This window comes from Dendrobates tinctorius, unplaced genomic scaffold, assembly GCF_039654945.1.
Source record: "Dendrobates tinctorius isolate UK_male_01 unplaced genomic scaffold, ASM3965494v1 ptg000019l, whole genome shotgun sequence".
Taxonomy (NCBI): Eukaryota; Metazoa; Chordata; class Amphibia; order Anura; family Dendrobatidae; genus Dendrobates; species Dendrobates tinctorius.
The window spans coordinates 33058445-33346802 of record NW_027361687.1 but is presented as its reverse complement, the minus strand read 5'-3'; the positions used below and the strand labels follow the sequence as shown (position 1 = coordinate 33346802).

Genomic DNA, 288358 nt, shown 5'->3' with positions numbered 1-288358 from the left:
TATACACTGCACAGTACCACTCTCCTGTCCTGTATACTGGGTGCAATTCTCAGTATCTGTATTATTCTGTATATATACACTGCACAGTACCACATCTCCTGTCCTGTATACTGGGTGTACTTCTCAATATCTGTATTATGCTGTGTATATGCACTGCACAGTACCACTTCTCCTGTCCTGTATACTGGGTGTAATTCTCAGTATCTGTATTATTCTGTATATATACACTGCACAGTACCACATCTCCTGTCCTGTATACTGGGTGTAATCCTCAGTATCTGTATTATTCTGTATATATACACTGCACAGCACCACTTCTCCTGTCCTGTATACTGGGTGTACTTCTCAGTATCTGTATTATGCTGTGTATACACTGCACAGTACCACTTCTCCTGTCCTGTATACTGGGTGTAATTCTCAGTATCTGTATTATTCTGTATATATACACTGCACAGCACCACTTCTCCTGTCCTGTATACTTGGTGTAATCCTCAGTATCTGTATTATTCTGTATATATACACTGCACAGTACCACTTCTCCTTTCCTGTATACTGGGTGTAATCCTCAGTATCTGTATTATTCTGTATATATACACTGCACAGAACCACTTCTCCTGTCCTGTATACTGGGTGTAATTCTCAGTATCTGTATTATTCTGTATATATACACTGCACAGTACCACTTCTCCTGTCCTGTATACTGGGTGTAATTCTCAGTATCTGTATTATTCTGTATATATACACTGTACAGTGCCACTTCTCCTGTCCTGTATACTGGGTGTAATTCTCAGTATCTGTATTATTCTGTATATATACACTGCACAGTGCCACTTCTCCTGTCCTGTATACTGGGTGTAATTCTCAGTATCTGTATTATTCTGTATATATACACTGCACAGAACCACTTCTCCTGTCCTGTATACTGGGTGTAATTCTCAGTATCTGTATTATTCTGTATATATACACTGCACAGTACCACTTCTCCTGTCCTGTACACTGGGTATAATTCTCAGTATCTGTATTATTCTGTATATATACACTGCACAGTACCACTTCTCCTGTCCTGTATACTGGGTGTAATTCTCAGTATCTGTATTATTCTGTATATATACACTGCACAGTATCACTTCTCCTGTCCTGTATACTGGGTGTAATTCTCAGTATCTGTATTCTGTATATATACACTGCACAGTACCACTCTCCTGTCCTGTATACTGGGTGCAATTCTCAGTATCTGTATTATTCTGTATATATACACTGCACAGTACCACATCTCCTGTCCTGTATACTGGGTGTACTTCTCAATATCTGTATTATGCTGTGTATATGCACTGCACAGTACCACTTCTCCTGTCCTGTATACTGGGTGTAATTCTCAGTATCTGTATTATTCTGTATATATACACTGCACAGTACCACATCTCCTGTCCTGTATACTGGGTGTAATCCTCAGTATCTGTATTATTCTGTATATATACACTGCACAGCACCACTTCTCCTGTCCTGTATACTGGGTGTACTTCTCAGTATCTGTATTATGCTGTGTATACACTGTACAGTACCACTTCTCCTGTCCTGTATACTGGGTGTAATTCTCAGTATCTGTATTATTCTGTATATATACACTGCACAGCACCACTTCTCCTGTCCTGTATACTGGGTGTAATTCTCAGTATCTGTATTATTCTGTATATATACACTGCACAGCACCACTTCTCCTGTCCTGTATACTTGGTGTAATCCTCAGTATCTGTATTATTCTGTATATATACACTGCACAGTACCACTTCTCCTTTCCTGTATACTGGGTGTAATCCTCAGTATCTGTATTATTCTGTATATATACACTGCACAGAACCACTTCTCCTGTCCTGTATACTGGGTGTAATTCTCAGTATCTGTATTATTCTGTATATATACACTGCACAGTACTACTTCTCCTTTCCTGTATACTGGGTGTAATCCTCAGTATCTGTATTATTCTGTATATATACACTGCACAGAACCACTTCTCCTGTCCTGTATACTGGGTGTAATTCTCAGTATCTGTATTATTCTGTATATATACACTGCACAGTACCACTTCTCCTGTCCTGTATACTGGGTGTAATTCTCAGTATCTGTATTATTCTGTATATATACACTGCACAGCACCACTTCTCCTGTCCTGTATACTTGGTGTAATCCTCAGTATCTGTATTATTCTGTATATATACACTGCACAGTACCACTTCTCCTTTCCTGTATACTGGGTGTAATCCTCAGTATCTGTATTATTCTGTATATATACACTGCACAGAACCACTTCTCCTGTCCTGTATACTGGGTGTAATTCTCAGTATCTGTATTATTCTGTATATATACACTGCACAGTACCACTTCTCCTGTCCTGTATACTGGGTGTAATTCTCAGTATCTGTATTATTCTGTATATATACACTGCACAGTGCCACTTCTCCTGTCCTGTATACTGGGTGTAATTCTCAGTATCTGTATTATTCTGTATATATATACACTGCACAGAACCACTTCTCCTGTCCTGTATACTGGGTGTAATTCTCAGTATCTGTATTATTCTGTAAATATACACTGCACAGTACCACTTCTCCTGTCCTGTACACTGGGTATAATTCTCAGTATCTGTATTATTCTGTATATATACACTGCACAGTACCACTTCTCCTGTCCTGTATACTGGGTGTAATTCGCAGTATCTGTATTATTCTGTATATACACTGCACAGTACCACTTCTCCTGTCCTGTATACTGGGTGTAATTCTCAGTATCTGTATTATTCTGTATATATACACTGCACAGTACCACTTCTCCTGTCCTGTATACTGGGTGTAATTCTCAGTATCTGTATTATTCTGTATATATACACTGCACAGTACCACTTCTCCTGTCCTGTATACTGGGTGTAATTCTCAGTATCTGTATTATTCTGTATATACACTGCACAGTACCACTTCTCCTGTCCTGTATACTGGGTGTAATTCTCAGTATCTGTATTATTCTGTATATACACTGCATAGTACCACTTCTCCTGTCCAGTATACTGGGTGTAATTCTCAGTATCTGTATTATTCTGTATATATACACTGCACAGTACCACTTCTCCTGTCCTGTATACTGGGTGTAATTCTCAGTATCTGTATTATTCTGTATATATACACTGCACAGTACCACTTCTCCTGTCCTGTATACTGGGTGTAATTCTCAGTATCTGTATTATTCTGTATATATACACTGCACAGTGCCACTTCTGCTGTCCTGTATACTGGGTATAATTCTCAGTATCTGTATTATTATGTATATATACACTGCACAGTACCACTTCTCCTGTCCTGTATACTGGGTGTAATTCTCAGTATCTGTATTATTCTGTATATATACACTGCACAGTGCCACTTCTCCTGTCCTGTATACTGGGTGTAATTCTCAGTATCTGTATTATTCTGTGTATGTACTGCACAGTACCACTTCTCCTGTCCTGTATACTGGGTGTAATTCTCAGTATCTGTATTATTCTGTATATATACACTGCACAGTACCACTTCTCCTGTCCTGTATACTGGGTGTAATTCTCAGTATCTGTATTATTCTGTATATATACACTGCACAGTACCACTTCTCCTGTCCTGTATACTGGGTGTAATTCTCAGTATCTGTATTATTCTGTATATATACACTGCACAGTACCACTTCTCCTGTCCTGTATACTGGGTGCAACTCTCAGTATCTGTATTATTCTGTATATATACACTGCAGAGTACCACTTCTCCTGTCCTGTATACTGGGTGTAATTCTCAGTATCTGTATTATTCTGTATATATACACTGCACAGTACCACTTCTCCTGTCCTGTATACTGGGTGTAATTCTCAGTATCTGTATTATTCTGTATATATACACTGCACAGTACCACTTCTCCTGTCCTGTATACTGGGTGTAATTCTCAGTATCTGTATTATTCTGTATATATACACTGCACAGTACCACTTCTCCTGTCCTGTATACTGGGTGTAATTCTCAGTATCTGTATTATTCTGTATATATACACTGCACAGTACCACTTCTCCTGTCCTGTATACTGGGTGTAACTCTCAGTATCTGTATTATTCTGTATATATACACTGCACAGTACCACTTCTCCTGTCCTGTATACTGGGTGTAATTCTCAGTATCTGTATTATTCTGTATATATACACTGCACAGTACCACTTCTCCTGTCCTGTATACTGGATGTAATTCTCAGTATCTGTATTATTCTGTATATATACACTGCACAGTACCACTTCTCCTGTCCTGTATACTGGGTGTAATTCTCAGTATCTGTATTATTCTGTATATATACACTGCACATTACCACTTCTCCTGTCCTGTATACTGGGTGTAATTCTCAGTATCTGTATTATTCTATATATACACACTGCACAGTACCACTTCTCCTGTTCTGTATTACTGGGTGTAATTCTCAGTATCTGTATTATTCTGTATATATACACTGCACATTACCACTTCTCCTGTCCTGTATACTGGGTGTAATTCTCAGTATCTGTATTATTCTATATATATACACTGCACAGTACCACTTCTCCTGTTCTGTATTACTGGGTGTAATTCTCAGTATCTATTATTCTGTATATATACACTGCACAGTACCACTTCTCCTGTCCTGTATACTGGGTGTAATTCTCAGTATCTGTATTATTCTGTATATATACACTGCACATTACCACTTCTCCTGTCCTGTATACTGGGTGTAATTCTCAGTATCTGTATTATTCTATATATACACTGCACAGTATCACTTCTCCTGTCCTGTATACTGGGTGTAATTCTCAGTATCTGTATTATTCTGTATATATACACTGCACAGTACCACTTCTCCTGTCCTGTATACTGGGTGCAATTCTCAGTATCTGTATTATTCTGTATATATACACTGCACAGTACCACTTCTCCTGTTCTGTATTACTGGGTGTAATTCTCAGTATCTGTATTATTCTGTATATATACACTGCACATTACCACTTCTCCTGTCCTGTATACTGGGTGTAATTCTCAGTATCTGTATTATTCTATATATATACACTGCACAGTACCACTTCTCCTGTCCTGTATACTGGGTGTAATTCTCAGTATCTGTATTATTCTGTATATACACTGCACAGTACCACTACTCCTGTCCTGTATACTGGATGTAATTCTCAGTATCTGTATTATTCTGTATATATACACACTGCACAGTACCACTTCTCCTGTTCTGTATTACTGGGTGTAATTCTCAGTATCTGTATTATTCTATATATATACACTGCACAGTACCACTTCTCCTGTTCTGTATTACTGGGTGTAATTCTCAGTATCTATTATTCTGTATATATACACTGCACAGTACCACTTCTCCTGTCCTGTATACTGGGTGTAATTCTCAGTATCTGTATTATTCTGTATATATACACTGCACAGTACCACTTCTCCTGTCCTGTATACTGGATGTAATTCTCAGTATCTGTATTATTCTGTATATATACACTGCACAGTACCACTTCTCCTGTCCTGTATACTGGGTGTAATTCTCAGTATCTGTATTATTCTGTATATATACACTGCACATTACCACTTCTCCTGTCCTGTATACTGGGTGTAATTCTCAGTATCTGTATTATTCTATATATACACACTGCACAGTACCACTTCTCCTGTTCTGTATTACTGGGTGTAATTCTCAGTATCTGTATTATTCTGTATATATACACTGCACATTACCACTTCTCCTGTCCTGTAAACTGGGTGTAATTCTCAGTATCTGTATTATTCTATATATATACACTGCACAGTACCACTTCTCCTGTTCTGTATTACTGGGTGTAATTCTCAGTATCTATTATTCTGTATATATACACTGCACAGTACCACTTCTCCTGTCCTGTATACTGGGTGTAATTCTCAGTATCTGTATTATTCTGTATATATACACTGCACATTACCACTTCTCCTGTCCTGTATACTGGGTGTAATTCTCAGTATCTGTATTATTCTATATATACACTGCACAGTATCACTTCTCCTGTCCTGTATACTGGGTGTAATTCTCAGTATCTGTATTATTCTGTATATATACACTGCACAGTACCACTTCTCCTGTCCTGTATACTGGGTGCAATTCTCAGTATCTGTATTATTCTGTATATATACACTGCACAGTACCACTTCTCCTGTTCTGTATTACTGGGTGTAATTCTCAGTATCTGTATTATTCTGTATATATACACTGCACATTACCACTTCTCCTGTCCTGTATACTGGGTGTAATTCTCAGTATCTGTATTATTCTATATATATATACACTGCACAGTACCACTTCTCCTGTCCTGTATACTGGGTGTAATTCTCAGTATCTGTATTATTCTGTATATACACTGCACAGTACCACTACTCCTGTCCTGTATACTGGATGTAATTCTCAGTATCTGTATTATTCTGTATATATACACACTGCACAGTACCACTTCTCCTGTTCTGTATTACTGGGTGTAATTCTCAGTATCTGTATTATTCTATATATATACACTGCACAGTACCACTTCTCCTGTTCTGTATTACTGGGTGTAATTCTCAGTATCTATTATTCTGTATATATACACTGCACAGTACCACTTCTCCTGTCCTGTATACTGGGTGTAATTCTCAGTATCTGTATTATTCTGTATATATACACTGCACATTACCACTTCTCCTGTCCTGTATACTGGGTGTAATTCTCAGTATCTGTATTATTCTATATATACACACTGCACAGTACCACTTCTCCTGTTCTGTATTACTGGGTGTAATTCTCAGTATCTGTATTATTCTGTATATATACACTGCACATTACCACTTCTCCTGTCCTGTATACTGGGTGTAATTCTCAGTATCTGTATTATTCTATATATATACACTGCACAGTACCACTTCTCCTGTCCTGTATACTGGGTGTAATTCTCAGTATCTGTATTATTCTGTATATACACTGCACAGTACCACTTCTCCTGTCCTGTATACTGGGTGTAATTCTCAGTATCTGTATTATTCTGTATATATACACTGCACATTACCACTTCTCCTGTCCTGTATACTGGGTGTAATTCTCAGTATCTGTATTATTCTATATATACACACTGCACAGTACCACTTCTCCTGTTCTGTATTACTGGGTGTAATTCTCAGTATCTGTATTATTCTGTATATATACACTGCACATTACCACTTCTCCTGTCCTGTATACTGGGTGTAATTCTCAGTATCTGTATTATTCTATATATATACACTGCACAGTACCACTTCTCCTGTCCTGTATACTGGGTGTAATTCTCAGTATCTGTATTATTCTGTATATACACTGCACAGTACCACTACTCCTGTCCTGTATACTGGGTGTAACTCTCAGTATCTGTATTATTCTGTATATATACACACTGCACAGTACCACTTCTCCTGTTCTGTATTACTGGGTGTAATTCTCAGTATCTGTATTATTCTGTATATATACACTGCACAGCACCACTTCTCCTGTTCTGTATTACTGGGTGTAATTCTCAGTATCTGTATTATTCTATATATATACACTGCACAGTACCACTTCTCCTGTCCTGTATACTGGGTGTAATTCTCAGTATCTGTATTATTCTGTATATACACTGCACAGTACCACTACTCCTGTCCTGTATACTGGGTGTAACTCTCAGTATCTGTATTATTCTGTATATATACACACTGCACAGTACCACTTCTCCTGTCCTGTATACTGGGTGTAATTCTCAGTATCTGTATTATTCTGTATATATACACTGCACAGTACCACTTCTCCTGTCCTGTATACTGGGTGTAATTCTCAGTATCTGTATTATTCTGTATATATACACTGCACAGTACCACATCTCCTGTCCTGTATACTGGGTGTAATTCTCAGTATCTGTATTATTCTGTATATATACACTGCACAGTACCACTTCTCCTGTCCTGTATACTGGGTGTAATTCTCAGTATCTGTATTATTCTGTATATATACACTGCACAGTACCACTTCTGTCCTGTATACTGGGTGTAATTCTCAGTATCTGTATTATTCTTTATATATACACTGCACAGCACCACTTCTCCTGTCCTGTATACTGGGTGTAATTCTCAGTATCTGTATTATTCTGTGTATGTACTGCACAGTACCACTTCTCCTGTCCAGTATACTGGGTGTAATTCTCAGTATCTGTATTATTCTGTATATATACACTGCACAGTACCACTTCTCCTGTCCTGTATACTGGGTGTAATCCTCAGTATCTGTATTATTCTGTATATATACACTGCACAGTACCACTTCTCCTGTCCTGTATACTGGGTGTAATCCTCAGTATCTGTATTATTTGTATATATACACTGCACAGTACCGCTTCTCCTGTCCTGTATACTGGGTGTAATTCTCAGTATCTGTATTATTCTGTATATACACTGCACAGTACCACTTCTCCTGTCCTGTATACTGGGTGTAATTCTCAGTATCTGTATTATTCTGTATATATACACTGCACAGCACCACTTCTCCTGTCCTGTATACTGGGTGTAATTCTCAGTATCTGTATTATTCTGTATATACACTGCACAGTACCACTTCTCCTGTCCTGTATACTGGGTGTAATTCTCAGTATCTGTACTATTCTGTATATATACACTGCACAGTGCCACTTCTGCTGTCCTGTATACTGGGTATAATTCTCAGTATCTGTATTATTCTGTATATATACACTGCACAGTACCACTTCTCCTGTCCTGTATACTGGGTGTAATTCTCAGTATCTGTACTATTCTGTATATATACACTACACAGTACCACTTCTCCTGTCCTGTATACTGGGTGTAATTCTCAGTATCTGTATTATTCTGTATATATACACTGTACAGTACCACTTCTCCTGTCCTGTATACTGGGTGTAATTCTCAGTATCTGTATTATTCTGTATATACACTGCAGAGTACCACTTCTCCTGTCCTGTATACTGGGTGTAATTCTCAGTATCTGTATTATTCTGTATATATATACTGCACAGTACCACTTCTCCTGTCCTGTATACTGGGTGTAATTCTCAGTATCTGTATTATTCTGTGTATATACACTACACAGTACCACTTCTCCTGTCCTGTATACTGGGTGTAATTCTCAGTACCTGTATTATTCTGTATATATACACTGCACAGTACCACTTCTCCTGTCCTGTATACTGGGTGTAATTCTCAGTATCTCTATTATTCTGTATATATATACACTGCACAGTACCACTTCTCCTGTCCTGTATACTGGGTGTAATTCTCAGTATCTGTACTATTCTGTATATATACACTACACAGTACCACTTCTCCTGTCCTGTATACTGGGTGTAATTCTCAGTACCTGTATTATTCTGTATATATACACTGCACAGTACCACTTCTCCTGTCCTGTATACTGGGTGTAATTCTCAGTATCTCTATTATTCTGTATATATATACACTGCACAGTACCACTTCTCCTGTCCTGTATACTGGGTGTAATTCTCAGTATCTCTATTATTCTGTATATATATACACTACACAGTACCACTTCTCCTGTCCTGTATACTGGGTGTAATTCTCAGTATCTGTATTATTCTGTATATATACACTGTACAGTACCACTTCTCCTGTCCTGTATACTGGGTGTAATTCTCAGTATCTGTATTATTCTGTATATACACTGCAGAGTATCAATTCTCCTGTCCTGTACTCTGGGTGTAATTCTCAGTATCTGTATTATTCTGTATATATATACTGCACAGTACCACTTCTCCTGTCCTGTATACTGGGTGTAATTCTCAGTATCTGTATTATTCTGTGTATATACACTACACAGTACCACTTCTCCTGTCCTGTATACTGGGTGTAATTCTCAGTACCTGTATTATTCTGTATATATACACTGCACAGTACCACTTCTCCTGTCCTGTATACTGGGTGTAATTCTCAGTATCTGTATTATTCTGTATATATACACTGCACAGTACCACTTCTCCTGTCCTGTATACTGGGTGTAATTCTCAGTATCTCTATTATTCTGTATATATATACACTGCACAGTACCACTTCTCCTGTCCTGTATACTGGGTGTAATTCTCAGTATCTGTATTATTCTGTATATATACACTGCACAGTACCACTTCTCCTGTCCTGTATACTGGGTGTAACTCTCAGTATCTGTATTATTCTGTATATACACTGCACAGTACCACTTCTCCTGTCCTGTATACTGGGTGTAATTCTCAGTATCTGTATTATTCTGTATATATACACTTCACCGTACCACTTCTCCTGTCCTGTATACTGGATGTAATTCTCAGTATCTGTATTATTCTGTATATATACACTGCACAGTACCATTTTCAGAATATAAAAAAAAAAAAAAAATTCTCAGTGTCTTATTTTCCCGTAGTCCATCACGTGTTCTCCAGTGGTTTTGTTAATGAAAGCTGCTGAGGGTTAGTTTAGGTCAGAAGTGTTTCAAAAGATATTTTCTGGGCACCACCTAGGAATCTATCGCCCTCTTGTGGTGACATGCAGTTTTTCATCTGGTATTACAGACAGGTCACCTGCTGAGCCTCGTCTCCATCACTGTCCTCGCTGAGGGGCACATCTGTTCCAGAGGCACGACCTTGGAAAACGATCATCAGTGAATCCTCCAGGCATTGTCGGCGGCCTGCTGTTCCATATCATTAATAGTGATGGTTGGTGTGGGTGGTGGGAAAGCAGCTTATAGAGTGCATTCTGGGGGAGGTCTGACATCGATCACTAAAGGGTTACACAGGGGCACTACTAAAACTTGTGCATCAGTGCTGAGCCTACTGGCTGACCTGATGATTTTATTTTCTGTTTGACCTCGGGCCGGGTACATAATTAGATTGGAAGCTCTTGCGATCAGGGATTTGTATGTACCTCCTTATCTCGCCTCCATTCAATATTTGGTTTGCAGCCTTGGTAAATCCCTGCAGAATCGTCAGGAAATTAAAGTACCCAAGTAGAATGATCGATGAGACGTGGGGTCGATTGAGGTGGCTCCTGGGGTCTGCAGGTCCGGGATAAATGCACTACTGTAGGATTAGATTGTCAGCTCTTGGCCCTAATCTACACCTGTGTCTATATAATCCCATGTCATCAGGAAATTCTAGCCACAGGATGGATGGCGGCTAGTCCCTGCTGTGTGGGTGAGATTAGGATGAGACTCCTCTAGTAATCTGACACCAGAAGATGTCGAGCGAAGCGTCCGCCCCTCATTTATCCATCTACAGAAATATCCATTTGTTGGTAGTTTTTTCTTTTACAGAGGATGGGGCTGTGACAAATTGTGACAACCTCTCCCGTATTATATACCAGCTGGTTGTCAGCAGTAATAGATGAGGAGCCGTTGCTGTATTATAAGGTCTGATCACGTCATTATATCAGTGATGTCATCACCAGGGGGCGGGGCTGACAACCTCTCACACATGACATCAGATCCAAGTGGTGATGTCACTATGCAGTTGGCGTGATAGTATTTCTTCTCATTAGTTTACGTACCACTAATAAAGGCGTTCTGATAGCAGCTTGTTGTGGAGAAAGCTCCTATAACCGATGATGATGATGATGATGAAGTGAGGCCGTACTGGGGCCACAGGCCCTTTTAAAAGGGAGGCCAGCATGACAAGGTTAATGGGACCAGATAGTGAGAGAGCAAGGGTAAAAGCCTGGGCTGGCTAGGGTTAATTGTTTTGGGTGCGTGCGTGCAAAGGGATAGGGCTAGGGGATTGTAGGAGGGATTAGGGAAGGGAGATGGGAGGGGGAGCATTATAAAAAGGATGGTCACATGGGTAGGGCAACCATTTTAGGTGCCCCATAGCAGAGTGATCAAGCTACGTACCTACAATATGGAGGTCAACCTCATACTACAGCAATTGAGGGACGCTGCCAGCTCCAGGGGCCTGGGGTGGCTGCAGGCTTCAATCCAGGGCCTACTGCAAGGGGGAGCCAGTGATTTCTCAGGCTCAGGATATCGGGCGACGGCCTCGGAGGACTAGACCTCCGGAGCGCCTCAGCCCTGAGGTAACCCACTGGATCCGTGTCAGGAGCCCCTCCGGGGACCCTACAGCTCCCAACACGCGCTGCAGGCCGGGTGCGCGGAAGCCAAGAGCTGGGAGGAATCCATTACCGAGGCGGGATCTGCAGCGGGGGGAGGTGTCGGCCCCCCCTTCAACACAGTCGGCGTGGCAAGAGAGGGAGCCAGGACCGGAAGCGGCTGAGGCATGGGTGCTTGCATCTGGCCCTGCTCAGCGCAGGGGCAGTTGGGCATGGGGGCCTGCTTCACAGGCGCCTTTACCGGGCGTGAGGTCGGGTGGACCCGCCCGCTCATCGGCCGTGCAGGATGACGTCACGGCAGGCGCCAGGTCGGGAGCCCGCGCCACACCAATGAGGGGAGGAGCAGCACGGCGGCGGGGACGGTCATCAGGAACAGGAGACCGCCGATTGGCCGGTGAGTGCGGGCGCAGGGATCCCGCCCACTCACGGGTTAATGCACATGAGGGCACAGATGACGGCCAGCAGTACGCTGGGTCTAGCGGGACAGGGGGTGGGGGGAGGGAAATGTGGGATTTTGGACATGGTGGCGTGGGAGGGAGAGGGGACGGGGGTCCCTATGTGGAACGTCAGCAGCCTCATCAGGGGGGATACGCAGCGGCTAGTCCAGGCCGGCTGTCAGGGTCCGCAGATCTATGGCAGCAGCCTTCACGCCTTGGGCTTCATGCAGGCCTTATGGCAACGAGCCAGCAGCACCGTCTCAGGGAATATGCAGCGGCCAGTCCAGGCCGGCTGTGGGGGACCGCAGATCTACTTCAGCAGCATGATCATCCGGGGTTACCAGCAGGCCTCGTGGCAGTGGGTCGGCAGCCCCATCCGATGGATTACGCAGCGGTTAGCCCTGGCCGGCTGCAGGGGAGCACTGCATCACCACGACAAGCAAGCAGAGGAAGACAAATCACGGAGCGCATACGTCTGGAGCCAGAGCTGGCGGCTGCTGGGAACACAGCACCCAGGCAGCCAGGTGAGGCAGAACAATTGTCAATTTTGCAAACGTCATTAGCTCCTCATGTGCAGGGGGAAGTAGCTGGGGGGGAGGTAGTGCTGGTATAGGGGTAGTCTTGAAAGGTTTAAAGGAGTTAGTTAGAATATGGGAATCGGGAAGTGGGCAAAGTGAAACATCTCCGGTTTCAGCTTGGTTAGGCAGCGTTGATAGAGCCTTAAGTTCGACCAGCATGGTACAGGGAGCCGGGGCTGAGGTTTCAGTATCGACGAGGGATTTAGGATCACAGGGAGAGTCGGGTGATCAGACACGGTCAGGAGATAATGTCGATAAGGATAAAGAAGAGTCAGTACAGCTGGATGATTTAGCCAAGGGGGAAGTGTACGTCTGCTTCAAGGGACCACTTGGGGCACATTTGAAGCAGGAAGTTAGGGAACGGATATGGAAAGGGGAGTACGTAGAGATTTTTTCGTTACTCCCGCTGGAGCGTTTTAATTTAGATAGGGCTAGAAGAGATGACTCGAAAAAGGAGGACGAAGAAAAAAGGAGATTTAGACTTATCCCCTGCACATTCAGCAACTGGCTACAAGCTTTCGCAATATTAGCCAGCGTGATAGGGGAAAAATCGCCAGAGAATTGTTCCCCTCTGTTCTGTTATATGGACATAATTGGCGAGGCGCATAGAGTCTATGGGGGACAGGGATGGTTAAGATATGACGAACAGTTTCGTCAACGAAAAGCAGTGAAGCCTAGTATTCGCTGGGACCATAAGGATATTTATGGATGAGAGTGACGGCGCCAGCCAGGCCAGTGCAGAGTTACCAGCCTTTTCTTGGGGGCACCGGGGGTTCAGGACAGTCAGGACACTCGGTGGCAGTACAAAAAGGACTGTGCTTCTCTTTCAACGAGGGAGCATGTAGGTTCGGGACAAAGTGTAAATTCAAGCACGAATGTTTGTCATGTGGAGGCAGTCATGGTGGGTCCAAATGTTTCAGGGCAGGAAAACAAAAGGGTCAGAGGGAACTGAAAAACGGGGAGACCCCAGTCCGGCTAACAGAGATGGAACGTTTTCTAAATAGTTATCCGGATGCGGAGGCGGCGACGCTCATACGCGAAGATTTCAGGGATGGTTTTAAAATCCCCTTTGTGGATGTTGAGGTGAAGCTGTCAACCAAAAATTTGAAATCTGCTTATCTGTTCCCAAAGGTGGTCACGGAAAAATTACGCAAAGAAGTGGCCTTAGGTAGATTGGCAGGCCCTTTTGACTCTGCTCCAATTGACAATTTGAGGGTGTCTCCTTTGGGGGTAGTGCCAAAAAAGGAGCCGAATAAGTTCAGGTTGATATGTGGCGCCCCTGAGACTTTAACCTGCATTTCCATAAGAGAGAAAGACAAGTACGGAACGAAGAGGATTGAGAACAGAGAGGAGAAGTAGGGTTGGATAGGAACCCTGCCTATAAGTTTTCAGCGCAAGGCCGGGGCCCGGTCCCCGAGGTTGTACGGACACTTATGGTTCTGCAGCAGACACCGGTGGAGTAGTGAGCCGCTAATGCCTTACTCCCATTATAGACTTGGGACACAACAGCACTTGGATAGTGAGCCGGGCTCTGGAGATAGAGATCCCTGATCAGGCTACAGCTGTCTGTCATACAAGTAGAGACTAGGAACACCTAGAGAGAGGCATTCCAGGGTAACTAAGTACTGGAGTGCTTCGCCCTAAAAGGCGCATTGGAGGAGTCGTTCAGAAAGGTACATGTTGGCGGAGTGTTGGAGAGTTGAAGCCTGACTTGCCCAGGAAGTTGACTGAGTCTCTGCCCCGGAGGACACAGCATGGACGCTGGCACCAGTGGTTACTAAGAACTGTGAGTAAAGCTTTGAAACTGCAAGCTCTGGTGTCCTCCATTCATTCCCGCATCAGCACCGCTACATCTGGGTATCAACATCCAGCCCATTCTGTGCCTCTACGCATCCATTGCACCTACACTGCCCTGGGACTACAGCTCCACCTGTGGGGAGCTACACCATCTTTGCTGCACCGCACCATCAGTCCCAGCGCATCTGCAAGCAGTGTTGGCTTACCATCTCACTTTCCAAACACCATGGGTGGCGTCACAAACTACTTCTATAAACTACATTACAAACATCACCGCCATTGATATTGGGCGCCCAGGGCCACGGACCGGGTCACTGCTGCTGTGACACGCACATTCCCCCCTGACACCGGCCCGGCACCGAGTACCCCGTAGCCCTGGGTGAGCGAGGGCGACCCAGATACATCACCTCTCATTTCCAAAGGGGTTATCGGTTAATGACGGCATAGATCCGCAGCTGTGTTCGGTTTTGTACACGTCCTTTGATGCGGCAGTGAAGTTGGTTAGAGAGTGCGGCCAAGGGGCTCATTTGGCTAAGACGGACACTGAGGCGGCTTTTCGTTTGTTGCCAGTGCATCCTGATAGCATGCACTTGTTAGGTTGTTTTTGGGAGGGTTTTTTTTTTCGTCGATCGTTGTTTACCGATGGGGTGTTCATTGTCATGTGCTTATTTTGAAGCATTCAGCACTTTTTTGGAGTGGACGGTAAAAGAGGTGTCGGGCTCAGGTCATGTATTCATTACCTGGATGACTTTTTGTTCGTTGGTACGGCACAGTCTCCTGATTGCTCTGTGTTATTTCACACGATGGAGGATGTGGCTAAAAAATTCGGGGTCCCTTTGGAGTTGAAAAAAACGGTAGGCCCAGTGACATCATTGAGTTTCCTAGGTATCGAAATTGATAATGGAGTGTAGGATCCCGGATGACAAAATATTGGACATGAAATCTGAGGTGAAGCGGGTTGGGGGCTTGAAGAAGGTTACGTTACGGGAGATCCAGTCATTACTAGGAAAGTTGAACTTCGCGTGTCGGATCATGCCGATGGGCAGGGCATTTTGTCGGAGATTGTCTTTGGCGATGACAGGGATTAAGGCACCATCACACTTCATTAGGTTGAAGAAAGAATTGAAGGATGATTTAAACGTGTGGGCGCTTTTTCTGGATTCCTACAATGAGAGATCCATCTGGATGGCACGTAAGGTGTCGGCGGAGTCTCTGGGGTTTTTGATAAGATCAGCAGAGGAGCAAGGTTTCAGTTTGTTTTTTCAGGGAGAGGGGGTGGTGGAAAGGTGGCCGTGTGTCTGGATCGAGAAGGATTTTTCGGCCAATCAGGTACTACGCGAAGTGGTTCCCATAGTTGTAGCATTATCATTGTGGGGAAAGGAGGTGCAGAACAGGAAAATTGGATTCAGCTGCAAGTCAGTGGGGGCACTGACAGCAATCAATTCGCTATCTTCACCGGATCAAGCCGTGATGAAGGTTCTTCAGCATTTGGTTTGGGCAGGGTTGAGTTTTAACCTATGGGTTGTGGCAGAGGAGAGACTTGAGGAAGATTACCTTGGTTTTGAAGTTTTTTGTTGTTCACAGTGGGAACATGCTCGAAAGGCGGGATTTCAAGCGGATTGCAAGAGGATGGAATGTCTGGAAGAACTGTGGAATCTTCCCTTGGGGCAGTGAGGGTTTTATTGTCTAGGTCCCTGTCGGCTGGAACCTGGTCTCATTATAAAAGGGCATGGGAAAGTTGGCTAGAGTGGAAAGAAAGAATAGGCGAGGAACTAGAGGATGAGTTCAAGTTAGTTTTGTTCATAGGCCACAATTGGGAGTCAGGTTGGTCAGTCCCAAAAATTAATAATTTTTTAGCAGGTTTGGCATTTGGTTTTAGGTTCAGGGGCTTGCGGGATGTAACAAAGTCGTTTATGGTGCGTCAAGTGGTAAGGGGGCGTAGGAAAGGCTGGAAGGTGTCGGACAGTCGGAGTCCGGTGTCTTATGAGGTGTTACTACGTTTGGGCAAGAGTTTAAGTGAGGTTTGTACGTCATGGAGGGAAGTAGCGCTTTTTAAAGTGGCTTTCTCGTTGGCGTTTTTCGGGGCTTTTCATTTGGGGAGCTGGTCAGTCCATCTAAATCGCGCAAGGGTGGGTTACTTAGAGGGGACGTGGAGATGCAGGGTTACAGAGTGTCAATATGAGGTGAGAGTTCCCCGCTATGCCCGGTGAGGTGCTTAAGGAATTTTTTAAGCGGGGTAGGAAATGAAAGTGACCCGTTGTTAGTTCACGATGATGGCTCTTTTTTATCACATTTCCAGTTAGTGACGGTATTCAGACGTTGTCTAGAAAGAGGGGGCATTTCATCAAGACATTATAGCGGACATTCCTTTCGAACTGGAGCAGCTACGGAGGCAGCGAGGATAGGGCTGGGTGAAGAGACAGTAAAGAGGATTGGGCGCTGGGAGTCAGTGAGATTCCGTTCTTATGTTCGGCTTATGTTTGTGTTGTTATAGTTTATGTTTGTATCACTTGATTTTTCTGTTTTGTAGGTACGGGTCCGCTACTTACCTGGATTATGGGCCATTCTTTTGTATTTTGGGCAGCCCTGAGAGCGGATGTTCGCCCGAATGGGAGGCAGCTGGGTGTGCCAAGAACACTGGCAGTATTAAGGTGGATCGGAAAAAGAGGGATAGTATGGAAGCAATTGGTACCTGAGTTTCACAGGTTCGTTCGGCTGGACCGGGCAACAGATGTGCTGGTGATACTTTTAAGGGGGAAATGATTTGGCTAAGTGCACTTGTAGGGAGCTACTTAGGGATATTAAAATTGATATGTTGAGGCTTTGGTCCATGTGTCCTAGTTTACTGGTAATGTGGTCGGATATCATTCCAAGGAAGGTGTGGTACGGGGCTAGATCAGTGCAAGGTGTTAATAGAGCCAGGGTTAAACTGAATAGAGCAGTGTCCCGATTCATGGTTCAAAATGGAGCAATCGTGGTACGTCATACAGATTTGGAGTCGGGAGAGGGTGAATTCTGGAGGAAGGACGGTATTCATCTGAATGCGGTGGGCCTTGATTTATGGTGTCTGGCAATTCCGGAAGCCATTGAAAAAAGCATAAGAGTTTGGCGGGACATAAATGTCTGAGGGGGTCAGAGCATTTGTGTCTGTGGCGTGGGGGGGGGTCCTCGAGGTTGGTGGTGCCAGAAATGGCAAATTGGAGGGGGGATCGCAAAGGTCCTGGACTCCCCCTTCAGTGGATCACATGGAAGGAAACGGTATTGGTGATACCGACAAGTTAATATGGGAGCCGTGGCCAGTTACGGCAGAGTTTGGCCGGGCGAGTCTCTTAAGGTCTCTGAGCTGGTGCTTAACGGCTGGAGACAAGATTCGGCCGGGGGTGGCAAGTTGGTGTAGGATATGGATCAGAGACTGATACAATTTGGGGCCTCGAGGATTGTCCCTCCCCCTGGTTTGGTATTTGTTGTTAAAATTCTTATACTTTATATCAATAAAGGCTGCTGTGGCCATTTTATCCAATACAATGTCTGGTGTCTAACTTACGTGGTACGGTGTTGGGTTGGGGAAGCCAATCTGAGGTTGGGCAATGGAGGTACAAGATGGGTGAGGAGCGAAAACGATGGGATCATGAATACCCACTTGTCAAGTGAGGCTGTACTGGGGCCACAGGCCCTTTAAAAAGGGAGGCCAGCATGACAAGGTTGAGGGGACCAGATAGTGAGAGAGCAAGGGTATAAGCCTGGGCTGGCTAGGGTTAATTGTTTTGGGTGCGTGCGTGCAAAGGGATAGGGCTAGGGGATTGTAGGAGGGATTAGGGAAGGGAGATGGGAGGGGAAGCTGTAACGGGGTCTACCCAGGCTGGGGTACCTCTTTCAGTACCACCCCATGTTTTCGGAGGTTCGCTCTGCGTTGGCTGGAGTCTGAATGAATGACGCTGGCTGGAATTCCTTGGTTACATGGGCACATATAAAAGATCACTGCTTCTCCACGTATTTCCAGTCTGACAACACTTTACTTACAGGACACAGAATATATCACACAAATACAGAGGGCAGGCCAATAGAAAAGCGGCAGGCCAGACATGCATTACAAAAGCCGCAGGTGGCTGGAGCCTGCCGATGTTTACTGTGGGAATTACAAAGGTGGGGGGAGGGCGGACAAAAGGAGAATATCGTGTCCCCTCTGCCCAGGGGCGCAGCCTGTGGGCTGATGCATTAGAGACATGCATCTCACATAGAACCTATTATACATACATATAACTGCACAACATATTCTGGGTGCTAAGTGGTTCTGTAACACGTAACATGGCTCCCCTTTTCAGCAACGCGATCGGCATACACAGTCTGATCCTCAACGGATCGGTTTGGGGATGACTGAAGTTTATGGGGTTGGTACAAGTTCCATTTGTTGACTTAGTCCATCGGCGTTACCATTTTGTTTGCCGGGTCTTTGGTGGATGGTGAAGTCCAGAGGTTGTAGGGCTAAACTCCACCGCAGCAATCTGGCGTTGTCTCCGGAGACCCGATTAAGCCAGACTAGGGGATTATGGTCCGTTAGGAGGGAAAACTGTCGTCCATACAAATATGGTTGCAACTTCTTGAGTGCCCATACTACCGCCAGGCACTCCTTCTCGATGGCCGCATAGCTTACTTCAAGGGCAGTAGTTTCCGACTCAGGTAAGCTACCGGGTGTTCTTGGCTGTCCGGCCCGACTTGGCTCAGTACTGCCCCCAATCCAAACATAGAAGCGTCTGTGTGAACAAGGAAACGTTTAGTTGGATCGGGTGCAGCCAATACAGGGGTATTGGTGAGGGCGTCCTTTAGTTGGCGGAAGGCTTCCTCACACTCTGAGGTCCAGGTTACCTGGCGGGGTTGGTTCTTACTGGTCAAATCAGTGAGGGGCTTGGCTACGCTGCTGTAATTGGGAACAAATTTCCTGTAATACCCTGCTGTCCCTAGAAACGCCATGACCTGGGTTTTAGTCCCTAGAAACGCCATGACCTGGGTTTTAATGCGTGGGATGAGCCATTTGGCTATGGCCTCAATCTTGGCTGGTTCTGGTCGCTGTTTCCCACTTCCCACCCAATGACCTAAATACTGAACCTCTGCTTTGCGCATGTGACACTTGTTTGGGTTCAGGGTGATTCCGGCCTGGTGGATCCTGTCCAATACTGTCTCTAGGTCAGGGGTCCCCAACCGCCGGTCCGCGGCCCAGCACCGGGCCGCTGCAGTGCCCTTGCCAGTCCGCGGACACAAGGGGAGCCAGGGGCGGTCAGTGGCGTAGCGAGGGCTGGGGCGGCGCGCAGCAGTTCTTAGCGGCAGCCAGGGAGCGATCCAAGCAGCTCCGCTGCCTGCAAGAGGGAATAGCAGGAGCGGAGCTGCAAGGACCCGTCCAGCTTCCTGCCCGCCGCCCGCGCTTCCTGTCTCTGACTGACACAGAGAGGAGCGCGGCCGCTGCTGTGTCAGAGCGAGGAAGCGCGGGCGATGCTGCGACAGGTGAGAGGAGAGAGGTGGTGTGTGTGTATGTCTGTCTGTGTGTGTACATGTATGTCTGTGTGTGTGTGTGTTGGTCTGTGTTTGTGTAGCCTGGCCCTGGAGGAGATGGGGACATGAGGAGAAGGCCATGAGGGGAGTGATGGAGAGACAGCAGTGATGGGGTGAAGGCAATGATGGGGAGAAGGGAGTGATGGGGAGAAGGGAGTGATGGGGAGAAGGGAATGATGGGGAGAAGGGAGTGATGGGGTGAAGGCAATGATGGGGAGAAGGGAGTGATGGGGTGAAGGCAATGATGGAAAGATGGCAGTGATGGGGTGAAGGCAATGATGGAGAGAAGGGAGTGATGGGGTGAAGGCAATGATGGGGAGAAGGCAATGATGGAGAGAAGGGAGTGATGGGGTGAAGGCAATGATGGGGAGAAGGCAATGATGGGGAGAAGGGAGTGATGGGGAGAAGGGAGTGATGGGGTGAAGGCAATGATGGGGAGAAGGGAGTGATGGGGTGAAGGCAATGATGGAAAGATGGCAGTGATGGGGTGAAGGCAATGATGGAAAGATGGCAGTGATGGGGTGAAGGCAATGATGGAGAGAAGGGAGTGATGGGGTGAAGGCAATGATGGGGAGAGGGGAGTGATGGGGTGAAGGCAATGATGGGGAGAAGGGAGTGATGGGGTGAAGGCAATGATGGGGAGAAGGGAGTGATGGGGTGAAGGCAATGATGGAAAGATGGCAGTGATGGGGTGAAGGCAATGATGGAGAGAAGGGAGTGATGGGGTGAAGGCAATGATGGGGAGAGGGGAGTGATGGGGTGAAGGCAATGATGGGGAGAAGGGAGTGATGGGGTGAAGGCAATGATGGGGAGAAGGGAGTGATGGGGTGAAGGCAATGATGGGGAGAAGGGAGTGATGGGGTGAAGGCAATGATGGGGTGAAGGCAATGATGGGGAGAGAGGAGTGATGGGGTGAAGGCAATGATGGGGAGAGGGGAGTGATGGGGTGAAGGCAATGATGGGGAGAAGGGGGTGATGGAGCACTCATTCAAAACCTATGGTGAGTTGAGTCACATTATAAATGTTATTTAATTATAAGTATGCACTGCTACACTACAACCGTGTCCATAGCCCTGCCCCCTTATGACCAAAGCCCCGCCCCTGCCACACCTCCATCCCCGCCCCGCCGGGCCATGGAAGAATGGTCTTGCTTGAAACCGGTCCCTGGTGCAAAAAAGGTTGGGGACCACTGCTCTAGGTGATTTAGATGCTCTTCCCATGTCGGAGTGTAGATGGCGATGTTGTCCAGGTAGGCACAAGCATAGTCCTGGAGACCATCCAGAAGCCGGACAGCCAGCTTTTGGAAGGTCGCCGGGGCATTCTTCATCCTGAATGGCATAACTCGAAACTGGAATAAGCCGAACGGGGTGACAAATGCTGACTTGGGAATAGCGTCAGGACTAAGGGGAATCTGCCAGTAGCCTTTGCATAGATCGATGGTGGTCAAAAACTTTGCCCCCGCCAGCCGATCTAACAACTCATCCACACGCGGCATCGGGTATGCATCCGTCACTGTTTTCTCATTGAGCTTACGATAGTCTAACAAAACCGTGTAGTCCCATCCTTCTTGGGCACTAACACTACGGGGGATGCCCAGGGACTATCTGACTCTTCAATGACCCCTAAACGCAGCATGTCTTGTATCTCTTGTCGCATCCCCTCTCGTACAGACTCAGGGACGCGGAAGGGGTTTTGTCGCAGGGGGGTCTGATCCTGGGTCTCAACCTTGTGTTGTGCCAGGCAAGTGTACCCTGGTCTCTCTGAAAACATCCTCTGTCGTAGCCTCAACAACGCCTCCGCCTGCTGTCCCTCCCGGGGGCCTAGGTCTTCACCCAAGTGTACCTGGTCCCATGTTTTAGACTGAGTCCTTTCCCCTAAGACATCCGGCAAGGGAAGTCCGGCTAAATCCTCTGCTTCAGGTGCACAGATGGCCACTACCTCTTCAGGGCGCTCCCGGTAGGGCTTCAGCATATTCACGTGGAACATGCGGATAACCCTGGGGTCGTCACAATCGGCGACATTATAGGTTGTGTCGGCTATTTTTGCCCACTACCTGGTAGGGCCCCTGCCATGCAGCTTAAAGCTTATTCTGCTTAGTGGGCTCTAACACCAGGACCTTCTGTCCTATTTCCAAAGAGCGCTCTCTGGCCCTCCGATCGTACCATGCGCTGGCGCCGCTAGGTCGCCTGCAGGATCTCACGTACAACCTGGGTCAGCTCCTGTAGACGGTCCCGGAATTCCAGCACATAGGGTACAATAGGTACCCCTTCTATGAGGCCCTCCCCTTCCCAGTGTTCCAGCACTAAGTCTAGGGGTCCCCTTACCCATCTCTTGTATACCAGCTCGAACGGGGAGAACCCCGTGGATTCTTGGGGCACCTCCCGATAGGCAAACAGGAGGTGTTGCAAGAATTTCCTCCAGTCCCTGTATGTCCTGGTAAAAGTCCCAATGAGCTGTTTAATGTCCCGTTAAAGCGTTCACACAACCCATTGGTTTGCGGGTGGTACGGGGCGCTTCTAATGAACTTTACGCCGCACAGCTTCCACAGTTGGTTGGTCACCTCTGCTGTAAACTGGGTACCCTGGTCCGAGATAATCTCCCGGGGAAATCCAACCCGGAGAAAACCTGGAGCAGGGCGGCCGCCACCATCTCTGCCAGTATGTTAGGTAACGCAACTGCCTCTGGATACTGTGTGGCATAATCTACCACTGTCAATATATACTTTTTCCCTGATGGACTGGGTTTGCCTAACGGCCCTATCAGATCGACCGCTACTTGGCTAAATGGTACCTCCACAATGGGGAGGGGGCGTAATTTGGCCTTGCATCGATCCCCCCTCTTGCCAATGCGCTGACAACTGTCACAGGTCTGGCAGTACTGACGAACATCATAGGTTACCCCCGGCCAAAAGAAGTTTTGTGTCAGACGATGCCTGGTGAGACTGACGCCGAAGTGCCCGGCCAAGGGTATAGCATGAGAGATTCGCAGTAATTCCTACCTATACTTCTTGGGAACTACCAGCTGTTGTTTTATAGTGGGGCTCGTCCCTGTGTGGTGCTGCTCTGTGATCCGGTAGAGGAGTCCCTGCTTCCATACAAACTGTTCCCCTTCCAGTACTCCTCTCCCCTCCTGTGCCTTCCTACGATATCCCTCTAATGAAGGATCCTCAAGTAACTCCCTCTTAAACTCATCTGGGGTGGCCCAAGAAATGTGTCTGGCTATGGGAATACGTGCAGGGCTGGGATGTCTTACCTGGGCCTCCTCTGAGTGTGATTCCGCCTCCGCAGCTCGAGCTTGTCTCCGGGTGGTCACAGGATAGGTCTCAGCCAGAGGGGCCACCGAGAATGCAGACAACATGGGCCCCAAGTCATATCCCAGCAACACGTCTGCAGGCAAATCCTCCATCAAGCCGACCTCAACCAGGCCATCCTCGACTCCCCAGTTCAGGTGAATCCTGGCAGTGGGTAGTCGATGTATAGCTCCCCCTGCTACACGAACTGCCACTGTCCGGTCCGTCTTCTCTTGGTCCCGGACGAGATGAGGCTTCACAAGGGTCAAAGTTGCCCCGGAATCTCTTAGTCCCTGCATATGTTTCCCATTAACCCACATGACCTGTCGATGCTGTTGTCGATTATCTGCCCGGGCTGCCTGCACGGGGTCTACTTCATGCAGCACTTCCTCCATCTCTTCCACCCCTTGGTTAGTCGTAGCCCCCAATGCCGGGTCAGCTTCGCCTTGATAGCAGTGTACAGCAGCCCGGCTGAAGGTAGCTGTTCCTGCCTTTGGCCACTGGGTATGCTGAGTCCGGTTGGGACATTTGCAGGTGGCCCAGCTGACGACAGGTGTGGCATCGCGCCCCAGGGGGACTGTGGTAGGCCAGGTTTCTAGCTGGTCCCCCTACAATCTTCGGTGGTTTGGGGCCCTCCAGGTCCATGGGTGGGCCCCTAGTGACCACCTTTGATCCGGACAACTGCGGCCTCCTGGCATCATGATGTTCATCGGCCAGACGAGCGGCTTACTCAAGAGTCGTTGGCCGCCTGTCCCGAAGCCATTCCTGTGTCTTGGGGTTTAGTCCATTAAAGAATTGTTCCAACAGGAAGAGCTGGAGGACGTCCTCCTTAGTGGTTGCTTGGCTCCCTTGTACCCACAGTAGCAGTGACCGCCGTAATTTACAGGCCCATTCAGCGTGGGTATCGGTTACGCGTTTTATAAGTCCGCGGAACTTTTGGCGGTAGGCCTCTGGTGTCAGCGCATCCCGGGCCATGATCACTTCTTTGATCCGCTCATAGTCCATACAGTCCTCATCAGGTACCGTGCGATAGGCGTCCGCTGTCCGACTGTCAGCTTGCTGGCCAGAATCTGAGCCCGTTCCTCCAGCTTCACTTGATGAGGGGCACACTGCCGCTCAAAGTCCTGCAGAAAGCCATCAATGTCTTCCTCTGCCTCCCCCAACTGTCGGAAGGCATTATACTGGATCTTTTTGTGGCTTACTGTTGAAGGTACCTGGTCGAAGGCCAGAGCTCCCCCTGCTCGCTGGCTCTCCTCTCTCCGCTCTGCCATCTCCATCTTGGCCAGCTCTATCTTGGTCCGCTCGGCCATCTTTTCCTTCAGATCAGTACGCACATCAGCCATCACCTCTCGTATGATCTCTACTGCAGGGTTTAGGCCATAGAACGCCAGTCTGTTCTTTACCTCCTTCTGGAATTCGGTCTCCTCCACATTCACATTGGGGGGCGCTGCACTGTCTTGTTCCATGATGGCTGCTATCAAATACGCTTTTGTTTTGTTGCTGGTGATCAACCCTCGGGCTTCCACCAGATCTTTTAATGTAGTCCTCTTTACCTTCTGGTTGTTATTTTCCATTCATTGCTTTCCTCCTGTAGAAGGGGTATCAAATCCCGCTGTCTGCCACCAATGTAACGGGGTCTACCCAGGCTGGGGTACCTCTTTCAGTACCACCCCGTGTTTTCGGAGGTCCGCTCTGCGTTGGCTGGAGTCTGAATGAATCACGCTGGCTGGAATTCCTTGGTTACATGGGCGCATATAAAAGATCACTGCTTCTCCACGTATTTCCAGTCTGACAACACTTTACTTACAGGACACAGAATATATCACACAGATACAGAGGGCAGGCCAATAGAAAAGCGGCAGGCCAGACATGCATTACAAAAGCCGCAGGTGGCCGGAGCCTGCCGATGTTTACTGTGGGAATTACAAAGGTGGGGGGAGGGCGGACAAAAGGAGAATTTCGTGTCCCCTCTGCCTAGGGGCGCAGCCTGTGGGCTGATGCATTAGGGACATGCATCTCACATGGAACCTATTATACATACATATAACTGCACAACATATTCTGGGTGCTAAGTGGTTCTGTAACACGTAACAGAAGCATTATAAAAAGGATGGCCACATGGGTAGGGCAACCATTTTAGGTGCCCCATAGCAGAGTGATCAAGCTCCCACCCACCCGCCCCTTTTGTGTTAATTGTTATACTGGTCAATTAAGTAAAAAAAGAGGTCTTTGTTTAACTAAGTTACATACACTTTCGTCATGGCAGCGTGGCGTGGGGGGGAGGTCCTCGAGGTTGGTGGTGCCAGAAATGGCGGATTGGAGGGAGGGGGGGATCGCAAAGGTCCTGGACTCCCCCTTCGGTGGATCACATGGAAGGAAACGGTATTGGTGATACCGACAAGTTAATATGGGAGCCATGGCCAGTTACGGCAGAGTTTGGCCAGGCGAGTCTCTTAAGGTCTCTGAGCTGGTGCTTAACGGCTGGAGACAAGATTCGGCCGGGGGTGGCAAGTTGCTGTAGGATATGGATCAGAGGCTGATACAGTTTGGGGCCTCGAGGATCGTCCCTCCCCCTGGTTTGGTATTTGTTGTTAAAATTCTTATACTTTATATCAATAAAGGCTGCTGAGGCCATTTTATCCAATACAATGTCTGGTGTCTAACTTACGTGGTACGGTGTTGGTTTGGGGAAGCCGATCTGAGGTCGGGCAATGGAGGTACAAGATGGGAGAGGAGCGAAAACGATGGGATCACGAATACCCATTTGTCATGTTTTATCCCTCTATGGTTATTTCGCTTTGGGCACTTACTTGGTTCCATCTTCACAGTAATCAGGACGGGGGAGATGTACAATGAAAGCCAAAACTATTCTAAAGCTAAGATAACACCCTCTCACAGTCACTAGTGTTATTACACCTCTGTGATTTTCACACATCTTATGTGCCTATAATTACGGAGGCGTTCGGCACAAAACTGCAGCGAGCAATGGGGGTGGGGGGTGGGACACAGGGATAACACAGGACTATGGGGAGGGGGACACCAGATTACAGGAAACCCCTGGTAGAGGTGATACCTCATGTGACTGTGAAAAGCAGACACAAAGAAATGTCAAATACACACATCAGAGACTCCATCACTACAAAACTATATGTTGGCACTTAGGAGCAGTATTATTGTCGTTATAGTCTTGCACATAGGAGCAGTATTATTGCAGTTATATTCTTGTACATAGGAGCAGTGTTATTGTAGTTATATTCTTCTACATAGAAGCAATATTATTGTAGTTATAATCTTGTACATAGGAGCAGTATTATAGTAGTTATATTCTTGTACATAGGGGCAGTATTATAGTAGTTATATTCTTGTACATAGGAGCAGTATTATAGTAGTTATATTCTTGTACATAGAGGCAGTATTATAGTAGTTATATTCTTGTCCATAGGAGCGGTATTATAGTAGTTACATTCTCATACATAGGAGTGGTATTATAGTAGTTATATTCTTGTACATAGGAGCAGTATTATAGTAGTTATATTCTTGTACATAGGAGCAGTATTATAGTAGTTATATTCTTGTACATAGGGGCAGTATTATAGTAGTTACATTCTTGTACATAGGGGCAGTATTATAGTAGTTACATTCTTATACATAGGAGCGGTATTATAGTAGTTATATTCTTGTACATAGGAGCAGTATTATAGTAGTTATATTCTAGTACATAGGGGCAGTATTATAGTCGTTACATTCTTATACATAAGAGCGGCATTATAGTAGTTATATTCTTGTACATAGGAGCAGTATTATAGTAGTTATATTCTTATACATAGGGGGCAGTATTATAGTAGTTATATTCTTGTACATAGGGGGCAGTATTATAGTAGTTATATTCTTGTACATAGGGGCAGTATTATAGTAGTTATATTCTTGTACATAGGGCAGTATTATAGTAGTTACATTCTTATACATAGGAGTGGTAGTATAGTAGTTATATTCTTGTACATAGGAGCAGTATTATAGTAGTTATATTCTTGTACATAGGGGCATTATTATAGTAGTTATATTCTTATACATAGAGGCAGTATTATAGTAGTTATATTCTAGTACATAGGGTCAGTATTATTGTAGTTATAATCTTGTACATAGGAGCAGTATTATAGTAGTTATATTCTTGTACATAGGAGCGGTATTATAGTAGTTACATTCTTGTACATAGGGGGCAGTATTATAGTAGTTATATTCTTGTACATAGGAGGCAGTATTATAGTAGTTATATTCTTGCACATAGGGGGCAGTATTATAATAGTTATATTCTTGTACATAGAAGGCAGCATTATTGTAGTTATAATCTTGTACATAGGAGCAGTATTATAGTAGTTATATTCTTGTACATAGGGACAGTATTATAGTAGCTATATTCTTGCACTTAGGGGGAGTATTATAGTAGTTATATTCTTGTACATAGGGGCAGTATTATAGCAGTTATATTCTTGCACATAGGGGGAGTATTATAGTATATTCTTGTACATAGGGGAAGTATTATAGTAGCTATATTCTTGCACATAGGGGCAGTATTATAGTAGTTATATTCTTGTACATAGGGGCAGTATTACAGTAGTCATTCTTGAACATATGGGCAGTATTATAGTAGTTATATTCTTGTACATAGGGCCAGTAATATTGTTGTTATATGCTTGTACATAGGAGCAGTATTCTAGTAGTTATATTCTTGTAAATAGAGACAGTATTATAGTAGTTATATTCTTGTACATAGGGGGAGTATTATAGTAGTTATATTCTTGTACATAGGGGCAGTATTATAGTAGTTATTTTCTTTCACATAGGGGGAGTATTGTAGTATATTCTTGTACATAGGGGAAGTATTATAGTAGCTGTATTCTTGCACATAGGGGCAGTATTATAGTAGTTATATTCTTGTACATAGGGGCAATTTTTATTGTATAAAACCAACAAATACAATTAAAATAAACAGAATTCTTCCTTAATACAAAACATAAATTCTCATGAATGCATCAGACAATAATTATATAACTAAGTTAATACATTAGGAATAAAGGTACAGTAACAGTTCACTCCTGTGGAAGGAAGAATATGAAATAAACACTTTTAGTAACACAATCATGTTATTATCCCACAGACACATTCCTCCATAGTTTCCATTACTCTGACTCTTCTTTATCTCTAACGCTCTTATCCATCTGAGCTCGGACAGTATCTTTGTGGCTACGGTGACGGGATGGAAGGGCTCGCTGTGGAGGGACACTCGGGTTCTCATGTGCCAGTGGTAATACTTAATGTTGGTAATGATCAGGTACATTGTCCCCCTGTCGATGTTACCGTCAGTGGATGGTACACCATAGATAATGTCAGGGTAATTCAGGGACAGCAGTCTGGGGACTTTCAGCTTGGTTGATACTTTCGTCCACATTTCCCTAACTCCCCAGCAATCACAAATAAAATGCTCCATGGTTTCCTCCTGCTGACAACCAAGGGGACAGTTCCGATCCGAAACACTTGTATATATTAAGTTCCCCCTCACAAAGAGCTTCCCATGTAGTGACAGCCAAGCAATGTCAAAAAACTTTGCTGGGAGTCGCCTCTCGTTGAGGAATCGGAGACTGTCCCGAAGGGTCCTGGTGGCACAATCCCTTAGGGCCAGTGGAGAGTAAAAGAAAGTCCTACATATATGAGCACACAGATCTTTCCTCGTATTACTCTCAATGTAGGACTTCTCCAGTCCCCACTTCCTGACACACTTCAGACCGTAGTCCAGATACTGGGTGTAACGGGGTCTACCAAGCTGGGGTACCTCTTTCAGTACCACCCCATGTTTTCGGAGGTTCGCTCTGCGTTGGCTGGAGTCTGAATGAATGACGCTGGCTGGAATTCCTTGGTTACATGGGCGCATATAAAAGATCACTGCTTCTCCATGTATTTCCAGTCTGACAACACTTTACTCACAGGACACAGAATATATCACACAGATACAGAAGGCCGGCCAATAGAAAAGTGGCAGGCCAGACATACATTACAAAAGCCGCAGGTGGCTGGAGCCTGCCGATGTTTACTGTGGGAATTACAAAGGTGGGGGGAGGGCGGACAAAAGGAGAATATCGTGTCCCCTCTGCCCAGGGGCGCAGCCTGTGAACTGATGCATTAGGGACATGCATCTCACATGGAACCTATTATACATACATATAACTGCACAACATATTCTGGGTGCTGAGTGATTCTGTAACACGTAACACGGCTCCCCTTTTCAGCGACACGATCGGCATACATGTGACACTTGTTTGGGTTCAGGGCGATTCTGGCCTGGTGGATCCTGTCCAATACTGTCTCTAGGTGATTTAGATGCTCTTCCCATGTCGCAGTGTAGATGGCGATGTCGTCCAGGTAGGCACAAGCATAGTCCTGGAGACCATCCAGAAGCCGGTCAGCCAGCCTTTGGAAGGTCGCCGGGGCATTCTTCATCCCGAATGGCATAACTCGAAACTGGAATAAGCTGAACGGGGTGACAAATGCCTACTTGGGAATAGCGTCAGGGCTAAGGGGAATCTGCCAGTAGCCTTTGCATAGATCGATGGTGGTCAAATACTTTGCCCCCGCCAGCCGGTCTAACAACTTATCCACACGCGGCATGGGGTATGCATCCGTCACTGTTTTCTCATTGAGCCTACGATAGTCTACACAAAACCGTGTAATCCCATCCTTCTTGGGCACTAACACTACGGGGGGATGCCCAGGGACTATCTGACTCTTCAATGACCCCTAAACGCAGCATCTCTTGTATCTCTTGTCGCATCCCCTCTTGTACAGACTCAGGGACGCGGAAGGGGATTTGTCGCAGGGGGATCTGATCCTGGGTCTCAACTGTTATGAATGAGTCACCGTAGGAGGCAAAAACAGAAATACTAGCTAAGTCCAGAAAGCCAGAGAAGTTGGCAGCTATCGGACTGCAGACCCCTGAACCTAACAACAACAACTAGCAGTAGCCGTGGGGGGTTCCTACGGTGCCCTAGACCCCTCGATCACAGCCGGAGAACTACATAGCCTAAAGACAGAAAGGGAAATCTAAACTGCCCCAGAGCAGACCCCAAAGCAATAGGCAGCCCCCAACAAATAATGACGGTGAAGCAAGAAGAAAGAACAAAACACAGACAGAAAGATAGACTGAGCAAAGATGGGGCCCACGCTAGCTTAGATAGGAAAGGACAGGAAGGCTGCTGTCTGCAATCTGTGAAAAACCCTATGAAAATAAGAGCCAACCAACTGACAGTAAAAAAGGCCCTGAAGACGCTAGGCTTCAAAAAAGCTATGTCAGTACTCAGGAATATTCTGAAGACAGAGCAACAGGCAAAAGGAGATTCAGCTCACCCCAGCAGGGAAAGGCAGAATCCAGAAAAGCAAGGAAATCAAAACACTAATGCAAAAAGGCAAAGCAGAAATCTTAGCTTTAGATGAGCAGGAATCAGACTGGTTTCCTAGAAGTCCACAGAGAAATCACCCGCAGGCCAGAAGGGCGTCGGCAGCCTTATATCCAGTCATTAACTCCACTCAGCCAGTCATCATCATCAGCCCCAGGTGTTTGACAATCAGGCTCACTACCTTTCTTCACCAGAAGAGGGAGTTCCTCGGGCCTCAGTAGTGAAGGAGAAAATGAACTCACAACAATACAGGGTCCGGAGGTGCCACCCCAGGAACAACTGGTTCAACAAACCTCTTCAACAAGGACTTATGAAACACATTATGAATTTTAAATGTGACAGGAAGAGCCAAACGAAAAGAGACCGGATTAATAATCTCCAAAATCTTGTAAGGTCCAATAAATCTAGGCTTAAACTTAGGAGAAGCCACCTTCATAGCGATATTTTTTGATGATAACCAAACCATATCACCAACCTTAAACTGGGGACCAATGGTCCTATGTCGGTTGGAAAACCGCTGGGCCTTTTCCTGGGAGAGTGATAACTTATCCACCACTTGGTCCCAGATCTGGTGCATTCTCTCCACCACAGTGTCAACACCTGGGCAGGCAGAAGGCTCCACCTGCCCAGTAGAAAATCGAGGATGAAACCCAAAGTTACAAAAAAAAGGTGACATCAAAGTGGCAGAACTAGCTCTATTATTTAAAGCAAATTCCGCCAAGGGCAAAAATGAAACCCAATCATCCTGAATACGACTCCAAGGTCTGGTTTGTTCTCTCCGTCTGCCCATTGGTCTGAGGGTGAAAAGCAGAGGAGAAGGACAACTGAATTCCCTGCTTGGAACAGAAAGTCCTCCAAAATCTAGACACAAATTGAACTCCTCTGTCAGATACAGTGTTCTCAGGCATCCCATGCAAGCGTAAAACCACCTGTTGCAAAAACAGGGGCACCAACTCAGAGGAAGATGGCAACTTAGGGAGTGGTACAAGATGAACCATCTTAGAGAACCTATCACAAATCACCCAAATAACAGTCATTCTCTGAGAGACAGGCATATCAGAGATGAAATCCATTGAAATATGGGTCCATGGCCTCCTGGGGACCGGCAAAGGCATCAACAACCCACTAGAGCGAGAACAAGGATTAGACCGGGAGCAAAGTCCCACAGGACTGCACAAAATTCCTGACATCACGAGACAAGGCGGGCCACCAAAAAGACCGACTCACCAGATCTCTAGTACCAAAAATACCTGGATGACCAGCTAATGCAGAGCAATGAACTTCAGACATCACTCTCTTCTTCCACTGGTCAGGAACATACAACTTTCCACTGGGACAATGCTCAGGTTTGTCCTCCTGGAACTCTTCCAGAGCACGTCTCAAATCGGGCGAGATGGCAGAAAGAACTACCCCTTCGCCTAAGATGGTAGCACGCTTGGTCACCACAGGAGAATCAGCAAAGAAGCTCCTAGAGAGGGCGTCTGCCTTGACATTCTTAGTGCCAGGAAGAAAAGAGACCACAAAATCAAAACGTGTAAAAAACAAGGCCCACCTAGCCTGTCTAGGGTTCAAGCGTTTAGCCGACTCCAGGTAAATCAAATTCTTGTGGTCAGTGAGGACCACGACTTGGTGTTTAGCTCCCTCCAACCAATGTCTCCACTCCTCAAATGCCCATTTCATGGCTAACAGTTCCCGATTCCCCACATCATAGTTACGTTCAGATGGAGAGAACTTTCGGGAAAAGAAAGCACAGGGATTCATTTTAGATGTTACAGGATCCTTTTGGGACAAAACAGCTCCTGCATCAATCTCAGAAGCGTCCACCTCTACCTGGAACGGGAGTGAGACATCAGGTTGCCGCAAAACCGGGGCAGAAGTGAATCTTCGCTTCAGCTCCTGAAAGGAAGAAACAGCCTCTGGAGACCAATTCAACACATCAGCACCCTTTTTAGTCAGATCAGTCAATGGCTTGGCAATACTAGAAAATTTTGCTATAAATTTCCGATAAAAATTAGCAAAACCCAAAAACTTCTGGAGGGCCTTCAAAGAAGTGGGCTGAACCCAATCATAAATGGCCTGTACCTTGGCCGGGTCCATTTCAATAGTTGACAAAATAAATCCCAAAAATGAAATCCTCTGTACCCCAAAAAGGCATTTCGATCCTTTGACATACAGGGAATTCTCCCTCAAGATCCGGAACACAGTCCGAACATGTTCCACATGAGAATCCCAATCCTTGGAGAAGATCAAAATATCATCCAGATAGATAATCAAAAATTTATCCACAAAGTCTCGGAAAATGTCGTTCATGAAGCACTGGAAGACAGAAGGGGCATTAGTGAGCCCAAAAGGCATCACCAGGTACTCAAAATGTCCCTCCGGAGTATTAAACGCCATCTTCCATTCATCCCCATGCTTAATGTGGATAAGATTATACGCCCCCTGAGGTCAAGCTTGGTAAACCAGCAAGCACCTTTAAATCTGGAGAAAAGATCCGAAATCAGGGGTAACGGATACTGATATTTAATAGTAATTTTGTTGAGGGCACGATAATCAATACAAGGCCTTAATGAACCATCCTTTTTGGCCACGAAAAAAAAAACGGCACCTAAGGGTGAAGAGGATGGTCTAATATGACCCTTCTCCAATGCCTCCTTAATATAGGATCGCATAGCCTCGTGCTCGGGTACAGATAAATTGAAGAGCCGACCCTTGGGAAATTTACACCCCAGGCTCAGTTCAATTGCACAGTCATAACTCCTATGAGGAGGCAAAGACGCAGACTCATTCTCACTAAATACATCATAAAAGTCCGCCAAATAGTCAGGAACATCATGCGACTGAGGAGAGGTGGAAAAAACCGGAGCCTCACTAAGGGCACACCGACAACCCCAACTCACCACAGACACAGATTTCCAATCCAAAACTGGATTATGAATTTGCAACCAGGGAAACCCCAGAACAATGGTATCATGCAAATTATGCAACACCAAAAATCTGCAATTTTCTTGATGGTCTGGGGCGACCCGCATTACCACCTGGGTCCAAAACTGAGGTTTATTCCTCGCCAAAGGAGTAGCATCAATCCCCCTCAAAGGGATAGGCGTCCGCAGAGGTGTCATTGGAAATCCACAACATTTAGCAAAATCCAAGTCCCTTAGATTCAGGGCTGCTCCCGAATCCACAAAAGCCTTGGCGGAAAATGTGGACAGGGAGCAGATCAGAGTAACTGCCAGAAGAAACTTAGGTTGAACACCACCCACAGAAAACGTGTGTGCAAAACGTTTCTCTCGTTTAGGACAGACAGAAATAATATGCGAGGCATCTCCACAAAAAAAAGACAGCTTATTACGCCTTCTGAACTCCTGACGTTGCTCCCTGGACAAAACTCTATCACATTGCATAGGATCAGACACTTGTTCAACAGGTGGCAACACCTCTCGTGCAGTCCTGCGTTCACGTAAACGCCGATCAACCTGAATGGCTAATGACATAGAATCGTCAAGACCAGAGGGAACAGGAAATCCCACCATAGTATCTTTTACGGCTTCTGACAAACCCTTCCGAAAGAGAGCTGCCAAGGCATTATCATTCCAGGTAGTAAGGACTGCCCACTTTCTGAATTTTTGACAGTACAATTCTGCAGAATCTCGACCATGGCTCAATGCCAACAGGGTCTTTTCAGCCTGATCAATAGCATTAGGTTTGTCATACAACAACCCCAAGGCTTGAAAAAATGTGTTCACATTAGTCAGAATAGGATCATCTGGTTTCAAAGAAAATGCCCAATCCTGGGGATCGCCACGCAGCAAAGAGATGACAATTTTAACCTGCTAAGCGGGGCTCCCTGACGAGTTAGGCTTCAAGGCAAAAAATAATTTACAATTATTTTTGAAATTCAAAAATTTAGACCGATCCCCAAAAAACACATCAGGAGTAGGGATCTTTGGTTCAGCAGCATGTGAATGAGCAAGGTAGGCGGAAATTCCCCGCACTTCCGCAGCGAGCTGCTCCACACGATCAGACAATTGCTTTATCTACATTGAGAGAAAAAAAAAATTCCCCCTACGGCCTCAGAGATATAGAGGAAAAAATATACACACTTTTTTTTTTTTTTTTTACAATTCTTTCCTGCTATTGAGTACCCTAGAATCTGCGGTATGGCGGATGATTCTGTTATGAATGAGTCACCGTAGGAGGCAAAAACAGAAATACTAGCTAAGTCCAGAAAACCAGAGAAGTTGGCAGCTATCGGATTGCAGACCCCTGAACCTAACAGCAACAACTAGCAGTAGCCGTGGGGGTTCCTGCGGTGCCCTAGACCCCTCGATCACAGCCGGAGAACTACATAGCCTAAAGACAGAAAGGGAAATCTAAACTGCCCCAGAGCAGACCCCAAAGCAATAGGCAGCCCCCAACATATAATGACGGTGAAGCAAGATGAAAAAACACTCACACAGATAGAAAGATAGGCTGAGCAAATGATGGGGCCCAAGCTAACTGAATAGGACAGAATAGAAAAGCTGCTGTCTGCAATCCGCCAAAACCCTCTCAAAAACAAGAGCCAACAGACTGATAGGGAAAAAAGCCCTGAAGACGCTAGGCTTCAAAAAGACTATATCAGTACTCAGGTATTATCTGAAGACAGAGCAAAAAGGAATTCAGCTCACCCAGCAGGGAAAGGCAGAAATCCAGAAAAACAAGGCAAAACAAAACCAAAACACAAATGCAAAAAGTAGAGCAGAAAACTTAGCTTTTGAGGAGCAGGAATCAGACTGGTCTCCAAGAATCCCTCAGAGTAATCACCCGCAAGGCAGAAGGGCGTCGGCTGCCTTATATCCAGTCAGCAATCCCAGTCACCCAGTCATCATCATTCTGCTCAGGTGCTTTGTAATCAGCCTCACTACCTTCCTTCACCAGAAGAGGGAGTTCATCAGACCTCAATGGTTAAGGGGAAAATGAACTCACAACACTCAACCTTGTGTTATGCCAGGCGAGTGTACCCTGGTCTCCCCGAAAACATCCTCTGTCGCTGCCTCAACAACTCTTCCACCTGCTGTCTCTCCCGGGGGCCTAGGTCTTCACCCAAGTGTACCTGGTCCCATGTTTTAGACTGAGTCCTTTCCCCTAAGACATCCGGCAAGGGAAGTCCGGCTAAATCCTCTGCTTCAGGTGCACAGATGGCCACTACCTCTTCAGAGCGCTCCCGGTAGGGCTTCAGCATATTCACGTGGAACATGCGGATAACCCTGGGGTCGTCACAATCGGCGACATTATAGGTTGTGTCGGCTATTTTCCCCACTACCTGGTAGGGCCCCTGCCATGCAGCTTGAAACTTATTCTGCTTAGTGGGCTCTAACACCAGGACCTTCTGTCCTATTTCCAAAGTGCGCTCTCTGGCCCTCCGATCGTACCATATGCGCTGGCGCCGCTGGGTCGCCTGCATGTTCTCACGTACAGCCTGAGTCAGCTCCTGTAGGCGGTCCCATAATTCCAGCACATAGGGTACAATAGGTACCCCTTCTATGAGGCCCTCCCCTTCCCAGTGTTCCAGCACTAAGTCTAGGGGTCCCCTTACCCATCTCCCGTATACCAGCTCGAACGGGGAGAACCCCGTGGATTCTTGGGGCACCTCCCGATAGGCAAACAGGAGGTGTGGCGAGAATTTCTCCGAGTCCCTGTATGTCCTGGAAAAAGTCCCAATGAGCTGTTTTAATGTCCCGTTAAAGCGTTCACACAACCCATTGTTTTGCGGGTGGTACGGGGCGCTTCTAATGGACTTTACGCCGCACAGCTTCCACAGTTGGTTGGTCACCTCTGCTGTAAACTGGGTACCCTGGTCCGAGATAATCTCCCGGGGAAATCCAACCCGTGAGAACACCTGGAGCAGGGAGGCCGCCACCGTCTCTGCCAGTATGTTAGGTAACGCAACCGCCTCTGGATACCGTGTGGCATAATCTACCACTGTCAATATATACTTTTTCCTGACAGACTGGGTTTGGCTAACGGCCCTATCAGATCGACCGCTACTCGGCTAAATGGTTCCTTGCATCGATCCCCCCTCTTGCCAATGCGCTGGCAACTGTCACAGGTCTGGCAGTACTGACGAACATCATAGGTTACCCCCGGCCAAAAGAAGTTTTGTGTCAGACGATGCCTGGTGCGACTGATGCCGAAGTGCCCGGCTATGGGTATGTCATGAGAGATTCGCAGTAGCTCCTGCCTATACTTCTTGGGAACTACCAGCTGTCATTTTATACTGGGGCTTGTCCCTGTGTGGCGCTGCTCTGTGATCCGGTAGAGGAGTCCCTGCTTCCATACAAACTGTTCCCCTTCCAGTACCCCTCTCCCCTCCTGTGCCTTCCCACGATATCCCTCTAATGAAGGATCCTCAAGTAACTCCCTCTTAAATTCATCTGGGGAGGCCCAAGAAATGTGTCTGGCTATGGGAATACGTGTAGGGCTGGGATGTCTTACCTGGGCCTCCTCTGAGTGTGATTCCGCCTCCGCAGCTCGAGCTTGTCTCCGGGTGGTCACAGGATATGTCTCAGCCAGAGGGGCCACCGAGAATGCAGACAACATGGGCCCCAAGTCATTTCCCAGCAAGACGTCTGCAGGCAAATCCTCCATCAAGCCGACCTCAACCAGGCCATCCCCGACTCCCCAGTTCAGGTGAATCCTGGCAGTGGGCAGTCGATGTATGGCTCCCCCTGCCACTGTCCGGTCCGTCCTCTCTTGGTCCCGGACGAGATGAGGCTTCACAAAGGTTGCTCCGGAATCTCTTAGTCCCTGCATACGTTTCCCATTAACCCACACGACCTGTCGATGCTGTTGTCGATTATCTGCCCAGGCTGCCTGCACGGGGTCTACTTCATGCAGCACTTCCTCCATCTCTTCCACCCCTTGGTTAGTTGTAGCCCCCAATGCCGGGTCAGCTTCGCCTTGATAGCAGTGTACAGCAGCCCGGCTGAAGGTAGCTGTTCCCGCCTTTGGCCACTGGGTATGCTGAGTCCGGTTGGGACATTGTCTTTGCAGGTGGCCCAGCTGATGGCAGGTGTGGCATCGCGCCCCAGGGGGACTGTGGTAGGCCGGGTTTCTAGCTGGTCCCCCTACAATCTTCGGTGGTTTGGGGCCCTCCAGGTCCATGGGCGGGCCCCTAGTGACCATCTTTGATCCGGACAACTGCGGCCTCCTGGCATCATGATGTTCATCGGCCAGACGAGCGGCTTCCTCAAGAGTCGTTGGCCGCCTGTCCCGAAGCCATTCCTGTGTCTCGGGGGTTAGTCCATTATAAAATCGTTCTAACAAGAAGAGCTGGAGGACGTCCTCCTTAGTGGTTGCTTGGCTCCCTTGTACCCGAGGTAGCAGTGACCGCCGTAATTTACAGGCCCATTCAGCGTGGGTATCGGTTACGCGTTTTATAAGTCCGCGGAACTTTTGGCGGTATGCCCCTGGTGTCAGCGCATATCGGGCCAAGATCACTTCTTTGATCCGCTCATAGTCCATACAGTCCTCATCAGGTACCGTGCGATAGGCGTCCGCTGCCCGGCCTGTCAGCTTGCTGGCCAGAATCTGAACCCATTCCTCCGGCTTCACTTGATGAAGGGCACACTGCCGCTCAAAGTCCTGCAGAAAGCCATCAATGTCTTCCTCTGCCTCCCCCAACTGTTGGAAGGCATTATACTGGATCTTTTTGTGGCTTACTGTTGAAGGTACCTGGTCGAAGGCCAGAGCTCCCCCTGCTCGCTGACTCTCCTCTCTCCGCTCCGCCATCTCCATCTTGGCCAGCTCCACTTTGGTCCGCTCTGCCATCTCCATCTTGGCTAGCTCTATCCTGGTCCGCTCGGCCATCTTTTCCTTCAGATCAGTACGCACATCAGCCATCACCTCTCGTATGATCTCTACCACAGGGTGTGGGCCATAGAACGCCAATCTGTTCTTTACCTGCCTCTGGAATTCGGTCTCTTCCACGTTCACATTGGGGGGCGCTGCACTGTTGTGTTCCATGATGGCTGCTATCAAATACGCTTTTGTTTTGTTGCTGGCGATCAACCCTCGGGCTTCCACCAGATCTTTTAATGTAGTCCTCTTTAAATTCTGGTAGTTGTTTTCCATTCATTCCTTTCCTCCTGTAGAAGGGGTATCATATCCTGCTGCTGCCACCAGTATAACGGGGTCTACCAAGCTGGGGTACCTCTTTCAGTACCACCCCGTGTTTTCGGAGGTCCGCTCTGCGTTGGCTGGAGTCTGAATGAATGACGCTGGCTGGAATTCCTTGGTTACATGGGCGCATATAAAAGATCACTGCTTCTCCATGTATTTCCAGTCTGACAACACTTTACCCACAGGACACAGAATATATCACACAGATACAGAGGGCCGGCCAATAGAAAAACGGCAGGCCAGACATACATTACAAAAGCCGCAGGTGGCCAGAGCCTGCCGATGTTTACTGTGGGAATTACAAAGGTGGGGGGAGGGTGGACAAAAGGAGAATATCATGTCCCCTCTGCCCAGGGGCGCAGCCTGTGAACTGATGCATTAGGGACATGCATCTCACATGGAACCTATTATACATACATATAACTGCACAACATATTCTGGGTGCTGAGTGGTTCTGTAACACGTAACACTGGGGGAGGTGGTCACCTGTCCATCTCCTCCTCTTGATACTGCCGCCTCGCACCCAAGATTCTGCAAAAGGCAATATCCAATACCTGATACTATTCGCCCACAGGGAGCTACTGTTTGAATCCATGCTTCCAAAATTTACTTTCAGAAACAAGGAGTCAAAGAAAACCCTTGGATTTAACATATCCAGCCCGCCCTCACTCCGCTGTAGGTACGTTATTCCCCTCATTATCAGGTTTATCCTGTTCCCCCACAAGAGCTGGAATAACAGGCTGAGGAGCCTCGCCGAGAAGGATTCTGGCAAAGGAAAAACGACAGAGACATACAAGAAGACAGGGACCAGGTAAGTCTTCAACATAGCAACCCTTTCTCTGTAAGTCAGCCTCCAGTTCTTCCTTCGCTGAACCTTTGCATTTCCGGTCTCCAATTTTTACTCCCAATTTAGGCTGGCATTATCTTCCCTCCCAAATTTAACCCCTAAGATCTTAATATGGGTGGAGGCCTTAACAAACTGTGGCAGATCAAAGTCTGGGTCAGATTGCAATGTCCACAGAGCTTGACTCTTCTCAAGGTTGACCAGAGACCCGGAGGCCTCTGAGTAACTTCTGATGGCCGCAGACAACATCTGCTCCTCATGAGGATTAGATATCACCAGCGTCACATCATCCGCGTAGGCTACCACTTTCAGAGCCAAGCCGTGGGGGACCGGCACCCCCCAAAAGTTACACTCTTGCAGTGACCTCAAAAACGGGTCTATGGCAAAAACATACAGGAGTGGACTCAGCGGGCAGCCCTGTCTCACCCCCGCCTCAACTCCAAAAGTACCACCCATTAATCAGAGGAAAGCTCACCGCCTCTCTGTACAAAGTCTTCAGCCAATCCACAAGTTGCCCTGGAATACCGTACTTTGACAAAGTGGCCCACAGATAATCATGATCAACTTTGTCAAAGGCTTTAGCCTGGTCCAGACTGATAACATATCTCCCACACCGCAGAGCTTTACATCTCTCGAACATCTCCCATATCGAGATGACTGCTCCAGAGATGTTCCACCCTTTTACTGTGCCAAACTGAGAGCCTACCAACAGTGTCGGGGACAAACAGACTAACCTAGAAAACAGGATCTTTGCCAGAATCTTCCTCATCCAAGAGGGCAATTGGCCTCCAGTTCTTGATGTCGCTCGGCTCCTTACCTTTATACAGCAGAATTAATGAGGACACTCTCATGGATGGAGGCATCAGGTGATTTTCTAGACAATTTTTGTAAACATCCACAAGAATTGGAGCCAGGAGGTCTCTGAATTTCTTATAAAATTCTGCTGTAATACCATCCAGACCTGGTGCCTTCTTCAGATGTAACTTATCAATGGCCTCCTTAAACCTCCTCCACCGTTAATTCTGCTGTCAAAGGAGAAAAGTCCAGATCATTAATATCAGGCGTTGGAGTTGCTTCCAAGAATTGAGTCATTTTATGTTTATCCAAAGCCTTCCTCTGAAACAAGTCAGTATAATAAGATTTCACAACCCCCAGGATACCCTCCCGAGATTCCTGCAATACACCCTGGGAGTCAATGAGACATGTGACCAATTTATTGGCCACCCGCTCACAGCAATTCTCAAAGGGATCAGGTGCCCCTAAGACCCCATAATCCCGTTCAAGAACCAAGGAGGTATATCTGCTGTACTGATACTGCCTTATCTCAGATTTCAGCCGGTCGATCTTCTCTTTGTTACCTCCGCCCTCCGAATAGAGTGACTCCAATTCTTTGCACAGCCTTAGGTACTGGCTATACTTACTCCTGCCTTTCTTAACTGACAGTCTCTTCAAGAGGTATCTGATATCATCCTTGACGTCCTCCCACCAGTCGGCCATGTTGTCATAGAAGTCCACTCTCTGTAGATGACCCTGCAAAAGGGAGTGGACACAACTCTGGACAGAGACATCATGGAGGAAGATGGAATTGAGTCTCCATAACCCCCTACCAACATCAGCTCCTTTAGCGGCCCCCAGGCAGAAATATAGGGCAAGATGGTCTGAGTATGGGACGACTCTCTCACTCATGGCACCAATGACTTCCATGCGACTTACAAAAGCCAGATCTATTCTACTGCCTCTATTGGAGCAGGAATAGGTTAATTTTGGCTTTCGACCTCCCCGTTTAAAGGCGTCACCTAATCCGGCCTGCAGGACTATGTTTTTTAAGATCCTACCATCCCTCGTCACGGTTCTACCTGAGGAGCTGTCACCTGATGTCAGTATGGCATTAAAGTCCCCCGCCATTATCACTGGAAGAGAGGTGAACAGATAAGGCTTGACATCATTAAATAACTGTATCCTGTCAGTCACCGTCTGTGGCCCATAGATGTTAATAAGCCGGAGTCGCCTTCCATGGACAGTGACTTCCAGGACCAGACACCTTCCCATAACCACCTCCGTCATCCTATGTACTGTCACATCCCTGGTGTTAAACAGAATGGCGACCCCGGCGTACGGCTCCACAGCCAGTGACCAAAAAGAGGGACAAGACCGCCATTCCATCTCAGCCTCCCTCATAAGCCCCTGAGTTGTCAGCCGCGTCTCCTGCAGAAAGATGACATCCGCGTCCAGGTATCAGAGATGGTCATAGACAGCGTGCCTCGTCCTCCTCACCTTAATGCTGTTCACATTACTGGATGTTATTTTTAATGAGAAATCCGCCATCACCATACCACAACAGAGGAGCAGAGATGCAAAAGCCGCCATCATAAGTCTGGATCACAGATGTTCTGTTCTCCATGTCAGTCTGTATCTGAGTGTCAGCAGGTACGGGCTTCCGTTTTGTAGGGGGATGGTCCGCTACGTCCCTGTCATACTCAGTCTCTATTCTTTTTATCTCTTCCTCCAAGTCCCCATCAGACTCAGACAAAACATCAAACTTATTGGACACGACCATCACACCTGCCGAACTCTGGACTTTTTTCCTGCCACCCTGGCTAGTGACATACTCCTCCTCAGGTTTCCGGGAGGCCTTGTCCTTTTTGTTCCTTTTAACCTGATACAGCCACTTTCTTCAGCTAGAGATGGTGATACTGAAGTGGTGGCTACATGTGGCTGCTGGACCTGAGGGACGACCTCCATGCTCCCCTCTGTACCCTCTGTGCCAAGCTGCTCTGATGTTACCTGAGCGGACCCCTGGTGGACCTCTGACCTGGTCAGTACTGTCCCTGACATTAAAGCCTCCTCCTCCTGAGCCTCTGTCCCTGTCACTAACTCCTCATCAGGAAGGAGCTTGCATATATTGTGCCAGGCATCAGGACAGTCCCTGTGAGGGTGGCCGACCTCCCCACAGAGGTTGCACTTGATGTTCTGGCAATCTGCCGCTAAGTGGCCGACTTCCCCGCACAGGCTGCACTTTACCACGGCACAGGTGTTTGCCAGGTGACCCACTTTTGTTAGCGAGGGTGGTCAGGAGCAGGAGCTCCGAGAGTGGACCCTCTGGACCGTGGCACCGAGGGGCCCCGGGCGAGCTGCCAGGTGGAACCGACCCCTATACAGGGACCGTTAGGAGCAGGCCCATGGGTTCGAGTACCACGGTAGCCGGTACCGAGAGGGGCGGCTCAGGATGGACCGGAGTAAGACTGAGACTGGAGTAGGACGGCAGGAGCACTGAAGACAGGACTGGAGTAGGACGTCAGGAACACTGAAGGCAGGACTGGAGTAGGACGGCAGGAACACAAGGCAGGACTGGAGTAGGACGGCAGGAACACTGAAGGCAGGACTGGAGTAGGATGGCAGGAACACAAGGCAGGACTGGAGTAGGACGACAGGAACACGGGTAGCAGGACTGAGAAGCTGCTGTGAGGAGCAGCCGAGACAGGAACTGCAGGAGCAGAGTGTGCACGATGGAGCGAGGCCAGAGTGTCAGGAAACACAACGATCAGGCGCCTCCCTCAGGGGGAAGCGGCCTGATATGGCCCCGTCTGGTCAGCCATTGGTGCACAGGTGCTTCCGGGTTAGGGCACAGCCGGAGCATAAGAAGCAGGAAGGAGGCGCGGCCGCGGCCTATGGCGCATGCGCATAGCATGCAGGGAAGGCATCGGCCGCGGACCTGTCTCAGGTGACCGCCGCGGCCGTCGGGTGGAGAGAGGCTGCGGAGTGGGAGCGGAGGGCGACTGCGGCGTGGGAGCGGAGGCCGGGTGAGTATGGCGGAGCGGTGTAACAGTACCCCCTCCCCTAAGCCGCCCCCCCCGGAGGTTAACAAGAAACCTCTTGAGGATACGGGGAGCATTAATATTCTCCCGAGGCTCCCAGGATCTCTCCTCAGGACCAAAGCCCTTCCAATCAACGAGAAAGAAAGTCCTACCTCTAACCCTTTTCACAGCGAGGATGTCCTGCACTTCGAAAACGTTGTCGGCGCCCACCGGCTGAGGACCAAGATCAAGCGAGGAATGGAAACGATTCAGCACCACAGGCTTCAGGAGAGAGACGTGAAAGGTGTTCGGGATCCGGAGCGAAGCAGGCAACCTCAATTTGTAGGCAACTTCGTTAATACGTCCCAGAATTTCAAACGGACCGATGTAGCGTGGACCCAACTTGTAGGAGGGCAGTTTTAGTCGGATGAATTTGGAGGAGAGCCAGACCTTGTCGCCAACACGATACGGAGGAGAATCCAACCTCTTTTTGTCTGCATAGTTCTTCATCAGATTAGCGGATCTCTTGAGTGATGTGTTGGTCTCAGCCCAAATCTTAGAAAATTCCGAGGACAAGGCATTGGCCGCGGGTACCTCAGAGGCAGGGGTTATCGGAAGAGGGACACCAGGATGTCTGCCAAAAACAATGAAAAACGGAGACTTGGCCGAAGACTCACCAGCATGGTTGTTATAAGCGAACTCTGCCCAGGGGAGTAAGTTGACCCAATCGTTCTGGTGGGCGTTAGAGAAGTGGCGTAAGTATCCCGTAAGCGTCTGGTTGGTACGCTCTACTTGTCCGTTGGACTGTGGATGGTAGGCCGAAGAGAAGTCGAGGGAAACGTTCATAAGCTTACAAAGCGAACGCCAGAACTTGGAGGTAAACTGAACCCCTCGGTCAGACACAATGCGTCGAGGTAGTCCATGGAGCCTGAAGACTTGATGAATGAAGATCTCGGCCAGCTCTGGCGCTGAGGGAAGACCGGGCAGAGGGATGAAGTGAGCCATCTTGGAAAAACGATCCACCACCACCAGAATGACTGAGCAGCCCGCAGAGCAGGGTAGGTCGTGATGAAATCCATGGCGATGTTCTCCCAAGGAACCGTAGGGACAGGCAACGGAAGCAACAAGCCAGACGGAGATCTCCGTGGCACCTTGTTCTTTGCACAGGATGGACAAGAAGCCACAAAGTCGAGTACATCTTGGCGAAGTGAGGGCCACCAGTAGTGACGTTTGATAAGGTCAAGGGTCTTCTTAGTTCCGGCATGGCCGGCCAGTTTGGAGGAGTGCCCCCATAGAAGAACCTTTTGCTTGAGATTCTCTGGCACAAGCGTCTTGCCAGGCGGAGGAGTAAGCCAGTTCACTGGAGCCACGGTGATGATCCTAGTGGGGTCAATGATATGTGACGGTTCCTCCGTGGATTCGTGTGGTTGGAAGACCATGGACAGGGCGTCGGCTTTGGAATTCTTGTTGCCGGGACGGAATCGGAGCTCGAAATCAAATCGGGCAAAAAATAAAGACCATCTGGCCTGGCGAGGGTTTAGTCTCTGGGCAGACTGGAGATAGGCCAGATTCTTGTGGTCCGAGAAGATGACAAAAGGATGGACAGCTCCTTCCAGGAGGTGGCGCCATTCCTCCAAGGCCAACTTGATGGCCAAAAGTTCCCGGTCACCGATCGAGTAGTTACACTCGGATGGAGAAAAGGCCTTCGAGAAGAAGCCACAAGGGTGCAGGCGACCGGAGGCGGTTCTCTGGGACAGCACCGCCCCGGCACCAGTCGAGGAAGCGTCCACCTCGAGTACAAAAGGTCGATCGCTCTCAGGGCGATGCAGGACCGGAGCCGTGGAGAAGGCCCGTTTTAGGGACAGAAAGGCCTCCTCTGCCTCAGGAGACCAATCCTTGGAAGTAGACCCTTTACGGGTGAGCACAGAAATGGGTCTTGTGATCGCGGAGAAGTGGGAGACAAATTGCCGGTAATAGTTGGCGAACCCGAGGAATCGTTGTATCGCCTTTAATCCGACGGGGCGAGGCCATTTGAGGATGGCAGACAACTTCTCGGGATCCATCCTTAGACCAGCGTCGGAGATAATGTATCCCAGAAATGGCAGAGAGGTCTGTTCGAAGAGACATTTCTCGATCTTTGCATACAGACGGTTCTCCCGAAGACGCTGAAGCACCAGGCGGACACTCTTTCTGTGGGACGAGAGGTCCGGCGAGAAGACGAGGATGTCGTCTAAGTACACGACCACACAGGAGTACAAGAGATCCCGGAAGATCTCGTTGACGAACTCTTGAAAGACTGCAGGAGCATTGCAAAGACCGAAGGGCATGACCAGGTACTCGTAATGGCCATCTCGAGTGTTGAAAGCGGTCTTCCACTCGTCACCTGCACGGATACGGACCAGATTGTAGGCTCCTCTGAGGTCCAGCTTGGTAAAGACCCGAGCCCCTCTGAGACGGTCAAACAGTTCCGGAATGAGTGGAAGAGGGTACCTGTTCTTGATGGTAATCTCATTCAAGCCCCTATAGTCAATGCATGGTCGTAGAGTCCCGTCCTTCTTTTTGACGAAGAAGAACCCGGCTCCCGCGGGCGAAGAGGATTTCCGTATAAAGCCTTTGGCGAGGTTCTCTCGGACGTACTCGGACATGGCGGTGGTCTCCGCGGGAGACAGAGGGTAGATTCTGCCCCTTGGGGGGGTTGAACCAGAAACAAGTTCAATTGGGCAGTCAAACGGCCGGTGTGGAGGGAGGACCTCCGCTTCCTTCTTATCAAAAACATCGGCGTAGGAGCTGTAAGCTGGAGGAAGACCCGGGAGGTCTGGAGGTGACCGTGGAGCGGCCACCAGGCGGACAGGAATCAGACAGCGAGCTTGGCACGGGTGCCCCCAGCGGAGTATCTCCCCAGAAGACCAGTCGAGAACAGGCTGATGAGTCCTTAACCATGGAAGACCGAGTAGAATGGCGTGAGAGAGCTTAGGTAAAACGTAAAAGGCTATCTTCTCTCGATGTAAGGCTCCGATTTGCAATTCCACCTCTTCAGTGACCAAGGTGACGGTCACCTGTAGCGGATTGCCATCCACGGTGGCAATCTGAATTGGGTTAGATAGAGTGACTACAGGAATTTGGTATTTGTCTACCTCTTCCGGCCGAATGAAGTTACCCGCTGAGCCCGAATCCACGTAGGCCACCTCGGAACCACGCCTCCCTCCTGAAACCAAAAGCACAGAAATCGTAAGGGGTTGAGAGGAATCATCATCATCACCTAGGAAGGCCTCTCTTACCTGACCTAGGTGGAGTCGTTTCCCTGTCTCTTAGGACAGGTGCGGATATAGTGTGACGAATGACCGCAATAGAGGCACAGACCTTGTGCCCGTCTCTCTCTCTGACGTAACTCGGCCAACCTGAGATGATCTATCTGCATGGGCTCACCCGAAGAAAGGGAAGAAGATCCGACTGAACGTGAGCTGGCCGACTGAGTGAAAGGAGAAACTGACCTGGAGGAGCGCCTGTCTCTCACTGACTCCCGAGCGCGCTCCAGGAAGCGCAGGTCAATGCGGGTAGCCAGCGAGATAAGGTCCTCTAAGGTGGACGGGGTATCTCGACCAGCGAGTTCATCCTTTATTTTACTAGAAAGACCGCGCCAGAATGCCCCCACCAAAGCTGCGTTATTCCAGCCGAGCTCAGAGGAAATAGTGCGAAAGCGAATAGCGTACTGTCCGACCGTGAGAGAGCCCTGGTGTAAGTTAAAGAGTGACTCAGTGAGAGAGGCTAACCGGCCCGGCTCATCGAAAACCTTCCGAAAAGTATCCAGGAAAACCGGGAGACTCTAAACGACCGGGTCGTCACGTTCCCAGAGCGGGTTTACCCAAGAAAGGGCCTCTCCCTCCAGATGGGACATGATGAAGGCCACTTTGGCCCGGTCCGAGGGATATTGCTGCGGCAGCCATTCAAAGTGGAGACTACACTGATTTAAGAACCCCCTACAGAGCTTGGGATCCCCGGTGAAACGAGGCGGCTTGGCGAGGCGGGGCGTCGGAGGAGCAGCAGACGCAGGGGGAGGAGTCGGCACTGCAGCGGCAGCCTGGAGGGCCGACAAGCGACTATCAAAGGAGGCCATGTAGGACAAAATGTGGGTTTGAGTATCTTGCTGCTGACCCAGCTCCTGTTGGAGACTGGCCAGCTGAGTGGCATTTCCAGGATCGGCCACCTGTAAGGCCGACAAACGGGTGTCCATCGACTTCATGATTGACATAATGCGCCCCTGATTCTCCCGTAGGAATAGCAACTCTTTCTGGGTAGCAGCCGTAGTACCGGCGGAGTCCATGGCCTGATCGTACTGTTAGCGAGGGTGGTCAGGAGCGGGAGCTCCGAGAGTGGACCCTCTGGACCGTGGCACCGAGGGGCCCCGGGCGAGCTGCCAGGTGGAACCGACCCCTATACAGGGACCGTTAGGAGCAGGCCCAGGGGTTCGAGTACCACGGTAGCCGGTACCGAGAGGGGCGGCTCAGGATGGACCGGAGTAAGACTGAGACTGGAGTAGGACGGCAGGAGCACTGAAGACAGGACTGGAGTAGGACGGCAGGAACACTGAAGGCAGGACTGGAGTAGGACGGCAGGAACATAAGGCAGGACTGGAGTAGGACGGCAGGAACACTGAAGGCAGGACTGGAGTAGGACGGCAGGAACACAAGGCAGGACTGGAGTAGGACGACAGGAACACGGGTAGCAGGACTGAGAAGCTGCTGTGAGGAGCAGCTGAGACAGGAACTGCAGGAGCAGAGTGTGCACGATGGAGCGAGGCCAGAGTGTCAGGAAACACAACGATCAGGCGCCTCCCTCAGGGGGAAGCGGCCTGATATGGCCCCGTCTGGTCAGCCATTGGTGCACAGGTGCTTCCGGGTTAGGGCACAGCCGGAGCATAAGAAGCAGGAAGGAGGCGCGGACCTGTCTCAGGTGACCGCCGCGGCCATCGGGTGGAGAGAGGCTGCGGCGTGGGAGCGGAGGGCGACTGCGGCGTGGGAGCGGAGGCCGGGTGAGTATGGCGGAGCGGTGTAACAACTTTACCACACTTAAAACACTTTTGTGGCTGCCCAGGGTAGAAGCAAACCCCCTTCTCCTTCCCGATAAAGAAGGAGTTGGGTAAGTGAGCCGTGATATTGTTGTGCTGGCGCAATTTCACCAGCACCTTCCATCCACCAGTCCATATACCGTCCTCATCCCTGTTTTTGGCGAGGTCGGAGATAAGGTCACAATGTCTCCGGAGCCACACCACAATGTCCTGTGGGGGAACAGCCTCATTCCAAAAGATGATGTTAACCGTTGTGGTATCTGGCTTAGATATTGGAATGAAGCTGAACTTATTCCAGCCATCAGTGTCCCTGAACTTGGGGAAATTGGCCCAGAATCTGTCCAGATCAGACATGAGCTTAAAGCTGATATCATAGCCCTGTCTGTCTGGCAGATTGATGACCGCCAAGATATTAACCGGCGCAAACCCCATCTGACGGCACATGAGCTCCCTGACCACCAGCCTCCTGTCTGGCAGGTTCTCCTTGGCACCTCTGTGTCTGAACCACACCACATTCCTCCTTTTGAATGCCTGCCCGGTGTAATTGGCGCCGGAGGTAAAGGACGGAGCGCCACGGCTCCAAACATTACTGGGAGGGACCTGTGGGGCCACACTGGGCTGACTGACAGGGAGAGGGTCTGCAGCGGGGGGGCCTGTTGCACCTTGCGTGCTGGAGACCAAAAGGGGAAAAATCACAGACATTTTGCACATTATTATCATCATCATCAATCTCAATAGCATTATCAGGATGCGCAATGTCCACCACAGACTCTGTACCCCCTTCAGCCCCCAACCCCACATGAACAGTATCAATATTCCCAGAATTAGTGCTTTCTCGGACACCAACAGTAGATGCAGTCTCATGTCCACTGTCTTGCAGTTGTGCTGGGTATGCTGGGACTTGTGGTACTGCTGGGATCTGAGCCTCTTGCTCCTGCTTGGGGTCTGCCGCAGGTAGTTGCGGCTGCTGGTGCAGTATCTGACCCTCCTTGAAACAGAAGCTAGCGGGCTGCAGCACCGGCCGTACCTGCTGCTGGGTCCCACCTAGGACAATATCTGTGCGGGAACCAGCAGAGTCCTGCGTGTGTAGGACCTAAACCGCTCCTGGTTCCTATATGTCTCTGCTAGGGGCCCCATCCTCGCCAGCACACATTCCATGTCCCGCACCACAGTCACCAGCTCTACCCCCAGTGCATTCAGTCTCTGGTCATATACAGAGTGATCCCCAGGATTAGCAGCCTTCACCTTGTAAATGCAGTCAATTTCCAATTGCAGAAGATTCCTCTGCTGCTGTACCTCACCAATCATCCTGACCAGTTCTGGTATCTCCTCTGCCAGCTGTAGCTCCGGGGCACGCGGCGGCTCCTTCTGGGGTCTTGCTTTAGGGGATGACACCTTGGTTTTTAATATCGCTGGTTTTGTGGCTCCAGACTCCGCAACACTTTTACCGCTGCCACCAGCCTGCAATCTCAAGCGTTCAGAGCTCGCCATGCTGGTCACCACATGTCTCAGCTGAAGGTTCTCCTGGAGTGTTTGCTTCTCCAGAGATGTCACTGTCTGCCTGGAGTGAGCTGCACACCTGAGGCTGATAATGGACTCTGCCTCACCTTCTGTGCAGCCACCTGCCCTCCAGCACTCAGGTTCTCAGCGGAAGATGCCTTCTGGGATTTCCTTCCAGGCTCTGGACAATGTTTGCCTTGACCGGCCGACTGTTTAACTGCAACATCCTTGCACACAAACAAAGCTTTCTCCTGTTTCTTTCCTGTACTGAGCTTCAACACATGATTTTTCTCCATGCTGCTGGGACTTCCATTCTGAGGTGTATTTTCCCCAGAGGCAACTCTAGGATTTCCATCCACATGAGAAGGTTGGGAGTTTCCTCCGAGTGTAGGCCTGGAAGCCAGGGCCTTGCATGGGGAGCTTCCCCGCCTAGGGTGGCCCCTCCCTCGGCTTGCTCCAGACATGAAGAGAACCACAGACACACAACCTCACCGCTAGGAGGCAGTATTATAGTAGTTATATTCTTGTACATAGGGTGCAGTATTGTAGTAGTTATATTCTTGTACATAGGGGCAGTATTATAGTAGTTATATTCTTGTACATAGGGGACAGTATTTTAGTAGTTATATACTTGTACATAGAGGGCAATATTATAGTAGATATATTCTTGTACATAGGGTGCAGTATTGTAGTAGTTATATTCTTGTACATAGAGGGCAGTATTGTAGTATTTATATTCTTGTACATAGAGGGCAGTATTGCAGTAGTATTTTTCTTGTGCATAGGGGGCAGTATTATAGTAGTTATATTCTTGTACATAGGGGGCAGTATTGTAGTAGTTATATTCTTGTACATAAGGGCAGTTTTGCAGTAGTATATACTGTATGTTGTACACAGGGGGCAGTATTATAGTAGTTATATTCTTGTACATAGAGGAGCAGTATTATAGTAGTTATATTCTACTACATAGGGGCAGTATTATAGTAGTTATATGCTAGTACACATGGGCAGTATTATAGTAGTTATATTCTTGTACATAGAGGCAGTATTATAGTAGTTATATTCTTGTACATAGGGGGCAATATTGTAGTAGTTCTAGGCTTGCACATAGGGAGAAAAATCCAGCTCCATGAAAATCAAAAAACTCTTCTTTATTGGTGTGAATAGAAAACATTCCAGTCGGTGAATTAAAATGCCTTGGTAGTAGATATAACATCTAGCTTCAGGTAGTGAAAACCTTAGTCATGTTACCATACAAGTGGAAGGATTGGAACATACGGTATATAGGGCAGAATCCTGTTTTCACATTTGAAGTCTAATTTACATTGAATCAGATTAACCCCTTTACTTGCACAGAAAACAAAACACATGATGATACTGACAAGAACAGGTGACATACTGTACTATGTACAAAATATACAAAATGTATGATGCACCTACAATAATATAGATAAATATACAAAGCAAGATACAAAAGATACATCATATATATACAACACTGCGCAATAATTGTACAAAAATAAAACATCTGGAAATGCATTATGTATACAATATGCATTATATATGCAAAAATTCAAGGTATATAGCATATTATATTTTACATTTTATGTTACTATTGCTGTTGCCGAAGAATATGTGCTTGCACAAATTATTAATAATATTTTTCTAAATGCATTCTTATGTCTCTTTCTCCTTCTCTTCCTTCCCTAGGGAGCTTGTTCCACTAAGACCAGTCCTCATCCTCTCCTGACTGACTGCCTTCCTCCGCCTTGAGCTCCTCTCAGGCTGACCTGCTGTCAGCCTGCTCTGTCTCTCTGGGACTCACCCCAGACTGACCTGAAATCCTACACTTTCCCTCTCTTTTATATCTAACTCCACCCGCCTCCCCAGCACCTCTTGTGTTACGAAGCCAGGGACCACAAAAGGCACCCTATGACCTTTCCAGCATAAAGCATGGATGGGTCCCTGCTGAACTGTCCTGTGTGTGGGGTGCAGGTGTTGGAATACGGAAAGGAGTTCCCAGCCTACCTGGATGGTGGGGCACTACACCTTAGGAGAAGGTGCAGTACCTCTGTGGCGACTGAAGCTTCAGGGGCACCAACTTGTGCACACACCCTTAGAATGCAGTGAAATCATCTTGCAAATTTGTTTTCTTCTAACGTCGCTCTGCAACCCTGGACACTTGCTGGAGCTTTTTAGTGATGTTATTGTGCCAGGGTTGTCTATTGATACGTCGCACTCTGCCATGAACAAGAGGGGCGAACGTGTCAATAACTGATGCAAGAGTGGCAGTGTAGAAAGCAGTGTCACTGTGTGTGTCATGGAGTGAGGATATGGATGCCAGTGGTAGAATAGAGTCAGAGAGCGTGTGGGTGTCTAGGTGTGCAAGGTTTCTGCGTGGGGGGGTGCATATTGCTGGACATGGGTGACAGATGAGGAGGACAGGGATGAGAAAGTGAGTAGATGGTGTTCAGATAGAGGGAGAGAGAGGAGGATGTGAAGTTAGATAGAGAGCAGAGATGGGTGAAGATCAGGTCTAATTATAGTAGTTAAATTCTTGTGCATAGGGAGCAGTATTATAGTAGTTACTGTATATTTTTGTGCATAGGGAGCAGTATAGTAGTTATATTCTTGTACACAGGGGCAGTATTATAGTAGTTATATTCTTGTGCATAGGGGGCAGTATTATAGTAGTTATATTCTTGTACAATGGAGGCAGTATTATAGTAGTTATATTCTTGTACATAGGGGGCAGTATTATAGTAGTTATATTCTTGTACAATGGAGGCAGTATTATAGTAGTTATATTCTTGTACATAGGGGCAGTATTATAGTAGTTATATTCTTGTACACAGGGGCAGTATTATAGTAGTTATATTCTTGTGCATAGGGGGCAGTATTATAGTAGTTATATTCTTGTACAATGGAGGCAGTATTATAGTAGTTATATTCTTGTACATAGGGGGCAGTATTATAGTAGTTATATTCTTGTACAATGGAGGCAGTATTATAGTAGTTATATTCTTGTACATGGGGGCAGTATTATAGTAGTTATATTCTTGTACATAGGGGGCAGTATTATAGTAGTTATATTCTTGTACATAGGAGCAGTATTATAGTAGTTATATTCTTGTACTGTACATAGGGGGCAGTATTATAGTAGTTATATTCCTGTACATAGGGGCAGTATTATAGTAGTTATATTCTTGTACTGTACATAGGGGGCAGTATTATAGTAGTTATATTCTTGTACATAGGGGCAGTATTATAGTAGTTATATTCTTGTACATAGGGGGCAGTATTATAGTAGTTATATTCTTGTACATAGGGACAGTATTATAGTAGTTATATTCTTGTACATAGGGGCAGTATTATAGTAGTTATATTCTTGTACATAGGAGCAGTATTATAGTAGTTATATTCTTGTACTGTACATAGGGGGCAGTATTATAGTAGTTATATTCCTGTACATAGGGGCAGTATTATAGTAGTTATATTCTTGTACTGTACATAGGGGGCAGTATTATAGTAGTTATATTCTTGTACATAGGGGCAGTATTATAGTAGTTATATTCTTGTACATAGGGGGCAGTATTATAGTAGTTATATTCTTGTACTTAGGGGGCAGTATTATAGTAGTTATATTCTTGTACATAGGGGCAGTATTATAGTAGTTATATTCTTGTACATAGGGGGCAGTATTATAGTAGTTATATTCTTGTACATAGGGGGCAGTATTATAGTAGTTATATTCTTGTACACAGGGGCAGTATTATAGTAGTTATATTCTTGTACTGTACATAGGGGAAGTATTATAGCAGTTGTATTCATGTATACAGGCTGCAGTTTTATAGTAGTTGTATTCATGTACCTAGGGAGCAGTATTAAAGTGTTTACATTTTCTATGCTACATCTATAAGTTGGATTCACTTTTTCTGCATTCTCTTCACCTCGCTGTGTCCTGAGTACATTATTGGATTTGTAGTTCCCGCAGTGACATTAGTCCAGTGTCAGATTTCCTCCCACCAGGATTAATTACCGAAAAGTGACAGGGCACACTGGGGAAATGCCACCTATCTGACAAATATAGATGTGACTTTCCCTCCCCCTTAATAACATGGAAAAGAAAAATTCCCAGCAGTGTCCATAGCAACAGTCCCTGTAAAAAAAAAAAAAAGTCGGAGAACGCAAACTTTACCACCTTCGAGAAACTGAGGAACTAGGGGCTTTGGGTTCATGGCTGAGCCGCTGACATAACACAAGACTCGATGATCAGTGGCCATATATGATGTTGAAAGGAAATGAAAGGACAGCCTGTGAGGTGTCAGAGGCACGAGGCATGCAGAATATTTAAATACAATACCTAGAGGGTCTGCAGCTCATAGTTTAGGTATGCCTCATACCTGATTATGTCTCTTGCCCATATTTTGGAGTTTTATGGCACTATATCTAGATAAAGGAGTGATAATCTGATTTATAGAATGGTGACAATACATGTTGCTGTGACTGATGACGTGCCCACAGGCAGGGCATAGCCAACCCATTGCCTGGGACAGAAGAGCATGCAATCGAATAGGGAATCGCATGCTATATGTTGTGTGCTAGGGTTAACCCTTTGAGTGCCAACATTAATGAGGAGCAGTGGACACAGAGGGAGGTGCAGGGGCATGGGTTGAAGATGCACGAACGGATGCCAGGACCATGGTCGTGGTGCTACACCTGGGCACCTCTGTAGCTCTGAGGAGGTTAAAGCAACGGTGTAGGGCTGGATCAATGTGTCACCGCTCCCTGAAAGCCAATAGGAGCTGCCTGCCAAGAGATGGGCTTGGCTTGGTAAGAGAGACAGAGCTAGCTATAGAGAGAGAAGACAGGCAGGATCTCAGCTCCGAGTCCCCAGCATCTACCATACAATGACATGTAAGAGCTGCCTAAGTAACACCTGAGGATTTCATGGCATTGGCATCTTTGGGAGGCTCGGGAGGGAGGGGAGGTCATTGCACATTTGGCTTTTGCATTTAATCTATCTCCCTATCCCCCCTCTTTTTCCCTGTAGGATATTGCACACAGAGTGTCAGGATTGGGGGGCTGAAGGCATCTCATCATCACATCCACACCACCACCATCATGGACACCTCTGGACACCTTCATGATTCAGGGGTTGGCGACATGGATGAAGAACCCAAGTGTCACTGCCCATTATCGGGGGACTCTGTGAACCAGCTGCAGAGCCAGAGCTACCATCACAGCCTGTTGCACTCATCCTCTCCGTCAGCTTTCAGGGCACCTCCTTCCAACAACTCAACCGTCCTCCACCACCCTTCTTCCTCCAGGCAGGGCAGCCAGCTCAATTTAAGTGACCACTTGGTTGGACACTCTCCAACTTCAGCATCTACAAGTGGGGCTGGCGGAGGATGCAAGCACAGACAAGCCAGTCCTCTCGTCCACAGAAGGGACAGCAACCCATTCACCGAAATAGCCATGAGCTCTTGTAAATACACAGGGGGGGTTATGAAACCCCTCAGCCGACTAAGTGCCTCCAGAAGGAACCTGATAGACTCGGAGCCTGAGAACCAACCTCTTCAGATCTTCAACTCCAGCAACGCACCCGAGATAGTCATCTCTTCCAAGGATGAGCACCACTCCAACCAGAATCTGCACCACCATCCCAATGCCACGCAGAACCACCAACACTCAGGCAATAACACCTCCACCACCAACTACCCCAAACCCAACAAGAGGAAGCACCAAAATATTGGATACAAATTGGGACACAGGAGGGCACTTTTCGAGAAACGGAAGAGGCTTAGTGACTACGCGCTGATATTCGGGATGTTTGGAATAGTTGTCATGGTCATTGAGACAGAACTGTCATGGGGTTTGTACGAAAAGGTAGGATCAACACCTCTGCGGAGAAGAAGCTTGGGTTTGGGTGTTTGAGCGGGTTACATGGTGCAGGGTCTTCTCACATTGATACAATATGGCACCTTACTTAGCCTGGTACATAAGACCATCACATTGGCTCATCCCCGTTCAGGCGATTACTGCTCCAGGACCACAGTGTCCCTGGCTCTGAAGGTGTTAACGGGTCTCACACTTGCTAGGTTGACTGCTCGCTTCCTATCCTCTGCTTCTGGGGAGAGTAATCACCCACAGATTCCAATACGGTCGCAGACGTGAATATGCTCACATACATAGTCAGACACAGCCGATATGCAGAAATGTAGAGGATGCTGGGAGAAAAATGGCTACAGGTGTCATGTAGGCAGCTACAGGAGGTGAATGTCTGGGATTTGCACTGGGAATAAGATGCCGCTATGATGAAGCATCAGGGATGGAGCAGGAGAGATCAGAGCGGAGGTGGGGGGCGGAATATGGGACTTCTCATAGGAGCATTCCCCACTTGCTCCCAGGAAGCAGGCAGAATGTACAATGAGCTCTCCCTCCCGATCTGCAGTCAGGAGGAGAAGCTTCTTCTAAGTCGCAGCCTCAGCACCATCTGCTGAGGAAATCTTAAGGTTTCATTGAAGAGAGGAAATGCCAGGGAGTAAAATTAAGGAAATGAGGTTAAAGGGAAGGTGGGGGAACATCAGATCATCCTATACTCATACGCTAGGGAGATGGGTGGGAGCGGAGGAGATGACTGATAAGCAATACTGAGAATGGTGGTCACCCAGCTTTCCCAGTATCCTCATGGCAAGACATTATCAATGTGTCTAACTAGCTCCATTCTTTATGAAGGCACTAGCTGAGTGATCCACCGTGAAGAGTCATGTATGAGCCTACTAATAATGATAATCCCCGCCTGACAGTATGCACATAGGGTAGATCATTCAGCTTTCCCAGTGTCATTAATAGTTAATAATGATGAATGTGTCTCACATTAATTATCATAGCCAAATGCATTCTTAAATGGGCACACTATTCAAGGGACTGAGCACAGTGTAAACCACAATCGTCACATCGGTCTGACAGTATAGACTTAGGAGGTATTACTCAGCTTTCCCAATATCCTCAAAGGTAAACCATCATCAATGTGTCTCACACTAACCAGCTATGTTCTTCTTTGACTCGCGAGTCAAGTGATCCACTGCTAAACTAACCACGTAACATGTAAATCTACCAATAATGATAATGTGAATCTGACAGTGTACACATAAGGGGCATCACCCAGCTTTCCCAGTTTCTTCAATGGTACATGATAAACGTATTGTGCTCTAGTTCTCGCAGCTGTCTGCTTCCTTTATGAATGTGAGAGGCAAGAGATTCACTGGAAAGAGCCATATTTGAACCTGTCAAAAATGAAAATCCCAGTCTGACGGTAATCACACAGGGACAGTCACCCAGCTTTTCCAGTGTCCTCAATTTTAAATTAATGTGTCCAGAATTAACTAGTTGCTTTCTTCATCGACGCAGAAGTCAATTGATCATCTGTAAAGAGTAATAAAAAATACCAATAATGATCAATATATATATAGTGGTCATCACCCAGCTTTCCCATTGTCATGAAGTGTAAACCATAGTGAATGTTTCCTGCACTGATTCTTGCAGCCCTCTCTGTTCTTTATTGATGTGCAACCCCGCTGAGTCATGTAATCTGACTGATAATAACAATCAGCCAAACCCAGGCAGCATGACCCAGCTTTCTCTATGTCATTAATGGTCATACTACCTAGACTGTGATGGTTTTTACTGCCTGCAGGGTTGTGAATTTCCCAATTTTTATAGATATAGAGTGTGGGGTGTAAATAGTTAACTGACAGCCAGGTCTGCAGGACACAGTGGGGGCTAATTGTGGCGGGATGATGGACAGGGCACAGAGGGAATGGAGCGATGGCAGGGGAGAGGTACTGGTGCCATTTCAGCTGTTGAAGCATGTAACTGCATCTGTCTAATGTGAGACATCTGCTGCTGTCAGACACCAGTGTGTAATGCGGAAGGGGGCAAAGATCTGGAGCCTGGGGGGGCTTCCCATGCTGGGTGATGGGTTTACACGGCTGAGGCTAAAGCAGTGGCCATATACACTAAGTAAGGCACAGGCTATCTACACAGAGTACAGACAGCAGTGGCCATATAAACACTATGTAAGGCACAGGCTATCAACACAGAGTACAGCAGTGGCCATATATACACTATGTAAAGGCACAGGCTATCTATACAGAGTACAGCAGTGGCCATATACACTATGTAAAGGCACAGGCTATCTATACAGAGTACAGCAGTGGCCATATACACTATGTAAGGCACAGGCTATCAACACAGAGTACAGCAGTGGCCATATATACACTATGTAAAGGCACAGGCTATCAACACAGAGTACAGCAGTGGCCATATACACTATGTAAAGGCACAGGCTATCAACACAGAGTACAGCAGTGGCCATATATACACTATGTAAGGCACAGGCTATCAACACAGAGTACAGCAGTGGCCCTATATACACTATGTAAAGGCACAGTCCAAACAGTAGATGGGTGTAATTGGGTCCACTGGTTGCTGCCTGTTCTGTGCTGGTGGCACTGCTGGACATCTTCCAGTAATGAAGTGTAGTAATGTGACATGCTTTCATTTTCTGCACTAAGTTTCCTTGACCAACCAGGGCATCTACAGTCCACAATGTTTTCCATTTTCTGGTGCTTCTCCAAAAGCATTTGAAAATCACATCTGGAAACCCCAATATGCTATGAAAATCTCTACCTGGGAGACACCTTACTGATGCAGTATAACTACCTATTTGCGCCGTCAGTTTTGCTATGGTGTGTAAGGGAGGGCCAGGGCCGTAGTCGTGGCCCACAATGATGGCTGCTTAGGCACACCATGACCTCCTGCCACATGCATACAATGTCCTCTTTGCAGCATTCCTTCTTTAAAGCCTTCTGTGCCATCAGGGTCCTCCCTGATCTGCTGGGAGGACACCCCTTTTGGTTTCACACTAAAGGAGACAGAGTCCAGTTTCAACTTGTAACAGACAACTTTACTTGAATCTTTTCGCAGTACATCCAGTTCAGTTACAGCAACTTCACAGGGAACATCACAGTATACATCTTGGTCTATTCCTGTGCTCTTCCCTAATTTTTCTAGAATGCCCCCAGGGCATACCGTTTCATCTGGTATTGCAACGTTCCTTCGACTGTCCAGCTTCTCTACTTTCAGGAGTTCCCATGTAAATTTCACCCCAGACATAAGGGCATCTGCCCATGTAATAAGCTGCCACATCTTGGTGCTGCCCTGCATTCCACTGTTGCTGAATTCTCCAGTACCCAAGCTTTGGACGACTGGGCTTTATCTTACATGTTGCAGGGTCACTGTTCTGTCACGGGCTCTAGAGCCCTAGAAGACTGTCTGGGCTCCCTGGCCCTACTACTCATAATCAGGAAATGCTCCTGGCTTACCCACAGTTGGCTCTTCCTAAGTTAACTATGTACACTAATGTACCCCCATCTAGTGCCCACATTGAGGTACTGCACTTACCCTAAGCTACAGCATAATATCACAGACAAAACACTATATACATATGACAGCAATTCAGTAGAAAACATTATTTACACAGTAAAAAATGAATCAACAATTTACCGGGATGAGTGTGGGGAATAATAACGTCCTTGTAACCCCTTACCGGTGTGTGACCGGTAACACAAAACTCTCTTCTACAACCTCTCCATTGTAGTACAGTTTGTCTGTTCCTCACCCTGTTTTAAGCTTAAAACACAGCTGTTTCAACTGATTATCATTATCATCTATTTGGCATAATTGGTCACTAATACACCTAAGCATAATTCTACAACCCCCCACACTGTACAAGTATTCCTAAAAGTACTGATAAAAGTGGAGATTGATCTGGTTTAGCTTTCTCTTTTGTTCATTCACTTTGCTTTATAGCAATTGATGAAAATAAACTATAGAACTATTATTTTTAAATGCACTCTTAATTTACAGCATTTTTTCCACACTTTCCTAAAATGTTTGCACAGTCTAATTGTGTATATATACTGTTTACTTATGAATATTGCACAGCGCTGAGTATTACACCATCAGACCAGGGAGTACTGAGTATACAAGTGTGGGGAATAATTCCATCCTTGTAACCCCTTACACTCCTCCTTTCTTTAAGGATGGTGGTCTCCGACCATGTCATACGTAAAACTTTATTACTTACATTTAACTACTCCATGCAGGGAGATAAACGTTTAAACAAAGTCTTCAGGCTCAGCAGAGGGTGCCAGACATCACGCACTGCAGCTGCAGACAGTCTTCTTTTTTTTTTCCTTTTGGCTCAGTAGAAGACATTGGAGCCATCCGCCACCATCGGGGAAAGTCTGTATGCTCCACAGAAGAGTCCATTCTTAAAATCACAGGTGCCTGGCACACAGTCCTCCAGGTGACACCTGTAGTCCAACATGCCCCAGTCCCATCCGTCCACGGGACCCGAGCAAATATAAAAGCAACTGTATCTATCTCTGAGGTCCTCAGTCCTTGGGGAGGCTGTTCCTTCCCTTCCTTTGTGCAAAGCACTGCCCTTCTACCGTATGTGCACTGCCTGTTCCTGAAGCACAGTTTGTTGCCACAGTCACACACGGTCCGTTCCTCAGTCCAAGGACCTAGTTGTCCTGCCATCCAGCAGGAAAAGCGCAACAGGCGGGGGTGATTCAGGGATCCTGTGCCCACCAGGACGCGGAAGTGTATTGTTTCATATTGTGCAACGAGCACTACATATGCAAAGGAGTTAACTGGCGTCCACTCAGCGACATCCATCCCGTGCCGCCTTGTCCCCTTTTGGACTCCATGCCCGCGTTCGAGCCAACAATGACTCTGCAGCCGCAGACGTCATAAGCTGCCAAGACATGGCAGGTGCAGTGGTTGGCCGAGCAATGGCCTGGGAACTGGGAGCCGCATGGACTGTTTCCGGGCCCGCATAAAGCTCCAGTTCGCCTTCCTCCTGCAGGGTAATGGCTATGGCATAGTACCCCCAAGGGCCATCCTCCCTGTAGAAATTGACCCAATTTCCTTCCCTCAGGGGCCTTTCGAATTTCACCGAGGCGGCATTTATATAAACTTTGGCGTTGGTGTTCAATTCCCAGATGAACCCGTAGCCGCGTTCCACGTCAATGTACACCAGCTGCCCGCTGGTGCGCCTTCCAGCCATAGCGCCCCCTCCTGGTTGATGCAGTTCGGCCCACATCTCCTTCTCCCGCTGTCTTTTCTGTACAATAACCCTCAATCCAAGCGGCCTGCCCGGGGGATGGGAACGGGCCCTCCGTCTGTGTATGGAGATGTGACGAGTCGAGAGGCGGCCAAGTGCGGGCCTGCTCTCTGAGGTCTGGGGCCAAGGTGCAGAAGGGCCTAGGGATGAGATGTTGCCGCGCGTGGGCCTGCTCTCTGTGGTCTGGGGCTGAGGCACAGTTCAGCCTTCTGGGGTCAGGGGCCGAGGATCACTCACCACTTGCTCCAATATCCTGGCTGCAACCATCCCGTCACCATCAGATCCCTCCACCGATGCAGCTGCACACTCCGGCTCCTTCACTTCCGGCGTGAGCTCTTCCGGGGCAGGTACGGCTTTCAGTTCACCAGTCTACTCCAGCTCCTGATGATGTTCTGGCTCCCAATGATGGTGTTCTAGCTCTGGCAGCCGCCGGCACCGTTCCTCCACCGGTAGAGGGAAACGGTGAGTCCAGAACTCGTCGGCGACTCCCCTCTCTCTTCTGGGTCTACTCTTCTCCTCTTCTTGTCTCCACCTCTACTCGATGCGGCCTATGCCGCCTCAGCACCGCGTGCACGAGTGGTCCATCGCTGCCTGTCCCATAGCTTGTAATGATGCCACGCGGCTGCACATGGGGTTTTCTTCTGGGCCTCACCTGTTCCAAGGTGGGGTTACTTCCAGCCACTCCACCCATTTCTCTGCAGTCGGTTGTAAGGGATGAGGTCTCCTTCTTTTCAGACGCACCCACCAGGAGCGGACACCATGCTTAGGCCGCCATCTCTGCCAGTTTTTTGCGCCATCTCCAAGTCAGGACACCTACAAGGAGTGGGATCAAAGCTGTCGTCCTCCATCTGCACACCATCTTCCGCCATCTTTAGAGTTGCCATCTTTGTCACCAAAGTGTCGGTCACATCCAGGATTTCAGTCACATCCAGTATATCAGTCACATCCAATGTATCTTCAATCTTTCCCAGCTGTGGGATCCTCTTGACTACGCCAAGTGTAGGGGAGGGCCAGGGCCGTAGTTGTGGCCCGCAATGATGACTGCTTAGGTGCACCCTGGCCTCCCGCCACATGCATACAATGTCCCCTTTGCAGCCTACCTTCTTTAATGCCTTCTGTGCCATCAGGGTCCTCTCTGATCTGCTGACAGAACACCCCTTTTGGTTTCACACTAAAGGAGACAGTCCAGTTTCAACTTGTAGCAGACAACTTTACTTGAATCTTTTCACAGTACAACCAGTTCAGTTACAGCAACTTCACAGGGAACATCACAGTATACATCTTGGTCTATTCCTGTGCTCTTCCCTATTTCTTCTAGAATGCCCCCGGATCATACCATTTCGTCCGGTACTGCAGCGTTCTTTCGACTGTCCAGCTTCACTACTTTCAGGAGTTCCCCTGTCTGTTTCGCCCCAAACATAAGGGCATCTGCCCATGTAATAAGCTGCCACATCTTGGTACTGCCCTGCATTCCACTGTTGCTGAATTCTCCAGTATTCAAGCTCTGGACGACTGGGCCCTATTTTAAATGTTGCGGAGTCACTGTGCTGTACGGGGCTCTAAAGCCCTAGAGGACTGTCTGGGCTCCCTGGCCCTACTACTCATAATCAGGAAATGCTCCTGGCTTACCCACAGTTGGCTCCTCCTAAGATAACTGTACACTAATGTACCCCATCTAGTGTCCACATTGATGTACTGCACTTACACTAAGCTACAGCATAATATCACTGACAAAGCACTATATACACTCACTGGCCACTTTATTAGGTACACCATGCTAGTAACGGGTTGGACCCCCTTTTGCCTTCAGAACTGCCTCAATTCTTCGTGGCAGAGATTCAACAAGGTGCTGGAAGCATTCCTCAGAGATTTTTGACCATATTGACATGATGGCATCACACAGTTGGCGCAGATTTGTCGGCTGCACATCCCTGATGCGAATCTCCCGTTCCACCACATCCCAAAGATGCTCTATTGGATTGAGATCTGGTGACTGAGGAGGCCATTTGAGTACAGTGAACTCATTGTCATGTTCAAGAAACCAATCTGAGATGATTCGAGCTTTATGACATGGCGCATTATCCTGCTGAAAGTAGCCATCAGATGTTGGGTACATTGTGGTCATAAAGGGATGGACATGGTCAGCAACAATACTCAGGTAGGCTGTGGCGTTGCAACGATGCTCAATTGGTACCAAGGGGCCCAAAGAGTGCCAAGAAAAAATTCCCCACACCATGACACCACCACCACCAGCCTGAACCGTTGATACAAGGCAGGATGGATCCATGCTTTCATGTTGTTTACGCCAAATTCTGACCCTACCATCCGAATGTCGCAGCAGAAATCGAGACTCATCAGACCAGGCAACGTTTTTCCAATCTTCTACTGTCCAATTTCGATGAGCTTGTGCAAATTGTAGCCTCAGTTTCCTGTTCTTAGCTGAGAGGAGTGGTACCCGGTGTGGTCTTCTGCTGCTGTAGCCCATCTGCCTCAAAGTTCGACGCACTGTGCGTTCAGAGATGCTCTTCTGCCTACCTTGGTTGTAACGGGTGGCAATTTGAGTCACTGTTGCCTTTCTATCAGCTCGAACCAGTCTGCCCATTCTCCTCTGACCTCTGGCATCAACAAGGCATTTCCGGCCACAGAACTGCCGCTCCCTGGATTTTTTTTCTTTTTCGGACCATTCTCTGTAAACCCTAGAGATGGTTGTGCGTGAAAATCCCAGTAGATCAGCAGTTTCTGAAATACTCAGACCAGCCCTTCTGGCACCAACAATCATGCCACGTTCAAAGGCACTCAAATCACCTATCTTCCCCATACTGATGCTCGGTTTGAACTGCAGGAGATTGTCTTGACCATGTCTACATGCCTAAATGCACTGAGTTGCCGCCATGTGATTGGCAGATTAGAAATTAAGTCTTAACACACAGTTGGACAGGTGTACCTAATAAAGTGGCCAGTGAGTGTACATATGACAGCAATTCAGTAGAAAACATTATTTACACAGTAAAACATGAATCAACAATTTATCGGGATGAGTGTGGGGAATAATACTGTCCTTGTAACCCCTTACAGGTGTGTGACTGGTAACACAAAACTCTCTTCGACAACCTCTCCATTGCAGTACAGTTTGTCTGTTCCTTGCGCTGTTTTAAGCTTAATACACAGCCGTTTCAGCTAATGAAACTGATTATCTGTCAGGACTCTAATGTTAGGACCCTGTCGGCATCGGCAAACTGCCACACCGAGCAGGGTGACTTACCCACACTATGGGAGAGCACGGGGTCCAGTAGTGACGGTTCAAGCAGACAGGACCTGCGACACTGAAAATAGTAAGGAGTCCCAGGACCTAGATCATGTGACTGCAGGGGGCGGGGCTTAGTGTCCTACTGCTGCAGATGATATAATGTACCTACTGCAGGGAAACTGTAGAGGAGTAGAGGAAAATGCAGGTCAGACAAGCGAGGGTTCGTACACGGAGAGGGCTGTGCGGTACCAGAGGGACGAGCAAAGAATAGTCAAGTCACAGGCAGAGGGTCATACACAGAGAGGTAGCGCAGTACAAAAGGGACAGGCAGAACTCGTAACAGGGACAGAACCAGGTCAAAACCAAACAAGCAAGCAAGATATCAGGCACAAGGCACACGTACGCACGAGGTCAATTAACTCAGCCGAGGGCAGGAGTATAACTGACACCGTACCTAGGTCAAGTGATCATTAAATAGCCGCTCTCTGCCAGAGAGAGGCAGAAACAATTAACCCCTGTCTGACCAGGACGGTCCAGTAGTTTGCCAAAGACAAAGCCCATCTTGGATCATGACATTATCATTATCATCTATTTGGTATAATTGGTCACTAATACATAAGCATAATTCTACAAACCCCTACACTGTACAAGTATTCCTAAAAGTACTGATAAAAGTGGAGATTGACCTGGTTTAGCTTTCTCTTTTGTTCATTCACTTTGCTTTATAGCTATTGATGAAAATAAATTCTAGCACTATTATTTTTAAATGCATTCTTAATTTACAGCATTTTTTCCACACTTTCCTAAAATGTTTGCACAGTCCAATTCTATATATATATACTGTATACTTATGAATATTGCACAGCGCTGAGTATTACACCATCAGACCAGGGAGTACTGAGTATATAATATTATATATCAGTATTTCACAATAAATTTATATCAGATTGTGTGTACAAAGTGAACCAGCAGGGGGAGACAGTGAGATGTCACCTGAGAACTACAGAAGTTTTAGCTCTCATTATATTCACCTGTGTTGTGTGCAGGACGGCATGAGTGTGAGGGACAGTAGGCGCTGGATAGAACAGGCATGAGGGACAGTAGTGGTGGGATGGTGCAAGTGTGAAGGACACTAGTCGCGGGATGGTGCAGGCATGAGGGATGGTAGTGGTGGGATGGTGCGAGTGTGAAGGTACTAGTTGCGGGATGGTGCAGGCATGACATATGGTAGTGGTGGGATGGTGCAAGTGTGAAGGACAATAGACGCGGGATGGTGCAGGCATGAGGGATGGTAGTGGTGGGATGGTGCAAGTGTGAAGGACAATAGACGCGGGATGGTGCAGGCATGAGGGATGGTAGTGGTGGGATGGTGCAAGTGTGAAGGACACTAGACGCGGGATGGTGCAGGCATGAGGGATGGTAGTGGTGGGATGGTGCAAGTGTGAAGGACAATAGACGCGGGATGGTGCAGGCATGAGGGATGGTAGTGGTGGGATGGTGCAAGTGTGAAGGACACTAGACGCGGGATGGTGCAGGCATGAGGGATGGTAGTGGTGGGATGGTGCAAGTGTGAAGGACAATAGACGCGGGATGGTGCAGGCATGAGGGATGGTAGTGGTGGGATGGTGCAAGTGTGAAGGACACTAGTCGCGGGATGGTGCAGGCATGAGGGATGGTAGTGGTGGGATGGTGCGAGTGTGAAGGTACTAGTTGCGGGATGGTGCAGGCATGAGGGATGGTAGTGGTGGGATGGTGCAAGTGTGAAGGACACTAGACGCGGGATGGTGCAGGCATGAGGGATGGTAGTGGTGGGATGGTGCAAGTGTGAAGGACACTAGACGCGGGATGGTGCAGGTAAAGAAATTGTATGCCATACGGACCATCAGAGTGGCATCCGATTTTTACATATACATTACAATTCTGTAGCATGGGAAATTGCAAATGGTGATGTACATGACTGGTTAATCACAGATGATTAAAAAGCAGATTGTATACAGACAGCACACAGATGACAAGTGAGGAATAGATCGTACCACTTTTCTGGATGAGAATGGGACCAATTTTTTGTGTATGCAAGTGTGAGCGAACCCTAAGGGCTTGTTCACACTGGCAAGTAGCATCCGATGATTCTCTCATGTGAGAGAATGAGATAGTATATGCAAATGACCCTCACCTCAACCTCTGCTGCGAGCGTGAGCCGAGTGTCATTTTATTGTGATCCGGGTCTCTCCCATGCGAAAATCGGATCACAGATGCGGAGAAGATGGAGAACTTAATTGCTGTGGGTGTATATCGGACTGCACTCAGATGATATCCGGGTGCAGTCCCATGGTTTGCAAGCAGCCATAGACTTATATAGGTGCGCGCCATCCGATATACACTGCCAGTCACAAAATACAGAGAGTTTTTTCTCATGTCACTTGTCGAGTTAGCACTCTCCAGTCTGTGCAGGAGGAGGAGTTCCCGCTGTGTGTCCGGGCCAGAACCAAGGGGGCCGTCACCAAGGTTCCTAGGGGGACTGTTTCCGGGGGACATAATTAGAGGACGGACCGCAGAGACTTCTAGAAAGGTTGGGGGAGGAGCTAATATAAAAGGGGCTGAGGACGCCAGCCGAGGGCAGTCGATGGAGCAGGAGAGAAGGAGCAAGGAAGCTAGAGGGCGCCATAGAGCCAGAGCGAGAGCCAGAGCAAAGCAGCCGACGGGAGAGACTGAAGGGAGACTCACCGCCAATGGCCATCCAACGGAGAGGCACCGACCGCCTGCCCGCGCTCCCAGTGGCCGCCACCGCCCGACTCCACCCCGCGGGTGTGGCCGCCACCGCCCGACTCACCCCCAAGGGTGCGGCCACGACTGCCCGACTCCGGCCCACGGGTGTGGCCTTCCGCTGCCGCCCGCGGCCGCCGCCCGACTCCAGCCCGCTGGTGCGGCCTGTCCGCTGCCGCCCGCGGTCCCTGCAGCTCAGCTCCGGCCTGCGGCTGCGGTCTGTTTACCGCCACCTGCGGCTGCCGCTGCCCGTCCCCAGCTGGTGGCTGCGGCCTACACTGTCCCGTCCCCGGGCTACGCTGTCCCACCTGGGAGGTGCGACGCAGAAGAACTCTTCAGGGGCCTGCTGTGCCCCCACTTTGCCGGGCATAGGAACACCCAAAGTCTCCGCCATATCCTCATCAGCTGGGCCCAGCGGCTGATACACCAAAGCATCATCGACCATCGCTCTGCCGGACGTCAGAGAGGATAAGTGACACTTTGTAGTTAACATTCTGGACCCGTAGTCGGCCATACCGCGGCCCTATAGTGACTGGTCTTTGCCGGGTTAGTCGTGTTTGTTTCACCAGTGTATTCTTGTGTTGATCCCTGCAAGGATAACTGCTGTTAGCTTGTTTGGTTGCTCGAGATAGCCCCTATAGGCATCTATATTTATATAAAAGTTACATCTTAAAGTTCATCCCGTCTCTCATCTCAACACTGCATCCCGCGTACCTGCAATTACTACATCTGAGGGAGCCATAAGACTGATTTTCCCCTATAAAACAATGGTAGCCATAACACCACCTACAAACAGTGCCAGGGCCCCCTTATAAACAATTTGAGATGGATTTCCTCCGATAACATTTTTTCTTATAAATGTGAATTTTCAGAGACTTTACCAGCCTAAACTAGACAGCTTTCCCTTGCTTGTCCAGTTATGGCGTCCCCTATGGTTACCACCGGCAAAGAGACAGAGCTAAGGGAGCCTGAGTAGAATTTCTAACCTCCGGACAGAGACACACCTGAAGACTTTATCTGGGTGGACACGCCCTTTAAGATTTACCTTCCCTGCCCGTCCTCTGCAGCAGACTGGTAATGTTTGGGCAGATGGGCCCCCTTTGTACTCAGCAGCGTATCGCTCGTCTATCAGCGCTGGGAAGTGCTTATATATAATTAATGGAAGAAGCCCCCGGGGTCTCTCCACCAGAAGACGATTAAACAAAAGTCTGCGACAGAGCAGGACAAAGATAACGAATCAGGAGAATCAATGGGAAATAATCAGCTCCGCTGCCGAGAGAGACCGGGGGGGGATTTATCAGAGGTGCGAGACCGGTAATGAGCAGTGATCGGTGATTCACTTATCTACTATAAATCCACATTTATTATACTCTAGTCACATCCAAAGCTGCATTCAAAACTGTCAACAGAGCTACCACTAACCGATTATTTAAATCCCATAATGCGCTGACATTTTGAGATTTGGGATCGCATTTGGGTTCGCTCACATTGGCGAGTAGCCAGCGTATAACTCGGAAGAAAGCTGTCTGATGTTTCATCGGATGGCACTCGCTCCAGTGTTTTTTTTTCTTATTATGCCGAGTCAGTATGAGAAAAAAAAAATTGCTGCATGCTGTGATTGGCAGCATATATTGGACACCGCACGCCCATACAAGTCTATGGGTGCTTGCAAAACATCGGACTGCACTCGGATGTAGTCCGAGTGCATTCTGATATATGCCGACTCACACAATGGAGAAGATGGAGAAATTGAGTTCTAATAATAATAATAATAATAATACATTTTATTTCTATAGCGCCGACATATTCCGCAGCACTTTACATTTCAGAGGGGAATTGTACAGACAATAGACATTACAGCATAACAATAATCACATAGATCATAACAGATACCAAGAGGAATGAGGGCCCTGCTCGCAAGCTTACAGTCTATGAGGAAAGAGGTAGACACGAAAGGTGGGTGGTAACAGTTGCCCTGATTGTATGGACCAGCCATAATGTTAAGTGTGTAACAGTACGGATGCAGAGGGCTAATGGATGCATAAAGCATGTGGGAACATGATGCGGGGAACCTGGTTATGGTAAAACTTTTGGCTGTGCCACACAGGGATAGATTAGGTTAATTTGTTGAGGGGATAGGCCAGTCTGAATAAATGCGTTTTCAGGGCACGCTTAAAATTGTGAGGATTGGGGATTAATCGTATTGACCTGGGAAGTGCATTCCAAAGAATTAGCGCAGCACGTGTAAAGTCTTGGAGACGGGAGTGGGAGGTTCTGATTATTGAGGATGCTAACCTAGGTCATCAGCAGAACGGAGGGGGAGGGAGCGGGTAGGGTGGTATACTGAAACAAGGCAGGAGATGTAGGGTGGTGCAGAGCCATGGAGAGCTTTGTGGGTGAGGGTAATAAGTTTATACTGAATTCTGGAGTGGATGGATAGCCAGTGTAATGACTGGCACAAGGTAGAGGCATCGGTGTAACGATTGGTGAGGAATATGATCCTGGCTGCAGCATTCAGGACAGATTGGAGAGGGGAGAGTTTGGTAAGAGGGAGACCTATTAGAAGAGTTACAATAGTCTAGACCAGAATGAATAAGAGAAACAGTAAGAGTTTTTGCGGAGTCAAAAATAAGAAAAGGCCAAATTCTAGAAATGTTTTTGAGGTGCAGATGACAAGAGCGAGCCAGTGATCGAATGTGGGGGGCAAAGCAAAGCTCGGAGTCAAGTATGATCCCAAGACAGCGGGCATGTTGCTGGGGAGTAATAGTGGAACCACCCACAGAAATGGCAATGTTGGGTATAGGTACATTAGTAGAGGGAGGAAACACAAGAGTTCAGTCTTTTACAGCTTCAGTTTCAGATATAGTGAGGACATGATGTTAGACACAGCGTTTAGACAATCGCCGGTGTTTTCTAGAAAGGCTGGCGTGATGTCAGGAGAAGAAGCGTATAATTGTGTGTCATCAGCATAGAGATGGTACTGGAAACCAAATCTACTGATTGTTTGACCAATAGGGGCAGTGTACAAGGAGAAGAGGAGGGGGCCTAGGACCGATCCTTGAGGAACCCCAACAGTAAGGGGAAGGTGAGAGGAGGAGGAACCGGCAAAAGATACAGTAAAGGAGCGGTCAGAGAGATAGGAGGAGAACCAGGAGAGAACGGTGTCCTTGAGGCCAATGGAACGGAGCATAGTGAGGAGGAACTGGTGATCCACAGTGTCGAATGATGCAGAGAGATCCAAGAGAATTAGCATGGAGTAGTGACCATTTAATTTAGCTGTTAGTAGATCATTAGAGACTTTAGTGAGGGCAGTTTCAGTAGAGTGTAAAGAGCGGAAACCGGATTGGAAAGGGTCGAGAAGAGAGTTATCAAAGAGATAGCGGATAAGACGGGAGTGGACCAGGCGTTCCAGGAGTTTAGAGATGAAGGGAAGATTAGAGACAGGTCTATAGTTAGCGGCACAGTTTTGGTCGAGGGATGGTTTTTTAAGTAGTGGATGTATGATGGCATGCTTAAATGAGGAGGGAAAGAAGAGAAAGAGAGGATAAATATTTTAGTTAGGTGAGGGGTGACAGCAGAGGAAAGAGACTGGAGGAGATGTGACGGAAATGGGTCACTGGTGCAAGTGGTTGGGCGAGTAGATGCAAGGAGCCTGCTTACTTCTTCCTCTGTGACTGTTTCAAAATCAGAGAGTGAGCTAGATGCAGTGGGGAAGGGAGGACAGTGCATGGTATGAGGTGATTGGGTGATAATTTCCTGTCGGATCTGGTCAATTTTTTCTTTGAAGCAATTGGCCAGATCGTCAGCACGGAGCTCCGTGTTTGGAGCCTGTACTCTTGGGTTGAGTAGAGAATGAAAAGTGTCAAAGAGACGGTTTGGGTTATTGGACAGTGAGGTGATGAGGGTGTTGAAATAGGTTTGTTTGGAGAGGTGAAGGGCAGTGTTGTATGTTCTAAGCATAAACTTATAATGGATGAAATCTTCGTGTAGATTGGATTTTCTGCACAGACGTTCGGCGCACCTCCAGCACCGCTGCAGGAAACGTGTTTGCAGGGTGTGCCAGGGTTGTCGCCGTCTGTGTTGTGGTGTTCTATTTATAGGGGGTGCAAATTCATCCAGGGCACTTTGAAGTATTTCATTGTAATGCTTCAATGCAGAATCAGGACTTGAGAGGGAGGAGATAGGGGCCAATGAAGACTGCAAGTTCTTCATAAGTTTCTGGGTGTTAATGGCCTGTATGTTTCTATAAGTCTGGACAGTGGGGGTGACCTGAGCGGCCTGGCAGTTCTTGATAGAGAATGAAAGAAGGTTGTGGTCAGAGAGCGGGAGAGGGGAGTTTGCGAAATCATCCACTGCACAAAGCCGAGAGAAGACCAAGTCGAGGGAGTTACCGTCTTCATGCGTTGGAGAATTAGTAAGCTGCAAAAGGCCAAACGAGGAGGTTAGAGAGAGATAAAAGGTGAGTAGCAGATGGGGAGAGGGGAAGAGCAATGGGGATGTTGAAATCTCCCATGAGGAGGGTAGGGATGTCACAGGAGAGAAAATGTGGAAGCCAAGTGGCAAAATGATCCAGGAACTGATGGGAGGGGCCGGGAGGACGATACACCACCGCCAGTCGCATGGAGAAGGGGGTGTAGAGTCTGACGGTATGGACCTCAAAAGAAGGGAAGACTAGTGAGGGTAGTTGAGGGATAACCTGAAAGGTGCATTTTGGTGATAGAAGCAGACCAACGCCTCCACCAGCTCTATTGTCTGATCTTGGGGTATGAGAGAAGTGTAGTCCACCATATGAAAGAGCAGCAGCAGCGGTAGTGTCTGACTGCTGGATCCTGGTTTCAGTAAGAGCCAGGAGGTTAAGAGAATTAGAAAGAAAAAAGTCATGAATGAAGGAGAGTTTGTTACACACTGAGCGAGAATTCCAAAGTGCACAATTAAGAGCGACAGATGGCATGCAGGGAATATTAATAAGATTAGAGGGGTTTCTAAGTGTAGCAGTTGGGGGTTTGACTTTCTATAACATGGGGGACCAGGGTTGGGAGCAATGTCTTCTGCGACTAGGAGAAGGAGGATAGAAAGAGTGAGCAGATGGTTAAGTGATTTGTGAGAGCGTCTCTTATGTTGAATGGTGGGACTGACTGGATCTGTGCAATTTAACAATGTGAAAAGAGTGTGAGTGCTATAGATAGGAGAGGAAAGGAGCGAGGGGCTGATATGGATGGAGTGTAGAGAGTTAATGCCAGGGCGGTGGATGTGTGTGAATGAGGCATGTTGTGAGTTCATTTTCCCCTTCACCATTGAGGTCTGATGAACTCCCTCTTCTGGTGAAGGAAGGTAGTGAGGCTGATTACAAAGCACCTGAGCAGAATGATGATGACTGGGTGACTGGAATTGCTGACTGGATATAAGGCAGCCGACGCCCTTCTGCCTTGCGGGTGATTTCTCTGAGGGATTCTAGGAGACCAGTCTGATTCCTGCTCCTCAAAAGCTAAGTTTTCTGCTCTGCTTTTTGCATTTGTGTTTTGGTTTTGTTTTGCCTTGTTTTTCTGGATTACTGCCTTCCCCTGCTGGGTGAGCTGAATTCCTTTTTGCTCTGTCTTCAGAAAATACCTGAGTACTGATATAGTCTTTTTGAAGCCTAGCGTCTTCAGGGCTTTTATCCCTATCAGTCTGTTGGCTCTTGTTTTGAGAGGGTTTTGGCAGATTGCAGACAGCAGCTTTTCTATCCTGTCCTATTTAGTTAGCTTGGGCCCCATCATTTGCTCTGCCTATCTTTCTATCTGTGTGAGTGTTTTTTCATCTTGCTTCACCGTCATTATATGTTGGGGGCTGCCTATTGCTTTGGGGTCTGCTCTGGGGCAGTTTAGATTTCCATTTCTGTCTTTAGGCTATGTAGTTCTCCGGCTGTGATCGAGGGGTCTAGGGCTCCGTAGGAACCCCCCACGGCTACTGCTAGTTGTTGTTGTTAGGTTCAGGGGTCTGCAATCCGATAGCTGCCAACTTCTCTGGTTTTCTGTACTTAGCTAGTATTTCTGTTTTTGCCTCCTACGGTGACTCATTCATAACAGCGGCGGCCAGGATATAAATTGCACAAATGCATATGGTATATATTTGTAGCACTCCAAATGTACAGGGAGTAGATATATATTAATGTCTTACCTGTCTCCTGCCCTGTCTAACTGCCATGTTAGAACTGCCAGTACTTTGATACATGTACTTGGATTACATGTTCTCCATCTTCTCCTCACCTGTGACCCGATTCTTGAACAGGATCACGGTAAAATGACACTCGGGTCACGCTCGCAGCAGAGGATGAGCTCGCGTCTGATTGTCTGATTGTCTTGCATGAGGGAATCATAGTATGCTATACTCTATTGTGAGCGAGCCTTAAGAGTTTCTGCTCCAAAAACTTCTCGAAAAACTCCATGTTCACAGATCTACACAGAGTTTATAGAGCAGAAACTACCTAGCTGGAAACTCTAAGGGTATGTGCACACGTTGCGGATTTGGTTGTGGCTCCGCAGCAGTTTTCAATGCAGTGTACAGTACCATGTAAACCTATGGAAAACCAAATCTGCTGTGCACATGCTGCGGAAAAATCCGCAGTCACATCCGCAACGTGTGCACATACCCTAAATCCTACTCAAAAGCTCACAGTTTCTGCTCCAGAAACTCTTCAAAAAGATTCAGTGTGCACGTATATTGAGATTAAGCGCACACACAGTATTCTTAGGAATTCTTGGCGTGAGTCCGCACTAAAAAGTGCCTTGAAAAAAATTGCTCAAAAAACTATTGAAAAACTTTTTATTAAACTCTATAGTAAAACCTCTTCACTGGTAATTTGAGCGTTTTTGTGTATTTTGCTTTTTTCAAGTGTTTAAAAATGCCTGGAGTGAGTAAAGAAATTGTTTTCACTTCTTTGTTGCACAGGATCATAAAGGAAACCTTTCCAAACTAGGCTGTGTGTCCAATCAAAACAGAAATCTAGTACTTTTTGACCATCGATAAAAAAAAACAACCTGTATGCACATGACAAAAGTAGTGATATGCATCTTTTTTCCCCACTATTTTTTTTTTTTCAAAACCTCTTTAAAGAAAAAAGTTAAAAACTTTCCATAAGAACAGCAAGATGAATTTCTTATAGAAATGGATAGAGAGAGTATGGAAAAAAGAAACATTTCCCAGTATTTTTTATTTTTATTTTTTGCTTTATCACTAAAAACAAAAATAAATTTACAAAAGTTCTCAAAATTGACATCGTCATATCTGGAATGACCCATGCTATAGAACTGCAACACTATTTAACCTATATGGTAAATGCCATAAAAACGCCAAAAAAGCTGTGTTGTCATCATACTGCCAGACAAAAAATAATATAAAAAGCGTTCAAAAAATGATATGTAAAAAAATGATAATAGAGCAAACACAAAACTGTTTTTTAGTTTGCAAAGCTAGCAAAGCTTAAAAAAGGTCTACAAAATCCTGCCATCACTGAATGATAGTGACCTGAAGAACATAGTTGTCATTATTATTATTATTATTATTATTATTATTATTATGCATTTCTATAGCGCCATTTATTCCATGGCGCTTTACATGTGAAAAGGGGAAACATAGACAAGTATAGTAAACATGTGTAAGACAAGGGACACACAAGAACGTAAGGAGAGGGGACCCTGCCCGCGAGGGCTCACAGTCTTTGTCATCAATTTTGTCATAAAAAAAAATAATTTCACAATTTCTACATATTTGATCACTCTTAGTCATAGGCGATCAGAAAAAATGTGCTGCACCCCAAAGGGTATCAATTAAAAGCTTACAACCCATCCCTCAAAAAACAAGCCTCACTAAAAATCCAACATGTGTAAAAGTTATTTGGAAGTTTCCAAGTTTCCGGTAGTTCAAAGAAATATGGCTCCATAAAACCAATCCGGTAAAATCCATGGTCCGTTCTCAGCCCTGCAGTGAGATTCCATGTATGATCTGCTGTAACAGGAAGAACCTACAGGTGCTTCTCATTAAATTAGAATATCATCAAAAAGTTAATTTATTTCAGTTCTTCAATACAAAATGTGAAACTCATATAATATTATATAAAGTCATTACACACATAGTGATCTATTTCTAGTGTTTATTTCTGTTAATGTTGATGATTATGGCTTACAGCCAATGAAAACCGAAAAGTCATTATCTCAGTAAATTAGAACACTTTATAACACCAGCTTGAAAAAATGATTTTAAAATCCGAAATGTTGGCCCACTGAAATGTATGTTCAGTAAATGCACTCAATACTTGGTCGGGGCTCCTTTTGTATCACTTACTGCATCAATGCGGCGTGGCATGGAGGCGATCAGCCTGTGGCACTGCTGAGGTGTTATGGAAGCCCAGGTTGCTTTGATAGCAGCCTTCAGCTCGTCTGCATTGTTGGGTCTGGTGTCTCTCATCTTCCTCTTGACAATAACCCATAGATTCCCTATGGGGTTAAAGTCAGGCGAGTTTGCTGGCCAATCAAGCACAGTGATACTGTTGTTTGTAAACCAGGTATTGGTACTTTTGTCAGTGTGGACAGGTGCCGAGTCCTGCTGGAGAATGACATTTCCATCTCCAAAAAGCTTGTCGGCAGAGGGAAGCATGAAGTGCTCTAAACTTTCCTGGTAGATGGCTGTGCTGACTCTGGTCTTGATAAAACACAGTGGACCTACACCAGCAGATGACATGGCTTCCCAAACCATCACTGATTGTGGAAACTTCACACTAGACCTCCAGCAGCTTGGATTGTGTGTCTCATCATTCTCCCTCCAGACTCTGGGACCTTGATTTCCAAATGAAATGCAAAATTTACTTTCATCTGAAAACAACACCTTGGACCACTGAGCCACAGTCCAGTTCTTTTTCTCCTTGGCCCCCAGGTAAGACGCTTCTGGCGTTGTCTATTGGTCATGAGGGGCTTGACACAAGGAATGTGACACTTGTAGCCCATGTCCTGGATAAGTCTGTGTGTGGTGGCTCTTGAAGCAATGACTCCAGCAGCAGTCCACTCCTTGTGAATCTCCCCCAAATTTTTGAATGGCCTTTTCTGAACAATCCTTTCAAGGCTGCGGTTATCCCGGTTGCTTGTGCACCTTTTTCTATCATACTTTTTCCTTCCACACAACTTTCCATTAATATGCTTGGATACAGCATTCTGTGAACAGTCAGCTTCTTTAGTAATGACCATTTGTGGCTTACCCTCCTTGTGGAGTGTCAATGACTGCCTTCTGGACATCTATCAAGTCAGCAGTCTTCCCTATGATTGTGAAGCTACTGAAAGAGACTAAGGGACCTTTTTACCCCTTTACTACCAAGGGTGGTTTTCACGTTAACTCCCGGGCCAATTTTTACAATTCTGACCACTGTCCCTGTATGAGGTCATAACTCAGGAACGCTTCAACGGATCTAGGTGATTCTGACATTGTTTTCTCGTGACATATTGTACTTCATTTTAGTGGTAACATTTAAGTAATATAACTTGTGTTTATTTGTAAAAAAAACCGTAAATTTGGCAAAAATTTTGAAAATTTCGCAACTTTCCAACTTTGAATTTGTATGCTCTTAAATCAGAGATATGGCACTCAAAAAACTTGATAAGTAACATTTCCCACATGTTTACTTTACATCAGCACAATTTGGGAACCAAAATTTTTTTTTTGTTAGGAAGTTATAAGGGTTAAAACTTGACCAGCGATTTCTCATTTTTACAACACCATTTTATTTTTAGGGACCACATCACATTTGAAGTCACTTTTAGGGGTCTATACAGTATGATAGAAAATACCCAAAAGTGACACTATTCTAAAAACTGCAGCCCTTAAGGTGCTCAAAACCACATTCAAGAAGTTTATTAACCCTTCAGGTGCTTCACAGGAATTTTTTGAATGTTTAAAAAAAAATGAACATTTAACTTTTAGTCACAAAAAAAATTACTTCAGGTTCAATTTTTTTATTTTACCAAGGGTAACAGGAGAAATTGGACTGCAAAAGTTATTGTGCAATTTGTCCTGAGTACGCTGATACCTGATATGTGGGGGGAACCACTGTTTGGGCGCATGGCAGAGCTTGGAAGGGAAGGAGCGCCGTTTGACTTTTTCACTGCAAAATTGGCTGGAATTCAGATCGGACGCCATGTCACGTTTGGAGAGCCCCTGATGTGCCTAAACAGTAGAAACCCCCCACAAGTGACCCCATTTTGGAAACTAGACCCCCCAAGGAACTTATCTAGAGTGGTGAGCTCTTTGAACCCCCAAGGGCTTCACAGAAGTTTATAACGTACAGCTGTACAATTAAAAAATCATATTTTTTCCACAAAAATGATCTTTTCACCCCCAATTGTTACTTTCCCAAGAGTAACAGGACCCCAAAAGTTATTGTGCAATTTGTCCTGAGTACGCTGATACCCCATATGTGGGGGAAAACCACTATTTGGGCGCATGGCAGAGCTCGGAAGGGAAGCAGCGCCATTTGACTTTTTTGGCTGGCATTGAGATCGGACACCATGTCGTGTTTGGAAAGCCCCTGATGTGCCAAAACAGTGGAAACCCCCCAATTCTAACTCCAACCCTAACCCCAACACCGCCCTAACCCTAGCCCTAACCCTAACCCTAGCCCTAACCCTAGCCCTATTGGTAAAATGGAAATAAATACATTTTTTTTAATTTTATTCTTTTTCCCTAACTAAGGGGGTGATAACGGGGGGTTTGATTTACTATTTATGGCGGGTTTTTATGTTTGGCGGCTGTCGCACGCTAAAAGACGCTTTTTATTGTATAAATAGTTTATGCATCACCACATTTAGAGAGCTATAATTTTTCCATATTTTGACCCACCGAGTCATGTAAGATCTTATTTTTTGCGGGACGAGTTGACGTTTTTATTAGTATCATTTTTGGGCATGTGACATTTTTTGATCGCTTTTTATTCTGATTTTTGGGATGCAGAATGAACAAAAACCAGCATTTCATGAATTTCTTTTGAGGGGTGCGCTTACTTTGTTCCGCGTGCGGTAAAATCGATAAAGCGGTTTTATTCTTCGGGTCAGTACAGTTACAGCGATACCTCATTTATGCAATTTTTTTATGTTTTGGCGCTTTTATGCAATGAAAACAATTTTATATAAAAAATAATTATTTTTACATCGCTTTATTCTGCGAGCTATAACTTTTTTATTTTTTCGCTGATGATGCTGTGTGGTGACTTGTTTTTTTGCGGGACAAGATGACGTTTTCAGCGGTACCATGGATATTTATATCCGGCTTTTCGATCGCGCGTTATTGCACTTTTTGTTCGGCAGTATGATGATAAAGCTTTATTTTTTGCTTCGTTTTTTATTTTTATTTTTTAAGAGGTTCAATAAAGGGGTTAACTAGTGGGACAGTTTTATAGGGCGGGTCGTTACGGACGTGGCGATCCCAAATATGTGTACTTTTATTGTTTTTTTTTATTTATTTATTATGGATTTTTTTAAATTTATTTAGCGATTTTTTTTATAAATTATGTTTACACATTTTTTTTTTTTTTTTAACTCTATTACAATGTCCCAGGGGAGACATAACTGTCATGTGACAGATCGCTGATCTGTCACATCACAGATCGCTGTGACAGATCAGCGATCTGTCACAGGCAGTGCTGCAGGCTTCCTCATGCCGATGCTTTGCAGGCATGAGGAAGCCACCTCCCTGCAGCTCCCCGAAGGTCCCTGCCACCATTTTGGATTCGGGGACCTGCAGGGAAGGAGACCCCCGCAGCAGCGCTGCACATCGCGCTGCTGTGGGGGTCTCAGGGAAGCACGGAGGGAGCCCCCTCCCTCCCGATGCTTCCCTAAACCCCCAGTACACTGCAATCGTGCCGGGTGTCAGCTGTGATAATCAGCTGACACCCGGCCGCGATCAGCTGCGCCCCCCCGTGAGCGCAGCTGATCACGCTAGACGTACTATTCCATCCTTGGGACTTAGGTCCCAGGTCACATGGACGTAATAGTACGTCTAATGTAGGAAAGGGGTTAAACGCTTAGGAAGCCTGTGCAGGTGTTTTTTTTTTTTTAAATTATTCTAATTTACTGAGATACTGACTCTCGGGTTTTCATTGGCTGTAAGCCATAGTGAGCAACATTAACAGAAATAAACACTTGTAATAGATCACTCTCTTTGTAATGACTCAATATAACACACGAGTTTCATTTTCTGCATTACAGAACTAAAATAAATGAACTTTTTGATGATATTCTAATTTTGTGAGAATCACCAATACTTAAAGGGATTCTCCAGGACTGATTGATGACCCATCCATAGGTGGTGCACTCTCTCTTCTCTTTTATATTCTAAGTAGCGGCTACTCAGCAATGTACGGTGCTGCCGAGTGCCGCCTGCATATCTCTTAGTTTTAGTCACTATTGCTAGATACTTAGTGTCACACATGATAGGATTGGATACACTGCTCAGCAGACAGTATCACCATTTTCAGGTTTAGGGGTGTCGGGGATCCCCTGGAGAGTCTTAAGGGGGTTTTACACTAAGCGATATCGCTAGCAATATCGCTAAAACGTCACTGGTTTTGTGACGTTATAGCGATATTGCTAGCGATATCGCTATGTGTGATACTTACCAGCGACCGGCTCCCCCGCTGTCCATCGCTGATCGCGCGAGAATGTCCGGCTCCATTTCTCGTCGGGCGCTTCCTGCTGAGACTTCCTGCTGTGACGACGAGCGATGCTGGACGCGGGCGGGAGGATGCAGGATCGCTGTGTGTGAATGGTAAGTATCGTGCGCTGCGTCGCTGCTGCATCGCTGTGAGATCTTTCTGTATGAAAGCTCACTAGCGATCATTTAGCGATGCACCAGCGATCCTGGCCGGGTCGGATCGCTGGTTGGATCGCTGGTGCATCGCTAAATGTAAAAGGGCCTTTAGTCCTTCATGATATAATCCAGCCCTTATCTCATAGTTTGCAGTGAAATCACTGAATAAACATGACTGCCCATTGCGGTATCTCAGCCTCTTCAGTCTCTGAGGATCACACAGAGCCTCAGATCTGAATGCCAGTAATGCTTATCCTAATTACATCATCTCTATTGGGCATATATTAATGACTGATAACACAGAACAATAACATACACTGACAAAATACGCTCAATGCAATGTGACACATGACAAAAGTTGGTAAGGGGTTAGAGGTTTTATATGTACATATGTGAGCTGACAGAAGGTCTGACAGCTGGGGGCCCCTGAGACCAAGATTAGCTGCTCCAGGTCTTGATCCCTTGGTGGAAAGGTGGCCTTTTATGATCAGTTGCTCTCAAAAGAAACCCACAAACTACAGTATTAGCTAATGATCCGTTACTGCTGACAACCAGCCTATGTGAGAAGTTGTCAGCCCCACAAACTGGTGATGACATCACTGATGACAAGTGAACAGACATGAGACCACACACCTTATACCCCAGCTCCAGCTCATCATCAATTACTGCTATTACTCAATCATGTGTCAGAGGTTGTTAGGTCCACCAAGGTCCTCTCCACCGTTTTGTTGATAGTATCAAGCCATCGAGTTGCTGGTCTTCCTCTCCACCTTGTTCCTTCTATTCTTCCGACCATAATGTCCTTCTCCAGTGATCGCTCTCTTCGTATGATGTGTCCTAAGTAGGCAAGCTTGGTGATCTTTGCTTCGAGAGACATATCTGGCTTGATTTGGTCCAAAATTGATTTATCTGTTCTTCTTTCCATCCATGGTTTGATAACATCCTTCTCTAGCACATTTCAAAGCCGTTGATTCTTCTTCTTTTTTGTTTTTTTATTGTCCAGATTTCACATCCATATATTACCACAGAAAAGACCAAACTATGTATGTGCCATATCTTAGTTGCCAGTGAAATGTTCCTCGATTCGGAAACCTTGTCCAGTGACCTCATTGTTGATTCTCCCTTTACTATTCTCCTATTGACTCCCGGTGTCGTCACAACATCTTGAGTGATTATCAGTCCTAGTAGGGTGAAGTCCTTTACACAGCCAGTTCATCGACATCTATCTTTTTCAAATGTGTTCCAGTTGTCCCTGGGAGTAGTCAATAAGTTTGCCTTTATTGTGTTGAGTAGCAGTCTTCAATCACTACTCATATCAGTCTAACATTGTGGTATCCTTTTCATAGGCTCCAAAATTTACCTGTTGAGCTTTGGTCATATCCTTGTCAAACTATTAAAGGCAAATGACTCCTCAATTGGCAGTCCTTATGTTAGTCCTTTGATTTCTGATCGCTAAGTCCTCAACAAGCACCATTTATGTCAGTTCATCTATTGATGATTAATTTCTTAACTGGTACCACTTAGAAAATCGAGGTGGCCGTTTCATTGTCTCATAAATTTACCTTTTCACCTTTTAGGCCCATGCTTATTTTTCAATCTATCATCTATCAAAAGTAAGTTAGGCCTAAATTGGTAGCACTTGCGTGAGTTCAATTAAAGTATATTCTTGGTTTCTCAATTGGAACAGTTACATCAGTCTAGATACTATGAATCATTGATTCGTCATCTGGCAGTAGTTTTATCAGTCTATTACCGATTATTGATTCCTCAGTTGACACCAGTTACATCTATTGACATACATGCGCCAAGAAGACCTGAGAATGTATATCTGTTCGATTATTGCCAGCCTTAAGACGGCTGTAGACAAAATATATCCACAAAAATTATCTTTCCAAATGTTAGGTGGATCGTCCAATTGTTTCTTTGCCTGTTTGTTGGAGACTGAAAGTTGTTCTTCTGTTTGCCCTTGAATTGTGAAAACGATCAGATGAACTTTCGCTTGGAATTGACTTTTTCAGCCATATACTGCATCGTTGGCAGGGAGTCATGGACAATCCAGCCTGACATTTGCTTGGCTTCTCGCCTACAGTAAATTGGTAGACATCCCTCTGATGTGGCTAGTTGAGTGGAATCCTTGAGCCCATACAGTCTTTATGGCCACACAATCTCTTCTTACTTTTAGTACATGCATTAGCTCCTTACAGGAGGACATTTTTGCTTTGAGTTCACTTTTTTGGGGAGTTGACTCAGTAATGTAAAATATAGTAGGCTGGGGACCATGGCCAGTCCAATCCCATCTGTGTTTGGATACATAATTGGTCTTTGGTAACTTGGTAGACAACCTCTTCTCTATCTTAAATGTTCCTCCAAATTTTTCTTTATGCTAGTTTTTTCCATTAAGGTCCCCGTAAGCCGGTGTTTTCATATATTCTTCTTGTCATTCTGTTTTACGAATCCTGAATGTAAAATGAAATCAAATCAGACAAGAAGCTGTGTACTTCATGTAAGACCAGTGTATGTACGTCTATATGTTTTATTTTCCTGCAGCTTCACTCAAGGCTGAACTTGTTACTAATCACTTATGTATTGTGTAATGCTCTACGGGTGACACACATCGGGTCACAATGAAGACGCGGACGCGTTCTACTATGTCGACTAAACTGCTTTCACGTGGTCACATCTGTGCAGCATGTCCTTGTAACATAAGTGATTCTGTAGAACATGCAGATACCGGAGCTCTGTGCAATGAGCTGTATTCACAAGACTGACGTGGCGGCTCTTTCCGGATTGTCTTCATAGTTTGTATTCTCTGTTCTCACCAAACCACTGATGTATCTAACAAAGATCTGCCATCATCATTCTTTTTTCATTTTTTAAATTAATTGAAGCCTGAAATCTCCAAATTCCCACACCCGAAAATTTGTAATTAAAGGAAAAGTCCACCTATTTCAACGTTTTAGTGTTATACAAGGGCTGTGACAACCTTTAAGATTTAATATACAGGATGGTTGTCCGTAGTAATAGATGAATCGCTTTCACTGTAGTATAAGGTTTATTGACCTAATGTCTGATCGCCATGCCATTGTACTGTATCATGTCAGTGACGTCAGCAACATGGGGCGGTGCTGACAACCTCTCACACACGATAAACAGGATGGTTGTCAGCAGTAATAGAGGAATAGCTGGTAACACCTTAGTGTAAGACGAGATATATTTTATGACTTTCTTTTTGGGGTAGTAATGGTGGTGGTGGGAGGATGAAATAAAAATAATAGTTTCCCACACGTGTGGAGATTAAGTGATGGCCACAACAGAGCTCTTTCTTTCCCCACAGAGATCTGTTCTCTGGGCCTCCGCATTTTTCTCCAGGCCCCTTTCCTCTAATTTGTAATTAATAATTTCTTTTTAATTGCGTCTGTAAGGAGATTGCGGTACATTGTTGTGTGATTTAATAGAACAGCTTGGCTTCCCGAACACATATCGGAACAAAACATTTTTTGATTCTTCATATAGAATTTTGGAACAATGTGAGAAGTAGAAGACCTTGAATCAACCGTTGTATCCCGCTTCGAGAAGGACAGAACATTTGCTCTGATAAATAAACTTTACCTTGCTTTTTGGCTGTGATGAACTTGGAAAAAAGACTGAGTATCTTCATCGTCTCAAAAAGGTGCAGTGACCCTAATATCAAGGACGAAAGTCCATGTCTGGAGTTGTCAAAATCACATTCACCTATGCACCTACCTTTTAAATAAAGAAACAAGAAGTCTATGAATAAGAGGGTAACATTACAGGAAGAGTTCATATCTGCTCATTCCACTGATGACTCTTAAGAAAGGTCTATTTGAGTGATATGTTCTAAGAATGGCCTGTCCTGGTAAGGCATCCAAACATGGATCCATCTTGTTGATGTCTCCTAAAAAGCATTTGTGTTGGTGATATCTTTTATGAATAGCCAGTCCTTGTGATGTCTTCAAAGAAGGGCTGGTCTTGCTGATGTCTTCTAGGAAATGCCAGTGCTGGTGATGTCTTCAAAGAAAGGTCCATAGTGGTATTGTCTCCTAAGAAAGTCTGCCCTTTTGATGTCTCCTAGGAATTCCTTGTCATGTGATATTTCCTAGGAAGGGTCCGAACTGGTTAAGTCTTCTAAGAAGCATCTTGGTAATGCTTTCTAAGTCTGTTTCACCCTGGTGATGTTTAAAAAGAAAGCCTGTCCTAGTGATGTCCCTATCCTGGCAATTTATACTAAAATGACCCGTTTTGATGCTATCTACTAAGAATAGCTGACCATCTTGGTGATGACTTCTAAGACTGTTCAGCCTTGGTTATGTCTTTTAAGAAATGCCAGTCCTGGTGATGTAGTCACAATGCAGATGAGTTGATATGATAAGATTTATATCAGTGATATATATTTGCAGTGTGTCCTGGGGTAATTGTTTGACAGAGGGCAGCAGTTTTCACATTCATTAGTCTGACAGGTCGGCTGATATCTGAATAATAAAACATGCTTGTGTGACAGGGCACATACGAATGGGAGGAAAAAGATAATGAGTTATGTGAGAATAACCAATATGGCTGCCATTATAGCGTCTATTGAGATTATTGCCCTACTTTTCCTTGTTCCTAATATGCAATATTAACCCCCTCCTCCTGTATATGCTGAACACTTCCCTCATGTTTTTGTTTTCTCTTACAGGACTCAATGTTTTCTCTGGCCCTGAAATGCCTTATAAGTTTATCATCCATCATTCTGCTGGGACTGATCATTGCTTATCACGCTCGCGAGGTGCAGGTAGGTGACCCTATAATATTTGTACGGCTCCTGTCCTGTTATTACCGCCACAGCCCTCTCATTGTAGCGGTCCTATAACCAGAGACGCCTTACACTGTGCCTTCTATTGGTGTCAGCTTCCATATGATGCATTGCCATACAAAGTACAAATGGCCGTACCATATGGTACCTATGTAAAAGCGAACTGCATAATACAGCCTACATTACAGTGCCATGATTCCTGTATCTACATTATAGTCCCTGCCCTTCACTGCCTGTACGCCTCTAACTGTTCTCTAAGCTACGCCCATAACACTTTGTGACTGTCCTCTAATCCCTACCCCTAACTGCCTGTAACTGTCCTCTAATCCCCACCCCTGATAGATTCTATCTGTCCTCTAATTCCCATCCTTCTTGGCTTTAAACTATACTCTAATTCCCACCCTCACTGCCTGTATCTCTCCTTTAATCCCCACCCTCTCACTGCATGTAACTCCCCTCTAATCTCCACCCCTCATGGCTTATAACTGTCCTCTAATCCCCATCCCTCACTGCCTGGAACTCTCCTCTAATCCACACCCCTCATATCTTGTAACTGTCCTCTAACCTCTGCTCATCAATGCCTTTATCTGACCGCTGACCTGCCCTTTACCGCCTGTAAATGTCCTCTAATCCCAGCCACTAAACACCTGTACCTGTCCTCTTATCTCTCCTCTCACCACCTGTAACTGCACTGCATTCCTTGCAGCTAGAGATGAGTGACTTTGCCTTTTTTCGGGTCAAGTCGGGTTTCTCGAAACCCGACTTTCGCAAAAGTCGGGTCGAACGAAATCGGCCGCTTATCGTGAAAAGTCGAAGGCCGACTGAAACACGAAACCCAATGCAAGTCAATGGGGAAGAAAAGTCGGCAGGGAGTGGAGGGCAGGAAACACACCTACAGTGCCCATTTTAATGCCAAAAACATCAATTCTTATTCCTTAAGCTTGTCAACCTTAATTTACTTTATAATAATAGTTAGGCATTGAAAACTGGGGGTTATTTGGCTAAAGTTGTGGGGGGTAGGGCTGGCTCCAGATTTTCGTGGGCCCAGGGCCAAAGAGTGTCACTGGGCTCCTTTAACACATGACACAATTCATGATCCTTTGATATGGCAGAGAAATAGCGGTACAGTACAATGAAAAATACTTCAATTCTCATATCACATGACTGATATCCATTTTAAATTCTCCAATAGCTCCAAAAACAGACAGTATTTTCCTCCATACAGTATTATAGCCACCGCATAGTGCGCCATACAGAGTACTGAGGCCCATATATTTCTCCATACAGAATCATTGGTCCCATATAATGTTCGATACAGTGTATGATGAGCTCCACATAATGCTACAGTAAATGTTGTTCACCATGGATGAAGCTCCAGTGTCTTATGGGCCCAAATAATGCTCCATATATAATGGGCCCCATTTCTAATGCTCCAGTGTATAATGGGCCCTGTAAATGCTGCTCCAGTGACTGATGTCCACCTTTGGAATGCTCCAGTGTATGGTGGGCCCCAGGTATCATTCTCCAGAGTATCGTGCTCCCCAAAAATTGCTCCCAACCTTTAAAACAATTAAATAAGTCTCCTTGCTAGGGAATCCCTGTACTCTGGACTCCTCATCGTCCCCATCTTCCATCTCTCTGCACTTGGACTGTTTAGGCAGAGGGTGTACAGACGTGATGTCATTGCGCTCTTTGACCAGAATATCACTGTCAGGAAAAGTGTTTGGTTTCCGGGGACAGTATGGTTGCAAAGCTGAACCTTAAAGGAATGTCCAGAAGGGCAACACCAGGAGTGGAGCCTGCAGCTTAATTGGACTCAACACGGGCAACCTCAACCATGCCATCCACAAAAAAGCTGCACAGATTGCAAGCTTAATTCCGTTAACAAACGAGACTCAGGCATGCCCCCGCGGTCCGCGTTCAGCTTACTAGAGGGACACGCGAGGCTCTGGCACGCAAGATCGGCCAATAACAGGTCTGTCATGCCCTTACATGTCCGGGGCTGCACGCGTGCTACAATGAAAGGACCAGCGTGTATCGCTTACAGGTGTGGATAACACGCTGAACCCTGTTAGTGATGGGGATCTGGGATTACAATTCTTCCCCGCAAACAAGCATTTCCCAGTAAGTGCAGGTCAACCGTAATTCCGGAATTAAGCCTAAACGGCATTCCAGAAAGAATGTGAAAAAATTAAGTGTCCAAACCACAGGTGCTGTAGCTTGCTTAACAGTTGGGCTCCTCTGCTGAGTAGCACACAGTTCTTACATAAACAGGCGGCATAGCTTGGTTCACGGGTGGCCAACTCTGCTGAGTAGCATACATAGTTACTAGGCCCAAAGTATTAAGTGGTGTAAATGCAGTCAAAAACTGGTTCTTTCATAAACAGGCGGCATAGCTCGGTTCACGGGTGGGCTCCTCTGCTGAATTAAAAAAACACATGTGACATGCACAAATGTGAACAAGTCTGTTGGACAATGTTCACACCACCCACTGACCGAAACACAAACAAAAAACACAGAATGACAAATGTGCAGAAATACCTTGCAGTAAGACATATGACAGTAGTCAGCAAGTGCTGATGAAACAGCAAATACAGGGTATTTAGTCGATACTTTTTTTGCAAAAAAATGTATGCCAAGCTGCTCCACCTCGACAAGGTAACCCGTATTGAAGCAGTCCCTATCTAATGTATTTAAAACCTGAACATATGAACAGTGTCTAAATGAGCAGGATTAAGACAGGCGCTTTCTAGTATGGGCACGTGGTGTAAGACAGCTCCTTATGTGCATGTCACACAAGAGAGGGGTGGGGTCTCTCAAATCATGCATAAGCACGAAAAAAACTGGATTAAAAACACATGTGACATGCACAAATGTGAACAAGTCTGTTGTACAATGTTCACACCATCCACTGACCGAAACACAAACAAAAAGCATACACAGTTACTAGGCCCAAAGTATTAAGTGGTGTAAATGCAGTCAAAAACTGGTTCTTTCATAAACAGGCGGCATAGCTCGGTTCACGGGTGGGCTCCTCTTCTGAGTAGCAGACACAGTTACTAGGCCCAAAAGGATTTTCAGGTCAATATGCGGTAAAAAATTATTAGAAACACACACGGTGTAGCTCCTTCACAGGTGTACTACACCGCTGGCTACCAGACACCGCTACTATGCCCTAAAACTGTCTATTATCATTGAAAACCATTATTAATGTGAAAAAAAAGATACGCTTTTGTTTAACGAAACGTTCTCGAACAGCCGAATTTTAATCAAAGTGTTGTAGTTCGACGAACGGATCTAACACCACCTAAAACAGCTAGAATTTGAACTTGGCCAACAGTTCCACTCAAACACCACTGATCTGTAATCAGGAGGCAGACTCAGACGGTCTCAGGCACAGTATGGATTCGACAAGATTGCAGAAAGTTAAGAAAGGGTACAGTTTCACCGGATAACAGGTATATATAGCATAGTTTAAACATTTAAAATCTCCGTGTTTATTTCTGGAGTCCGACAAAGACACTCACAGCCTCAGTATGGATTAGACAACAATCTAAAAAGTAGAAAAAAGGAAATGTTTTTGAAGCGTACACCAGTATACGTTGTTGGGGTATTGTATATGTTGGGGTATTTTTAAATCTTCATATATATTTCTGTCTCAGTAAGGCAGTCCAGACTCTCCGCAAGAGGAAACAAGATGGATAAAAGTACAGACATAAAGTCGAGTGATTGCAGAAATTTAGGAATTACTAATCAGAGGAAAAAATTCCCAGGAGAATTCTCAGAGGCGATGCTGACCCTCAATTACTTTGTGTGTGGAGACAGCGAAATCAGTTCTTTGTGAATAAAGCGTTGCTGTATCGCAGTACCGTTGATCCCATTACTGTTACTCATCTCCTTCAAATTTTGATCACAGGGAGCGATGTAGACATGGTCCTCACTGCCTATCATGATCTGTCACGTAACTTTGGAGTGCAAAAGACAGAAGCCACAGGCTGTAGGCGATACTATTGGATTGGCATGAGAGGGCACATTTAAAAATGTGGGCAGGAATGTCACACGTCTGTGAGTAGGAAAACTGTGAAAGCTGATGATAAACCACCACTGCATCTCATTGTGAGTCGACATCCATAAGAAATGGAAGCCATTGATCATCTGAAGCTAGAGCCCGGCCAGCAGGACAGGGCATAGCTACGTCTTAACCATCATCTATCAGTTCACCAAATTTGTAGTGGCAGTCCCAGGGAAGGATTTGACAGCCCAGACTACACAGCGGAGGAGCAGGGAGAGGTAAATATTGCAAATGCTGGGGCCCTGCCCAAGTAAGGAGGGCCCACTCGTGGGCGTCGGTACTGGCACTGGGCCCCTCATAGTACGCCGGTGTGTCTGACGGCGGGTGACAACACATATGCAGGGTGGAGTTCCACCTTGTTGCAACGTCGATAATTAGGCGGTGCTTGGGAAGTTGGAGCAATCGCTGCAGCTTCTGCATACGAATGGAGTGTACGGGCGACCGGCGGATGTGCGAGCACAGACTTCGGACCTTCTAGAGCAGGCCTGTTAACTCCGGATAATTTTTTAGGAAGCACTGCACCACCAGGTTCAAGGAGTGAGCCAGTCAAGGTATGTGTCGGAGTTTTGAAATGGCTATGGCTGCCACAAAATTCCGGCCGTTATCACTAACTACCTGGCCTGCCTCAAGATGTAGACTGCCCAGCCATGACTCAGTTTGTCGCTTCAAGTAGTCGGCCAATACCTCCGCGGTGTGTCTGTCACCCAAACACATCATCTTCAACACAGCCTGCTGACGCTTACCACTAGCTGTTCGATAGTGGGACACTGAGTGTGCAACACTGACAGCTGCGGATGGAGTGTTCGTGCGACTGCGCTCTGTGGACGAGCTTTCGCTTTTGGAGGAGGAGGAAGAGGGTCGAAAGCCTACACCCAACTGTTTCCTATACCGTGGGCTAGGCAGCACTGTCCCACCGCCGCTGTCCCCTGTGGACCCTGCATCCACCACATTAACCCAGTGCGCAGTGATGGACACGTAACGGCCCTGGCCATGCCTACTGGACCATGCATCTGTTGTGAGGTGCACCTTTCCACCCACTGATTGCTTGAGTGAATGGACAATGCGGTCTTTCACATGAAGGTGGAGGGCTGGGATGGCTTTGCGAGAAAAGAAGTGCCGACTGGGTAGGTCATAGCGTGATACTGCGTAGGCCATGAGTTCTCGGAAAGCTTCGCTTTCAACCAACCAGTAGGGCATCATCTCTAACAAGATTAGTTTGGCAATGTGGGCATTCAAACCCAGTGTATGCGGATGAGAGGATGAGTACTTTCTTGTCCTACTCATAGTCTCTGGTAGGGTGAGCTGGACTTGAGAGCTGCATATGGTGTAACTAGCGGTGGACATGGCGGACTGAGAGAGGGTTGATGATGGTGATGGAGTTGGTGTTCTTTCTGATGGCCTAGATTCAGTCTTTCGTAGCAATAACATTGTGATTTCCGGACTGCTTTGGCCTTGCGACAACACCTCAACATTTGCTGCAGGTAGTGTGCTAACCGGTGGGCTTACAGTGGGGGAAACGATGTAGCGTTGCTGGCTACCCTCATTGGGAGCAGTTGCACATGTGGTACGTGAGGTTTGGTAGTCCGTCCACTCTTGCAAGTGCATGGTGGTTAAATGTCTAAGCATGCAACTGGTATTCAAATTTCTCAGATTTTTCCCTCGGCTAAAGGTCTTTGCGCACTGCTTTCAGATAACCTTTGCCTGATCATTAGGATTTTGTTCAAAAAAGTGCCACACTGCACTCTTCCTACTATGGAAGATATTTTGAGGCCTTGCACGCTGTGCTAATTTGACCGTCTGGCCTAGCTGTCCTGCAACTCTTTTGGTTTTTGTAACCCGTTTTTTGGACTGCTCTGGGCCTACCAGATAACAGCTGTTGCGATGTCGATGCCTGCTGTGGATGCTCCTCCTCCTCTTCTGAGCTATTGGCAGCGGCACCCTCTTCCCCCAATGGATGCCAATCTGGGTCAACAACTGGGTCATCCATCACCTCCTCTTCAATGTCATGTGCACCTTCCTCTGTCTCACCATGTAAGGTGGTATAGTATGCGGGAAGGGGCACCTAAGTTTCATCAGGGTCAGATTCTGGCTCAGTACACTGCGAGGACAATGTAGTGCTCTGAGTGAATGTACCAGCAGATAAATCTAGCAGTGGCTGTGCATCAGTGCACTCCATGTCAGATTCTTATTTGACTGGGTAATTCACGATTTGACTTGGTATGTGAAAAGAGCTCCATGGAGTAATCTGTAGTGTGGCCTGCCACATCCTTTACTTTTGGTAGGTGTGAAGGACACAAGGAATGGTGTGGTTCCTGACCATGAGCCTCCAATGACGACTCAGTGCTTTTATTTTTTGAAAGTTCAGAAGAGGAGGCGATAGAGCTGGAGGCTGTGTCAGCAATGTAAGCCAAAACTTGTTCCTGAAGCTCCGGCTTAAAAAGCGGTTTACCTACTCCCAGAAAAGGGAGGCTTCGAGGCCTTGTGGAGCCAGACGATGACGCAGGCTCAACACCTCCTGCATTAGGTGCTATTGTGCTTTTGCCGCTATCAGCAGATCCACCACCACCACCAACAACATCATTACCAGCTGGCAACCCCCGCCCACTTCCACGGCCTCTTCCAACACACTTCCTCATTTTTGGGAAAATGTACCCAAAATACCACCAGCAATATGATACTGTAAAACAAGGTACAAGGTGTATACAGTTTAGTATTGGGGAGAATTTGAATCTCCCTACAGACTTGAGGACACTGAACTAATATCTCAGGCCCAGTGTAGATTACAGCCTCAATATAATAGGCTGAAATTGGATGGTGTATAAAATGTCTATATAGGACTGGGGAGAATTTGAATCTCCCTAGAGATTTGAGGACGCTGACAATGATGCTCTCAGTCCAAGTATGGCAGCAGGCAGCCTAATAAGCAGGACTGCTGCACACAAAAGTGTGGAAAAATGAACGCTTGGTAACTGGGCAGAAAAGAGGAAGAAAAGTATTTTTACTTTTAAAAAAGCAGTTTGCACAGCAGTGTGCAAACAGCAATGCAGCTATCAGGGAGCCTTATAAGGCAGTCTAATAACCAACAGAGCTGATGCACAAAAATATAGCCTCCCCTTGCACTGCACACTAACTGGTGTGTTGTAAGTGGAAATCGCTAGCAGCAGAAGCAGTTTTTTGTTCTTCTTCCCAGCCTAACGCTCTCCCTACAGAATCAGCAGCAGCTCTCCCTATTCTGAGCTTGGCAGAAGTAAGATGGCGGTCGGCATGCACGCCCTTTTATAGCCCCTGTGACGCCACACAAAGCAAGCCAGTCACTTGCATGTCCTTCTCAAAGACGGTGGTGACCGCTGCCTATGTCATCGCGTTGCCCACAGTGTGCGTCCTCCATCATTGGCTGAAAAAGGGTGCTGAAGCATCATTTCAAACGCGACTTTGGCGCCATGGTTGTCGACCTCACGCTATGGTCGGGTTTCGTTTTGTTTCGTTTCATGAAACCCAACTTTTGCGAAAGTCGGCGACTTTTGAAATTGACCGACCCGTTTCGCTCAACTCTACTTGCAGCCCATTGCCCATAACAGTCTATTAATCCCTGCCCGTCATTGTTTCTTACTATACTGTAATCCTTGCTGCTAATTGCCTGTAACTGTTCCCTAATCCCTGCTCCTCACCATTGGTAACTATACCCTTCCCATATTCACCTGTAACTGTCCTCTGATCCCTGCCTCTCACGATCTGTGACTGTCCTCCAATCCATAACCTTCATTGAATGTAATTGTCCTATAATCACCACCTCTTAAGTTCCTGGACCACCACCTGTAAGTGTTCTGTATTCCCCGGCCCTCACTGCCTGTAAATGTATTATAATCCCTTCCCCTTACCGTCTGTACAAATCCCATAATCTTTGTCACTCACCCTCTGTACTTTACCTATCATCCCTATCCTTCACTACTGGCATCTCGAATTGTCTCATATTCAAGCAGATCAATTCTATAGCTCTTGCTCATCACAATCTCTTCTTGTCCAACTGTACCAACTGTACTTGCCCTATAATCCTTGTCCCTCAATGCCAATGTTAATCCTTTAATCCGTGTTCTTCACCATCTGAACTAGTCCTATAACCCTAGTCCCTCACGGCCTGTACTTGTTCTGTAATCTCTGTCTCTCACCAACTATCCTTGTCCTATAAACTGATCAGGTATCAGTCATACACTTCTCGTCTTTCACCGCTTGTACTTGTCATATAATCCTTGTCACTCATAGTTCTTTATTCCTTGTGCCTTACCACCTGCACTAGTCCTATAATCCTTGTTCCTGCCCTTCTTTATAATCCCATGTATCAAACCTGTAAATCATGCCCCTTACACTTGTACCTATCCTACAATAAATTTATAGAATAATTCCTAACCCTATCCAACTCCATTGTAAGATTTGTGTCCCTGGTCTCTTGTGCTTGTCTCGTAAGACCTGTGACTGGCCCCGAATATGTGCCCCGGGACCATAGCAGGCCCTGGATTCCAGGCTTTGAAGTATTTCTGGATGAATATTTTGACTTTTTTCCTCAATAATGTGACCCGCTGAGATGCCGCCTCCGGCGCGGCACCACGACCTCGGCATTTTGTGTCCTCTATGCATGGGCAGGTGTGGGTCACGTGGCATCCGAACACATAGAGGGAGAGTATGAATAATCACACACAGCTGTGCACTGGGTTATATATAGAAAAACATTGTTTGTCATGTCTGTCTGCTGCCAACCTGCTATTTCACTCCTACCAGGCCCATCCTCTCCTTTATGTGCAGAGGGGAAGCCAGCTGGTAAACCCTATTCTTGTGTATAGTGATATGAAGCATGATGTATCATCTGAGCATCCTCTGTATACAATGAGATGAACCATGCTGACATAACATAGGTATCCCCTGTATATGATTATAAACATACAGCTGGTATTATCTGGGTATCTCCTGTAAATAATTTTATATGTACAGATGGTATAACCTGGGCATCTCCTGTATATAATTATATATGCACAGCTGGTATAACCTGGGTATCTCCTGTATATAATTATATATGTACAGCTGGTATAACCTGGGCATCTCCTGTATATAATTATATATGTACAGTTGGTATAACCTGGGCATCTCCTGTATATAATTATATATGTACAGCTGGTGTAGCCCGGGCATCTTCTGTATATAATTATATATGTACAGCTGGTATAAACTGGGCTTCTCCTGTATATAATTATATATGTACAGCTGGTATAACCCAGGCATCTCCTGTATATAATTATATATGTACAGCTGGTGTAGCCCGGGCATCTTCTGTATATAATTATATATGCACAGCTGGTATAGCCCAGGCATCTTCTGTATATAATTATATATGTACAGCTGGTATAACCTGGGCATCTCCTGTATATAATTATATATGTACAACTGGTATAACCTGGGCATCTCCTGTATATAATTATATATGTACAGATGGTATAACCTGGGAATCTCCTGTATATAATTATATATGTACAGCTGCTATAACCTGGGTATCTCCTGTATATAATTATATATGTACAGCTGGTACATCCTGAGCATCTCCTGTATATAATTATATATTGTAGGAATTCTACTTGCTTAGGTGCGACAGGAGACAATCAGGAGGCACGTTCCTTTAAAAGTTCATAGGGTTTATTGCTTCATAACCCATAAAGCAGCACATAACACAAGGAATAGCCTTTAGGTCAGGCGAAAGCAAGAATAAATGTCCATTATTTCAGGCTCAGTCCTGGAGCCTCAGCAAAACACAGGAGGCTTATCCGTCCTCACATACAGCCAATATACATAGGCCTCCCCGGATCAGCAGCCTCAGCACGTGCTCTTCAGGAAGGTAGCACACCTTCTTCCACCTAGGCCTGCCGGGACCTTCCACATGGCTCAATCAGATCCATGCGCTCTCTCTCATGTGACCTACTCTGGTTACCTTATATGGTCCGTAGCCACGCCCAGCGGGTCACATGGCTATGACCTCATCACAGGTCCTTCAAGCATTCATACACATATACTTTATTATGACACTCTTAAACACACCCCTGGGTGGATTTGTAGATGATTTATCCGCCCGTCTCATCAATCATCTGAAGTCTTCTCCCTGACACATTGGAATGACAGATCAGCTCTGCTGATCAGCACATAAGCAAGCCTTCATCTCAAGGCCACCCACCTTGAGATACATAACAATCCTTCAGCATCCTATACCCATTACCACAATGGATATGACTGTAGGCCCGACCTGGGACACCCACACAGCGCCCCCTAGTGGACAAAGTGGTCACTGCACCACATACCTCCCCCCTCTGTTCAAACTTGTGGGGTTGAACACATGACATCACCCAGGGATCTCGAGACCGGGCACCCATGTCACCTTGCCCTACAAGTCGAGCGGACCGTCTCCATCTGTTTCGGCAGTCATACTGCATCATATTTACCTTAGGCCTCCCCCGCCCCCAGCGGTCAGTATCTCGGCCTTGGGCTTTGGCCTTCCTGTCAAAGTCCGTCAGCGTGACCAGACACTTTTTAGTCTCCACCTGTCTGCAGTGCGCTCCGTCACCTGACCTTTCTCTCACTGGCCGGCTCTCCCGGTTTGTACGGTCACGAGTCCCACGTCCAGTTGGGCTAACTGGCTGGTCTGAGTCTGACCCTCTGTCGCTACGTCCACCACCGGGTCTCGTGCCTATGCTACTAAGATTAGCACTGCCACTTGCGGACTCTCGACGTTCTTGTCTTCGACTACCTGTCCTTTCATTATTTGGAGGATCCCTTCGGGTCCTTACACTTTGGGTTGGAGGTGGATGCCACCTGACATTCTGTATCTGCTTATTCATTTGCAGTCGGTCCTGTCTTAGCTGCTAGATCTCATTCAGGTACGCTACCCGATATTCCAGGAGCATGCGAAGCTTCCCAATGCTTTCCATCGAGCCATCCACAACGACTGGAACCATGTCATCTTCAACAGCAACTTGGATTTCCCCAGCAGGTGGGATCCTCACTCTCTTCACACTTGATCGATTTACCATCTCCTGCATCACCTTTCCAAGTCTGCCAAGGACTTTCCCCACCAGATTTCTGGGTAATGGAATTATGTCTTCAACAAAGCCCAGCCGCCTTTGAGCTTCCCTCGCAAGCTCCAGACGTTGAGCGGCTTTCCTATTACGCACCACGAGCATCTGTTTCGTGCTAGACATTGTAGGTGCATCTCCTTCAGGACAGCCACCCTTCTCTCTGTGTCTTCCGTTTCTGCCAGTATCACCAACTGGTCTGTCTCTGGTGCCCAGTTCACACTATAGGCCTTTACTGCCTTTTTAAAGGTCTCATGCACACCCTCGCTGGCACATGCTTCTCGCACATCTTCGGGTACCTCCATCACGCAATTGAAGGTCGTGAACTTGCTCTCATCCTGGACAGACGGCTTTGGGTTTACCACGGACACTTTCCTCAAGATATCTGCCACGACTGAGTGACTGTCTTGTGCAGCTCTTGGCTCACCATCTTCCTGAGATTTACAGTCTTCAGGACCCTTTTCCAAGATGGGCTTTGGCAGTTCTTCCTTGTTATCACTTGGGCCCGGCCGCTGTACATCTTCGTCCCAGCTCTTCTCCCGCAGAAGACCTTTTACTACTCCTCTGAGTTCTTGAAGAACTTTATCCTGCTCCTCTGCCAGGTAGCGATGCTCATCCTCTCTCCAGAGAATCTCCTGTTGATGCTTCTCTTGGGCCTCTCTGAGCACCTCCATATCCTTCACTATAGCTTTGTTCATAGTTTGACACGCTAACAGGTGACCTCTCAGCTCAGAGACTTCCTTCTCCAGCTCATCCACTCTGTGCTCAGCTGCTTGCCTTAGGACCCTTTCCCGTTCGAGATGTCCTTCCACTGTCTCCTTTATCAGCTGTATCTCACGATCCTGTTCTCTTTTGGCCAGCACGTGTCGCACCACTACCTCTTTAATTATATTGTCAAAGGGTACCACTGGGTCAGTCCCGTCAGTTTCATCTCCCAGCCCACCATCCGTCATGTCACGAGATGTCAGGTCCGTAAGTTGGGTAGATGTACCTTTTCTTCTGGTCAGTTCTACCTCTGACCTGTCCACTTTAGGAGGCGTCACCGTCTCAGTGTCCGCTGGCCCCACAGTCGAAACATCTTCATCGCCCGACCATACGTCATCAAACACGACAAAGTCTCGGCCCCTCTCAAAGGTATGCACTAAGTTTGATGGCATAGGACCACCATGACACTTCCCCTTTGTCATCTCAATCATAACTCTGACCACCGTATAATTCACAATGACCCCATGGTCGCAGCGAACCCTGACGTTTTTCTCGGTTAGAGATAAAACGAGAGGAGTTCCTGTCAGAGTCACCTGACTCTTTGAGTCCAGCCTACCAGGGACTCCTTCCCGATGCAGCATCACGGTACACACCTGTGGCCCATCGTTATCAGTAAAATACATGCCGCACTCCTCAAATTCATACACACACTGCGGTTCCCCAGACATACCCACTGAGGCAACCATTTTCTCCAATTTGGGTCACTGCCCCCTTTTGGGACTCCACCCTCTTTTGGGCTACCACCCCAATTTGGGTCACTGCCCCTTCTGAAACTCCACCCCCTTTTGGGCTACCACTCCGATTTGGGCCACCGCCCCCTTTCGGGATTTCCCCATGTCCGTTATACCGGTCTTCTCAGACCACAGTTCACACAACACAGTTTGTCTCTTTTACGATACCACACAAGTCTTTGTTGGCACCACCACAGCTCCTGCTGTCACCGATCACCGACACCACCGGCTGCTGTTCACACACACAGCATCTGGTGTCCTCTTTTATAATCCCGCCGAGTTACAGGAAGACGCTTGTCCCCTTCATAACCCCGCCAAGTTACAGCAAGCCGCTTGTCACCTTCCTGACTCCCACTGAGCCACCGCAGGCTGAGTTGAGAAAAGAAAAAAAAACACCACACAAAAAACTCACGTGTCCTGTCTGTGTGCTATTCAGGACGTACCGTCTCCGCCTGAGACCGTCCAACACACAGGGTGCACCGGGTGCTATTCAGGGAGCCGACCCTCCTCCCAGGGTTTCCCAACACACCGGCCTCACCAGGTTCAGGGGCTTAGCAGGTGCTCTTCAGGACATCCGTCTCTGCTTAAGACTGCCCAACACTCACGCCTCACCAGGTCCAAGGTCATACCACGTGCTCCAGGGATCCGATTCTTCTCCTAGAATCTCCCAACACTGACCCTCCAGGACCTTGCTCACTGAACCCTCCAGGTACACAGTCTCTCACTGACCCTGGTCTGTGCAACACGGATTCCTGTCCGTTACCTGCTGGTGTCAGCCACGCAGGTTCTTGGACGCCTCTTCTCCTCAGAGGAATCCCACAAATCTCAACACAGTCACTTTCTCTGACCTCGGTCAGTATTACTCACGATTTTCCAGACCATCTGCTCTCCTGGCTCAGAGCCGCCAGTACGGCAACATGTGCTTCTTGGAACCGCTGCCCGCAGTCTGTCACCAATTGTAGGGATTCTACACGCTTAGGTGCGATGGGAGTCAATCAGGAGGCACGTTCCTTTAAAAGTTCATAGGGTTTATTGCTTCATAACCCATAAAGCAGCACATAACACAAGGAATAGCCTTTAGGTCAGGCGAAAGCAAGCATAAATATACATTAGTTCAGGCTCAGTCCTGGAGCCTCAGCAAAACACAGGAGGCTTATCCGTCCTCACATACAGCCAATATACATAGGCCTCCCCTGATCAGCAGCCTCAGCATGTGGTCTTCAGGAAGGTAGCACACCTTCTTCCACCTAGGCCTGCCGGGACCTTCCACATGGCTCAGTCAGATCCATTCGCTCTCTCTCATGTGACCTACTCTGGTTTCCATATATGGTCCGTAGCCACGCCCAGCGGGTCACATGGCTATGACCTCATCACTGGTCCTTCAAGCATTCATACACATATACTTTATTATGACACTCTTAAACACACCCCTGGGTGGATTTGTAGATGATTTATCCTGACCGTCTCATCAATCATCTGAAGGCTTCTCCCTGACACATTGGAACGACAGATCAGCTCTGCTGATCAGCACATAAGCAAGCTTTCATCTCAAGGCCACCCACCTTGAGATACATAACAATCCTTCAGCATCCTATACCCATTACCACAATGGATATGACTGTAGACCCGTCCTGGGACACCCACACAGCGCCCCCTAGTGGACATAGTGGTCACTGCACCACAATATGTACAGCTGGTATAACCTGGGCATCTTCTGTATATAATTATATATGTAAAGCAGGTATATCCTGAGCATTTCCTGTATATAATTATATATGTACAGCAGGTATAACCTGGGCATCTTCTGTATATAATTATATATGTACAGCTGGTATAACCTGGGCATCTCCTGTATATAATTATATATGTACAGCCAGTATAACCTGAGCATCTCCTGTATATAATTATATATGCACAGCAGGTATAACCTGGGCATCTCCTGTATATAATTATATATGTACAGCTGGTGTAACCTGGACATCTCCTGTATATAATTATATATGTACAGCAGGTATAACCTGGGCATCTTCTGTATATAATTATATGTACAGCAGGTATATCCTGGGCATCTCCTGTATATGATTATATATGTACAGCTGGTATAACCTGGGCATCTCCTGTATATAATTATATATGTACAGCTGGTATAACCTGGGTATCTCCTGTATATAATTATATGTGTACAGCTGGAATAACCTGGGCATGGTCTGTATATAATTCTATATGTACAGCTGGTATAACCTGGGTATCTCTTGTATATAATTATATATGTACAGCAGGTATAACCTGGGCATCTTCTGTATGTAATTATATGTACAGCAGGTATATCCTGAGCATCTCCTGTACATCATTATATATGTACAGCAGGTATAACCTGGGCATCTTCTGCATATAATTATGTTTGAAAAAGAATAGCAAGGGAACACAAACAATATAGAAATGGGGATGGATAGATAGATAGATAGATAGATAGATAGATAGATAGATGGATAGATAGATCTCACGTATAATCAATGTAACAAATAATAAGACCCAAATATACCAGACTTATGTGGAAAGAGGACAGTGGAAGAGAATCACCATAAACTGCGCTAGCAGGAGTTCTGCCATTCATGTAAGTTTTTTTTGTCCCTACCACTGATTATGTTGTGATTTATATCTATTTTTATTGGATGATCTATCACACACTGATCCCTTATGATGTGAGCACTGTTTCACTTATACAGTATTTCTCAATAGGGACTTCTTCTATAGTGTTCCAACACTTTGAATATTGCACTGGCACTTATCTGTATGATTTATTTCTTGTTGGCTGTATTATTTATATGATTATATCTATACTATGGAAATTATTTTGGCACTCCTTTTACTTTTGATTCTATATTCACATCCACAACATCTTTATTCAAAGTTCTGTAAACATTCACTATGTCTTTTTCTCAAGATACTTCCATAAAATCTGTCATTAATACTTTTCATCATACACTATTACTTTTTAATTTCTGTGCAAGGAATAACATTAAGCATTATCAATAGAGTTGAGCGAAACGGGTCGAAAAAAATTACAAAAGTCGCCGACTTTTGGCAAAGTCGGGTTTCATGAAACGAAACCCGACCCTAGGATGAGGTCGGCCACGAGGTCGGCGACTTACGCGCCAAAGTCGCGTTTCAAAAGTTTGGGGCAACGTGATGACATAGGCAGGGGTCACCACCATCTTTCAGAAGGGCATGCAAGTGATTGGCTTGCTTTGGTGGGCGTCACAGGGGTTATAAAAGGGCGTGCACGCCGACCGCCATCTTACTTCTGCCGATCTTAGCATAGGGAGAGGTTGCTGCTGCTGATTCTGTAGGGAGAGCGTTAGGCAGGGAAGAAGAAAAAAAAACTGCTTCTGCTGCTAGCGATTTTGCCTGTACAACACACCAGTCACTGTGTGTGCAGTGCAAGGGGAGGCTATATTGTGGTGGATCAGCGGTGTTGGTTGTTAGGCTGCCTTGTAAGGCTTCCTGACAGCTGCATTGCTGTTTACCCACTGCTCTGCAAACTGCTTTTTTAAAAGCAATCACAATTTTTTTTTTTGTCCTGCTGAGGTACTGAGCGTGCATTTTTTCACACCATACAGCCGGTGTACGCTCCTCACACAGTACCGTGTAACGGCTGTTATCACAGCCACAGTGAAGCTATCTGTGTGTCACTCTGTGAGAATAAGTCGAGGACATGTTCCGTTCTTACAGACCTGCACCTACTAGTTTTGTCTAGCTTTCAAACAGTTAAATATATTTGCTGTTTGATCACATTCAAAACTATAGAGAGACAGCGTGTGTCAGTCCGTACTTAAAAAACACGGAGCTTGACAATTTTACGTACACCGGACAGCCGTGTACGTGCACGCTCCTCTCAGTACCGTGTAACGGCTGTTATCACGGCCACAGTGAAGCTATCTGTGTGTCACTGTGGAAGGATAAGTGGAGGACTTGTTCCGTTCTTACAGACCTACACTCTAGGGAGATTCCTATTCTGCCCAATTCTACATACACCTTGTAGTTTGTGATACACTAGCCAATTTCTGCCTGTGACATAGCGCTCTGATATTCAGTGGGCCTCACACAATCCAAAAGTGTCCAGTGTCCACTAGTGTGTGCAGAAATTCAAAATCTCCCTTATCCTGTAGTCACTTTTTTCACACCTGTGCCATCGAGCCTGTGACATAGCGCTGTGATATTCAGTGGGCCTCACCCAATCCAAAAGTGTCCAGTGTCCACTAGTGTGTGCAGAAATTCAAAATCTCCCTTATCCTGTAGTCACTTTTTTCACACCTGTGCCATCGAGCCTGTGACATAGCGCTCTGATATTCAGTGGGCCTCACACAATCCAAAAGTGTCCAGTGTCCACTAGTGTGTGCAGAAATTCAAAATCTCCCTTATCCTGTAGTCACTTTTTTCACACCTGTGCCATCGAGCCTGTGACATAGCGCTCTGATATTCAGTGGGCCTCACACAATCCAAAAGTGTCCAGTGTCCACTAGTGTGTGCAGAAATTCAAAATCTCCCTTATCCTGTAGTCACTTTTTTCACACCTGTGCCATCGAGCCTGTGACATAGCGCTCTGATATTCAGTGGGCCTCACACAATCCAAAAGTGTCCAGTGTCCACTAGTGTGTGCAGAAATTCAAAATCTCCCTTATCCTGTAGTCACTTTTTTCACACCTGTGCCATCGAGCCTGTGACATAGCGCTGTGATATTCAGTGGGCCTCACCCAATCCAAAAGTGTCCAGTGTCCACTAGTGTGTGCAGAAATTCAAAATCTCCCTTATCCTGTAGTCACTTTTTTCACACCTGTGCCATCGAGCCTGTGACATAGCGCTCTGATATTCAGTGGGCCTCACACAATCCAAAAGTGTCCTGTGTCCACTAGTGTGTGCAGAAATTTAAAATCTCCCTTATCCTGTAGTAACTTTTTCACACCTGTGCCATCGAGCCTGTGACATAGCGCTCTGATATTCAGTGGGCCTCACACAATCCAAAAGTGTCCAGTGTCCACTAGTGTGTGCAGAAATTAAAAAACTCCCTTATCCTGTAGTCACTTTTTTCACACCTGTGCCATCGAGCCTGTGACATAGCGCTCTGATATTCAGTGGGCCTCACACAATCCAAAAGTGTCCAGTGTCCACTAGTGTGTGCAGAAATTCAAAATCTCCCTTATCCTGTAGTCACTTTTTTCACACCTGTGCCATCGAGCCTGTGACATAGCGCTCTGATATTCAGTGGGCCTCACACAATCCAAAAGTGTCCAGTGTCCACTAGTGTGTGCAGAAATTCAAAATCTCCCTTATCCTGTAGTCACTTTTTTCACACCTGTGCCATCGAGCCTGTGACATAGCGCTCTGATATTCAGTGGGCCTCACACAATCCAAAAGTGTCCAGTGTCCACTAGTCTGTGTAGAAATTCAAAATCTCCCTTATCCTGTAGTCACTTTTTTCACACCTGTGCCATCGAGCCTGTGACATAGCGCTCTGATATTCAGTGGGCCTCACACAATCCAAAAGTGTCCAGTGTCCACTAGTGTGTGCAGAAATTCAAAATCTCCCTTATCCTGTAGTCACTTTTTTCACACTTGTGCCATCGAGCCTGTGACATAGCGCTCTGATATTCAGTGGGCCTCACCCAATCCAAAAGTGTCCAGTGTCCACTAGTGTGTGCAGAAATTCAAAATCTCCCTTACCCTGTAGTCACTTTTTTCACACCTGTGCCATCGAGCCTGTGACATAGCGCTCTGATATTCAGTGGGCCTCACCCAATCCAAAAGTGTCCAGTGTCCACTAGTGTGTGCAGAAATTCAAAATCTCCCTTACCCTGTAGTCACTTTTTTCACACCTGTGCCATCGAGCCTGTGACATAGCGCTGTGATATTCAGTGGGCCTCACACAATCCATAAGTGTCCAGTGTCCACATGTGTGTGCAGAAATTCAAAATCTCCCCTGTCCTATAGACACCTTGTACCTTGTTTTACATTACTATATAGTTTGTTGGATTTTGTCTACATTTCTACAAAAAATGAGGAAGGCTGATGGAAGAGGCCGTGGAATTGGGCGGGGGTTGGCAGCTGGTAATGATGGTGTTGGTGGTGGATCTGATGGTAGTGGCAAGAGCAAAATAGGACCGAATGCAGGAGGTGTTGAGCCTGCGTCATCGTCTGGCTCCATAAGGCTTCGAAGGCTTAGTTTTCTAGGAGTTGGCAAACCGCTTTTAAAGCCAGAGCATAAGGAAAAAGTTTTGTCTTACATTGCTGACTCAGCCTCCAGCTCTATCACCTCCTCTTCTGAAGTTGTAAAAAGTAAAAGCACTGAGTCATCATTGGAGGCTCATGTTCATGAACCACACCTTTCCTTATGTCCTTCACCCCAACCAAGATTGAAGGATGACGCAGGCCATACTACTGATTACTCCATGGAGCTGTTTTCACATACCATGCCTGGATTATCAAGTGAAATGGTGAATTACCCAGGCCAAGATGAATCTGACATGGAGTGCACTGATGCACAGCCGCTGATAGATGATTCTGCTGGTACATTCACTCAGAGCACTACATTGTCCTCGCAGTGTACAGAGCCAGATTCTGACCCTGATGAGACTCAGGTGCCCCTTCCCGCACACTATACCACCATACACGGTGACACAGAGGAAGGTGCACATGACATTGAAGAGGAGGTGATGGATGACCCAGTTGTTGACCCAGATTGGCATCCATTGGGGGAAGAGGGTGCTGCTTCCAATAGCTCAGATGAGGAGCATCCACAGCAGACATCGAAACAGCTGTTATCTGGCAGGCCCGGAGCACTCCAAAGACAGGTTCCAAAAATCAAAAGAGTTACTGGACAGCTTGTCCAGAGGGTCAAAAGATCACAGCGTGATAGGCCACAAAATGTCTGCCAAAGTAGGAAGAGTGCAGTGTGGCACTTTTTTGAACAAAATCCTCATGATCAGGCCAAGGTTATCTGTAAGAAGTGCGCAAAGACCTTTAGCCGAGGGAAAAATCTGAAAAATTTGAATACCAGTTGCATGCTTAGACATTTAACCACCATGCACTTGCAAGCGTGGACACAACACCAAACCTCAAGTGCCACATGTGCAACTGATCACAAAGAAGGTAGTCAGCAACGCTACATTGTTTCCCCCACTGTAAGCCCACCGGTTAGCACAGCAGCAAATGTTGAGGTGTCGTTGCAAGGCCACAGCAGTCAGGGAATCCCACTGTTATATCAACGAAATACTGAATCTAGGCCATCAGAAAGAACACCAACTCCATCACCATCATCAACCTTCTCTCAGTCCGCCCTGTCCACCGCTACTTCCACCATATGCAGCTCTCAAGTCCAGCTCACACTCCCAGACACTATGAGTAGGTCAAGAAAGTACTCAGTCTCTCATCCGTGTACACTGGGTTTGAACGCCCACATTGCCAAACTAATCTCGTTTGAGATGATGCCCTATCGGTTGGTGGAAAGCGCAGCTTTCCGCGAACTCATGGCCACGCTATGACCTACCCAGTCGCCACTTCTTCTCTCGCAAAGCCATACCAGCCCTCCACCATCATGTAAAAGACTGCATTGTCCATGCACTCAAGCAGTCAGTGAGTGGAAAGGTGCACCTCACAACTGATGCATGGTCCAGTCGGCATGGCCAGGGCCGTTACGTGTCAATCACTGCGCACTCGGTTAATGTGGTGGATGCAGGGTCCACAGGGGACAGCGGTGGTGGGACAGTGCTGCCTAGCCCACGGTATAGGAAACAGTTGGCTGTAGGCGTTCGACCCTCCTCCTCCTCCTCCTCCAGAAGCGAAAGCTCGTCCACAGAGCGCAGTCGTACGAGCACTCCATCTGCAGCTGCCACTGTTGCACACGAGGTGTCCCCCTATCGAGCAGCTAGTGGAAAGCGTCAGCAGGCTGTGTTGCAGATGATGTGTTTGGGCGACAGACACACCGCCGAGGTGCTGGCCGAGTACTTGAAGCGACAAACTGAGTCATGGCTGGGCAGTGTACATCTTGAGGCAGCCATAGCCCTTTCAAAACTCAGCCACATACCTTGCTTGGCTCACACCTTGAACCTGGTGGTGCAGTGCTTCCTCAAAAATTATCCGGAGTTAACAGCCCTGCTCCAGAAGGTGCGAAGACTGTGCGCGCACATCCGCCGGTCGCCTGTACACTCCGTTCGTATGCAGAAGCTGCAGCGATTGCTCCACCTTCCCAACCACCGCCTCATTATCGACATTGCAACAAGGTGGAACTCCACCCTGCATATGGTGGAGCGGCTGTGCGAGCAGAGGCAGGCCATAATGCATTTGTGGGAGGATACACGGCCAGGCACTTTGAGAGCAGACATGGAGTTGACAGGTGTGCAGTGGTCGAAGCTGAAAGACCTCTGTAAAGTCCTTCAGTGTTTTGAGGAATGCACACGGCCGGTAAGCGCAGACGACGCCATCCTAAGCATGAGCATCCCACTTATGCGTCTGCTCATGCAAACTTTGACACACCTTAAGGAGCAGGCGTCTGCAGCCAATGTTGATGAGGAGGAAGAGGAGGAGGGAATCCTTGATGACATTCAGCCATTGTCTGCTCAGGGACCTCTCCTGGTCGAAGTGGAGGAAGAAGAGGAGGAGGAGGATGATGATGGGGATGATTACTTAGGGGAGGAGGATGCATCTCGTGGGGCAAGTGAAAATGTTGGCGTGGCAAGGTCTGGTACAGGGTTTGTGCGTGACTGGAGGGATGTGGATTTGCCAGAAAGTGCTCCTCCAACCAGCACTCGCAGTGCATCATTGACACCGGGAACATTGGCCCACATGTCAGATTATGCCTTGGGAATCCTAAAAAGGGACCCCCGCATTGCCAAAATGATGAACAATGACGACTACTGGTTGGCCAGCATCCTGGATCCACGCTATAAAGGCAAATTACAAAACATCATGCCACAGGAGAACCTTGACCTAATATTGGCTAATAAACAAGCAACTCTGGTAAATCGGTTGCTTGAGCCATTCCCAGCACACAGCAGCGGTGATGGTTCTCACACGAGCCGTACGGGCCGGGGGCAGCTTGGCAGAGATGTTCATGGTGCACACAGCAGAAGTGGCGTTGGAGACAGGGGTTTCATGACAATGTTGTGGACTGATTTTTCAAGTACCGCTCACACAACTGGTAATACTGCATCGATGGAAAGTGACAGGAGACAGCAGTTGTCAACTATGGTTACAAACTACTTTTCCTCCCATATCGATGTTCTCCCACACAGGTCATTCCCCTTTGACTATTGGGCCGCTAAACTGGACACCTGGCCTGAATTGGCACAATATGCCTTACAGGAGCTTGCTTGCCCAGCTGCAAGTGTGCTATCGGAAAGAGTCTTCAGTGCAGCTGGATCAATCCTGACAGAAAAAAGGACCCGTCTGTCAACCCAAAATGTGGATGATCTAACCTTCATTAAAATGAACCATGCATGGGTTTCCAAGGATTTTGTCCCACCTTCCCCTGATGACACATAGGGTGACAGAAAAATGGCTTGCTTTGGTCCACCTCTTCCTGGGACTTGACCTATTTCGCCTTTTGCATCAGCTGAATGTCCAACATCAACATATGCCACTTTCTAAAACTCCCTAACTGTGCTGCCTCCCCCCCCCATGGCCGGGGTCACCACCTAGCGCACGACACCGTGCGAGTGCCGTTGCCCTGGACAGGTGGGTAGGCCGACTCTTGGGCGCGGGCACTGGCACAGGGTCACTCATAGTGCAATCAAGTGTCTCTGACGGTGGTGGTGCACACCCGCCGTCAGACATACCGCCGTACTATGAGGGGCCCAGTGCCAGTACCGACGCCCACGAGTGGACCCCCCTTGCTTGGGCAGGGCCCCAGCATTTGCAATCTTTACCTCTCCCTGCTCCTCCGCTGTGTAGTCTGGGCCGTCAAATCTATACTGTGCCTGACACCGTCTGAGCCTGCCTCCTGATATATATTTTGAATGTGTACGCTATCCATACATGTTATCCGGGGATACGGTACCCTTTCTCACCTTTGTGCAATCACGTGCAAGCCATACTGGGCCTAACACCGTCTGAGCCTGCCTCCTGATGTATAGACATATATTTTGAATGTGTACGCTATCCATACATGTTATCCGGGGATACGGTACCCTTTCTCACCTTTGTGCAATCACGTGCAAGCCATACTGGGCCTAACACCGTCTGAGCCTGCCTCCTGATGTATTGACATATATTTTGAATGTGTACGCTATCCATACATGTTATCCGGGGATACGGTACCCTTTCTCACCTTTGTGCAATCACGTGTAATCCATACTGGGCGTGAGAACGGCTGGCGAGCTGTTAAGCAAGCTACAGCACCTGTGGTTTGCACACGTAAGTTTTTCATTTTTTCAGGAATGACGGTTAGGCCTAATTCCGGAACTGTGGTTGACTTGCACTTACTGGGAAATCATCGTTCGCGGTTAATAATTGTAATCAGTGATCCCCATCACTAACGTTGTTCAGCGGGTTATCTGCACCTGTAAGCGACAAAAGCTGGCCTTTTCAGTGTAGCGCACATGCAGCCACGGACATGTAAGGGCATGACACACCAGTTATTGGCCAATCTCATGTGCCAGAGCCTCACGTGTCCCTCTAGTAAGCCGGACTCGGACCGCGGGGCATGACGGAGTCTCGTTCGTTAATGGAATTAAGCTTGCAATGTGTGCATCTTTTCTGTAGCTGGCATGGTTGAGGTTTCCCAGGTGGAGTCGAATTTAACCGTAGGCTCCACTCCTGGTGGTGCCCTTCTGGACATTCCTTTAAGGTTCAGCTTTGCAACCATACTGCCCACGTAAAACAAACACTTTGCCTTCATGAACGCTGTTTGGAGGGTCATGACTCGTGGGAATAACGCCGCCCAATCAGTTAACCTGCTAGAGAGATCCTTCGTTGCTCCCAAGCATGACATCACAATCCCTAGGAGGAAGGTAATGCCACTGTGGCGACCGTACTCCTGGGGGCGACACAAGTGCACTGATGCCCAGCCACTGCTCGATGAATCTGCTGGTACATTGACCCAGACCACTACATTCCCCTCGCACGCTACACGGCCTGAATCTGACCCTGATGAAACTCAGGTTACCCTTCCCATATACAGTTCCATCTTACACGGTGACAAAGAGGAAGCTGCAGATGAAAGTGCAGGTTCAGCCCACCCGCCATCAGACACACCACTGTACTATCAGGGGCCCTGTGCCAGTGCCGTCGCCAACGAGTGGGCCCTCCCTGCTTGCTCAGGATCACAGCACTTGCAAGGTTGAAATACTGTGCAGTGAGATGGAAGATGGGGACGACGAGGAGTCCAGACTAGTACAGGGATTCCCTAGCGAGAAGACTTATTTGATTGTTTTCAATGTTGGGACAGCAATTTTTGGGGAGCACTATACTCTGGAGAATGATAGATGGGGCCCACCATACACTGGAACATTCCAAAGGTGGACATCAGACACTGGAGCAGCATTTACAGGGCCCATTATACACTAGAGCATTAGAAATGGGGCCCATTATGTTTGGAGCATTATTTGGGCCCATAAGACAGTGGAGCTTCATCCATGGGGACCAACATATACTGTAGCATTATGTGGAGCTCATCATATACTGTTTCAAACATTATATGGGACCAATGATTCTGTATGGAGAAATAGATGGGCCTCGTCATGAGATGTAAAAAGTGAAGTATTTTTCATTGTACTATACCGCTATTTCTCTGCCGTATCGGAGCATGATGAGTTGTGGTATGTGTTAAAGGGGCGCTCTTTCGCCCAGGGCACATGAAAACCTGGAGCCAGCCCTACCCCCCCACAACTTTAGCCAAATAACCCCCATTTTTCAGTGCGTAACTTGTATTATGAAGTTAATTAAGGTTGACAAGCTTAAGTAAGAAGAATTGATGCTTTTGGCATTCAAATGGGCACTGTAGGTGTGTTTCCTGTCCTCCTCTCACTGCCGACTTTTATTCCCCATTGACTTACATTGGGTTTCGTGTTTCGGGACGACCCCGACTTTTCCCTATAATCGGCCGATCTTGCTCGACCCAACTTTTGGAAAAGTCGGGTTTCACGAAACGAAACTCGACCCTAAAAAACCAAAAGTCGCTCAACTCTAATTATCAATAAGTGCAAAAGTAGACACTGGTCCGGCCATCGTGTCTGGAAATGTTCCTATAACGAGGTAGGTCTTCTTTTACGAAGAGAGTCTATGTAAAACCAAGAGAGAGCACCTAAGGAAGTGCAAACTATGAAAAATAACAGTTCTGGACCATTCAGCGTTCATGATCTCCACAGTTCAAGTGTGAAGGCTGCCAATACAACTGGGCAACAACTGGAAAAACAAAACTAAAGCATGATAGCCAAAAAAAATAGAAAACTGGTACAAAAAAAAATAGGAAACAAAGCACAACTGTGCAAATACCCTCCTGGGTAACGAGAGTTAAAGTGAAGAGCATTGAAACTAGTGATTCTCCCCTCCTGGGGTTTCTGGACTGGAACTGCTTCCAGGGGTGAAGCTTTGGGTGTCTTCATCTTGTTGCTGGTTGCTTGCCATAGGGCATGGTTGTGGCATCTGGTGTGATCGCCGCCTAGGGTCTTGTAGCTGTGGTAAAGGGAACCCATGATGCATATCGATACCCATCAGCTGCTCCTCATCGATGAGTGGTTCCGCTGCTCTGGTGCGTGACCTAGCACCGAGGGATGCCGCAGCTTGTTGGCGCCGATAGGCGACCACATGGGGACTCGGCAGCCAAGGGATCCCGAGGTCACTATCCCAAAGCGACCTAGACTCCTCCAATCCCCGAAGATGCCGAATCGTGCGCGCCTGTTCCAGCCGTACCCTTCTCAGTAAGGACCTCTTCCACCTCCCCATTTCCGACAGTCCAGTGCCCCCAGCTGACTCTTCCAACTGCCCCATTTCGAGTTCCCGCAAGCCAGCCTCTGACAACGTGAATTCGGGGGGCAACCCATTAGGAGGGCCGGGGTATATACCTGGTGCCTCCCGACGGTGCGGTCTCTGCTCCGGTGCAGGCATAGTGGCAGTGGACGCGGCTCGGTGGGACACCGGGGACGGCGGTAGAGCTAACGGCGGCTCTGGGTCCGCAGGGGTCTCTGGAGGGACCTGCGGACCCGCAGGGGTCTCAGGAGGGACCTGCGCGGCCGCGTCAGGTCCGGACGGGAGCTTCTCTTCCTCCGCTTTGGCTCCCGGGGCCTCATACAATTCCTCCTGTGGCAGCAGCGAAGGGGTTCCGGATGCTGCCGGTGGTGTGATGGTGGCTGCAGGCTCCGTGGAGTCTGCCTGGGGAAGCTCCGGTGCAGCAGCGGCGGATACCGCAGGTGTAGGCCCCTCCCGGGCATGCTGCCAGTTCAGCCTCCACAAGGCCTCCTGCCTCAGCCGCAAACATTGGGTCACCAGGGCAATCTCCTCCTCCAGCTGACGTCGATTCAGCCTAGAAGCAGGATGCGAGCCTTCAGACATGGCGCCGGGGAGATCCAGCTCAACCTCCCCGCGCTCCGCAGGCCTCCTTCCCTCTTCTTCCATCATGGCGTTCTAGCGTTCTTCTCCTTCCTGTCTCGGCTTCCTTCCCGCCACTGGCTTCCGCTCCTCCTTCTGGGGGCGGCGTCTTCTTTCAACTCCTCCATACCAAGCCAGTATATGAACCCCTCGGGGGGTGGGTCATGTTGCTGTCACATAGAAGTTTAGACAGGGGAGGCCCAGGACAGTTCGCGCTCTTTTCTTAGGACCACCCATATGATCACGCCCTTCTTCTCCAGGCTGTCGGCCATTTTTAGTATTCATTTCACAGTCTATCAAATTGGGTCTTCTGCACATTCTCAAAAGTTTTAAGTCCAACAAATCTTAGGCACACAGAACCCGATGACATCGGGTCTCGTCATCCTGTTCGTGACACCAAAATGGAGCGCTCGACCAGGGCTATCGGGGTACTCAGCACCGGGCCCGTTGATCTCAATGGGAGTTGTCATGGAAGCTGTGACCCGGTCCGTGGCCCTGGGGCTCCATGGCAAAAGGGGGTGAAAGAACAATGAAATAGAATTGATGAATAGTTCGTGACGCCACCTGTGGTGTTCGGCAAGGGAGAGGTTAAGCCGGCGCTGCATGCAGATCCTCTGGGACTGGTGGTGTGTTGCAGCCAAGATGATGAAGCTCCCCACAGGTAGAGCTGTAGTCCCAGGGCAGTGTAGATGTAGGGGTAGCTGAGAGGCACAGGCAGTGTAGAAGCTGGTACCCAGATGTAGCGGTACCAGGTGTTTTGGCGCAGGAATGAATGGAGGACACCAGGGTTTGTAGTTCCAAAGCTTTACTCACAGTCTGTAGTACACACAGGTGCCTGCCTCCGTGCTGTGTCCTCCGGGTCAGGGACTCAGTCGACCTCCAGGCAAGATAGGACGCTCCCTTCCAACTCTCCGCCAACATGTGCCTTTCTGAACGTCTCCTCTATAGCGCCTTTAAGTGCGAAGATCTCCTAGTACTGAGTTACACTGGAGTTCCTCCTGACAGATGTTCCCAAGAACTCTACTTGTACGACAGACAGTTGTAGCCTGCTTACTCCTGAGTCCCGGCTCACTATCAATGTTGCTGTTGTGCCCCCAAGTCTTAGATGGGAGTAGTGCATTTACAACCCACTACTCCACCGGTGTCTGCTGCAGAACCATTAGTGTCCAAACAACCTCGGGCACTGGACCCCGGCCTTGCGCTTAGAACTTCTAGGCAGGGTTCTTCCTCTATCCCACGTCCTCTGTTCCCTTTTACTCCTACGTTCCGTACTATTCTTTCCTTCTTATGGAAGATCAGGTTTCTGTTTAATGTCCTCCTCTTTCTTTCCTTTCCCGTGCCAGCAGACCCAGGTCACTGAGATCTGCTGCAGCACCTTCTTCCTCCATCCCTCTCCCAGGGATCTTCTTTCCTCACTCCTCTCTGAGTGACTCCAAACTAACTCACTGACTGACTGACTGAAATTCTAAACCTTCCCAGTCTCTTGTTTGTCTCTTTCTCTGTGTTTAGATTAACTGCAGTGGAGAATCTAGCATCCTTGCTGGCCAGTGCACTAGCCAGGGTTATCAGAGATGACAGCCAGATACTAGGCATGTGACGGTGGCAGGGGGAAGGACCTGCATAGGGCAGAAGGGGAGCTTAGGGACAGACAGAGGTTGGTGTCAGGAGGTGTCTCATCCCTTACTCTCTATCATTAGGACCTTCTTCTTTATCATCTCGCTGTACCTATATGTTGTGCCAATCTCTGGAAGTACCGGTGTATGGACGTGCCACCTATCCTTTGAGGGTTTTAGTAGATTGCCATGATACAGTCATATGTAAAAGTTTGGGCACCCCTATTAATGTTAACCTTTTTTCTTTATAACAATTTTGGTTTTTGCAACAGGTATTTCAGTTTCATATATCTAATAACTGATGGACTCAGTTATATTTCTGGATTCAAATGAGGTTTATTGTACTAACAGAAAATGTGCAATCTGCATTTAAACAAAATTTGACCGGTGCAAAAGTATGGGCACCCTTATCATTTTCTTGATTTGAACACTCCTAACTATTTTTTACTGACTTCCTGAAGCACTAAATTGGTTTTATAACCTCATTGAGCTTTGAACTTCATAGCCAGGTGTATCAAATCATGAGAAAAGGTATTTAAGGTGGCCACTTGCAAGTAGTTCTCCTATTTGATTCTCCTATGAAGAGTGGCATCATGGGCTCCTCAAAACAACTCTCAAATGATCTGAAAACAAAGATTATTCAACATAGCTTTTCAGGGGAAGGATACAAAAAGTTGTCTCAGAGATTTAACCAGTCAGTTTCCACTGTGAGGAACATAGTAAGGAAATGGAAGAACACAGGTACAGTTCTTGTTAAGCCCAGAAGTGGCAGGCCAAGAAAAATATCAGAAAGGCAGAGAAGAAGAATGGTGAGAACAGTCAAGGACAATCCACAGACCACCTCCAAAGACCTGCAGCATCATCTTGCTGCAGATGGTGTCACTGTGCATCGGTCAACAATACAGCGCACTTTGCACAAGGAGAAGCTGTATGGGAGAGTGATGGGAAAGAAGCCGTTTCTGCAAGCACGCCACAAACAGAGTCGCCTGAGGTATGCAAAAGCACATTTGGACAAGTCAGTTACATTTTGGAAGAAGGTCCTGTGGACTGATGAAACAAAGATTGAGTTGTATGGTCATACAAAAAGGCGTTATGCATGCGCTGTATTGTTGACCGATGCACAGTGACACCATCTGCAGCAAGATGATGCTGCAGGTCTTTGGAGGTGGTCTGTGGATTGTCCTTGACTGTTCCCACCATTCTTCTTCTCTGCCTTTCTGATATTTTTCTTGGCCTGCCACTTCTGGGCTTAACAAGAACTGAACCTGTGTTCTTCCATTTCCTTACTATGTTCCTCACAGTGGAAACTGACAGGTTAAATCTCTGAGACAACTTTTTGTATCCTTCCCCTGAAAAGTTATGTTGAATTATCTTTGTTTTCAGATCATTTGAGAGTTGTTTTGAGGAGCCCATGATGCCACTCTTCATAGGAGAATCAAATAGGAGAACTACTTGCAAGTGGCCACTTTAAATACCTTTTCTCATGATTTGATACACCTGGCTATGAAGTTCAAAGCTCAATGAGGTTACAAAACCAATTTAGTGCTTCAGGAAGTCAGTAAAAAGTAGTTAGGAGTGTTCAAATCAAGAAAATGATAAGGGTGCCCATACTTTTGCACCGGTCAAATTTTGTTTAAATGCAGATTGCACATTTTCTGTTAGTACAATAAACCTCATTTGAATCCAGAGATATAACTGAGTCCATCAGTTATTAGATATATGAAACTGAAATAGCTGTTGCAAAAACCAAAATTGTTATAAAGAAAAAAGGTTAACATTAATAGGGGTGCCCAAACTTTTACATATGACTGTATATTGGGAAAGGCTTCTTTTTCCCTGGTCAGTGTATCTTATAGTTGAGTTCTTCCACCTTTTCCCCCCACCTCATAGGGTCTCTGCCACTTGGTACGGAATTGTCACGCACGGTGAGGGAAAACCAAGTGTAACATAAAGGGAAATGGAGAAGGGGGCCCAGACACTAAGGAAGGGATTTGGAGACCCCTAGGCTAGATCTAATCTCTCCGAAAACTCCTACCGAGTCCCTATATTGGTTCCTCACCAATCACCGAGCCGGAACCTGGGGCCCTGAATCTCCCTGGGGCCTAGTCCTGAATAGGGAACGGGAGGGAGATGCGCGCTAGGCAGTCTCCGCTAAACTAAAGACGATAAGGTGAGACAAACAGGGGAACACTTATCTGAATCGCCAGATACGGGTAACAGAAGAGGGATTCCAGACACCAAACTGGAGCCCTCTGAGAAGGTTCAACACTCTAGCAAGCAGAAGTGGAAATGAAGCTATTATCACTGGGTCACAGCTGAGCCACTAACTAAATAGATCCAAACTTCTCAGGGCAGGAGGAGGTCGATGCTGGGTCCTAGAGGAAGATGGTTCAAGGAGCAATCTGTATGGACAGACGCTCAGACCTTCTGAGGCCTGACGCAGGATGATAGTGTCTCGCCCAGAGCGGGGTACTCAGGTCGCCGGGCAGCGTTAGATTCAGGAGGTCACGGGGGTGGCAGCCGTGCCCGGTGCCTGTGCTCCAGGGACAGTGAAATGGGGGTCAAAGAATAAAGTAAAAATAAAAGAAATTGGAAAAGAGTACGTGACACCAGTTGGAGTGTTTAACTGTAGGATAGCCGGCATTGCAGATGATCCCTGGGGGGGTAGTCCAACCAGGGCTGACCCCCTGACTCCTCTGTGGCAACCATGCCGTACCCGGTATATAAGGCATGGTGATAGGCAATATGGGAGCTGCAGCTGCTGCACCCTGAGCTTCGCCAGGATTAGACATCTTCACCCTCTAGTTAACCCTTGCAGGGGTGCGACTCACCCCTTCAGTTGCTGCAGGTCGTTGCTCCTGTAGGACTTTAGGCATGCACGGGATCCTGTTCGTGATGCCAAGTTTTGTCTCACCCAGAGCGTGGTACTCAGGTCGCCGGGCAGTGTTAGATTCAGGAGGTCACGGGGGTGGCAGCCGTGCCCGGTGCCTGTGCTCCAGGGACAGTGAAATGGGGGTTAAAGAATAAAGTTAAAAAAAAGAAATTGGAAAAGAGTACGTGACGCCAGTTGGAGTGTTTAACTGTAGGATAGCCGGTATTGCAGATGATCCCTGGGGGGGGTAGATGGTGATGGCAGTGTAGATGATTAACCCCCTCCAACCAGGGCTGACCCCCAGAGATTGTGATGGAAGTAGATTGCACGGAGTAATAAGGCAGGAGACAAGGAAAGTCACTTAATCATTTACTGTAGTTCAGATGCAGTTCAGAGGAGATATTACAACTCTCACCAGGTTTACAGTCTGATCTGCAAGATGGGTGTTATCCTTCTCTCTGCTGAGGCTCGGTGTAACCTTCCTGCTATTCTATCCCTTCAGAGACCAAGGCTTCCCGGAGTGTGAAACTTCCAGTACAGCCACTACTCACTGTGTTTTCTTCCCTTGGCAACTTGCAGCTTGGATCCTGTGTGAGGCACAAGTTCCTTCTTGCACAATCTTTAACTGATCCTAGTTTGCTGTAGTCTTCTTGGGGGGAAAACACTCTACTTTTGGTTGTATAAACCCACACAGTCTCTCAGCTTACCACCCTGCTCTAAAAGCATGGATGGGAGAGGGGCTGATTCCCTGATTCTTCTTAGCTTTACTACTGGAGGGAGCACATGTCATGGCTTCCAGGAGCGTTCTCCATTTTCCTCCACCGTGTTCCTGACTGAAAATAACAAATCGACTCCTCCCCCTCCCAGTTAGGGTATGTATGCAAAGCTCTAAGCTTCTGACAAGTAAGGGAGTGAGGTAAATTGTGTGCGTGTGTTGTGGTCTCTAGCAGAGAAAGCATAACTCCCATTGCTCACAAAACACATACAAAACAGTACATATTTAACCCTTTTGTGGAGGTAAAGACGCAGGGCGCCACAATAGCCTGTCACCTCCGAAGCGCTCGTGACAGGAATTTACATGGTGGGCACTAACACTAACACCGACCTATTATATCTCCCTAGATTGTAACTCATGTGCCTTGAGGAGATGCTGTTTTACCTGGCCGCTCACTTTTGTCCCTACAACAGCCAAATGTAAATAATTATAGGCTCCCAACTCCTAGGGAACACCATTCAACACTGTTACATTTTCCAGAGTACCTTTCACCATTACGTCCCTGATCTGGACTGCCCCAAAGTTGTCCAGGGACTTCTCCAGGTCAGGGACATTGACTTCAGGGGATGCGTCCTCATCCTCATCACCAGCTAGTACAGTTAAAAGAAATTCACCAGTTAAATCATGTGTCCTTGCTACCATACCCAACTCCTGGGGACATACCGGAATACTGGGTGCTACAGCTTTAGCCCATAAGTCTCAAGCAGAGGAAAACCTCATCAGATAACAAAAGCATGCAATAAAATCCTTGACAATACCTACTTGGTGGGACATAGAAAAACTGTGTGTATGTCGACCTTAGCCATGGAATTGTTCTTGGTGACTCAATGGATATACCTTATCCCTACCCTCTTCCCAGGGACTAGCAGATGTGGAGGTGTTGCAATTAATAGTGTAATCAAACTCTCTGAGTCCAGGAGTCCAATCGCATTAACACCATTCACCTTCACCTGGCATAGCTGCGGTCCCTCACCAGAGAGAGGTACTGCACCCAGGATGTGCAAAAAGTAATAAGCTTTGGCCTACACACCAGTCTATTGGTTCTTGGCCATAAGACAATTGGCTGCTATATGACCCATGGCCTGACAACTCCAACATAAAATGATACAAGATGTACCCCTTGCAACCAGCTCTGACCATTCCTGGTCTTTGTGCGGCCTTTAGATGTAGACTTGGTATCCCAGAAAGGTGACCTCAGGCTCCCTTGACTGCACAGGGAGTTTTCCACAGCCATGTATCTTTCTACAAGGCTCACAAGGTCATCTGCGTTTTGGGGATCTCCTTCGGTAACCCAGCTTTTCACAGATTTTGGTAGTGAGTGGATAAACCGGTCCACTACCACTCTTTCCATCATTTGTGCTGTAAAGCAAGTCTCATTCTGCAGCCATTTTTGCACCAGGTTGAACATCTGTGACCGAGGAGGCTTGTCCCTTTGGTAGCGCCAGAGGTGCACCAATTGTGCCCTGACTGCCAGGATTAGGCCTGTAACAACCCTGCCGGCATCACTGCATGGCCTCCCATCCCCACCTGCCTTACACACCAACTTACTCACTACTCCAGGCCATGCAGTGAGTTTTGCCAGCTCCATGCTGTATGCCTCTTGCCTCCTGCCTGCTCTCTGCATACTTCCTGGCTGTGTGCATAGGGGGCGGCACCAGCACTCTCTGGCTCTTATTGAGTCAGTGTGCACCTGCCTAATGTGTTCCCGGCCAATTGTCAAGAGGTATCCAGTACTTAAGGCATCCTCATCCATAGGAAGATGCCTGAGCAACTTGTTGTGAGTTCATTCTCTGGTTCACTATTTGTGAGTTCTCCTTCCTGACTCCCTCTGGTGGTAACAGGAGGTAGTGAGGCTGATTTGATCGGTGGAGATCTGCCACCTGAGAATGAGGATGACGATTGGACCTCAGGAGTCTCAGATTGGATTTAAGACAGCCGACGCTCTATTCTGTTGCTGGTGATTCCTTCTGGCTTGTCAGCTCTTGGTTTTCAGCTCTGTTCCAGTCATCTAAAGCTAAGTTTTTCTGCTAATGTTCACACTTGATTTTGTTGGTCTATTCAGTTTCTTGTGTGGTCAGCCAGCCCCGGCTGGGGGCTGTGCTGAATTTCCACTCTTATTTATCTGTATTTGCCAATTTGCTTTTTGCCCCTTACTAGTTTGGCCTCTTTTTGCTCTGTCTCAGAATATTTCAGAGTGCTGATATAGTGGGAGAAGTCTAGTGATTTCAGGGTTAATTTTGCTATCAGAAGTGTTGGACATTATTTTTGTAGGGTTTTTTGCAGGTTGCAGACAGTGTCTTTCCTTTCCTTTCTAGTTAGTTTGGGCCCCATCGTTTGCTCAGCCTATTTTCCTGCCTGTGTTTGTGCTTTCATCTTGTTTCACCGTCAATACATGTGTGGGGGCTGTCTTTCCTTTGGGGTCTGCTCTGTGGCAGTTAGTTTTCCCTTTTCTTGCTTTAGGCTTATTTAGTCCTCCGGCCGTGACGAGGCGTCTAGGATCATCGTAGGTACGCTCCACGGCTGCTGCTAGTTGTGTGGTAGGATCAGGGATCTGCAATCTGCATAGTTACCAACCTCTCTGGTTTTCTGTGACTTAGCTTGTTTTGCTTTATCCTCCTCGGTGACCCATTCATAACAAAATCACCAGCCATACTGCAGATTCTAGGGTACTCAAAAGCAGGAAAAAGTTGTTAAAAAAAAGTGAAAGAGAAAAAAAAGTGTCAGAATTTTTTTTTTTCTTTACTGTTTTTTCCTCTTTTTCTCTGGGGCCGTAGGAGTATTTTTTTTTTCTTTTTCCAAATGGAGATTAAGCAATTGTCTGATCGTGTGGAGCAGCTGGCTGCTGAAGTACAGGGAATTTCCATCTACCTCATTCAGTCACATGCTGCTGAACCTAAGATCCCTACTCCTGATGTGTTTTCTGGGGATCGGTCTAAATTTCTGAATTTTAAGAATAATTGTAAATTATTTCTGGCCTTGAAGCCTAACTCATTGGGGAGCTCTGTGCAGCAGGTTAAAATTGTCATCTCCTTGCTGCGCGGCGATCCCCAGGATTGGGCTTTTTCTCTGACACCTGAAAATCCTATTCTGACTAATGTGGATGCATTTTTTCAAGCCTTGGGTTTGTTGTATGATGAACCTAATGCTGTTGATCAAGCTGAGAGAACCCTGTTGGCATTAAACCAGGGTCAGGATTCTGCAGAGTTATACTGTCAAAAATTCCTAAAGTGGGCGGTCCTTACTACATGGAATGATAGTGCATTGGCAGCTCTCTTTCGGAGGGGTTTATCAGAGACCATAAAATATGTTATGGTGGGATTTCCTGTTCCCTCTAGTCTGGATGATTCTATGTCATTAGCCTTTCAAGTTGATCGGCGTTTACGTGAACGTAAAACTACACGGGAGGCACTGCTACCTTTTGAACAGACGTCTGAACCTATGCAATGTGATGGGGTTTTGTCTAGGGCGCAACATCAGGAGTTTAGAAGGCGTAATAAGCTGTGTTTTTTCCGTGGAGACGTCTCTCATACTATTTCTGTCTGCCCTAAACGAGAGAGACGTTTTGCACACACATTTGCTGTGGGCAGTGTACAACCTAAGTTTCTTTTGGCAATTACTCTGATCTGCTCCTTATCCATGTTTTCCATGAAGGCTTTTGTGGATTCAGGAGCAGCGTTGAATCTGATGGATTTGGACTTTGCTAAACGTTGTGGTTTTTCCATGACGCCTCTGCGGACGCCTATTCCTTTGAGGGGTATTGATGCTACTCCTTTGGCGGAGAATAAACCTCAGTTTTGGACCCAGGTGACAATGCGAGTTGCCCCATACCACCAAGAAAATTGTAAATTTTTGGTGCTGCATAATTTGTATGATACTATTGTTCTGGGTTTTCCTTGGTTGCAAACTCATAATCCAGTTTTGGATTGGAAATCTGGGTCTGTGGTGAGTTGGGGTTGTCAGTGTGTTCTTAGGGATGCTCCTGTTTTCTCCACCTCTCCTCAGTCTCATGATATTCCTGATTATCTAGCCGATTTTTCTGATGTATTTAGTGAGAGCAAGTCTGCGTCTTTGCCTCCTCATAGGAGTTATGACTGCGCAATTGAATTAATGCCCGGTTGTAAATTTCTCAAGGGTCGGCTTTTCAACTTATCGGTACCTGAACATGATGCTATGCGATCCTATATTAAGGAGCCATTGGAGAAGGGTCATATTAGACCATCCTCGTCACCTTTAGGGGCTGTTTTTTTTTTTTGTGGCCAAGAAAGATGGTTCATTAAGACCGTGTATTGATTATCGTTCCCTTAACAAGATGACGGTTAAATATCAGTACCCGTTACCTCTGATGTCTGATTTATTCTCCAGAGTTAAAAGTGCCTGCTGGTTTACTAAGCTTGACCTCAGGGGGGCGTATAATCTTATTCGCATCAAGCATGGGGATGAATGGAAGACGGCGTTTAATACTCCGGAGGGACATTTTGAGTACCTAGTAATGCTTTTTGGGCTCACTAATGCCCCTTCTGTCTTCCAGTCCTTTATGAATGATGTTTTCCGTGACTTTGTGGATAAGTTTTTGATCATCTATCTGGATGATATTTTGATCTTTTCTAGTGATTGGGATTCTCATGTGGAACACGTCCGGACTGTGTTCCGGATTTTGAGGTAGAATTCCCTATTTGTTAAGGGAGCGAAATGCCTCTTTGGTGTACAGAGGATTTCATTTTTGGGATTTATCTTATCTCCATCGACTATTAAAATGGACCCGGCCAAGGTACAGGCCATTTATGATTGGGTTCAGCCTACTTCTTTAAAGGCCCTCCAGAAGTTTTTGGGTTTTGCTAATTTCTATCGTAAATTTATAGGTAATTTTTCTGGTATTGTCAAACCACTGACTGATCTGACCAAGAAGGGCGCTGATGTGCTGAATTGGTCTCCTGAGGCTATCTCAGCATTTCAGGAGCTTAAGCAGAGATTTACTTCAGCTCCAGTTTTACGGCAACCTGATGTCTCACTTCCATTTCAGGTGGAGGTAGATGCTTCTGAGATTGGTGCAGGAACTGTTTTGTCCCAAAAAGACCCTGTGACTTCTAAGATGAATCCCTGTGCCTTCTTTTCTCGAAAGTTCTCCCCATCTGAACGCAACTATGAGGTGGGGAATTGGGAATTGTTGGCCATGCAATGGGCATTTGAGGAGTGGAGACATTGGTTGGAGGGAGCTAGACATCAAGTTGTGGTCCTCACCGATCACAAGAATTTGATTTATCTGGAGTCGGCCAAACGCTTGAATCCTAGACAGGCTAGATGGGCCTTGTTTTTCACGCGTTTTAATTTTGTGGTCTCTTTTCTTCCGGGCACTAAGAATGTTACGACAGACGCCCTTTCTAGGAGTTTCTTTGCCGATTCTCTTAGTGTGACCGAGCCTACTACCATCCTAAGTGAAGGGGCAGTTCTTTCTGCCATTTTGCCCGATTTGAGACGCGCCCTGGAGGAATTTCAGGAGGATAAACCTGAGCGTTGCCCTATGGGAAAATTGTATGTTCCTGACCAGTGGAGAAAAAGAGTGATGTCTGAAATTCATTGCTCCGTATTGGCTGGTCATTCAGGTTTTTTTGGTACCAGAGATTTGGTGAGTCGGTCGTTTTGGTGGCCTGCCTTATCTCGTGACGTCAGGAATTTTGTACAGTCCTGTGGGACTTGTTCTCTGTCTAAAACCTGTTCTCGTTCTAGTGGGTTGCTGATGCCCTTGCCGGTGTCCAAGAAGCCATGGACCCATATCTCAATGGATTTTATTTCTGATCTTCCTGTCTCTCAGAGAATGACTGTTATCTGGGTGATTTGTGATAGATTTTCGAAGATGGTCCATCTTGTACCACTCCCAAAGTTGCCATCTTCCGCTGAGTTGGTGTCCTTGTTTTTACAACAGGTGGTTCGGTTACATGGGATTCCTGAGAACATTGTGTCCGACAGAGGAGTCCAGTTTGTTTCCAGATTCTGGAAAGCCTTTTGTTCCAATCTGGGAATTCAGTTATCCTTCTCCTCAGTGTTTCATCCCCAGACCAATGGACAGACTGAGAGAACAAACCAGACCTTGGAGTCTTATTTGAGATGTTTTATATCTGCTGATCAGGATGATTAGGTCTCATTTTTGCCCTTGGCCGAATTCGCACTGAACAATAGAGCTAGTTCTGCCACTTTGATGTCACTCTTTTTCTGTAATTTTGGGTTTCATCCTCGATTCTCTTCAGGGCAAGTGGAATCTTCGTCCTGCCCCGGTGTGGACACTGTGGTTAAGAGAATGCAGCAGATATGGGACCAAGTGGTGGATAAGTTGTCACTCTCTCAGGAAAAGGCCCCGCGATTTTGCAACCGACATAGGACCATTGGTCCCCGGTTTAAAGTGGGTGATATGGTTTGGTTGTCGTCTAAGAATATTTCTATGAAAGTTGCATCTCCTAAATTTAAGCCAAGATTTATTGGTCCTTATAAGATTTTGGAAATTCCTAATCCTGTTTTGTTTCGATTGACTCTTCCAGTTATGTTCAAGATCCATAACGTATTTCACAAATCTCTGTTGAAGAGGTTTGTTGAGCCAGTGGTTCCTATGGCAGCACCTCCTGACCCTGTGTTGGTTGAAGGCAATGTGGAATATGAGGTTGAGAAAATATTGGATTCTCGTTTGGTTAGACGGAGACTCCAGTATTTGGTCAAATGGAAGGGTTATTGTCAGGAGGATAATTCTTGGGTCTCTGCCTGTGATATTCATGCCAATAGATTGGTTCGTGCTTTTCACCGGGCCCATCCTGATCGGCCTGGTGGCGTGGATGAGGGTTCGGTGACACCTCCTAAAGGGGGGTACTGTTGTGAGTTCATTCTCTGGTTCACCAATTGTGAGTTCTCCTTCCAGACTCCCTCTGGTGGTAACAGGAGGTAGTGAGGCTGATTTGATCGGTGGAGATCTGCCACCTGAGAATGAGGATGACGATTGGACTTCAGGAGTCTCAGATTGGATTTAAGACAGCCGACGCCCTATTCTGTTGTTGGTGATTCCTTCAGGCTTGTCAGCTCTTGGTTTTCAGCTCTGTTCCAGTCATCTAAAGCTAAGTTTTTCTGCTAATGTTCACACTTGATTTTGTTGGTCTATTCAATTTCTTGTGTGGTCAGCCAGCCCCGGCTGGGGGCTGTGCTGAATTTCCACTCTTATTTATCTGTATTTGCCAATTTGCTTTTTGTCCCTTACTAGTTTGGCCTCTTTTTGCTCTGTCTCAGAATATTTCAGAGTGCTGATATAGTGGGAGAAGTCTAGTAACTTCAGGGTTAATTCTGCTATCAGAAGTGTTGGACATTATTTTTGTAAGGTTTTTGCAGGTTGCAGACAGTGTCTTTCCTTTCCTTTCCTTTCTAGTTAGTTTGGGCCCCATCGTTTGCTCAGCCTATTTTCCTGCCTGTGTTTGTGCTTTCATTTTGTTTCACCGTCAATACATGTATGGGGGCTGTCTTTCCTTTGGGGTCTGCTCTGGGGCAGTTAGTTTTCCTCTTTTCTTGTTTTAGGCTTATTTAGTCCTCCGGCCATGACGAGGCGTCTAGGATCATCGTAGGTACGCTCCACGGCTGCTGCTAGTTGTGTGGTAGGATCAGGGATCTGCAATCTGTATAGTTACCAACCTCTCTGGTTTTCTGTGACTTAGCTTGTTTTGCTTTATCCTCCTCGGTGACCCATTCATAACAGCAACTATTTCCCTCAGTCAGTGGCTTGCTGCTGAGGTGCCAGGTCCTGTCCTGTTTCTGCCTTCTCTGGAGACTGCATACCCAGATCTGTTTCCATGTGCTTGTGACTTATGTCTCCGCCTACCTGAGGGCTGGATAATCAGGCCTGTGTCTTTGTCCTGTGTTTGTTCCCTTGTCTGTCTTTGTGTGTACTGTGTCCTATTCCTGTATCTTATCCTGTTCCTCACCTTGTCTGAACTCAGTCCTAACCTCTGTCTGTTGGTCTCCCATATGTCTCCTTTCCCTGCCATGTCTATCCTTGTGTCCTCTCCGTCTGCCTGTGCTCCGCACTCTTGCGGCTCTGCCTGTGCTCCGCACTCTTGCGGCTCTGCCTTTTGCTCCGCACTCTTGTGGCTCTGCCTTTTGCTCCACTCCTGCTGCTGCAGAAACTCTTGCTGCAGCTCCTCTCCTCATACCTTGCGGTTCAGCTCCTGCAGAACCTCTTGCTGCAAACTGCAGTTTCTCTCCGCATACCTTGCAGTTCCGCTTGTTCAGCTCCTGTTGCTGCAGAACCTCTTGCTGCAAACTGCAGCTCCTCTCCGCAGCCTTGCGGTTCTTCTCCGCTCCGCAACCCTGCGATTCTGCTTTACTTCCATTCCGTGTCTTGCGGATCCTTGTCCTACCTGTCTGTACTGGTTCCTAGTCAGTACCAGCTTCTCCAGTGTGAACAGGTCCAAACCTGTTCCCTCATACCTGTCTATATTTCCACTCATTCCTGCCCGTGTTCCTGTGCCTTCCGTGTCAGTTCCTGCCCCTTTTTTCCTTGCCGTGCCCGCCTGCCAGTGTCTCAGCCGTGCCCGCCTGCCAGTGTCTCAGCCGTGCCCGCCTGCCAATGTCTCAGTCGTGCCCGCCTGCCTGAGTACCAGCCGTGGCTGCCTACTCATCAGAGAATCAGCCGGGCTCACTTGCCTGTCTGCCAGTCATGCCTTTCGCCCACACCTGTCCCAGCATTCCGTCCCCCAGTGGGATCAGCAGCCACAGCCAGACGTCACCTTGGAGTGGCACCTGGCAGCTACCTGCCTCACAAGCCTGTCCTCACCATCAGAGGCTCCAGTGAACACCAAGGTAGCTGCTTAGTCACGCCCCTTCCAGGGTAGTCTGGTTTGTGGCACAGTGGGGCCACACCCCCATCCTCACACCAACCAGTCTGGGCATGAGAGTGACAAGGCCCAGTGGTGTAACTAGAGTCTGATAGTATGATGGGCTCCGGTGCAAGATTTGGACCGGCCCTTCCCATCATGAAAATATTTATATGCCATCCATCCTGACATATATTTCCCTCATCCTGGTATATATATATATATATATATATATATATATATGCCCTCCATCCTATTTCTGTCCCTCAGTGTGGTATATATATCCCTCATCCTGGTATACAGTTGCTTCTCACAAAATTAGCATATCAAAGAGTTAATTTATTTCAGTTCTTCAATACAAAAAGTGAAACTTGTATATTATATAGAGTCATTACAGAGTGAGCTATTTCAAGTGTTTATTTATATTAATGTTGATGATTATGGCTTACAGCCAATGAAAACCCAAAAGTCATTATATCAGTAAATTAGAATACTTTATAACACCAGCTTGAAAAATTATTTTAAAATCCAAAATATTGGCTTGGCAAGGAGGCGATGAGCATGTGGCACTACTGAGGTGTTATGGAAGCCCAGGTTGCTTTGATAGCAGTTTTCAGCTCCTTTGCATTGTTGGGTCTGGTTTCTCTCATCTTCTTCTTGACAATATTCCTCTATGGGTTTAAGGTCAAGCGAGTTTGCTGGCCAATCAAGCACAGTGACACTGTTGTTTTAAACCAGGTATTGGTACTTTTGGTAGTGTGGACAGGTGCCAAGTCCTGCTGGAGAATGAAATTTTCATCTCCAAAAAGTTTGTCTGCACAGGGAAGCATGAAGTGCTCTAAAAATTCTCTAGTAGACGGTTGCACTGACTTTGGTCTTGATAAAACACAGTGGACCTACACCAGCAGATGATATGGCTTCCCAAACCATCACTGATTGTGGAAACTTCACACTAGACCTCAAGCAGCTTGGATTGTGGCCTCTCCACTCTTCCTCCAGACTCTGGGACCTTGATTGTCATATGAAATGCAAAATTGATTTTCATCTGAAAACAATACCTTGGACCACTGAGCAAAAGTCCTGTTCTTTTTCTCCTTGGCCCAGGTATGATGCTTCTGACATTGTCTATTGGTCATGAGTGGCTTGACACAAGGAATGAGACACTTGTAGCCCATGTCTTGGATACGTCTGTGTGTGGTGGCTCTTGAATCAATGATTCCAGCAGCAGTCCATACATTGTGAATCTCCCTCAAATCTTTGAATGGCCTTTCTTAACAATCCTTTCAAGGCTGTGGTTATCCCGGTTGCTTGTGCCCCTTTTTCTACCACACTTTTTCCTTCCACTTATCCCTCCATTAATATGCTTGGATACAGCACTCTGTGAACATCCAGCTTCTTTAGTAATGACCTTTTGTGGATTACCCTCATTGTGAGTGTGTCAATGACTGCTTTCTGAAAATCTGTCAAGTCAGCAGTCTTCCCCATGATTGTGGAGCCTACTGAAACAGACTAAGGGACCTTTTTAAACGCTTAGGAAGCCTTTGCAGGTGTATTTTGGTAATTAATTTACTGAGATAATGACTTTTGGGTTTTCATTGGCTGTAAGCCATAATCATCAACATTAACAGAAATAAACACTTGAAAGTGATCACTCTGTTTGTAATGACTCTATATAATATATGTTTTACTTTTTGTATTGAAGAACTGAAATAAATTAACTTTTGGAGGATATTCTAATTTTGTGGGAAGCACCTGTATATCCACCCCTGGGCCCCATGTTGATATACACTACCGTGGGCGGCACAGTGGCTCAGTGGTCCTGGGTTCGAATCTCACCAAGGACAACATCTGCAAGGAGTTTGCATGTTCTCCCCGTGTTTGCCTGGGTTTCCTCCTGATACTCCGGTTTCCTCAGAAATACTAATAGGGAATTTAGATTGTGAGCCCCATCGGGGACAGAGTTGATAATGTGTGCAAACTGTAAAGTGCTGCGGAATATGTCAGCGCTATATAAAAATAAAGATTATTATAAAAAAATAAAGATTATTACCGTTCAAAAGTTTGGGGTCACCCAGACAATTTTGTGCTTTCCATGTGTGTACTATTTAATGAAGCTGCCAGTTGAGTTGATTTCTCAAACTACAGACTCTAATGTACTTGTCTTGTTGCTCAGTTGTGCAGCGGGGCCTCCCACTTCTCTTTCTACTCTGGTTAGAGCCTGTTTGTGCTCTCCTCTGAAGGGAGTAGTATACACCCTTGTAGGAAATCTTCATTTTCTTTGCAATCTCTCGCATGGAATAGCCTTCATTTCTAAGAACAAGAATAGACTGTCGAGTTTCACATGAAAGTTCTTTTTTTTTCTGGCCATTTTGAGAGTTTAATGGAAACAAATGTAATGCTCCAGATTCTCAACTAGCTCAAAGGAAGGTCAGGTTTATAGGTTCTCTAATCAGTCAAACTGTTTTCAGCTGTGCTAACATACTTGCACAATGGTTTTCAAGGGTATTCTAACCATCCATTAGCCTTCTTACACAGTTAGCAAACACAAAGTACCATAAGAACACTGAAGTGATGGTGGTTGGAAATGGGCCTCTATACACCTTTTGAAGATATTGCATTACAAACCAGACGTTTGCAGCTAGAATAGTCATTTACCACATTAACAATGTATAGAGTGTATTTCTGAATCATTTAATGTTAGCTTAATTAGAAAAAATGGTGCTTTTCTTTCAAAAATAAGAAAATTTCTAAGTGACCCTAAACTTTTGAACGGTAGTGTATATATCACCCATCCTGGTATGTGTCCCCCGTTCTGTCGCTGTTCTTTAATGTATAGAAAAAAAAACATTATAACCATTATACTTCACCAGGGGCATAAATAGAAATCATGTTGCCCATTAGCAGAAGTATAATACACTCCTCACAGTCCTCCATATAATATAATGCACCCTCCATATAGTATAATGCAGTCTCCATAGTTCTCCATATCTAATGCATATCCTATAGTCCCCCATATTAGTATAATACACAGCCTACATTCTTCATATAATATAATGCACAGCCCTTAGTAATCCATGTATTATAATATGCAGCCCATAGTCATCCATGTATATTGCACAGCCCACAGTCATCCATGTAGTATAATGCACAGCCCACATTCATCCATGTAGTATAATGCACAGTCCTGCATGTAGTAGTATGGCCACTGTGTGTTTACTTATTTGAAAAAAAACCCTCACCTTCCCTTCCACTCAAATCTGTAGCCCCGGACTGCAGGACAGTGACACAGGCATTGCCAGACCCCGGGAGGGGATAGAGTCTGTTGCCCAGGACTTAAAGACCCCAATACGGGCCTCGCCGAAGGGACTTGTAGTGTCCAGATTCCGGCGTATGGACTATTTCATCTACCGTGACTGTTGTGGGTGCGGCCATGAATAGTGCTAGGGAGAGAGCAGGAAACCATTGTTGGATTCTACTACATCTCTATTATTAAAGTTAGCTCCCTGTTGGACTGCAAGTTGTGCCTGAGGATTGTGTCCGTCCGGTCCATCTCTGTGTTTCATGTACAAGGAGCCGGGGTGTCTGAGGACTGTGTTTTGTGGGTGAACTCGGTCACGACTACCACTCCGGTCGCCCTTGTTACATTGGCACATGGTTTTATGTCAAAATAGCATAAAGTTTAATATCCTTCGCAAACTTTTACATCTGCAAAACAAAAACAGCTTTTTTTCATTACAAATGAATAACATAAACAATCCTTTCTTCTGGTCACAATGAAGCAAAGTAAATGTAGCACACTCACCAATCTCAGTATTCCAGGCACTTTCAGCTCAAGCAGCTTAAGGCCGGTTTCACACGTACTGACATTTCCGGTACCGGCAAAAATGGTACCGGAGATGACAGTGTCCGTTTGTGTAATACTTGTATCACATGTGTGGCAACTGTGTACCACACAGACAGGCGGCTCACAGAATTTTTCACTGTGATCCACGGTGAAGTCACTGAGCTTGAACTGCGGTGACCTCATCACTGACTTCCCATGGTGCTAAGGTCACCGCAGTTCAGCCCGGCTGGGAACGCAACCTCACTGAACGGTGGTAACCACAGTGATGTCACCGCTGGTCCATGATGCTGCGCTCACAGCAGCTCATTCACCAGTGTTTCTCAGCCTAGACAGTCACATCCTGGCACCGTCCAGGTTGAAAACTATATATCGCCCAGACATGGATTATGGCATGGGACGGAACGTTGGATAGGTGAGGGATATTGTTGTTTTTTTATTTTAGTTTTATTACAGGAGACGAGGGATTTAGTGGAATTAGGAGTTAGATAAGTATAACTGTTATTTTTAAATTACGATGGAAAACTGTGTTTTGTTTTATCTAATATATAAAGCTCAAGTGTGTGTATGTATGTATGTATGTATGTATGTATGTGTGTGTGTGTGTGTGTGTGTGTGTGTGTGTATGTCCGGGATTGGCATCCGCACCGTCACAGCTACAGCCACAAAATTTGGCACAGTCACACGTCTGGACCCTGAGACCGTCCTAAGCTATGTTGTGAGGCGAAATTTTAACCCCGCGCGTTCCAATTCACCAAACAATGTTGTGTCTTTATGTACAATACAACTATAGGATTAGTAATGGATAGGTGTCTTACAGATGCCTCTTCATTACTAATCCATGGGTTTGATGTCAGCTGACAATACAAAGGTGACATCAACCCCTCAAATATGAACCCCACTTGCAACCGCTACAGGGCAAGTGGAAAGAGCAGGGAAAAGTGCCAGAATTGGCGCAGCTAATAGAAAAATAGGGGGAGCCCATGCCATTTTTAAATTATTTATTTAAATAATTAAAATAAAAAACAAGAATGGGGATAACCAGCCTTGCTAATGCTGACAGCTGAGGGTTGCAGCCCTCAGCTGTGAGTTTTGCCTGGTTGGTTATAGAAAATACAGGGGAGCCCACACTGTTTTTTGTTTTCATTTATTTATAGCGCAGGCAGTGGGTAAGGAATACTCCCATCAACCAACGCCTGATGTCATTGTTCTCACTTGAATACAACTCCCATAATTCTCTCCTGCTCACGCTGATCACCCTAAACATGTTCAGGAAACAAACACACACATCTTTGTTCAGCTCCAGTACTAACTCCACACTGCTGAGATAACCCAGCTGCTGTAATTAGGCCTGTACGCCCCAGGCTGGATTGTGGGAAGAACCTTTCCTACCCAGACTCTTTTGGTTGCTGCTAAATCCCAGACCCAGAATCCAGTCAAATTAAAACTCTCTCAGTAACCTAGTGTTACTGGTACGGACTTTATATTACTGAATCCAATCAACTCAGTGACGCATATCTGCCAAACAGGACCTCATCTTGTGCTTTCTTACACAGAATATATCTGTACATATGTAATTATTGTATCTCCTGTATATCATATATGTACAACTGGTATAACCTGGGTATTTCCAGTATATAATTTTATATACAACTGGTATAATCTGGATATCTCCTGTATACAATTATATATGTACAGCTGGTATAACTTGGGTATTTACATTGTGATAAGGAGTATGACAGTATAACCTGGGCATCTTCTTTTTATAATTACATATTGTAGCAGAGCCTGGTAGGACAGGTTACATCCTAGCACTGCAGGTCTTAATTAGATGCCCCTGAGTAGCTTTGACTTAGAACCATGGCATGTGTTCACAAGGTGTGGCAGTTTGCTGGATGTTGAGCAGAGTTGAGTGTGCTGCTGGTGAGTGACCAGGCAAAATGTGAGCTATAGCTAGGAGACAATCCAGGGTCTCTCTCTGAATGGAGGCTGCATAGGTCAGAAAGGAAAGCTGAACACTGTGTGTATTGGAGCTGCAGAGAACCATATGGAAGCTACAGCCTATTCAATGCTGTAGCACCGTAATTTGTTGGGGTGAGCTTCCCCTGATGTATGTGACCTGCAAAATGAATTGTTTCTTTGCTGTCACAGCTTTGTGCCCAGAAGAGGCTGTTTTTGGTTTTGAGTCCCTTGGAGTTTTAGGAAAGCAATAAAACTGCACCTGTTTGGAGCAAATCGCATTGCCTGTGTGAACACTAACTAATGCCTACCTGAAAAAGTGAATCTCTACAATATGCACATATAGCTAGTATAACCTGGGTATCTCCTGTATACATTTATATAAGTACAGCTGGTATAACCTGGGCAGAGTCTGCAAAAATTTATATAGGTACAGCTGGTATAACCCAGGTATCTTTTATATTTAGTGATATGGAGCATGATGGTATTACCTGGGTACATTCTGTATATAATTATATATGTACAGCTAGTATAACCTGGACAGCGTCTGTATAAAATTAAATGGGAACAGCTCGTATAAACTGGGTACCATCTATATATAGCAATATGGAGCATGATGGTATAATGTAGGTATCCCCAGTATATAGGCTAACATGGAGGAACCCCAAGAATAGTATAAAATATAACTTTTAATAAAAATAAGTTAAAAAGGGGACAAACGACAAATTTGCAAACACCGACACCACACTAAAAGGTGAGCTCTGTGTTCACCCTATACAGTATATAAAAGCCAATATACAAGACCAGCACCCGCATGAAGAAAATGGTACATGGGGGTGTGCGGATATATAGAAGAGCCAAAGTGCAAAAGATATAGAAAATCAAAAGAGAAAAAGCACAGCTCATGCAAAAATACAAAATTTTATTGAGAACAAATGAGACAGTATACAAAGATATACGGTAATAAAAACAAGGATGACAGTGGTACAGACTACTAGAAGAGCCACGGCTAAAAGAGTAGGCACATAGGGAAAAATCTATAATTGTGAATAGAGTCTGCTTTAGAAACTGCAAGTGCATTGTGCTGACAAGAGAACCTATATAAATAGTAAGGATATAATGTTATCCGTATCAATCAACACTGGGGTTGCAACAAGGGGACCCACAAAGGTGAACCGCCACAAAAGTAACCAAGCAAGACAAAAGTACTGAGTAAAATATGAATGCCCAAGAAGTTTACCTGAAAAGACCGTGGCTCCGCCCACCCCAACACGCGTTTCGGCGCAGTGCCTTCTTCCGGAAGAATCACGAGGGCTCCCTGCATGCTTCCCTGAGCCCCTCGGAACAACGCAATGTGCTCGCATTGTTCTGAGGGCCTCCTCCCTGCTGAGAGCAGGCGCTGAGAAAGCTTCCTGCACTGCCTGTCAGATTGCTGATCTGACACAGTGCTATGCAAAGTGTCAGCTCAACGATCTGACACAATATAGTAATGTCCCACAGTGGGACATAGTAATAAAGTAACAAAAAAAGTAAAAATAATTTAAAAAATCCTAAATAAATTGCAAAAAAATTCCCTAATTATTTTTTTTAAATAAAAAAAACAATAAAAGTACAGATATTTAGTATCGCCGCATCCGTAATGACCCGCCCTATAAAACTGTCCCACTAGTTAACCCCTTTAATGAACCTCTTAAAAAAAAAAATAAAAACAAGGCAAAAAACAATGCTTTATCACCATACCGCCGATCAAAAAGTGCAATAACACGCGATCAAAAAGACGGATATAAATAACCATGGTACTGCTGAAAACGTCATCTTGTCCTGCAAAAACGAGCCACCATACAGCATCATCAGCAAAAAATTTAAAAAGTTATAGCTTGCAGAATAAAGAGATGCAAAAATTATTATTTTTTTATATCAAATTGTTTTTATTGTATAAAAGCTCCAAAACATAAAAAATGATATAAATGAGGTATCGCTGTAATCGTACTAACCCGAAGAATAACACCGCTTTATCAATTTTACCACACGGTGTAAATGCCCAACCCCCCCAAAGAAATTCATGACATGCTGGTTTTTGTTCTTTCTGCGTCCCAAAAATCAGAATAAAAAGCAATCAAAAAATGGTACCAATAAAAAGATCAAACTCGTCCCGCAAAAAATAAGATCTCACATTACTCTGTGCGTCAAAATATGGAAAAATTATAGATCTCAAAATGTGGTGATGCAAAAACTATTTTTTGCAATAAAAAGCGTCTTTTAGCATGTGACAGCTGCGAAACATAAAAACCCACCATAAATAGTAAATCAAACCCCCCTTTATCACCCCTTAGTTAGTGAAAAATAATAAAATAAAAAAAAAGTATTTCCATTTTCCCATTAGGGTAAGGGTTAGAGCTAGGGTGAGGGCTAGGATTAGGGTTAAGATTAGGGGTGTGTTGGGGTTAGGGTTGGAGTTAGAATTGGGGTGTTTCCACTGTTTGGGCACATCAGGGGCTCTCCAAATGCGACATGGCGTCTGATCTCAATTCCAGCCAATTCTGCGTTGAAAAAGTCAAACGGTGCTCCTTCCCTTCCAAGCTCTGCCATGCGCCCAAAGTGTTTTACCTCCACATATGGGGTATCAGCCTACTCAGGACAAATTGCACAACAACTTTTGGGGTCCAGTTTCTCCTGTTACCCTTGGGAAAATAAAAAAATGGGGGCAAAAATATGATTTTTGTGGAAAAAAATATGATTTTTTTTATTTTTATGGCTCTACGTTATAAACTTCTGTGAAGCACTTGGGGCTTCAAAGTGCTCACCATACATCTAGATAAGTTCCTTGGGGGCTCTAGTTTCCAAAATGGGGTCACTTGTGGGGGGTTTCCACTGTATAGGCACATCAGGAGCTCTCCAAAACGCGACATGGCGCCCGATCTCAATTCCAGCCAATTTTGCATTGAAAAAGTCAAACGGTGCTCCTTCCCTTCCAAGCTCTGCCATGCGCACAAACAGTGGTTTACCCCCAGATATCGGGTATCAGCGTACTCAGGATAAATTGCTCAATAACTTTTTGGGTCCTATTTCCCTTAGGAAAATAAAAATTGGGGGTGAAAAGATCATTTTTGTGTAAAAAAAATATGATTTTTTAATTTTACGGCAGTACGTTATAAACGTATCTGAAGCCCTTGGGGGTTCAAAGTTCTCACCACACATCTAAATAAGTTTCTTGGGGTGGTCTAATTTCCAAAATGGTGTCATTTATCAGGGGGTTTCCATTGTTTAGGTACATCAGGGGCTCTCCAAACGCGACATGGCGTCCGATCTCAATTCCAGCCAATTTTGCGTTGAAAAAATCAAACGGCGCTCCTTCCCTTCCGAGGTCTGCCATGCGCCAAAACAATAGTTCCCCTCCACATATGAGGTATCAGCGTACTCAGGACAAATTGCACAATAACTTTTGCAGTCCAATTTCTCCTGTTACCCTTGGTAAAATAAAAAAAATTGGACCTGAAGTAATTTTTTTGTGAAAAAAGTCAAATGTTAACTTTTTTTTTAAACATTCAAAAAATTCCTGTGAAGCGCCTGAAGGGTTAATAAACTTCTTGAATGTGGTTTTGAGTACCTTGAGGAGTGCAGTTTTTTGAATGGTATCACATTTGGGTATTGGGTATTTTCTATCATATAGACCCCGCAAAGTGACTTCAAATGTGATGTGGTCCCTAAAAAAAAAATGGTGTTGTACAAATGAGAAATCACTGGTCAACTTTTAACCCTTATAATTTCCTAACAAAAAAAAATTTGTTTCCAAAATTGTGCTGATGTAAAGTAAACATGTGTGAAATATTACTTATTAAGTTTTGTGTGTGCCATATCTCTGTGATTTAAGGGTATAAAAATTCAAAGTTGGAAAATTGCGAAATTTTAAAAATTTTTGCCAAATTTCCGTTTTCTTCACAAATAAATGCAAATTATATCAAATAAATTTTACCACTAACATGAAGTACAAAATGTCATGAGAAAACAATGTCAGAATCACCGGGATCCATGGAAGCGTTCCAGAGTTATTACCTCATAACGGGAAAGAGGTCAGAATTGTAAAAATTGGCCCGGTCATTAACATGCAAACCACTCTTGGGGTAAAGGGGTTAATGAGGAAGTTCAGTGATATTATGGATAAGCACACACACCGCGTTAACGTGTAGTCCAGCAATCATATAGGTGAAAATGCACACGACACCTAGACGTAGAAGTCCAGCAAAATATATGAGCAGCATTAACATGGGAAGGTCACCACATGTTCCTTTTGGGCTGAAAGTCGCGTGCAAGTCCCGCACCGCAGTCCACGCAAACACAGACCAAAAGGAGATGGTGAAGTCCGGATTCCTTACTGGCCACAGCAGATCCAGAGGTGAACAGCTGCTCCTCATTAGAAGTCCAGATAGCAGTTATTAGGGAGACATACAGGGGACTGTAGGCAGCAGATCATGGAAAGGCGGAGAGCTGAGTAATGAGCATCAGCAGCAGGTAGTCCACCAGGAGACAGCCAGGAGCTGCAACAAAATACTCAGGCAAAGAGGAACAGGTGACCTGGACTTAAATCACAAAACAGACAGGAAGTTCCATGACAGGGCGAGATACAAGACTCCATCTTGAATAAGGGCAAACAGGCACAAAGGAAAGTCTGGAATCCTTACACCTGTCCTAAAGAAATGGGCATGGCATATGATAAAATAATGACATGGAAACAGACAGAAGAGTACTTCTCTCCAGTATATATGTTATATAGGTTCAGCTGCCATAACCTGGGCATCTTATGGAATAGTTCTGGATCTTCGGAAAAAGCCACATTGGACGTGATTGTGAAGCGTAATGTACAAAAAGTTAGATGCTCTCAACTCATATCTATAGGCAAGGCATAGATTAGACAATTCTCCTCATCTCAGCTGATCGAGAACGGTACAGGACCTTTGGCAATAAGATTCAGTCCTTGAGAACTGGTAGACATCAACCCTGTAAATAAATAAGCCCATAATGAGCTCTCATGGTACACAGCAGGTAGGGGGCTTAGTTCATGCTCTAGAGATCTCTGGGGTCCAATGAATGAGTCAGGACATTCAGGTATGAGACTTGGTTAGGAGAAATCTCATCTATCTATAAACAAGCTGCAGGGCAGAGTTATGTGCCAACAGGGAACCCAACGGTAACTGGAAGAAGATGGCTCTGAACCAGAAATATTCTGTCTCTGTGTGAGCTTTCCATATCACCACTGAGCAAAGAACAGGAAGTAAGTCCAGACCCTAGGCTTATGATCTAATTATAATATTATTAGTCAGCATGGCGGTGTATGATAGTACAGTATATAACAGGACATTGGATAATTCAATCAGTGATGTCACCGCCGATCTCTTAAGTAACGGACATGAGGCATTCTTAGTGATCTCTAGTGATGGATAGGAGGCATTATCAGTGATGTCACCGCTGATCTCTAGTGATGGATTGGTGGCATTCTCAGTGATGTCACTGCTGATCTCTAGTGATGGATAGGAGGCATTATCAGTGATGTCACCGCTAATCTCTAGTGATGGATAGGTGGCATTCTCAGTGATGTCACCTCTGATCTCTAGTGATGGATAGGAGGCATTCTCAGTGATGTCACCTCTGATCTCTAGTGATGGATAGGAGGCATTCTCAGTGATGTCACCTCTGATCTCTAGTGATGGATAGGCGGCATTCTCAGTGTTGTCACTGCTGATCTCTAGTGATGGATAGATGGCATTCTCAGTGATGTCACCGCTGATCTATAGTGATGGATAGGCGGCATTCTCTGTGATGTCACCCCTGATCTCTAGTGATGGATAGGCGGCATTCTCAGTGATGTCACCCCTGATCTCTAGTGATGGATAGGAGGCATTCTCAGTGATGTCACTGCTGATCTCTAGTAATGGATAGGTGGCATTCTCAGTGATGGCATCGATGATCACTAGTTGGATAGGTGGCATTCTCAGTGATGTCACCTCTGATCTCTAGTGATGGATAGGCGGCATTCTCAGTGATGTCACCTCTGATCTCTAGTGATGGATAGGAGGCATTCTCAGTGATGTCACCGCTGATCTCTAGTGATGGATAGGCGGCATTCTCAGTGATGTCACCGCTGATTTCTAGTAATGGATAGGTGGCATTCTCAGTGATGGCATCGATGATCACTAGTTGGATAGGTGGCATTCTCAGTGATGTCACCTCTGATCTCTAGTGATGGATAGGTGGCATTCTCAGTGATGTCACCTCTGATCTCTAGTGATGGATAGGCGGCATTCTCAGTGATGTCACTGCTGATCTCTAGTAATGGATAGGTGGCATTCTCAGTGATGTCACTGCTGATCTCTAGTAATGGATAGGTGGCATTCTCAGTGATGTCACCGCCGATCTCTAGTGATGGATAGGAGGCATTCTCAGTGATGTCACCTCTGATCTCTAATGATGGATAGGCGGCATTCTCAGTGATGTCACCTCTGATCTCTAGTGATGGATAGGTGGCATTCTCAGTGATGTCACCTCTGATCTCTAGTGATGGATAGGCGGCATTCTCAGTGATGTCACTGCTGATCTATAGTAATGGATAGGTGGCATTCTCAGTGATGGCATCGATGATCACTAGTTGGATAGGCAACATTTCCTTTTGGAATTGGTCTTTAGTGTTAAGTAACCGCATGGTTGAAGATTTCCTCTGTATTATCCTGACACACAAAGTCTGAGCAGCTCTTTCAAAAAACATTGGGCAGGATTATCTACAGAAAAGTGTTAAATTCTTCTTGTTATCTTGAGTCCATGAAACTTCATAAATGTGCCTTTCTCTGTGATCCGAACGTTTCCAGCTGTTCCAGTATCAATCATATTTGCAGGCGAGAGGTGTTTGCAAATCTGTTCTTTTTCATTTTTACAAAACAGAGCAGGCGTAGGCCCCCGCCGAACCGCGCTCGCCCACGATCATGCACAATGCCACCGTTATATAAAAGGCTTTCAAACAAATACCTCCGTCTAATTCTAGTATTAGATTGTTCTGAAACAGCTTTGAGTATAAAGCAGGCCTGCCGAGATCACACTCCTGTAGATGTACGAATAGGGCGCAGGATTTCCTACACTACACCGGCCCCATGTATAATACAGTGTAGGTGTTCACATTAAAAAGGGCAAATTACCCACTTGATGAACCAATGGAAGAGGCTCTCCTCCATGTCACTCTGCGCCACTTCAGCATGAATTCTGCGGATTTTGGAGAGCACGGCCTCCTGTGGCGATCTATCTGCAAGATGAGTTTGCTCTGCTGTACAGGGATGATGACTTTGAGGAGGTGCCAGCGAGATCAATCTCCTTCTACAGATTAGTGACATCCCCAGATGACAAATGCATTGTATCCTTTTGCAAAGTGTCAGCAAAACTGCTAGTGATACTTTAACGCGAATCCATGGTATCTGATTCATAAGAGGACAATGTTGGAACTTCAAAAGACACAAATACAATATCACTTATATTCCTGCTGAAGACCCACCTTAAATGCTATAGAGTTCTCCTGTAAGATGCTCGGATTTCTAGAAGTCTGGGAAACTGTTGTGTTTTGTCGTTTTGTTTTTTAATAATTTTTACCTACCTGTGCGCTCTTCTCTATGCTTCTGGCTAGACCATAAAACCACTCTCTGGGTATTAGACACATCTCCACGCTGAAATAGACAACAGACAATTGTATCTTTGGCGTTCACCGACACTGCGCGATAGCAGAAAAGTGAATGGATAAGAGGTCCAGCAGGACACGTTAAAGTAAAAGTTACAGGTCAATAAAATGAGGTTACAGCAAAACAACGGCATCAAGGAATGGTCTGTCTCCAGTAGTAAAAGATGTTATTTACACAGACTATAAAGAGCCAAAGAATTGCCACAAAAAGAGCGCAATTCTTATGATTCATCTACTATAAAAATCATTTTATATATATATATATATATATATGTAAATAAAAAAATTAAAAAAATAGGCAGCACTCCAAATTAAATGTGAAAAAAGTGGTACTTTACTGATCCTCATATATATATATATATATATATATATATATATATATAGTTGGCAGCGGATTCAGCGGTGAATATACATTTATTTAGGAACAAAGATAACACAGCTTACAACTAGTATTTCTGGTATTTCTTATAGCTTAGGATCTTAGTATCTTGTGTGTCAGCTTGTAAAGTGAAAGTAAAAACGTGAGCTCCAGATACACACAGTGTGAACAAGAACATCCTGTATTTTGTTTTGTTTTTTTAACAGTGGCAATATAACACTATTGCTGGAGAGAGAAACTCCAACACACACATACATACGATGCCCAGGCATAGTAACTAACTGTGGTTAGTTATAACAAATTATAATGATTATCCTCCATACCATAGTCCATTGCCCATATACCCATCATACATATCCTCCATCCCATAGTCCCATGCCCATATACCCATCATACATATCCACCATCCCATAGTCCCGTGCCTATATTCCTATCATGCATATCCTCCATCCCATAGTCCTGTGCCCATATACTCATCATACATATTTGCCATCCCATAGTCCCAGGCCCATATACCCATCACGCATCATCATCCCATTGTCCCGTGCCCATATTCCCATCATACATATCCTCCATCCCATAGTCCCGTGCCCATGTACCCATCATACATATCCTCCATCCCATAGTCCTGAGGCCATATACCCATCATACGTATCCTCCATCCCATTGTCTCGTGCCCATATACCCATCATACATATCCGCCATCCCATAGTCCAGTGCCCATACACCCATCATACGTATGCTCCATCCCATAGTCTCGTGACCATATAACCATCATACATATCCGGCATGCCATAGTCCCATACCCATATTCCCATCATGCATATCCTCCATCCCTTAGTTCCGTGCCCATATACCCATCATACATATTTGCCATCCCATAGTCCCAGGAGCATATACCCATCACGCATCCTCATCCCATTGTCCCGTGCCCATATACCCATCATACATATCCTCCATCCCATAGTCCCATGCCCATGTACCCATCATACATATCCGCCATCCCATAGTCCCGTGCCCATTTACCCATCATACATATCCACCATCCCATAGTCTCGTGCCCATATACCCATCATATGCATCCTCCATCCCATAGTCTCGTGCCCATATAATCATCATACATATCGGGCATGCCATAGTCCCATGATTATCCTCAATCCCATAGTTCAGTGCCCATATACCCATCATACATATCCTCCATTCCATAGTCGCATGCCCATATTCCCATCATACATATCCGCCATCCCATAGTCCCGTGCCCATATTCCCATCGCGCATCCTCATCCCATAGTCTCGTGCCCATGTACCCATCATACATATCCGCCATCCCATAGTCCCGTTCCCATATACTTATCATACATATAATCCTCCATCCCAGAGTCCCGTGCCCATATTCCCATCATACATATCCTCCATCCCATATTCCCGTGCCCATATACCCATCTGTTGTGAATTCACTTTCTGGCCTACCTCTGGTTACTAGTGAAGGTAGTGGAGCTGGTTATATTGACAGAGGGGTCGCAAGTTCTCTTTCCGGGCTCCCTCTGATGGTTACAGGAGGTAATAGAGCTAATCTAATTAACAAAGGCCTGCCACCTGATAATGAGGAGGACGATTGGACATCTGGAGGTTTTGACTGGATTTAAGACAGCCGACTCCCTCTATCCCTGCTGGTGATTTTTTCCTGCCTCCTCAGGTCTTAGTTTCCAGCTCAGTCCCTGCATGCTCAAGCTAAGTGTTCTTTTGCTATTGTTCTCATTCGATTTGGTTTTGTCTATTCAGTTTTGTGTGGTCAGCCAGTCCCGGCTGGGGCTGTGCTGAATTTCCATCCTTATGTTACTGCTTGTGCCAGTTTGTTTTTGTCCCTTACTAGATTGGCCTCTTTTTGCTCTGCTCAGAATATGCCAGAGTGCTGATATAGTGGGCGAAGTCAAGTGACTTCAGTATTTTTCTATCAGACGTGTTGGACATTTTTTGCAGGGTTTTTTGCGTGATTGCAGACAGTGTCCTTCCTTTCCTGTCCTGTCTAGTTAGTGTGGGCCCCATCGTTTGCTCAGTCTATTTTCCTTCCTGCGTTTGTGTTTTCATCTTGTCTCACCGACAATATATGTTTGGGGGCTGTCTATTCCTTTGCGGTCTGCCCTGGGGCAGTTTAGATTTCCCCTTTCTTGCTTTAGGCTTATTTAGTTCTCTGGCTGTGTCGAGGCGTCTAGAATCATCGTAGGTACGCTCCACAGCTACTACTAGCTGTGTGGCTAGGATCAGGGGTCTGCAATCCGCTTAGTTACCAACCTCTCTGGTTTTCTGTGGCTTAGCTTGGTCTTGCTTTCCTCCTCGGTGACCCAATCATAACACCCATCATGCATCCTCATCCCATTGTCCCTTGCCCATATACCCATCATAGATATCCGCCATCCCATAGTCCTGTGCCCGTATACCCATCATACATATCCTCCATCCCATAGTCTCGTGCCCATATAACCATTATACATATCCAGCATGCCATAGTCCCGTGATTATCCTCAATCCCATAGTCCAGTGCCTATATACCCATCATACATATCCTCCATCCCATTGTCATGATCACGTGTGTCTGGACACAGCGAGGACCGCAAGGCGAACCCATGACACGTGTGACCCTGGATACACCGCCTCCAGTAGGGCGAATTTAAATAATAAAACGTGCAGCTGGATAAACGGCCTCCAACTGGTGAATTTAGGTAATACACGTTATATATACAGTAGTCTGGAAACCCCGCCTCCAGTAAGGCGAATTTAAATAATAAAGGGGAAACCTGGGTGACAATAACAATGGTGGGACCTGCGATAGGGAATAGGGGAAGTGGAGACCTCCTGCACTCCCCTGAGCCAGAGTCCCTGCACTCCTAACGTTCCCTATGCCGGTTCCGCATCGGGCGACGCACGCGTACCTTAAAACCCTGACTCGCCCTGCACCTAAACCCTCACTAGGGAATTGGTCGGTGCGGAAACTAATCCCACCACTGCACTAAACACACACGAGGAAAAATGACAATACAGGGGAAACACCACTTAACTTTGCTCTGTTGCGTACACTCCTAGCAACAGAGCCCACCACCTGCGTGCATCTTCTCCTCCACCCGGATCCATCACCATAATCGGATCCATCACCATAGTGCAGCCTTGGAGCAGAGTCCACCACCAGTTGTAGCTGCCCAGAAAACAGAGTCCCAAAGATGAGTCCAGCTTCTGCCAAAAAGTCGAGCATGCTTGAGTCCAACTTATCTGCCAACAAGTCCAGCATGCTTGAGTCCAGTTTTCAGCAACCAAGTCCAGCATGCTGAGTGCAACTCTAACCATAGTCGCCACTCCACCAAGCCATGCAAGCACTTCCCGCCGACACCATAAACTGCGACTCCACCACGCTATGCCAGCCCTTCTTCCAGACACCATTGTTGAACTCCACCACGACATGCCAGCACTCCTTTCAGACTCCATAGCTGACTCAACCCCTCTGGCTGGGCTGCCCAGGACTCTTGATCAGCTCCATCTTTCACCCAGGCTTACTTGAAAATGAAGACCTCACACTATCACCAACAATCATCAAACACACCTGAAACTCTTTTATAGAGCCTCACACCTGATTTGTAATACGTGCACATTAAAACTAAAGTGTAATACCACTCACCACCACCGGGGCAACTTAGAACAAACTACACCACGTGTAATAATTCTAATGGCCACCGGGGGCAGTCAACCCATTTTGGCACCAAGCCAAAGAAAAAAGTTCACTTTGTCCATTTACTTGCCAGATCCACCTTGGATCATGACACCCATAGTCTCATGCCCATATACCCATCATACATATCCGCCATCCCATAGTCCCGTGCCCATATTCCCATCATACATATCCTCCATCACATAGTCCAGTGCCCATATACCCATCATACATATCCTCCATCCCATAGTCCCATGCCCATGTACCTATCATACATATCTGCCATCCCATAGTCCCGTGCCCATATACTTATCATACATATAATCCTCCATCCCATAGTCCAGTGCTCATATACCCATCACACATCCTCCATCCCATAGTCCCGTGCCCATATTCCCATCATACATATCCTCCATCCCATAGTCCCGTGCCCATATACCCATCATACATATCCTCCATCCCATAGTTGAGTGCCCATATACCCATCACATATCCTATATCCCATAGTCCCGTGCCCATATACCCATCATACATATCCTCCATCCCATAGTCCCGTGCCCATATTCCCATCATGCATATCCTCCATCCCATAGTCCCGTGCCCATATACCCATCATACATATCCTCCATTCCATAGTCCCATGCCCATATACCCATCACACATCCTCCATATCATAGTTCCGTGCCTATATACCCACGCCTTAACGTGGCTTCCAGGTACACATGAATTGGACCAATTTATGCGCTAAGCATTCTTAACTTTTATAGTTCCAATGCAGTAATACAGTTCAACCTTCATATTTCATGTTAGCAAGCTATGGCGCTACAGAGTGCTGCCTTATTTACTTGATTATATATGAGTTGGTAACTCTAGGTAGGCACCTGTTCACACCCAGTCTATGTTTGGATGTGACGGTTAGTTTTTTGAAATTTGTATTCATTAGCCTTCTGACTGAGCACTCTGCCTTTTAGCCTCAGGCGTTTTTAATCATAGCAGGACCACCACCCCTCCACAAAGATATAGATTTCAGTCCAAGAGAGGATTCACATGTTCCCATACAGATGAAGACTTTAGTCCAAGAGAGGTTTGGCAGTGTTAGGTCCTGGAAAACGAGAATAGCCTTAACGTGGCTTACAGGTACACATGAATTGGCCAATTTATGCTCTAAGCAGTCTCAATTTTTCATATCTCTAATGCAGTTCTGCAGTTCAACTTTCATTTTTCATGTTTGCAAGCTATGGCGCTACAGAGTGCTGCCTTATTTATTTGATTATATGAGTTGGTGACTCTAGGTAGGAACCTGTTCACACCTAGTCTATGTTTGGATGTGACGGTCAGTTTTTTTAAATTCATATACTGATTATGACATCAACATCGCCATGGCAACAATTCTGACATCATCGTCGCCATGGCAACCTATTATTACATCATCGTCACCATGGCAACCATTATAACATAACCGTCACCATTGCAACCTATTATGACATCATCGTCGCCATGGCAACCTTTATGACATCATCGTCGCCATAGCAACTGGGTCGCCCTCTCAGGGCTGTGGGGTACTCGGTACCGGGCCGGTCTCTCAAATTGGGAAGGTGAAAAATGAGGATGAATGACCTCATGGAGATCAACATCCAACACTGCGGAGACACCATCACATGTTTCTCAACGCAGTGATTCTAGAACAATGCCCCCATCCCTTATGGGAAATATGCAAAAACAAGCCGCGGAGACACCATCACATATTTCTCAACGCAAGCAATGACTAGCCAGGTCTTTCCCCGGGAAGGAACAACCACGGGAAGGGCAGTCTCCAATGAAGGAAACGACCTATACCAAAACATGGTATCCTCCACAGACAACTGTTTCGGGGTATTGCCCCTCATCAGTGTGGAGTAGGAAACTGGCTAGTAGGAGCAATGCCTAGTAAAAGACTGTGAAAAATGAGGATGAATGACCTCATGGAGATCAACATCCAACACTGCGGGGACACCATTACATGTTTCTCAACGCAGTGATTCTAGAGCAATGCCCCCATCCCTTATGGGAAATATGCAAAAACATGCAAAACACAAGCCGCGGAGACACCATCACGTTTCTCAACGCAAGCAATGACTAGCCAGGTCTTTCCCCGGGAAGGAACAACCACGGGAAGGGCAGTCTCCAATGAAGGGAACCACCTATACCAAAACATGGTATCCATTCACAGACAACTGTTTTGGGGTATTGCCCCTCATCAGTGTGGAGTAGGAAACTGGCTACTAGGAACAATGCCTAGTAAAAGACTGTGAAAAATAAGGATGTTTTTGCATGTTTTTGCATGTTGATCTCCATGAGGTCATTCATCCTCATTTTTACTAGGCAATGCTCCTACTAGCCAGTTTCCTACTCCACACTGATGAGGGGCAATACCCCGAAACAGTTGTCTGTGGATGGATACCATGTTTTGGTATAGGTGGTTTCCTTCATTGGAGACTGCCCTTCCCGTGGTTTTTCCTTCCCGGGGAAAGACCTGGCTAGTCATTGCTTGCGTTGAGAAACATGTGATGGTGTCTTCGCGGCTTGTGTTTTGCATGTTTTCTCAGATGGGAATGTCACAGCAGCGGTGACCCAGTCCGTGGCCCTGGGCCCCCATGTAAAAGGGGTTGAGTTAGGAATAAAGTTTATAGGTGAATGATTCATGACGCCACCTGTGGTGTTCGGCAAGGGAGGTGTTAAGCCGACGCTGCATGCAGATCCTCTGGGACTGATGGTGTAGTGCAGCTATGATGTTGTAGCCCTCCACAGGCAGGGCTGTAGTCCCAGGGCAGTGTAGATAAAGGGTTAGGAAGAAGGTGCAGTGTTTGGCACAGAGATGTAGCAGTGCTGAGGATGTTGCAGGAAGGAGGCAAGGACACAACAGGGTGCAGTTTCTTTACCTTTACTTGGCAAACACAGTCCAGGGTCCTGATTACAGATGGCACAGGAGCAGGCTAGCCTGGAAGCAACTCAGGAATCTCTCTATCAGATGGGTTGTGTAGTCTCCTTCCTAGCGCTGGCTTGAGGTACATGCAGTACAGTGTTACACTGATGTTCCTCCTTATCTTCTCTTAGAACTACCTCGTATGGCAGACAGCTGTAGCCCTCTATCTCTCTTGGCTCTCAGGTCGCTGTTGTGCCTTCGAGTCTTAGGTGGGAATAGAGCATTTACGGCTTCCTACTCCTCTGGTTTCTGTTGCAGGACCTTCAGTATCCATACAACCATAGAGACCAGGCTCCAGAGCATGCGCTATCACAAGGAGGGAGCTCTCTGTCCTGAGCTCAACCTCCAGCTTCTCTCCACATGTCTACACACGTTGCCCGCCTTACACTAACTAACTATTTCCCTTCCTGGCCCTCAGAGCATGCTCCTCCCCCAATCCTGGTTCAGAGCTCCCTCTGCTGGCCTGGAGTGGGAACGTGTTGCATGTAAATGATTAACTGTCAGAGAGACCTTTCCTTGCTTCCAAGCATGACATCACCCTCCCTGGAGGAAGGCAATGCCATTGTGGTGACCATACTCCTGGGGGCGCCACATTCCCCCCTAGTGCAAGTCAGCACTCCTTGGCTGATGAAAAAACATAAAACACCATATAAACAAATAAACAATATGAAGGTTACAAGATTTAAGAAAAATACAAAAACCAAAAGCTCCAAAAATAGTCCTGTGATGATAAGTCTAGCATCAACGTCCATGGTCCATTCCTGGGCAAATGGTAAACTATTTACAAAGTTAGTGACCACACACAGTCCTGTGATCAAAATGTCCATAGGAACAAAACTGGAAAATTCAAATTCTTACAGATTATCTGCAGGCACAAACTTGAACAGTTACATATATACAGGTACAGGTTGACATTACTTTAACTTATTATATGCGGAATCTAATGGGTGGTATACCTTGTGTAGTACGGGTAGACCTACATAATACTGGTGTGATTGGGGACCTCACTGGTTGTCTGGTACTAACCACTGGTGTTGAACTGGCTACAATACTGATGTTTCTACGTAACACAGGGATACTAGATTGTCTGCGAACTCTCAGATTCACCATGGGTATGACAGATTCACCACTGGCAGGGCGAGGGTTCTCTGGCTCCACTGCTGGTATGGCATCTGCTACCTGAACTTCCTGATTTTCAGAGTTCTCATGAGTCACTTCTTCTTGTACTACCAGTTGGGGAAATGTCAACACTGGCACCACTATAGCATCATTTACTTTAGTCCAATTCGCAGGGAACTCTCCAAGTATAGTGCTGACCTTTTGTTCTTCTATGAGTTGGATGTTATTTTGGTCTTCCATTCTTTCTTTTAACTGGTCAGGGCACAGTTTCAGATGATCCCTTGGTATTGCTGCTGAGGTTTCTCCTCCATCTTTACTAATAAGGCACACCTTGGTATTGTCAAAGTTTGAGGGTAGAATGGTGTAGGGTTCAGCTTCCCTTTGGTCAACCAATTTATGCAGTCTTCTTTTCCTCTTGAGAACTTGTTCTCCTGGTGACAAGGGAACTGCAGGTGTATGTTGGTTGTAGTGCCTTTCTTGTTTTTGTCTTGCTTGTGCTAGACTCTTTTCCACACACTCTTGTACTCTACGGTACTGTTGTTGTCTTTCTGTGTCCCAGTCAGCATCTGGGGTTGTCACCTCAGGTGTAAGGACTCCCATATCCAAATCAATAGGCAGCTTACCAGGCCTCGCTCTCATTAGGTAGGCTGGAGTGCAGTTGGTGGAATTCACAGGGATTTGATTGTAAAGGTCTACCAGATCTGGCAACTTTTCTGGCCACAGATTCCTCTCTTCCAAAGACAAGGTCTTCAGTAGATCAATCACCACCTGGTTCATCTTTTCACACATGCCATTGGTCTGTGGATGGTATGGTGTTGTCCGGATCTTCTTACAACCATACAAGTTACAGAATTCCTGGAACACTTCTGCCTCAAAAGCTGGACCTTGATCTGTAAGCACTCTTTCGGGATATCCGTGAGGTCTACAGAAGTGCTGTTGGAATGCTGTGGCTGCTGTCCTGGCTGTTTGATCCTTGACAGGCACAACTACCAGGAATCTTGAGTAGTGGTCCACGATGGTAAGAGCATAGATGTAGCCTGACCGGCTTGGAAGCAGCTTCACATGGTCCAGGGCGACCAACTCGAGTGGCTGTTTTTATTACTATTGGCTGCAGAGGAGCTCTCTGGCTGTTTCGATCCTTTCTGCGCAGGTTACATTGTCCACACTCCCGGCACCACTTCTCAATAGCTTTCCTCATACCAGCCCAGTAGAATCTCTCCCGGAGCAATGCTTCCAACTTCTTCCATTCGAAGTGGCCAGCTCCATTGTGGTATGTTTCCAAGACCATTTATGCCTCTCTCTTTGGGACTACCACCTGCCAGACCAGCTCATGAGTGCGGGCATTGATACTCCTCCGACACAGCTTTCCTTCATAAATGAACAGCCGAACTCTTTCCTTCCACAACTGCTGGGTTTCTTCAGGAGCATCCGAGTCTGGGCGTGAGTCAGCTTGTGACAGTAGCTCCTTCACCAGGCGGACTGCGGGGTCATTATCCTGAGTTTCTGCCCAGTCATGATGGGGCAATGGATTTAGGGTGACCTCTTTCAAGCCAGACTGTCTGTTTCTCACTCCTTGAGCACGTTGGGCCGCAAGTGGCTGGTGGAAGGGAGGTAACTCTATTTCTTCAAGAGCCTCAGGGTCTTCTCCTGCATCTGGCAGATTAGGCATTCTGGACAGCGCATCAGCATTGGCATTCTTGTGCCCTGCTTGGTACTTGATGGTAAATTCATAGTTAGATAGCCGAGCCATCCATCGCTGCTCCAGTGCACCTAGTTTTGCAGTTTCCAAGTGAGTCAATGGGTTGTTGTCCGTGAAGATGGTAAACTTGGCTGAGGCTAGGTAGCTTCCTGCTGGCGTAGGAGATCACTCTTTCTTTGCCATTCTGTACCTGTGACAGTCCCACGTTGCTGGTATCAGTATACAACACAAAGGGTTTGTCATAATCTGGGTAGAACAGAACTTCATCTCCCGAGAGAGCCATCTTCAGTCGAGTGAAGGATCTCTCCAGTTCTTCATTTCATTCAAATGTGGAACTCTTCTGTTTGGCTTTCTTGGACTGTCCCACCAGAAGATTTTGCATGGGGATGGCTATCTTCGTGAAGCCTTTGATGAACCTTCGGTAGTAGCCTACCAACCCAAGAAATTGGCGTACTTCATGGAGGTTGCTGGGCTTCGGCCAGTCCCGGATGACTGTGACTTTGTCAGGATCTGGTGCCACGCCTTCTGCACTCACCACATGACCGAGGTACTGTATCTTTGGCTTCAGGAGGTGGCATTTGGAAGGCTTCACCTTCAGGCCAAAGTTGGACAAGGCTTCAAACACCTCAGCCAGGTGTTCCAGATGGTCTTCATAAGTCTTGGAGAAAACAATGACATCATCAAGGTACAACAGGACTGTCTCAGAGTTGATGTGTCCCAGGCAGCACTCCATCAACCGTTGAAATGTTCCTGGGGTGGTGCAGAGCCCGAATGGCATATAGTTGAACTCACAGAGACCCATTGGGGTGGTAAATGCTGTTTTCTCCTTGTCTGCCTCTGCCACGGGAACCTGCCAATACCCACTAGTGAGATCCAAGGTGGAAAAGCAGTTAGCAGTTTTAAGTGCAGCTAATTATTCCTCATTTCTAGGTAATGGGTAGGCATCTTTATGTGTAACGCTGTTAATTTTCCTGTAATCAACACACATTCTCATGGAACCATCCTTTTTCTTTACAAAAACTATTGGAGCTGCCCAGGGGCTACAACTGTCTCTCATAACCCCTGCTTCCTTCATCTCTCTCAACATACCTTTAGCACATTGGTATTGTGTTGGGGGTATAGGCAGGTACCTTTCTTTTATGGGTGGATGATTCCCAGTGGGGATATGATGTTGAACCCCTTTTGCCTTCCCAAAATCTAGAGGGTGTTTACTGAATACCCGATCATACTCCTGGGTCACCCTGTAAACCCCATTTTTCTGGTATGAAGGTGTAGAGTCAGTCCCCACCTGCAGTTGCTGGCACCACTCCTCCAGCTGCTTTACAGAGCCATTGTCCTCCACTTGGTCAGATGAGACCAAGCGCTCTGCTGCCTGCATGGTGTTGTTGCTGACAGTGAGCAGCTTAGCAACTGTGGCATACCGAGGTATTGTGGCCTCCTCCTCCCCACAATTCAAAAGGCGTACAGGTACTATCCCTTTTCGGACATCAACTACCCCTCTGGCTGTCAGGACAGTGGGCCTGCTATCAGAGTATACTGGCTCTACCAATGCCTGGTAATCCTTTCCTCTGAGACCTATAGCTGCCCGACACCAAATCAACATTTCACATCTGGGGGGTATTGCAATGGGAAAAGCATCACTCACTCTGACGCTGCCAATTTCTCCGCCAGAGAGTTCTACCTGTTGTCTTTGCATCAGGGCCTTGATCTCCTTCTGCAGGACTCGTTGTTCACTGGAACCAGCAGTCTCAGCCACCTGTTGCAACAAGACAATAACCTTGGAAAGACAGTTTTCAATTACATTTGTACCAAGAGTCATCATGGGATTACATTCACATCGATTAGTATCCACAACTATCAGACCTTGAGATTTTAACTCCACCCTCTCCACTTTAACAGTAATCTCTTTACATCCAATCTGCGGCAAAGACTGACCATTACTGGCAACTACTGTCAGTTCATCAGTTGGGCCACGGGTGAGTTCAGAGTCAGCCCAATACCGCTTGTAAAGAATATACGGCATAGTGGTCACCTGCGAGCCAGTGTCCAGCAAAGCGTTCATGGGGATGCCGTCAACCACCACTGGAAGGACTGGTCTCCCTCCAACATACTTGGCTCGCCAGTTCTTTGGGCCTTGTGGTCCTGCTCCTGGGGGTTGTCCCTCTGCCCCAGGGGTTACTCGTTTAAAGGACAGAATCTTGCAAGATGACCTGCCTTGTGGCAGCGACGACAGATGGGACGTCCGTCCTGGTCATATCGGTCGTTGTTCCTCCCTTGGAGTGGCAGGGTTCTCCTCTTCCAGAGCCATGGGACATCCTCTGGACTGGAAGCAAGCTGGATCTTTTCCTTGGAGGACACCTGCAGGGACTGCACGGTTTTAGTAAGTGCAATCATACCTTTGGTCAACTCCTAGACCTGAAGACGCAGCTCTTCAATTGGATCTTTATCCAGAGTCTGTGCATCAGCCTCCACAGGTATGGAAGGAAAAGATGTTGTTTCCTGGTGATAGGTGATCGCTGGGCGCCTAGGGGGCGCTGGACAGTTGACAGTTGGTTCCTGCAGTACCCAAATAGCCCTGTCCTTAAAATCAGCAATGTCCAGGTCAGGGTTTTTTAGGGTTATGATGCGCAGCTGTGCTCTGTGGGTACTGGATATGAGTCCTTCAATGAACTGCTCCTTTAACAGTTTGTCTTCCTCTTTCATACTGTCAGGATCAATTTGCTTGACGGCTCGCAGCGCCTCCTGCAGATTAAGAGCATAGTCCCTTATATTGTCCTGCACTGTTTACATCCAAAGAACCTCATCTTGATTTCAGCTGCGGTGCAGGTGTCAAAGGTGCTTTATAGCTTGGCCAAAATCTTTTTAACAGTCTCTTTATCAGTGTCCTAGCTGCCCAATAAGGATGTTCACCTTCTGGCTTTCAGATAGAGGGTACACCTCAAACAAACTGCACAGTCTCTCTTTAAATTCACTCAGGGTATGAGACTCACCCGAGTACTGCGGTAGCCAGGCCGCTCCCGGTATGTAGGGCATGGACAGCAGCATTATGGGGACCGCTGCGGTGGGCGCTACTCCTTGCGGCGCTGAGGGGTTGGCGGAAGTGTCCGCCGCTGCATTGGCGTTGTCCTCAGACATTTTCTCTCCCCCCTAGTTAATGTGAGCCAGGCCACGGGGTTGCGCTGGCTTACCGGATGCCGTTCCTCGGCTGGATCAGGGGACGCTAGAACTGCAAGCCTCAGCTCCTCACTTCTCGCGCTGTCCTCTTCCCGCGCGGTACTACACTGCTTCGCGCTCTCCGGCAGGCTCCGCCCACAACGGCCCGCCTCTTTGGGTTCCCGCGCGCGCCAATCAGCGGGATAATGGTGGCAATGGCGCCAATTTTGCACACAGTATATAGCACACAACAATCTCTGGCATACAGGACCCGGGGATACCGGGCTCCGTAATCCTGTTCGTGAAGCCAAATATGGGTCGCCCTCCCAGGGCTGTGGGGTACTCGGTACCGAGCCGGCCTCTCAGATGGGAATGTCACAGCAGCAGTGACCCGGTTTGTGGCCCTGGGCGCCCATGTAAAAGGGGTTGAGTTGGGAATAAAGTTTATAGGTGAATGATTCGTGACACCACCTGTGGTGTTCGGCAAGGGAGGTGTTAAGCCAACGCTGCATGCAGATCCGCTGGGACTGATGGTGTAGTGCAGCTATGATGTTGTAGCCCTCCACAGGCAGGGCTGTAGTCCCAGGGCAGTGTAGATAAAGGGTTAGGAAGAAGGTGCAGTGTTTGGCACAGAGATGTAGCAGTGCTGAGGATGTTGCAGGAAGGAGGCAAGGACACAACAGGGTGCAGTTTCTTTACCTTTACTTGGCAAACACAGTCCAGGGTCCTGATTACAGATGGCACAGGAGCAGGCTAGCTTGGAAGCAACTCAGGAATCTCTCTATCAGATGGGTTGTGTAGTCTCCTTCCTAGCGCTGGCTTGAGGTACATGCAGTACAGTGTTACACTGACGTTCCTCCTTCTTATCTTCTCTTAGAACTACCTCGTATGACAGACAGCTGTAGCCCTCTGTCTCTCTTGGCTCACTGGTCGCTGTTGTGCCTCCGAGTCTTAGGTGGGAATAGAGCATTTACAGCTTCCTACTCCTCTGGTTTCTGTTGCAGGACCTTCAGTATCCATACAACCATGGAGACCAGGCCCCAGATCATGCGCTATCACAAGGAGGGAGCTCTCTGTCCTCAGCTCAACCTCCAGCTTCTTTCTACACATCTACACATGTTGCCTTCCTTACACTAACTAACTATTTCCCTTCCTGGCCCTCAGAGCGCGCTCCTCCCCCAATCCTGGTTCAGAGCTCCCTCTGCTGGCCTGGAGTGGGAACGTGTTGCATGTAAATGATTAACTGTCAGAGAGACCCTTCCTTGCTTCCAAGCATGACATCACCCTCCCTGGAGGAAGGCAATGCCATTGAGGCGACCATACTCCTGGGGGCGCCACACAACCGTTATGACATCATCGTTGATACACACATTATGAGATAACCGTCACCATTGCAACCTATTATGACATCATCATCGCCATGGCAACCATTATGACATCATTGTTGATACACACACACATACATACACACATACACTCGTTTTTATATATACTGTATATATATGCACACATCTATATACAGACCGTGAAACTATTACAAACAAAATGAGCAGTGTTAATAGTTATATTCTTGTACATAGGAGCAGTAATATAGTAGTTATATTCTTGCACATAGGGGCAGTATTATAGTAGTAATATTCTTGTACATAGGAGCAGTATTATAGTAGTTATATTCTTGTACATAGGAGCAGTATTATAGTAGTAATATTCTTGTACATAGTTGCAGTATTATAGTAGTTATATTCTTGTACATAGGGGCAGTATTATAGTAGTTATATTCTTGTACATAGGAGCAGTATTATAGTAGTTATATTCTTGTACATAGGAACAGTATTATGGTAGATATTTTCTTGTACATAGGAGCAGTATTATAATAGTTATATTCTTGTACATAGGAGCAGTATTATAGTAGTAATATTCTTGTACATAGTTGCAGTATTATAGTAGTTATATTCTTGTACATAGGGGCAGTATTATAGTAGTTATATTCTTGTACATAGGAGCAGTATTATAGTAGTTATATTCTTGTACATAGGAACAGTATTATGGTAGATATTTTCTTGTACATAGGAGCAGTATTATAATAGTTATATTCTTGTACATAGGAGCAGTATTATAGTAGTTATATTCTTGTACATAGGGGGCAGTATTATAGTAGTTATATTCTTGTACATGGGGGCAGTATTATAGTAGTTATATTCTTGTACATAGAATCATAGAATCATAGAATCGTAGAGTTGGAAGGGACCTCCTGGGCCATCTGGTCCAACCCCCTGCTCAAAGCAGGATTCGCTAAATCATCCCAGTCAGATGTCTGTCCAGCCTCTGTTTGAAGACATCCATTGAAGGAGAACTGACCACTTCTCGTGGCAGCTTGTTCCACTCATTGATCACTCTAACTGTCAAAAAGTTTTTTCTAATATCTAATCTGTGTCTCCTCCCATTCAGTTTCATCCCATTGCTTCTAGTCTTTCCTTGTGCAAATGAGAATAAAGATGATCCTTCTACAATGTGACAGCCCTTGAGATATTTGTAGACAGCTATTAAGTCTCCTCTCAGTCTTCTCTTTTGCAAACTAAACAATCCCAAATCCTGCAACCTTTCCTCATAAGACAGGGTTTGCAGACCGGTCAACATTCTGGTTGCTCTTTTCTGAACTTGCTCCAGTTTGTTGATGTCTTTTTTAAAATGTGGTGCCCAAAACTGGACACAATATTCCAGATGAGGTCTGACCAAAGAGGAGTAGAGGGAAATAATGACTTCACGTGATCTAGACTGTATGCTTCTGTTAATACATCCTAGAATTGCATTTGCTTTTTTTGCTGCTGCATCACACTGTTGACTCATATTCAGTTTGTGATCTATTAGTATACCCAAGTCTTTTTCACATGTGCTGTTGCTTAGGCCTATTCCTCCCATTCTGTATATGCTTTTTTCATTTTTATTGCCCAGATGTAATACTTTGCATTTTTCCCTGTTAAAAACCATTCTGTTAGTTGCTGCCCACTTCTCCAGTTTATTTATATCTTTTTGAATCCTCTCTCTCTCTTCTCTAGTATTAGCTATCCCTCCTAGCTTTGTGTCATCAGCACATTTAATCAGTTTACCCTCAATTCCTTCATCTAAATCGTTGATAAAGATGTTGAACAATACAGGGCCCAGGACAGAGCCCTGTGGTACCCCACTTGAGACATTCTTCCAACTGGATGTGCAGCCATTTACGACCACTCTTTGGGTCCGACCACTAAGCCAATTATGAATCCACCTAACAGTTGCCTTGTCCATTCCATACTTAGTCATTTTTTCAATAAGGATTGTATGAGATACTTTGTCAAATGCTTTGCTGAAGTCAAGATATACTATATCTACAGCATTTCCTTGATCCACCCAATCAGTGATTCCGTCATAGAAGGAAATTAAGTTAGTCTGACATGACTTATTAGTTACAAACCCATGCTGACTCTGTTTAATCACTTCATTCTTATCCAGGTACTGACATACATGTTGTTTAATAATTTGTTCAAAGATCTTTCCTGGTATAGAAGTCAGACTCACCGGCCTATAGTTGCCTGGGTCCACCTTCTTCCCCTTTTTGAAGATAGGAACAACATTTGCTCTTCTCCAGTCTTCTGGGACTTCTCCTGTTCTCCAAGAATTTTCAAATATTATGGAGAGGGGTTCAAAAATTTCTTCTGCTATCTCCTTCAGTACTCTGGGGTGTAATTCATCTGGACCTGGAGACTTGAATTCATTTAGGTTAGCTAAGTGTTTCCTCACTATCTTTCTGTTTATAGATATCCTGGATTCTTCTATTCCCTTAATAGGACAGTGAAGAACAGTTGATGTCACATTTCCTTTCTGAGAGAAAACAGATGCAAAATAGGAATTTAAAAGTTCGGCCTTCTCAACATCCTGTCTTACCATTTCATCATTTTCATCCTGTAAAAATCATATAGCATCTTTGACTTTTCTTTTACTTTTGACATATCCCCAAAATCCTTTATTATTGCTTTTGACATCTCTTGCAAGCCTCAATTCATTGTCAGCTTTAGATAATCTGATTTGTGCCCTGCAGGTTCTACAGACAGCAATATATTCTTCTTTAGATATGCCTCCCTCTTTCCATTTTATAAACATTTTTTTCTTCCTTTTTAGCATGTGCTTAAGTTCTGTGTTCATCCATCCTGGCTTCCTTAAATGCTTCCTATTCTTCCCTCTTTTCGGAATTGTTAACAATTGTGCTTTGAGAATTTCATTTTTCAAGATTTCCCATCCTTCCTGGACATTTTTGTCTTTAAGGATATCCAGCCATTGGATCCCTCCAATTCTCTTTCTGAATCCCTTAAAATCTGCCTTTCTGAAATCTAACCTTGACGTCTGAGTCTTCACAGGTCTTCCTCCTCTAGTTATCCAAAATTCTAAAATAGCATGGTCGCTACCTCCTAGGGTCCCAGCCACTTTTACCTCCTCAACCATGGGGGCTATATTATAGTAGTTATATTCTTGTACATAGGGGGCAGTATTATAGTAGTTATATTCTTGTACATAGGGGGCAGTATTATAGTAGTTATGTTCTTGTACATAGGGACAGTATTATAGTAGCTATATTCTTGTACATAGGGACAGTATTATAGTAGTTATATTCTTGTACATGGGGGCAGTATTATAGTAACTATATTCTTGCACAAAGGGACAGTATTATAGTAGTTATATTCTTGTACATGGGGGCAGTATTATAGTAGTTATATTCTTATACATAGGGGGCAGTATTATAGTAGCTATATTCTTGTACATAGGAGCAGTATTATAGTAGTTATATTCTTGTACATAGGAACAGTATTATAGTAGTTATATTCTTGTAAATAGGAGCAGTATTATAGTAGTTATATTCTTGTACATAGGGACAGTGTTATAGTAATTATATTCTTGTACATGGGGGCAGTATTATAGTAGTTATTTTCTTGTACATGTGGGCAGTATTATAGTAGTTATATTCTTGTACATAGGGGACAGTATTATAGTAGCTATATTCTTGCACATAGGGACAATATTATAGTAGCTATATTCTTGTACATAGGGACAGTATTATAGTAGTTATATTCTTGCACATAGGAACAGTATTATAGTAGCTATATTCTTGTACATAGGGACAGTGTTATAGTAGTTATATTCTTGTACATAGTAGCAGTATTATAGTAGTTATATTCTTGTACATAGGAGCAGTATTATGGTAGTTATATTCTTGTACATAGGAACAGTATTATAGTAGTAATATTCTTGTACATGGGAGCAGTATTATATTAGTTATATTCTTGTACATAGGAGGCAGTATTATAGTAGCTATATTCTTGTACATAGGGGCAATTTTTATTGTATAAACCAAACAAATGTAAATAATTTAACAGCATTCCTCCAGTAATACAAAACTAAATTCACTTGGATTGTACATACATTCGTTACATATCCAGATTATACATATAAAATTAACTTAGAGTCCATACTCCTAGTTTGAGAGAGAGAAAAAAAAAAAACACGTTGCAAACAGAGCTCATCATATTCCTACCCAGTGACTCATCCTTCCATTTCTTAACATTTCCTAATTTCTCCTAATGATTTTTCCTATCTGAGTTCAGACATTATCTGGTTGACAGCGTCACAGATCTGAGTCAGAGTTATTCTGTTCACCACTGGTCTCCATTTCAGACTCTACCCGAGTGCCCTCAGGTAAGGGCTTTCCGCATTGGCCAAGGAAAGTCCTATAACACTCTGCATCAATTCTTTTAAGGTCATCTTCAAAATCACCATCAGACTCAGGCTATGTGCACACGCTGCGGATTCTGCTGCGGTTCCGCAGTGTTTTTGGCCCTGCGGAACCGCAGCAGTTCCGCAGACATGGTACAGTTCCATGTTACCCTATGGATTTTAAAAACCACTGTGCTCACACTGCGCTTTTTTCCGCACGGTTTTGATGCGGTTTATAAACCGCAGCATGTCAATTGTTTCTGCGGATGCCGCTGCGGTTTCACACCTTTAACATAGTAGAGGTGTGAAACCGCAGGGGAAAGCCGCAGGCCAAGCAGCAGGAAAACCGCAGGTCACTTTGCCTGCGGTTCCACACGGAAAAACCCGCAGGTGAATCCGCAGTGTGTGCACATAGCCTCAGACAGAACATCAAACCTATTAGATATTACCATTACACCTGCAGAACTCTAGAATTTCTTCTCGGCTCCTTGGCCAGTGTCATACTCCTCAGGTTTACGGGAAGTCTTGTCCTGTTTCTTCCTTTTAATCTGATTATTGCTATCCCCTTCAGACACAGATGGTAGTATTGAAGTAATGCCTTCCTTTGACTGCTGCTTCTGAGGTACAACCTCCATACTGCCCTGGTCACCATCTGAACCCTGCTGCTCTGGTGTTAGCTGAGTAGACCCTTGGTGGACCTCTGGTCTGGTCAGTATTTCCCCTGACAGTAAAGCTGCCTCCTCCAGAATCTCTGCCCCTGCCACCAAATCCTCGTCAGGAAAGTCCTTACAGATATTGTGCCAGGAATCTGGACAGTCCCTGTGAGGGTGACCGATCTTCCCACAGAGGTTGCACCTGATGTTCTCGCAGTCTGCAGCTAGATGGCCGACCTCCCCACACAGGCTGCACTTCACCACAGTACAGGTATTTGCCAGGTGACCTGCCTTGCCACATTTAAAGGACTTACGAGGCTGCCCAGAATAGAAACACACGCCCCCCCCTCCCTCCCAATAAAGAAGGAGTTGGGTAAGTGGGCAGTGATGTTATTGCATTGGCGCAGCTTCACCAAAACCCTCCACCCTCCTGTCCAGATACCATCACTGTCTCTGCTTTTGGTGAGGTCAGAGACTAGGTCACAATGCCTCCGGAGCCACACCACAATGTCCTGCCGGGGAACAGACTCATTCCAGAACATGACATTTATGGTAACAGTATCTGGCTTAGAGTTAGGAATAAAGCTGAACTTACTCCAGCCCTCCGTGTCTCTAAACTTGGGGAAACTAGACCAGAATCGGTCCAGGTCAGACATGAGCTTAAGTATAAACAAACCACTATGTATGGGCAATTATTATAAAAACGGGAAGACAAAACAATATAAAAACAGTCTTTAATAAATCGAATTTGGCAATCGTAAACAATGTGCAAGAAAAAAGTGCCTAAGGCATACCAATAGTTAATGAAAAATCACAACATAAAAATGTACAAATAATTCCTGAGATCTGTCAAGAAAATATTAAACATTGTGCAACAGTATCGTGCATATATATAAGTCATATCGAAACCGCACAAATATGAATACACATAGGTATACATAGATAATAAAAGTAATTTTGTAAATATTTTTAGATATACTACTCAAATATATCACAGAAAGTGATTCCAACCACCATTGAATAATGCATACGTATAAATCTATATCAATAATGTGCCGTAATTATCCTATCACATAAAACCATATAGCTACAGAAGTCAATGTGTGATCATTCAGTGATATGTGAGCAGGTACAACCAGTGTTACATACCAGCGGTATAATGACAGCCTCTTGCGGTAATGCCAGGCACTCCCCGACGCGCGTTTCGGAACCAGCGTCCTTCGTCAGGGGGGTGACATACTGCTCAATGCCCCAGTTTAAATAGGGAAATGTCAGGTGCAAGAGATAATGACCGGACGACGCTGGCGCATGCGCTGTAGGGGCAACCCGGAAGTCCATGCACAGAACGGCGTCATGTGACCAGACGCATCAGGGAAACCCCGCGCGTCATGCACATAGAGACGCCCACTGCCATGGCACCAGGAGCACATACCACGCATGCGTACACGTCCGATCATAGAACACCCGCTGTGATCACTCCGTAACCAAAACCTATACGGAGACATACTAATGTGAACTAAAACTAATAATAATAGAACGTACAAATGCCATAATATTTAAGTGAAGTGACACCAAAATAAGGTGAAATTTATAAAAAAAAGTGACAGTGCATGAAACATACAAAATATGTGAAAAATATATATATAAAAAAATATATAATATATATACCAAGAAAGTGCTATTATATAAAATTAAGTGATTAAATAAGAAGTGCATGTGTATATCTATATAACCATGATCGTTTATATATGACAAAAATTGCATCTCTCACATAATAGACCATATCTACGCAAAAATTATTATTATAATCCATCTTCAAAAATATACGTAATTAATCATGCTTATATTCACAGGACAGTCATTATAATATAAATCCAATAATATACAAAAATAATAAAATAAAAGGAAAGATTACAGACAATATAAAGAAAAAACATAAATAAAAAGTAAAATAAATGAACAATTAATCAATAAAATTATTAAAGATAAGATATATAATATAGAAATATATAATCACATCCCATATATATTATCAAGATGCAATCTCCTCAGATTCATCACCGATTACAAAAAGATATAATATAATAGTGTATATAGTATATTTAAAATAATGATAGTCCAACATATCAGTATATTTAACATTTTTTATTTGTATTGAAAATTCTTCATGATCCTTTTCAAATTCATCTTGCGTACTATCCAAACTATATATCAGCATAGTCTTGATCACATTATTCCACTAAAAACTAAAATAAAAAATAATATTATTAAAACAGTACATAAAATGCACAAGGTTACATATTTTAGGACCTCATTCATAAAAATTCACCCTCATAAAGAGAGAAATCACACAAGAAAAACACCAATTATAAAAATGGGACAAAAGATATGTTCTCATTGAGACCAAATGGGGACACAGTGTTTAATGTCCAAATCCACTTGGTCTCAAGTTTCGCTAAGGATACACTAACATTCCCTCCTCTCATTGTGGGTCTGATCATATCAATCCCTCTCACCTTCAACAATGAAGCTTCACCAAAACCCTCCACCCTCCTGTCCAGATACCATCACTGTCTCTGCTTTTGGTGAGGTCAGAGACTAGGTCACAATGCCTCCGGAGCCACACCACAATGTCCTGCCGGGGAACAGACTCATTCCAGAACATGACATTTATGGTAACAGTATCTGGCTTAGAGTTAGGAATAAAGCTGAACTTACTCCAGCCCTCCGTGTCTCTAAACTTGGGGAAACTAGACCAGAATCGGTCCAGGTCAGACATGAGCTTAAGTATAAACAAACCACTATGTATGGGCAATTATTATAAAAACGGGAAGACAAAACAATATAAAAACAGTCTTTAATAAATCGAATTTGGCAATCGTAAACAATGTGCAAGAAAAAAGTGCCTAAGGCATACCAATAGTTAATGAAAAATCACAACATAAAAATGTACAAATAATTCCTGAGATCTGTCAAGAAAATATTAAACATTGTGCAACAGTATCGTGCATATATATAAGTCATATCGAAACCGCACAAATATGAATACACATAGGTATACATAGATAATAAAAGTAATTTTGTAAATATTTTTAGATATACTACTCAAATATATCACAGAAAGTGATTCCAACCACCATTGAATAATGCATACGTATAAATCTATATCAATAATGTGCCGTAATTATCCTATCACATAAAACCATATAGCTACAGAAGTCAATGTGTGATCATTCAGTGATATGTGAGCAGGTACAACCAGTGTTACATACCAGCGGTATAATGACAGCCTCTTGCGGTAATGCCAGGCACTCCCCGACGCGCGTTTCGGAACCAGCGTCCTTCGTCAGGGGGGTGACATACTGCTCAATGCCCCAGTTTAAATAGGGAAATGTCAGGTGCAAGAGATAATGACCGGACGACGCTGGCGCATGCGCTGTAGGGGCAACCCGGAAGTCCATGCACAGAACGGCGTCATGTGACCAGACGCATCAGGGAAACCCCGCGCGTCATGCACATAGAGACGCCCACTGCCATGGCACCAGGAGCACATACCACGCATGCGTACACGTCCGATCATAGAACACCCGCTGTGATCACTCCGTAACCAAAACCTATACGGAGACATACTAATGTGAACTAAAACTAATAATAATAGAACGTACAAATGCCATAATATTTAAGTGAAGTGACACCAAAATAAGGTGAAATTTATAAAAAAAAGTGACAGTGCATGAAACATACAAAATATGTGAAAAATATATATATAAAAAAATATATAATATATATACCAAGAAAGTGCTATTATATAAAATTAAGTGATTAAATAAGAAGTGCATGTGTATATCTATATAACCATGATCGTTTATATATGACAAAAATTGCATCTCTCACATAATAGACCATATCTACGCAAAAATTATTATTATAATCCATCTTCAAAAATATACGTAATTAATCATGCTTATATTCACAGGACAGTCATTATAATATAAATCCAATAATATACAAAAATAATAAAATAAAAGGAAAGATTACAGACAATATAAAGAAAAAACATAAATAAAAAGTAAAATAAATGAACAATTAATCAATAAAATTATTAAAGATAAGATATATAATATAGAAATATATAATCACATCCCATATATATTATCAAGATGCAATCTCCTCAGATTCATCACCGATTACAAAAAGATATAATATAATAGTGTATATAGTATATTTAAAATAATGATAGTCCAACATATCAGTATATTTAACATTTTTTATTTGTATTGAAAATTCTTCATGATCCTTTTCAAATTCATCTTGCGTACTATCCAAACTATATATCAGCATAGTCTTGATCACATTATTCCACTAAAAACTAAAATAAAAAATAATATTATTAAAACAGTACATAAAATGCACAAGGTTACATATTTTAGGACCTCATTCATAAAAATTCACCCTCATAAAGAGAGAAATCACACAAGAAAAACACCAATTATAAAAATGGGACAAAAGATATGTTCTCATTGAGACCAAATGGGGACACAGTGTTTAATGTCCAAATCCACTTGGTCTCAAGTTTCGCTAAGGATACACTAACATTCCCTCCTCTCATTGTGGGTCTGATCATATCAATCCCTCTCACCTTCAACAATGAAGCTTCACCAAAACCCTCCACCCTCCTGTCCAGATACCATCACTGTCTCTGCTTTTGGTGAGGTCAGAGACTAGGTCACAATGCCTCCGGAGCCACACCACAATGTCCTGCCGGGGAACAGACTCATTCCAGAACATGACATTTATGGTAACAGTATCTGGCTTAGAGATAGGAATAAAGCTGAACTTACTCCAGCCCTCCGTGTCTCTAAACTTGGGGAAACTAGACCAGAATCGGTCCAGGTCAGACATGAGCTTAAAGCTGATATCATAGCCCTGGTGGCACAAGAGCTCTCTGACAACAAACCACCTGTCTTGGCAGGTCCTCCTTGGCACCTCTGTGCTGGAAACGCACAACGTTTCTCCATTTAAACGCCTGGCCTGTATAATTGGTACCAGAGGTAAAGGACGGCGCATCACGACTCCAGGCATTACTGGGGGGAACGTGCGGGGTCAGATTGGGTTGACTGACGGGGTGAGGGTCTGCAGCAGGAGGGGCAGCCACACCTTTTGTGCTCGGAAATAAAGGGGGGAAATCACAGACATTATCATGCACATTGTTATCATCAACATCCATGTCTTCAGACTGTGCAGAGTCCACCAAAGATTCTGTGCTCCCCCAAGCCCCCGACCCCTCAGATACAGTGCGGTTATCCCCAGCATCAGAGCCCTGCTGGGCACCATCAGTAACTACCGGCACATGTCCACTGCCCAACTGTTGTGCTTGGCATTCTGAGACTTGTAGTCCCTCTGCTGGAAAGTGCACTCCATGCTACTGCTTGGAATCTGCTGCCGGCTGCTGGGCTTGGCATTCTGAGACTTGTGGTACATCTGCTGGAATCTGCACATGCTGCTGCTTGTGGTTTGCCGCAGGCTGCTGCGGCTGCTGGTGCAGTATTTGACCCTTTTGGAAGCAGAAACTTGCAGGCTGCAGCACTGGCCGCACCGGCTTCTGGGGCCCACCTGGGACAATGTCTGACCTGGAACCTGCGGAGTTCTGCTTGTGTAACATAAACAGTTCCTGGTTCCTATAAGTCTCTGCCAGGTGCCCCATCTTCTCTAGGATGCAGTCCATGTCCCCCACCACTTTTGCCAGCTTTATACCCAGTGTGTTCAGAGTCTGATCATAACCGATATGATCCCCAGGATTAGCAGCCTTTACCTTATAGCCCATGTCTATTTGTTTCTGCAGCAAGTCTTTGTGCTGCTGTAACTCACTGAACCTCTTGACCAGTCCTGGGATCTCCTCTGCGACCTGAAGCTCAGGTGCACGTGACATCTCCTCCTGGGATCCTGCTTTCAGCAATATCCCCGGATGCTTGAAACCAGACGTCTCCTTAACTTTCACCACCGCTGGTTTTGTGGCTCCAAGCTCCACAGCACTTTTAATGCTGCCACCTGTCTGCGACCTTGTGCGCCCAGAGCTCGCCATGCTGGTTACCACATGCTTTTGCTGCAGGTTCTCCTGGAGCGTCTGTCTCTCCAGTGAGGTTCTCCTCTGCCTGCTGGGAGTCAGCTGCACACCTGAAGCCGGTGATGGCATCTCATGAGCTGCAGGCTGCTTTCCTCCATTCAGCTTCTCACCAGTAGATTTCTTTTGGATTTCTCCTAATTGAACTTCACGCTTGCCGACTGCTTAATTGGAACTTTCTTACATACACCGATGGCTTTTCCTTGTTCCGTTACTTTACGCGCTTTCACAGCTTCATCTTTCTTGTTGCTGCTATTACTTCCATTCTGAGCTTTCTTTCCCTCAGAAATAACTTTAGGACTTGCATCCACATTAGAAACAGCTTGAGCGTTACTTCCCAGTGTAGGCCTGGAAGCCTGGGCCTTGCTTGGGGAGTTTCCCCGCCTAGGGTGGCCTCCCCATGGGCTTGCTCCAGACATCAGGAGAGCTACAAACACACAACCTCACAGCTAGGAGTCAGTATTATAGCAGTTATATTCTTGTACATAGAAGCAGTATTATAGTAGTTATATTCATGTATATAGAATCAGTATTATAGTAGTTTTATTCTTGTACATAGGGGGCAGTATTATAGTAGTTATATTCTTGTACATAGGAGGCAGTATTATAGTAGTTATATTCTTGTACATAGGAGCAGTATTATAGTAGTTATATTCTTGTACATAGGAGGCAGTATTATAGTAGTTATATTCTTGTACATAGGAACAGTATTATAGTAGTTATATTCTTGTACATAGGAGGCAGTATTATAGTAGTTATATTCTTGTACATAGGGGCAGTATTATACTAGTTATATTCTTGTACATAGGGACAGTATTATAGTAGTTATATCCTCCTACATAGGGGCAGTATTATAGTAGTTATATTCTTGTACTTAGGAGCAGTATTATAGTAGTTATATTCTTGTACATAGGGACAGTATTATAGTAGTTATATTCTTGTACATAGGAGCGGTATTATAGTAGTTATAGTCTTGTACATAGGGGCAGTATTATAGTAGTTATATTCTTGTACATAGGAGGAGTATTATAGTAGTTATATTCTTGTACATAGGAGCAGTATTATAGTAGTTATATTTTTGTACATGGGACAGTATTATAGTAGTTATATTCTTGTACATAGGGGGCAGTATTATAGTAGTTATATTCTTGTACATAGGAGAAGTATTATAGTAGTTATATTCTTGTACATAGGAGCAGTATTATAGTAGTTATATCCTTGTACATAGGAGCATTATTATAGTAGGTATATTCTTGTACATAGGGACAGTATTATAGTAGTTATATTCTTGTACATAGGAGCAGTATTATAGTAGTTATATTCTTGTACATAGGAGCAGTATTATAGTAGTTATATTCTTGTACATAGGAGCAGTATTATAGTAGTTATATTCTTGTACATAGGGGCAGCATTATAGTAGTTATATTCTTGTACATAGGGACAGTATTATAGTAGTTATATTCTTGTACATAGGAGCGGTATTATAGTAGTTGATATAATGGTTAATTTTTCAGTAGATTTACAGTATTGTTATAGGACAACAATGAGTATAGGACCACAGGAGTAACTTGCCCAAAGGATATACATCTTGGAGTCTGAGGAGAAAATATAAGAAGCTTCTCATTTACTGTGAGACTTAGATACATTTATTTTCTGGGCTGATATTCCCAGTTATGGTATATTGATTGCTTTTTTCCTCCTCTGGACACCAGATGTTATCTTTAATTAAGTAAGAATTTTTTTTTACCACTCAGGTTTTCCGTAACTTGTAAACATGTAGCAGACTACAATAAAAGAATAGTAATCAATCTACCTCCACTTAAGGGAAAATGTAATTTTGCTGAGATGGACAATCTCAATGTAAGGATTCTGCAAACAATTCCGTATATTCTAGCTTCAAAGGGTGTGAGATGGGATGTGGGGGTGAATTGCTCAACCCCTGAATTTAGGTGGCATTGTCCTTTAGTCTTACATATTGATAGCATATAATAATAAGATAATTAGTAATAATTATTAATAACAAGGCTCAGAAAAGCAGATCACAGAAGGCGCAGACCAGATGTATTAGGAACCATCTGTAGAAAGATGTTCACCAGCTAATGTCCAGAAGATAATTTGACCAGTACAAAAACCAGCAGCTGTCATCCTGCTGCCTGGAAGCACAATTTCCCCTTTGTCCCCAGTAGCCATCCTGGCCCGGAGGATGCCTTAGTACTCACAGTGGCATCTCAGTTTTAACCATTATTTCTGTCCTGTCCATACAGACGAATTATGAGATTCGCTATTAGATAATTCTGCTGATTTTATTTCATGTTCTTTCCTGGCTGTAAATGTTGACTAAGCTGAGAGGAGAGTCATAAATAATATTGGGCACAGACTTGGTAATTTCTTAAATGGATTGTTTAATGCTCGGAGAGGAAATCTGCTTTGGCCTGCAGGGGCTTCCAGCCAAGAGCAGAGCAGGACAGAGACTGTGGCAGCAGGGGCAGGAGGAAGATGATCGAGGGATTCAGGAATATGTGGAGAAGTGTGTATTCATAGCGCCATCAATTATTATGCCCCCCCCAATACTCGAGGCATGACAGATACCATCTGTGCCCAAAATACCCCATTAACATGTTCTTTCGAGTTGTCTGAAGGTGGATATAGCTTTTATGGGAGTATTGCACATGTCACCAGTGAACCAAAGATGTACAGTTAAGTGCAGAAATATTTGGACAGTGACACAAGTTTTGGCATTTTAGTCTCTTAAAGCATAATCAAAATCCAGTTCTAATCAATCTGGTCTTAAAGTGCTGACTAATTTGATTAGATTCACATCCTAATTGGAGTAAGGGTTTTGGAATTTCACCTCTTTAATATGTAGCTGACTCTTTTTAAATGGACCAAAAGAAAATAAGACAGTTATCTGAAAAGCTATTTAATGGACTGTATGAGTCTTTCCCTCATTACGCAGGTAAAAGGTCCTAGTTGATTCCAGGTGTGGCATTTGCAAGCTGCACTGGTGAGCTTGAGGACACAAAAAGGTCTGGACGTCCACGGAACAGAACAGTGGTGGATGACCGCAAAATCCTTCAGATGGTGAAGAAAAACCCCTTCACATTATCCACACAAGAAGTCAGTGTTTTAATATCTAAGTTTACCTTAACCCGTTTCCGACATCAGATGAAATAATACGCCAATGTCGGACTCCCTCCCTTTGATGTTGGCTGTTTTGAACAGTTGACATGTGCCCAGAAAAGGCTATTAACCCGTTAAATGCTGCTGTCAAACTCTGACAGCGACATTTAACATGCGCTTCCAGCAATCGTGCTGGAAATCCGTCCATCAGTGACCCCGTCACGTGATCGCGGGTCACCGAAGGGTTGGCATGACAACCAGAGGTCTCCTGTGGACCTCTATGGTTGTCACTGCCAGATTGTTATGAGCCCTGCCCGGTGGTCAGCGCTCATAGCAAGTCAGCAATTCTGCTATATACAGGCGATCTGATCATCACCTGTATGTAGCAGAGCCGATGGGACAAATGCAGCTTCTAATCTCCCACTGAGACTATTGAAGCATGCAAAAAGTTCAAATCACCCCCCTTTCACCCCATTCAACATAAAACAATAAAAAAATCAAACGTACAGATATTTGATATTGCTGCATTCAGAATTGCCCGATCTATCATTATAAAACCGAACAGCTGATTATCGGGAGCGCTCCAGGTATCCAGGTTACCGATGCAGCTATTCGGTAAGCCCTATAGCTATTCAGATAAGCACTAATCCAAAGCTATTCGATCAACCCTACTCATAATCCAAAGCACACCACATCCTCTGTAAAGCATGGTGGAGGCTGTATGGTGGTATGGGCATGCATGGCTTCCCATCATTGGGTCAGTATTGGTTATTGATGATGTAACTGAAGACAGAAACAGCCGGATGAATTGTGTGTGTACAGGGCTATACTTTCTGCTCAGAATCAACCAAATGCAGCAAGGTTGATTGGACAGTGCTAAAGCAAAGAAGTGAAATATTCTGCAATGGCAATTTGTTCTATTAATTTTGAGCCCCTGAAATGAGTAGGCTTTGTTGAAAAATAGTTGCAGTTCCTAAACATTTTACAGGATATTTTTGTTCAACCCCTCTAATTAAACCTGGAAGTCTCCACTTCAATTTCATCCCAGTTGTTTCAATTTATCCCCTTAATGACCACCAATACGACTTAAAACGGACCTGCGATAAAGAGAATAGCATCCTCAATACGGATGACAATCCAGCAGCTGTCATCTGTATGCTATAGGTGACAACTTGCTGCATCAGCCACAATCAGTGTTGGCATTGACCATGGTCGTTTAACTCCTTAAATACTGCTGTAAATAGTGACTACTGTATCTAAATGGTTAACAGAGTGTGGGGGCTCCCTCTTTAACCCCATCGGCACTATGAGATCATGATTGTGTGGCTCTTATGTTTGCCATAGCAATTCATGGCCAAATAACGGCCTTAAAATCTGCCGGGTGCCTGTTCAGAAGTTAGAAACATTTAGGTGGTAAAAATAAATTTTTTTCATTCCTTTCATGTCACTTTACATTAATGTCTAAAAAGCACCTGAAGGGTTAATAAACTACATGAAAACAATTTTGAACACGTTGAGGGGTGCTGTTTTTAAAATGGTATCACTTTTGGGGAATTCTCATATATAGGACCCGCAAAGTCTATTCAAAACTAAATTGGTCCCTAAAAAATAAGTTTTGTAAATTTCCTTGAAAAATTACTGCTACATTTTTAAACCTTCTAAAATGTTAACAAAATAAAACAACATTTTACAAATGGTGCTGATGTAAAGCAGACATGAGGGAAATGTTATTTATTAATGTTTTTGTGTGATATCACTATCTGGATTAAAGGGATAATCTTTCAAAGTTTGAAAATTGCAATTTCTTTGAAATTTTTGTTACATTTCTGATACTTTTATAAATAAACACAAACTATATCAAATTAAGTTTACCATTATCTTAAAGTATAATGTGTCACGAAAAAACATTCTCTTTGTCAATGGGATATGTTGAAGCATTCCTGAGTTATTACTACATACAGTGACAATGGTCAGATTTCAAAAATTGGTTGGGTCATTAAAGGGTTAAATAAAAAATAGTGGCACGCAGAGCTGAATCTCAGATTTGGTTACCATCTGAATATTTCTGGACTTAACTGTAAATCAGAGGTATGGCGGGGATGAGGATGAAGGATATTGGAGGGGACCTGGGTGTCTGGAAGGGATGGGGATATAGGAGTCTGCAGGAGAGGGGTCTGGAAGGCACATGGGTGTCTGGAGAAAACAGAGGGCTCTGGAGGGGATGCTGGGGTCTGGTTTGGATGAGGACAGAGTAGTCTGGGTGGACAGAGGAGTCTGATGGTATGGAGTTGTCTGGAAGGACAGAAAGGTCTGGAGGGATATGGGGGGACGGAGGGGTCTGGAAGGACAGAAAGATCTGGAGGGATCTGAAGGGACAGAGGGGTCTAGAAGGGCAGAAAGGTTTAGAGGGATGGAGGGATCTAGGGGGGACCGAGGGGTCTGGAAGGGCAGAAAGGCCTGGAGGGACAGAGGGGTCTGGAGGGACAGAGGGGTCTGGAGGGATCTGGAAGGACAGAGAGATCTAGAGGGAAGGAGGGATCTGGAGGGACGGAGGGGTCTGGAAGGACAGAAAGGTCTATAGGGACAGATTGTCTGGGGGGACGGAGGGGTCTGGAAGGACAGAGAGATCTGGAGGGAAGGATGGATCTGGTGGGACGGAGCGGTCTGGAGGGACAGAGGGTCTGGGGGGACAGAGGGGTCTGGAAGGACAGAAAGGTCTGGATGGATCTGGAGGGATGGAGGGTCTGGAGTGGAATGAAAGGAATAGAAAGTAAAAAGTCTTAATTGCATGGCTTGAGGTACCAAAGACCTAGAATTTATAAGCATATCCCTGAAATTTCCTAAAATATACATTAAGTTACAAATTTATACATGCTACAGATATGTACAGATATATGCGCATCCACTTTGCGCACACAGATAGATGTACATCTATGAACTGTACAGATCTGTGCACATGCAGCCATGTACGCTCACTAGTCATACCTACATACCCGCTCATACTACTCCAATATTCACACCCTCTACACGCATATGCACAATCCTTATATTTTTGGAGATATATAAGAACCCACTACATACATGTAGACATAGTCGGCTTCATGCTAGGAAATATGGTGTACCAAGTGACATAAGTTTGTAACACATGGCGCAGCTGTAACACACATAAGTTTGTAATAGGACACTCCAAACTTCTACAGCTGCAAAAGCAGATGGGAAAAGTAAACCCGCCCGCAGTTATTCCTAGAATATATGGCTGCCCTCATGGCATTTTGTGTGATCGGAGAGATTGTGCAGAATTGTCCGTGATTGAATGCTCCGTCCTTTTACCTCCTGGGAACATAATTAGACAAGTCTTGGACTTTGAGGTAGTTCCCATGGTAACTCCATCTGGCCGGATCTGTCCATATTGAATGAACTTTCTCTTCCTCTTTCACGAAGGCCTTTTAACCATCAATTTATTTCTCTTACAGGGGAACTACATATAAAACCCATAACCATTCAGTTAGCTAAGACATCTAATACTATCCTTAGACATGTAAATGTGACATGTAAAAGCTTTGTAAAGGAGAATAAGCTATGATCGGTCATACTTTGACCACCCACATATCTTACTGTTCTACTGGCATAGAAGCAGTCAACACAGTTATTTCCCTTGGTAAACTATGATCCCTATCACAATATTTAGCTTTCAGAAACACCAGGGTTATGGGGTGGGATTTGTCGCTGTAATGGGGTTGCAATGGTTGTAAGGTGGGAACTATTGCTAATAATTGGCGCCCAACAGTTGAGAGGTGGGTACTTTGGCAGTAATGACAGTGCAATGGTTGTGAGGTGGGTACTATGGCTGTAATGGGGCTCTAATGTTGTAAGGTTGGAACTAAGGTTGAAATTGGGGCATTAGGGTTTTGAAGAGGAAAGTGTGGATGTAATGGGGGCTCTAATGTTGTAAGGTGGGAACTAAAGTTGAAATTTGGGCATTAGGGTTTTGAAATGGTGTCACGTACACACTTCTCAGCACGTGATGTGGGGTGCGCCTGCAAAGGTTAATTTATCTCCTCTCACTCAATTCAACTTCAACGTCTGTTTTAGGCTATAAAATGAGCATAAATTAAACCCCTGACATATACAGCACATCCCGATTCCTAGCATGCTGCCACCACTCATCAAACACAAGGGGCAATGAGTCCCCAAAAAATGTTACTCTCAAAAAATCAAAAGGTCACACACTGTGTGAAGGGCTATAGATTCTTTTAGACTTTAGAGCATACAAGGATCAAACTTATTAAAGATTTTAAGCTTTAATATGAAAATATACAGTGCTTCCAATAAATACACTGCTCAAAAAATAAAGGGAACACTTAAACAACAGAATATAACTCCAAGTAAATCAAACTTCTGTGAAATCAAACTGTCCACTTAGGAAGCAACACTGATTGACAATCAATTTCACATGCTGTTGTGCAAATGGAATAGAAAACAGATGGAAATTATCAAGACACCCTCAATAAAGGAGTGGTTCTGCAGGTGGGGACCACAGACCACATCTCAGTACCAATGCTTTCTGGCTGATGTTTTGCTCACTTTTGAATGTTTGTTGTGCTTTCACACTCGTGGTAGCATGAGACGGATTATAAAACCCACACAAGTGGCTTAGGTAGTGCAGCTCATCCAGGATGGCACATCAATTTGAGCTGTGACAAGAAGGTTTGCTGTGTCTGTCAACGTAGTGTCCAGAGGCTGGAGGCGCTACCAGGAGACAAACCAGTACACCAGGAGACGTGGAGGGGCCGTAAGAGGGCAACAACCTAGCAGCAGGACTGTTACCTCAGAGTTTGTGCAAGGAGGAACAGGAGGAGCACTGCCAGAGCCCTGCAAAATGACCTCCAGCAGGCCACAAATGTGCATGTGTCTGCACAAATGGTTAGAAACGGACTCCATGAGGATGGTCTGAGTGCCCGACGTCCACAGATGGATGTCCTCACAGCCCAACACCGTGCAGGACGCTTGGCATTTGCCACAGAACACCAGGATTGGCAAATTTGCCACTGGCACCCTGTGCTCTTCACAGATGAAAGCAGGTTCACACTGAGCACATGTGACAGACGTGACAGAGACTGGAGAAGCCGTGGAGAGCGATCTCCTGCCTGCAACATCCTTCAGCATGACCGGTTTGGCAGTGGGTCAGTAATGGTGTGGGGTGGCATTTCTTTGGAGGGCCGCACAGCTCTCCATGTGCTTGCCAGAGGTAGCCTGACTGCCATTGGGTACCAAGATGAGATACTCAGACCCCTTGTGAGACCATATGCTGGTGCAGTTGGCCCTGGGTTCCTCCTAATGCAGGACAATGCCAGACCTCATGTGGCTGGAGTGTGCCAGCAGTTTCTTCAAGATGAAGGCACTGAAGCTGTGGACTGGCTCGCCTGTTCCCCAGACCTGAATCCGATTGAACACATCTGGGACATCATGTCTCGCTCCATCCACCAACGTCACGTTGCACCACAGACTGTTCAGGAGTTGGCGGATGTTTCAGTCCAGATCTGGGAGGAGATCCCTCATGACAACATCCGCCGACTCATTAGGAGCATGCCCAGATGTCGTAGGGAGGTCAAACAGGCATGTGGAGGCCACACACACTACTGAGCATCATTTCCTTGTCTTGAGGCATTTCCACTGAAGTTGGATCAGCCTGTAATTTGATTTTCCACTTTAATTTTGAGTATCCTTCCAAATCCAGATCTCAATGGGATATTAATTTTGATTTACATTGATAATTTTTATGTTTTCTTGTTCTTAACGCATGCCACTATGTAATGAATAAAGATTTGCAGCTGCGATATTTCATTCAGTAATATCTACGATGTTGTATCTTAGTGTTCCCTTTATTTTTTTGAGCAGTGTATATAAAAGATAAATATAAAATGACACACAAATATGTAAAACAGTTCTAAAATAAAAAGGAGAAATAACAAATACCTAAACGCTTCCGTCTACAGTTACCTTCTGTTTATCTTGAGAGGAGGAGAAGGGAATTATGGATCGCATCAGCCTATTAGGCTGCCATCACGTGTGAACACATCTCTTTGTGTCACCCAGTTTTTTATAGTCCTGACCATAGGCTCATATTTTCAGGATGACCGGATTGGCCCCTTTAAAAGATGCTGTTCGTGAGTGGATGAAGGGGCTAAGTATGGCATTTCTAATATTCTGTGTCTCCCTCCATTTCTCTCCATGCAGACAATAATAAACACTCTTTCTTAGGTCCAAACCATCTGCCATTGTTGACACCTTTACCATGCTCCCATGAGACCTCCTGTGGCTGAGTTCCTGCAATAAGGGCAGGCAGAAGTTATGTCATTTGTGTAAAGACAATACATGGATATAGCCTTAACAATTTGTTCTACTGCCATTATAGTCTACCTTACAATTGTATATTTCCTTCACAGATGGGATGTATTTGGAGCTCTAAGATTGTAAGGTGGGATCTAAGGTTTAGATCGGGGCTATAGGGTTGTGAAGTAGGAACAGAGGTTGAAATTGGGGCACTGGGGTTGTGAGGTGGGATCTGAGGTTGAAATTGTTATGTGCAAGAGTTAATCTACTCGGTAGCGACTTGCACTGGACCAGCAAATGCGCGTCTCTGAATCACTTAGTGCAATCCACCACTTCTAGTCAAGTCCTAAAGGGCAGGGATATTCTTCACCCACTGCCAGTAAAGGGGGGATTTACACATCCCTTCCATGGCAGCTGTTGCCAAATAGCTGGCGTCTGGTGATGCAGATGATGTTAGAGTCAGGATACCAGAATAAATCCTAAGCAGCATTAAACCAGAACTAAAAAAAAAATGAGAGCCCAAAGACAAGGTAAGGTTGTAAGGTGGGAACTGAGGTTGAAATTGGGGCATTATGGTTTTGAGGTGGGAACTGTGGATGTAATTGGGGCTCAAATGATGTAATATGGGAACTGAGGTTTAAATTGAGGCACTAGGGTTATGAGGTGGGAACTCAGGTTGTAATGGGGCACCAGGGTTGTGAGATTGGAGTAAAGGCTGTAATGGCAGCTCTAAAGATGTAAAGTGGGAACTGAGGTTGTAATTGGGGCGCTAAGGTTGAGAAGTGGGAACTTTGGCAGTAATGGGGTCTATAAGCTTGAAAAGTGACAGTGGCAGAGTGTGAAATACTGCCCATACAGGTGACAAGACACTACACCGCATGTGGTGCTTCTGATGGGCGTACTGCTGGCCAGGGAAATGTTTGCTGGTTCTATAAGTAGTGAGCACTACAGTATATGCTCCTGTCTATGACTGATGATGTGGGTGAGTAACAGACAAGAGCACCTCGAGGTTCAGAAATTCTTCAGATGACACAAACCTCTCTACACAGAAGTAAGAACAAGAGATTTTGCCAAATGCAATTGCTGCCAGGACTGCAGTACAAATGGTGCATTAGCTGTGAGTGAAGACTGAGATACATTATGTCAGAGATGAACTATCACATGGACAGGGAATATCATTACTCTTCTAAGATGACCACTTATCTCATCCATATATCCTGAATCATCTTCACCGTCTCCCAGTGTATCACATTATTGTGTCAGAGCCTGGGCCAACTCATATCCTCTCATCTCATCAGGTATAGATATCTAATCCTATCCTGTGTGATACTATCTGCTGAGAGCCGTGTATCTAAACCTATCTTATGTGATAATGTTTGGTTCTCTGCATGTAATTTTTATGTGTGATGCTCTCTGTATTCAGGCTTATAATGTGTGATACAGAGCCAGTGTATCTGTCACAGAAAATGACGCGTGATACTCTCACCGAAAAGCATGCGTTTTCAATTTCTCATAGAGCATGAGCGGAATAGACCTATCCAAAAACATTAGGAGACTGCAGAAACGACATTGTACTCTCTTCTCCATTATTATACAGAGCACATAACTAGGCTCATTTCAATACAGCTCACTTTGATGAATTTGTCACTTCCATCACATACTGACTGCAAAGAATCTACATAAGGAACAGGTGGCTTACCAATCTGGATCTGATGAGGCACCTGTAATAATGAGGATAAAAGGGAACCTGACACTGAAGTACAAAACATACACAAATCTTCTCATTTTATACAGCCAGCAAAATATTCCTACATCTGCAGCTCAGATATAATAATGGTAGAGATTACGCATAAATTACTTTTTACAGCTGCTGTAGAATTCCTGCACCAACCCAAATCATTATATTGGGTAAAACCATTGAAATAATTACTAACACTGACCCTATGTACAAGAATATAACTACTTTAATACTGTCCCATACGCACAAGAATAAAACTACTATAATACTGCCCCTATGTACAAGAATATAACTACTATAATACTGCTCCCTATGTACAGGAATATAACTACTATAATACTTTCTCCTATGTACAAGAATATAACTACTATAATACTGTACCTTATGTACAAGAATATAACTACTATAATACTGCCCCCTATGTTCAAGAATATACGGTAACTACTCTAATACTGCCCCTATGTGCAAGAATATAACTACTATAATACTACTCCTATATACAAGAATATACTATAATACTGCTCCTATGTACAAGAATATAACTACTATAATACTGCCCCTATGTACAAGAATATAACTACTATAATACTACTCCTAAGTACAAGAGTATAACTACTGTAATACTGCCCCTATGTACAAGAATATTACTGCTATAATACTGCCCCTATGTACAAGAATATAACTACTATAATACTGCCCCCATGTACAAGAATATAACTACTATGATACTGCCCCTATGTGCTAGAATATAACCACTATAATACTGCCCCCATGTACAAGAATATAACTACTATAATACTGCCCCTATGTACAATAATATAACTACTATAAGGCTGGGGTCACACTAAACAACGCAAAATATGGTCCGTAGTTTACAGGAGTAATACAGATGAATGACCCCTAAATAGTGCTCCGTAGGTCATCCGTAAGCAAAGTGCGGTCGCGTATTTTGCGCATGTGAGCATCCGTATGTAATCTGTATGGCATCCGTATGCAATCCGTATGGCGAGATTTTCTCGCAGCCTTGCAAAATGGACATTTAACGGTTTTGAGGCCTGCTAACTATTTAAATCATTAGCCTGCACCCTATTTATTGCCTCAGGAACAGGTGGCTGCCTCCATACTGTCCATTTGTGACCTTGCTTTCACTAGGTGTGTTGCTGTTGTATGTGCAACATTGCAGAGGGTCTGAGTTTCAATACAACTGAGCAGGTTCTCTTCAACTGGCTTTTGTCACGGCGCTTTGGGCAACCATACCCAGTGATAGTGGATCCGCGGAGGAGGAGACGCATGTGGGTCCATCCACTTTTGAGGCAACGACTCAAGAGGTCATTTTCACTGCCTCTATTTTTCTCTGCGGGAGCATCCAGTGAAATTTTACCAATACTGTCGCATGAGCATTTCCACATTTGACCGACTCTTGGAGACAGTGCGCCCTGGGATAACCTTTCAGGACACAAGGATGCGCAAAGCTATATCTGCAGAGGAGCGACTTCTACTCACAATACGGTATGTACTACACAACCACATTCTCTATGTTCATAATGTGTGGGCTAAAGTATGTTTTTTTGCCTTCTTGGACTAAGTTTAATGCCCTCATCTTAGTCCAAATATGGTTCAACTTACACACCAGAATGTTAGGTCTAATATGTACTGCATATCACTTAGTCATTGTGCAACCAAATATGTGTGTGTTATTCTATCTCAATTCCTACCAAGTTTGGTCGGCATGTAACTGATGTTTTTGGACTTTATGCATTCTAAAATTATCCATTTCTGTTGTTCTTCAGCTTCCTGTCCACTGGCCTGTCTTATGCTGCCCTCCACCATGAGTTTCTCATTGGAAGATCTACCATTTCTGGCATAGTGAGGTCAACATGTAGTGAAATATGGTCAAGACTACATCAACTCGTCATGCCCGAGCCCAGGATGGAAGACTGGTTGAGGATATCAAGGGACTTTGAGGAGGAATGCCAGTTTCCTAATTGTATTGGGGCCCTGGATGGCAAACATATCCTGGTGTGTAAGCCGCCGAACTCTGGCTCCCAATTCTTCAATTATAAACAATACTTTTCTGTTGTATTGTTGGCTCTGGCAGACCCTCAATACAAGTTTATAATTGTTGACATTGGGGCCCATGGAAGGACGGGAGACTCTAGAGTCTTCAATACTTCCATAATGGCTTGGCGGCTACGCACCAACCAGTTGGATCTACCACCACCACGCCAGCTAAGAGGGCTCCACTCAAGAATCAGTCCCTTATGTCCTTGGGCAGATGAGGCGTTTCAGTTATCGCGCAATGTCATGAGGCCATATCTCCGGCGCAACCTTGACCACAGGCGCAGAATTTTTAACTTGCGCCTATCACGTGCTAGGCGACTGGTGGAGTGTTCCTTTGGCATTCTTGGTGCCAAATGGCAGGTACTCCAGTCTGCCATTCAGTTGAGTGAACAAAATGTTAAGGAAGTTGTGAAAGCCTGTGTGGTTCTTCATAACTTCACCAGGATACATGATTGTTCCTCCTCTGCTGATGTTGTGTGTAGGCCGGACAATGTGCGCAGGGTGAGACCACCTATGAATCCTCAACGTAGACCGCTCTCTGGCCTCAAAGTGCGTGATATTTTCACTAATTACTTTATCTCACCTGAGGGGGCAACTTCTTGGCAAGAACATGCTGTGTCTATGTTATAATTTGCTTCTTTAAGTGTGTCTAAATATATATAACTCAACCCCTTCTGATTCTATGACTGTTTCATTGCAATGTTGACAGGGTTTTTGAGAAATCGCACAGAGATGTTAACTGTAGTAGACAAATTTTTAGTTTTGCCTTTTTGCTTTTTTTCTCTTAAAGGCAAACATAATATTGCCATATGAAAATTTTGGCAATGGGCCAAATTGCCCTTTTTGCATTATAAAACTTTTTTGAAAAGTAACATTATATAACATAACACAAAAAAAAATTAGGCAATAGCAACATTGCTGCATGAGAATATTTCAATACAAAGGAAAAAAGAGGTGAGCTCCATCAACAAAATTAATGCTAAAAGATAACACTCACATTTCTTCAGAATGTTTTCCAATCATATTAATATTCCACCATGACAGGCAAGGCTACCTCACGCCTTTCAGACAGATATTAGATGCCTGTAGAACAGACAATATTTAACCATGCTATACTGGTCAAGTGAAAGGATGAAAAAACAATACTCACTTGTTAAGACAGAGAGAGCGTGATATTATGAAGGCTGGTCGCCTTGATTTGTTACTATAGATTGCTTGCAAAAAAGGTGACTACTTCACTAAGGCCAGCACACCTTTTCTAGGCATTAGCAAGTGAGTAGTGTATTTTCAGCCTTTGACTTTACAGTATAGCGCGGTTAAATATTCTCTTTTGTAAAGACATGTAATATCTGTCTGAAAGGCGTGAGGTAGCCTTGCCTGTCATGATGGATTATTAATATGATTGGAAAACATTGTGGAAAAATGTGAATGTTCAATTTTTAAACAAAGTTTGGTGATGGAGAACACCTGTTTTTTTCTTTGGATTTGTATTTGGAGCACCAGTGAAACCGCACTGGACATGTCCAGCCATCAGACTGATTGTGGCCACATACTTATAAATTCTCATACGTTGGGGAAGGAGAACGTGGAAGAGCAGCCTGGGGTTGCTGCTGTATACTATGCCCAACATCACCCTGTGTGGGGCCATACTGATGCCCATGATGTGGGAATTGTCCTGCCTCCTGGGAATGTTGGGGGTACTGGCCAGAGTAATAATGGGGAGGGGCCTCTTGTTGGCTGTGGTAGGCACGTAGCTCATACCCACCAATATAGCCATATCGTCCCCAACCAGGTTGGGACCAGCCTCCAACACTGGGTGGGAACAAGTGGCCATATTGGTGGGGTTGGCTAGAGACTGACATTTGTGGCGGCTGAATTGAAGGTTGGGTAGTGGGAGGAAGGGGGTGAGGTGTAGGCCTACGCATTTGAGGATCCTCAGATCCTGCTTGAGCTTGCATTTGTGGGGGGTGCCTAAGGCGCATTAGATTTCTTGGTGAAAGCTGCCACCTCTCAATATATTCAAATAATTCGTAGGGCGTATTGGGGTATGTGCAGGCATCAAGCAGGATCTGAAAGCATCCTCTAGTACGGAGCCTGACCTCACTGGAAATGGCACGGAGATAATTGGCCAGACTGCGAGAGTATGCCTCCTCCCCATCATCAGTGTTTACTCTGGCTAAATAATTGAGGACCCCAGTGTCCACATTAGTGCGGGTATCACGGGCAGGTATTTGCTGTCTTCGGCTTCTTCCTCGCCGGGATGTGGCAGCAGGCTGAGGGGAGCCCCGGATGTGGCCAGTTGGGCTGCTGCTGATATTGCCCTGATCCTCTGCTGTTGCTGATGCAGCAGCAGCACCAGATGGTCCTGGTGGTGGGCTTTGGGGCGCAGACAATGGAACATTCTGACTTGATTCCTCACCCCTGCTCCTAGTAGGGGGAGAAGATGGGCCAGCCACCTCTTCCCCTGCAGACCCAGGATCAATGATGGGGTTGGTTTCCGAGCCAGTGCCTCTGTCCGTAAGGTTGGACTGAGTTCTGTGAAGAAATAGAACAGCGCCAAAAATGAATACCTATTTTTGGCCCTGTAAAGTATCTGTGTAATGTGGTGTGAGGTATCTACTTACGGTCTCAGATCCAGAATTGGGGCGAGGAAGGAGAGGCGGTCATAATATATATATTTGCGTTTCACGTAGCCAGCATCCCCACTCCTGGACCGCTGCTGACGTTCCCGGCGGTATTGCTCCCGGATGCTTCGCCAGCGTCTCATCACATCATCCACTGCAATGTGACAGGAAATATTGTCAAATTCACATATTTGATAGGTCACATTTGCTACCAGTAGTCTAGGCATGGGGCCTTCTGGGGTGTGCTTTCTACCCATGGTGGCATATCTAATTGGGCAGATACACAGGGTCTCTTTAGTTGATGTATCAAGTAGCTACACTTAATAATTTGTCTAGGAGGATGAGGAGCTTGTGGCCTAAACCCAAATTATGGCTGTGTGAAACCACGTGTCACATCCAAATCTAACGGCCTCATGAGGAAAAAACTACAAGCACAGGAAGGGGAGTGCTGATTCTATATTCATTTTTTGTTGTGCGGTACTTTTACTCATTTTTTGGCTTGTACTTACGAATTTTCTGCTGCTCCTCACATGGCCGATCACCAAAGTCATGGAATATCTGCCTACATATACGCCTCCATGACGCCTCCTTTCTTGCCCGGTTGGCATAATGGGCATCACGTTGGTCCCATAGTTCGGGACGCTCCTGCACCAGGACTATTAACATTTCCACATTAATGTAAGTGGACTCCATGATGCTGCTGTACTCTGTGGAGGCATACTGTTATGAATGAGTCACCGTAGGAGGCAAAAACAGAAATACTAGCTAAGTCCAGAAAACCAGAGAAGTTGGCAGCTATCGGATTGCAGACCGCTAAACCTAACAACAACAACTAGCAGTAGCCGTGGGGGGTTCCTACGGAGCCCTAGACCCCTCGATCATAGCCAGAGAACTACATAGCCTAAAGACAGAAAGGGAAATCTAAACTGCCCCAGAGCAGACCCCAAAGCAATAGGCAGCCCCCAACATATAATGACAGTGAAGCAAGAAGAAAAAACACTCACACAGATAGAAAGATAGGCTGAGCAAATGTTGGGGCCCAAGCTAACTAAATAGGACAGGATAGAAAAGCTGCTGTCTGCAATCCGCCAAAACCCTATCGAAACAAGAGACAACAGACTGATAGGGAAAAAAGCCCTGAAGGCGCTAATAATAATAATAATAATAATCTTTATTTATATAGCGCCAACATATTCCACAGCGCTTTACAGTTTAACAGTTTCAAAACACAAGTCATAAGTAACAACGCTAACAATACAATAATTAAAGCAAAATAAGACGAAATAAGACGACCCTGCTCGTGAGAGCTTACAATCTACAATGAGGTGAGGGAGATACAGAGTACAGGTGTGTATTTACAATGGTGTATTTACAATGAAGGTCCAGCCATCTTGCGGGAGTGAAGGATGGATGGAGATAGTGAATGGGCTACACAGAGAATGACTTTGATTACTGAATGTGATAGGCCGCTCTGAACAGGTGTGTTTTGAGGGAGCGCCTAAAACTATGCAAATTGTGGATAGTCCTGATTTCTTGGGGTAGAGCATTCCAGAGGATAGGAGCAGCACGGGAGAAGTCTTGGAGTCGGGAGTGGGAGGTACGGATTAGTGCAGAGGTTAGTCGAAAGTCGTTTGCAGAGAGCAGCGATCGGCTAGGCCGATAGACAGAAATGAGAGAAGAGATGTAAGGGGGTGCCGCACTGTGGAGAGCTTTGTGGGTGAGAACAAGTACTTTGAATTGGATCCTATAATGAATGGGCAGCCAATGTAAGGACTGGCGAAGAGCGGACGCGTCCGAGTACCGATTACCCAGATGGACGATCCTGGCCGCTGCATTAAATATGGACTGGAGAGGGGATAGTCGAGTGACGGGGAGGCCAATTAATAGAGTGTTGCAGTAATCCAGGCGAGAGTGGATCAATGTAACAGTGAGGGTTTTTGTTGTTTCCATAGTGAGAAAAGGGCGGATTCTAGAGACGCTAGGCTTCAAAAAGACTATATCAGTACCCAGGTATTTTCTGAAGACAGAGCAAAAAGGAATTCAGCTCACCCCAGCAGGGAATAGCAGAAATCCAGCAAAACAAGGCAAAACAAAACCAAAACAAAAATGCAAAAAGCAGAGCAGAAAACTTAGCTTTTGAGGAGCAGGAATCAGACTGGTCTCCAAGAATCCCTCAGAGAAATCACCCGCAAGGCAGAAGGGCGTCGGCTGCCTAATATCCAGTCAGCAATTCCAGTCACCCAGTCATCATCATTCTGCTCAGCTGTTTGGTAATCAGTCTCACTACCTTCCTTCACCAGAGGGAGTACATCAGACCTCAATGGTGAAGGGGAAAATGAACTCACCACAGTACCTCCCCCTTGAGGTGGGGTCACCAAACCCTCATCCACGCCACCAGGACGATCAGGGTGAGCCCGATGAAAGGCACGCACCAATCTTTTGGCATGAATATCAGAGGCAGAGACCCAGGAATTATCCTCCTGACCATAACCCTTCCACTTAACCAAATACTGGAGTCTCCGTCTAGCCAGACGGGAATCCAGTATCTTATCTACCTCATATTCCATGTTACCTTCAACCAATACAGGGTTCGGAGGTGCCACCCCAGGAACAACTGGTTCAACAAACCTCTTCAACAAGGACTTATGAAGCACATTATGGATTTTAAATGTGACAGGAAGAGCCAAACGAAAAGAGACCGGTGTTGTGAGTTCATTTTCCCCTTCGTCACTGAGGTCTGGTGAACTCCCTATTCTGGTAAAGGAAGGTAATGAGCCTGATTATCAGGCACCTGAGCCTAATGAGGATGACTGGCTGAGTGGAGTCACTGACTGGATATAAGGCTGCCGACGCCCTTCTGCCCTGCGGGTGATTTCTCTGTGGACTTCTAGGACACCAGTCTGATTCCTGCTCCTCTAAAGCTAAGTTTTCTGCTTTGCCTGTTAGCATTTGTGTTTTGTTTTTGTTTTCCTTGCTTTTCTGGATTCTGCCATTCCCTGCTGGGGTGAGCTGAATCTCCTTTTGCCGGTTGCTCTGTCTTCAGAATATTCCTGAGTACTGACATAGCTTTTTTTGAAGCCTAGCGTCTTCAGGGCCTTTTTCACTGTCAGTCTGTTGGCTCTTATTTTCATAGGGTTTTTCACGGATTGCAGACAGCAGCCTTCCTGTCCTTTCCTATCTAGTTAGCTTGGGCCCCGTCTTTGCTCAGTCTATCTTTCTGTCTGTGTTAGTGTTTTCATCTTGCTTCACCGTCATTATATGTTGGGGGCTGCCTATTGCTTTGGGGTCTGCTCTGGGGCAGTTTAGATTTCCCCTTTCTTTCTTTAGGCCTATTTAATTCTCCAGCTGTGATCGAGGGGTCTAGGGCATCGTAGGAACCCCCCACGGCTACTGTTAGTTGTTGTGATAGGATCAGGGGTCTGCAATCCGATAGCTGCCAACCTCTCTGGTTTTCTGGACTTAGCTAGCATTTCTGTTTTTGCCTCCTACGGTGACTCAATCATAACAGACCGGATTAATAATCTCCAAAATCTTGTAAGGTCCAATAAATCTAGGCTTAAACTTAGGAGAAGCCACCTTCATAGCGATATTTTTTGATGATAACCAAACCATATCACCAACCTTAAACTGGGGACAAATGGTCCTATGTCGGTTGGAAAACCGCTGGGCCTTTTCCTGGGAGAGAGAAAACTTATCCACCACTTGGTACCAGATCTGGTGCATTCTCTCCACCACAGTGTCAACACCTGGGCAGGCAGAAGGCTCCACCTGCCCTGAAGAAAATCGAGGATGAAACCCAAAGTTACAAAAAAAAGGTGACATCAAAGTGGCAGAACTAACTCTATTATTTAAAGCAAATTCGGCCAAGGGCAAAAATGAAACCCAATCATCCTGATCAGCGGAAATAAAACATCTCAAATACGACTCCAAGGTCTGGTTTGTTCTCTCCGTCTGCCCATTGGTCTGAGGATGAAAAGCAGAGGAGAAGGACAACTGAATTCCCAGCTTGGAACAGAAAGTCCTCCAAAATCTAGACACAAACTGAACTCCTCTGTCAGATACAATGTTCTCAGGAATCCCGTGCAAGCGAACCACCTGTTGCAAAAACAGGGGCACCAACTCAGAGGAAGATGGCAACTTAGGGAGTGGTACAAGATGAGCCATCTTAGAGAACCTATCACAAATCACCCAAATAACAGTCATTCTCTGAGAGACAGGCATATCAGAGATGAAATCCATTGAAATATGGGTCCATGGCCTCCTGGGGACCGGCAAAGGCATCAGCAACCCACTAGAGCGAGAACAAGGTTTATACCGGGAGCAAGTCCCACAGGACTGCACAAAATTCCTGACATCACGAGACAAGGAGGGCCACCAAAAAGACCGACTCACCAGATCTCTAGTACCAAAAATACCTGGATGACCAGCCAATGCAGAGCAATGAACTTCAGACATCACTCTCTTCTTCCACTGGTCAGGAACATACAACTTTCCACTGGGACAACGCTCAGGTTTGTCCTCCTGGAACTCTTCCAGAGCACGTCTCAAATCGGGCGAGATGGCAGAAAGAACTACCCCTTCGCCTAAGATGGTAGCAGGCTTGGTCACCACAGGAGAATCAGCAAAGAAGTTCCTAGAGAGGGCGTCTGCCTTGACATTCTTAGTGCCAGGAAGAAAAGAGACCACAAAATCAAAACGTGTAAAAAACAAGGCCCACCTAGCCTGTCTAGGGTTCAAGCATTTGACCGACTCCAGGTAAATCAAATTCTTGTGGTCAGTGAGGACCACGACTTGATGTTTAGCTCCCTCCAACCAATGTCTCCACTCCTCAAATGCCAATTTCATGGCTAACAGTTCCGATTCCCCACATCATAGTTACGTTCAGATGGAGAGAACTTTCGGGAAAAGAAAGCACAGGGATTCATTTTAGATGTTACAGGATCCTTTTGGGACAAAACAGCTCCTGCACCAATCTCAGAAGCATCCACCTCTACCTGGAACGGGAGTGAGACACCAGGTTGCCGCAAAACCGGGGCAGAAGTGAATCTTCGCTTCAGCTCCTGAAAGGAAGAAACAGCCTCTGGAGACCAATTCAACACATCAGCACCCTTTTTAGTCAGATCAGTCAATGGCTTGGCAATACTAGAAAATTTTGCTATAAATTTCCGATAAAAATTAGCAAAACCCAAAAACTTCTGGAGGGCCTTCAAAGAAGTGGGCTGAACCCAATAATAAATGGCCTGTACCTTGGCCGGGTCCATTTCAATAGTTGACGGAGACAAAATAAATCTCAAAAATGAAATCCTCTGTACCCCAAAAAGGCATTTCGATCCTTTGACATACAGGGAATTCTCCCTCAAGATCCGGAACACAGTCCGAACATGTTCCACATGAGAATCCCAATCCTTGGAGAAGATCAAAATATCATCCAGATAGATAATCAAAAATTTATCCACAAAGTCTCGGAAAATGTCGTTCATGAAGCACTGGAAGACAGAAGGGGCATTAGTGAGCCCAAAAGGCATCACCAGGTACTCAAAATGTCCCTCCGGAGTATTAAACGCCGTCTTCCATTCATCCCCATGCTTAATGCGGATAAGATTATACGCCCCCTGAGGTCAAGCTTGGTAAACCAGCAAGCACCTTTAACTCTGGAGAATAGATCCGAAATCAGGGGTAACGGATACCGATATTTAATAGTAATTTTGTTGAGGGCACGATAATCAATACAAGGCCTTAATGAACCATCCTTTTTGGCCACGAAAAAAAAACCAGCACCTCAGGGTGAAGAGGATGGTCTAATATGACCCTTCTCCAACGCCTCCTTAATATAGGATCGCATAGCCTCGTGTTCGGGTACAGATAAATTGAGGAGCTGACCCTTGGGAAATTTACACCCCGGGCTCAGTTCAATTGCACAGTCATAACTCCTATGAGGAGGCAAAGACGCAGACTCATTTTCACTAAATACATCATAAAAGTCCGCCAAATAGTCAGGAACATCATGCGACTGAGGAGAGGTGGAAAAAACCGGAGCCTCACTAAGGGCACACCGACAACCCCAACTCACCACACACACAGATTTCCAATCCAAAACTGGATTATAAATTTGCAACCAGGGAAACCCCAGAACAATGGTATCATGCAAATTATGCAACACCAAAAATCTGCAATTTTCTTGATGGTCTGGCGCAACCCGCATTACCACCTGGGTCCAAAACTGAAGTTTATTTTTCGCCAAAGGAGTAGCATCAATCCCCCTCAAAGGGATAGGTGTCCGCAGAGGTGTCATCGGAAATCCACAACGTTTAGCAAAATCCAAGTCCATTAGGTTCAGGGCTGCTCCCGAATCCACAAAAGCCTTGGCGGAAAATGTGGACAGGGAGCAGATCAGAGTAATTGCCAGAAGAAACTTAGGTTGAACACCACCCACAGAAAACGTGTGTGCAAAACATTTCTCTCGTTTTGGACAGACAGAAATAATATGCGAGGCATCTCCACAAAAAAAACACCGCTTATCACGCCTTCTGAACTCCTGACGTTGCTCCCTGGACAAAACTCTATCACACTGCATAGTTTCAGACACTTGTTCAACAGGTGGCAACACCTCTCGTGCAGTCCTGCGTTCACGTAAACGCCGATCAACCTGAATGGCTAATGACATAGAATCGTCAAGACCAGAGGGAACAGGAAATCCCACCATAGTATCTTTTACGGCTTCTGACAAACCCTTCCGAAAGAGAGCTGCCAAGGCATTATCATTCCAGGTAGTAAGGACCGCCCACTTTCGGAATTTTTGACAGTACAATTCTGCAGAATCTCGACCCTGACTCAATGCCAACAGGGTCTTTTCAGCCTGATCAATAGCATTAGGTTCGTCATACAACAACTCCAAGGCTTGAAAAAATGCGTTCACATTAGTCAGAATAGGATCATCTGGTTTCAAAGAAAACGCCCAATCCTGGGGATTGCCACGCAGCAAAGAGATGACAATTTTAACCTGCTGCGCGGAGGTGCCTGACGAGTTAGGCTTCAAGGCAAAAAATAATTTACAATTATTTTTGAAATTCAAAAATTTAGACCGATCCCCAAAAAACACATCAGGAGTGGGGATCTTTGGTTCAGCAGCATGTGAATGAGTAAGATAGGCGGAAATTCCCCGCACTTCCGCAGCGAGCTGCTCCACACAATCAGACAATTGCTTTATCTCCATTGAGAGAAAAAAAATTCCCCCTACTGCCTCAGAGATATAGAGGAAAAAATATACACACTTTTTCTTTTTTTAACAATTCTTTCCTGCTATTGAGTACCCTAGGATCTGTGGTATGGCGGGTGATTCTGTTATGAATGAGTCACCATAGGAGGCAAAAACAGAAATACTAGCTAAATCCAGAAAACCAGAGAAGTTGGCAGCTATCGGATTGCAGACCCCTGAACCTAACAACAACAACTAGCAGTAGCCGTGGGGGGTTCCTACGGAGCCCTAGACCCCTCGATCATAGCCGGAGAACTACATAGCCTAAAGACAGAAAGGGAAATCTAAACTGCCCCAGAGCAGACCCCAAAGCAATAGGCAGCCCCCAACATATAATGACAGTGAAGCAAGAAGAAAAAACACTCACACAGATAGAACGATAGGCTGAGCAAATGATGGGGCCCAAGCTAACTAAATAGGACAGAATAGAAAAGCTGCTGTCTGCAATCCGCAAAAACCCTATCGAAACAAGACACAACAGACTGATAGGGAAAAAAGCCCTGAAGACGCTAGGCTTCAAAAAGACTATATCAGTACCCAGGTATTTTCTGAAGACAGAGCAAAAAGGAATTCAGCTCACCCCAGCAGGGAATAGCAGAAATCCAGCAAAACAAGGCAAAACCAAACCAAAACAAAAATGCAAAAAGCAGAGCAGAAAACTTAGCTTTTGAGGAGCAGGAATCAGACTGGTCTCCAAGAATCCCTCAGAGAAATCACCCGCAAGGCAGAAGGGCGTCGGCTGCCTTATATCCAGTCAGCAATTCCAGTCACCCAGTCATCATCATTCTGCTCAGCTGTTTGGTAATCAGCCTCACTACCTTCCTTCACCAGAAGAGGGAGTTCATCAGACCTCAATGGTGAAGGGGAAAATGAACTCACAACAGCGTACTTCCTGGATGTCTGGAGCGCTTTTTGAGCTCATTTGCAAGTCTAGGCTTCTTGATGGATTGGCCCATTTCCTGTCACCAGCCAAAAGACCTGCGTATTTCTCGCAGGTCACACGTGTGGTCCGTGTGTAATCCATATTTTTTGCGCACCCATAGACTTGCATTGGCGTACTACGGCCTTAAGTGCGCTGACAATCGCAGCATGCTGCGATTGGCACGGACCGTAGAACACGGATGAGAAATATACGGCTGGTGCGAGGTACCCCATAGAGAATTATTGGTCCGTGTCTAAGGCTAGTTTCACACTTGCTTTTTTTTGCAGCGCGTTTTTCCCGCAAAAAACGCATTGAAAAAACGCATACATAAGCATACAACTGCTGCGCTTTTTTCAAGCATTTTTATGAGCATGCATGAAAAAAACGCAGCGTTTTTATGCGTTTGTATGCGTTTTTAGTGCGTTTTTACCGCGTTTGCGTTTTTTTCCAACATTTTTAGGTGGCCCCTCACACTACCCAAACCATGACTTTACTAACCCTAACCCTGACCCTAACCCTAACCCTAACCCTGACCCTAACCCTAACCAAATCATACTTAACCCTAACCCAAACCCTAAACCCTAACTAACCCTAACCCTAACCCTAACCCTGACCCTAACCCTAACCCTGACCCTAACCCTAACCCTGACCCTGACCCTAACCTTGACCCTGACCCTAACCCTTAACAAAACCATACTTAACCCTAACCCTGACCCTAACCCTAACCCTGACCCTAACCCTTAACCAAACCATACTTAACCCTAATCCTGACCCTAACCCTGACCCTAACCCTTAACCAAACCATACTTAACCCTAATCCTGACCCTAACCCTGACCCTAACCCTTAACCAAACCATACTTAACCCTAACCCTAACCCTAACCCTGACCCTAACCCTTAACCAAACCATACTTAACCCTAACCCTAACCCTGACCCTAACCCTTAACCAAACCATACTTAACCCTAACCCTAACCCTAACCCTGACCCTAACCCTTAACCAAACCATACTTAACCCTAATCCTGACCCTAACCCTGACCCTAACCCTTAACCAAACCATACTTAACCCTAATCCTGACCCTAACCCTGACCCTAACCCTGACCCTAACCCTTAACAAAACCAAACTTAACCCTAATCCTGACCCTAACCCTGACCCTAACCCTTAACCAAACCATACTTAACCCTAACCCTGACCCAAACCCCAACCCTAACCCTGACCCTGACCATAACCCTAACCCTAAACCCCCTTGACTAACCCTAACTCTAACCCAAACCCCTAAATTCCATGGTTAACAAAAAAAAACGCATATGCAAAAAAAACGCATACATGAGCATGCCAGTGCGCACATATGCGCATCCATAGGCTATAATGGCCATTTTTAGCGCAAAACGTGCGCATATGTGCGCATGCGCTTTTTTGCAGGGCCCAAAAATGCAACATGCTGCGTCTGGAAAATACCAACGCACACCCCAAAAAAACGCAGCGCATGAAAATCGCATACATGCGCTTACCAGCGCGCAGGTATGCGCACCCATGTTAAATATAGGGGAAAAAACGCATGCGCAGGTATGCGTTTTTTTCCAGCGCTAAAAAACGCAAATGTGAAACCAGCCTAATGCGTGCTTTTAGCGCCTCGCACTCGTCCGTATTTCTCGCTAGTGTGACCCCGGCCTAATACTGCTACTATGTACAAGAATATAGCTTCTATAATACGATTCCTATGGACAAGAATATAACTACTATAACATATCCCTCTATGTACAAGAATATAACTACTATAATACTGCCCCCTATGTAGAAGAATATAACTACTATAATACTGCCCCTATGTACAAGAATATAACTACTATAATACTGCCCCCTATACACAAAATGTAGTGCAGCGGTGTCCTCACTGTGCAGTGATGAGGCAGTGACCCAGGAAAGTTCAAAGTAAACGTAGTTTTAATGTCCAAAACTTACAAAAAAAACAAACCGTGTCCTACAGATTGCAGACGGAAAACAACAGTTCATAAATGTGTCCATTTGCCGAGTGTGACTGCACCACCGTATTATGCTGCGGGGTGCCAGGAGTTTGCTCCGCTTGGCACTGTGTTCCCTCACACAGGTTGCGCTTTTGCAGAGTCGTCTGCTCTGGATCCTGTAAACTCCACACTGACACACCCAACCCTCTGTTGCAGGGGTTTTTTACTATCAACCTGTGGCCGTAGGCCACATGGAAAACCTGGCAAGGGGAGGAAACGGAGCGCACCACTACCTTCCTGTTGTTCGTTTCAAAAACAAAAGCCCATGGCAGGTTTTCCTAAATCTGCCTTGGACAAATATCTTGCCAAGACCAACACTCACTTTTATTCTGCACTAGCTGAAGAGCCCGGCGCTGTCCGGGCATAGTAACTAACTACGGTTACCGTAGTTAGAACAAATTATAATGACTATATATATATAAAGCTGAGTGTAGAGCCCTGCCCTCTCCACATAGCCACATTCCCTATAACATCCCAAATCATCCCATCAGCCAGAGCTACCGGACTACTACCCCTAATATCCCACATCATCCCGTCAGAGCCACTGGATTACTACCTCTAATATCCCACATCATCCCGTCAGCCAGAGCCACCGGACTAGTACTCCTAATATCCCACATCGTCCCGTCAGCCAGAGACACCGGACTACTACCCCTAATATCCCACATCTTCCCTTCAGCCAGAGCCACCGGACTACTACTCCTAATATCCCACATAATCCCATCAGCCAGAGCCACCGGACTACTGCCCCCTAATATCACACATCATCCCATCAGCCAGAGCCACCGGACTACTACTCCTAATATCCCACATCGTCCCGTCAGCCAGAGCCACCGGACAACTACCCCTAATATCCCACATCATCCCATCAGCCTGGGGTCAGAACCAGAGCGCTAAGTGGAACGGTCCACACCGGGGATCCCTTTAAGAGAGGCCTGGTGTCAGAACCAGAGCGCTGAGTGGATTTGTCCTGACTTCCATACCAATGATCCCTTTAATAGAAGCCTGGGGTGAGAATCAGACCGATGAGGGATTTACCATAACTTCCATATCGGAGATCCCTTTAAGAGAGGCCTGGGGTCAGTACCAAAGCGCAGAGTGGATTTTCCCTCACTTCCATACCGGGGATCCCTTTAAGAGGGGCCTTGGGTCAGAACCAGAGCGCTCAGTGGATTTGCCTTAACTTCCATACCGGGGATCCCTTTAAGAGGGGTCTTGGGTCAGAACCAGAGCGCTGAGTGGATTTGCCCTGACCTGACTTGCATACCAATGATCCCTTTAATAGAACCCTGGGGTCAGAATCAGAGCGCTGAGGGATTTGCTCTAACTTCCATACAGAAGATCCCTTTAAGAGAGCCAGTGGTCAGTACCAGAGCATTTGAAGGCAATTGCCCTGACTTCCATACCGGGGATCCCTTTAAGAGAGCCTGGGGTCAGAACCAGAACGCTGAGTGGAATTGCCCTAACTTCCATACCGGGGATCCATTTAAGAGAGGCCTGGCATCAGAACCAGAGCGCTGAGTGGATTTGTCCTGTCTTCCATACCAATGATCCCTTTAATAGAAGTCTGGGGTGAGAATCAGTGTGCTGAGTGATTTTCCTTAACTTCCATACCGGAGATCCCTTTAAGAGAGGCCTGGGGTCAGTACCAAAGCGCAGAGTGGATTTGCCGTAACTTGCATACCAATGATCCCTTTAATAGAACCCTGGGGTGAGAATCAGAGCACTGAGGGATTTGCCCTAACTTCCATACAGCAGATCCCTTTAAGAGAGCATGGGGTCAGTACCAGAGCATTTGAAGGCAATTGCCCTGACTTCCATACCGGAGATCCCTTTAAGAAAGGCCTGGGGTCAGTACCAAAGTGCAGAGTGGATTTGCCCTAAATTCCATACCAATGATCCCTTTAAGAGAAACTGGGGTCAGAACCCCAGAGCTGAGTGGAACAGTCCTAACTTCCATACCGGAGATCCCTTTAAGAGAGGCCTGGGGTCAAAACCAAAGCGCTAGATGGATTTGCTCTGACTTCCATCATAATGATCCCTTTAAGAGGGAAGATGTGCCTATATGATGGAGGATATGTATATGGGCACAGGAGGGGCGATTCATTTTTGTCATGTGCTCTCTGCTCCTTTCTGGGGGCAGACAATGGCTGGGAGCTTATGTTCCAGGGAATCCTAGATTTCTCCCACCATGTCTATGTCTGCTGAGGTGTTGTCAAGTGGGAAAACTTGCTCATAGCAACCAATCACAGCTCAGCTTCTTTAACCTGCTCTGGTGAAATGAGAGATGGTTAGTGATTGGTTGCAAGGAAAACTGTTGCTCATAGCAACCAATCATAGCTCAGCTTCTTTTGAACAGCTCTGTTGAAATGAAAGATGCTTCGTGATTGGTTGGTGATACACAGACACACACACACACATTTAGTTTTATATATAGAGATTGCAATAACAGCTATGCTTGTGACTGCAATGCACTCCGCGGCCTCAGTATGCTTCTTTGCACATCCTGAGGGACGCATAGCGACCCTTGCATATGACCTCAGTCAGTGCCTCACAAAGGATATAACTAATATAATACTTCTCCTTATGTACAAGAATATAACTGTAATGATCTCCACACTGTTCCTGTCTGCTATGTTACTTTTGTATGGAGGGTGTCAGTCTGTTTTGGTTGTGCTGGGTCTGGGCTGCAATCATCTGTGTTCACCTCCCTTGATTAGTCCTCTACTAAGGGTATGTGCACACGCTGCGGATTCTGCTGTGGATCCGCAGCTAATTTGGCCCTGCGGACCCGCAGCAGTTCCACAGACAGTGTACAGTACCAAGTAAGTCTATGGGATTTACAATCCGCTGTGCACATGCTGCCGTTTTTTCACTGCGGAAAAGCTGCAGTTTTAAATCTGCAGAAAGAATTGACATGTCAATTCTTTCTGCGGATTCCGCTGTGGTTTGACACCTGTTCCATTGTCCAGGTGTCAAACCGCAGGGGAAAACCGCTGGCCAATCAGCAGGAAAACCGCAGGTCACTTTACCTGCGGTTTTACCTGCAGATCCGCACGGAAAAATCCGCTATAAATCCGCAGCGTGTGCACATAGCCTTAAGCATGCTAGCTCCTCCATCCAGTGTCAATTGTACACTAACTGCTGCCTATGTAAGGGTATGTTTCCATGGTCCGGAATCCCTGCACTTTGGACGTAGCGGAAAGCCCGTTCTGCCCAAAGCGCCACCCCCTGTTGTACGCGCGGTGATTCCGCAAGTGTTCATTGAACACATGCAGAATCACTGCATCATTGTGGTGTTCCATCTAAAGTTATTCTTATATGCTTTATATAGATTGTGTTATGTTACCATTCTTTGTGTACAGCCTTGCATTTGGTCTGCTGCCACCTGCTGGTCTTTTTCTGTACAGCAGCCTGCAGCTAATTAATTCTAGTACATGCCTTCCTCTTCTGGGTCAGGTACTCCTTCTCTTCCTGTTGGTGGCCATTCTAGTTTCATTTTCACCCGGGAGAGGCATGCTTACCAGGCTGTGAAAGGCATCAGTTTTTTTTACCACAATTTGCTGAATCACCTTGCTCCAACTTGCTACCAATTTGCTGCACACCTTGCTGCACACACATGGCTGTATCACTTTGGTCGCTACATCTGCACGTCTGGAGAATCTACTGCATTACCAATCATATGCTGTATGTCCAGATCTCCAAGTAAACAAGTCTGGACTTCACAAAATCTGTTGTGTATCATCTCTCCGGACACATGAACAGCAAAACAGCAACAATAGTCCTGTCTGCTCTGCATTGAGGAAACGGAAGGTAGGAATCTCTCCCAGCCCCAATCAACTACACCTCCATTCGCCTCATGTGGGGACAGAACAATCATATCCATAGACTGGGTTATTTATCTTGAGATGGAGCGCCTCTGTAAGATAAATAGACATGCTGCGTTCTATCAAGACACGCTGCATGTCCGGATTTGTGGGTGTGTCACCCGCGTTTTAGTGCACGCATAGTGGAGACTGGATTTCTTAAAGTCCCCTCCACTATGCTGTAACATCTGGACGCTGCGGATTTAATGCTGTGGCAGTACGCAGAGTTCAATCCGCAGCTAATCCTGATGTAATCCGGACCATGATGGAAGCATACCCTATGACTGATCCCTCTGTGCTCTGTGCCTGACCCAGCCTGACTTTATTCCCTTCCCGGACTTAGACTCTTTCCCTGTGACCTGACTTTTCTTGTGCCTGCTCCCTGTAAACTGTCGTGTCTTTCTGGTTTTCCTGACCTCGGCTCGTGAATTGGATTTCGTCTTTGACTTCCCCTTGTTGTACAGCGCCATTTCCTGGACCTGACCTCGGATTGTTTCACCTCCCTTTACTTATTCAGTAAGTAGTGTTTATACTGTATATATGTACTATCTGTTATTGTAGTCTTTCTCTCCCTTTCTTGGACTAATTATTACTATAGTGACTCATGTCACAATAACTACAATAATACTGCCCCTATGTACAAGAATATAACTACTATAATACCACCCCTATGTACAAGAATATAACTACTATAATACTCCTCCTATGTACAAGAATATAACTACTATAATACTGCCCCCTATGTACAAGAATATAACTACTATAATACTGCCCCCTATGTACAAGAATGTAACTACTATAATACTGCCACTATGTACAAGATTATAACTATGATAATACTGTTTCTATGTACAAGAATATAACTACTATAATACTGTCCCCCATATACAAGAATAAAGCTACTATTATACTGCCCCTATGTACAGAAATATAATTATAACACTTCCCCCCTATGTACAAGAAAATAGCTACTATAATACTGCCCCCTATGTACAAGAATATAACTACTATAATACTGCCCCTATGTACAAGAATATAACTACTATAATACTGCTCCTATGTACAAGAATATAACTACTATAATACTGCCCCTATGTACAAGAATATAACTACTATAATACTGCCCCTATGTACAAGAATATAACTACTATAATACTGATCCTATGTACAAGAATATAACTACTATAATACTGCCCCTATGTACAGGAATATAACTACTATAATACTGTTCCTATGTACAAGAATATAACTACTATAATACTGCCCCCTATGTACAAGAATATAACTACTATAATACTGCTCCTATTTACAAGAATATAACTACTATAATGCTGTCCTCCATATACAAGAATAAAACTACTATAATACTGCCCCCTATGTACAGAAATATTATTATAACACATCCCCCTATGTACAAGAAAATAACTACAGTATTATAATATTGCTTCCTATGTACAGGAATATTGTCATGATTCCTCCTAGCAGTGTGTCTGGACACAGTGAATGACAGTTCTGTTGTCCAATCTAGGAAAGAGACATACTGAGCTGTCACTGTAGTGATGGACAGCTCAGCAGTCGAATCAGATGCTGGGGCATGTTGAGCTGTCAGTGTCTTGAGTGACAGTTTAGCAGTCCAATCAGGGCCAGGGCTTCATCCATGTGTCTCCTGTTTGGAGTAATTACCTGCCCATTTAGCCAGCTCGCTGCCTTAAATTACTGTCAATTGTAGCTTTGCTCAAGAGGTGCTCTGTGCTCCTAGTCTTGTGTGCTGATCTCTGTTACTAAACCTTGGATTTGCCTTCGACCTTACGTTTGCCTAGCCTGTTTGTCATCATCCGCTACCCTCTTGGAACTCTGACCCTGAACTGTGACCTGATTATGTCTTTGTCTCACCCCTCTGTCTATGACGTACCCTTCTGGCTTTTGATCTCAGACCTTTTAGCTATCGAGCCTTGCAGCTTGTCTCTGAGTAATGACTAGCGTCACATTACAATTGACCCATACATTTGTCTTTTTCACTAGTATGGACCCTGTCAACACGCTCTCTGACTAGGTGGAAAATTTGAAGCAGATGATTCAGGATCTGGCGAAGGAGTACCATAGTCTTGAATCATTGCAATATCTGTTTCAGGGTTAGATGATTAGTTTGACGAAAACTTTTCATAGCTCTCAACAGCCAGCAGTATCTCTGATGTGCATTTGATTTCTCCCGAACCAGTTATGGCCTTTACTGACAAATTTTCAGGGTAGAAAGACCTGTTTAAAGTGTTCTGGGAGAGTGATGGGCTATTTTGTATCCTGCGACCCCAGGCATCAGGGAATGAGTCCCAGCGAGTGGAAATAATCATGTCTTTACTGTGAGGGGTTCCTCAGACTTGGGAATTTTCTTTATCACATCAAGCCCCAGAAGTCATCTGTTGATGCTTTTTTTGACACCTTAGGCTTAATCTACAATGAAAAAACACAAAAATTGAGCTTGGTTTGAGTTGGTACAAATGCAGCATATAAATGCATGTTCACATGGCCAAAAAGCATACAAAACCTACAAAAGACAAAATGAAAAAAACCCTCCTATAATTAAATAAGTAAAAAGCAAAAGTGCATTAAATCATACAGAGTTCTTAGTAATACTGTATTTGATCAAACATAGCATAAAAGCTGTCCCACCATCGACAAGGTGACTCTGTGGTTGGGGCGGCCCTACACTGTCTAGTATTAATAACCTTATCATGTGTCAAAATTGACATCTGTGTGAATAAGGGCAGACAAGGACCGGGTCCCAACCACTGGACATCAGTCAGGGGAAGCCTTTAAATACAATTTCCAGTTCAGGAGAGGGAGGCCACACACCAGCTTGCAGGGTTTTTTTCATTCATCCTGCGACCCCAGGCATCAGGGAATGAGTCCCAGCGAGTGGAAATAATCATGTCTTTACTGTGAGGGGTTCCTCAGACTTGGGAATTTTCTTTATCACATCAATCCCCAGAAGTCATCTGTTAATGCTTTTTTGACACCTTAAGCTTAATCTACAACGAAAAAACACAAAAATTCAGCTTGGTTTGAGTTGGTACACATGCAGCATATAAATGCATGTTCACATGGCCAAAAAGCATGCAAAACCTACAAAAGACAAAATGAAAAAAACCCTGCAAGCTGGGGTGTGGCTTCCCCTGACTGTTGTCCAGTGGTTGGGACCACAGATGTCAATTTTGACACATGATAAGGTTATTAATACTAGACAGTGTAGGACCGCCCCAACCACAGAGTCACCTTGTCGATGGTGGGACAGCTTTTATGCTATATTTGATCAAATACAGTATTACTAAGAACTCTGTATGATTTAAATGCACTTTTGCTTTTTACTTATTTAATTATAGCAGGGTTTTTTTCATTTTGTCTTTTGTAGGTTTTGTATGCTTTTTGGCCATGTGAAGATGCATTTATATGCTGCATGTGTACCAAACCAAGCTCAATTTTTGTGTTTTTTCTTTGTATTTTTGCATTTTGTGCAAGCTGGTGTGTGGCCTCCCTCTCCTGAGCTGGAAATTGTATTTAAAGGCTTCCCCTGACTGGTGTCCAGTGGTTGGGACCCGGTCCTTGTCTGCCCTTATTCACACAGACATCAACTTTGACACATGATAAGGTTATTAATACAGTCATATGTAAAAGTTTGGGCACCCCTATTAATTTTAACCTTTTTTCTTTATAACAATTTTGTTTTTTGCAACAGGTATTTCAGTTTCATATATCTAATAACTGATGGACTCAGTTATATTTCTGGATTCAAATGAGGTTTATTGTACTAACAGAAAATGTGCAATCTGCATTTAAACAAAATTTGACGGGTGCAAAAGTATGGTCACCCTTATCATTTTCTTGATTTGAACACTCCTAACTACTTTTTACTGACTTCCTGAAGCGCTAAATTGGTTTTGTAACCTCATTGATCTTTGAACTTCATAGCCAGGTGTATCAAATCATGAGAAAAGGTATTTAAAGTGGCCACTTGCAAGTAGTTCTCCTATTTGATTCTCCTATGAAGAGTGGCATCATGGGCTCCTCAAAACAACTCTCAAATGATCTGAAAACAAAGATTATTCAACATAGCTTTTCAGGGGAAGGATACAAAAAGTTGTCTCAGAGATTTAACCAGTCAGTTTCCACTGTGAGGAACATAGTAAGGAAATGGAAGAACACAGGTACAGTTCTTGTTAAGCCCAGAAGTGGCAGGCCAAGAAAACTATCAGAAAGGCAGAGAAGAAGAATGGTGAGAACAGTCAAGGACAATCCACAGACCACCTCCAAAGACCTGCAGCATCATCTTGCTGCAGATGGTGTCACTGTGCATCAGTCAACAATACAGCGCACTTTGCACAAGGAAAAGCTGTATGGGAGAGTGATGCGAAAGAAGCCGTTTCTGCAAGCACGCCACAAACAGAGTCACCTGAGGTATGCAAAAGCACATTTGGACAAGCCAGATACATTTTGGAAGAAGGTCCTGTGAACTGATGAAACAAAGATTGAGTTGTTTGGTCATACAAAAAGGCGTTATGCATGCGCTGTATTGTTGACCGATGCACAGTGACACCATCTGCAGCAAGATGATGCTGCAGGTCTTTGGAGGTGGTCTGTGGATTGTCTTTGACTGTTCTCACCATTCTTCTTCTCTGCCTTTCTGATATTTTTCTTGGCCTGCCACTTCTGGGCTTAACAAGAACTGTACCTGTGTTCTTCCATTTCCTTACTATGTTCCTCACAGTGGAAACTGACTGGTTAAATCTCTGAGACAACTTTTTGTATCCTTCCCCTGAAAAGCTATGTTGAATAATCTTTGTTTTCAGATCATTTGAGAGTTGTTTTGAGGAGTTCATGATGCCACTCTTCATAGGAGAATCAAATAGGAGAACTACTTGCAAGTGGCCACTTTAAATACCTTTTCTCATGATTTGATACACCTGGCTATGAAGTTCAAAGATCAATGAGGTTACAAAACCAATTTAGTGCTTCAGGAAGTCAGTAAAAAGTAGTTAGGAGTGTTCAAATCAAGAAAATGATAAGGGTGCCCATACTTTTGCACCGGTCAAATTTTGTTTAAATGCAGATTGCACATTTTCTGTTAGTACAATAAACCTCATTTGAATCCAGAAATATAACTGAGTCCATCAGTTATTAGATATATGAAACTGAAATACCTGTTGCAAAAACCAAAATTGTTATAAAGAAAAAAGGTTAACATTAATAGGGGTGCCCAAACTTTTACATATGACTGTACTAGACAGTGTAGGACCGCCCCGACCACAGAGTCACCTTGCTGAGGGTGGGATGGCTTTTATGCTATGTTTGATCAAATACAGTATTACTAAGAACTCTATGATTTAAATGCACTTTTGCTTTTTACTTATTTAATTATAGCAGGGTTTTTTCATTTAATCTACAACGAACCAGACAGAATCCTGGTCGCAGAGGTAAAGATTATGAACCTGACACAGGGCGGCCACACCGCTGAGGACTCTAGTACAGAGTTCCTGCAATGGTCCACTGAAGTTCTGAGAAATGATGCAGCTCTCAGGTGTCAGTTTTGACGAGGCCTTTCGGATATACTTAAGGACGCTTTGGCTCTCATACTCCACCCTGTTCCTTGGGGAAAGCCGTCACTTAGTTGGGTCTAAGGATTTGGGAGAAACGTGATGAGCGGCAAGAGATTTTGGTAATTTCCTTCGAATCTTTCCACCTAACTTAGGTGGAGTCAATGGAAGTTGTAGTTGCCAGCTCTCGGACCGTTGAGAGGAGACATTGGTGCAATATTGGACTCTGTCTTACTGTGGTTGCGCTGGGCATTTTTCCATTGATTGCTCAATATGCCCTCAAGCAAGCAAGCCATTGACAAATTACTTAATTCTGAGTGATTGTCAAAGAGGTCACCCAGACTTTCAGGCTTTTTACTCCTCAGATAAAGTACTGCTAAATGTGGAACTACTTTTCCAAAACCAGTCATTATCAGTAGTAGCTTTCATTGATTGTGGGTCTACCTCCAACTTTATTGATGCAGGAGTGGTCTTGAGAATAGGAATAGGGACAGTTAGGTTGGAAAAACCCATTCAACTTGTTGCCATTGACAGGACACCGATACGTCAGAACCTTGTCCAACTGGTAATGGTGGAATTCACACTTAATAAGGGAACACTTCACTGTGAGTCCATCTCCTGCTATGTTTTCGATAATTTGCCTGTTGGGTTGGTATAGGGGTTTTCATGGCTGCATATTCAAAAATACTGTTATTGACTGATGTCAGAAGGATATTGTTAATAGCAGCTGCAGCTGTCATAAGAAATGTCTTAGTTCCGTACAAATTTGCTTCGCAAGTCTGGAGGATCTACCGTAGTACCTGAAAGATTTCAGAGATGTTTTCTTGGAAAAAGAGGCATAGATTTTTCCTCCCCATCATGCTTATTATATCTGCGCTATTAATCTTAACCCTAATGCCAAATTATCTAAAGCTCGCCTGTATAATTTATCAGGTCCTGAACGTACCGCCATGAAAGAATATGTTTACTGAAGGGTCATATCCTTCTCCCCCCCCCCCCAACCTGTAGATGCTGGGTTTTGCTTTGTTAAAAAGAAAGATGGGGCCTCTGTTTTTGGCTCTATTTCCACAAATTAAACAAAATTACAGGTTAAAAATACTTACCGACTTCCAGTTACTCCCAACCTATGTAATCAGCTTACTGTGGCTAACTGGAAAAAAATATATATTTTTAATGTCTGAGGGTCTACTTGAAAATCTTGTCATGCCTTTTGGGTTAATCCATGCACTAGCAGTTTTTGAAAACTTTGACTGATATATTTTCTGATTGTATCAGAAGGTTTATTGTGGTGTACCTTGATGATAGTCACATTTTTCCCCTGATTTGGATTTGCACTGTGAATGTACTCGTTTTATTTTACAAAAGTTTAGGGAAGATTCTTTGTCAAATTGGAGAAATGTACTTAATCTGTTTAAAAAATATTGTTCTTGGGGTTCATTGTATTGGCTGAAGGGGTTAAGATGGAACCTGGGAAGGTGCAGGCCATAATTTACCTAGTGACCTTAACCCCTTTACAACTCAACCTGTTTTCACCTTCCTGACCAGGCCAAATATAGCAATTTTGACCAGTGTCACTTTATGTGATAACTCTGGAACGCTTCAATGGATATCAGTGATTCTGAGAATATTTTTTCGTGACATATTGTTCTTCATGTTAGTCGTAAATTTAGGTCAATATTTTTTGTGTTTATATGTAAAAATATCGGAATTTTGGCAAACATTTTTAAAATTTCTCAACTTTCAAACTTTTAATTTTTATGCCCTTAAACAAGATATTTATTAACTATTTTTGTGATATAACTAAAATTTACTACATGTCTTCTTTATCATATATGAGACATCATTTTTTAATCAGTGCATGATCTTCAGTGGGTATGGAAAGTATTCATACCCCTTTAAATTTTTCACTTTTTGTTTCATTGCAGCCATTTGGTAAATTTAAAAAGTTCATTTTTTTCTCATAAATGTACACTCTGCACCCTATCTTGACATAAAAAAACAGAAATGTAGAAATCTTTGCAAATTTATTAAAAAAGAAAAACTGAAATATCACATGGTCATAAGTATTCAGACCCTTTGCTTAGTATTGCGTAGAAGCACCCTTTTGAACTAGTACAGGGGAATGATGCAACAAGTTTTTCACACCTGGATTTGGGGATCCTCTGCCATTCTTCCTTGTAGATCCTCTCCAGTTCCGTCAGGTTGGAAGGTGAACGTTGGTGCACAGCCATTTTCAGGTTCTCCAGAGATGCTCAATTGGGTTTAGGTCAGGGCTCTGGCTGGGCCAGTCAAGAATGGTCACAGAGTTGTTCTGAAGCCACTCCTTTGTTATTTTAGCTGTGAGCTTAAGGGCATTGTCTTGTTGGAAGGTGAACCTTTGGCCAAGTCTGACTTCCAGAGCACTCTGGAAGAGGTTTTCATCCAGGATATCTCTGTACTTGGCTGCATTCATGTTTCCTTCAATTGCAACCAGTCGTCCTGTCCCTACAGCTGAAAAACACCCCCACAGCATGATGCTGCCACCACCATGTTTCACTGTTGGGATTGTATTGGGCAGGTGATGAGCAGTGCCTGGTTTTCTCCACACATATCGCTTAGTATTATCACCAAAAAGTTCTACATTCGTCTCATCAGACCAGAGAATCTTATTTCTCATAGTCTGGGAGTCCTTCATGTGTTTTTTTAGCAAACTCTATGCGGGCTTTCATATGTATTGCACTGAGGGCCACTCTGCCATAAAGAGTCGACTGGTGGACGCCTGCAGTGATAGTTTACTTTGTGGAACTTTCTCCCATCTCCCTACTGCATCTGTGGAGCTCAGCCACAGTGATCTTGGGGTTCTTCTTTACCTCTCTCAACAAGGCTTTTCTCCCACAATTGCTCAGCTTGGCTGGACGGCCAGGACTAGGAAGACTTCTGTTGGTCCCAAACTTCTTCCATTTAAGGATTATGGAGGCCGCTGTGCACTTAGGAACCTTGAGTGCTGCAGAAATGTTTTGTATCCTTGGCCAGATGTGTGCCTTGCTATAATTCTGTCTCTGAGCTCCTTGGTCAGTTCCTTTGACCTCATGATTCTCACTTGGTCTGACATGCACTGTGAGCTCTTATATAGACAGGTGTGTGCCTTTACAAATCAAGTCCTATTAGTTAATTTAACACAGCTCAACTCCAATGAAGGAGTAGAACCATCTAAAGGAGGATCACAAGGAAATGGACAGTATGTGACTTAAATATGAGTGTCTGAGCAAAGGGTCTGAATACTTATGACCATGTGATATTTCAGTTTTTCTTTTTTAATAAATTTGCAAAAATTTCTACATTTCTGGGTTTTTTTTCAGTCAAGATGGGGTGCAGATTGTACATTAATGAGAAAAAAATGAACTTTTTGAATTTACCAAATGGCTGCAATGAAACAAAGAGTGAAAAATTTAAAGGGGTCTGTGTAAAATAACAAGCAGGAACGTGGGATGCAGTGACGGGATGCAGACAGAGCAAGGGTTAATAGGTTTATTTACAAGGGAATACTCCACGCAGGGAGGTAAATAGTTAAACAGTCAGCAGATAAAGGGTTAGTCAGGGGAGACAAACGAAACATTAAAGACATAGGATATAACAACTGTTCAGATGGCGGCAGTTCATTAGCATAGATGTAAGGCAGTCCTTAAACTGCAGCTCCTACTGCGAACTCAATTGCTCCATAACGGCTGGCGCGGTGTCCTCTCTAGTGGGGTCAGGTGGACGATAATACCCCGTCTTCTGGTAACAGTGGTCGGTCTCCGGTACCTTCCATTGCCCCTTGTCCATATACTGCTGTAGCTATTAAAGGCACGGGCCACAGACTGGTACAAACCCAGCGTGGCTCCTTAACTGTAGGTCACAAAGGTCAGAACAATTATTCTGCGTCCACCTCAGGGTGCGAGTGTCAGTCCTGTGTGGTTTCTCTTAGGCAGCGTGTGTGCGGTACTCACGGTCAGATCGTGTACGGCACCTGGTACTCTCTGGCTGTCACTGGACACACACCGCACGTCCCGCTCTCCCTGGACCCCGCTGTTGGCGACGGGCGATGCTGGTCTGCCTGGAGCTGGTACTTCCGGCTGGAGCACCCATCTCTAAGTCTGCTGCGACCCCTGGTTCGGCTCCGCTCTGGGTGCACGGCTCTCACTGCAGGCACGGCTCTGCTCCGCTGACACAGCTCTCCCTGCTGACACAACTCTGCTCTGCTGGCATGACTCTGCTCCGCAGACGACGGGGGCTCCTTCTATATGGCCCATCGCCACACCGGGACACTCTGATGGGGGAAGCAGAGCGCGCTGCTCACCGCTCTGTTGTGCTGGCCTCTGCACTGCTCTGCGCCGGCGCCAGACTGACTCTTTTGGCGCGCTTTCTCCTATTATCTGCCGGCTGCTGCGCGCCCTTTTCTGGCTCTCCCCGCCCCTCCTGTCAGCAGGAAACTTTCTCTCAGGCTTCTCTCATGCAGCAGAGGGAGGTCTGCCCCACTCAGGCTTCCCCCCGGGAACAGAGGATGCAGCCCTTCTAGTTTCAGTCCCGACATGCATGTACCTGAGGTCCGGTCTATCACCTTACATCTGAATACTTTCTTTACCCACTGTAACTAACTTCTGTCTGCAGGGCTGACAGGGTATAAGGTAAAGCAATGCTCCTTCATTGCTATAACTTATAACTACAATCAAACTTCAGAAAGTGAAAGTAAAAAGTGAAGAAAATATTTTTAAAAAAAATCACAAAATAATAAAAAAAGAAATACATTGTACCCATAAATAAATGTTATTCTAACAAAAATAAAAGTACACATATTTGATATTACCGTGTCCGGAAGAATCTAAAACTGGCCCACTAGTTAACCCCTTTAATGAACACCGTAAAAAAAAAAAATAAAAAATGAAGCAAAAAAACAGTGCTTATAATCATACTGCCGAACAAAAAGTAGAATAAAACGTGATCAAAAAGACGAAGGTAAATAAAAATGATACAGCTGAAACCGTCATCTTGTCCTGCAAAAAACAAGCTGCGACACAGCCCCATCAGCAGAAAAATAAAAAAGTTATGGCTCTCAGAATAAAACGATGCAAACATAATATTTTTTCTATAAAACAGTTTTTATCGTGTAAAAGCGCCAAAACATTAAAAAATATAAATGGGCTATTGCTGAAATCATACTGAACCGAAGAATAAAGCTGCCTTATCAATTTTACGGCACGTGGAACAGTATAGAAAAAAAAAATCCTGAATTGCTGTTTTTTGTTCATTCTGACTTCCAAAAATTGGAATAGAAAGTGGTCAAACAATGTCTTGTGCCCGAAAATGGTACCAATAAAAATGTCAACTTGTCACGCAAAAAAACAAGCCATAACTTGACTCTGTCGACCGAAATATGTAAAAATTATAGCTCTCTAAATATGGTGATGCCAAAACTAGTTTTTGCAATAAAAAGTGTCATAGTGTGTGACAGCAGCCAAATATAAAAGCTCAATATAAATCTGGTATCGCTGTTTTCACACCAACCCAAAGATTAACATTGTCTAATCATTTATACCGCACAGGGAACGCTGTAAAAAAATATAAAACCAATTCTTCACATGCTGTTGATTTTTTTAATTCTGCCTCCCAAAGATCGCAAAAAAGCTCGGAGCTCATTTACCCTGGTCTCTGCGCTAAGCGCTTACACTGGGGATTCTATGTAAATCTCAGAAATACGTGATTCAGGCGAAACCTCAGCAGAAGATTCCCTATAATGAGGAAGAGGGAGGCACTGTGGATGCTATAGGACCTGTGATCCAGCGGTGTCCTTCTTTTTATTAGGAGTGAATAAAAGTACCGTCAGCCACAGTTTTCTGCACCTCTGAAAAAAGGACACCGCTCAACAGAGGCCAGACGGAGTCCAGAGTATCTCCGTTGCCTCATTATAGTGAATGCCTCCCTCGGGGGTTTCATCTGAATCATGTCACTTGAAGATTTAAAGGGAAACCCTGATGTGAGTGCTCAGCTTAGAGTGCCGGATAAATGTGATTCTAAATGTTATGTAAAATGTTGCCAACAAAAGCTTCAATCCACAAAAAAAAGCAAGTCCCAACTCATGTCTGTCATCTGTTATCGGAAATATAGGGGGTTCCACATTATTGGTAGCACAAAGGCTCTGTAAAAGGAAAACGGCCCTCACCCGCCCCCAAAAGAAATTCAGCAAATTCTATGCTGCCAAATTCAAATGCTCCCCCTCCCTTCTGAGCCCAGTGTGCCTAAACCACATTTGGCATCCAAATCTTTGACATTTCTGTAGCTATGACAGACCGCCTATTTTACAGATGCATGAACTGGATACAATGTACAAGCACTACAATGTACTGGGCACTACAACAGCAGTTTGAAATTTTCACTCAGCAACATCCACTGTTGCTTGCTTCTGGAAAACTCGCATGGAGTCAAAATCATCACGAGTCGACACCTGTAGATAAATTCCCGTATAATTTCCAAAATGGGGTCACTTGAGGGGAATTCTGCTCTTCTAGCACTTAGGAGCTCTGTATATGGAGTCCATAAACTATTCTAGGAAATTCTGCACTTCAGGATGCCTCCAGTATGACAGTACTGCTTAGTCATACGATGAGACTCGGGAGGGATGGAGCACTATTAGCGCTCTGTCCCTCCTGAGTCTCGCCATATGGTTATGCAGTACTGTACAGTCACATTTGGGGTATTTCTACATTCAGCAGAAATTGTGGGACATACTTTTGTGCAATTTTTACCCATTTCCCCATGTGAAAATGCAAAATCAGGGGCTAAAACAATATTTTTGTGGTAAAAATATAATTATTTTTTTCTTCATTTCCCAGTGGTATAAAATTCTGTGACCCACCTGTGGTGTCAATATGATCACTGCACCCCTAGATGAATTCATTGAGAGGTGTAGTTTGTAAAATGGGGTCTCTTAGGCCGGTTTCACATTAGCGCATTTTCAGCGCGCGCACGGCCGGGGGTAGCTCCGCCCCCGAGCCGGCTCTCTGCCCGGCGTGCCCGCCCCTTGCTTGTAGCGCCGCCTACTAGCGGACAGCGGCGCCTGCGATCGGCGCACCCTATCTTTAGCATAGGGTGCGCAGATCGTGCGCAGGCCGTGCGCTAGTTGCGCTTTGACCTGCGCTGCGCACTTTTGACGGTGCGCCGTGCGCGCCAAAATCCGAAAAGTTTGATTTTGGCGCGCACGGCGCACCGTCAAAAGTGCGCAGCGCAGGTCAAAGCGCAACTAGCGCACGGCCTGCGCACGATCTGCGCACCCTATGCTAAAGATAGGGTGCGCCGATCGCAGGCGCCGCTGTCCGCTAGTAGGTGGCGCTACAAGCAAGGGGCGGGCACGCCGGGCAGAGAGCCGGCTCGGGGGCGGAGCTACCCCCGGCCGTGCGCGCGCTGAAAATGCGCTAATGTGAAACCAGCCTTACGGGAGATTCTGCTGTTCTGGCACCTCAGGGGCTCTGCCAATGTGACATGGCACCCTCAAACTAGTGCAGCAAAATCTGCACTTTAATATGTCGCTTCCCTTCTGAGCTTTGCACTGTGCCTCAAAAGTAGTTTTCGACAACATAAGGGGTATCTGGGAACTCAGGAGAAATTGCACAATGAATTTTGGGGTCTATTTTCTCCTGCGATCCTTGTGAAAAGAAAAAAATGGGGCTAAAATAACATTTTTGTGGGAAAAATATTTTTTTTTATTTTCAATGCTCTACATTATAAACTTCTGTGAAGCAGCTGAGGGTTCCAGGCGCTCACCACACATCTAGATACATTCTTTGAGGGATCTAGCTACCAAAACGGTGTCACTTGTGGGGGTTTTCCACTGTTTAGGCACATCAGGGGGCCGCCAACACGAGACATGACACCATCCATCAAAGTTTTCATTCCAAAACATCACTACTTCTTTTCTGATCCCTGCCATGAGCCTAAACAGTATTTTACCCCCACATATGGGGTATCTGTGTACTCAGGGGAAATTGCCCAACAAATTCTATGGTGCAATTTCTCCTGTTACGCTAGTGATAATGCAAAATTTGGGGCTAAATATCATTTTGGGGGGAAAATGTTATTTTTTTATTTTCACGGCTCAATGTTATAAACTTCTGTGAAGCACCTAGGGGTTCAAGGTGCTCACTTGGTATGTAGATATGTTACCTGAGGGGTCTAGTTTCCAGTATGTTGTCAATTGTGGTGGGTTTCCATTGTTTAGGCACATCACGGGCTCTCCAAACGCAACATGGCATCCGCTAATTATTCCAGCAAATTTTGCTCCAAGCCCTGCTGAGCACCAAAACAGTAGATTTCCCCCACAAATGGGGTATCGGCGTACTCAGGAGAAATTGCCCAACAAATTGTATGGTGTAATTTCTCCTGTTACCCTTGTGAAAATGCAAAATTTTGGGCTAAAAATCATTTTTGTGGGGAAAATGATTTTTTTTTTTTATTTTCATTGCTCAATGTTATAAACTGTGAAGCACCTGGGGGTTTAAGGTGCACATCACACATCTAAATAGGTTCCCTGAGGGGTCTAGTTTCCAAAATGGGGTTTCCACTTTTTAAGTACATCAGGGGTTCTCCAAATGCAACATGGTGTCCACTAATTAATTCAGCAAATTTTACATTCAAAAAGTCAAATGGCGCTCCTTCCCTTCCAAGCCCAGCCGTGTGCCCTAAAACTGGTTTTCTCCTACATATAGGGTATCGGCATGCCCAGTAGAAATTGCGCAACAAATGATGGGGTTCATTTTTTCCTGTTACCCTTGCAAAAATAAAAAAATTGGGGGTCTAAAGTAGAATTTTTGTGACAAAAAATTAAATGTTCATATTTTCCTTCCACATTCCAAAATTTTCTGTGAAGCACCTGAAGGGTTAATAAACTTCTTGAATGTGATTTTGAGTACCTTGAAGTATGCAGTTTTTAGAAGGGTGTCAATTTGAGTATTTTCTGTCATATAGGCCCCTCAAAGTCACTTCAAATGTGATGTGGTCCCTAAAGAATGGTTTTGTAAATTTAGTTGGAAAAATGAGAAATCGCTGGTTAACGTTTAACTCTAATAACTGACAAAAAAATTATGTTTCAAAAATTGTGCTGATGTAAAGTAAGACATGTGGGAAATGTTATTTATTAACTATTTTGAGTGCTATAACTCTGATTTTTATTTACATAAAAATTAAAAGTTTTAAAATTGCTAAATTTTCCAAATTTTCACCAAATTTCTTTTTTTTCTCAAATAAACACAAGTCATATTGATGAAATTTTACCACAATGATGAAGTACAATATGTCACGAAAAAACATTCTCAGAATCATTGAGATCCATTGAAGCATTCTAGAGTTATTACCACATAAAGTGACACTAGTTAGTTGCTTTAGGAGTATGCTTTGGGTCATTATCGTGTTGGAAGGTCCTTGTCTCAAATCACTGACAGACAGAAACAGGTTCTGCTCAATGATATCCCTGTATTTCACACTATCCATCTTCCCCTCAACTCAGTCCATTTCCCCAGTCCCTGCTGCCGTAAAACATCCCCACAGCATAATGCTGCTACCATCGTGTTTCACTCTGGGGATGGTGTTCTTGGGGTGATAAGCTGTGTTGGATTGGTGCCAGAAATGGTGTTTACCTTGGTGGCCAGAAAGTTAAATTTTGGTCTTATCTGACCACACGCAACACCATTCAAACTCAAAACGAGTCTTACAATTTTTGTAAGTAAGTAAAGGCTTTTTTTCTTCTGCCCACTATTCCATAAAAGCCACCGCTATTGAGTGTACAGCCTATTTTGGTCATATGGACAGATACTCCAGTCTCTGCTTGGGAACTCTGCAGCTCGTTCAGAGTTACCTTTAGTCTCTGTGCTGCTTTTTTCATTAATGCCCTCCTTGCCCGAGCTGAATTTTTTTGGTTGGCAGCCCCTTCTTGGCAGGTTTGTTGTGGTACCTTGTTCTTTCCATTTGATGAAAATAGATTTGATGGAATAAATCTACTATAATACTACCCCTGTTTACAAGAATATAACTAAATTTGGGGTGCGTCTTATAATTTGGAGCGTCTTATAAAGCGAAAAATACGATAAGTGAAAAATAGATGGACAAAATAGCAAGTGGTGTCTCAGGTGGTACAGCCAACGCATTTCAACCTCACCGGGTCTTATTCATTATACCATGAATAAGACCCGGTGAGGTCGAAACGCGTTGGCTGTACCACCTGTGACACCACTTGCTATTTTGTCCATCTATTTTTCACTTATGTATTTTTAAGTATATGTTGCATTTTCCAATAAAAAAGGAAACATTTTTTCTTTCAATAAATGTTTGTATTTTAACATCCATTCAGCCCTGGAGATTACTCTTCTCATATATTTGCTCTGACAACACCGTGATACAGGCGACTAAGGCTGAGTTCACACGTAGCGTTTTTTTCACGTTTCCGCTGCGGATTTAAATGTGTGATTTTGCCGCGAAAACTAAGCATCCCATGCATTCCTATGGGATTCCACAATGCTGTGCTAATGCTGTGGTTTTTTCCGCGGCAGAATCGCTTTGCGGTAAAAACGCAGCATGCTCATTAATTTAGCGGAATCACGGTGATCCCGCACCCAGAGGAATGCATTGTTCTGCTTACTTTCCGTATGTGGCTGTGCACACCATGCGAAAAGTAAGCAGAACATTTGCGGATGGTACCCACGGTCCGGAGGAGAGGAGACTGTCCTCCGGGCTTTGGGTACCATATCCCTGTAAAAAATAGAATTTAAAATAAAAAATATTGTTATTCTTACCTTCCGGCATCCCGCGCAGCCTTCCTGCCGTTCTCCATGCTCCCGAAGTGACAGCACAAAACAAAAATGTCCAGCAAACTTGGTAGCGGGGTACGACCGCTAATACAAACAAGTCCAGCAGTAATATGCAGCAAGAGTGCGACCGGCACTTATACGTGGAAGTCCAGCAGTAGTATGCAAACAAGACTGCGACCCGTACTTATACGTGGAAGTCCAGAACTATGTAGACAGAGGAGATGACAACTTTCATGGAAGTCCAGAAATACATAGGTGGAGCATAACAGGGAGAAGGTCCTAAAGGCTGTGTGCCCACGTAAGCGTTTCTTTTCCGCGTTTTTTAAGCGTTTTTTCCAGCAAAAAAACTTTTTTTTTCACTCAAAAGAAGCATCCCTTTCATTTGAATGCATTTTGCACTTTTTGTGCATATTGATGCGTTTTTTCCGTGAAAAAAAAAACGCTTTGCTGTAAAAAACGCAGCATGCTCATTAATTTTGCGGAAAAGTCCGCGTTTTTAGCTATTTTCTATGTGTCTTGGGACGCATTGAAAAAACGCATCAAAAACGTGCATTTTTGCGCAAAAAACGCTTAAAAAACACATACAGAACGCACTCCATGTATTCCTATCGCATTCCGCACATACTGTGCTAATGCTGCAATTTTCTCCGCGGCGGAATCGCATCGCGGAAAAAAACACAGCATGCTCATTCTTTTTGCGGAATCGCCGCAATTCCGAAAAGAATTGCCGCAATTCCGCACCCATAGGAATGCATGAGATCCGCTTCCCGCATGTGGCTATGCCCACCATGCACAAAGTGAGCGGCTCATGTGTGGATGGTACCCACGGTGTGGAGGAGAGGAGACTGTCCTCCAGGCCCTGGGTACCATATCCCTGTAAAAAAATGAATAAAAAATCGGGTTATATTCACCTACTGGCGTCCCATGCAGCCTTCCCGGGCCTCAGCGATGCTTCCTCTCCCAGTAATGCCTGCGAGACCTTTGATGACATTGCGGTCTCGCGATAATGTAGCAGTCCCTATTCTTCGCGAGACCGCGACGTCATCAAAAGTCTCGCAAGGCATTACTGGGAACGGGAGCATCGCTGAGGCCCGGGAAGGCTGCGTGGGACGACAGAAGGTGAATATAACCCTATTTTTTACTTTTTTTAAAATTATTTTTAACATTAGATCTTTTACTACTGATGCTGCATAGGTAGCCTCAATAGTAAAAAGTTGGTCACACTCGTCAAACACTATGTTTGACGAGTGTGACCAACCTGTCAATCACATTCCAAGCAATGCTTCAAATCGCTTGGAATTTCACATGAGAAAATCACGGGAAAAATGCGAAAAAAGTGCAAAAATGCGGAAAAAGACGCAAAAAAACCCACACGTTTTTCCTGGGAAGAAGTGTGTTTTTTTTCTGCATACGTAGGCACATAGCCTTAATGTACCTTTTGGGCTGAGAAGTCTCGCTTAAGTCCAGCAAGGCAGCCCTCAACAGAATACAGTCTCAGAAGTCAGGACAGTAGGTAACCCTAGCCAGGATCCGGAAGAAGCTTAGAAGACTGAAGGCAACTGGAAATAGTGAGACAGAGCACCGAGTACCGAGCAGCAGTAGGAACTCCAAAGGCAAGCCAGGAAGAAGCTCAGAAGCAAACAACAACAAAATACTCAGACAAGGAGGATCTCCCGACCTGGACTTAAATAGCAGGACTGACAGGAAGTTCCAGAACAGGGTGAAGTACCAGACTCCATCTTGGACAAGGGCAAAACAGGCTCCATGAAAACATCCAGAATCCTTACAACCCTGAGGACACATAAAGTCAGCTTGGTACAGCTTTACACAGACACACCCTGTACACACGGGCCCAGGGAGGCTCGAGAAGTGAGAAGTTGTGGTCCATGCAGTCACTGACGTGGCACCATACTCGCGCACAAGCCTGACAGGCTGATATGCCCCTTTCACTAGCACTAGTGAAACAGCGTGTTGTCAGCCTGGTAGGACTGCCACCGGTTCCTTATTAGATATACACATGGTCTTTTGACGGGATTATATTGGGCCAGAAACCAGCCCTGGTAGCATGGAAGGTTAAGCCAAGGACATGCATATGTGGATTTATGGATTGAGTTAAAAGAGCAGCCATTAATTAAATTATGTTTAATCTTATTAAGAGCACACTAAATAATACTCTATATACACAATGGCTATAAATATACAAATATGCAAATACAGGTGAAGTACATAAAATAAAAGCAAATGAGTCATGCCAACTACCGGTTTGAAATCCGACCATGTGTGCGCTGGGCCACAGGGGGCATGGGCTGCCAGCTGATTCCTAGTTCCTTCACAACATGTTACTCGACATTGTCCCCACTTTTGAAGTGAATGGCAAGCCTAAAAGAGCGAGAGCACATGGCTTTACACATGCCTTTATCCCCTTAGTTGGTAACACGCTTTTCCCCCCTCCTCTGGATGATTGTAGCTGCATCTTGTAAAACCCATGAAACATCATAATTTCCCAACGGAAGGTCAAAGGCTGGTGGTTCTGGCTCAATGGTGTCTGGCCAGGCCTCCATTATGCTTGGAGACCAAACACGGCTTTGCTACCTCGCTACTACTAGCAATTCTATTCATCTCCCCATCCTGGAGTGCTGGAAAGGATTGAGACCCTGGAAGGTGTTCAGCCCATTCCAGAGATCTTGAAAATGTAACCGGTATGTGGCTAGGATGTACGATAAGTCCATATTCTACTTATGAGATGATAGCTGACTGAACAAAGCAGTTAGACCGCATGGTATCCATAGGGGGTCTTCTTATAGGAGCTTGGATACTATCTAGCTGTTGGTGGTTTTAAATTCTTCTCTGAAGCTGACAGGGCTGGGCCCCTCTGCTGAACCAGATGTCCTGTTACAGCTATAAATGTTTCAGGTGGATTGTAAGCTGCTATTAAATCCCCCCCATCTTTCACATACTATAATTCTGCCCCCTGTGTGCAATAATAAAAGTGCTTTCTATGTACAAGAATATAACTACTATAATACTACTCCCTATGTACAAGAATATAAATACTATAATACTACTCCCTATGTACAAGAATATAACTGCTATAATACTACTCCCTATGTACAAGAATATAACTACTATAATACTGCTCCTATGCACAAGAATATAAGGCCGGGATCACACACAGCGAGATACGGCCGAGTCTCGCAGGTTAAAACCAAGCTCTGGCGCCGGCACTCCGGAGCGGAGCGTGCAGCCGCACAGCAATACATGGAGCTGCACGCTCTGCTCCGGAGTGCCGGTGCCAGATCTTGGTTTTAACCTGCGAGACTCGGCCGTATCTCGCTGTAGTGTGACTCTGGCCTAACTACTATAATACTACCCCTATGTACAGGAATATAACTACTATAATGGTGCCCCTTATGTAAAACAATATAATTATTATTACTGCCGCCTATATAGAAGAATATAAGTATTATTATACTGCGCTCTGTGTACAAGAATGTAAGTACTACAATACTAGCACCAATCAGATAGTTTAGTGATATGGGGCAGATGATGGTGATAATTGTCTTCTGTGTAGTATATGGTTAATGACTCTCATTGGTACTTTTTCTTTCTGATTTTACTCTAGCTATTCGTCATTGACAATGGTGCTGATGACTGGAGGATCGCCATGACTTATGAGCGGATTTTCTACATCAGCTTGGAGCTGCTCATCTGTGCCATTCATCCCATCCCTGGCGAGTACAAATTTTTTTGGAATGCTCGCCTGGCTTTCTCTTACACACCATCCCAGGCTGAGGCCGATGTGGACATTATTCTCTCCATCCCCATGTTCCTGCGGCTTTACTTGATCGCCCGGGTCATGCTCTTGCACAGTAAACTTTTCACAGACGCTTCATCCCGTAGTATTGGTGCACTCAACAAGATTAACTTTAACACACGTTTCGTCATGAAGACGTTGATGACCATCTGCCCTGGCACGGTGTTACTGGTATTCAGCATCTCCTTGTGGATCATCGCCGCGTGGACTGTGAGGGTCTGTGAAAGGTGAGGCCAGTTGGGATTACACATGATATGGGTCGCTTTGCTTTCTTTGGACTTTTCTCGATGTACATAATGGAGAATGCTCTTGTATCATCCTGTGTTGAGTTCTCAAAACTGTTGTTATTTCACATTCTCTACTGAAGTCATATCCAGAGCTGCAATCACAATTCTGCTATTTTGTCACATGCAGAGATTCTACAGTCTATTGTTACATTTTCTTAGTCTCTAGTTCCATCCGGAGCTGCATTAGAAGATCTAGACATGCCTAGTTACCACAGATCTGCGGATTATATTGTAGAATTGGATTGCGGCACCTCCACCAGTTACATAGTGCTTCCAACGTCATTGGTAATAAAAGTGTTAATATAATAATGTTGCTTTTTGCTAAGAGCCATTTAGTGGGAGCAATTATTACAAGACCATTATGTAATTGCACTATATGGCGGTTAAGAACATGCATCCCCCTGTGTATAATCCCATCTAGTAGAGGGAAGTAATATGTTTAATGGACTGATGTTGATTAGAAGAGATATGAAAATTGCTGATTTATCTGTTTGTACTGCGCCAGGTGCAGAATATGCCATGTCTGCAGTAATGGTGGTCATCAGACCTAGGGTGTTCCCGTGGTTATAGAAATACCCCAGGAATCAGTAGATGACTATAGGGTGGACTGAACCAAAGGCAGGAACTTGTAAAATTATAATGCTGAAAATTAAGTAATAACACCAGCGCCCTAAATGACAATCCCAAAAACAAGGGTATAAAGCTGATGGCAAAGCTCAGGATCCAGTGTGCAAAATCCAATAAATTGATGAATGGGAACTAGGTGATTACTAGAAGGATAAGCGCGGCAAACTATTTATGTTTATTCAAAATGATAATACTAGTTTTACAATGGTGTCTTTATTGGCAGTCTCATAGTAATGCCATGGTCATAGTAGTACCTATAATGCCAGGTCTATTACAATTCCTGAAATTTCAGGGAGTAGCGGGTGCACATACACTGGGACTTTTGACACTGAATGGAGTGTTGGTTTATATCAGCACATAGATGTTTGACTTTGTTTAAAAGGATACTGCTGCGGCCAACTCACTAAGAAATATTAGTTGATTTTAAGGAGGGGGTCCTTTAAATCCAAAATGATTTCCCAAAGCATAAAAATGGTTGTAAACAAGATTACAGATTACGCACAGTGTCACTGGCGAGGCAGAGAGGCGGAAAATGATCTTTGAAATCCTCCAGAGCGATGACAGCCCCATTCGGTATTCATAGAGCATCCTCCCATTTGCTATATCGTCTGCGACCATCATTCATGTGATATGTTGATACACTTAGTATTAAAATCTGATTATTAGATGAACACCGCTGGGAAAATCCAAACTTGTGTAAAATGTCTGCAATATATTAATCCTATCCTTTCATGTGAGATTTACTAATGACCAGGAACTGCAATCGGGGGGGAAAAAAATGGAAAAACTGCTCTATGTACATGTTAAACAATCCAAAAAAACAAACAAACATAAGTAAGCTACAATAAGAAATGGTAAGTAAAGTGTATTATACTATGGATCTGTAGATGTTGCTTCATGCAATATGGTCATCCCCTCAAAATGCTGCCATTTTCAAGCGCAGGCTATATTGGTTGACTGGACATGGATAATCTGACAAGACCTGGTCTCTCTCATCTGCAGGTACCATGACCAGCAGGACGTCACCAGCAACTTTCTAGGAGCCATGTGGTTGATTTCCATTACGTTCCTCTCCATTGGATACGGTGACATGGTACCAAACACTTACTGCGGGAAGGGTGTTTGCCTGCTAACAGGCATCATGGTAAGAAAGAAATCATATTTTATACAAGGGTTTTTCCCAATACTATGACTGCCGTCATGCATATGCAAACAAAAAAATGTTAAGAATGGCCATCGGGTCCATCAAACCCCCAAGGTCACCAGATCTCAGACCAGAAATAATAAATATGCATTCTTTTTTTTTCCTAGCCTTTTAAGAGAAACTACCCAGAATGTTTGACAGTAAATTGGGACAATGTCTCCCATCTCAGTTTCCAATACAGTGTCAAATAAGATAATCTTGAAAATGTATACTATTAAAAAAGGTCTTGTGGAAATCAAACTAGTACTGGGCCGAAATAAACACTTACAAGAAAGTAAGGGGAGAAGGAACAGATTAGATATTAGAAAAAACTTTTGGACAGTGAGGGTGATCAATGAGTGGAACAGGCTGCCACGAGAAGTGGTGATTTCTCCTTCAATAGAAGTCTTCAAACAGAGGCTGGACAGACATCTGTATGAGATGGTTTAGTGAATCCTGAATTGAGCAGGGGGTTGGAAACAATGACCTTGGAGGTCCCTTCTAACTCTACCATTCTATGATTCTATGATAAGTAGCTGCATATGTCTTTATATGTCTTTACTTCTGTCTTTTTCACTCTACTCCTCACCTTCTCCAAAAGGCACCTGTGATCTGATCTCTCCGTGAGCTGGAAGTCTCTCTTGTCTTGACCAAGATGGATTTTAAAGGGAATCTGTCACCTACTTTTGGCGGGCTATATAAATGAGGTCAGTCCGGTCAGATGGGCGGTGTTTCGGATCTTTGCTGCCTCCCCATCCTTAGCCGCCGTCCGCAGTTTTTCATGAATAGTTGGTGTCCGCCATCTTTCGCGCGTGCGCTAAGAATTCTTGGCTCACGCACACGCAGTATGCTTTGCCCAACTGCGGGCAAAGCTGAGAAGCCGGCACATGCGCCGGTTGACAAGGTCCTGGAACACAGCAAAATACTTCCGGGGCTTAGTTAACTGGCGTGTGCGCAGGCAGGCGTTTCGGCTTTGCCCCCAGTTGGGCAAAGCATACTGCACGTGCGCGAGCCAAGAATGCTTAGCGCACGAGCGAAAGATGGCAGACACCTACTCCTATTCATGAAAAAACTGCGGACGGCGGCCAAGGATGGGGAGGTGGCAAAGTTCGGAAACACCGCCCATCGGACCGGACAGACCTCATTTAAATAGCCCGACAAAAGTAAGTGACCGATTCCCTTTAATAATTTTTCATAGTAGATGATAAGTCAAGGAGAAAAGCGAGATGAGCACAAGTGGCTCATAAGTCACAAAAGAAGAGTATTTCTCTTATAAGATATAATGTAAAGTTTCCTATATTCACTTACACAATTTATTTCTGCAAACTTTTGTTCAGCAGGGAGCAGTTAAGAATTCCTACTTATTATCTTGGATGGGCGCGCAATTTATTGCTTTAATTTTTGGAAAAGTCTCCAACCTTAATCTTTTGCTTTGCTTTTCGGTGGAAGGTATAATATAAAAAGTGGTAGAATTAAAGAATTTAACTAGTAAAAACAAGTTCTCACTAAGGATTAGCGAGTATACTCGTTGCTCGGGTGTCCTTCAAGCATTTTGACATGTTCGGAGATTTAGTTTTTGTCGACGCAGCTGCATGATTTACGGCTGCTGGACAGCCTGAATACATGTGGGAATTCCCTAACAAACATGCAATCCCCACATGTATTCAGGCTGTCTAGCAGCCGCAAATCATGCAGCTGCGTCGACAAAAACTAAATCTCCGAGAACGCAAAAATGCTCTAACACCCGAGCATGCTCAGTAAAACCTGAGCAACGAGTATACTTGCTCATCACTAGTTCTCACCTATCTACCGATTTTTGCTGTTCAGTGGGTGTTCACTGTTGGACTTTGTCTCTGGACAACCCTGGTAAGGCAGCCTGGTATGGTGACTGCTCTACCGTTCCATATGCTATCAGATCTTGAAATATACTTACACCATGTCTTTAAAGGCATCCCTCTTTTTTGGTCTAAGCGGTCTAAGCAGAGCCTGCAGTATATAATCAGCCTCCCGTTGATTAAAAATATCTTGTTCTAATTCTGGGCCTCCAATTATCTTCCCTCTGGATTCCAGCAGTAATTATTTTTTTTTGCAGCTTTCCTTTTGGAACTTCTATCTTCCCCGTCGCTCTCTCACTTTCTTTATTACCATTTTTCTCTCTCACCACTTGTTTTCTTGATTCCCAGCCCTGGAAATGCCCTGTGTCTTTCTTTTTTATTGTATAATTAATGTCATTTTGTAGCTGAGTCATTTCATGTGAGGGTTTTCCCTTCCTTTCAACCTTCTTTGCTCTGGTGACTTCCCTCTCATGGATTTATTATTATTGTTTGGTTGGTAATGAGCCCTTAGCAGTAGGCCTTACAGCTGCATTGCCATGGCAACAGAGCAGGCCGCAGCGTCGCCTCTGGTATCTATCCCCATGCAAAGTGGAACATTTTTTTGTCATGTTGTAAATGGGCTTAATCACTGTTTTCTATTCAATTTTCACTAGCAAAGCAATTATCGTTGCTACACGGCAGAGCCGCTTACCTTTCGTGCTTGTAGCCATCTTGCAGTCTTATCGGTGTTCATATGTATAAACTGCTTGGTTTGTATGAAGTCCATTTGAGATCAAGTAGCCATTCCTGTCTGTCTAATTACGGTACTTCAAAATCACTTTTATTTCTTCTATATTTTGACCGCTGTTATGAAATAACATAGGCTATATAAAGTCCTTATATCCCCATTTCTTTATTGGTGTTTGCTGTGGTGTCCCACACATTAGAGATTTATTTTTTTGTTGTTACCTTAAGGGTGTGTGCACACGTTGCGCTTTTTGCTGCAGATCCGCAGCGGATTTGGTCCTGCGGATCAGCAGCAGTTTCCATGCGGTTTACAGTACCATGTAAACCTATGGAAAACCAAATCCGCTGTGCACATGCTGCGGAAAATTCCACGCAGATTCGCTGCGGTTTATTTTCTGCAGCATGTCCCTTCTTTTTTGCGGAACCGCAGCTGCAGTGTACGTTCCGGGACATACAAATAAAATTTTCTCTCTCTCGGAGTATACCCACTTGTGCACATCACTTTATAGTTCATATGTAAAAGACAGATGATTCTGTAGTAATTCTGGGTTACCTTTTTTTTCACTCCAGAGCTGCACTCACTATTCTGCTGGTGCAGTCACTGTGTACATACATTACATTACTGATCCTGAGTTACATCCTGTATTATACCCCAGAGCTGCACTCACTATTCTGGTTGGTGCAGTCACTGTGTACATACATTACATTACTGATCCTGTACTGATCCTGAGTTACATCCTGTATTATACCCCAGAGCTGCACTCACTATTCTGCTGGGGTGCAGTCACTGTGTACATACATTACATTACTGATCCTGAGTTACATCCTGTATTATACCCCAGAGCTGCACTCACTATTCTGCTGGTGCAGTCACTGTGTACATACATTACTGATCCTGAGTTACATCCTGTATTATACCCCAGAGCTGCACTCACTATTCTGCTGGGGTGCAGTCACTGTGTACATACATTACATTACTGATCCTGAGTTACATCCTGTATTATACCCCAGAGCTGCACTCACTATTCTGCTGGTGCAGTCACTGTGTACATACATTACATTACTGATCCTGTACTGATCTGGAGTTATATAAGGGTGTGTTGGGGTCAAGTCATGCTCTGCATCCCTTCCTAGTAAATCGGGTACATTTTACCTGTAAGGTGGTGTGTTATGTGATAATGCTTTATTATTTAATGATGTACAGTTAGGTCCATATATATTTGGACAGAGACAACATTTTTCGAATTTTGGTTCTAGACATTACCACAATGAATTTTAAGCAAAACAATTCAGATGCAGTTGAAGTTCAGACTTTCAGCTTTCATTTGAGGGTATCCACATTAAAATTGGATGAAGGGTTTAGGAGTTTCAGCTCCTTAACATGTGCCAAATATATATGGACCTAACTGTATGTGTAATGCATAGTAATGTGGGACGCCCTCACACCCAGGGCTGTGGGGCACTCCGTACCGGGCCCTGTGGATCTCAGTGGAAGTTGTCACGGTAGCGGTGTCCCGGCCAGTGGCCCTGGGCGCCCATTGTAAATGTTCAGTGTGAATGAATAAGTCGTGACGCCACCTGTGGTGTTCGGCAATGTAGATGTTAGGCCGACGCTGCAGACAGATCCTCTGGGACAGATGGTGTGGTGCAGCAGTGATGATATAGCCCTCCACAGGCAGGGCTGTTGTCCCAGGGCAGAGTAGATAAGGTGACACTTAGGTGGTGTAGTGTCAGGCGCAGGGGATGTAGCAGTGCCGGGCAGGTTGACGCTGGAATAAGTGGAGGACACCAGGGCATGTAGTTTCAAAGCTTTACTCACAGTCTGTTGTACAAACAGGTGCCCGCTTCCGTGCCGTGTCCTCCGGGTCTGCGATTCAGTCAACCCCCAGGCCAGATGGAATACTCCTTTCCAACACTCCGCCAACTTGTGCCTTTCTGAACGTCTCCTCTTATAGCGCCTTTAGATGAAGTACTCCTAGTACTGAGTTACACTGGAGTTCCTCCTGTCTGATGTTCCTATGAACTCTACTTGTACGGCAGCCAGCTGTAGCTTGCTTCGGGGACTCCTTGCTACTAAGTCTCGGCTCACTATCCAGTTGCTGTTGTGCCCCCAAGTCTTTGTGTGGGAATAAAGTGGTCACTACTTCTATTCCTCCGGTGTCTGCTGCAGGACCATTAGTATCCGTACAACCTCGGGGACCGGGCCCCGGCCTTGCGCTTAGAACTTCTAGTAAGGGTTCTCTTGTCACCCACGTCCTCTGTTCTCTTTTACTCCTCACGTTCCGTACTAATCCTTTCTTTCTATGGAGAGTCAGGCTTTCCGTCTATGTTGCTCTCTTTCTCCCTTTCCCATGCCAGCAGACCCAGATCACTGGGATCTGCTGCAGCACTTCCATCCATCTATCCCTCTCTCTAGGAACTTCTTCTCTCTCCAACCAACTACTGACTGACTGACTTAAACTCTTCCCGCTCCTTGAAATGTAATCTAACTCCACCCACCTCCCAGCACGTTTCGTGTTCCAAGCAGGGAGCCACAATGGGTGCTTTGCTATACTCCAAGCAGGGAGCCGCCGAAGGTGCTTTGCTATACTACTTTGTGGTGTGGGGTACAGGTGTTAGAGCGTGGTCAGGAGTTTACATCTTACCTGGATGGTGGGGAACCACACCTCAGGAGGAGGTACAGTACCTCTGTGGCGACTGAGCCTCAGGGGCGCCACAAATGCATTGTTATGGTCTAGGGATAGAGTTAGGAAATTACAGTATTAGTGTAGAATCTAGTAATAGTAATGGGTAGTATAGGGTATAGTACAGTGGGGGGCACTGTAGACGGAGATTAGTTAAGATAAGAACTGGTCTGAGACCTACGGTCTGGAAAAGGATTGGAAGAGCCATCCTTTATTTCACCCTCAGAGGGGAAAACAGGCGAGGACCCCCAGGCAAGTACTAGTCTGGCTAGTTGTGAAGCTGCGGAACAGGAGGGTACGTTACCGGAACAAAGATTGCCAGGAGAGCAAGGGACAGCACAGAGGAAAGGTTCTATGATCAGTGACAATTACTGTGCGCTGTTGGTGACTGAACTGAACTTGCTGATTAAAGTTGTATTGTTAAAAATGGACATGGACTCTGTCAATCAGTGTGTGAAGATGTCTGGAATCGGGACCGTGCAACCTGAGGAGAACTCCAATCTAAAAGTGAGTGACTTGCATTGCACACAAATCACACAACAAATGGGATATTGTGTTTTCTTTGCTGGGTACCAGGGTGTGCCAGAACAGCAGCCCCTCGCCATGACTACCACCCTGGCCACCTCACAGTTACATCCTGTATTATACTCCAGAGCTGCACTCACTATTCTGCTGGAGGAGTCACTGTGTACACACTGACAGTGAGGGGGATCATATGTGAGGGTCGATATGTGTCCCCAAGGATGTGGACGGAGTCCTATTAAACCCTCTTTTGAAGATCTGGGCAACAATACCATCTAGACATGATTTTGTAATTTTTTTCTTGAGCTTTGCAAGCCAATGGAAGTCTGTGTGCAAAAGAAAGTTTTGTTCCACTGCTCCTCTGAGCAGGTCACCCCAATCTCTCTCTCCCACTCTTTCTTGAACCATAAGAGCTCTGTATTAGTCTGAGATGACAAAATATATTTGGGAGATTGTATGCTTGGGTGCAACTTCTCCTATCGGCAACGAATCAAACTGAGAAGGGTCAGACTTGAGCACCGAGAATGGGTGAAGGGAATCAATGAATGAACAGAACTGGATGTATGAAAACCAAGGTATGATTTGATCGAGGTAGAGAACTTTAAAGGGAATCTGTCACCCATATTTAGTGATATCATGTAAAGATATCACCCAATTGTGCGTCCCATAAGGATTCTATTATGATTTTTTATTCCCCCTGACCCCGCCACCTTTGAGGCATAAATACCTTTTTTATCTTGTTGGAGATGTATGCAAATCGCCGCGGTCCAGTCCGATGGGTGTGGCTTAGTCGCCTTCTTTCCCCCCCTCCTCGGCTTGCTGAATGTAACCTTCATCTGTGAATATCACAGATAATGTTGGTTTCCGCGCTTGCGCATTTTAAAGGCCTCCGGCGCCTACGCAGTATGCTTTGCCCAACTGTGGGCGAAGCATATAATTGCTACTGTGCATGCGCCGGTATTTTCCAGCGCAGTCAAAGCCCCGGAAGTGTGTCCTGCATGTGAAGACTTCCGGGGCATAGACCGCGCTGGAAAATACCGGCGCATGCGCAGTAACGATTATATGCTTCGCCCACAGTTGGGCAAGGATCTGATGGAGTCTAGTTTTATAGTTAAAGACTAGGAATTTACTCACTGTAACTCCTGGGGGGGATTCTGGATTGTCAGTGATCGGTGTCATAGGTCCTGGAATCTTAGAAATCTTAAGTTTCTTTACCAATTTGTCCCAAACTCTGAAAAGATCAACTATTAGTGGGGGGAGTGGTCCCTTTTAAGATCGAAAGTGCTTAGAAATCCAAGGTAGAGAAGTTAAGTCTAGGCACAATAGGATTGACTCTAGTGTGACCCAACGCTTCTGATTCGCACCATGAAACCAGTTCACCACCCACCCCAGCACAGCCGCAGCATGATAAGAGTTGAAAATTCAGGAGGCCGGCCCCCCTTTGAGATTTAGATCTAGCCAGAAATGTAATGGCCAGTCTCGATCTTTTTGATCTCCAAATGAAATTGTTACAGACTTTAGTTGCTTAAAAAAAAACAGGGGAGTGCAATTGGAACCGCTTTAAATACATAAAGCAGTCTTGGAAGAATGTCCATCTTTAATACGTTAATTCTACCGAACCAAGATAATCATGTTTTCTCATAAGCCTTGAGCTCAGCTTTGACACGACTGAGCAAAGGCTCATGTTTCAGATGGAAGAGCTGGGACAAGTCTGAGGGCAATTGGACCCCAAGATATTTCAAAGAACCATTACACCAACGGAAAGGAAAGGACCCTTTTAACAATTGTGCCTCCTCCTGTGAGATATTGATGTTCAAAATCTCTGACTTAGAAAGATTTACCTTAAAATTACACAGTCAACTACTGTATATGTCTCAAATTGTTTCAGAAAATAGAGCAGTGATGTTTTAGGATTAGTAATGTACAATTGGAGGTAATCTGCGTATAGCCTCAATTTATGAGATTCGTGCCCTACTGGGTTTCCTTGAATGTTGGAGTTTTTCCTGAGGACCATTGCCAGCTGTTCCATCACAATAACTTACAATAATGGGGAGAGTGGACACCCCTGCCTTGTTCCATTCTACACTCCAAAAGATTCTGATGCCATTGCAGAGGGGTCTTGATATTAATTTGTTGAAAATGCACATATTCATGACTTTAATGAGCAGTACCATGTGACCTCTGAAGGAAGGAGCCTGAGGCCGGGAGAAGCAGGGGGGCTGCAAAGACCGCGCCAGGAGGGGATAAGTATGACCTGACATGCCCGCTCCCCCTCCCCCGCCGACCCCCTGGTATATGACTCATGAATAAGCCGAGAGGGGGACTTTCAGCCCCAAAAAATGGGCTGAAAATCTCAGCTTATACGCGAGTATATAAGGTAAGCAGCATCGTTTCAATCGCGTTGTCTCTTGCCTCCCTCTGGGGCACTAATCCTACTTGATCGTTGTGCACGATATGAAGCATCAGGGGGGCTAATCTGGTCGCTATGATTTTAAAGAAAGTTTAACATCAATGTTAATTAAGGATATTGGCTTGTAACTTGAGCATAATGTTTGGTCTTTCCCAGGTTTCGGTATCACCGAAATATAGACTTCCAGAGTTTGTCTGGAAAAAGGGTTTGAAGTCGAAACTGAATTCAATACTTTGGCTAAGAATGGTGTTAATTGTGTAGCAAATGTTTTACAAAATTTGGCCGAGTAACCATAAGAACCTGGGCATTTGTTAGATGGGGAGCTTTTGATGACTTGAAGTACTTCTTCAAATGATTGTTCTAGGGATGCCTTTGTATCATCCGGTATTAAGGGCAGAGCAGTTTCTTTCATGTATTGATCAATTTTCAAATGTATATTAGCCCTCAATATTGTACAGGGAGCTATAATATCTTTTGAATGCCTCAGCAATTTGTTTGGATTCATTGATTACGGATCCTGTAGCATCCTGTATAGATTGGATAAATGTCGTTGGGGCTTTAGGATGAATGCTTTTAGCTAAAGGGCCATAAAAGTCACTAGAGTCTAACCCGGACACTTCACACTTTTTTTTTTTTTTTTGGTATGACTTTGCATTTTCAGATTTAAAACTTATGCTTTGTTTTGTCTTTTTGTAGTTTGATCCATCAATACTCAGTATCCTCTAACATCTAATGCTTATGAGTTTGTTGCCTTGATCCTACAGGTAACTATATATATATATATACACTCACTGGCCACTTTATTAGGTACACCATGCTAGTAAGGGGTTGGACCCCCTTTTGCCTTCAGAACTGCCTCAATTCTTCGTGGCAGAGATTCAACAAGGTGCTGGAAGCATTCCTCAGAGATTTTGGACCATATTGACATGATGGCATCACACAGTTGGCGCAGATTTGTCGGCTGCACATCCCTGATGCGAATCTCCCGTTCCACCACATCCCAAAGATGCTCTATTGGATTGAGATCTGGTGACTGAGGAGGCCATTTGAGTACAGTAAACTCATTGTCATGTTCAAGAAACCAATCTGAGATGATTCGAGCTTTATGACATGGCGCATTATCCTGCTGAAAGTAGCCATCAGATGTTGGGTACATTGTGGTCATAAAGGGATGGACATGGTCAGCAACAATACTCAGGTAGGCTGTGGCGTTGCAACGATGCTCAATTGGTACCAAGGGGCCCAAAGAGTGCCCAGAAAAAATTCCCCACACCATGACACCACCACCACCAGCCTGAACCGTTGATACAAGGCAGGATGGATCCATGCTTTCATGTTGTTTACGCCAAATTCTGACCCTACCATCCGAATGTCGCAGCAGAAATCGAGACTCATCAGACCAGGCAACGTTTTTCCAATCTTCTACTGTCCAATTTCGATGAGCTTGTGCAAATTGTAGCCTCAGTTTCCTGTTCTTATCTGAGAGGAGTGGTACCCAGTGTGGTCTTCTGCTGCTGTAGCCCATCTGCCTCAAAGTTCGACGCACTGTGCGTTCAGAGATGCTCTTCTGCCTACCTTGGTTGTAACGGGTGGCAATTTGAGTCACTGTTGCCTTTCTATCAGCTCGAACCAGTCTGCCCATTCTCCTCTGACCTCTGGCATCAACATGGCATTTCCGGCCACAGAACTGCCGCTCACTGGATTTTTTTTCTTTTTCGGACCATTCTCTGTAAACCCTAGAGATGGTTGTGCGTGAAAATCCCAGTAGATCAGCAGTTTCTGAAATTCTCAGACCAGCCCTTCTGGCACCAACAATCATGCCACGTTCAAAGGCACTCAAATCACCTTTCTTCCCCATACTGATGCTCGGTTTGAACTGCAGGAGATTGTCTTGACCATGTCTACATGCCTAAATGCACTGAGTTGCCGCCATGTGATTGGCTGATTAGAAATTAAGTCTTAACACACAGTTGGACAGGTGTACCTAATAAAGTGGCCAGTGAGTGTATATATATATTTATTCTCCATTGATTCATAGTGTGAGTATCATTTTGTTTAAATTGTTTATTTTCACCCCTGGTGGTGTGGGGGTTCCTTACTCGCTGCTGAATCAACCCTGCACACTAGCACCGTTGGTATATTGTATATACAATTTCGCCTTTAGCAGCAGCTGAATGTCCCACATCAACATATGCCATTTTGTAAACCTCCCTAACTGGGCTGCCCCCCCCCCCATGGCCGGGGTCACCACCTAGCGCACGCAACCGTGCGAGTGCCGTTGCCCTGGACAGGTGGGTAGGCCGACTCTTGGGCGTGGGCACTGGCACAGGGTCCCTCATAGTGCAATCAAGTGTCTCTGACGGTGGGGGTGCACACCCGCCGTCCGACACACCGGCGTACTATGAGGGGCCCAGTGCCAGTACCGACGCCGACGAGTGTGCCCCCCTTGCTTGGGCAGGGCCACAGCATTTGCAATGTTTACCTCTCCCTGCTCCTCCGCTGTGTAGTCTGGGCTGTCAAATCCTTCACTGGGACTGCCACTGCTAATTTGTTGAACTGATAGATGATGGTTAAGACGTAGCTATGCCCTGTCCCACTGGCCGGGCTCTAGCTTCAGATGATCAATGGCTTCCATTTCTTATGGACGTCGACTCCCAGTGACATGCAGTGGTGGTTTATCATCAGCTTTCACAGTTTTCCTACTCACAGACTTGTGACATTCCGGCGCACATTTTTAAATGTGCCCTCTCATGCCAATCCAATAGAATTGCCTACGGCCTGTGGCTTATGTCTTTTGCACTCCAAAGTTACCTGACAGATCATGATAGGCAGTGAGGACCATGTCTACATCTCTCCCTGTGATAAAAATTTGATGGAGATGAGTAACGCTGATTAGATCTACGGTACTGTGATACAGCAACACTTTCTTCACAAAGAACTGTTTTCGCTGTCTCCACACACAAATTAATTGAGGGTCAGCATCGCCTCTGAGAATTGTGACGGAAGTTTTTCCCGTGATTATTAATTCCTAGATTTCTGCAATCACTAGACTTTATGTCAGTAATTGTATGCATCTCATTTCCTATTGCGGAGAGGCTGGACTGTCTTACTGAGACAGAAATATATATGAAGATTTAAAAATACCACCAAAAGTGTGTACTGGTGTTCGCTTCAAAAACATTTCCTTTTTTCTACTTTTTAGATTGTTGTCTAATCCATACTGAGAACACGGAGATTTTAAATGTTTAAACTATGCTCTATATATCTGCTATCCAGTGATAATGTACCCTTTCTCACCTTTGTCCAATCACGTCTAATCCATACTGGACCTGAGACTGTCTGAGCCTGCCTCCTGATCTATAGACATAGGTTTTTAATGTGTAAACTATGCTATACATACCTGTAATCCGGTGATACGGTACCCTTTCTCACCTTTGTCCAATCACGTCTAATCCATATTGGGCCTGAGACCCTCTGAGTCTGCCTCCTGATCTATAGACATAGGTTTTTAATGTGTAAACTATGCTATCCATACATGTTATCCGGGGATACGTTACCCTTTCTCACCTTTGTGCAATCACGTGTAATCCATACTGGACCTGAGACCGTCTGAGCCTGCCTCATGATCTATAGACATATATTTTGAATGTGTACACTATGCCAGTGGTCCCCAACCTTTTTTGCACCAGGGACCGGTTTCAAGCAAGACCATTCTTCCATGGCCCGGCAGGGCGGGGATGGAGGTGTGGCAGGGGTGGGGCTTTGGTCATAAGGGGGCGGGGCTATGGACACGGTTGTAGTGTAGCAGTGCATACTTATAATTAAATAACATTTATAATGTGACTCAACTCACCATAGGTTTTGAATAAGTGCTCCATCACCCCCTTCTCCCCATCATTGCCTTCACCCCATCACTCCCTTCTCCCCATCATTGCCTTCACCCCATCACTGCTGTCTCCCCATCATTGCCTTCACCCCATCACTCCCCTCTCCCCATCATTGCCTTCACCCCATCACTGCCTTCTCTCCATCACTGCCTTCACCCCATCACTCCCCTCTCCCCATCATTGCCTTCACCCCATCACTCCCCTCTCCCCATCATTGCCTTCACCTCATCACTGCCTTCTCTCCATCACTGCCTTCACCCCATCACTCCCTTCTCCCCATCATTGCCTTCAGCCCATCACTCCCCTCTCCCCATCATTGCCTTCACCCCATCACTGCCATCTCTCCATCACTCCCCTCATGGCCTTCTCCTCATGTCCCCATCTCCTCCAGGGCCAGGCTACACAAACACAGACCAACACACACACATACATGTACACACACATACATGTACACACACAGACAGACATACACACACACACAGACATACATACATACATACACACACACACACACACAGACATACACACAGACACCACCTCTCTCCTCTCACCTGCCCGCCGCCCGCGCTTCCTCGCTCTGACACAGCAGCGGCCGCGCTTCTCTCTGTGTCAGTCAGACAGGAAGCGCGGGCGGCGGCATGAAGCTGGACGGGTCCTTGCAGCTCCGCTCCTGCTACTACCTCTTGCAGGCAGCGGAGCTGCTTGGATCGCTCCCTGGCCGCCGCTAAGAACTGCTGCGCGCCGCCCCATCCCCCGCTATGTCACTGACCACCCCTGGCTCCCCTTGTGTCCGCGGACCGGCAAGGGCACTGCAGCGGCCCGGTGCTGGGCCGCGGACCGGCGGTTGGGGACCCCTGCACTATGCTATACATACCTGTTATCCTGTGATACCGTACCCTTTCTCACCTTTGTCCAATCATGTCTAATCCATACTGGGCCTGAGACCATCTGAACCTGCCTCCTGATCTATAGACATAGGTTTTTAATGTGTAAACTATGCTATACATACCTGTTATCCGGTGATACGGTACCCTTTCTCACCTTTGTTCAATCACGTCTAATCCATACTGGTCCTGAGACCGTCTGAGCCTGCTTCCTTATATAGACATAGGTTTTTAATGTGTAAACTATGCTATACAAACCTGTAATCCGGTGTTACGTTACCCTTTCTCATCTTTGTCCAGTCACGTCTAATCCATACTGGGCCTGAGACCGTCTGAGCCTGCCTCCTGATCTATAGACATAGGTTTTTAATGTGTAAACTATGCTATACAAACCTGTAATCCGGTGTTACGTTACCCTTTCTCATCTTTGTCCAGTCACGTCTAATCCATACTGGGCCTGAGACCGTCTGAACCTGCCTCCTGATCTATAGACATAGGTTTTTAATGTGTAAACTATGCTATACATACCTGTTATCCGGTGATACGGTACCCTTTCTCACCTTTGTCCAATCACGTCTAATCCATACTGGGCCTGAGACCGTCTGAGCCTGCCTCCTGAGCTATAGACATAGGTTTTTAATGTGTAAACTATGCTATACATACCTGTAATCCGGTGAAACTGTACCCTTTATCAACTTTCATCAATGTTGTCGAATCCATACTGGGCCTGAGAATGGCTGCCGAGCTGTTAAGCAAGCTACAGCACCTGTGGTTTGGACACTTAATTTTTTCATTTTTTCAGGAATGCCGGTTAGGCCTAATTACGTAATTGCGGTTGACCTGCACTTACTGGGAAATCATCGTTCGCGGGGAATAATTGGAATCCCAGATCCCCATCACTAACGGTGTTCAGCGGGTTATCAGCACCTGTAAGCGACAAAAGCTGGTCCTTTCAGTGTAGCGCGCATTCAGCCCCGGACATGTAAGGACATGATAGACCTGTTATTGCTCGATCTCGCGTGCCAGAGCCTCGCGTATCCCTCTAGTAAGCTTGACGCGTACCGCGGGGGCATGCCAGAGTCTCGGTCGTTATCGGAATAAAGCTGAGAAATTGCTAGCACAACTACAAACGTACATACCACACCACACACAGAATCGACAAAGCTTGCAATCTGTCCATCTTTTTTGTAGCTTGTATGGTTGTGGTTTCCCAGGTGGAGTCCAGTTAAGCCACAGGCTCCACTCCTGGTGGTGCCCTTTTGGACATTCCTTTAAGGTTCAGCTTTGCAATCATACAGCCCCCGGAGACCAAACACTTTGCCTTCATGGACGCTGTTTGGAGGTTCGTGGGAATAACGCCGCCCCATCGGCAGTTGGGATAATTTATTGGTGGGAAGTCCGACGGTACATGATCGTGTTCGATTTCAGAATTTTTTTTTTTTTTCGATTTGCATTTTACATTTTAATTCCAGCCTTTCTTGACTTCATAAGGGCATGACAAGCTTATATCTGTGTCTCCTCCACCTCCTCCTTTTACTCCTCCACCTCTTTTCTAAATGTAGTTGCCCTTTTCCATATGTTATTTTTGTCTTCTGAGCATTTTGTCTGCTTTGGGACACCTTTAAAGGTGTTTTGTAATTGTTTTCTATGTGTTTGTATGTGTTTGTGTTTGCCTGCCATTGTTTTCAATGGGGTTCGACGGTGTTCTTCGAACGTTCGACGAACTTGCCTCCTGTGCGACGAGCCAAAACACTAGCGGGGTGGCTCAACACTACTCCTGATATATAGACGTACATTGTTAATGTTTAAAGTATGCTATATATACCTGGTATCTGGTGATACTGTATCCTTTCTGCCAGGAAGTCCTCCTCCAACCAACACTCTAAGTGTATCATTGACACCTGTAACATTGTCCCACATGTGTGATTATTTCTTGCGGATCTTCTTGTTATATTGTGGTGTGATCCATCCTGAGCGTGTGAGTGTCTATGAGTTACTCCTGCAATTTAGATGTACATTTAAAAATTACCCCAACACTGTATACAGCTCTACGCTTGTAATACATTACCCATTTACTGCTTGTTCTTTTCTGGTCTAATCCAAACTGACCATGTGAGAGTTATTTTCTGACTGTGGAAATAAATACTGAGATTGACAACAATGACACCTACACTGTGTACAGCTGTACTCTTGAGATCCATTACCGTTTTACGGCTTTTTAGATTGTGTTGTAATCCAATACTGAGCCTGAGAGTGTCTGTGTGTGCCTTCTCAAATATCTACGGAGATTTAGAATGTTTAAACTATACTACATATACCTGCTATCTGATGATACTGTACACTTTGTCTAATTTTTATATTCTTGTCTAATCCATACTAAGCCTGTGAGCGTCTCTGTGTGACTGATGGAATATATAGGGAGATTGACCATTATCCTTTGACTGAATAGAGCTGTATGCTTCTGATACAGTGTCATATAGCTGATGTTATTTTGGGTCTATTTTCTGAAAAATTTGAAGTTTGGTGGAAGAGGCTGCGAACGTGGGTGTGCGGGGGCCAGCTGGTGCTGATGGTGGTGGTGCATCTGCTGGTAGTGGCAAAAGCACAATAGCAGCTAAGACAGGAGGTGTTGAGCCTGCGTCATGGTCTGGCTTCAGAACGCCTGGAAGGCTACCTTTTCTGGGAGTAGGTTAACCGCTTTTAAAGGCAGAGCATGAGGAACTGGTTTTGGCTTACATTGCCGAAACAGACTCCAGCAAATATGCCCTCCTCTTCTGAAGTTTCAAAAAATGCAAGCACTGAGTCGTCAAGTGCTGGCTCCTGGTCAGGAAGAACCCCTTTCCTTGTGTCTTTCACCCCCACCAAAAGTGAATGATGCAGAAGGCCACACTTCACATTAGTCCATGTAGCTCTTTCTATCATACCATGCCTGGGTTATCAAGTCAAATCGTGAATTCCCAAGTCCAAGATGAATCTGACATGGAGTGTGGGTGGCCAGCCAGGGCAGTGGGGTTAATCTGTACCGGGCCGGTGTCTCACAGGGATGTGTCACGGTGGTGGTGACCCGTTCCGTGGCCCTGGGCGTCCATGCAAAGGGGTGAATTACGTTTATAGGTGAATGATACGTGACGCCACCTGTGGTTTCTGATTAGATTGACCAGCGCTGCAGTGTCGTTTCTCTGGGACAGATGTTGTGGTGCAGCTAAGATGTAGAAGCCCTGCACAGGTAGGGCCGTAGTTGCAGGGCAGATGAAAGAGTTGGTAGATGGTGTGCAGTGCAAGATGTAGCAGAGCCATGCGCCAGGCTCAGGAGAAAGATGACAGACACAGTCGTGCAGTTCCTTTACCTGTACTTGGTAAGTGCCGTCCAGGACCCAGAGTACAGATGGAGAAGGATTTGGTCAGCCTGGAAGCCAGTTTCGAATGCTCTCTCTGCAGATAGGTAGTCTGGCCTCCGTTCTAGCGCTTATCTGAGGTACTCGCAGTGCTGAGTTCAATGAAGTGCCCCCTATTGACTCTCTTTTGGAACTTTCTCGTATGGCAGGCAGCCATAGCCTTTTCCTTCTGGTTCCCACACGTCGATGCTGGGGCCTCCGAGCCTTAGTTGGGTACAGAGCATTTACAGCTGCTACTTCCTCCGGTTTCTGCTGCAGGAACGTCAGTGTCCCTACAAACTCGGAGACCAGAATCCGGACCATGCGCTCCAGCTAGGAGTGAGCCTTAACTCTGCTCATCCTCCAGCTCCCCTTCTCACGTCCACACACTTCCCCTTCCCTTCACAGACTGCCCTAACTTACCTCCTCCCGACCACAGAGAGCAGCTCCTCAGCAGTCAGGTTCAGAGGTCTCCCTGCTGGCCTGGAGTGGGAAATGTGTTGTGTGTTGGTTTAACTGCTAGAGAGATCCTTCATTGCTCCCAAGCATGACATCACACTCCCTAGGAGGAAGGTAATGCCACTGTGGTGACCGTACTCCTGGGGACGCCACAAGTGCACTGATGCCCAGCCACTGCTAGATGATTCTGCTGGTACATTGACCCAGACCACTACATTCCCCTCACACTCTACACAGCCAGAATCTGACCCTGAGGAAACTCGGGTTTCCCTTCCCGCATACTATACCACCTTACACAGTGACAAAGAGGAAGGTGCAGATGAAAGTGCAGGTTCCTTGAGCAGTTGGGGGGGGGCATACTCATGGGCGACGGCACTGGCACAGGGCCCCTCACAGTACGCAAAAGTGTCTCTGCCTGTGGGAGGGAAGCCTCCTACCTGCCGTCAGACACACCGCCGTACTATGAGGGGCCCTGTGCCAGTGCCGTTGCCATCGAGTGGGCCCCCCCTGCTTGCTCAGGATCACAGCACTTGCAAAGTTGAAAGACTTGCCTCTCCCTGCTCCACCGCCATGATGTCTTCCACGTGTCTTGACAGAGATATTCTGATCAGAGAGCGCAAAGACATCACGTCTGTACGCCCTCTGCCTAAACAGCCAAGTGCAGTGAGATGGAAGATGGGGACGACGAGGAGTGCATACTAGTACAGGGATTCCCTAGCGAGGAGACTTATTTAATTGTTTTCAATGTTGGGACAGCAATTTTTGGGGAGCACTATACTCTGGAGAATGATATATAGGGCCCACCATACACTGGAGCTTTCCAAAGGTGGACATCAGACACTGGAGCAGTATTTACAGGGCTGTTGTGAGTGTTTTTTCATCTTGCTTCACCGTCATTATATGTTGGGGGCTGCCTATTGCTTTGGGGTCTGCTCTGGGGCAGTTTAGATTTCCCTTTCTGTCTTTAGGCTATTTAGTTCTCCGGCTGTGATCGAGGGGTCTAGGGCACCGTAGGAACCCCCCACGGCTACTGCTAGTTGTTGTTGATAGGTTCAGGGGTCTGCAATCCGATAGCTGCCAACTTCTCTGGTTTTCTGGACTTAGCTAGTATTTCTGTTTTTGCCTCCTACGGTGACTCATTCATAACAGAATCACCAGCCATACCGCAGATCCTAGGGTACTCAATAGCAGGAAAGAATTGTAAAAAAAAAAAAAAAAAGTGTGTATATTTTTTCCTCTATATCTCTGAGGCCGTAGGGGGAATTTTTTTTTTCTCTCTCAATGGAGATAAAGAAATTGTCTGATCGCTGCGGAAGTGCGGCGAATTTCCGCCTACCTTGCTCATTCACATGCTGCTGAACCAAAGATCCCTACTCCTGATGTGTTTTTTGGGGATCGGTCTAAATTTTTGAATTTCAAAAATAATTGTAAATTATTTTTTGCCTTGAAGCCTAACTCGTCTGGGAGCTCCGCGCAGCAGGTTAAAATTGTCATCTCTTTGCTGCGTGGCGATACCCAGGATTGGGCGTTTTTTTTTAAACCAGATGATCCTATTCTGACTAATGTGACTGCATTTTTTCAAGCCTTGGGGTTGTTGTATGACGAACCTAATGCTATTGATCAGGCTGAAAAGACCCTGTTGGCATTGAGCCAGGGTCGGGATTCTGCAGAATTGTACTGTCAAAAATTCCGAAAGTGGGCGGTCCTTACTACCTGGAATGATAATGCCTTGGCAGCTCTCTTTCGGAAAGGTTTGTCAGAAGTCGTAAAAGATACTATGGTGGGATTTCCTGTTCCCTCTGGTCTTGACGATTCTATGTCATTAGCCATTCAGGTTGATCAGCGTTTTCGTGAACTCAAAACTGCACGACAGGTGTTGCCACCTGTTGAACAAGTGTCTGAACCTATGCAATGTGATAGAGTTTTGTCCAGGGAGCAACGTCAGGAGTTCAGAAGGCGTAATAAGCTGTGTTTTTTGTGGAGATGCCTCGCATATTATTTCTGTCTGTCCTAAACGAGAGAAACGTTTTGCACACACGTTTTCTGTGGGTGGTGTTCAACCTAAGTTTCTTCTGGCAATTACTCTGATCTGCTCCCTGTCCACATTTTCCGCCAAGGCTTTTGTGGATTCGGGAGCAGCCCTGAACCTAATGGACTTAGATTTTGCTAAACGTTGTGGATTTCCGATGACACCTCTGCGGACGCCTATCCCTTTGAGGGGGATTGATGCTACTCCTTTGGCGAAAAATAAACCTCAGTTTTGGACCCAGGTGGTAATGTGGGTCGCCCCAGACCATCAAGAAAAGTGCAGATTTTTGGTGTTGCATAATTTGCATGATACCATCGTTCTGGGGTTTCCCTGGTTGCAAATTCATAATCCAGTTTTGGATTGGAAATCTGTCTGTGGTGAGTTGGGGTTGTCGGTGTGCCCTTAGTGAGGCTCTGGTTTTTTCCACCTCTCCTCAGTCGCATGATGTTCCTGACTATTTGGCGGACTTTTATGATGTATTTAGTGAGAATGAGTCTGCGTCTTTGCCTCCTCATAGGAGTTATGACTGTGCAATTGAACTGAGTCCAGGGTGTAAATTTCTCAAGGGTCGGCTCTTCAATTTATCTGTACCCGAGCACGAGGCTATGCGATCCTATATTAAGGAGGCGTTGGAGAAGGGTCATATTAGACCATCCTCTTCACCCTTAGGTGCCGGTTTTTTTTTTCGTGGCCAAAAAGGATGGTTCATTAAGGCCTTGTATTGATTATAGTGCCCTCAACAAAATTACTGTTAAATATCAGTATCCGTTACCCCTGATTTCGGATCTATTCTCCAGAGTTAAAGGTGCTTGCTGGTTTACCAAGCTTGACCTCAGGGGGCGTATAATCTTATCTGCATTAAGCATGGGGATGAATGGAAGACGGCGTTTAATACTCCAGAGGGACATTTTGAGTACCTGGTGATGCCTTTTGGGCTCACTAATGCCCCTTCGTCTTCCAGTGCTTCATGAACGACATTTTCTGAGACTTTGTGGATAAATTTTTGATCATCTATCTGGATGATATTTTGATCTTCTCCAAGGATTGGGATTCTCATGTGGAACATGTTCGGACTGTGTTCCGGATCTTGAGGGAGAATTCCCTGTATGTCAAAGGATCGAAATGCCTTTTTGGGTACAGAGGATTTCATTTTTGGGATTTATTTTGTCTCTGTCAACTATTGAAATGGACCAGGCCAAGGTACAGGCCATTTATGATTGGGTTCAGCCCACTTCTTTGAAGGCCCTCCAGCAGTTTTTGGGTTTTGCTAATTTTTATCGGAAATTTATAGCAAAATTTTCTAGTATTGCCAAGCCATTGACTGATCTGACTAAGAAGGGTGCTGATGTGTTGAATTGGTCTCTGGAGGCTGTTTCTTTCTTTCAGGAGCTGAAGCGAAGATTCACTTCTGCCCCGGTTTTGCGGCAACCTGATGTCTCACTCCCGTTCCAGGTAGAGGTGGACGCTTCTGAGATTGGTGCAGGAGCTGTTTTGTCCCAAAAGGATCCTGTAACATCTAAAATGAATCCCTGTGCTTTCTTTTCCCGAAAGTTCTCTCCATCTGAACGTAACTATGATGTGGGGAATCGGGAACTGTTAGCCATGAAATGGGCATTTGAGGAGTGGAGACATTGGTTGGAGGGAGCTAAACATCAAGTCGTGGTCCTCACTGACCACAAGAATTTGATTTACCTGGAGTCGGCCAAACGCTTGAACCCTAGACAGGCTAGGTGGGCCTTGTTTTTTACACTTTTTGATTTTGTGGTCTCTTTTAATCCTGGTACTAAGAATGTCAAGGCTGACGCTCTCTCTAGGAGCTTCTTTGCTGCTTCTCCTGTGGTGACCAAGCCTGCTACCATCTTAGGCGAAGGGGTAGTTCTTTCTGCCATCTCGCCCGATTTGAGACGGGCTCTGGAAGAGTTCCAGGAGGACAAACCTGAGCGTTGTCCCAGTGGAAAGTTGTATGTTCCTGACCAGTGGAAGAAGAGAGTGATGTCTGAAGTTCATTGCTCTGCATTGGCTGGTCATCCAGGTATTTTTGGTACTAGAGATCTGGTGAGTCGGTCTTTTTGGTGGCCCGCCTTGTCGCGTGATGTCAGGAATTTTGTGCAGTCCTGTGGGACTTGCTCCCGGTCTAAACCTTGTTCTCGCTCTAGTGGGTTGTTGATGCCTTTGGTGGTCCCCAGGAGGCCATGGACCCATATTTCAATGGATTTCATCTCTGATATGCCTGTCTCTCAGAGAATGACTGTTATTTGGGTAATTTGTGATAGGTTCTCTAAGATGGTTCATCTTGTACCACTCCCTAAGTTGCCATCTTCCTCTGAGTTGGTGCCCCTGTTTTTGCAACAGGTGGTTCGCTTGCACGGGATTCCTGAGAACATTGTATCTGACAGAGGAGTTCAGTTTGTGTCTAGATTTTGGAGGAGTTTCTGTTCCAAGCTGGGAATTCAGTTGTCCTTCTCCTCTGCTTTTCACCCTCAGACCAGTGGGCAGACGGAGAGAACAAACCAGACCTTGGAGTCATATTTGAGATGTTTTATTTCCGCTGATCAGGATGATTGGGTTTCATTTTTGCCCTTGGCCGAATTTGCTTTAAATAATAGAGCTAGTTCTGCCACTTTGATGTCTCCTTTTTTTTGTAACTTTGGGTTTCATCCTCGATTTTCTTCAGGGCAGGTGGAGCCTTCTGCCTGCCCAGGTGTTGACACTGTGGTGGAGAGAATGCACCAGATCTGGGACCAAGTGGTGGATAAGTTATCTCTCTCCCAGGAAAAGGCCCAGCGGTTTTCCAACCGACATAGGACCATTGGTCCCCAGTTTAAGGTTGGTGATATGGTTTGGTTATCATCAAAAAATATCGCTATGAAGGTGGCTTCTCCTAAGTTTAAGCCTAGATTTATTGGACCTTACAAGATTTTGGAGATTATTAATCCGGTCTATTTTCGTTTGGCTCTTCCTGTCACATTTAAAATCCATAATGTGTTTCATAAGTCCTTGTTGAAGAGGTTTGTTGAACCAGTAGTTCCTGGGGTGGCACCTCCGGACCCTGTATTGGTTGAAGGTAACATGGAATATGAGGTAGAGAAGATACTGGATTCCCATCTGGCTAGACGGAGACTCCAGTATTTAGTTAAGTGGAAGGGTTATGGTCAGGAGGATAATCCCTGGGTCTCTGCCTCTGATATTCATGCCAAAAGATTGGTGCGTGCCTTTCATCGGGCTCACCCTGATCGCCCTGGTGGCGTGGATGAGGGTTCGGTGACCCCTCCTCAAGGGGGAGTTACTGTTGTGAGTTCATTTTCCCCTTCACCATTGAGGTCTGATGAACTCCCTCTTCTGGTGAAGGAAGGTAGTGAGGCTGATTACCAAGCACCTGAGCAGGATGATGATGACTGGGTGACTGGAATTGCTGACTGGATATAAGGCAGCCGACGCCCTTCTGCCTTGCTGGTGATTTCCCTGAGGGATTCTAGGAGACCAGTCTGATTCCTGCTCCTCAAAAGCTAAGTTTTCTGCTCTGCTTTTTGCATTTGTGTTTTGTTTTGTTTTGCCTTGTTTTTCTGGATTTCTGCCATTCCCTGCTGGGGTGAGCTGAATTCCTTTTTGCTCTGTCTTCAGAAAATACCTGAGTACTGATATAGTCTTTTTGAAGCCTAGCGTCTTCAGGGCTTTTTTCCCTATCAGTCTGTTTGCTCTTGTTTTGATAGGGTTTTAGCGGATTGCAGACAGCAGCTTTTCTATCCTGTCCTATTTAGTTAGCTTTGGCCCCATCATTTGCTCAGCCTATCTTTCTATCTGTGTGAGTGTTTTTTCATCTTGCTTCACCGTCATTATATGTTGGGGGCTGCCTATTGCTTTGTGGTCTGCTCTGGGGCAGTTTAGATTTCCCTTTGTCTTTAGGCTATTTAGTTCTCCGGCTGTGATCGAGGGGTCTAGGGCACCGTAGGAACCCCCCACGGCTACTGCTAGTTGTTGTTGATAGGTTCAGGGGTCTGCAATCCGATAGCTGCCAACTTCTCTGGTTTTCTGGACTTAGCTAGTATTTCTGTTTTTGCCTCCTATGGTGACTCATTCATAACACAGGGCCCATTATACACTAGAGCATTTGAAATGGCGCCCATTATATATGGAGCATTATTTGGGCCCATAAGACAGTGGAGCTTCATCCATGGGGACCAACATATACTGTAGCATTATGTGGAGCTCATCATATACTGTTTCAAACATTATATGGGACCAATGATTCTGTATGGAGAAATATATGGGCCTCATTACTCTGTATAGCGCATTATGCGGTGCACATAATACTGTATGGAGTAATATACTGTTAGTTTTTGGAGCTATTGGAGAATTTAAAATGGATATCAGCCATGTGATGTAAGAAGTGAAGTATTTTTCATTGTACTATACCGCTATTTCTCTGCCGTATCGGAGCATCATGAGTTGTCGTATGTGTTAAAGGGGCGCTCTTTGGCCCAGGGCACATGAAAACCTGGAGCCAGCCATACCCCCCCACAATTTTAGCCAAATAACCCCCAGTTTTCAGTGCGTAACTATTATTATGAAGTAAATTAAGGTTGACAAGCTTCAGTAATAAAAATTGATGTTTTTGGCATTGAAATGGGCACTGTAGGTGTGTTTACTGTCCTCCACTCCCTGCCGACTTTGCTTCCCCTTTGACTTGCATTGGGTTTCGTGTTTCAGTCGGCCTTCGACTTTTCACGATAATTGGACGATTTTGTTCGACCCGACTCTTGCGAAAGTCGGGTTTCGTGAAACCCGACTCGACCCGAAAAAAGGCAAAGTCGCTCATCTCTACTCCCGGGGGTCTTGGCTCAGACAAAATAAATATTGTAAAAAGGATATAAAAATGCTAACAAAAACAAGAACCCTATGTTCCAACTATCACAAGGATCATTCCCATTTAAAGATGCATAACACTAGGCAACCTTTAAGGAAAGGAAAATACATTAATTAACTCAATTAGAACATATCCCAGTGTTCATTCTACACTGTTAGGCGTTTCTGAAAGATGTGTTAGTCTATTATACTAACTACAGGTACTGTATCTACTTGTATGTTCATAGACCGCATATTTGTGTCTAAATTATTAGTCTAAGGGCTCAGTAGAATCTCCTTCTAAGGCAAGATAGATCTAATGACATTGCCCTCAGATATCCACAGTACAGATCACATTATATAAAATAAAGTGTCTTATGATTCTAACAGGTCCAGTTACACCTAAGCCCACAATATAAACATTAAAAAAGGAACTTGGTGAGTGAAATATAAAATTCAATAGACAAGCTTTCATTGAATCTCCTAGAATGAAACAGAAACAACTAGAGATATCGTTCAACTGGATGAGAACGAGATAATGGTCGTCTGCTGGGTTTTTTGGATTGTTGTACTTGTCGACGATTCACGTAGGAGTCCGAAGGAGTCAATGGGTTTGTGGGCCAATCAGAGATAGCAATTTCTGGCAGATCCAGGTCCTCTAGGAATGACCGCAATCCATGTAGGTTTGTCAGAAAGAAAGTTCCATGCTGGTTGCACACTTGTAATTGGAAGGGAAAACCCCATGAGTAGGGGACATTTCTTTCTTGGAGAACTTCCAACAGTGGGTGCAGAGCCCTATGTTTTGCTAACGTTGACCTAGAGAAGTCCACCATAAAATCTAAATAGGCCTCATCAAAATCCATAGGTCCGTTCGGCTGAGCCTGTCTCATAATTTCTTCTTTGGTTTTGAAGCAATAAACTCGGCAAATTACATCTCTGGGGATGTCTGAGTCATTGTTGCGGGGTCATAAAGCTCAGTGTGCTCTGTCAATATGTACAGTGAGGAAAAAAAGAATTTAATCAGCCACTAATTGTGCAAGTTCTCCCACTTAAAAAGATGAGAGAGGCCTGTAAGTGACATCATAGGTAGACCACAACTATGAAAGTCAAAATGAGAAAACAAATCCAGAAAATCACCTTGTCTGATTTGACCAGATTTATTTTGCAAATTATGGTGGAAAATAAGTATTTGGTCACCTAAAAACATGCAAGATTTCTGGCTCTCACAGACCTGTAACTTCTTTAAGAGGCTCCTGTGTCCTCCACTCATTATCTGTAGTAATGACACCAGTTTGAACTTGTTATCAGTATAAAAGACACCTGTCCACAACCTCAAGCAGTCACACTCCAAACTTCACTATGGTGAAGACCAAAGAGCTGTTGAAGGACACCAGAAACAAAATTGTTGCCCTGCACCAGGCTGGGAAGACTGAATCTGCAATAGGCAAACAGCTTGGTGTGATGAAATCAACTGTGGGAGCAATAATAAGAAAATGGAAGACATACAAGGCTACTGATAATCGCTAATCTCCCTCGATCTGGGGCTCCACGCAAGATCTCACACTGTGGGGTCAAAATGATCACAAGAACGGTGAACAAAAATCCCAGAACCACACGGGGGGACCTAGAGAATGACCTGCAGTGGCTCTAGTGAAGAACCAGGTGGTTGCTTAGCTACGCCCCTCCTGGTTCTCCAGGTCCATAGCACAGTTGTTCCACAATCACCAGTCGAGTCATAGGCATTATTCACCTGCGTTAGATGAATGTACAGTACAAATTCCTGGAATACAAATTACCAAAGATACTAAACAAGTATGAGCTGCTTTGAGATTTCAGCCCTAAGGTATGGAGAATTTTGAATGCAACCAAAGTATTATAAACAGTTTTATCTATTAATAGGGCGTTGATCCAGGGAACTAGTCTGATTGCTGTAAGTGGAGTCGGGAAGGAATTTTTTTCCCCAATGTGGAACTTAGTGTTTGCCGCATGGTTTTTTTTTTGCCTTCCTCTGGATCAACATGTTAGGCTATGGGTTGAACTAGATGGACTTAAAGTCTCCCTTCAACCTTAAATACTGTTATTTGTGGAAACTCTGGAAGTCCTGGATTTTTGAGGTCTTCATATATAGCTGTATAACTGCATTGCTATATATCTTGGGATCTCAGTCTGCCACATGGAACTCAGAGGATTCAACTGTGGTGACTTTTCCTCACATCCTTTCATAAGGAACATCCGTGTGTCTTCACATCCCTCTAATTGGAGGTAGTATAAATTTTGTATGAATTGTCACCCCTCCGATTTCCTGACATACTTATTGCTTTGCTGCAGAGCACAGAAGAGGGTAGAGGGAATTCTGCAGAGATTTTCTGATTGTCGGACGTGCCATGAGACGCTCGGCGACCAGGACTGAGTAGAAAATCTCATTATGCTGCTGGCTGCGGACATGTGCTTAGATATTCCTCACTCTATTTAGCAATTATGGAGACAGCACATGGTCTATAATGGAGGCTTTCCATCTCTTCCATAATAAAATAATAATAGTAATATCCTATATTTACATAATGCCCAGTGAAGAACAATTATATGGGTTGTCCGGGCTTTTCACATAATCTCAGTACATATCTGGGCTGCAGAATTATGACAATAAGTAATTTACTTTCTGTCACTAGTTTGCACGGTTTTCTAGATATTCTGAACAGAACGTCCAAGGGGGGGTGTTATGGCATTGAAATGAGAACTAGTCGTAACCTCCTACTCTACTCCAAACATGCCTTCTGGGGGAGGAGCAGCTCTCTGCTCTCTGCACTGAGGCTGCTGGAGGGGAATAATTTGTTACTGTGTGATGAGGGCTGCTTCATGTGGATGGGGAGGGCCTGTAGCTATGGAGGGTGGGGTTGTTGCTATAGAGGGCATGTTTGGAGTAGAGTAGGAGGTTACGACTAGTTCTCATTTCAATGCCATAACACCCCCCCCTGAGATTATGTGAAAAGCCCGGACAACCCCTTTAACATTAGACGTTTCTTCCATTATCCATCCTTACCTTTCAGTTCATATCATACGTTCGTGCCCTTTCCAGCCTGGAAGTGACCTGTACCATTATTCATCCTGATCTATCTGCTTCACAAATACAATTCCAGAACAACATTTCAGACTGACACCCCGATGAAGCAGTAGAAAACACAAAATCATGAAGTCGGTCACAACAAAAGGGGGTTGTAGTGTGGCGCCCCCAGGAGAATGGTCACCACAGTGGCATTACCTTCCTCTTAGGGAGTGTGATGTCATGCTTGGAAGCAATAAAGGGTCTCTCTATCAGTTAAGCACAACACACAATACAGTTCCCACTCCGGGCCACCAGAGGGAGCTCTGAACCAAAACTGGGGGAGGAGCTGTTTTCTGGGGGCCAGGAAGGGGAAATTGGTCAGTTTGTGTGAGGAGGGAAACGTGTGTGGATGTGAAGAGAGGAGCTGGAAGATTGAGCAGAGTTCAGGCTCACTTGTAGCTGTAGCACATGGTCTGGAGCCCGGTCTCCAAGGTTGTACGGATACTGATGTTCCTGCAGCAGAAACCGGAGGAATAGGAAGCTGTAAATGCTCTGTTCCCACATAAGACTCGGAGGCACAACAGCAACGTGTGAGGCAGAAGAAGAAGGCTACAGCTGTCTGCCATACGAGGGAGTTCTAAAAGAGAACAAGCAAGTGGAACTTCAGTGTAACACAGTACTGCAAGTACCTCAGATAAGCGCTAGAAAGGAGACTACACAACCCATCTGCATAGAGAGATTCCTAAGTTGCTTCCAAGCTGGCCAGCCTCTGTTCCATCTGTAATCTGGACCCTGGACTGCACTTACAAAGCACAATAAAGGTAACGGAAACTGCACCCTGTTGTGTCATTGCATTCTTCCTGCAAACCCTCCAGCACTGCTACATCTCTGTGCCAGACACTACACCCTCTTCTTCAACACCTATTCTCACTGCTCTGGGACTAGAGCTCTACCTGTGGGGAGCTATTACATCTTGCTGCCTTATACCATCTGTCCCAGAGGATCTGTCTGCAGTGTCGGCTTAACCCCTACATTGTCGAGCACCACAGGTGGCGTCACGTATCATTCACGTATAAACTTTAACCAGCCACACTTAACCCCTTTTACATGGAAGCCAAGGGCCACGGACCGGGTCACCGCTACTGTGACACTTCCCTCTGACATACCGGCCCGATACCGAGTACCCCACTGCCCTGGCGGGTGATCCAGTTGTCATGATCTCAGTGCGGGTTTGACTCGTACACGTGGGGTTAATATTTGGAACCTGTGCTGATGACTGGCATTTCTGGGGTTAAAGGTTGTTCTTGCCTGCACACCTGGGGCTATGATTGTGGCCTCTCCCTAGTTCTGGAAGAGGCTTCTTATAGCCTCAGGACGCTCCCATCCCCGCCAGTTATACTTTCGCCCTTGGCATTGTGTGGTGACCCCTGAGTGTGTTTGTGCTGTGTTCTGGTTGCTTGATTCTCTGTGTACGACTCGGTCTGTTCTCTGGATATTGCTTTGGATTCTGCTTGGTACCTTCTATGTCTGTTTGGTTTTGACTTCTACTTGGCCCTGACTATCCGTTCTGTCTCATCCCTGGTACTTTACTGATATCTCCGTGTATGACCTCCGTTTTGCCTGACTCTGAGTATTTCTGTATAGTGTCCTGCCATTTCTGAAAGCAGGATGCTAAGCCCCGCCCCTTTGCAGTCACATGACCATAGGTCCTGTGACTGCTTGCTAAATTTCAGCGTCCACAGGTCCTGTGTATCTGTACATTCCGGCTGTACCTGACCCCGGGCCCCCCTACAGTGCGGGTGAGTCTGTCATGATCCCAGTGCAGGTTTTTGAGCTGCACACCGGGGGTTAATGTCTGGAGCTCTGTGCAGGTTTTGACCTGCACACTTGGGGTTAATGATTGTGGCCTCTTTCTGGTTCTGGGAGAGCTTCATAAACCTCTGGGTAGCTTCAATCCCTGCCAGTTATACTTTTGCCTTTGGCCTAGTGTGCTGACCCCCGTGTGCTTGTTTGTTGCTGTAGCTTGTTTATATGGTTCTGACCCGATTCTGTTTCCCGTTGTGAGTTTGCCTGTTGATTTTGTACTGCATTATTATCTGTGTATGACTCATTGCCTGTGACCTGACAACTCTCTGCTCGCCCCTCTTGTACCTTGCAACTATCTGTGTATGACTCATTGCCTGTGACCTGACTACTCTCTGCTCGCCCCTCTGGTACCTTGCAGCTATCTCTGTGAGTGACTCATTGGCTACGTCCTGACTATTCTCACTGTCTATGCCCCTGGGTAACTTTTGTCTCGCAGTTACTCTGCTAGGAATTGTCTTGCAGCTCCTAGTTCTGTGGAGTTTAGGCCACGCCTCTAGCAGTCACGTGCTTCAGGTCCTGCTGCTCTGAAGTACGCATCTATTCGGTTGCTGCCCGCTCCACAGGTAGCTTTGAGCACGCTTTCGCTTTACTCAGGGCACGCGCACTGGCTCAGTGAGCAAGTTCAGTGCGGTGTCTCTGACATTATAACTGGCCTACAATTTTTTTTTTTTTTTTCCCTCTCCTCACTGCTGCAGCATGGACCCAATGTGTGCTTTATCTGAGCAGGTGAAAAGCTTGACTCAGTAACTGCAGAAGCTTAGTTTGGAACACCAAGCTCTGGCCCAGTCCCAACGGCGGGTTGAGGACTCAGTTCAGGGGGTACTTTCCGCAGGATTCCAGCAGGTGGGGAATAGAGATGTCATTTTAGTCCCACCTGAATCCCCAGTTAAATTACCAGATATGTTTTCTGGTAACAAGGATGATTTCAGGGCATTTAAGGAAGGCTGTAAGCTTTTTTTTTCTTCGAGACCCCGCTCCTCTGGGGATGAGAAAGAGGGTGGGGGTGGTGATGTCCCTGCTTAGGGGGTCCCCACAAGCCTGGGCATTCTCGCTTTCCTCTTCTGCCCCTGAGAGAATGTCTGTGGATGCATTTTTTGAAGCCTTAGGGCTTATTTATGATGAGCCTGATAGAGTGCGGTTGGCTGAGGACAAAGTGATGAGTGTCTGTCAGGGGGAGCACTCGGCCGAATGGTTCTGTACTGAATTCAGACGTTGGGCAGCGGAGATTTCCTGGAGTGACGCCGCCCCGCGGGGGCTGTTCCACAGAGGCCTGTGTGAACGTCTGAAGGATGCTTTGGCACTTCATCCTCCGCCTGACTCCCTGGAGGATGCCATGGTCCAAGCGGTTCGCATGGATCGCAGGCTGCGGGCTAGAGGCATTATGCAACGGGAAACACCATTATTCTTCAGTGGAGATGAGACCCAGACTCTTCCTATAGCTATGGAGGTGAACGCTGTCACCTGTGAGGGAAAGGAAAGAAGACGCCGCCGGGAAAAGCAGTTGTGCTTCTATTGTGGGAAATCTGGACATTGGAAGAAGGACTGCCCCTCCTGTCCGTCATCCTCCAAGATGGCGGGAAACGACTAGGTCTGGGTAGTAATCGAGGAGGCTACCCAGACCTTCAGGTACAATTTTCCTCATGTGCTAAAATGGTGCTGCAGGTAGAACTGGAACTTGGTTATGGTCCTGTTCAGACTACTGCTTTTATTGACTGCGGTTCGGCTGTGAACCTGATTGATACCAAAGTTATGACTCTTTATAAGATAGGGACAGTCAGGCTTCACGATCCTGTTAAACTTGTGGCAATTGACTCATCTCCTCTTACACAAAACGGTATCTGTTGCAGGTCTGAACTTCTTTCCCTAAAAGTGGGTTCCACTCATGTGGAGAAACTAAGTTGTCTGGTGGTAGATAACTTGCCTGCAGGACTGGTACTGGGGATGCCTTGGCTTCAATGCCATAATCCTACCATTGATTGGGTTACAGGGGAAATCACTCAATGGGGATGCAATAGTAAATGTGGTAACCGGGGACATCTTGTTAACGCTGTTAAATCTGTGTCTGTGTCATCTGTCGATCTGGAAGGTATTCCGGAGTACCTGAAAGATTTCGAAGACGTTTTTTCCGAAAGTGAGGCTGAGGCGCTGCCACCACATAGACCCTATGATTGTGCCATTGATTTAGTACCCGGAGCCAAGTTACCTAAGGCTCGATTGTTCAATTTGTCTGGGCCTGAGCTCCAAGCCATGAAGGAGTACATAGCTGAGAGTCTCCGCAAAGGGCATATCAGGCCTTCTGTGTCACCTGTGGCAGCAGGGTTCTTCTTTGTGAAGAAAAAAGATGGTGGTTTGCGGCCGTGCCTCGACTTTCGGGAACTGAACAAGATAACGGTTAGGAACTCTTACCCGCTTCCCCTCATCCCAGACTTATGTAATCAGTTAGCTGGGGCCCAATGGTTCTCCAAGTTGGATCTGCGGGGGGCCTACAATCTGATGAGGGTTCGGGAAGGGGACGAGTGGAAAACGGCATTCCTCACATCAGAAGGACTCTTCGAGAACCTGGTAATGCCATTTGGGTTAACTAATGCACCCGCTATTTTCCAAAATTTCATCAATGTTGTGTTTTCTGATCTGATAGGCCATTTTGTTATTATTTATTTGGATGATATTTTGGTGTATTCCCCGGACAGTCAATCTCACTTGCAACATCTAAAGACAGTTCTCCAGAGACTCAGGGAGAACCAATTGTTCGCCAAATTGGAAAAATGTTCGTTTTTTGTACAGGAGCTGACTTTTTTGGGGTTGATTGTGTCCTGTGAGGGGTTTCGTATGGATCCTAAGAAGGTGCTGGCGATCGCTGACTGGGTTCAGCCTTGAGATCTCAAGGGGCTCCAGCGCTTCTTAGGATTTGCGAACTATTACCGGAGATTCATTAAAGGTTTCTCACAAGTGGTTAAACCACTCACGGATCTTACCCAGAAGGGAGCTGATGTAAAAAATTGGTCTGTACTTGCTAAGGAATCCTTCTCAGCGATTAAGAAATGTTTTATGTCTGCCCCGGTGTTGGTGCAACCTGACCCGTCCAAACCATTCATTGTGGAGGTGGATGCTTCTGAAGTGGGGGTGGGGGCTGTGCTGTCCCAGGGTCCGGCCACCCTTACCAATCTCAAACCCTGTGCCTTCTTCTCCAAGAAGTTCTCTTCAGCTGAGAAAAACTATGATGTAGGCAATAGAGAACTTCTTGCGGTCAAGCTGGCATTTGAGGAATGGAGGCACTTTTTGGAAGGGGCGGCTCACCCTATCACGGTTGTCACGGATCACAAAAATTTGGCATACCTTGAATCTGCTAAGAGGCTTACTCCTAGACAGGCCCGTTGGTCACTTTTTTTTTCACGATTTCAGTTCTCAATTACTTTTCAACCGGGATCCAAAAATGTTAAAGCGGATGCCCTGTCCAGAAGTTTTGATCCAGTGTCTCCCCCTGAGCCGCCATCCTCCATCCTTCCCCCAGGGGTGGTAGTGGCGGGGGTCTCAACTGAGACAGAGGTGTGCAGTTTGTGGCCAAATTTTGGAAGGCGTTCTGTATGAAATTGGGAATCTCACTCTCCTTCTCGTCAGCATATCACCCGGAGAGCAATGGTCAGACGGAACGCACCAATCAATCCTTGGAACAAATTCTCAGGTGTCTGACCTCCGCCAGACAGGAGGATTGGTGTGATGCGTTACCGTTGGCTGAATTCGCTTTTAACAACCGGGTGAGTCAGTCCACCAACATGTCCCCATTCCTTATTAACTACGGCTTTAATCCGCATTTTGGGGAGTTTTCTCGGGTGGATTCCGGTTGTCCAGGAGCAGAGGGGTCCGTTCAACAGTTAAAAAACCTCTGGGCTGAAGTCCGGCGTAATATCTCTCGGGCCCAGGGGAGATACAAATATTTTGCGGACAAAAAGAGAGCCTCGGGAGACATGTTTCAGGTGGGAGAGAAGGTTTGGCTCTCCACGCGTAACATCAACTTAAAGGTACCATCAGTTAAGTTGGGACCAAAGTTCATTGGTCCGTACGAGATTATGGAGATAGTCAACCCTGTGGCATATAGGTTGCGTCTCCCCGCCTCCTTAAAAATATCTAATGTGTTCCATAAGTCTCTGTTAAAACCAGCAGGATCTGTCAAAGAGAACTCTGAGACTGTTGTTCCTCCAGTGCTGGTGGAGGGTCAATTGGAGTATGAGGTCGGACATATTGTGGATTCTCGGCGGGTGCGCCGCTCTTTGCAGTACCTGGTCCACTGGAAGGGATATGGACCAGAAGAGCGCTCATGGGTCCCTGCTCGTTCGGTACATGCAGATCGCCTGGTTCAGGCATTCCATGCCAAGTACCCGGGGAAGCCTGGGGGTCCAGAGGCCCCCCGTTGAGAGGGGGGTACTGTCATGATCCCAGTGCAGGTTTTTTGAGCTGCACACCGGGGGTTAATGTCTGGAGCTCTGTGCAGGTTTTGACCTGCACACTTGGGGTTAATGATTGTAGCCTCTTTCTGGTTCTGGGAGAGCTTCATAAACCTCTGGGTAGCTTCAATCCCTGCCAGTTATACTTTTGCCTTTGGCCTAGTGTGCTGACCCCTGTGTGCTTGTTTGTTGCTATAGCTTGTTTATATGGTTCTGACCCGATTCTGTTTCCCGTTGTGAGTTTGCCTGTTGATTTTGTACTGCGTTATTATCTGTGTATGACTCATTGCCTGTGACCTGACAACTCTCTGCTCGCCCCTCTGGTACCTTGCAGCTATCTCTGTGAGTGACTCATTGGCTACGTCCTGACTATTCTCACTGTCTATGCCCCTTGGTAACTTTGTCTCGCAGTTACTCTGCTAGGAATTGTCTTGCAGCTCCTAGCTCTGTGGAGTTTAGGCCACGCCTCTAGCAGTCACGTGCTTCAGGTCCTGCGGCTCTGAAGTACGCATCTATTCGGTTGCTGCCCGCTCCACAGGTAGCTTTGAGCACGCTTTCGCTTTCCTCCTTCACACATCCTGGTTATTCCTGTACAGGAAAAACCAGTACTGGTGATATCCGTCGTCCTTGTGCCATCCATATGTATGTATGTGACATCTGTGTATCCGTTTGCTGTCCATGTGACGTCTGTGCGACACGCAACGGTGCCTGGGAAAAGCAGTACTGTTCTTGCTGATCCCAGGCGCCAGAAACTGAAGGCTGCTTTCATTGTCGCTTGGTCTCCCTTAGATCAGCACGACCAGACAACAATGATGAGAGTTGTATTCAGCACCCGCAGTGTACATTCTGTGTATAATAAAAAAAATGGCGTGGGCTCCCGCCTAATTTTCATAACTAGCAGAGGGCTCGGGGCTGATGTTAATAATCTGGGAAAAGGCTATTAATAATAGCTCACAGCTGTTTGCTTAGCCTTTACTAGTGAATTTATGGGGGACCCCGGAAAAAAAAATTAAGTAAGGTCCCCCTATAAATTAAAACCAGCAGAGGCTAAACAGCTGTTATTAATAGCCTGGGAACATTTTGGGATATTGTCCCTTTTCCCAAATTAAAGTACACGGGTCTGCGAAAAAAAAAATTTTCAAGAGCTGTTTTGGTTATTCCACGTAATCTTTGTTTTTGAGTGCGCTGAATTCGAAAATGACCTCCGTTTTGTCATAGGACATGACGTTTTCTGACAATTTAAGTAACTATGTTAAATAAGGCAATACCTCAAAATAAATGAAAATAGAGTCATAAAATTAATTTTTTATTACAAATGTTTCATGAAAATCTTTTTTTTAACTGCAATGAGCTCACTAACACACTAAAATCGATTCTTCTTCCATGTGAGGCTTCTCTTGGTACATTTACGCTTGTGAGTAGCATCTGTAATGTCTCTCTGAAGCATCCAACAGTAGTCTGCCATCATTGTAATGCTCCATCTTCCCTGGTATCTTCTTTCCATCTCTTTAATGTCCTGGTGGAATCGTTCACCTTGCTCTTCACTCACAGCTCCCAAATTTTCAAGAAAGTTGTCAAGGTGGTAATGGAGGAAATGTACTTTCAAACTCATCAGGCAACCTAAAGCTTGAAATGCTTTCAGCATTCGTCCGACGATTTTTTTGTAGTTAGGGTCTTTGTTATTGCCTAAAAATTTCTCTATGACCTCTTTAAATGCAAGCCACCCTTCTTTTTGAGGATGCGTCTTGGTATTGATAAACTCTTGTTCAGCTATAAGCCTTCTAATGTCTGGTCCGACGAACACACCTTCCTTCAATTTTGCCTCCAAGAGGCCTGGAAACTTGGTGACCAAGTATTTGAAGCATTTTCCATCTTTTGGAAGTGATTTTACGAATTGCTTCATCAATCCCAATTTGATGCGGCGAGGTGATAGAAGAACTTTATGGGGAGGAACCAAAGTTTCCCGGAGGACATTTTTTTCACCAACTGTGAGCACCCTCGGCTGCCAATTCTTCTTGGTCCAGTGAGTTTGTCGGTCTCGACTGTCCCATAGACACAGAAAACAAGGGTATTTGGTATACCCAGCTTGTTGCCCGAGCAGCATGCACAAGACTTTCAAATCCCCGCACACTTGCCAACCGTGGTCTTCGTATTTAAGTTTACGAAGAACCAATTCCAAGTTCTCGTAGGTTTCCTTGAGGTGTACGGAATGACCTACAGGTTCTGGAAGCATAAAAACCGCCGTTGTGGAGTAAAACTGCTTTGAGACTTCTTTTTGAAGAATCTATAAAAAGACGCCATTGCGATGAATCATATTGGATTTTGAATTAACCCATCAAACCTTCGACATCGATGCAATAAACCAACTTATCTTCCTGGGCAAAGTAAGGAACGAACTCGTCTTCACGATGTCTGAACCATGAAAAAGACACTCCTGGCAACAATAAATTCTTGCTTTTGAGCCTTGATCCGAGTAACTCAGCGGCATCTTTGGGAAGATTCAAGTATCTTACCAAATCATTCATCTCCTCCTGGGAAAACAATTTTGGTCTTGTATCATCTTCAAAGTCAGAACTTGATTCATCATCTGGTTCAGGTATGACTCTACCTTCATCGGAGCTAGTTATCTCTTCCAAGGTAGCAGGGGCCTTGGGTACTGGTATATCTGTGCCATGGGGGATGGGACGAATTGCTGAGTGAATATTGGGGTATGAAATGGAATGCTTCCATTTTGAATTATACCCTTTCACATCGCATGAACAAAAGTAACAATCGTCACTATGGTTCTTTTGCTCTCGCCATACCATAGGAATCCCATAATGGAAAGCTTTTTTCTTACCCTTGAACCAATTTCGGAGGTCCTCAACACACCGTTTGCACACTTTATGAGGCGCCCAAGCTTTATCTTGATCTCCAAGCTTTAGTCCGATATATGCAAAGTATACTTTTTTCACAAAGTCTGTAATATTCAGCTGTTGCTTCAACACTGTATATTCTCCACAAATGTAACAGAAACTGTCAGGCGAATTAATACACTTCCGCTGAGCCATAATGCTAATTTTGGGAAACACGGTTGAATATGACAAGCTAACACGAACTGAGATTAGAAAGTGTGAACAGGCGAGAACCAAGATAAAACAATTGAAACAAGTCCGGGCATGTCAGAGCCCGCTCGTTCAGCTTGCAACATATTGATGCTGGTTTCAATAGCTCACTCTGCAAGTTCTTTTCTTTGAAAGTTATATTTTTTTGGCATTGTATATCTTCAATGCATTGATGTGAATTAGTTAATAGTAATTTTGACTTTCAAAACCCTAAGATAAAAAAAAAAAAAAATTGAGAAAAATTTACTAAATTTGAAGAGAATTTTGCATTCTGTGGCAAATCCTGACGTCCAGGATTTTTTTCAATATTTTTTTCGTTTTCAGCACAACAAAATACATGGAAATTAGATGAAAATAATCAAACAGCTTTTTAGTCGCAGACCTGTGTGACATCATCCCCAGCTGTGGGCTTTCCCTCTGTTAGTACTGCAGTGCGCAGGCGCCAGCAAAGGTCAGAGAGACCCAGCGCCTGCGCACTGGAGGACTTTTCTCTGCCCTTAGCAGGGCAGATAAGTTTGCCTGCGCAGGGGCATGGTGCAGAGCAGAAGGAGCAAGGAGGATGACGGCAATTGTAAGAAGATGGGAGGCGCCAGTCCAAGAAGAGTGACACCACTCGGACCGGACCGCCCCGCCGGAGAGTATAATATAAGTTATGTATCTTCTCTTACAGGTTGGGGTCAGATATACAGCATTATAGAATGCTGTATATAAGCCCTGAAAGGCGGTGGCCGTAACTCGTATCAGCCAAACCTAGTGACAGGTCCCCTTTAATTCTTTATTTTGCACAGGAGGGACACAGCAGGTGCAGAATACAACTGGTCACATTAATCTCAGGGAGACCAAGCGACAATGATAAGAGCTGCCTTCAGCATCGGCACCTGGGAACAGCGTGAACTGTACTGCTTCTTCCCATGCACACTGATGTCATCCATGTGTCATCAGTGTGCATGTGTGCGGCACGCATTTTGTCCGTGCTGCTGATAAAAAACTGACATGTCTGCGGGTTTTTCACATGGACACACGGTGAGTGTGAAAAACCTGACATGTGCGCACCACCATTGAATACAATGGGTGCGTGTGTCGGACCGCATTTGGACACAAAAAACAGATGTGAGAAGGAGGCCTTCCAGAAATAAGTACACTATGACATCCATGAGTGCAACAGAGTGACCTTTGTGCCAATAGACGTGGGTGCTATCAAGAGATATTCCTGACACCTTTAAAATGGCACATTGAAAAAAGGAGTAACATACAAAGACTGGGACTGGGAACTCTGATGAAGTATATGAGGGGGTGATGGGGTACAGTCAAACTCTTATAAGCACAGGTACAGTATACAAATAGATTATAAACTGGTGGAGGGGCGGATGATCCAGAGACAATATAACATGACAAGTTGGCGCTTGATGTTCCCGTAATTAGGAGCACACAAGAATGGAGCTTAATGAGAAGGAGGGAAACCAGACGGAAGCATTTCAACGGGGACATAGAAAATACTTGGCAGGTTCGCAAGAGAGAGATGCAGCCAGTCTGTATGTGTCTATTTAAAGGACTGTGGCATTCTGCAGGGATCGAGGGTCTGGGCAGATGAGCTGTTTTCTATCAGGCTCATTCATCTGCTCATCACAAGTATTTCCCAATCACCCAGAATGTCGAGAAAAAAAAATAATGATGAATTTGCGATACAGCTTTCAAAAATCAACAGTTCGGTGAGGTCATCTCAGCTGTGGTCTGAACAAAGCGAGATTGTTGAAAATTTTTCAACTTCCCGTGGGAAAAATTACCATAGCAGTGCCCAAAGCCAGAACCTGGCAGACACGACGATGAAATAATAAAAATGCCGACTGATCTCCATCCTCAACCATTCACTTCAACCCTGCCATCAGACTCCATCATAAAGCAAAACAGGGCAAACTTGTGTGCAACATAGGAGGGTGAACCGAGTACCCTGACCGAGTAACTAATTTTGAAATTTTTATATGGTGATACTAAGGATGACACACTCTTCCTACATATACTGATATGCCTGGTCTTCCTACTGTGATTTATACACCATAGTGCGTGGGTACTAAATGGCTGCTCAAAATGTTTATATGTAAGGACAGGAACTATAGAGGTCTTCTACCCTTCAGCCTGGGTAATTGCACTTGTTCTCATTTTCCTATCTCCATCTAGTGAGCTCTTCTAGTTTGGGCTGTGGACCCAATCTTCGACTTTTATGGTCTGCATCAGAATATGAGGGCGATACAAAGGAAACAGGAGTTATTTTGGGGTTTCTGGGGAAACCTTACTCAGAGCGACCATTAATTATAATTCTTCACAGTAGAAGGGAGGTAACGGTTTACTGCCACACAGCTGTGACACAGTTCTGAACTGAAGTTGATCACTGGGGTTTTATTTAAGCTTCTTTTCATTACACAGAATCATTTCTCTTCATGCAATGCTTCATCAACATACAGCTCTGGCAAAAATTAAGAGACCACTGCAAAATTGTCAGTTTGTCTGATTTTTCATTTTATAGGTATATTTTTGAGCAAAATTTAAATTGCTCTTTTATTCTATAAACTACTGACATGTCTTCGAATTTCCAAGAACTAATTTTTGCATTTAATTTCAGAAAATGGGAAATGGTCAAAAGAACAAAAAAATGCAGTGCTTGTAGAGCTCAAATAATGCTAAGAAAACAAGTTCATAATCATTTAGAAACAACAATTCTAATGTTTTAACTCAGAAAGAGTACAGAAATCAATTTTTTGTGGAATAGCCATGATTTTTAATCACAGCTTTCATGTGTCTTGGCATGCTTTCCACCAGTCTTTCACACTGCTCTTGGGTGACCTTATGCCACTCCTGGTACAAAAATTTAAGCAGTTTTTCTTTGTTTGATGACTTGTGACTATCCATTTTCCTCTTGATTACATTACAGAGGTTTTCAATGGGGTTCAGGTCTGGAGTTTTGGCTGGCCATGACAGGGATTTGATGTGGTTTTCCTTCATCCACACATTGATTGACCTAGCTGTGTGGCATGGCGCATTGTCCTACTGGAAAAACCAGTCCTCAGAGTTGGGGAACATTGCCTGAGCAGAAGGAATCAACTGTTTTTCCAGGATAACCTTGTATGCTGCTTGATTCATACATCCTTTGCAAAGATTAACCTGCCCAATTCCAACCTTGCTGAAGCATCCCCAGATCATCAGCGATCCTCCACTAAATTTCATAGTGGGTGCAAGACACTGGCTTGAAGGCCTCTCCAGGTCTCTGTCTAACCATTAGATGACCAGGTGTCGGGAAAAACTTAAAATTTATCAGAGATTACCTTACTTCTGTCCTCTATGGTCCAATCCTTATGGTCATTGGAAAACTTCAGCCTGGCTCTCCTTTGCTTCTCATTGATGAAAGGCTTTTTTCTAACTTTACATGACTTGAGTCCTGCCTCTAACAGCCTGTTACGAACTGTTCTTGCCATGCACTTCACCTCAGCTGCCATTTGCCATTCCTTTTGTAGGTCATTTGATGTCATCCTGCGGTTGCTGAGTAACGTTCGAATAAGATGACGGTCATCCCGGTCAGTGGAATCGTTTTCGCACTCTGACGGTCTGTAGCTTTGTTGTCCCCAATGTCTGCTGCTTGACCTTGTTGTAATGGACTGCCATCTTAGAAATTTTAAGGATGGAGGCAACATGATGCTCACTGTATCCCTCTGCTAGTAAAGCCAGAATTAAGCCCTTTTTTTCCTCACTCAAGACTTTTCTTTTCAACTCCTTTGGCATTGTTAAAAGTTATTTTTTCATTCCTATGAAAATCGGAAGTACATTAAGTAGAATGAGGTGTACTCTGGTTGGAAAGGAATGGTTGTCAGACATTTAAAGAGGCTGATTTTTATAAAGCTGTGCAGTGGTCTCTTAATTTTTGCCAGAGCTGTATATGAAAGTCTCTTCACAGATAACTCCTCTTCACATACAGTGTGTTAACCCTAGCAGAACTGTACCTTTCTCATGCAGTGAGGTGGGGAGGAGGGGGATGAGTCCGGTGCTGTAGCGCTCTCACTTCTATCTTGAGGTAATAAAGATCCTTCTGGCTGTCCTGACTGCTCCTATGATTACAGCAATTGCTTCCTTGTAAGAACAGCTTGTCTGATTTCAGTCTGACAGGAGACTCTCTAACACACACCTCACTCTTGGATATTCAGGACACAATAACCAATTTTCCAGTATCCCCTAGGGCTGAGCTAACCACTCCCTTTCAGCTATAACGATTTGAACCCCTCTAATTGCTGGATGATTCTAAATCAACAGTGCAACTTCTATCTGTCACATATGTATGGATGATCCAAACGTGAAGGTTCCCATCTCTTGGGATTGATCAGGACATAATATTTCATCCAAAGCAGATGACTGAGATGGATTTTAACAACAAACGCTGACTGTCTCTAAATATATTTACACTTTACATAATTTGGACCTAATGAATTTCTTACAAATAGAATGAAACATGGTGATTGAGTTCAATTTCTAATAAATATTGTTGCGTAAATCTGGTGAATTACCAAGATAAATTACATAATGTCATTAGAGTTGAGCAAATACATTTGCTATATCGGTAGTCTATGGCTGGTGGACAAAAGCCCTGCAAACCTTCTCCTACCTGCCAGCATCGCCTGTGCTTCTTCTGATTAGTAGGACCAGTGCAATGTCATGCGTGCGTCACAATGATGATGTTTTGTTGAGTCGACTATTCAGAAGAGGTGGCAGGGATGCTGACAGGTAGACGAAGGTTTGCAAGGATCTGAACTCCCAACATCACTGCTGCACCAGGGTCCTGCTAATTTTTTTGTTTAACTCTAGGTGACATATATCGCCCTGCATATGACCGAGAGCTAGCGTTTCCAGCATCGGTGGAAAATATGACATCTTTTTTTCTTAGCATGGTAATACGGTAGGACAAATGCTGGGTTGGAGGGACAAAATAGGCCTCTGTAAGTGGAAAAGGCAGCAAAATCTTGTAGTCCAAGCAGCTGCAAAGGCGAGACAATGAAATGTTACAGAGCAGGGCTCCCTCGGGACGTGGAACCCGCTGTTCTTCTTGTCAGTAAGAGACAGAAATTTGCAAGCAGAAAATTGGTTGGGTTGGGCATTGTTCAGCCATGGTGAAAAATGGTGAATGCATTAAAGATGTCTCAAATCCGATTGTCTCTTTACAGGGTGCTGGTTGTACTGCCTTAGTGGTAGCAGTGGTCGCTCGAAAGCTGGAGCTCACCAAAGCTGAAAAGCATGTTCATAACTTCATGATGGATACACAGCTAACGAAAAGGGTAAGCCAGTTAGAAAATGCCAAGCAAGATGGAGAGGTTACTATCTGTAGCTGCAAGATTTCCTGGTCAGGAGAAATGCAGCCATAAATGGAAGGCAAAACCTGTACAGCTTTCCCCTAAAACTTGTTTAAAATCCATAACTAAGCATTATTACATTTTGGACTTCTGTATTTAAAGAAGCTAAAGAATCTGGAATGTGTCAGAAATTTGGTTTAGATATAAAATGTTAATTTTAACACATTTTATGGCATATAAGTACTGGTTGGCCTTCCAATGAGCCATGGCGGTAATACACCAGAAGAGTACCAGTTAATGACAGCAATTTCACTCTCTCATCTACTAAGTATTTGAGCAGATGCAGTGAATAGAGCTCCTGTTCTTATCTGTTAAACCAGTTCTGACTTCCAGGATTTATTTGCAGGTCACACGCAACCAAGCAACAGCTGTAAGATGTCATACACATCAAGTCAGAAATCATGCAATCTTCTATTGCTGTAAGACAAGAGAGCGAAGGCTCTGGGAGTACGTGACACAGCAAAGTGTTCTATGTGCTATAAAAAATATAATCAAAAAGACAAAAAAAGACATATTGAATAGACAGAAGCAAATGTAATCATCCACTTCTTACCCAGATGTCAGTGCTTTGCTGCTCTCTGCTGGTAGCACCTGAAGCATTGATTGCTCGGGGCCTCTGCTAAAATAATACAGAGCTGCTGCTGTAAGGAGATGGACAAGTGAGACGATTCACACAGTTAATGCTTAACTGAGTGTCTGCAAGTGAACACCACCATCTGCTGATCAAAGATGATAGGAAAAGAGAAAGTAGAGAGAATTACATTAGTAGAAACTGATGAGTGAAGTGCATATTCCCTCAGGGATGAGATTGGAGGAGACACCAGGTCAGGTGATAGCTGTAGCTCAGTTAGCAATTATAAAAGGCCCAGAAGGGTAGTGAAGGGAAAGAATTGGCGCCTGGACTTGTGGCAGGTCAGACGTATGATGCAGCAGAGTTGGCTTACAGCCACTATTGCAAGTGAAGAATCGAGTAACCAGACCCCAGTGAGGAACCGAGTAGCCAGACCACAGTGAGAAACCGAGTAACCAGACCCAAGTGAAGAACTGAGTGACTAAACCCTAGTGAAGAACCAAGCTGTGATGACTCAACTGTCGGGTGACTCGGGAACAGAGGCTCCTTCCCTGAACCTAACACTAGGAGGGGCCCTTGCTTTCCCTAATCCCCAGGATACTTCTGAAGGTGAAGATGCCAGGGCCTCCACCCTTACCTTATCTACTGAATCAGCACTCCGTCTGTTCACTTCTCCCACCCAGGAAAGAGAATTATCATACTTACAAACCCACGCAACAGTCAAAGATAACGCCTCCAAACTCCTCATATAAGCACCAAAAACACCTCTCTTCCATGCCATGCAGCATAAGCTAGCTCTGACGATGTGTTTCAATAAAAATCCAGATTATATAAGGGATAGGAATAGCTAACCGAGCTCAGCTGAGAGCTCATACTCAAAGAGCTCCCAACATAGCCAATTATACACTGTTCTGCCAAAAGTCATAAACACCGTTTAAAAAGAAGGTAAAGTGCTTCTTTTCAGCGCAGGAGTAGGAGCAATCAGACGCTGCAGTCTTCTGGTTCCTCTCTGTCGTAGTAACCCTGTGACACAAGCAATCAGATCCCAGGCCGAGTTACCAGAGCCAGAGGTGGGAGACCAGAGCTGGGAGATCTGAGCCTATTGAGCAGGGTAGGGCTGAGAGAGACAACAAGGCTGCAGAAGTGGGACGTTCGTGTGAGCCTAGCTTCCGGTGTAGAATTGCAGTGTAAAGGAAATTGAGGCCATGCTTCAGAGAATGAAGATGGCAAGCGTAACTGGTGTGCAAAGTGAGTCATCAATACGGGATTTTCGACCTAACGGTGGAACATCGTAGACTCTCGTTAGGGCCTATAAGATGGTCCATATTGCTGAGAGGGTGATAGAGAGACCGTGATGAGCCCGATAGTATTGTGACACAATTAGATGTAGATGTTAGGTCCAAGACACCACTAACAATAATAGTTATTTACTTGTAATAACATAACAATAGTGTGTTAATAGAATTGTCTTAGTACTCAGTATAGCCGAATTGTTGTATTCACACTACAACTCTGGCAAAAATTAGGTATATTTTTGAGTAAAATGTGAATTGCTCATTTATTCTATAAACTACTGACATGTCTTCAAATTTCCAAGCACTAAATTTTGTATTTATTTAAAAAAAAAAATGAGAAATGGCAAAAAAATGCAGTGCTTGCAGACCTCAAATAATGCTAAAACAAGTTCATAATCATTTAGAAACAACAATACTAATGTTTTAACTCAGGAAGAGTTCAGAAATCAATATTTTGGGGAATATCCATGATTTTTAATCACAGCTTTCATGTGTCTTGGCATGCTTTCCACCAGTCTTTCACACTGCTTTTGGGTGACCTTATGCCACTCCTGGTGCAAAAATGTAAGCAGTTCTTCTTTGTTTTATGGCTTGTGACTATCCATCTTCCTCTTGATTACATTCCAGAGGTTTTCAATGGGGTTCAGGTCTATAGATTGGGCTGGCTATGACAGGGATTTGATGTGGTGGTCCTTTATCCACACATTGATTGACCTAGCTGTGTGGCATGGTGCATTGTCCTGATGGAAAAACCAGTCCTCAGAGAAGATTAGCTTACTCCAGTCCTCTATGGTCCTATCCTTATGGTCTTTGGCAAACTTCAGCCTGGCTCTCCTTTGCTTCTCATTAATGAAAGGCTTTTTTCTAACTTTACATGACTTGAGCCCTGCCTCTAAGAGCCTGTTACAAACTGTTCTTGCCTTGCACTTCACCCCAGCTGCCATTTGCCATTCCTTTTGTAGGTCACTTGATGTCATCCTGCGGTTGCTGAGTGACATTCGAATAAGATGATGGTCATCCCAGTCAGTGGAGAGTCGTTTTTGCCCTCTGTCTTCTGTAGCTTTGTTGCCCCCAATGTCTGCTGCTTGAACTTGTTGTAATGGACTGCCATCTTAGAAATTTTAAGGATGGAGGAAACATTACTCTCACTGTATCCTGCTGTTAGTAAAGCCAGAATTGAGCCTTTCTTTTCCTCACTCAAGACTTTTCTTTTTAACTCCTTTGGCATGGTTAAAAGTTATTTTTTCATTCCTATTACGTTTGGGATATTACTAGCACTTGTTTTGCCATTCAGCTTGTCCTATTGCAAGAGGATTAAAAACACCACAGCAGGGTTTTTTATACTTTCCTTCTTTAAATAAGATTTGGTTCAGGTGATTACCTAATCAGAAGCACATTAAGTAGAATGAGGTGTACTCTGGTTGGAATTCAACTGACACTAGAATGAAATGTCTTGTTGAGAAGCTGGACAGTTCATAACAGGCTCCTAGAGGCAGGGCTCAAGTCATGTAAGGCTAGAAAAAAGCCTTTAATCAATGAGAAGCAAAGGAAAGCCAGGCTGAAGTTTGCCAAAGACCATAAAGATTGGACCAGAGAGGACTGGTGTCATGAACTGGGGGTGTTTGGTTCCCCCAGTTCGTCAGGGGGATTTATTTTATCCCACTTTCCAGTTCCTGTTTGGAACTTTCAGCTCTCTAGCGCCCCCCTTACCCTCAGGTCAGTCAGGGAACTACACCTAGGATAAGTAGTCGCCAGAAGGGCGGCCTTGCTGTGTACTGGCTATTGGGTACGCTGCAGTGACGGTGATGTAACTATTCCCAGTCTCAGGCGGGAAATACACTTATAAATCTATGTCCGTCACTGCCAGAGTCTCCCCATAGCCCAGAACACTTCACTTCCACCAGCTCCTGATTTTCTGATTAATAATGGGTCAGGAGCCAACCCAATCAGTAGCATTGACTTAGTTCGGAGGTCGTGGCAATAAGTTATCAGAGCAAGGAAAATGAAGCTAGTAAATATTATAGCTTTTACTCCAAAAAAGAAATAGGCAGTGTTTACAAAAGTATATAAAAGATGTTACAAACGAGACAATTACAATATGTACAAACGATTACAAAATAAAGATGGATTAATGATTAGCTTACATGTTTCATTTACTGGCAAGCCATGTGGAGATGGTTGGTGGGGGGAGGGAAACCATCCCATTTCCTCAGGACCAATTGCACAGCCTCTCGTGGCTCGTTCCCCAGGCAAAAGACACCCTCCTAACTGGGCTCTCTAATGTTATACCCTCTGTTAATGACCTCAATGAGTGGGCGGACCTATGGAATGTACTCCCCTTTTCAGAAGTTATCAAAACCTTATTAATTCCATATCTCTGGGTGGAAACCTCGTAGAGTGACGGCGGGACTATCATCAATCTTGTTCTGAAATTAGCTTTCTATTAAATCTAAACATTGAGTGGAAGTATGACCCGGTTAAGCAGAAATCCATTTCTCAGAATCTACTGGTGCTGGAGTCTAGAAAACTCATTGGGTGGTGGTTCTACCAGAAATGTAAGTTTTGTGTTTTTATGGCTCATCTGCGCCAGTATTTTTGATCTTACATGAACATCGTACCAAGACAAAGAAGTGGCCATGTGCTCCTTCTCTTTACTTTCCGTTTCGCAGCTGTACGCAGGAGTGAACGGTGAGGGGAATCGCACACATCCCTGAGGGAGGTGGGAGATTGAGGGAGATAGAATTACACGCAGGCAGGTAGAGAAAGATATATACAGCCTGCACAAAAAAGGGGGGTGAAAAGCTGTAAGGTGGATCTTGGCTGCAGCATGAAAGTCACATACCAAGGAAATATAGCAGAGCTATGTATGAGTGCCTATTCATGACAACTGGAGTCAGATAATTTTCAGCTTTGCCCAACACTTGGTCGTCTAATGGTTAGACGGAGACCTGGAGAGGCGTACAAGCCACAGTGTCGTGCAACCAACGTGGAAATTTGGTGGAGGATCGGTGATGATCTGGGGATGCTTCAGCAAGGCTGGAATTGGACAGGTTAATCGTTGCGAAGGATGTATGAATCAAGCCGCATACAAAGTTATCTGGAAAAACAGTTGATTCCTTCTGCTCCGGCAATGTTCCCCAACTCTGAGGACTGTTTTTTCCAGTAGGACAATGCGCCATGCCACACAGCTAGGTCAATCAATGTGTGGATGAAGGACCACCACATCAAATCTCTGTCATGGCCAGCCAAATCTCCAGACCTGAACCCCATTTAAATACCTCTGGAATGTAATCAAGAGGAAGATGGATAGTCACAAGCCATCAAACAAAGAAGAACTGCTTAAATTTTTGTACCGGGAGTGGCATAAGGTCCCCCAAAAGTAGTGCGAAAGACTGGTGGAAAGCATGCCAAGACGCATGAAAGCTGTGATTAAAAACCATGGTTATTTCACAAAATATTGATTTCTGAACTCTTCCTGAGTTAAAACATTAGTATTGTTGTTTCTAAATGATTATGAACTTGTTTTCTTAGCAATAGCATTGGTCTGCAAGCACTGCATTTTTTTGTTCTTTTGATCATTTCTCATTTTTTGAAAATAAATACAAAATTTAGTGCTTGGAAATTCGAAGACATGTTGTTAGTAGTTTATAGAATAAAAGAGCAATTTACATTTTACTCAAAAATATACCTATAAAGAGAAAAATCAGACAAACTGAAAATTTTGCAGTGGTCTCTTAATTTTTTGCCAGAGCTGTATATCAAGTTTGAATGGATGATGCCATGGTATAGATGAGATGGACGATGATATGGTGCAGATGAGGCAGATGATATTATCTATCTAGAGATGATGATGCGATGTATGTAGAGGAGATGGACGATGAAATTATGTAGATGAGACGGTTGATAAAATGGTGTAGATGAGATGTATGATGGCATAGTGTCAATAAAACAAATGATGTCATAGTGTTGATGAGACGGATTATGGCATGGTACCAATGAAACACATGATAGCGTTGTGTAGATAAAACAGATGATGTACAGGGTGGGCCATTTATATTGATACACCTTGGTGGGCCATGTATATGGATTACACCTAAATAAAATGGGAATGGTTGGTGATATCAACTTCCTGTTTGTGGCACATTAGTATATGGGAGGGGGAAAACTTTTCAAGATGGGTTGTGACCATGGTGGCCATTTTGAAGTCAGCCATATTGGATGCTACTTTATAAATGGCCCACCCAGGTGTATCCATATAAATGGCCCACCCTGTAGATGATGATGTAGTGTAGATGAGATGGTTGAGAAAATTGTGTCGTTGACGTAGATGAGATGGATGATGACATGATATAAACAAAATGGATGGTGGCATGGTCTAGATGAGATGGATATTGAAATGATATAGACTTGATCGATTGACTACAGATAGTAGATAAGCTATATGACAACATGGTCACTATTTGGATCTGGAAACACTGGCCTGTCTACATTCATTACACACTATTATATTGCAGATAAAGAACGCAGCAGCCAATGTCCTACGGGAAACATGGCTAATTTACAAGCACACAAAACTACTGAAGAAGATTGACCATGCTAAAGTCCGCAAGCACCAGAGGAAGTTCTTGCAGGCCATTCATCAGTAAGTAGACAGTCCTTACAAGATTATGAGGGTTAAGGCCCCGTCACACATAGCGACTCACCAGTGATACCGACAGCGATATCAACGTGTCAGGATCGCTGGTGAGTCGCTACATGATCACTGGTGAGCTGTCACACAGACAGCTTCACCAGCGATCAGCACCAGCGACGCCGAGCGCGCGGCGTCGCTGTTTACTTTAGTTACCAGTGCGCTGATGCAGGGAGCTGGTAACTAAGGTACACATCGGGTATCTAAGGGACGTGCGTCACTTAGAAACCCGATGTTTACCTTAGTTACCAGCTCCCTGCATCAGCGCGCTGGTAACTAAGGTACACATAGGGTATCTAAGGGACACACGTCCCTTAGATACCCGATGTGTACGTTAGTTACCAGCTGATCGCTGGTCTCCCGCCTGTCACATGCAGCAATGCGTGCTGGCCAGCGGGAGACCAGCGATCAAAGAAATGTCCAGGGCTTTCCAAGAGCGATCAGCGATAACCGGCAGGGGGGCTGGTCGCTGATAGCTGTCACACACAGCGATCTCACTGGTGAGATTGCTGTTGTGTCACAAAACTTGTGACTGAGCAGCGATCTCGCTAGCGAGATCGCTATGTGTGACGGGGCCCTAAGGGAATAAGTATATTTTTTCCCTTGGCATTGCAAAAATGATTGTCCTCTCTAATCGAGTGGCAGTTCACAAATATTACAAGTCGATGGTATCAATTTGTCAATGACCACTCCCTGTTGGTTGGTTTGTTTTGCAGGTTACGGAGCGTGAAGATGGAGCAAAGGAAGCTGAGTGACCAAGCCAACACCTTAGTAGATCTCTCCAAGGTGAGTATACCACACATAATCTGTTGAGTTGCACTATTCAGCCATAGAAAGGTCTAAGCTTCTCCATAATTTCATCCTGTGTCTGATTTAGGGGAATTACAAACAGATGGCTTACAGGCATTAGATTCATCTTCGAACTCACCACTTTGCCTTATCAGAATTGTAGCACACATATTAGTCAATCGTTAATCTGTAGCATGAGTACTTATGTGTACCTATGGGGCTTATGGTACAGGATACACTAATTCTTACTGAGTTGGTGCTGTCTAATTTATAGATTTTTCATTCTATTGGTGTTTTTGCTGAGATTGGATGGGTTAGTTCAAGCCAAACTCATTTTCCAGCTCATGACCCACTACTGTTGTGATAGATATCACACAATGTAATTCTGTACCTCAAATCACTGATAATTTTCCATTAAAATTAATATTTTCGTTATTTTTTTTTACCCATGTGCAGATGCAGAGTGTGATGTACGATCTAATAACTGAGCTCAATGACCGCAGCGAAGATCTGGAAAAACAGATTGGGAATCTAGAAACCAAACTGGACCAGCTAACTTCCACTTTCAACACTCTTCCTGTTCTGATCGTGGACGCTCTGCGACAGCAGCAGCAGCATCTTCTTTCTGTCATATTGGAGTCACGGGCGCTCGGAGTCGCGGTTGGAATTCCACAGACTCCCCTATCAGACAGTCCCATGGGGATAAGTTCTGCATCTTTTCCGACACCGCACACCAGCTCCAGTAGTTGCTGATTGGCCAAGCTTGTGTGGTGGATAATAGACCTCCCAAGTCGTAGCGTGCTGTCAGTAGGATTATTTAGGAGATGTTGGGAACCCTGGCTACCTAAATATCATGTAATCTCAGCTAACCTTGAGCAGAACCATCTTGTAGAAAGCCAGTTGGCGCTCCACATGAGGAACTGCTTGAAGGTTCAGATACTATGACGCACCTTCTCATTCACTGCCAAGTAACCTGCGAAGCTTAGCGGAGAAGGACCGGTTACAATCCCACTTCCTTCTGCCAACACCATCCCTAATTTTCCTGCTAGTGTCCTTTTTTTTTCTAACACTGCTCTCCAAAGTCCCTGCACTTCCATGGGGGCTAATGCCAGTGCAAGCAAAACCAACCCTTTCCGAAGTCTTGGCCTCGTCCTCTTACAAAGTGCCTGTACACTGAAGGCCAATACTGTCACAACCACGAGTGCCCCTGTATGGGTAAGGCCTGGGCCCGCTCTAGAGGTGTGGACAGCCCAGATGGTTGACGTCAGTTGGTCTTGCTATTAAAAGGACATGGGAGTCCTTGTGCTCTCACACACTGAATTTCTGTGCTTGGCATATATATGTCAAAGGAGACGCAAAAGATAGTACATAACAGTACCCAATTAGCTTTGGGGTGGTAATGGAAAATAATCTGTTACTCACTGCGCAACATATATCTACCTGCGCTATACGTGGGCACTCACCACTTCTGTGTGTATTTTTGCACCACAACACAACCAAAATACATGATAAAATATGACTTTCGTTTCAAACAGGTTGTGTTGAATTGGCGATAGATGGCCCGAGTGTGGCATGAAAATCACTGTGTACCTTTCTACAGCTATAGACTAGCTCAATACGGAATGGAGCTACTATCAGCCTTGTCTATTGAAAAGTAGAGAAAAAATATATTTATGCTTAAAACAATCAAAATCTGAGCTCCCGCTCCCTTCTTAAACTTTCGAGTTTTCTAACATTAAAAAGTCTGGTGAGGGAAGAATTATAATATAAAGCAGAAAATGGTTTAATGCGTCTTTACACTGCGTACCTGACAGTAACAATTTAAAGGGAGTTAGCTGAACACAGCCCTTTTAAATAAGGTATGAAGTGTTAAAGAAAAACTAACTGCACCAATAAAAAAGAGAGGACTCGTCAGGTAAACGTTTGGGCCAAGTGAGCTCATCATGGGATCATCATCAGCTTATTATATTAAGCGCGCTCCCATGTAAAGGGGGTCTGGCTTGATGATGGATTCCAATGAACTAATCAGCACTGATGATGTCACTATTGTGACATCATTAGTAATGATTCAAGTTGCCTTTACTGAGGCTTTAGGATGGGACTGGTATTGGAGGCTTCTCCAAAATGGGCCAAATCCTTTTCTATTTTAGGATATTACGTAGGAAACCAGGTTTGCGACATAGGGGCAGAAAGCCAGTGCTCCGACAGCCATGACAACAGAGTTTCATTGAGTGCCAAAGTTTTTTAATATCTATCAATAAATTCACAAAGCAATTTTTCTTTCTTTTTGTACCTCTCGATTGTGGCTGAATCTGTCTCCTCTTGATTATTTTTATGGAGTGCAGGAGGAAGAAACACGTGTATGTCAGAAAGACCATAACTGTGTGTGTAAAAGCAGCCGTCAAAATATAGCCTCCAATCTTCTCTTTTACCAGCCCCCCCCCTAAATATCCACTCACACAGGTCCAAGTGACTGTTGCTTTGTGTCGTTGCACAGCAGCCCCTTCTAGTGGTCGAGGGTGGTTACATCCGGGGGTTATCACATGGGGGATTGAATGTATTGAATGCTTCATATATAGAGTATTATATTCTGCAAACTTCATCACTGTTCGTACATGCCGCAGATTATTATGTGCTCTGCAGATCATTGCTCTGTACCATCCATCCTTATACTTGACAGTATAACTTCCATGTTACAGATACTTTGTAATTCTACACTAATCATGGAACATTTCAGGTTTTAGAATGAAGGGCATCGATTTATTCCTGGCAACTGGATTAGCAACAGGTAATTGGGACTAAATGCAAACTTCCTTACTGAGGTTATGGAATAAACTACCCTCAGTCATTAGCATCTACTTCCTACAGGCAGAAAAAACTGAATGCAAAACAGTGTTTCTAAGAGGCCACAAGAATCGATAGGCTGTGAGTGATGTCATCACTCTATAGTGAATGCACAGGCTGCATTCTCAGTGATGTCATCACTCTATAGTGAACACACAGGCTGCATTCTCAATGATGTCATCACTCTATAGTGAATGCACAGACTGCATTCTCAGTGATGTCATCACTCTATAGTGAACACACAGGCTGCATTCTCAATGATGTCATCACTCTATAGTGAATGCACAGGCTGCATTCTCAGTGATGTCATCACTCTATAGCGAACGGAAAGGCTGCATTCTCAGTGATGTCATCACTCTATAGTGAACACAGTCTGCATTCTCAATGATGTCATCACTCTATAGTGAACACACAGGCTGCATTCTCAATGATGTCATCACTCTATAGTGAACACACAGGCTGCATTCTCAGTGATGTCATCACTCTATAGTGAACACAGTCTGCATTCTCAATGATGTCATCACTCTATAGTGAACGGATAGGCTGCATTCTCAATGATGTCATCACTCTATAGTGAACACAAAGGCTGCATTCTCAGTGATGTCATCACTCTATAGTGAACGGATAGGCTGCATTCTCAGTGATATCACTCTATAGTGAACGGATAGGCTGCATTCTCAGTGATGTCATCACTCCATAGTGAATGGATAGGCTGCATTCTCAATGATGTCATCACTCTATAGTGAACACAAAGGCTGCATTCTCAGTGATGTCATCACTCTATAGTGAACGGATAGGCTGCATTCTCAGTGATATCACTCTATAGTGAACGGATAGGCTGCATTCTCAGTGATGTCATCACTCCATAGTGAATGGATAGGCTGCATTCTCAATGATGTCATCACTCTATAGTGAACGGATAGGCTGCATTCTCAATGATGTCATCACTCCATAGTGAATGGATAGGCTGCATTCTCAATGATGTCATCATCACTTTAATGAATGGGTAAGCAGCATTCTCAGTGATGTCATCACTCTATAGTGAACGGATAGGCTGCATTCTCTATGATGTCATCACTCTATAGTGAACACAAAGGCTGCATTCTCAGTGATGTCATCACTCTATAGTGAACGGATAGGCTGCATTCTCAGTGATATCACTCTATAGTGAACGGATAGGCTGCATTCTCAGTGATGTCATCACTCCATAGTGAATGGATAGGCTGCATTCTCAATGATGTCATCACTCTATAGTGAACGGATAGGCTGCATTCTCAATGATGTCATCACTCCATAGTGAATGGATAGGCTGCATTCTCAATGATGTCATCATCACTTTAATGAATGGGTAAGCAGCATTCTCAGTGATGTCATCACTCTATAGTGAACGGATAGGCTGCATTCTCTATGATGTCATCACTCTATAGTGAACACAAAGGCTGCATTCTCAGTGATGTCATCACTCTATAGTGAACGGATAGGCTGCATTCTCAGTGATATCACTCTATAGTGAACGGATAGGCTGCATTCTCAGTGATGTCATCACTCCATAGTGAATGGATAGGCTGCATTCTCAATGATGTCATCACTCTATAGTGAACGGATAGGCTGCATTCTCAATGATGTCATCACTCTATAGTGAATGGATAGGCTGCATTCTCAATGATGTCATCACTCTATAGTGAACGGATAGGCTGCATTCTCAATGATGTCATCACTCCATAGTGAATGGATAGGCTGCATTCTCAATGATGTCATCATCACTTTAATGAATGGGGAAGCAGCATTCTCAGTGATGTCATCACTCTATAGTGAACGGAAAGGCTGCATTCTCAATGATGTCATCACTCTAGTGAACGGATAGGCTGCATTCTCAATGATGTCATCACTCTAGTGAACGGATAGGCTGCATTCTCAATGATGTCATCATCACTTTAATGAATGGGTAAGCAGCATTCTCAGTGATGTCATCACTTTATAGTGAACAGAAAGGCTGCATTCTCAATGATGTCATCACTCTATAGTGAACGGATAGGCTGCATTCTCAATGATGTCATCACTCTATAGTGAACGGATAGGCTGCATTCTCAATGATGTCATCATTCTATAGTGAACGGAAAGGCTGCATTCTCAATTATGTCATCACTCTAGTGAACGGAAAGGCTGCATTCTCAATGATGTCATCACTCTAGTGAACGGATAGGCTGCATTCTCAATGATGTCATCACTCTATAGTGAACGGATAGGCTGCATTCTCGATGATGTCATCATCACTTTAATGAATGGGTAAGCAGCATTCTCCATGATGTCATCACTCTATAGTGAACGGATAGGCTGCATTCTCAATGATGTCATCACTCTATAGTGAACACACAGGCTGCATTCTCAGTGATGTCATCATTTTATAGTGAACGGAAAGGCTGCATTCGCAGTGATGTCATCACTCTAGTGAACGGATAGGCTGCATTCTCAATAATGTCATCACTCTAGTGAACGGATATGCTGCTTTCTCAATGATGTCATCACTCTATAGTGAACGGATAGGCTGCATTCTCAATGATGTCATCATCACTTTAATGAATGGGTAAGCAGCATTCTCAGTGATGTCATCACTCTATAGTGAACGGAAAGGCTGCATTCTCAATGATGTCATCAATATAGTGAACGGATAGGCTGCATTCTCAATGATGTCATCATCACTTTAATAAATGGGTAAGCTGCATTCTCAGTGATGTCATCACTCCTGTTGTAAATGCATAGGCTACATTCTTAGTGGTGTCATCACTCTGTAATAAATGGATAAGCTGCATTCTCAGTGATGTCATCACTTTCTAGTGAAGCAAAATTTTCTATGATGTCATCACTCTCTAGTGCAGTGGCATTCTCAGTGATGTTATCTCTCGCCATTGAATGGATTGGCGGCTTTCTCAGTGATGCAGTTGGTCTCTAGTAAATATACATATTGATTTAGCCAACAATGTTACTGAACAGATACCAAATGTATTTTATATAACTTCAGAATGTGATCATGTGTGATTGAGGCTGTGTAATAATTATAGCAGGAGCACTGGCATTTATTACAACTGTCCTATTCTAACTAGATCCAAAGATAACCCCAAATAAACCCTTACTAGAAGACCATAAATGTAACTTTTATTTCTATTAATTAAAATAAAGTATATACAAAGGGTATAAATATAAATTAGCAGGAACACTGCATAAAATAACTGTAGACTTCTGAGACAGATTAGGGACAAAACGTGTTACACCTATTGTATATACTTTATTTTAATTAATAGAAATAAAAGTTAAATTTTATGGTCTTCGAGTGAGGGTTTATTTGGGGTTCTCCCTAATTTGGAAATTATATATATATCCCTCCAAAAACCATCTTAGCTCCTCCATTATTTTTGTTATATAGATCCAAAGATGCTGATTCGAACCTCCCCCTCCCACTACGTGACATTAGCCACAGATCGGACTTACCAAACATGCTGTGATCATCCATTCTCCATATTAAAAGCAGACCTATAGCATTAATGTGCACATGGGGCTATGATTTCATGTTTCTCTATAGCGACCTCTATGGGTCATCTTTCGCTTGTAGTCAAATGCCTAAAGGTTACAGAAGACTGTCTTGTCTATCAGTCTGTTTTTAGGGACCAGTCAGGATCAGGGAGTTTTGCATGTAGTGAGTGACTTATGGCACCTACAAGAGACTGCCCATTTGATTATATTGGGGAGATGATTGAGAAATGGGTGGAAAAGTTATTCATCCAATATTGTAAGAAGCCAAAAAGAAGGTCATGATTGAATGCTTTGTGGGAAGCACTGTGTGGTCATCAGCCTGATGTCAAAAGAGTAATTTCCCCTTAATGGACGAAGCTTCATCATGATTTCTACTGAGGGGCACTCTTCTAGTTGAGCCCATGAACTTTTCTACCTTGTCCCAGTAGTGGACGGCAATCCGCAGCTGGTGCACATTACTTTCTAGCCCTTTGATTATTCAGTGTGATGGCACCACCAGTTTCAGTCCTGAGCCCTCATCCACTGCCAGGTAGTCTATGGCAAGAGTGGTGGTCTCTATATCTAGTCCAGGAAGCAGGATTTAAAAGCGTTTAGGACCAAGAAAGCTTACCTCTCCCACCGCACAGTTGCAAAGTCGTCGGTTCAGACTGATCCCAGTGTTGGAGACTTTGCGGTGTAGAAATCCGCCATATTTGTCTTGCAGAATGTAGCCTGTTGTCATGTCGTCTCCATCGCTCTCCTCGGCTGATGTGTTGATGGTAACTTGTTCATCTCCTTTTTTTTTATTATGATATGTATCTTCCTCCAACATATTTTTTATATTTTATAACAAAGATGTCCTTATCCAATCAAGCTATTTTTTACTCTTTCTATATAGATAGAATGCCGGAGACGCGGCGCCTGGTCTTATCCAGGCGCAGTCACTCTATCAATGGTAAATAAATTATAAGACATTTGCTATGAAGTGCCATCTGTGTGTTTTACTTGGTCTGTGTGTCACTGAAAGAAAAATTTGCTCCCTCAAATACATTAGCCACACCCCCTTACAGATTCCTTGTCACACCCACCAGCTCCCTAATTTTAGGCCACAGCACCCACCATGGGATCAGATATTACCTACACAACAGTACCAGCAGTAAAATCAGGCAGACAGAATAATACCAAAGAAGTGTCTCCATAATAGTGGTAGACCCATAAAGATAACCACAGTGAAATCATTTTAATGGGGAGAACAAAACTAAAATATATAACTGAGGCTGTGGTTGTGTTCAGAATTAGCTGATTACATTTAGACCGGAGTCACACTAGCGTATTAACCCCTTTACCCCCAAGGGTGGGTTTGCACGTTCATGACCGGGCAAATTTTTACAATTCAGTGGAAACCCCCTACAAATGACCCCATTTTGGAAACTAGACCCCTCCAAGGAACTTATCTAAATATGTGGTGAGAACTGAACCCCCAATGGCTTCACAGAAGTTTATAACGTACAGCCGTACAATTAAAAAGTCATATTTTTTCCACAAAAATGATCTTTTCACCCCCAATTTTTATTTTCCCAAGGGTAACAGGACCCCAAAAGTTATTGTGCCATTTGTCCTGAGTACACTGATACCCCATATGTGGGGGTAAACGACTATTTGGGCGCATGGCAGAGCTCGGAAGGGAAGCAGCACCATTTGACTTTTTTGGCTGAAATTGAGATTGGACGCCATGTCGCGTTTGGAATGCCCCTGATGTGCCAAAACAGTGGAAACCCCCAACAAATGACACTATTTTGGAAACTAGACCCCCAAGGAACTTATCTGGATGTGTGGTGAGAACTTTGAACCCCCAGGGGCTTCACAGAAGTTTATAACGTACAGCCGTAAAATTAAAAAATATTTTTTCCACATAAATGATCTTTTCACCCCCAATTTTTATTTTTCCAAGGGTAACAAGACCCCAAAAGTTATTGTGCCATTTGTCCTGAGTACGCTGATACCCCATATGGGGGGGTAAATGACTATTTGGGCACATGCCAGAGCTCGGAAGGGAAGCAGCGCCATTTGACTTTTTTGGCTGGAATTGAGATTGGACGCCATGTCACGTTTGGAATGCCCCTGATGTGCCAAAACAGTGGAAATCCCCCACAAATGACACCATTTTGGAAACTAGAACTCCCAAGCAACTTATCTAGGTGTGTGGTGAGCACTTTAAACCCCCAAGAGCTTCACAGAAGTTTATAACGCCCGGGAGTGAAAATAAAAAAATCATATTTTTTCCACAAACATGATCTTTTATTCACCAATTTTTTTTATTTTCCCAAGGGTAATGGGAGAAATTGGACCCCAAAAGTTGTTGTCCAATTTGTCCTGAGTATGCTGATTTCCCATATGTAGGAGAAAACTACTGTATGGGCACATGTCGGGCTTGGAAGGGAAGTAGTGACGTTTTGGAATGCAGACTTTGATGGAATGGTCTGCTGGTGTCATGTCGCATTTGGAGAGCCTCTGATGTGCCTAAACTGTTGAAACCCCCCACAAGTGACCCCATTTTGTAAACTAGACCCCCCAAGGAACTTATCTATATGTGTGGTGAGCACTTTGAACCCCCAAGTGCTTCACAGACGTTTATAACGCAGACCCATAAAAATAAAAAAACATTTTTTTTCCACAAAAATGATATGCCCCTAATTTTTTATTTTCGCAAGTGTAACAGGAAAAATTGGACACGAAAAGTTGTTGTGCAATTTGTCCTGAGTAGGCTGATACCCCATATGTCGGGGTAAACCACTGTTTGGGCGCATTGCAGAGCTTGGAAGGGAAGGAGCACCATTTGACTTTTTCAACGCAGAATTGGCTGGAATTGAGATCAGACGCCATGTTACGTTTGGAGAGCACCTGATGTGCCTAAACAGTGGAAACCCCCCCAACTCTAACTCCAACCCTAACCTCAACACACCCCTATCCCTAATCTCAGCCCTAACCCTAGCCCTAACTCTAACCCCAGTTTTATAGGGCGGGTCCTTACGGACGCAGCGATACTAAATATGTGTACTTTTATTGTTTTGGGTTTTTTTATTTCCAAAAAATTAATTTATTAGGGAATATTTTTTTTAAATTCATTTAGTGATTTTTTATAAATTATTTTTACGCTTTTTTTTTTTTTTTTTTTTAACTTTATTACTTTGTCCCGGGGGGGTCATCACTGTGACGTGTCAGATCGCTGATCTGACACTTCACACAGCGCTGTCAGATCAGCGATCTGACAGGTGCTGCACAAGGCTTCCTCATGCCTGCACTCTGCAGGCACTGAGGAAGCCGCCTCCCTGCAGGCCCCCGCCGCCATCTTGGATCCAGAGGCCTGCAGGGAAGGAGGCCCCCAGAGCAGCGCAGCACAATGCGCTGCGCTGGGGGTCTCAGGGAAGCATGGAGGGAGCCCCCTCCCTGCCGATGCTTCCTTAATCCCCCGCTACACTGGGATCATGTTTGATCGCAGTGTGCCAGGGGGTTAACGTGGGCGCCGCTGATCGCTATGATGTACTATCCCGTCCATGGTAATTAATTCCCAGGTCACATGGACGGGATAGTACGTCTAATGTCAGAAAGGGGTTAAAAAAAAAATCAGTCCGATGCTGATCCAAAAAACTAGGACTAGTGTCATGCGAGTACAATGCGATTTTTCTCAACTAGCATTCCTATGACATCCGTATGCAATGCATTTTTAACATAATCTTTTACATACTGTAATTTTCTATTGTCATTTAAAACTAGTTTTCAAACTATTAAAGCAATTATGTATACAGATGTAGATGATGGATATCCTGTAGACATTTACTTTCACAAGCCCCTGCATATAATAAACTTTAATCCTTTAGTGCCTTTCATGTGGCACTAAAGGGTGTTTAGCCTTATCTAACCTATAAAATACATTTGAAAAAAAATGACTTGGGGTCACCCATATTTTTCATAACCAGCCAAGGTAAAGCAGACAGCTGCAAGCTTACATTATCAATCTGAGAAAGTCTCTAGTTATTAGGCCCTTCCAAGTCTAAAAAGCCCATAGTGTCCTCAGATTGGCACATCACATGAGATCCGCCAATTCTGGGACTTCGCCCTGTCCCTTCTAGTTGCCCTAGTGTGGTGGCAATTCAAGTAATGGTTTATGGGGTTGAATTCAGCTTTGTAAGGTCCACCAGCATCAAGCCCAGGGGTTAGTAATGGAGAGGTGTCTATCAGACACCCCCATTACTAACACAGTAAGTTAAAAGAAAAAAAACACAAACATTTTATTTGACTCCCCCTTTAACTCTAGCACTCTTGTAAATATGTACATGACATCTATCTATATATCCATTCTATTCTGATGGTTAGGGCTGTGAATTTACTGTTCTTGTCTGATGAAATGTCAGGTTTGCTTTGAGATGTGTGCGTAAAAATTGGAAGGCGCAAGCATGTGCCGTGCAATTTTTTTCTAGCACCCATTGACTTGCATTGGCGAGTGCGATCTGATTTTCGCATCCAATCGCAGCATGCTGCAATTTTTTCCTCAGTCCGATTTGAGTAGAGAAAAACCTCTCAGATGAGCTCTGGCTAATTTAATAACATTGGTCAGAGTGCAGTGCAATGTTTTCTCGCATTACACTCATCCGTATTATACGCCAGCGTGTGTGAGCCCCTACCCTGTAGTCAGTACACGGCCGCCATCATTTAGAGGGACTCCAATAGAAAATTTCGCTGCTGAAAGAGGATTTTCCTGACATTTTTTGGTCTGTAAACAGCTGACAAAACAGCAAAGGATCTCACTGATGAAAGTTATCAGTCAGCAGAAGGGGTCAAAAACTTTTCATAAGGTCCTAGAGATATCATTGGAGCACTATGATGTTGATAGACTCCAACCTAAAATGACTTAATGCAGTTAAAAATTCAAATTAGAATTCTACAAAGCATTAGTTTAAGGGTATGCATATTTATGCAACCACATCAGGGCCGGACTGGGACAAAAAAGCAGCCCTGCTACACAAACCCCACCAGCCCACATACTATAATACTCCCCCAACACCCGATGAATGGATTTTGCTATACTTGGTTGTGCCCTTCAACACTCCTCTTAAAGGCGTTATTTGAAGAGCCATGTGTGAATGCAGTCGCAGTGCGCATGATCGAACTCTTCTTTACAGCGCCGGTTCTCAGGATCATGGAGGTCCCAGCGGTCGGACCCCAGCAACTACATAGGTCTCAGGATAGGGGATTACTTGGCATAATCCATTTAAATGGGTTTTCCAATATATACACCGTATTTTTCAGACTATAAGACGCACCGAAGTTTTAGAGGAAATTAGGGGGAAAAAAACCTGAAGCAAAAAATGTGGTAAATTCTGTACTTAATATTCCCTATCCTGGAAGATATGGTCCCCTCATCCTGATACACATGGCTCTTCTCATCCCCATCTTGGTATGCATGGCCCTCATCCCCATCATGGTATGCATGCCTCCTCATCCCTGGCCTGGCATGCATGGCCCCTTCATCCCTATCCTAGCAGGAATGATCGCCCTTATCCCAATACTCGTCCTAGCATGCAGAGCCCCATCCCTATCCAGGTATGCAGGGCCCCATCACTATCCTGGTATGCAGGGCCCCATCTTATCCTAGTATGCATGGCTCCTCATCCCTCTCCTGGTAGGACTGGTCCACCTCATCCTTATTCTGGCAGGAATGATCACCCTCATCCCTATACTGGTATGCAGAGTCCCCATCTCGTCCAAGTATGCATGGCCCCATCCCTATCCTGGTATGCAGGGCTCCATCCTTTACCTGTTATGATTGGCCCCCATTCCAGTCTGGGTGTGCATGGCCCCATCCTTATCCTGATATGATTGGTCCCATCCTTTCTTTATCCTGGTATGCATGGCCCCATCAGAAAAGATTGCAAAAAACAAACTATTAAACTTACCTTCCCGGCGCTCCCTCGCAGCATCTTGTTCTGATGCCAGCAGCTGCTTTATGCTTGTAAGCAGACGAAAGGCAGCTGCCAGAATACTCAGTGCTCTCTGCACACCGGGACTGTTCATCGAGAGAGCAGTGAGTATTCATTGTCTCCCGTCCCCTCCCCCACTTCATCATGTGCAGTCCCCCTCCCCCCACTTCATCATGTGCAGTCCCCTTTACCCCCACTTCATCATGTGCAGTCCCCCTTTACTCCTTCCCCATTATCATGTGCAGACCCCCTTTAACCCCCTCCACATATCATATGCAGTCCCATTTAACCCCCCACATCATCATGTGCAGTCCCCCTTTAACCCCCACATCTTCATGTGTAGTCCCCCTTTAACCCCCCAAATCATCATGTGCAGTCCCCCTTTAACCCCCATCATCATGTGCAGTCCCCTTTAATCCCCATCATCATGTGCAGTCCCTCTTTATCCACCCCACATCATGTGCAGGTCCCTTTTAGACCCCCAAAATCATCATGCACAGTCCCCCTTACTCCTTCCCTGTCATCATGTACAATTCCTCCTCCCCCCTTACCCATCAATTTGTACAGAAAAAAAAAGAATCTTTGTATACTTACCTCACAGTCGCTTCCCAGCAGCACGGCTCTGCCTCCAGCATCCGGTCCGGTACCTGTCAGACGTCCTGTGCGCGCGGCGGGCTTTTCAAAACTTTTTCACAGGCCCTGGTGTGCACTCTCCTGCTTGCCGCACTGACGAGGGCCATGCTCACAAGCTGACGGGGGACACCATAGCCAGGGCCGGTTTTAAGCAAAGTGGGGCCCTTGGCAAAGTTTAAAATGGGGCCCCAAATGCTAACATATTGCACATCACACAGAAGCATTTCGATTGTATTTACATGCGCTGAGTTCAGGCCGCTAAATGAGTATGATTGACAATATTTATGTCGTTCACCACTTGTTTCCCGGCCTCTTTTCACCGTCTGAGAAAGACTGATGGGGACAGAACAATCACTAATGGATCAATCTGTCCCCATACAGTATCATGTTATCAGCAGCACATCTACAGTGCACACCCCATAGTCCTCCATATAATATAATGTGCCCCATAGTCCTCCATATAGTATAATAAACTCCTCAGTCCTCCATATAGTATAATACACTCCTCATAGCCCTCCATATATTGAAATACACTCAGTCCTCCATATAATTTAATACAAGCCTCATAGTCCTCCATATATTAAAATACACTGCTCAGTCCTCCATATAGTATAATACACTCCTCATAGTGCGCCATATAGTATAATACACTGCCAGTCATCCATGTAGTACAATTAATTTCCCATAGTGTAATGCACCCCATAGTTCTTCACATAGTATAATGTATTCCCCATAGTCCTCGATACAGTATAATGCAGCCCACATATAGTATAATGCAGCCATCCCACAGAGCATAATGCAGCCCCCCACAGAGTATAATGCAGCCCCGCCATACAATATAATGTAACCCCCCCAAGAATATAATGCAGCCCCCCCTCTTATAGTATAATGCAGCCACCCCACAGAATATAATGTAACCCCCCCCCAAAGAATATAATGCAGCCCCATAGAATATATGGCAGACCCCTCATAGAGTATAATGCAGCCCCCCATAGAATATAATGCAGCTCCCCATAGAATACAATGTAGCCTCCTCATATAGTAAAATGTAGCCCCCTCATAGAGTATGATGCAATCACCCCCATAGAATATAATAAATATAATACAGCCCCCCATAGAATATAATAATGTAGCCCTGAATAGAATAGAATACAACCCACCTCCCCATAGAATATAATGTAGCCCCCCCATAGAATATAATGTATAATGTATCCCCATGGTATATAACACAGTCACATAGTATATAGCACAGCCCCACAAGGTAGACAGCACAGCCCAACATGGTATATAGCACAGCACCATATGGTATACAGCACAGCCCTGCATGGTATACAGCACAGCACAGCCCCACATGGTATACAGCACAGCCCCACATGGTATACAGCACAGCACAGCCCCGCATGGTATACAGCACAGTCCCGCATGGTATACAGCACAGCCCTGCACAGTATGCAGCACAGCCCTGCACAGTATGCAGCACAGCCCTGCACAGTATACAGCACAGCCCCGCATGGTATACAGCACAGCCTCGCATGGTATACAGCACAGCCCTGCATGGTATACAGCACAGCCCCACATGATATACAGTACAGTACAGCCCCATATGGTATACAGCACAGCCCCACATGGTATACAGCACAGCCCAGCCCCTATGACGCCAGTATAGTTCAATGCAGCGGCGGGGGGAGTCAGCACTGGGGGCAGGCAGGGCCCCATAGCCCGTGGCCCCGGTCAATGCGTGCACCAGGGCCTGTACAGAAGCTTTTAAAGAGCCGGCGGCCCATTTTGAAGCTCAGAGCCGCCGGCCCAGCGGGCATCTGCCTGCCTGGACAGATTATCAATCCGGGCCTGAATCACATTATTTTACTTTTTTCTTTTTCTTCCACCCAAGGAGTTGTCAGTTTATTTTTTTCAATTGATTTAAAGGGAGGAGGAAGGGGGAAGTTATGAAATGATTATTCTTCTTTGTATGATTTTATTACAGTACAAAAACCTAGCATTTTAACATGGGCGTGTAAGACTTTTATTTCCTGTGTCTGTATTGTGAAGGGTTGACTCACTCACCTCTTGTGGTAAATCACCTGCTGGTTTATTAAACCACAGCATAAACTGTACCAGGGATGAATAAAGTAAAAGTGGCCTTTCTGGCCTAATGGCAACACAAAACAAAGATAAAGTCCAAAAGAGTCCTTTTTCCTGCAGGATTCACCCACTGGTAACACACAAAGTTCTCAACTGCACCTGGAGCAATGTTTGGAGTCTTTCCTCTCCAAACACACAACACAGAGAAAAAAAACGGTAGATGTATATTTAACATACCAGACACACCCTTGAGTGTTCTGTCACCACATGAGGCAAATGGAGGTGTAGTTTAATGGGGCTGGGAGAGATTCCTACCTTCCGTTTCCTCAATGCAGAGCAGACAGGACCATTGTTGCTGTTTTGCTGTTCATGCGTCCGGAGAGATGATACACACCAAGGATTGTGAAGTCCAGACTTGTTTATTTGGAGATCTGGACATACAGCATATGATTGGTAATGCAGTAGGTTCTCCAGACGTGCAGATGTAACAACCAAGGTGATACAGTAATGTGTGTGCAGCAAGGTGAGCAGCAAATTGGTCAAAAAACTGATGCCTTTCACAGTCCGGTACAGGCGCGTCTCTCCCGGGTGAAAATGAAACTAAGAATGGCCGCAAGCAGGAAGAGAAATGACTGACCCGGAAGTGGAAGGCATGTACTAGAATTAATGAGCTGCAGGATGCTGTACAGAAAATGACCAGCAGGTGGCAGCAGACCAAATGCAAGACTGTACACAAAGAATGGTAACACAATCTATATAAAGCATATAAGGTTCACTCCAGCCTGCTATGTGGTGAAGGAGATAATCAGTCTTGATAAGGGACGAGTTTGTAGGTAAGGGTCCCGTTACATTTAGCGATGCACCAGTGATCCCGACAACGATACGACCCGGTCAGGATCACTGGTGCATCGCTAAATGGTCGCTAGTGAGCTGCCAAACAGGCAGATCTCACTAGCGATGCAGCGGCGGTCGGCGGTCATTACTTCCCTGTCAGACGCGGCGATGAAGACGTCCTCCCGCCCGCGTCCACGCGTCGCTCGTCGGCACCAGCAGGAAGCCCAGCAGGAAGCCGCTGACGAGAAACGGCCCAGGATGTTCTCGCGCGATCAACGATAGGTAGCGGGCGAGCCGGTCGGAGGTAAGTGTCAGGTATAGCGATATCGCTAGCAATATAGCTGCTGCGTCACAAAATCGTTGATGCTTTAGCGATATTGCTAGTGATATCGCTATGTGTGAAGCCTCCTTAAGTAGGTCAGAGATGGGCGGGACACCTACTGACCATATCTCCACCTCAATGTGCTGTTCCGTCTAAAGTTATTCTTATGGGTTTCTAAATAAAGGTAGAAAGCAATCTACGTGATACACAAACAGGGAATTCGGAAGAGAGCATCTACTTTACCATATAACTTCCCTGGCCTATGCTCTACGTGGAAACTGAAATCTTAAAGGGCTAAGAACCATCTAGTCACCCGGGCATTCATACCTTTCTTTACTCTTAACCATCTCAGAGGGGCATGGTCTGATACTAGTTTGAACTTTTGGCCTAGTAGGTAATATTTCAGTGTATCCACGGGCCGCTTTATGGCTAAGCGCTACTTCTCAGCAATCGCATAGTTTTTTTTGCAGGAAGAGAGTTTCTGACTCAGATACAGGATGGGATGCTCTTCTCCATTTATTTCCTGAAACGGCACAGCTCCCAACTCGACTTCTGAAGCATCTGTCTGGTCCACGAATTCTTTGCTAAAGTCCGATGCAATCGTTACCTGATGATTGCACAGAGCCTGCTTAAAGGGAATCTGTCACCCCATTTTAGCCCTATCAGCTGCCAGTACCGCCATCAGGGGCTTATCTACAGCATTCTGTAATGCTGCAGATAAGCCCCTGATGTAACCTGAAAAATAAGAAAAAATATTAGATTATACTCACCAGGGGGCGGGGGCGGTGGGTGTTGCGGTCCGGCCCGGCGCCTCCCATCTTCATACGATGATGTTCTCCTCCTTGCTTCTCCCTCGCCTCCGGCAGGCGTACTTTATCTGACCTTTCCCGGCGCCTGCGCACTGCAGTACTTTACTCTGCCCTTAACAGGGCAGATAAAGTAGGCCTGTGCAGGAGCCAAGGGAGAAGCAAAGAGGAGGACATCATCGTATGAAAATGGGAGGTGCCGGACAGGACGGCGACACCCATTGGACCAGACCGAACGCCGGGGTGAATATAATCTAACTTTTTTTTCTTATCTTTCAGGTTACATTGGGGGCTTATTGACAGCATCACAGAATAGACTACTGACACAGAGGTAGCATTTCAGGAGCTTAAAGGGAATCTGTCACCCCATTTTAGCCCTATCAGAGGCGGCAGCTGATAGAGCTAAAATGGGGTGATAGTTTCCCCTTATGCTCCTGAAATGCCACCTCTGTGTTAGTAGTCTATTTCACCATAGTTGAAATATAGTTGATCCGTTAATGGTGAGACAATTATGGGGAAATTTGGGATAAACCACCAGTAATACCCCACAATTCTAAGAAACGCCCTCACTTGCTTCTTGGAGAGCGGCTGCAGCCACTTCTGAATTGCCCCAATCATGTTTAACTGTGACTTGATTTCACCTCTCCCGACTATGTAGCACAGGTTGGCCTCTTCCTTCTCTATGGCACACCTTTTTGGATTTACGGTGAACTCAGCTTTTCTTAACGCACAAAGGATTACCTGTAACTTTGGTAGATGACTACTCTAGTCAGGGCTGAAGGCACAATGTCATCAAGGTAGGCTGCCGCATACCTCTTATGTGGAGACAAGATCCGTTTCATCATCCTCTGGAAGGTAGCTGGGGCCCCCTGCAGTCCGAAGGGCATTCTGGTTTACTGGAAACACTCATCATGCTACGAGAAGGCTGTCTTCTCCTTGGCACTCTGAGACATGGGGATCTGCTAGTACCCCTTGGTCAAGTCGAGGGTTGTAATGTACCTCGCAGGCCCAAGTTGCTCAATGAGTTCGTCCACATGGGGCATCAGATACAGATCAAAACTGGACACTTCGTTCAGCCTGTGGTAGTCATTACAAAACCACCACTCGCCGTCGAGCTTCGGCACGAGGACGATGGGACTCGACCATCCACTTTTTGACTCCTCTATCACACCGAAGTCTAGCATTCTCTTAAACTCCTTTGATATTATCTCAAAATGTAATGACCAAAGGTCCGAATAAGATCCAGTGGGTCACAAACCGAGACTGAGGCAGAAATCCCAAAGAGTCTTTACGCAAACAGCAGATAAAGTAGAACTTAGTATATGGAAGAAACAGATTGAAATGCCCTTCTACAGTACACTCACTTAGTTCGGGCTGAAATCACTATGCCAGTCCAAGATTCCCTGAAGAGTATATTACACGGGGATTTGAAATAAATTTACATATCAGAAAGGTAAATTCAAGTACTCAGAGAACAGGTGTAAATCGAATGTAGTGATATATTAAGGGACCCCCTGGAATGGCACACTGAGTATAACCTACACAAATCTACAATAACAATACATATAAATATAATTCAAAGGTCTTTAAGCGCTTCACCTAGGGATACCCTATGTATCTATGTCTATGGTACCTTTAACCTGAGGCGAGTCTCCTCTCAGGCATATAGATTGCATTGGCTGCAGCAAGTCCAAAATCTTCGGCGCCAATTAGTTGCAGCAACACAAGGTTCCTCGTCTTGTCGGCTGGTGCCGAGCCCAAATGCCGGGAACTTATAGTTCTGTAGCCTCAAGATGCTGTTTCTCCTCTTGTAGTCCTCACAAATTCTCCTAGAGGCAATACGCCTGTTTCTGTATAAAATGTCTGTCCAATATTGCTTCTCAGCTCATCACAACAGGGAATCCACAGAGCTCCACAGTCACACAGCTCTCAGGAATGCTCAGTCTTTGCTCCACAGCAAGGTCTCAGGCTCCCAAGATGAAGGGGTTGCAGTAAACAGTCTCTTACAGCGTTCAATCTCTTTGCTTCTCACAAGCTGCTCCACACACACAGTGTCTCTCAGGGCAGTCTCTCTTCTTCTTGAAGCTTCCCTTACAGCTCTAGACAACCACTAGACCCCACCCCCCAGCACACACAGATTCCGGGGCACTCGCAGCACCTGCTCTTAGATGCAGCAGGCAAACACCACAGGCTCCTAGTGCTCTCCTGGTGTAATCACAGTTCACCCTCTTACACCAGCATGCTTCGGGAATCCTACAGGGCTTGAGGTCCACCCTTACATGCGGCTCTGTTAACACGTCATGCTCCACCACCTGTGTATGCCCTGACAACTCTGAAAAAAGGTCCCGGTTCTGTTGCAGCAGTTCCCGACATTGTTGTTTCTGGGCTGAAGCTAGGGTCTCTGCATTTGTGACCTCCTCCACTTTCGCTTCGGAACAGGCCCCCAGGCAAGGAGCTTTCAGTGATTCTGGATCTCGCCATGGTGTGAGCAATTTCACATGGTACACTTGGTGCGGCTTCCTTCGACCAGGCTGGTGTACCTTGTAATTCAGCTCACCCAGTTTTTCCACCACCTTTTATGGGCCTTGCCACTTGGCTAAGAACTTGCTGTCCACTTTGGGGATAAGCTCTAGCACGCAGTCCCCGGGCTGGAACTGCCTTAGCCTTGCTGATCGGTTATATACCATTGCCTGTGCCTACTGTGCCTGGAGAAGATGTTCCTTCACAACAGGCATCACGTGTGCCATCCTCTCCTGCAAATGGGCGACATGCTCAATGATGCTCTGCTGTGGCTTGACCTTGGCTTCCCAGGTTTCCTTGGCAATGTCCAGGAGCCCTCGCGGATGTTAACTGTACAGGAGCTCGAACGGCGAAAAGCAGGTAGAGACTTGAGGAACTTCTCTGATGGAAAAGAGCAGAAATGGAAGCAGAAAGTACAAGTCTCGACCGTCCATCTCAAGGACCTTCTTGAGAATAGCCTTCAAGGTCTTATTGAAGCGCTACACTAGGCCATCGGTCTGCGGATGGTAAACTGGGTTTTGCAGCTGGCCAATCTGGAGGACTCTACACAGTTCCCTCATCACTTTGCTCATGAAGGAGGTTCCTTGGTCCATCAAAATCTCCTTTGGCAGGCCCGTCCTAGCAAAGATGTTTACAAGCTCCTGGGCAGTACTCTTAGCCGAAGAGTTCCTTAGTGGCACCGCTTCAGTGTACCGGGTTACATAGTCCAGGACCAGTAGGATGTACTGATGGCCCCAAATAGACTTAGCTCGGGGACCTACTGGGTCCATGGCAATCCTTTCAAAGGGTACCTGTATTACAGGCAACAGGACTAAGGGACTTCAGAAGTAAGTAGTAGGAGCGATTATCTGATAGGTAGGGCTGGACCTACAATAAATTAGGATCTCCTGTTAACATCCTGCCAATAGAACCTCCGCACTATATCTATTGTGACATTGCCAAGAGTCCTTAATAACAGCCTTATGGGACCCCTCAGTGGGATTGGGATGCCCCCATTTATGAGTCTAGCCACCCACCACGGTGAGTCCGCCCCCTTTGGATTTCCCAGTACAAGGAAGTGGAGATGTCTGGTTTCCCGAAGGATTTCTCAACAAACTGGTAACTCTTAACAAGGCTATCCAAGTCATCCGCATTTTGAGGGTCGCCGTAGGCATCCCAGTTCTGTATTGGCCTGGGAAGGGACTGGATGAACCTGTCCATCACCATATGCTCAACCATTTGGGCAGGAGTGGAAGTCTCTTGCTGCAACCAATTTTGAACTGGGTGCAATAAATAAAACATTTGTGAGCAAGGGGGTTTGTAACCAGCATACTCCCAGCGGTGGTGTAACAATTATGTGGGTACTATGGAATCTGAATGCGTGGGATAAAATGAATCTGAGACCAATACTGAGACAAAAAGTGTATATAACAAAGTAAGAGGTGGAAACAAAACTAACAGAGATCTTCCTGCAATTGTAATGAAGTGCACAGCACGATATACAACTGTTCAACAAACTGAATAGAGGGCGCGACCGCTAGTACGAACCAGTCCAGCAGTAATATGATGCAGGAGTCCAGCAATAATATGAGTGAGACTGCACACAGCACGTGGAAGTCCAGCAATATACAGGTGTAGCATTAGCAGGAGAAGGTCTCTAGATGTACCTTTTGGGCTGAAAAGTCCCGCTCATGTCCAGCACTGCAGCCCGACACAGTCCAGGAAGAAATAATGGTGTCAGAATTTGTTACTGACCACAGCAGTTCCAGAGGTGAGTAGCTCCACACCAGAAGTTCAGACAATAGGTAATCCCGGTCAGGATGAAGGAGCAGCACAGAGGACTGAAGGCAGGAGAACGTGGAGAGGTAGAGAACCGAGTAACAAGCAGCAGCAGCAGAAGCAGCAATGAGTCCAGAAGAAACAGGCAGAAAGCTCAGGAGCCAACAGCAACAAAATACTCAGGCAAGGAGGATCTCCCGACCCGAATTTAAATAGCAGGACACAAAGGAAGTTCCAGGACAGGGCAAAGAATGAGACTCCATCTTGGACAAGGGCAAAACAGGCTCCAAGTAACATCTGGAATCCTTACATTACTCCCACCTAAGAAGCGGCCTCAGGATCATCCAGGACCAGGTTTTCCAGGATATTTTTGATGAAACAGAGCAATCTTTTGAGGAGCACAGATATTACTCACCAGCTCCCAAGAGTTCTCCTCAGACGGAAATCCTTGCCACTCGATGAGGTACTGCAGCTGATTCCTGGAGATCCTGAAGTCCAGAATCTTTTCCACAGAAAATTGTTCATGCCCATCCACCAACAAAGGCTGAGAAGGAGGCGCAATATGACTCTGAAAAGTATTCAGAGATACAGATTTTAATAAGGAGACATGGAACACAGGATGTACCTTCATAGTCCTTGGTAACTTCAGACGGCAGGCAACGGAGCTCACGATCCCAAAGATCTTGAAAGGACCGATTAATTTTTATCCCAGCTTCTGTGACAGAACATTCAATTTCAAATTCTTCGTGGATAACCACACAGAGTCTCCTACCTTAAACATGGGAGCAGGTCTCCCGAACCTATCGGCAGATTTCTTTAGATAGCGATTATTTCAGAGTTTCCAGATTTTGTTTAATCACCGCCAACCTCTCATCTACTGCAGGCACCGGAGCATCAATCGGGGATCTGGGAAGAATACTAGGATGATAACCCAGGTTGGCAAAGAAGGGTGTTACCTTAAAAGATGCATTCTGCGAGTTATTGTAAGAGAACTCTGATAGAGGAAGCAACGTCAACCAGTCATCCTGCAAGTGGCTGATATAGCACCGAAGATACTGCCCAAGAATCTGATTAGTCCACTCCGTTGGCCCATTGCTCTGAGGATGATACGCTGAAGAGAGACACACATTGAGA

At 45.2% G+C, this 288358-nt stretch overlaps 2 protein-coding genes across 7 annotated transcripts; one reads left to right on the top strand and one right to left on the bottom strand.

Annotated features, from left to right (window-relative positions):
* The first annotated feature begins 55440 nt into the window (after positions 1–55440).
* Positions 55441–273272, top strand: KCNN3 (potassium calcium-activated channel subfamily N member 3). Of its 6 annotated transcripts, XM_073566848.1 has the most exons (9): positions 55441–55534; positions 55671–56506; positions 85346–85441; positions 214813–215231; positions 216921–217062; positions 258410–258520; positions 264976–265103; positions 265868–265937; positions 266397–273272. In XM_073566848.1, exons 2-9 carry the CDS (start codon positions 55742–55744, stop codon positions 266691–266693), a joined length of 2028 nt encoding a protein of 675 aa, XP_073422949.1. In that variant the 5' UTR covers positions 55441–55534; positions 55671–55741; the 3' UTR covers positions 266694–273272. The 6 variants fall into 6 exon arrangements, with proteins under 6 accessions (XP_073422949.1, XP_073422954.1, XP_073422950.1 ...); XM_073566853.1 differs by lacking the exons at positions 55441–55534; positions 55671–56506; positions 85346–85441 and adding an exon at positions 191951–192007; XM_073566849.1 differs by lacking the exons at positions 55441–55534; positions 55671–56506; positions 85346–85441 and adding an exon at positions 192065–192290.
* LOC141083095 (uncharacterized) lies at positions 117419–181419 on the bottom strand. The gene is made up of 4 exons (XM_073567283.1): positions 181236–181419; positions 180727–180880; positions 180324–180637; positions 117419–117564 (listed from the first exon to the last, which is right to left on the bottom strand). The coding sequence occupies exons 1-4, from the start codon at positions 181417–181419 to the stop codon at positions 117419–117421; spliced, it is 798 nt and encodes a 265-aa protein (XP_073423384.1).
* Positions 273273–288358: the final 15086 nt, after the last annotated feature.

Excerpts from the sequence above, each read along its gene's own strand:
- LOC141083095 (XM_073567283.1), bottom strand. The coding sequence starts at position 181,419 with ATGGAGTCCACTTACATTAATGTGGAAATGTTAATAGTCCTGGTGCAG. Across the intron at positions 180,881-181,235 it reads TGAGGAGCAGCAGAAAATTC|TGGATGATGTGATGAGACGC; the intron begins GTAAGTACAAGC and ends GTCACATTGCAG. Across the intron at positions 180,638-180,726 it reads CCAATTCTGGATCTGAGACC|AACTCAGTCCAACCTTACGG; the intron begins GTAAGTAGATAC and ends ATTTCTTCACAG.
- KCNN3 (XM_073566848.1), top strand. The coding sequence starts at position 55,742 with ATGGACACCTCTGGACACCTTCATGATTCAGGGGTTGGCGACATGGAT. Across the intron at positions 56,507-85,345 it reads CATGGGGTTTGTACGAAAAG|GACTCAATGTTTTCTCTGGC; the intron begins GTAGGATCAACA and ends TTTCTCTTACAG. Across the intron at positions 217,063-258,409 it reads GCCTGCTAACAGGCATCATG|GGTGCTGGTTGTACTGCCTT; the intron begins GTAAGAAAGAAA and ends GTCTCTTTACAG.